General features: G+C 41.3%; 3 protein-coding genes across 5 annotated transcripts; 2 read left to right on the top strand and 1 right to left on the bottom strand.

The window, feature by feature from the left end:
• Positions 1-33,987: 33,987 nt before the first annotated feature.
• FGF20 (fibroblast growth factor 20) lies at positions 33,988-39,685 on the bottom strand. The gene is made up of 3 exons (XM_077814569.1): positions 39,388-39,685; positions 36,330-36,433; positions 33,988-34,233 (listed from the first exon to the last, which is right to left on the bottom strand). Exons 1-3 carry the CDS (start codon positions 39,683-39,685, stop codon positions 33,988-33,990), a joined length of 648 nt encoding a protein of 215 aa, XP_077670695.1.
• A 10,048-nt stretch (positions 39,686-49,733) lies between these two features.
• Positions 49,734-199,026, top strand: MICU3 (mitochondrial calcium uptake 3). The gene is made up of 14 exons (XM_077814568.1): positions 49,734-50,081; positions 75,914-76,067; positions 105,350-105,381; positions 121,152-121,230; positions 132,939-132,986; positions 138,425-138,507; positions 150,807-150,878; positions 152,313-152,351; positions 159,594-159,689; positions 167,781-167,881; positions 170,360-170,531; positions 180,200-180,308; positions 184,492-184,649; positions 198,916-199,026. Exons 1-14 carry the CDS (start codon positions 49,734-49,736, stop codon positions 199,024-199,026), a joined length of 1,602 nt encoding a protein of 533 aa, XP_077670694.1.
• Positions 199,027-215,335: 16,309 nt separating this feature from the next.
• On the top strand, positions 215,336-286,266 carry ZDHHC2 (zDHHC palmitoyltransferase 2). Of its 3 annotated transcripts, none has more exons than XM_077815583.1 (13): positions 215,336-215,556; positions 238,930-238,956; positions 250,122-250,216; positions 254,804-254,924; positions 256,067-256,136; positions 258,817-258,849; positions 264,910-265,030; positions 270,115-270,247; positions 272,203-272,329; positions 272,541-272,633; positions 276,860-276,969; positions 277,522-277,608; positions 282,533-286,266. In XM_077815583.1, the coding sequence occupies exons 1-12, from the start codon at positions 215,406-215,408 to the stop codon at positions 277,569-277,571; spliced, it is 1,131 nt and encodes a 376-aa protein (XP_077671709.1). In that variant the 5' UTR covers positions 215,336-215,405; the 3' UTR covers positions 277,572-277,608; positions 282,533-286,266. The 3 variants fall into 3 exon arrangements, with proteins under 3 accessions (XP_077671709.1, XP_077671708.1, XP_077671710.1); XM_077815582.1 differs by having other exon boundaries at positions 281,372-286,266; XM_077815584.1 differs by lacking the exon at positions 215,336-215,556 and adding an exon at positions 215,899-215,976 and having other exon boundaries at positions 281,372-286,266.
• Positions 286,267-288,358: the final 2,092 nt, after the last annotated feature.

Here is a 288,358-nt window from a genome sequence, read left to right as displayed (position 1 = left end):
GTTAAAAGGCTGTTACAAAGAACACAGTGATTGATTTTCTCCATGTCTAGGACAAGAAGTAATGGGCTTAAACTTCAACAAGGGAGATTTGGTTAGATATTAGGATAAAGATAGTTAAGCTTTGGAACAGGCTTCCAAGGAAGGAGATGGAATCCCTATCACTAGAAGTTTTAAAAAAACTGGTTGTACAAACACCTGTCAGGGATGTCCTATATATATCTGGTCCTGCCTCAGCACAGAGGGCTGAACTAGCTGACCTCTCGAGTTCCCTTCCAGCCCCACAGTTCTATAATTCTTTGTGGCAATAGGCCTCTAACTGTCTTTCCTCCTCAAATGTGATGGGGCATACTCCCCATGTCAGCTCAGATAGTGTTAATGAGGGCCTGAGAGGCCAGTTAAATCACCTGGCATCAATTGAGAGAAGAAGGACCAGGGTTAACTGACAGTGAAGCCCAACTGGGGAACAGCTGGGCAGCACTATAAAGACAAGAAGCTGAGAGCAGAAAAGGGCTAGAAGCTCACTGGGCTCTGGGCTGGAAGGCCTGGAGGAGGAAGGGCTGGTGGAAAGAGCAGCGGTGGCGGTCGGGGCAGCAAAAAAAAAGTGTTGGGTGGGAGGTTTGAGGGAGATGGAGAATTTTATGACCCCAAATAATCTGGAAACTGAAGAAAAGTCTATTAGAGAGAGAGAGAATGAATACAAAGTAGGGAGAAAAAAGAAAATAGAAGCAGAATGATGATGATGATGATTTTAGTGAAAAAAGCCAAGTTGAGGAAAGAAATAAACCAAAGTGTTATAATTGTAAGATTCCTAGCCAAAGAAATAAGAGTAGGCAATGTTAACCCTGTGAAAGTAACTGACTGAATTAAAAACAGCATAGAGGATATCATAATAGCCAGGAGGTTGCAAGATGGGGATCTTTCAGTTAAAAGTATAAACAAAGAGCAGGCTGATAAACTGCTAAAAACTAAAACTTTACAGAAGGTTAAAATAAGTTAACTGCTACCAAAGTATTTCACCAGAACAAAGGGGTAGTATACAAAGTACCACTGGGCCTGACCAATGATGAGATAAGTAATCAGCTATCTTCTGTGCTCTGTTATTAATACTCTAATTAATAAAAGAGGAGGATAAAACAAGCCATCGAGTTCTGTCCTGATTACATTTAAGGAGGGACTCGACCTGAAAAAGTAATACTAAGGTATCAGATATTTAGAACCAAGCCATATATTCCTCCTGCCATAAGAAGGGATAAGTGCCAATGGTATGGCCATGTAACAAATGTTTGTAATGGGAAAATGAGATGCAGTAAATGTGCGGGGTTAGCAGTCCTATAAAAATTGTATAGAAGGGATGGAGAGCATGTGTAGTAACTGTGGTGGGAGTCAGAGTCCAGCATATGTACTGCAGCAAGACCAGCTAAAATGATACAAAAGACAAAAATTGTTAACATATTTTATGCAGAAGGTATAAGAAGAATCTCAAAACCTCAGGCAGAAAACGAAGAGAAAATCAGCACAGGAACTGATGGGAACTGTAGATATGGCCTCATTCTATAAAAAATATGATAAACACTGCAGATGAAAAGAGAGGTTTATTGCATTTATGATAGAACTGATAAATTGCACATCAAATTGGGAGGGGAATATAAAAAATTAAAATTATAGCAAGGACAATGGAAAACTATTTCTATGTTCGCAAGTTGTCAATGAATTGTATTCATGCAACCTTAAATGAGGATAATGGTGAAATAGGATTAGTGTGGGAACCACAATCTTTTGTTGGAATGGTCACAGTTTGATAGCACAAGCTCAAGAACTAAGAGAAAAATATACTGGGAATAAGAATTAAACCAGATATCATAAGTATCCAGGAAACACGGTCAGTTGAAAAGCTTGCTTTTAAAATTCCAAGGTATATTGCCATTAGACAATAGACAAAAAGTAGGTAGAGGAGGAGATGTTTGTACTTTCATATAGGTCTGGTCTACATTAGAATTATACATTGGTAGAATTACATCTCTCAGGGGTGTGAAAAATCCACATGCCTGAGAGACGTAGCTATACCGACCCAACCCCCAATGTAGACAGCGCTAGGTCAACAGAAGAATTCTGTCAACCTAGCTACTGTCTCTTGGGAAGGTTGATTAGCTATGTCAATGGGAGAATCCTTCCCGTCAGCATATGTATTGTCTACACTGAAGCACTACAATGGCGCAGCTGCAGCAGTGTTTTAAGTGTGGACAAGCCCTAAACTATATAGAATTACAGAATGAAAAAGTAAGTCTCAAATATAATGTTGAGATCCCAATGCAGAAGAGAAATATTTCTTTAAGGATTTATAATACATACAGCCCGTGAGGGAAATTAGAAAGCTCAGAATAACAAGAAATAGCAAAGAACACAAAAAGACCATACATTACATACAGTGACCGAAACAGTCATAATAAGTTGTGCAGAAGCAGGGCAACTGATAGTAATGGTGCCTGTCTAGAAAGGCCCATAGACAAAAAACAATCTTGTGGTTTTAAGTGATGGCACCCCAGCTAGATTTAATGCAGCAGATGGTAGGTTTTCTTGCTTAGACCCGGAATCATAAACAGATATTGCAAGCAAATGCATAAGGAAGAAGGAAATACATAAGGAAGAAGGAATGGGGAGTGATCGTTTCCCTATCTTATTACTTTTCTAGGACAAGGTTGAAGGCAATGTAAAGTTACTCACCTGGAATTTTAAGAAAGCTAACTAGGAGATATTTACATATAGATGTACTGAATTTGTGAATGATCACTGTGTGAGAGTGGTGACAGAGAATTTCAATGACAATGTAATAAAAGGGATAATAGCAAGAGCTACTGTAGCCAGACCTAAGATATTGAAGTATCCCAAAACTCACTTCTGCGGTTGAAATCAAAAGCACAAAAAATTATTAAAAAAAAAAAATCAAAGAGAGTTGGAGGAAGTATTGTGGGGGGTTAAAGAAAGATACCAAAACATCAGAAATATACAAGCATGTTAGAAGAATTCATGGAATTCAGAATAAGAGTAGTGACTTCCCAATCTTGTTGGGCCTGCCAAAATAGTTAGAAGTTCTGATAATAAGAAAGCAGAACTTTTCACAGAAATTTTCCAAAGGGTGAGTAATGATGAAAATCAAAGTTCAGTTTCACCACATTAAAAGGCAATGCATCAAATAGAGGCATGAACTATTATGTAGTGGGGGAAAAACTTGACGATACTATACTGAATGGAAGGTCTGATGTGCAGGAATTTGAGAAAGCTATTGATATAAGCAAAAATACATCACTGGGTAAAGTTAATGCATGCAATGTAACGTTTAGTTATCTTCCTGAAAGCAGTTTGAGGGTTCCTTTGGAATTGTATAATATTATATGGGAACAAGGAGTGACACAAAGCATTACAAGAGATTTCAAACTGGGGAAATGCTTGGGTTTTAAGGTCTCCATTGCTAGAACCAAAAGACTGATCTTTACAAAAAGGAAAGCTACAAAGGAATATAAACTGTGTCTGTACAGCTAGATAAAGATTAAAGGTTTAAATTCCTAGGGACAATATTTGATGCTAAATTATTTTGGAAAGATAATATAGACTATGTTAAAAATAAATGCAAGAGAAGAATCACCTGCTTAAAAGGGTTGCGGGGACTAATTGGGGGGCAGATGAGAAGACACTGCTGAAGGTATTTAAAACCTTAATCAGACCAGCTATCGACTATAGCTGCCAAGCTCTAAGGTCAGCATCAAAATCAGAATTAAAAAAATTAGATTTAATAGTGCACTATGCGTTGCGTGCAGTGCATTTTTTACAACACACATATGCGCACTACAGATAGCTGCTAGTGAAATGCCAGTTACACTACAAATGAAACTACTGGTCCTAACTTCCTGGGCAAAACTTAATGGGAATTGCAATGATGAAAGTAACAAACAAATTTATGAGGATTGTTGCAAATACAGTAGGCAGACTAAAGCACAGGATCTTTGAACTCCACATGCTGTTTGGGTTAAAACATGGATGCAGGAGTTGAAAGACAAGGAAAAACTCAAAGTCAAAACTTTTGGTCATGGGATGGAAAGCCACATGTCCAAATGTGGATTTGGATTTATTCTATAAACTTAAGGGTAAAAAGGAGACAATGGGTATATAAAAAAAAATGAAGTGTACTAGTATATAGATGAAAAGTAGATTGTGTCAAATATATACAGACAGGTCCAAACAAGAAGAGTAGGGATGGCACATTGTACATCAAAACTGGGAATTAGTGCAGCTAAAAGAATATCCAATTTTGTAGCTGTCATGACAAACAAACAAGCAGCAATTAATGCTAGTGTTAAACTGGATCTGGGATGTATGCCCAGCAGCAGAAGTCATTTTTTTGGACTCAGTATCAGGCCTTATGGCAATAAAAAAAAAGGGGGGGTGTCAGTATGTAGAAGAGATTTAATCAATGAAATTTTATTTCTAACGTCAGTTCAGATGGGGATACATGTGGCATTAGCTTGGATCCCAGTGCATATGGAGAATGAAACGGCAGACAAAGCAGCTACAAGCACTGTAAGACATGGAAGGATAGACATAGAAATACTCTTGAGTAAACAGGAATTCAAAAGTTTAGTACAGAAAAAATTAAAAGAATGGCAAAAAATTTGGATCAATGAAAAATGAGGAAGAACATTTTTTGCATTGTGCCCTAGAATTGAGGATAATGGCGTTCTTCAGGGCCTGGATAGGAAAATGAAGTGAATTGGTTTAGTATACTAACTGACCATTGTGACTTAAATGAAACTTTTTTTCAAATAAAAAAACCCACAAAGATGTACTATGTGCATGCTCTAAGGTAGAAGAAACAATTGATTACCATTTATGGGATAAGAAAGGGAAAAGCTTTTTGAGGAATTTAAATGGCTTAAGATAACAAATGGTACATTAATGTTTAGTAACAATATCAGGGAAATGAGATAGTATTAGAAAGGCATGGTTACATTACCTGACAGACATAGGGTAGAACAAGAGAATATAAACTGCTAGGTATTTAAAAATTATAGTTGGTGGCAGGTGTAGACAATCCAGATAAGTCTGTTTCTCCATGGAAAGAAAAAGAAAATAAAGGAGTCTAAAATAACTCCCTGGTGTCATGCTTTTCTGTATCTAATATGGACTGGCTACAGAGCTTGCTTACACACCAGATGTGTTCATCATAAGATCCTTTAATGAGCTTCCAGGTATGGCTGAGGTTAGTTTAAATAAGGTCTTTTACACACAGCGCCACCTAATGGCTGAATGTATACTACAGTTTAACATTCCAACTCCCCCTTTAAGTTCTTTCTACATTCTTACCATCAGGCTGTCTTTGAAGTTCACTACAGTCCATTCTATTAAATATCTCTGAATCATGCTGGTTTTCTAATTACATGTCCCAACTTGATCAACAACTTGATCATCTGGCTGCCCAATAGTTGCAATGACTGGTTGTGGTTGGTTTGGAATCCCTGAGCGGTCATCTTCTTATTCAGCATCCACCATCTGTAGAGTTTGCTCTGTTGATTGTTCTTTTTAGGGGAACAAACTGTAGACAATGATGGTTTCTGCTGATCTCTCCACTGAATTTTTTCTTCACAACAGCTGGCTTGGTCCATCGTTTTTCTCCATCCAATTTAACCTGAACACTGTCACTAGGTTCTAGACTCAGCAGTTCTCTGAGTGATGTCTGTTGTAAAAGTGTTCATAAAGCTCTCTTAGCCTTTTTATCCAATTTGGCTACTCTCGTCATGTCTGGCCATTTTGAACATAACTACTGTTCCAACCTTGCAAAAGAACCTCTGAGTTGTCTTCCAATCAGGAGCTGTGCTGGACTATATCCAGTAGCCACTATTGGTGCTGATCTGTAATTCAGAAGAGCAAAGAATGTATCTTCTGCTGTATGATTTTCTTGGCAGTCTGTACAGCTCTCTCAACCTCTTCATTCACTTGTGAGTAATGTCATTTCATTCTGAATGACTTAAATTCTGCTGCAGTGAATTGTGATCTGTTTTCCATCACTAGTTGTTCTGGGATACCAAAGTGAGCAAAAGTGCACTTCAGTTTCTCAGTAGCACTGCAACATGTTAGGTCTTTCAAGTACTTCATTGCTATATACCTGGATAAATAGTCCTTTACAACCACATAATGATGAAATCATGTAAATCTACAGCTAGTTTCTTCCAAGGTCTCTCTTGTAGGCATGTTTGTACACTGTATGGTTCAGCATTGTCTCTTAAGTTGATTTGTACTGGATCTCCTTTCAGAAGTCTCCTATCATCAAATCCTCCATCAAGTTCTTCCACCTTTCTCACTAGGCCCATCATGGCTGCCACACTGCAGCTGAGAAGGTTGTTTGTCTTTGACCATATGCACTCTGAATGCATAGCTTTTGTCTTTGTAAGTGGTTTGGTGAATTGGCCCATGCAGGACTAGTCAGGGCTAGTCAGGTGCTGTTTCTGGTGACTTCCGCTCCAGGAGAGTTTCAAGGTCATTGCAAGTCCCTTCTCAGATGACTGTGATATCCACTTTTAAGTCAATTTTAAAGTCAATAGTCTTGCCATTAATATTCAATTTCACTTTCCAGGCAGACTATATCTTCACAAGTGAGATCCCAGAAACAATTACTCTTTTCTATAATATGAGTCCAACTCCCTGACTGCTTTGGTGCAGCAAACAGCTACAAAATTTCCATATTTCATGCATGTATTATACCATGCATCTCTGGTTGGACATGTCATCTCTTGGGATATAACTTTTTCCATACTTTGTGCATGTAGGCTGGAATTTGTCCCTCTTAGCCTGGGAGTTCTCCCTCCTTGATTCAGGGATTTTATGAGAAAGAAAGATTTTTAATACTCAAGTCTTTGTTTATAGCTTCTAAGCTAGTTTCAGGTTTTTCAAGTTGCTTCTAAGTTTTGTTCTATTGTTTGACTAATTCTGACTGTTTTGCTGTCTGTTGTTTGCTGTGGCTAGGATTAAGTCACTCTTCAGTGGTAGCTGCTGTTAAAGGTTTTTTATCAGTTAACCCAATAACCAACCTGTCTGATACTTTCATGTTTTGCATTCCCAAAAATCACAGTTTTCAGCCAATGTATGCAGAGTTTTTAATCAAACATTCAGCATTTCCCCCAGTTCTTGAATTCTCTGATGAAAATGTGCTCTTTCATAAACCACATTTATCTGGAGTATAAAGTGTGCATCAAACATAGCCAGAACCATTTCACAATTATCTTTGTGACTGTCTTCACTAAATCAAAGGATTTAAAGATATGCTCTGCTTGCTTTAAAGATATGCTTTCCCATAGCATAAATTAAAGACAATACCTGTATATCCCCAGTTTCTTTGTGAAGCTTGGTAGCAGTGCAAAATCTTATTTCCAGTCTGTTCATTCTGAAAGTTTGTCAAAGCTGAAGTTCTCTGGGGCATTGAAGAGTGGCATATTGATGAGAGGTTTCAGAGTAACAGCCGTGTTAGTCTGTATTCGCAAAAAGAAAAGGAGTACTTGTGGCACCTTAGAGACTAACCAATTTATTTGATCATAAGCTTTCGTGAGCTACAGCTCACTTCATTGGATGCATACTGTGGAAAATACAGATGTTTTTATACACACAAACCATGAAAAAATGGGTGTTTATCCTACAAAAGGTTTTCTCTCCCCCCACCCCACTCTTCTGCTGGTAATAGCTTACGTAAAGTGATCACTCTCCTTACAATGTGTATGATAATCAAGGTGGGCTTCCTCAGCTCTCGTCCCCTAATGCCCCTACTCTACTTGCGCTATATTGATGACATCTTCATCATCTGGACCCATGGAAAAGAGGCTCTTGAGGAATTCCACCATGATTTCAACCATTTCCATCGCACCATCAACCTCAGCCTGGTCCAGTCCACACAAGTCCTTTTCATATTGATGAGATACTGCAAGTTTGTTGCTTTGTTCCTTCTGGTTTTGTTCTTAGCTTACTCTTGACACCATGTCATGATCTTCTATACCAGGTATGGGTGGGCTACATAGCTTGCTTATATACACCAAACCAGATGTGTTCATCATAAGGTCCTGTAGTGCTCTTCCAGTATGGCTGAGGTTAGCTTAAATAAGGTCCTTCATACACAGTGCCACCTAGTGGTGGAATAGTATAATACAGTTTAACATCCCATTACACCTGGGATGATGGTGATCATCAGAGACAAGGTGGCTGTACAGGGCAAAAGTAAGCCTTGAGAGCCTGGAGTTAGGGATCTGGCAAGAAGCTAGAAGGGGTGAAGTAGCCACAAGGAGTAGATTAGGCTCCTGTGGTAAACAAGGTAAGATGATAGAGAGGCTTGGTAAGAAAAATCCTAGAGAAACCTCAACAGGGACAGAGACTGAGGACCTGGATTACTGGTTATAGGGTCCCTGGGCTTGAAACCTGTGTAAACCTGAGTTCCACTGCCAGCCACTGTTATAGTGGCACAAAACCTTAAGGTGGGGCTGAACACCATCTGGAGTGAGCTGTAGCTCACGAAAGCTTATGCTCAAATAAATTTGTTAGTCTCTAAGGTGCCACAAGTACTCCTTTTCTTTTTGTGAATACAGACTAACACGGCTGCTACTCTGAAATCTGACATCTGGACATGGAATTTAGACAACTGTCCTGTTCGACTTTGTAACCCCAAAAGGGGAGGATTAAATGGTTACTTGGCTGCAGGGCCAAATTATCACAGAGTGAGCACTAAACAGCAAAGGGGCACCTGTTGCACCAAGAGCTACATTCCTAGACCTAGATGCAAGGAGTTGCACTAGCCATGATTGGCAACCCAATGACATCAAAATATACCTTAAAGGATTTTTATTGTTAAAATAGGATCTGATACAGGACAATCAATATAACCAGTCCTGGATCCTTAAAACTCCAACCAGCCTTCTGGAAAAGAATGCTACAGGAACTCCATGTCATTTAGTTGCCAGAAAAACATGTATATGGCAGGTTGACTTGTGAGGTTTTAGAATTACAACAGAGCCATTGCAGCTCCCTAGCTAAGGCTGGGTCTTATTTTGCATTTAAAATGGGATTCAACCTCTGTTTTTTGTATGAACTACAGGGTCTGTCCAATTTTTTCAGCACATAATTTCTGAGTAAAGTTTGGATTTTCTGAGGATTTAAGTAAATTTTAGTTTGTGTGCTCTAATTCATTAAAAACTAACCTTAAAATGAAACTCACATTTTGTATTTTGTGATTTTTCTGATCCTTCTAGCATAAAAACTACAGACTAGAAAGTCAGAAATTTGTGCATAGTGAGAATTTAGAGGTCTCTGGCGTTGTATAATCATTTTGTTAAGAAAAGAAAAGAAAAGAAAAGAAAAGAAAAGAAAAGAAAAGAAAAGAAAAGAAAAGGGGACTACTCATCCTACCTTGTGCACTGCAGTTACTGGACAGTCCGTTACTTTCATTCTCTGACCTCGTATGCAGGAGGTTTTATGAACAGTTCAGGAAAGGAATGCATCACTGTCATTTTCACCTGAGTAATGTTCCCTGTATCTGAAATTGGGAAGAACACAATAAATGGGGAATGGGTTTTGCTAGTCCAGAGACACATTTTTTTGGATCAGAGATCATTGTCAACAAAGAAACAGCCACTTTGTTGAAGAAAAGTACAGAGTAGGTAGAAGAGTTTCATAAAGTTTCATGATTAACAGACTCTTTGATAGAGTAGCTATTGCTCCACTCCTAAACCCACTAAATAGTTTTGAGGAGTTCCTGGTCTTTGTGAAAGTGTTCAGCAAGTTCAAGAGAAGAGATCTTGAGCAGACTTAACCGTTTCATGAAAAACAGGATCTTTGACAAAGCAGCAGCTATTTCAATGAATAGCACTTTCATGTTATAAAAACAACAGCATGTAGCAAGAAGTATGTTAGTGTTAGATTCCCTCTCTACTCAACTCACGCTGTAGGGATGCTGGGTAGCCACTCACCTTTGGATTATGTGTTGTTTTATAGGCAGTTTGCTGTGTTATATTTTTCACACTTCACTTTGGGAAATAAACATAAATCTCTAGGGAAAAAAATATACAGATCTTCCCAGAGAGCCCTCTTGCTTACCCCTGTCTACACAATAGTCACCTTCCTTCTTTAAGGAAAGAGCTAAGCGCAGGATGGATAATTTTCTTGCAAATGACTGTACATATCATTTGGCCATATCCTGAGAGATTTTACTACTCCATCAAGCTTCTTGTGACATCATGATAGACAGTGACAATGCAGGGAAGCATCAGGAGTCAGGGTCTGGAGCAAATCAAGTCACCAGGCATCCTACCAAGCTCAGCTGGCCTGTAGTAGGCTGCTGTATGGGCTACACCACCTGACTGGTTGGAAAAGTCAGCAACTGGCTGGGAACAATCAAGCCTAGGAGCAGCAGCAGCAGTTTAGCAGCTGCTCAAAGCATTCACCCCTGGATACGATAGCTCCTGTGTCTGATTGTTCCCAGACCTGCTCCCGCCTTGGACCCAGCGCCATGCCACCAGTCTTGCTCCTGCTTTGCCTCACTCCATGTAACCCAGTCCTGACCCTTGACTCCAATTCCTGACTTCAGCTCTGATCCTTGGCTCTGGGATCTGGCCTCAGACTCCAGTTCTGGCCCATGGCTCCAATTCTTGACTTCGGCTGTGGCAACTGACTTCTGACTCCTGCTCTAACCATGAGGCATGACAAGCCATGATCCAGTCACTGAAAGAAGGCTTCTAGGTCCCACAGACACAGGCTCCAAATAAACTGCAGTGGAGTTGGGAGCTTTAGAGTCAGGCTGGAGAAGGGCCACTTCAAACTAAATCCAGCTTTGGGCACCCCCATATAGGAGTGCAAATGGGTTGCAACGAGGGAAGTGCTCCAGCCCCATGGACTGCCCCAGGCTGGGGGTGGTTGGATTTCCCTTTCCAGCCCCCAAAGAGCACAGCAGTTTTTCATAAAATCATAGACTATTAGGGTTGGAAGAGACCTCAGGAGGTCATCTAGTCCAACCCCCTGCTCAAAGCAGGACCAATCCCCAACTAAATCATCCCAGCCAGGCCTTAAAAACCTCCAAGGATGGAGATTCCACCACCTCCTAGGTAACCCATTACAGTGCTACACCAGCCTCCTAGTGAAACAGTGTTTCCTAATATCCAACCTAGACCTCCCCCACTGCAACTTGAGACCACTGCTCCTTGTTCTGTCATCTGTCACCACTGAGAACAGCTGAGCTCCATCCTCTTTGGAACCCCCCCTTCAGCTAATTGAAGGCTGCTATCAAATCCCCCCTCACTCTTCTTTTCTGCAGACTAAATAACCCCAGTTCCCTCAGTCTCTCGTCATAAGTCATGTGCCCCAATCCCCTAATCATTTTTGTTGCCCTCCGCTGGACTGTCTCTCCAATTTGCCTACATCCTTTCTGTAGTAGGGGGCCCCAAAACTGGATGCAATACTCCAGGTGTGGCCTCACCAGTGCCGAATAGAGGGAAATAATCACTTCCCTCAATCTGCTAACAATGCTCCTACTAATACAGCCCAATATGCCATTGGCCTTTTTGGCAACAAGGCACACTGCTGACTCATATCCAGCTTCTCGTCTACTGTGATCCCCAGGTCCTTTTCTGCATAACTGCTCCGTAGCCAGTTGGTCCCCAGCCTGTAGCGGTGCATGGATTCTTCCTTCCTAAGTGCAGGACTCTGCAGTTGTCCTTGTTGAACCTCATCAGATTTCTTTTGGCCCAATCCTCCAATTTGCCTAGGTCACTCTGGAACTTATCCCTACCCTCCATCATATCTACCTCTCCCCCGCATCTTAGTGTCATCTGCGAACTTGCTGAGGGTGCAATTAATCCCATCATCCAGATCATTAATAAAGATATTGAACAAAACTGGCCCCAGGACTGACCCCTGGGGCACTCCACTTGATACCAGCTGCCAACTAGACATCGAGCCGTTGATCACTACCCCTTGAGCCTGACAATCTAGCCAGCTTTCTATCCACCTTAAAGTCCATTCACCCAATCTATACTTTTTTAACTTGCTGGCAAAAATACTGTGGGACACTGTATCCAAAGTTTTGCTAAAGTCAAGATAGATCACATCCACCGCTTCCCCCATATCCACAAAGCCAGTTATCTCATCACAGAAGGCAATCAGGTTGGTCAGGCATGACTTGCCCATGGTGAATCCATGTTAACTGTTCCTGATCACCTTCCTCACCTCCAAGTGCTTCAAAATGGATTCCTTGAGGACCTGCTCCATGATTTTGCCAGAGACTGAAGTGAGTCTGACTGGTCTGTAGTTCCCCAGGTTCTCTCTTTTCCCTTTTTTAAATATGGGCACTATATTTGCCTTTTTCCAATCGTCCGGGACCTCCCCCGCTCACCATGAATTTTCAAAGATAATAGCCAGTGGCTCTGCAATCACATCAGCCAACTCCCTCAACACTCTTGGATGCAGTAGATCTGGACCCATGGACTTGTGCATGTTATTTTTCTCCATCTTTGTGCAATAAATCATAAATTTTGCCATAGGGTGAGTGTCCCACTATCTCCCCTCATCCTGATTCCTGCTGCATTTTAAATGGCTCAGTTACTTCGGTCCAGTCTACACTACAAAGTTAGGTCAACATAAGTCACCTTGCATCAACCTATTTATGCATGTTTTCAAGTGTATCTCCCACTGACGTAAGTGCCCCGTTACAGAGACACAGTAACACCACTTACCTGAACAGCATTGAGCCATGGTCAATGCAGTGTGAGTGTAGATACTGCATGACCTATATCAACCTGAATAGTCCTCCAGCAGCTGTCCATTAATGCATGACAGTGACTGCTGTGTTCACAGATGTGAACTCCACTGCCTGGGGGTCACAAAAGTCACCCCCTTGCTTTAAAAACCCTCATGTATTTTTTTAAATGCTTTTTCCTGATTTCCCAGCTTGGCGAGCTCTCCCTTGTTGTATGTAACTGCCCACCCAACTATGCCAGCTACATGCTCCAGCCACATTCCTGCCGGGAGTAGACAGAAGGTATTAGATCTCCTGACCTGTGGGGGAAAAGAGGCTGTGCAAGCTCAGCCATGGACCAGCCATAGAAACATGGACATGGACAGAAAGATTGCACAGGGGATGCAGACAAAGGGGTACAACCAGGATCAACAACAGTGCTGCATGAAAGTGAAGAAACAGCAGCAGGTATGCCACAAGGACAGGGAAGCCAACAGTCAATCTGGTGCTGAGCCATAGCCCTGCCACTTTTACGAGTTGCATGCCACACTTGGGAGAGAACAGCACCCTATAGACAATCAAGGATAACTCAGTGGAACCTGAGACAAAGACCTCTGCCATGAACATCAAGGAAAGAGGCCGCATGGAGCAAGGGGGGGGCCAGTTATGCCGCAAACCAGGATCTTTTTGAGACTCCACCACAGTCTATCCAGTTCCACCAACCTAGCACAGATGAGCCACATCCAAGGGAAGGTACTTCAGGTAAGTGTGTGCATGCATTCTCCCTTAAAAAAAGTTTAAATGTGAAGATGGCACCCAGCCCCACCCCAAAGTTACCAGGACACAGGTATCTGCTTTTCATTGTTTTACTCATACAAGCAGAGATAGCAGTACAACAAACTTGTAGCATATATATCTGCTTTTCATTCCCTTGCAGGATTAGGGAGGCCATGCAGAGCAGTTTGTTTATGTACACAGGGATGTCCCTTGTGTCCTTCTGAAAGCGAGAATCTCCATGAACGTTTCTCTGCAATCCTCCCCCAAAGGTTTCTAGAGATAAGAGTCTTCCTCCACACTAGGACACTTTCCCACACCACTCGGCCCTGACTTTGGCAGCACCATTGAATTTAGTGACCTGGCAGCATACAGGCCCAGGCAGCTTCAGGATGCCAGCAGCAGCTGTGCTTTTTGTGCCTCTTTTATCCTCAGGAGCAGGATCAGTTAAAATCACCACCGGCTTTGGAAAATAGTGGCAGTACACAGTGCCATTGCCCTGTACTTGTAGCCTTGGAAATAGGTGCTGAAGTTTTTTGGGGTTTACACAGCCAAACAATTACTTCCCTTCTCCCCTGCCTCAGCAGGCCATAGTCACCATGGCTATGGCTGGAGAGCGGTGCTGTGCAGAGAGGCGTTCCAAACCTGATGTGTCAATTAGTATTTCTGATTTTAAAACTTTTATAGGAATGAGGGAAGGCAGTTCGGAAACTTTTCTTTCACTGTTCATTGGACTGTCAATCCAACGATACATCTGTCTTCTCTGCAGCTGCTGCTGTTTCAGCCTTGAAGGGTGCCCCTTCCACACTCACGGAACATCTGACCCTGAGGAGGAGGAGATGATGATATGTTCAGTGAGATCCTGCAAGCCAAGACCTTGATCAGAGGACCTGGAGGGTAAATATAACAGACAACATGGAGAAGGAAAGAATGGACAAGAGAAAGTCCCAGCAGGAAAAGGAGAGGGAGATGCACCAAGACATAATGGGGCTCCTCCAGCAGCAAACACAAATGCTGCTGACTCCTGTTGACCTACATGTCCAACACATGCTCACCTCCCTTTGAAGTCAATCAATAGAGAACTCCATTTTAGCAGCTCTCTAGCCCGCCCACCCCACACACACACATTCCACATAGCATCCGTGGTCATATCCCTAGCCCTATCACTCCATGCCGGGGGACAGTAAGGCAAACCACAGCTTCTCACACACAGACCTGTGAGAGCAACGGTTGGTGTATATTTGGCATAAATGGACATGAATGTTTTCTGGCATTCTATTAATTTTATATATTTGCACAATATTTTTTTTAAACGACAAATTACTCTTTGAACCTTGTAACATAATAATTTTTTATTTTTGGAAATAATTTCATCCCTATTACTTCATAACATATACCGCAGAATTCCTAGTGCTACTGAAAGCGCACATTAGTGGTAATGGAATGGAACTACTGATTCTGTGCAAACCACATGGCAATAAAAGTTATAAATGTACAGTAAGCACTGAATAAGTCATAGGTTCATTAAAAGACACTGATATTCAGAAACGTATGCCAGGTGCTGCACCATTCCTAACAACCCCCAAAATTTCCGCGCCAAGTAGCGCACTGTCTAGCACAGCACATCACTGTTGCTGGCCATCAGAGTGCTCTTTCAAGGCTTCCCTGAACCACATAACTGCGCGTTGAGCTCTGCTAATTGCCTTTGTGTCTGGCTGTTCGAAGTCGGCAGACAGCCGCTCCACCTCTGCCCTCCATCCCCAGGACAACATCCCCCCCTTTGCCTTTCAAATATTTTGCAGGACACAACAGGCAACTAAAACAAGTGGGATATTTTTCTCATGGAGCTCTAATCTGGTGAGTAAGCACCACCAGTGTCCCTTCAATCTATGAAAAGCACATTCAACTGTCATTCTGCACCTGCTGAGCCGGTAGCTGAATCTTTCCTTGAACCTGTCACGGTGACCGGTGTGTGGTTTCATGAGCCAGGGGAGCAAAGGGTAAGTTGGGTCCCCCACTATGAGCATTTCAACATCACCAATGCTAATCTATCAGTCATGAAAAAATGTCCACTCTAAGCTTTCTGAACAGTCCTGTGTTCTTAAACATGTGAGAGTCATGCACTATCCCACACTGATATCGGTGAAGCATCTCCAGTGATCCACCAGCGCTTGCATAATCATAGAAGTAGCCGCCCTTTCTGTTGATGTACTCTGTTGTCAGGTGGGGTCGGGTCAAAATAGGATGTTCATGTCCTCTATTGCCCCTCCCCTCCACACACACACACAGTTCAGAAACCCATAGCTGCAAATCTATCCTTGATGTCCTGCACATTGCCAAGAGTCACAGTCCTGAATAGCAGAATACAATCAACAGCTGTAAACACTTGAACAATGGCCCTCCACTGTGAATTTTCCAATTCCAAATGATTTCCCACTGACTGGTAGTAATTTGGCATTGCACGCTTCTACAGTGTGATCTCCACTTGCTTCTGCCCTGTCAATTTAACTCTTATTCTAGTGTCCATGTTCTGGCTAGAGTGAGTTCAATACCCAGATCCAGGAATGTGGCTTTTTACATCCAAAAGTTCTACAGCCACTGCTAGTCATCCCAAACCTGAATTATGAGGTGATCCCACAGTCAGTGTTTGTGCCTCAGGCCCAGAAGCAGAGCTCCACCCTCTGTAGCTGCTCCGTGAATGCCAACAACCAACTTGAATTGGTTTTTGCTACGTCCCATAGCAATCTGTCCTCAAAGAAATCATGCAGCCGGTTGTTGCGGTATTTCCTGAGGCTCTGCAAACACTGGAGGATCACTCAGCCTGTGTTTGCAACATTCTTGACAACAGTGCAGAGCTTGTGGGCTCATACGTCCGCCAGATGATGGACAGCAACAAGTTCTGCACCGGTTTGTTTGTTTTTTTTTTAAAGATGCAAAAATTACAGGATAGGGATGGCACTATGGGATGGAGAAAGTTGCATGATGGGGACTTGACCACTAGCTCTCTGCACGGCTCATTTCTATCCCACAACACATTTGCAAAAATCTCCAAAAAACCATTGTGCTGGAGAGTAGTGCATGGCACACAAGGATACCCATGGTGCACCACACTTTGCGTTGACACAAGCACTCCTTGTGAATGCACAAAGTGCCAACACAGGCCATCAAGTATGTATGCACACAAGTGATATACTAACTGCAGCAGCTTTACACCAAAGTAAGCTGCATCGACCAAAGTTTGAAGTGTGGACGTGGCCTCAGTTATTACAATAAAGCGTACTATTTGAAAGGGAAAGGAAGGGTCAAGAGTCTCTCCATTTAATTTTCTTTTTCAAAAGTAGTAGGTTACCTAGCCGCCAGAAAAGAACAAATCAATGTTGCCACTGGGCCCAGGAGAGCAGGAAGAGTTGTGAACAACTGTCTATTATAGGAGATGATGAGAAGTCCATGGTAAGCACTAGAAAATATATAGCGCTTTAACAAGAAAATAGATATTTAATATTCATAATTGAATAAAAATGAATTGCTTACAACCTTTTTTCTGTTTTCCCATTCATCAAGACTGAAGGGCAATATTATTATACAATAAGATACTGCAGATCATGTTCTATAAGTCCATTGATATACACCATAGGTAGCTGGAGTTCCTGATGTACCTGGGGCATGTCTTATTAGCCCTATGGAATATGCCCTGTCATGTCTTAATGCTGAAATACTTTGACAGGACCTGTATCCTAATTATTCAGATGTTAACTAAAATTCATAGCATGAGCTAACACTCATGGAACATTTTCTAACTTTTTTTTTTTTTTTTTTTTTTTTGGTAAATGAGGAAACTTCAGTCAGTGGGATTCTTTTCTGCAGCACTTGCAAATATTTGGAAAGCATTAGTGCATGCTGGATCTAAAGAACATGGTTCCCTTTCATATGTAAATTGAAAAATTAAAACTGCAGTGCTGAATTTTAATGTGTAGCTCTTGGGTAAAAACATTTTGTCTATGGCATAATGACTTGTGAAGGGTAATGTAATATAAAGCTCATCACTGTAGTACCATCATCTATTGGTGACCAAAAACTTATGAGATAACTGATGACCAATGATTACCAAATGAGCCAGTGCTGTCAATCTAGTTTCCAGTGAGTAGGTGTCTGCATCAGATAACCACCACTATACCTGGCAGCAATTGCCACCCATTTTGGTAATTTTAGTGTTTAATGTTTGGCCTCTCTGCTAAGTGATACCAAGTACTGTACTACAAACCACAAGTGCCATATTTTGTAGAGCTGTTTGGAAAATGGTAACTATTTTCCATGAACATTTTTGAAAGAAACAAAAAATGAATGTTTTTTATTTTTGTTTGAAAGAGGAGTGAGGATGTTGCATCGCTCTTATTTCCCTCCTGCGTGAGCCTCTGCCCCTCCCCCTCAGTGTTCCCATGTGCCCTCTGACCTTATGTGCTTCTGACTTCCCCTTCTATTGTCCCCATGTGCCTGCCATCCTTCTCCCCCATCCTCTTACACTGAACCCATAGGTCCTGGCTACCTGCTTACTGTAGGGCTCTTCTGGGAGGTGTCCCAATTCCTTCTCCCACCTCTCCTGTCTTCAGGGGATGTCATTGTCCCACATCTCCAGCCTTCAGGGGGGACACCAAATCTCCCCAGCCCCCATTCCCACTAAAAGAGCATTGGTATCTTCAGGGGAAGGGACTCAGGGACTGAGACTATTTAATGGGAGGAATGTGGCTTGCACTGACCACATGGAAACTCCATCGTTCCCTGGGCTTTGCCAATAAAAAATAGGGCCTAGGGTGTGCTTTCCCTCCCATTGTGTAGCTTGGACTGTTGTTGAGGGCAATGGGAAGCGTACACAGATAAGCAGGGAGATGTATTCAGAAAGGATGTGTGCAGTGGTTATGCTGTATGTAGGTGTGAAGTGAGGGTATGGGTTTAGAGAACAGGTGACAATGTGTATTCAGTGTGTGGCTGCACAGAATGAGTGGATGGGTGAGCAGGGAATGAATGGGGATAGGTGGTGAAATAAATTGGATCCAGAGATGACATTCATAATGAGCATGTAAGTAAACAGGTAAGATGGAGTGCAAGTGGGTATGGAATGAACGTATGCATGGAGTGGGCATGAGTAGGACAAACGGGGACTGTGTCTGTGAATATATGTGCTTATTTATGTATATATATGTAAATTAGAATTTACTGGAGTTTGTTTGCAAATGTTGGCAGGTATGCAGTGTGCTCTTTACTACTCCACACACCACAACAGATGACCACATTCTGTTTTTACATGTTGGAGAGGCAAAAGCAAGGAGTGCCATCATCAGGCACCAGATTTTTAATAATTTTTTAAAAAATATCTTTCCCTTTCCCCAATAATACAATCCAGGCTTCATCTCTTTTTGGAAAGAAAACAAGGCACAGAAGTGTTCAGCCAGTTAGTGACCTGACTAGTTGGACATTCCTGTGTGCTTTCTAATAGGCCTAAGAGAATTTCTTTAAATTACTTCTTCCCCTTTAGAGTGAAAGAAATGTGTTACTCAATGCTGACCCACCCTTTGAAATCAGTAATAAAATCCACCCCTTCCTACATGCCACACTTATTTATTTTACATAGCAAAGCACCAGACAAGCTCCTTCTCCATATTTAGTTACATATAAGTTGCACAACAAATCCAGATAAGTTCAGTTAAGTCCACTAGATCAAAGTAATATCCTATCTACTGTATTTCTTTTCATTATATTCCGTATCAAATCTCTTCTGTTGATTTGTATAGATTATCTAGTATAAAATAATGTGCAAGAGTGGGTGTCTTCAGATCTCTGATAGGAAATCCCCATTATAGTAATAAATATATCTGTGGCAGGCAATTGGCAAGCTACCTTGATCATGATAGTCTCTGGCTGACAATCACACAAAACTGTGACCAGAAAGCATATTTTAAATGTTTCAGCACTCGGATTTTCCTAACTACCCCTTTCAAGTTTTTTTATGAACAACTTGTATATAGATGAAAATATGCTAATTTCATCATTGCTGGCCAGCATCATAAAGGAATCATATGAAAGCATGTGGGTACACTGACTAACTTTAAGCAACCAAATCTTTTGTAGAACTATTGAAGTTATTCCATAAGATATAAAGGTTTTGCTGTTTGAAACAATAGTATCTTTTTTCCATGAAAACATATGACTGTACTATATGTCAGACATCAGTTACATTTTCTTTTAAAACTCTGTCAGTGGGGCTGCTCAAATGGTCTATGCGGGGCACCTGAAAAACAAGGGGCAACATGTTGTACTACTACACAATGGTTCTGATTTGGACCGCAACTTCAGTTTCTTGATCCCCAGAATGTGAGGGGGTGGAGTAATTTCAGAAGCCTCATACTCAACTCCTGGAAGTCACCGTGTTCTCCAGAGACCACCCCTGACTATTCTTCAAGTCATGTTGGGCTTCAGGGGATCAGCTTTCAAACACTGTCAGTGAGAAAGAGAGTCATCATGATGAGTGGTCCAAAGCTGGTGAAAGAAAGTAAGATAGCAGAGAAAATGTGGAGATCCTAATACCCACCAGACACATACACAGTGACAAGTTGTGGAAAGGCTCTGTTAATAAATTAGAATTAGATAAACTGAGCTTTGCCCAATGTAAATGCATTGATCTAGTAATAACATCTACAAATGACTTTATTGTTCATTGCAGTCATTTACTCTAACACCTATAGTAGCTGGGAACACTTTACATAATTAAGATAAGCAAGAGTATTTCCCAAATATTGGGATTTAAAGCCTTTAGCCTCCACAACTTTATAGCATGAAGACATGAAAATACAGCCACTATGCTGAATGCTAAGATCCTGGATCCAGCAGTTAGTAAAAAATCAAACCGTGTTTCTTCAGTTTGGCCATGATATATTTCCAGTGAGAAAGAATTCCAGAGTGCACCTGACAATATCTTACACACAGCAACCTCAAATTTGGGGAGTTACCTTATGAGTTCTGGACTAACAGGTGACATTGTGGGTCAGAGAGGGAGAGAGTGGTTTCTTACAGGGGTGCTGGGACAATTTGTATTGGGAGCGGGGGGGTTATTGCTGAGAGCCATTGAACCAAACTGTTAACCCTGTATATGATGGAAACCACTTCAAGCCAAGGTGTGCTGCAGCACTCAGGTTGGTTCCCATCTTACGTAGCTGGGCTCTATCCTATGTAGGACTGTTTGGACAGTAATTAGCAGTTTACATTTACTAGCAGAAAGTTATTAGCAGTGAGCATAGAGCAAAAGTATAATAGGTTGTCACAAGTCCACTTTTTTGAGGGCGCATACAACCAAATTTGGCATACCTGATCTTTGACATAACTGAGGGCTAGTCTATACTACTGTGCTACATCAACACAGCTGCACCACTACAGCACATTTGGTGAAGATACGCTATGCCACTGGGAAAGCACTCTCCTGTTAGTATAATTACTCCACCTCAACAAGAGGCAGAAGCTATGTGGGCAGGAGAGCATCTTCTGTAGACTTAGCGCTGGTGTGGACAAGCCCTAAGATAGTTAGTCCCAGGGTGAGTATGGCAGTCAATTAACCTATAAGTAACAACTAAAATTTATTTGGATTTCTATAACAAGGGGCATCTACCCAAAACTGGATTGGTGTAAGCAGTTCTATAGCACTTTTCATCCACAGAACTTAAGTGGGTAAGCATTATTGTCCCCCAAGTTATAGATGGTGAAACTGAAGCAGAGTGTAAAACATGTGCTCAAGGTTGAACCGGGAGATGCAATGGCAAAGCAGGGAGAGAATGCAGTTCTCTTGACTCCTAGTGCACTGCGCTAGCCACAGGACTACACTGCTTTCCAAAAGGGATAGATAGCCACGGTGGGCTCTAAACCTAAGAGGAGAGGGCACAGAACTTTTGCCAGTTGAAAAGAAAAAAGTTTATCTGCTGTTCTGATGTGGGAACTCATGAACCCAAATGATTATAAGACCTTCTACACAGTAGGCATTTCCAACTGTGACAGCTGACAGAGACTTTGCAGGTTACTCAAAATGCTTCCTTCTGCCCATTAAGTATAAATTCCATCTTATTCAGACAGAGCTCAAGCCAGCTGGCTTTCATTCAGGTCCATACCTCTGCCAGACAAGGAAATGACACCACCTGGGTCTAATAAAAAGGAACTGTAGAATTAGTATTATCAACATATTGAACACCCTATAACTAATATTACTTCATGATCTCACCCAGCAACTTCAGTTAAATATTGAATAAAAAGGGGAGATAAGACTGATCCCTCTGGGACTCCGTAGCTGAAAGTTCCCAGGTATAAGAGCAGTTGCTTATCATCGCCCTCTGGGATCCCTCCACCATGAATAAATGGAACCACTTTAAGGCAATTCCTTTTACCCTAAAAGCCATAGTCATGTCATTGGCACCTCATGGCCAATTTTATTAAAGATAACTGAAAGATCTAGCACATAACAAAGACCTAAGTCTATTCCCACAAGGAGATTGTCAATCACAGAGACTAACATTATTTCCATGAACAAAAGAAACACCTGTAAATAATAAAATTACAAAGCATTGTTCAGAAATATGCTACTGTTGATACATAAAGAGGTATTAGACAGGTACATATGAGTTATAATTTAGATTCTACACATATATCAAATGATGCTGAAAAGATGGTGTCAAGATTCCTTCTCCACTCTGAACTCTAAGGTACAGATGTGGGGACCTGCATGAAAGATCCCCTAAGCTTATTTTTACTAGCTTAGGTTAAAACTTCCCCAAGGTACAAACTATTTTACCTTTTGCCCTTGGACTTTATTGCTGCCACCACCAAGCATCTAACAAATATATAACAGGGAAAGAGCCCACTTGGAAATGTCTTTCCCCCCAAAATCCTCCCCAAACCCTACACCCCCTTTCCTGGGGAAGGCTTGATAAAAATCCTCACCAATTTGCATAGGTGAACTAAGACCCAAACCCTTGAATCTTAAGAACAATGAAAGAGCAATCAGGTTCTTAAAAGAAGAATTTTAATTGAAGAAAAAACGTAAAAGGATCACCTCTGTAAAATCAGGATGGTAAATACCTTACAGGGTAATCAGAGATTACAAAACAGAGAATCCCTCTAGGCAAAACCTTAAGTTATAAAAAGACACAAAAACAGGAATATACATTCCATTCAGCACAGCTTATTTTATCAGCCATTTAAACAAAACAGAATCTAACACATATCTAGCTAGGTTACTTACTAAGTTCTAAGACTCCATTCCTTTTCTGTTCCCTGCAAAAGCATCACACAGTCAGGGAGAGCCTTTGTTTCTCCCCCCAACTCCTCCAGCTTTGAAAGTATCTTGTCTCCTCATTGGTCATTTTGGTCAGGTGCCAGTGAGGTTATCCTAGCTTCCTAACCCTTTACAGGTGAAAGGGTTTTTCCTCTGGCCAGAGGGATTTTAAAGGTGTTTTTTCCCTTCCCTTTATATTTATGACAGATGGTGACCCTGAAAGTAATGCTGGTGTGGTTTGTGATTTTTGAAAATGCTACAGTGCGTGAATAGAGCTTTGTTTAGTTTTCGTATGTTGCTGGTTTAAAATCTATCTTATGCACCTTCCAAAATCTAAAACTAGAGAAGTTTTTTTATTAAACACATGTTCAAAAGGCTGTTTTCTTACATTACTTTCCCTCCTTGCAAAATTCAGCTTAGAGATTCTCTTACAAGTAAGCAATATCAATAGCATCCCGGATGTCCTCAAAAAGCAGAGTGTTTGTCACCCTTGGTTTTGTTGAGGTGTTGTGAGGTCCTCCTTTAGTACTGACCCTTCAGGGTGATTATGTCATCTGACTTTGCTGCAGATCAATTAGTTGTTTCTTTAGCATGTTGCCAGCCAATTTCTGTTTGAAATCCAATATCCTCTCCAGTTAACAATGGAGGCAATTGTTTGACCTCCTTCCTATACTGTTTTTCTGTTCTATTTTCCTGGTACATAGCCTGTTTGTAACTACTTATCCTAAGGGATCTTTCACCTCCAGGGGTCCTCCAGGTTCAGTGCTCCAAAGATTTTCTCAACCTAGCACTCTCTTCAGCTAGTCTGGCGCCACAATAGCCTGACAAAACATATGGCCTAGTCCTCCAGCCATGTCATTGTTCATTTCATTCCCCTTCTGGGGGTTCACAGAAAAGTCCAGAAAATAGGAAACTGAAAATCTAATGTTCAAGCCCATGTCCTAGCCTCTGGCACTTCTGTTCTTGGCTTCTTTTATTCTTGACACCTGTGTTTCTTCTAGGGAAGCCATCCATCTGGTATTAAACCAGGTGGTCCTCTTTTTGAGAGGTTTGAATCCCACCTAGTACTGGGACAAAAGTGGACTTTTTGTCCACTATTGGACAGGGACACCATTTTTAAAAGCATGACACTCCACCCCTCCAACCACCAACATGACCTAGAAAGCATATGTTCAAGGTCATGCTGGCAGGGCCAGTGTGGCATGCTCTTAAAAATGGAGCCCTCTGTGTATCATGACCTCACATGCACTGTGCATACAAGGTCATGCCAGCAGGTTTAGACCCAAGCCATTCCCAGAACTACTGAATAGCCAGCATTCCAGGAACATGTGAGTGGCCACCTTAGTTGCTTTCTCCTATTGGCCTTGGGAGAGGCAGTAGAACACATGTCCACCCTCTCCTCTGGGCTCCAGCCCTGGGACCTTGTTTAGGCATTTAAGGACAATTCCTTCCATCCCTTTCCCATTTTCCCTGGGCTACTTACACCTTTACCTCTTATGATCTGCAGACTGCTGCTCCTGTCCTGACCTTTATGGTTCTTCACAGCTTCTCCTGGGACCAGCTACAGAAGTGTTTCCTAAAAGCCAGTCTCAGCTCTTAGCAGCTGGATTATACTAGCAGTTCTCTGCCCCTTGTCTTAAAACTCTCAGTGTCTCTCTCCTTTAAACAGGAAGTCTCCCTAAGCCCTCTGGGAACATATCTCAAACCTCTTGCCTTAACTTAGCTGCAAGGCTTTTGCCATCTCCCTTCAGCTGAACACCCGTGCAAATTAGCCTTCCAATTTAAAAAGCCACCCTTCTCTTATCAGTGTCTATCTGCTCTGAGAAAGGAGGCAGCCTTTATGCTGCTCCCCTTCTCCCACCTCATTCCCAATTGGTTGAGTGAGAGGGGAAGCTAGCCCTACCTTATCTGCAAGATTTCAGGCCCTTAAAGATGCAGTGTCCAGATTCCTTCCCCAATTCTCAGGCATTCCCAGATCTCTATCTGCATCTATTAGACCCTTCCAAACCCTTTAATGGCCAAGCCAGGTGGCAGAATGGGGCTGACCACTAGGCACAACTGCCCTAAATAGCAGACTACCCTGTCACAATACTTCCAAGTTAATTGTGTTTTGCTTGAGAAATTTGTTACACCTTTTTTCCCCTTCTGCCTATGAGTCTCTGAACTGGTAGTCTCAATAAAGCATTGTAAAGTGTGATGAAATACTTTATCAATGCTAGAATTCTATTGACAGTGCTCATGTAACATATGTACTCATCCATTCACAGACAGTAAAAATCACAAGTAGCAACCATGCAGTCAGAAAGCCATTGAGGTTTGTGGGGGTAGTACTTGTTGACAAAAATGCAGTAAGGGGCAAAATAATCCTCTCATATCTCCAATCTTGTGAAAATGTAGTTTACTTCTGTTACCTTATAAAAGATCTGATTCACAGGAGTGCAGATAAGAGTTTATTTTATTTCCTGGCCTCAGTCAACTGATCAGGATCAGGTTTAGAAAGATTAGTCACCAGTCACATGACTTGATATATCCAGTGGTGTAGTAGGAAAAACCAAATACATCTGAGAATTTATCAGTGGGCCCAAGAGCCCTTCTCCCAGGAAAACCCAAAGGAGGGAACTAAAGGGGAGGAAATTTCTAAAAGGCTGGCTTCACTGAGTCAACTACCTAGTCCTTTCATTATCACAGCAAGATTTGCCTCTCTGCAAAATATGCCATGAGGTTGATAAACAAAGCCCCTGATCCACCAGGACACAAATCCCCAGTTATCAGCTTCTGTCAGGGACCATGGGTCTTGAAGGGGTGCACAGGGCCTTTAAGATATAAGCACTCCCAATCTGCCACCCACTGACCAGAATAGCAGCTGAATGCTAACAGAGGGAGTCCTGGGCTCTGATTGGTGGAAACCTGAGTGTCCTGACTGGTCCCCAGCCCCTATGTAACCCAAGCACAGAAAGTTGTTCATTCAGCTGGGTTCTCCCTCCCAGGACTGCTTTCTCTGCAATACCTGCTTCTACTGCTAATCCCCTGGTTACCTGGCCCTCCCTAACCCTGATTCTTGGTTTTCCCTCTGGCCTGTCTCAGACTCTGACTTCCTGATATCTGGTATTGCCTGACTCCCAACTCCTGCTCTGGCCACTGGGTAAGACTGCCCTTCTCCTGGTTGTGATAGCTCTCTGCGAGCTCTGGATCACTAGCATTTCCCTACTGTCCACCTGTGTGGCTCCAATAGAGTATCTCCACCATGGTGGTGGGTGCAGAAAGTGTGATACAATCTTTTGCTGTATTACATTTTCACCTTGAAGAATTATCTGATCCATTATTCGTCACTATTATTATTTATTTGTTAAACACCAGCAATGTACAAAACATAAATGAAGACAAGACGCTGACAAACAGCATGCTTAGATCTAAAGGAACTTAATGAAGTTATAAAAAGATCTTCACCTTTCCATTGTGGGGAAAAAAGGTAGCAGCTGATTTGCTGGAACCAGTGGAGGCTTTCCAAATTACTACCACAATGTTCATAATAACTATGCCACTGAGGCCTTGTCCAGTGTGATTAAAGCAGTACACACACACACACACACACACACACACACACACAGAGTGTGGATGCAGTTATGCCAATATAAAAGTGTTTATACCAGTACAGCTTATTCCCATACACTAAGGGGAATAAGCTAAACTGATATAAAGCACCTTTATACCGGTATAACTGTGTCAGCACTAGGGGTTGTACCAGCATGAATATCAATTTAAAAACAAACAAAAAAAATCACACCTTTAACTTAGAGTTACACAGGTACAAAACCTGAGTATAGACAGCCTTAAAGAGTTATTGCAGAAAGACTGTAAATGGCTATGAAAAATTAGAAGGGTGGGGGGCGGGGGTGAGAAGATAAAGCTCCTGTTTGCATAACCAGTTTGTTCTGCACTTTTTTAAAAGTGACTTCTGGTGCTTCACAACATGAACTCTGTTCTTCAGGTTGGTGTTTCAACTAATTGTGTCCCTGTTGATGAGTCAGATTAAAGAAGTTCCATCCAAATAGAAGAGATGCTCACTGTAGCATTTGCGTGTGAAAGTTATCACCAATATGTTTGACAATTTGACATACAAGCTGACCATAAACTGTTAGCCATTGTTACAAAGCCTTTAACAACTGCACCCCTCTACCTAGCATACAAAGATTACTGTTTCAAAGTTACCAGTTTCACTTCAGACATGTGCATCAGTACTAGCAAGAACTGCTGGTCTTAGTAAGCTCTTGCTTACTTGGGGCGGACGCATTATTAAGGGCACATTAATCAGAAAGAGAGAGTAACATGAAGTGTGATATAGAAGCACAAATGCACAAGCACACTGAAAATTTACCAAAAAAAACTACAGGTGATGACAGAAGATAAAACTAAAAGTCTTGAAAGAGGCTGTAGAAAGAGAAATCTCACCTCTATTACACTACTACTGGTCTGTTGGTGATGAATTAAAGGTTGCTCATTATGGAATTGTTATAAGAGACCAGCTCTTTTATTACCAGCTCTGATTTGAAAGCAAAGGCTGTTTAATGGCCTTCTCCTTCTAGTCAGGCTATTTTGAACTGAATATTCTAAAATATACCTTGAGTATGATGATTCATTACATGAAATCAGTCTTTACAAGATATGGAATTCCCAATCAAGTATATTTGAAAATACAATAACTGGTACAGAAATCAGATCATTTGCAAAGCACTGGGATTTTGGCATGTTACATCAAATGTAAACTAATCAAGGTCACATGGGTCTGCAGAATAAACTCTTCGAACTGTGATTACTCAAGAAAACAAAGGAGGATAACCAGTATTCTAATTTACAACTGTTGTACCTGAATACAGAAACATTCTCTGGCCCTCATCCTGCAGCTTGTTCTGTGCAGATGGACCTATGTCCCCATGCAGACTCCCATTGATTTAAATGAAGTGGGTACAGGAGCCCCCCCAGCCCATGTAGAACCCTTACCCCAAATGGAACAATTTGCAGGGCTGAGGCCTTGGGAACAAATCTGCAGTCTGCTATCTAATTATTAATGGTTAAGGTCAGATTGTGTACTTTGTACATAGGCCCACACTGGGGAAGACAAAGCCTCAAGCATAATCCCTCTTTAAAATTCCCAGTGTGCTTGGAAGATGCATTGAGTTAGCAGTCCCCGTTTTCCCTAAACTGGACACTTCTGTTCACAATATGGATTAATGAAAATCTTCATTTCTTGGAGCACAAAACTGGGTTACTTAATCTGTTGGCGTTTGGAATGGATTTTTGTGCGTGAAAAGTATCTCTGGAAATATATATCTTCCTTGCCACACCACAACTGAGTTTCTTTAATTGGTTAGAGATGGGGAAAATCTATACAGTTTTTTTTTTATTTTGGCTTCCCCCACCTTTTTTTTAAATATTGAATGCCATATATGTATGATTATTTTTACACAGTACTGAAAAAATACATTTTAAAAAAGTAATCCAAGTATAATAAAGTTCAAGTAACTAATATACAATGAATTAGAATTATTCCTTATGGTTTAACTTTGAAAGGTAACTTTGTAAAAATGGAACCACGAGCTTCCATGTTTATCTCACAGTGATTTCCACATCAAATGTCCTCAATTAACAATTAAAAAGATGGTGTTTTTTTCCTAACTTTATCCCTACCAACTCGTTTTGGGATTATCAGTAATTGAGGTTCTGGCAAATTGAGGCAAACTACATACCTGCCAACATTTGCAAACTAAAAAAAAAGACAATTCTGATTTACATGCATTGCATAGAAATGTATAAACATGCATACATTCATGGACACATTGCCCATTTGTCCTTCTCACACCCACTCTATGCATTCATTCTATACATTTCAACTAGCATTTATTCCACACCCATTCTTATTGCATCCCATCTCTTCGTCCACATAGGATCATAATCCCCAGACAATTTACTCCACCATCTACATCCACTCATTCTGCATAGCCACACACTGAATACATACAGCTACTGATTCGGTACACCTATCCCCAATCCACATTCACTCCTAAATGCCCACTCCATACACCCATTCATTTTTCACTCACCCATCCTGAACACATCTAGCTATTCAGTCCTCATACACTTCACACCTCTACACTTCATACTGATTCCTTCCATACTCAACCCATCACTCCCAGGAGAAGTTCAGAAGTTGTATCCTCCAAGCCAACTACTAAGCTACAACAGAGGAGGGACAGCACACAATAAGCCCTATCATTTATAGGCAAAGTCGAGGTTTCCATGGGTTCAGCAGAGGTCCTATCTGGGCACTGTCCTAAAGGAACAGTGTGGGGTCAGGGACAAACAATAGCACTGGTGGCATCTGGGACATATGGTGAGCAGAAGAACACGACGGCACACATGCGTGGAATTCAGAGGCACATGAGAGGCAGGGGGCATCTGGTTACTGGGATGGGGGCTCATGTGAGGCACAGGGCACATGGGGAGCTGAAGAGATGGCAGGGAACGGCTGCTTCCCAGCCAGCTCTGAGATCAAAGGCCTGAGCGCTATACCAGCTCTCACCCATTGTTTATACACCTGGGAAGCAGGAGCTGGAGCTCTACCTGCTACGGAGAGTGCAGAATCAGAATGTCCATCAGGCTGTGTAGCAGCTCTGATTGGCTGTCTTTCCCCAGGAGGTGGGGAAGTTGCAAAAGAGGATTTGAAGCCAAGAAATGTTGGCAATGGAACCTATAGAAATGTTGGAAAGCCCTGATCTATAGGGGAAACCCATAGAGTTGACAGGTATGAAATTATGACCTCCGTTGCACCTGTGCATCCCATTGCCTTCATATTATGCCCTCAATTACACTTGTGAAACCTTATTGCCTTTAAATTATGCTCTTGGTAATATCAGTGTAACCCCATACCATTCCAAGCACTACATCATTAGAGTTACACAGGTGTACATTATTAGTAAATTTAGTCATTTCTGCTGATTAAATAGAATGAAATGACTCTCTCTTAACTATGTTGGCCCTACAGTTTAAAAAGTCACTAAAATCCACAGATATGACTCTGAGTACACACAAAGGCAGGTCTGTTCATTAAAGTGTCATTTTTACATAAGCACTTTTCCGACTACAAAGCACATCAACTGTTTCAGAGGATCATGATAGACAGAATACAACAGAATGGAAATACACTCAAAAAGCAGAATGGAATGGGGAAATTGAACACATTGTGACACATAGTACAATATCCTCTTACTTTTGTCAGTGGAAGTATGCTACAGTCAAAAAAAAAGAGAGAGAGAGACTGATAGGCCTTTCAGTGCTTGGAGGGACATGTCAGGTGCTGCCCATCACTTAGTATCTGAGCATATATATATGCCATGTAATTTTGCGCTACATTTTTGACCATTACTACTGGGATATCTGTAATACGGGATTTCAATAGTCAAATAATATATGGAAATAAGGCAAGTATTTTATAGAAATATATGGTATTTCCTGATGATGCAAGTTGTATAAGCATTTGGATCTTCAAGTTCCAGCTGCATATTATTTATTTATCAGATGGAGCTAATCCCTGTAACTATTCAGGTTTGTGTTATGTCTGTTAAAAAATCAGGACAGCCATGATGAGACACAAAATAATAGTAACATTGTTAAAAATACTTGTAATGCTTTTTCACCTTCAAAGCATATTCCAAATGTAAACTAACTGGTAAACCAAGGACACATAGTCAGAAACTCACTTATGGTTATAAATACAGATTAAACACTGACCATGTTTGCCAGAAACACATGAAAATCTGTCAGCCAGATCTGTATTCACAGATCCGTCACAAAACCTAGACAACTGTGTGGAATAAACTGTGTTCTGCCTTTCTAGCATGCAGAGATGACTTTTGAGTTATTTACTGTACTTATCCAATATATCCTTCCATTTAGCTTGGTTGTTATTTAGTCATTAATTTACTTTTCAAAAACAACATCACCAATAACAACTACTGTAAATAGGAATGGATTATACCATCTATGTATCAATATATACTTAGTACAAAATATTTCTGATATTCTCTGTGCTACATTGCTCTCTGTGCTACATTTCCCTCTTCATTTTTTTAAATGGTGCCTTTCACAATTTCATTTAATTAGTTTATTGATCTGTTAAACCCTGGCCACCTGTTATCCAAGTGCTAAATATTTCATTTTCTTCTTGGAGAAAGTAAAAAGATATGAGTAGAAATAATATGTTTATCTATATTTATATATATGAAGCAGCCAGTTCTCTATTAACTATAGAACTGAGGACATTTAGCTATATTAATGTTTCTTGCAAGTGTAGTTTATATTAAAAAAATGCTCTTGATTGAAATTCTGGCTTTGAATAGTGTCATGGTGTCCACTCATTACTAGAGTGCCTCCTACCGGTTGCTCTGGGGATTAGCTCTTCACACATCCAGTGTTCCCTTCTGCCTGTTCCTCTCCCCATGGTCTCTCTCTCTTTCTCTGGGACTCGGGGGTTCCTTCATGACTTAGGCTTCTGGCCCGGTCACTATAGCCTGCCCCTTCTGGGGTATCAAAGTCCATCCATACAAAAATGGCAGTCTTCCTTTTCACTGCCTTGGCCATGCCACTTCTCCAGTGGCTGGTAGGGGAACCCAGGCCTGCCCTCTACTCCAGGTTCCAGCCCAGGGAACCTATCTCTAGGGACAGTGGCCTGCTTACTCCCAGACCATGTTGCTCTTCTTCTGGACTCCTCCTTCCTACATCTTCCTACTTCTTAGTTCTACCTTCTGGCTCTCCCCCTCTCTGGGGTTACCAGCCCAAACTCTCTTCTCCCAGAGTAACTGCAGACTATTTCCCTTGCAGCCCCTTTCTGTTGCCAGTTTCCTGGCTTTATCCTAGCCCCACCTGTTACTTCTCAAGCTGGGCTCTGTCATCATTCAGGGAATTACTTAGGCCACATAATTCCCCTTCCTCATTAACCCCTCCCAGGCTAGTGTGGGGTGAACACCCCATCACAGGTAGATACACATGAATGCTGCTGCATAGCACATATACCACGGATATTTGCACAAAACTACACCCCATTTTCATTATCTTAATGAGAGATACACTAGATGTATACATATGACCTAATGTACAGTGCCATAACATAGCAATACTTTTTTGTGGAAGCTGCTTTTAACTCATCAAAGGCATTTTTAGTATTACTCTGCTTGTTGGTGCTATTCATATGTAATAAATAATAATACATTATTACATTTAACACTTTGCATTTACACAGTACCAAAGACCTCAAACCCATTTAACGGGGGCATTGAGAAGTTAAGTGACTTGCACAAGGCTATACAGGAAGTCTCTAAAGAGCAGAGCTCTCTCTTTTCTTGACTCACAGTTCTCTGCCTCAAACACAAAACCATCTATCTTCTCCTTTAGAGACCAAGTATGTGTAATGCTGCCCTCTACTCTAATGTCAGTCATGATAGAGTATGTAACGCTCTATCAGCTAGCCTAGATAGGTTATAAAGTCAAACCATACAGAATTTGGCCTGTGATAGTATTACACCTGGTGGAAATGTTCCTTTAGCTCAGTTGGTTAATGACTGAGACTATGTTTTTGGAATGGGAGATCCTAGGTTAAACCCTCAACATTGCTTTTGGGTGATGTAGATCATGACTGGCGTGTATACATGTGTGCAACTACTGAATCAAGGCACATCTATGGTCTGTCATTCAGAACTGCGTGCTTAGTTTCAATTTTGTCTTCATCTTCTGAAAAAATATCTGCATGCTAATTTATGAGATCATTGTGTAACATCTTCTGCACATCATTCTGTTAAATATAATTTAAGAATACAATAGTAGCAATACTTTACACTTTTACAGAGCTTTTCATTCAGTAAGCTCAAAGACTTTGTACTGCACTACCATTGTACTGTAAACATAATGAAGTTGATAAGAACAAAAATTCTTATATGATGGTCACTTGTACTCTTCAGTTTTTAAAATTCTGTATAGAATTTAGTCATTTAGCTGTTCAACTATTATTAAAGTCAATGGAAGTCACTTAGCTAAAATGCCATGCACTGTGGGCTTTCAATGTGGGCTTTTCACCATGGGCTTTAAAGTGCTAACACAAACTTTTGAGAGATTACTTTACTATGGTCATTAAACCTTTTGCAGTTTTGCAAAGCTATATATATTTAGTTTGTTAGCAAACTCTTCACTTAAAGAATGACAGTAAAAATGGTAAAGTAAAACATAGTTTAATTCCTTTTTAAATATGTGTTTGAATTCAGTACAAATCTGTAAGGCATTCTCAAAGTCAAAAGCAACCAACATTCTCTTCAGCTTACAACGATCCATGAGACAACTATGTGTGCATAAAAATATAACCTAATCTATACTTTATAAAAAATGAAAATTTAGATACTCTGTTTTTGAACCTGTTGCGATGTAATGCCTTTTTTGCATGATGACACTACCTCAGAGTAAATATTGGCACTGTCAATGATTTTTTGTTCGGGCAAGGGGTTGTAGTGTCTTCATATCCCAGTAAAAATAAACTCTTTAATAAATAAATATATAAAATAAATATATGTCATCTGGAAATGTATAAATAGGTCCATCCTGAAGAAAAGTTCCAGCTCTGACTGAAATGCATTGACTTCCAAGGTCCGTCACTTGTAGTATAGCCATTATAACTTCAGATATAGTTCTCAGGCTTTATTGCTGTTTTACAGCCTATTCCTTACCATTTCATTCAACTTTCTGACTATTGTCCCACTCCACATGATTTAGGTAGTTATTTTTTCTCTAGTTTATGAATAATAAGTAATCCAGACAAGTTAGGCACGAGTTTGGTATTTTAAAAATAAATCAGACTCCAACCTCCCACTCTCCACTGGCCAGCAACAGGGTCAGCAAACTTCAAAGAGGCTTGTCCACTCTTAACTTTAAGGCTTTGTCTCCTATATCCAAACATTAGGAAATGGAGGCTATCACTAAACAGCTTGTTAAAATCCACTCTCCTAGAGCCTGGTAACTCTGCAGTATTTGAAAGTTCTTCCTGCTTGTGTTACCATGGAAGCTGTGGTAGGAAAGAATGGGTTTTGTTTTGGTTTCCTTTCAAACACTCTGTCCCATTTCAACTGTATCCTAACACATCTTTGTAGAGTTCTGGGACTCTTTCGGGATCCACTGGCCTGGGTAGGAAGTGTGTGAATTTCTGATGTCTTTTGGATCTAGCCCCATCTCTGGGAGTACCATCTTTGTTAAGTGCTACGAAATACCGCCGACCCGAGTCTCCATGTTTGTACACGTTGGAAGAATAAGTGTTATACCAGTTCTCTTCAAACTGTTCTCTGAAGATGCATTCAGAAGTTAGTTTCTCCTATTTTAAAAAAAAGATAGAAAAATAAAAGGTCAGAGTTCTTTCAGTAACCAATTTCTGAACATATTCCTATAAAGAGATACAGTGATAACTAAAATGGATTGGAGTATATGTTGACTTATTGTTAATTTCTTTGCTAATAAAATCAAACCCGGGAAGAGGGTAAATCTGATCATACCTGTGGCATGTGAACTGTTTTAGAGCAGTTGGGAAAGTTATTTGTTCACAAGGCTCCCTTTTATCAGTACCAGACCTGCACCACTTTGTGTACAATTTTGGATTTAAATCCCATTTTGCTGACTTTCTCTAGGATTGAAGAGGGTGTTACGCATGCAAGAGTCAACTAAAACACACATCTCCAGCATCTTATCTGACACCCTCAAAATGAGATTTGAATATGTACATACAGGCAGAGAAAATATAAGACTTGACAATATGTGTTTAAGTGTTCCTGTTCTTAAATGGTCAAGAAAATACAGATTGTTACCTTAAAAAATGTATTTGACTACTGAACATATCCAACATAGAATGGCTTAGACCTCCCTTATGCTGGAGGGAATGTGATCACTGCTGTCCTTAAACACATATGAGCCTTCTGGGTAAAGATGTAATGTAACAGATGAGAAAGGCAATTCCTTTGGAACTGGAAAAGCAACTGCTGTGGCTGTACCTAGTATTTGTGACTTATATTCCCCAACTTTTAAAATAACTAGGATCACTACAAGGACTTTGGTGACCACATTAATCTTGTTTGGAGAAACATAATTACTCATTGCTGGAAGACGGACTACCATCATCACATTTTGTAAACGAAAGGGACTCAGTGTGTATGATTCATTATTATGATGGATAAGGTAAAGCTTGCATCAAGATGGAAGAATCAGAAACATATTACCATCTGTCACCATTTCATACTCATTCAGACCAACAAATGCCTCCCCCTCTCAACCTTCAATCCTAAAAAATGTTGAGGCCTAAAACACTAAAGGATGTCATTGATTGACAAGGTAAGCCACAAACAATGACAATGTACATACTGTTTCCTTTTGGTTTATAAAATGCCCAGAGTTCACAATCTATTGTAAAAAATGATTATATTCAGCCATCATCTATGGTAAGGGTATAAACCAATCCGTGATAGGAATAGAAGTTGTAGACTTGAAACTCCTGTCAAAGGTGTATGTTTTATTACTGCAGAACATTTGAGTGGGAGGGGAGGACAGAGAGTATTTTATCTTTCAAGGTTTGAAAACTGAAATGGAGAAGAATCTGAGTCCATGTTAGCCTGATACTGCTGTAGAACCAAAGACTATAGTTTGTAGTGTCTTATGCTGAAATTTCTCAACAAAAACCAATCATTTGAAATAATTACAAGCTTATTTTCACTCTTAACAGTTTAATTTTAAATCAGAGTATGGATTAAATGATATTGCCTCATTTATACTCCTCACATTTTCAAAATAACAGTGGTACATGACTAAGCTGTTTAAGTTTAATGGTCTTCGTTCAGATGTTGAAAAAAAGCAGGTGCCCCAAAGTGCCACCTGCTGAATTATAAGGGATCAGCAGACCACAAATCAAATAATCCAGGGTTTTGTATTTATTTATGTATTTTTCTGTAGAATTATCTTTTTCCTCTGTTTTCCATATCAGTATTTTTTATGGTGAAAAATGCAGTGAGCCTGATAGATTTGTAGGGTAGATCTTAAAAAGAAAATCAGTCACTAAGTAACTATATTAAGTATTAAGACTTTCTTAAACTGGCTACTTTCATTCATTCATTCATTCATTCTTCTCTTTCTTTTGTCTTTGTTAAGGAGGAGCATTTCTGATCCATTCTCTTTTTCTCAGGCTAATTAAATTCTTTCCATGTGCATGATATTTGACTCAGACTGTAAAGATTTGAGCTATCATCACCACACATTCTCAGGATGATTGAATGACACAAATGATATACATTATTTTAACAGGAAAGAAAGTTAGCATATTCCATTATTTCAGTGGTTGGCTGAGTTTTTTGCCCACTATTAACAATTGACTCAGTATGTCAGGTCTAAAATCCAAATGTGGCTTAGAAAATATAAGCTAATACTTACAGATCCATAGAGTTCTCCTTTGTCATTCATTCCAAGGTAAAGGCCACTGTCCACTCCTCTAATACTGACCAGTCCCACTGCCACACTGATGAATTCAAGGATACCTAAATGTACAAGGGTAGGGCTGCTTTAACTCACATGTGTTAAAGTCAAGAAATATATATATAATATATTTAGAAGAAGGTGAAATAATTTATTTGTCCGTACTATAGCAAATGTGGCCTACATACATATATAAGAATACTCCTATTTTACATGTCTAACACTGAACTAATTTCATACACATTTTAGTTCAAAGCAGACTAGAAGCCTCCACAAGGAAAAAGAATTATTTGCTTTTTTCAGAAACATTTGTTATGACTTAGTTAAGAAAGGATTTTATCTGTCACTTATGGGTTAAAACTATTCATTTAGGATTCAGGGCTATACAATTTCAGTAGATGATTATACAGTATTTGATGAAGTGTCTTTTCATACATTGGAGGGTAAGATTGAACTATCCAGAGATATATTTCACCTTCTCTGTAGCACTATCTTAAGAAACCAACACTTTTAATTATATCTAATGGGTGGAAGTCAAAATAATGATATCATGTGAATACAAGTCAAAATACAGATGGGAATTGTATACCAGAGAGTCTTCCCATAGAGAAGAAAAACATATTTGCTGTATATCTAATCCAACATGTGGGCCCAAACCTGCAGCCCCTATTCACATGAGTAATCCCATTGATTTCAGAGGCAGGTTTTGTATATGTATACAATATGGTGCATGTATACTATGTTTAAAAAATTACAAAACTGATCATAATATGTGGAATATAACTAACACTTGATTTAGAACGTTTATTATCTAAATATGCCTAAAATATTTGTTATTCTGATTCATTATTCATCATTTGCAATGTGAAATTGGGCCCATTTTACAGTATTTAAATTATGTTATATTCTGTCTCTTTAAACTATTTCACCACTTATGTGACCAAAAAGGATCCAATTTACCTGTAACCTTGCTAGTAGCCCATTCTTGCCCTAAGCACTAAGTATTTTGAGATCCAATATGTACAGATTACATTACACGTACAATACAAAAAAGACAGGAAATGTGTAAATCATATCTGTTAAAATTGCTACCAATGTAAACAGAGTCCCAAAGTGAGGTTGTTTTTGCTTCACACCTAGCACATTTCTAAAATAATAATACAAACTTATTAAACTGATGTGATAGTATGGAATAGTCTTTCCAATATTTTGGGCATGCCTTTTTGTCTCATTATGCACACTGTTTTACATTCTGACCCATTTTCCATCTTAAGAGAGATTAGTGTACTGTAATTTACAATCTTTTGAGTTTTAACTGAACTTTGGCATACCTCTTATTTACAATGCTAAATGACAAACCAGCTAAATCCTTTACAAGGAGCAAGCATTAAGAACTTTTTATTGGATGTAAATCATCACAGATTTCCCAGTTTCTAATGTCCAAGGTCCCATAAAAAGACATGGAGGTATTTTGTCTTTCTGATATCATTTTCAAAGCCATTCTTTTTATAAACCATAATAAGCAGGCCATTCAACCCACAAAGAGACCACATCAGACAAACCTGTGGAGAATAGGGTTAGAATAAAGGAAGAAGATTTGAAAGAAACACTGCAAATCTTTGATCTTGGACTAATCATTTTTTTAAAGTAACAATTTCGTGTTTACATGCTGTAGAAAGTCTCCCTTCTGTGAATAACTTTGTGTTTAACTACAAAAAGAAAAGGAGTACTTGTGTCATCTTAGAGACTAACCAATTTATTTGAGCATAAGCTTTCGTGAGCTACAGCTCACTTCATCGGATGCATACTGTGGAAAGTGTAGAAGATCTTATTATATACACACAAAAAGCATGAAAAAATACCTCCTCCCACCCCACTCTCCTGCTGGTAATAGTGGGAGGAGGCATTTTTTCATGCTTTTTGTGTGTATATAATAAGATCTTCTACACTTTCCACAGTATGCATCTGATGAAGTGAGCTGTAGCTCACGAAAGCTCATGCTCAAATAAATTGGTTAGTCTCTAAGGTGCCACAAGTACTCCTTTTCTTTTTGCGAATACAGACTAACACGGCTGTTACTCTGAAACCTGTTTAACTACAGTTCTTTTAGTTCTGAAAACACCAGTACTTCAATGTGTTATAAAATCAGTTAAGGGCCATTCCAGCTGATTGTTTTGACTATGGGAGAGATGATAGAAAACTCTTTAATCACCTTTTTGTGCCTGTTAAATCAATACAAAAAAAACCTCACTGATGGTCAACAATAGCAGGTTTGTTCAGATAACGCTGCAGTGCCTACATACATTCCTTCTTATTTACCCTTACATGTCAGGAAACCATTTACATCCTTAGGACATTCCCCCCCCCCACCCCCTTTTTTTTTTTTTTTGGTTTATGGACAAACCATTTTAAAAAGGAAATAAAAGAAACATTACTGTTGTGATTACATTACAGTTGTAGTTCTGTGCAATCCCACGTGCAGCTTTCTCCGCATTGCAAAACAAAGCAGATTACAGGTTTAGCAAGATTAACGATTCCATGATCTTTGTTTGTTTAGAAAGAGATTTAGAGATTTTGAGATTGCCGAGGCAAGTCCGGGACATTAAATTTTAGGTACTGAATAGAAAAAACATCACCGTGATAGAACCTCTCTTTCTGAGTTTGCTGCTACATACAAATGCGGGTGTAGAGTTTACATACATATACTAATGAATATGTGTATGTACATATAAACCGACATACTCTGGACGCTCCACACAGACATTTCTCGTTAATGAATGACATAGGAAGAGATGTTCTGTCATGCTGAGTTCTGTGTGCAGCCCCTGCAGTCTAAGGCTGGAATATACTGGGAGTCTCGAGTTAAACACCTGCCCAGTGGTGCACTCTGCTCGGACCGCTCTGCTGCTCTACTTTGCAAGTAAGTATTTCTTTTCCACGAGGAATAGAAACACCTCTCTATGCGGGATGGATGAGGCTGAGATCCAAGCTCTCCGTGATTGCAGCTGCTACCTACCGAAGAGGCTGTGGTCCTGCCTGGTGCCCTGCACGGTGCCATCGGGCAGGATCTGCAGGTGGAAGCCCGTCCGGCAGTAGAGCTGCCTCCGGCGTAGGATGCCCTGTAAATGGGCTAAATCCGCAGTCCCAGTCGCCGCACCTCCTCCACCTCTGGACCCCCTCTCGGCCTGAGCCAGGCGATCGCTGAGCAGAGCCGGCTGCTCCCCGGCAGGAGGCAGCAGGAAATGGGAGCCCACCTGCTGCCCTAACCCTTCCAAGCCTCCTAGGAAGCCCCCAATTTCGGCTAAGGGAGCCATGAAAGAGCCCGCTGGAAGGGGGGAGGTTTAACGAGCGATGAGTTGAAAGGTAAATTAACAATAATCAAATGAGAAGAGTGAGATCTAAACGTTCAGGCCGAGCTGTTCCTGGATGATCTCAGGCAGGGTGGACTTTGCACTGGGACAACAGCTGCCTGTCTTTGGAGCCTCTTCTGACTCCGAGAATGTGGGAGTCTGCTGCTGGCTTTGCATCAACATCTAGAGCTGCTGGTGCTGCTGTTGTGTCCTGGGAAACTGATCAGATTAGAGTTCTGTTTATATACAAAGCCCGTATATATGCTGGTCCCCCCGGACATATGCTAATGAAGCCCTCTCTTGCGCGCCGGAGAGGTTGCGTTTGAAATTTTAAACCGATCTCTCCTCTCCTCACACCTTTTTCTGATCTGCAATGACGATGGGGAGTTTCTGACGTTTCCCAGTGTGCAGAGCCATAAAAAATAATCCATAGACAGACAGACAGAGAGAGAGAGAGAGAGAGAGAGCTGGCATCCAACTTTGCAGAGCGGTAGCATAGACCCTCTCTTCCCCTTTGTTGTTGTTGTTGACGCTGCTGCTCAGCCTCCTTTGATGTGAGTGTTTCGAAAATGATAGATTGCAGCTATAAGGAGCCCGGCTTGGCAGGGACTCGAGAAGGAGGGTTGGACTCAGGAGTTGCTTGGAGCTTGCAGTGCATTACGTGGACAGGTGCAAGGAAAGGTAAGAGAGAAGAAGGATAAAGGGCGTTACCTGAGGGATAGACCTGCCCAGACACACATGAAAGAAAAAACAAAGATCTGACAGTTTTACTCCCTGATTGTAAAACACTAATAAAATGTTCATGTATTACCCTTTCCTTTTATCACTTAAGTTCCAAGGTGGGGGATTTTTAAAAGAAATTGCATAATCAGGGATGTTTTTCCCCTCTGTGAAATTCGCGTTCCTATTTAATTCATCACAAACATGATACGATATTGATCAATGTCTGTTGGTATCGGCAGAGTGGTTTTAAACATATCAGTGAGATAGACCAGTGACTTTTGATTAATATTTTTAAATCACATAGAGAGAAAGAGGGAGGAAATGGTGTGAGAATAGTTTCACAGTACATACTCCGACAGAGAGAGATGATATATCTAATCACCACAGTATAGGAACGCCTACAATTTAACTACAGTATCGCCTTTAAAATATGTTTTAATTCTTGCATCAATAATATTAAGATCTCTTTGAGGCTGATTTAGGACTGTGCTAACTTGATGTAGCTGCATTTCTGCCTTTCAAATGAATAGTATAAAACGATAATTGATATTTTAAAACAATTATATTAAAACTATCAAGGCTTGACTTTTACACTCTATTGATTTTTTCATATTTAATAGTAATTTTTAAACACTGAAAACTATCTTAAAGTATATTCATTAGCATGCAAGTATTGCAACGTGTGCCCTCACCAGTATTAATGTATTATGGTGTAAAACCCAAAGATCTTTCATAGTTAAATCTTTCAAAGGTTTGAAAGTCACTTGGCTGGTTTAAGCTTTCATTTGAACAAAAAGTTGTAGAGAATCATGAAAGATTAGTTTTTCAATCTTGCTCCATGGGCTTTTCAGTCACAGTCTAAATCTGGGAGATCAAATAGATTTGACTGCTTGGCTTTATTTGCTGTGGAGAGTATGGGGCTAATTAATTGGCAGGTGCTTTAAAGCAAGTAATGCTACACCTTTTCATCATTGCAGTCCTAAGTACTGCCCCTGTATGCACCTGAATTATAAAAAGGGTTCTTTAAAGCAAGTGATTTACTGTGGAGGGATTTAAAACCAAAAAAACTCACACTAAATACAATGATCAGATAAATCACCTCAGAAGAGAGCCCTGGCAGACCTGCTCTGAAGGTTGTTACAGATAGATGTTATATTATTTTACCTTTCAAATAACAGGAGTCTGTCATGTGGTGGGACCCAAAAATTCACCATAATTGAGATTTCAAAGCACATCTGTGTAAACATTACCACATCAGTGTAAAACATCAACCAATGAGCTTTCTCTTTGAACCAAATCTTCTTAATTGCAGTGCTAAATCAAAGAAATAGATCAAAGTTGAGTGATCTATATAGCACAGATTTCTCAAGTAGCCTGTACACTGATTTAGATACCTAAAACATTTGAAACGCACATCAAGTGTTTTTATTGATATAACAGTTATTTCAAGATCAAACTGTAATTAATTCAGTTCAGCACAAGACTGCTGGACATAGACTGAAGCACATATTAAAGGGAATATCCTACTGAGCCTAGAGATGCTCCTCCAATGAAAAGTTCCTGGGTTCCAGTATTATTTGAATATAGTAAGCAATAAGGGGCTTTTCTGGTTAGATTCCACATGTGATTATCTGTACCAGAGGTTTTTTCAAACATCATCAGCCCCTCAGATACTTTCTTGCTAATAAAATCATTCTTGTTTCACAATGGAGATGCATTAAGTAGAGTGAAATACAAAACATAGACTTTTTCAAACCGGAATCTTTAATGTCTGGCTGCTGAACCGGTTATGCTATTTTATAAAGTACCAGAAAAGAAGCAAAAAGATAAGGATTTTTTTCTTGTTTGCACTAGTCATGTGACAGGAAAAGATAACACTAAAGATTTTCTGCACATTCTGTGACGATATCATGGGAAGTTAAATAATTTTGAAGAGTGTTTTTACAAGAGTACATTATTCAACTTTAAGTATACACTACAATCTAATCAACTTTACCTATACTTCCTAGAGACCGCACTTTCAATGTTGTTAAACAAACACATATGTGGTCCAATTTTTATTTCTACTGCAGGTAGTTAGAGCTTCTGCAGACAATATAATTACTGTACATTTTCTAAGATTAGCATATAGTCCTGAGCAATAGTTGGTGGCTGCCTGCAGAGTGGAGAAAGGAGCTCACTGATAACTTTGATGCTTTTATACATGTATCACATGACACAGTTGGAAAAAACATATAGGCTCTAAAGATTTATATCTTCCAAATTTACTGTGCTTTAATATTTAAAAACATCTTTGCAACAAAGGATGTGCCAACTCTAAAACAAAATATGTGTATTGCCTACTTGAGTTACTCCTGTACCTCAATCATTACCAAATCTTTTCTGTATCTTCACAAAAAAACACAGTATGGGCTATTTTTAATGGACAATAATAGCAGAAGATCATGCAGGTATTGAGGAGCAAGTGTTTCAGATTCCCACTGAACTTAAATAAGTCATAGATGTATGTTGGATTCACTGAGGGGGGAAAGGAGTAATTTTCCAAACTATGCCCCAAAATCAGATCCCGTCCCTTTGAGATAGGAAAATGAAACTCCACTAGCAGTAGAATGTTCCACATATGCAGATGGTCAGAAAATGAACATGCATTCTGTTATGAACTCCTTGGTCTTGGCTCTCTTTCAAGGGGGCTTGGATATCCCTTGGCGATCTGTTGGGCTCTTTGGTGGGGGTCAGATCTTTCCTTGGGTTGTGCACTGCTCTGAGTACATACAGCAACACTTTCCCTATAAGTTCTACAACAAATGAATCTGTACAAAACATATAAAATGTAACATCTGTTTCACACACAGACACACACACAAAACCATTTTTAAGACCATATTAATATATGAAATACATTGAGCGGGTGTATATATGAACTTTGGGAGAATACTAAGGGCGATATTTGAAATATGGGTAACCATTCTGGAAAGCAATGACAAAAAAAGAAGACTTAAGGATCATGGTGCACACAAGCTCACAGTTGGATGGACTGGCTAAGAGGGTGAATGTGATTCTTAGATACATAAGGAAGGGAATATTGAGTAGAAGTAGGTAGGTATTATTCCATTGCATGTGGCAATAGCTAAACTATGACTGTTACCAGATCTGGTGTCTACATTTTAAATAGGACGTTGACAAACTGAAAAAGGGGTTCAGAAGAGAGCTTCAAGAATAACTTGAGGTGCAGAAAACCTGCCTTAGAGTGACAGACTAAAAACTCAATCTATTTAATTTATTCAAGAGAACATTAAGAGATGACCTCATCACGGTCTACAAGTACCTACATGAAGAGCAGCTTTCTGATAATAGTGGGCTCTTTAATTTAGCAGACCAAGGCATGACAAGACCCAGTGGCTAGAAGCGCAAACCAGACACAGACTAGCAATTTCAAGCAATTTTTTTAAACAGTGAGAGTAATTAACCACTGGGACAACTTTATCTATAGATGTGGTGGATTCTCCATCACCTTAAGTCTTTAAATCAAGATTGCATTTCTAAATGCTCTAACTCAATCAGAAGCTATACTTTTGATGCAGGAATCACTTAGTGAAAGTCTATGGTTTGTGTTATGCAGAAGTTTAGACTTGTTAATCATAATGGTGCCTTCCATCCTTAAAATCTACAATTCTACAAAATCTAAACAAAATCAGTATGTTGACTAGAGTTGGCTGGAAAATGGGTGGGCAGGTGGCAGGTTTCCACAGAAAAAAATTACAAAAAACGGAGAAAAACGGTTTTCATTGAATTTTTCTGCAGAAATGTATCAGGTGAAAAATTAAAAACCAAAATAGTTCATCATAAAAACTAAATATTTTGGCCAAAATTCAAAATATTTATTTAGTTTTTCTGATTAAATATTTGGCAAAAATATTTTGGCCATAAAACACAATACAGTGGAACCTCAGAGTTATGAACACCTCAGGATGGAGGTTGTTCATAACTCTGAAATGTTTGTAACTCTGAACAGAACATTATAGTTGTTCTTTCAAAAGTTTATAACTGAGCATTGACTTAATACACCTTTGAAACTATTATGCAGGAGAAAAATGCTGCTTTTAGCCATCTTAATTTAAATGAAACAAGCACAGAAATAGTTTCCTTACCTTGTCAAATCTTTTTTTTAAGCTTTCCCTTTATTTTTAGTAGTTTACATTTAACAGTACTGTGTTGTACAGTATTTGCTGGTTTTTTGTTTGGTTCTTTGTTTGTTTGTCTCTGCTACATGTTTGCGTACTTCTGGTTCAAAATGAAGTGTGTGGTTGACTGGTCAGTTCATAACTCTGGTGTTTGTATGTCTGAGGTTCTACTATATTTAGATTTTGAAATATTACCATGGTGATTGATCGTAATGGTAGTTTGGGTGCCTCATGGTCCCATTTGCCTCTATAGGCTGGGCTCCCCGGTCAGACTACCTACATCTTCCAAGATGCACTATGGTCTGCTATGGGGAGATGGTGCATTCAAATGGTTGCCTACCTCATAGAACAAATAGTCCAGCTGGGGAGCCAGGCTCATAGAGGAGAATAGGAGCATGAGGAACTCAAACTACAACTTCCACGAGGCACTGAAGTGGTATTTCAGAGTCAAAATATTTTGGTTTTCAGCCAAAATGAACATATTTTTGTTTTCAGGCTTTACATTTTTCTATGAAAAATTGAAATTTTCTGTAAAAGCCGATGGAAAAACAGATTTGATGGAAAACTTTCGACCAGCCCTACTGCTGACAAAGAGGTATCTACAAAATGTGAGCCTTCTTCAGCTTTTACTTAAATCAGGAATAACCCACTCAGGTCAATGGGATAAAACAGATATAAAAACAGTGAGATCTGATTGAGGCCCATAATACCTAAAAATATAACCAATTTTGCAAGAAAAACTTCAGTTCATTACATACTGTACAAAGTGTACTGTGTACTGAGCACCACATTAGTAGCACAAATCAGTTCATCGCATGCATAATTTATATATGTTTTAATGCAGATTTTAAAACTACCTATTCTACCCTTTACTTTCTATGTATTTCTTCCAGTATAATTTGATAACTGTTATGATGATTTTGTGCTTTAGACTCTTCTGCTCAGAGATCTAGTGTTTTATTTGACTGCTGAGGGCATCATGGGAGATGTGCTGTAGGTGGGGAGCTGGACCCATGGAGGAGAATGGGGACATGAACAATGGAACTACAGCTCCCATAAGGTTCTGCAGCAGCTCAGGCAGATGCAGAGATTACTGTCAGCCTGAATCAAAACAAGTTCAGGTTGGCAAACCAAAAATCAAACATTTTGATTAGGAAAATCAAAATGTTTTTTTTCTCTCCAAAATGTTGAAATTAAACATATCAATATTTCTGTATTAAATTTTTTCAGAATTTTTTGTTCCTCAAAACATTTTAATATTTTCACTTTTCAACCTGATTGAGGACAAAAACAAATGCTGAAATTTCAAAATTTCCCATAGGATGGAATTTCTGTTTTATTTGATTTTTTTTAAAGGAAGAGAGAAATTAATTGCTTTTTAAAGATATGTGGCTGTTAGGTCCAATCTTCTCTGGATACATATGAGTAGTTCCCATATAAGTGGAGTGGAAAGAAAAGATAGATGGAGGGCACATGTCTATATTCAGATGAGAGGTCAACTTTTGCATATATATTGATACATCTACCAATATGTGTTTAAATGGCCTGTTCAGGAGCTTTTAAACAAGTTCTTTAACAATGACATTGGAAGACTTTATTTTATTTTATTTAAATTAGGTGGTCTGAATCAGGGCAGATCAGATCTGCAGCTAACTTGGAATCTTAAACTTCCTATAAGAATAGTCTCCACACGTGTTCCTAAGCAGACACCTCACCAGGGAGGGTCTGAGGAACATACTCGGACACAAGTAGTTACAGATGTGTACGGGGCTTTTTGAACTGAACAAAAGATTAGCCTGAAGGTGCTACTGAAAAGTCAAATTCCTGTCTAAAGATGCCAGTTTCAAGGAAACAATATGCAATGGTAAGATAACTCATGGTCCATACACTTTTGGGGATTGGGTGATTAATGAGTCACATATCAAATGGGTTTACTGGCAGTACTATGTTCACGAAAGGTTCATTTGAAATTGGATTTTAAAACTAGACAGTCAGAAAGATATAACATTTGACTGATTGAAGGACCATTTCACATGATCAATGAGATAGATTTGGAAAGGACAGGACAAAATTTTCTTAATTAGGTCCTGTGATGGGGCTTACTCCCATCACTTGATTGACAAGCCAGTTAGTGCCTCTGTGATTGATTGATTGCCTCTCTGACAGAAGGGACAGAGCTAGATAAAAATCATTAGGCACCAGAGCCAGTTAGGGAAGCTGAGGGAACTCACTGGGGGAGAGACTGCAGAGGTGGCAAGATGTGCCTGTGGAGAGAAACTCACAGAGAGGAGGTCAGGCTGCCGTGGAAGAAGAGCCTTGAAATAGGACTTAAACTGGTAAGAAGCCAGGTAGGAGAATCCACAAGGAATAAGTTAGGCTTCTGTGGGGCAGGCCCTGAGATAGGGTCAGTAAGAGCACTTTAGTAGAACCTGAGAGAGGTGGAAGTGGTTAGTTCAACGGAGAAAGAAAAAGGTGAGAGGACCTGGGGAGAAGCCTGGTTCAGAACCAAAGGGAGGATGTATTAAGCACATGCTGTGGAGAAGCAACACAAGGGAGCTTAGAGGTAGGAAGTGGCCCAGGGAAACAGTCGCATGTCTGAAAAAGCAGACCTAGCTGTGTAATATGAGGTACTTGAGATGGAACCTAGAGTAGAAGGTGGGCCTGGGTTCCCTTATCAGCTTCTGAGGAAGCGGTATGCAAGCCTAATGGAAGGAATATTGAGCCCAAGATGGGGGTGAAGGCTGACCACAAAGGATGAGCTGAGGAATAGCCTAAAAGGGGGCTGCAGGCTCTTTTGGGTTATGATGTTTTGTGAACTTTCCAGTTGGATCTTCTTGTTATCTGGAAAGGAACTGAATTTTATGCTGAGCCATGGAAGACTTGGTGAGAAGATGGCCAGCGGGAGGTGCTGGAGATGAGGAGCCCTTGCAGCGTTGCACCTTGACATAATGGAGTACTATGGTTGGTGAGTACAGGACCATGGGGGTCCCTAAAGTTGGACTGTGAAGTCCATATTTATGTAATTAAAGTAGCTTAATTTTCAGAGTTAGATTTCCAAATCTATGGATTTAGAAGCTTAATTTTAGACACCCAACTCTGAAAATTTCAGCCAGTCTTACAATGGACCATTGACCCTACAGGTAGGTTTATCAGTAGGTATAAAGAAATGACTTTTTCTAGATATCCTTTAAGTACAATTTTCTGCTAGTAACCCAAAGTTGTTTTGCCTAAGCAAATTAGGTTTCTCCTCTATTTTTTTAGACTCAGCCAAATATACTCTATTTAACTCTTACCTACCTTGATGATCACTCTTTTATTTTCTAAATTAAATAAGCCTCAAATATTTAATATAATTTGGTTTATGGACTCTGTCCTCAGGTGTCAACAGAACATTGTTGGGTAATTGGATAGAGCAATTAATCTTAAGAGTAGGCACAGAAAGGATTTAGATGGTGTTAAGTAACACATTTATTTATCTGCACCATAGTGTAGTCACAGATTCTGGCGGTCTAGTGAAGTGACTGGAAAGACTCCCATTGCCTTCAATGGGGTTTGGATTGGAACCACAGTCACTGAAATCTAAGTATTACTCCACAGCAGTATGACACTTAATCTTGAGACCTAGGTCTGTTTAGGTGGCATGCCTTTCCCTACATAAACTTGCATGCAATATGTGAATAAAAATGCTCCTACCTACTGTCCAAAGTTATAACAATTTTTTCATTCTGTTGATTCTAACACTTGAGAACAGTGAAGTCAAGAGTTAAATAAGAGATAAATTGAGTCATGGTATTCTAAGTGATACTATGAATTATAATTACTGTAGTGCCCTCAGACATTTTGGAGTTTGTATAAGCTGAGAAGTACTTATTTTTGTATGGTTTCAGAGTAGCAGCTGTGTTAGTCTGTATCTGCAAAAAGAAAAGGAGGACTTGTGGCACCTTAGAGACTAACACATTTATTTGAGCATAAGCTTTCGTGAGCTACAGCTCACTTCATCGGAAGTAGCTCATGAAAGCTTATGCTCAAATAAATTTGTTAGTCTCTAAGGTGCCACAAGTCCTCCTTTTATTTTTGTATGACCTATTGGATTACTGGGCTGATGAATATGGGTATAGGTCCATTCAGGTTAGTACAGTGTGGTAGCAGGAGGCTACTGACATGAGTCTGAGAAACTTAAAACTCATGAGTGCCCAAAATCACTAGACTGGATTTCATTTCACATGTTTTCCTTGTTGGTCTCCAATTCATATACTGTCCAGGCTCAATCATATTCTGCATGTGGGAAGTTCACTAGATCAAACAACCCATGTAGTATGGCTATGCACAGTTCATAAGGAGATTATACAATATCCTCACAATGTGTGTTCATTTATTTTAAATAAGAATTATGTCATGCTGGTGGAAGGTGGCAGATTGATGGCCAAGACTGAAGACTTATTTATGTACAGAATGGGAAGTGACACTCCAAGCTTGCCAAAATTGGCCCATCAAAGTGCCTTACATCTGCCCTAGAGGGACTACTTGTTTGAATGATGGAGAACTTCAGTGTACACACAAAATGCTCTGCTGCGGGCAGCGATGGTGGCTTCTGTAGTGTGGACTCTTGTCCACTGAGAACTACCTGCCTGGGAACGCCAACAAACTTCATTTAGGCCGTCAGATACACTACACTGTAAGCAAGGTTGGTGAGGAAGCAGGTCTTACAACAGCTGCAGAGGCAGGCTCAGTGTTCAATACTGGCGGTGAACTCCCCCAAACTGTGGGGGTGGCACAAGCAGAGGATGAGGGGATGGGGCAGGCGGCGTAAGGCGTGAGGCAGAGGAGGGGGTTGGACGGGCTAGATGACAGGAGGGGGCAATGGCGAAGGGAGACCAGGGGCTGGGACGTGCGGGGGAAGGAGGCTGGGCAGGAGGGACAGAGGACTAGGAGAGGGGACGGGGGCAGAGAATGAGGGCGAGGCGGGGATGAGGTGCAGACGGTGGAGGGACTGGGGAAGGGGTTGGGATGAAGGGAGTCTCGCGTCGCTCCCCCCGCCCTCTCGCGAGGTTTGTGCCGGCTCCTCTCCCCCGGCTCGCTCTGCCCGTCACTCGGGCTGAGCTGCGGCCATGGCCGCCCTGCGGAGCCTTCTGCGGTGGCGCCTGCTGGGTCCCCCGCACTCCTGCTCCCTGCCCGGCGGGCCGGAGCTGGCCAGGTCCCTGAGGGCCGGCGCGGGGCAGGAGGCGGCGGGGCCGGGCCGGCGGGGGGAGCTGGGCATGGCGGCGGGGGCGGCCGGGGGGGCTCTCGCCTGTTACCTGGGCTACCGGCTCTATGAGCGCCGGGTCGGGCGGCTGCCGGAGCCCCCCCGGCCCCGTGGGGCGCAGACAGCCGCCGAGCGCCGACCCGCAGGAGCCGGAGAGCCCGACCCGGCCCGGGGGCTGCTGCCCATCCCCGTAGCGGCGGCTGCCAAGGAGACGGTAGGTGTGTGAGCGCCGAGCCGGGAGCGGATAACGGGCCGGAGGGGGGATGCTGGTCTCTGACCCGCAGGCCCCTGGCTCGGGGTCCGGTGCCTCCCTGCTCCCCGCCCCGGGGCGGGGGTCCCTGGCAGCCCGTGTCCAGCAGGTGGATGAGCAGAGGTGCGGTGGTGCCCAGCGGTTTGGCACCTGTGTGTGGCGCGCCCCTAGGATTGTGACCCCCCGTGTAGACTTATATAGGCGAGTCAGGGGCAGGATTTAGGGAAACACGGTTTCATGTCCAAAACTCGTGTCCATTGTACCTTAAAGGGATGCTGTCATGCTCACAACCGAGCTTCTTGTCTGAGAACTTAACCCCGCAGGTGACTGACCGAAAGACTGGAGAGAGAAATAGTTTCCGCTCTGTCTTTTCAGTGTGAATATTTTGTGCGTTTGACTATGTGCCAAATGCTGTCAGTGTCACTTTCTCCTAATTGGGTCCATCTGCATGGGACAAGTGCTTGGACTTGCCCTGTCTGTCGGATCAGACAGAAAGTTAAAATACAAAAACAGAAGTGTAAAAGATGTGTAAACAATCTGTTTGTTTCCTCCTGTATTGTGCAATACAGTTATTTAATAATAGATGACAAGAAGTATGCTATAACAACCACTCCTCAACTTTGGATTTGCTGTCAAACGGACCATTTACTGTTTTTCACAGTGTGGAACTATCATTATTAAATCAGATGGTTCATTTCATCCAGCTTGATTTTAAAAAGTGTATTGTGCTACAAATGGAACTCCAGCTGATTGAAACAAAATTTTTGCATTGTTTGCTTATTAGTTAAAACTATTAATTTTTTAATTCAATAATATCTTTAGATGGCAATTGACAAGATATATCAAACTGCATAAGAAATTATAATTTTATACTGCTTTGTACATATAATTAGCATAACAGTTGGTCATGTTTTGCAGATTAACGTGCTGGCTAACTGTACAGTAATGGAAAATAGGTGGGGAACTGAGGCACAGACTAAATGACTTGCCACAGGTCTCTCAGGAAACATGTGGCAAAGCAGGGAATTTAAGTTGAGTCTCTCAAAATACTGATTTATGAAGTCCTGGATATTAGATGCCCTATCACAGGGGTTCTCAATCTTTTTGTTTCCCGCAACATGCTATAAAAAATCCACAGCCCACATGTGCCACAACAACTTTTTTCTGCATATAAAGGCCAGAGCCGGCATTAGGGAGTAGCGAGCAAGGCCATTCCAGGGCCCCACACCACAATGGGCCCTGCAAAGCTAAGTTGCTCAGGCTTTGACTTCAGCCCCATGTGACAGGGTTCAGGGCCCTGGGCTTCAGCCCTGTAAGTTGGGGCTTCAGCTTTCTGCCCTGGGCCCTAGCAATTCTAAAACTGGCCCTACTTGGCAGCTCCCCTGAAACCTGCTCGAGGCTCCCCAGTGGGCCACAGACCACTGGTTGAGAACCACTGCCCTATCATATCTAAAACTGGGGCATAGTGACATTTTTAGTGCATAATGACATAAATGTTGATTATAGAATGATTTTATACTGTAAGACGTATCAGAAAACATAGCACATTTTCACAAACTGTTTTTTTGCTATTAACACAAATGATTTGACACAGACAGTCCCTCCCCTAAGGAGCTTACAGTCTTGTAGACAGGATGCACAGGGAAAATTAAAGTAGGAAAATTGCTTGGGGTTTTGTCTGCTTTTTAAATTTTTTTTTAGTGCTTATAACCTAATTGCCACCTGAGGCTTGCTACCCTTCAATCACACCCTTTAACCATCCTTCTGTACCCAACCCTTTACCAAACTACTCTCTCCCAAGACACCCATGTAGTATACCAAACATCCACAACTACTGGTGTTGAGAGGAAAAGATATTAAAGGGGTGTGTGTGTAGAAGGGCTAAAAGAGGGCAGAGTTAAAATTGCGGTATGTGATCTGTAGTATATGGTAGTTCTTATGATGGTTAGGTTTGTGTCTGTATGTGGAAGAATAATGGATATGTGCGGCTAGGTGGCTTAACTTTCACTTCCTGGCTTTTGGGCGTTTGTATCAAGTATGCTTGCTATACACAATTAACTTCTTCATAATTACGTTTTTTCTGTATTAATATATCTTACACACTAAACTATGGTAAAGGTTGTAAAGTGAAGCACTGAAAAGTTGGGAAATTCAAGAGTTAGGCTGCCTGTGTAACCTGAGTTCACTCCACTTGTGGGTATACGTTGTGATTACATTGCTGCCCCCTCCCCAGGATCCCTGCCTCATTCATTGTGCAGGCTGGATGGTGCTTACTGAATGAGCAGTTATTCAGTATTTTGGTTTCACTTTGAAAGTGTGCCCCCATGCCTAAACTTTTTTAAAAGCTAACAAAAATTCTGTCATGATGACATATTGACATCCACATTACTTATCAGCAGGGTTGGAATGTTTAGATCCACTGCCACTTGAATTAACAGAGAAACTAATGGCCATAGTAGGTTGACATCCTCCATGTGGACCAGCCACTAGAAGGGGCTGAGACACATACTTGGGGTTTCACAATATTTGCTGACAGAAAAGGAATGATGAGACTCAAGAATCTTGGGTTCCATCCAGGTTCCGGAGGGGAGTGTGCTCTAGTGGTCACAGACAACCTCACAATTTGACCCCTTCTGACCCTGTCTCTCCAGCCTGTTTCTGTCTTTCCTCTTTTTTTCTCCAGATCCTCATTCCAGTCCCAGTACTCCCTATGAGTTTCCCAATCTTCCCTCCTTGGGTTCCCCTTCTTAGTTTCCCTTCCCAAATTACTTCCCCCATCCTCTCTGACCAGCCAGTTCCAATCTCCCTGGTGTCAGCAGGTAGAGCAGTGAAAGCACAGGGAAGAGGGTGTCTCTTCTTTCAGTTTCAGTGTCCTGTGCCACAGTGACCTTCAGGAGCCAGGAGAAGGAATTGCAGAGAAATCTTTCTCATTCCCTGCAGACCTGGGCTGGAGCATGCTTCGTGCAGATGGCATCTTCTGAGAATTTAGCTGACAGACAGCTTTTTCGAAGGTCGTAACTTGATCAGTTTTTCATAACAACAGAAAAAGGTTGACACTGGGGTGACTCCCTCTTCCAAACTTCAAGTTCCTGCTCCAAAGCATGGAGTTACTAGAGCATTTCAACAAAGGAGTTGGGAGATTTTTAATATGGGCAAAACAATTAATTTTTTTCCAATCCCACTTTGGGAAATAACTGAGCGATTCTTTTGCTGCAACTTTCTTAAAAAACCTCAGCTTGAGGCCTCCGCCTGCAATGGAAAATTTCAGCCTGAAAGGTTAAAGTTTGGTAAAGTTTCAAACAATTGAAACAAAGTCTTACAATGGGAAGTGTTTGCAAACCTTAACTACATGCATCATTACCAGCTCTGCTTATGATATTGTATATAGACTTATTTTCATCATAAAGCTGGTTGGACTAGTGTTGAGTAGTGACCATTGTTTCTTTTTGGACAGCTGTAAGCCTTCAGTCTTTGAGTAGTTTGATTCCATCCAGTGCAGGGGTTATGAGGTATTAGAAACATTGGAGAAGAAGGTTTCTCCAATGTGACTGGCTGTGTTATGATTCTTATATACTAACATTTTGAGAGCTTGATAGAATTTAATAATGTGATGCGGTTATTGGACTGAAAAGAAAAATATACTTTGAAAAGTTTCTAGGGTGGAGATCTCTCTATTTTAGGTACTTTTATGGCCCACATTACTGTAGTATCTGAGCACCACACAGTTTCTACTGTACCTGTGATGTAGGAGATAAAGGGATTCCCATTTTTACAGGAGGGAACTGAGGCACAGACTAAATGACTTGCTAAGGTTCTCTCAGGAAACTTGTGGCAAAGCAGGGAATTGAAGCGGGGTCTCTCAAGCCCCAGACTAATGCACTAACTACTGGACCCTTCCTCACTGAGATGACTATTCCTCTTAATTAAGCTATACAAATATGGTAGCAAAGAGTCAGTATACCTCTATAAGATGTAACACCTGGGATAAAATAGCATTCTTATATTGTTACTGTAGTACAAAAACATGATGCCGTGTGCGAGTTAAGCTTGCTATCTATATGCATGACATACCTACCACAAAAGCAAGGAAGTAGAAAAAGTAAGGCAGCTGCTTCAGAGAGGATCCTGAACTGGTTAAACAGTTTCACAGAGCTTCTGGTTTCCATTGAAGCAACCACTGCTTCAGTGAAGAGCTGGAGTGCCCCTGTCAAGGTTCCTCCCCCACTCTGAACTCTAGGGTACAGATGTGGGGACCTGCATGAAAAACCTCCTAAGCTTATCTTTACCAGCTTAGGTCAAAACTTCCCCAAGGTACAAAATATTCCACCCGTTGTCCTTGGACTGGCCGCTACCACCACCAAACTAATACTGGTTACTGGGGAAGAGCTGTTTGGACGCATCTTTCCCCCCAAAATACTTCCCAAAACCTTGCACCCCACTTCCTGGACAAGGTTTGGTAAAAAGCCTCACCAATTTGCCTAGGTGACTACAGACCCAGACCCTTGGATCTTAAGAACAATGAACAATCCTCCCAACACTTGCACCCCCCCTTTCCTGGGAAATGTTGGATAAAAAGCCTCACCAATTTGCGTAGGTGACCACAGACCCAAACCCTTGGATCTGAGAACAATGAAAAAGCATTCAGTTTTTTACAAGAAGACTTTTAATAAAAAATAGAAGTAAATAGAAATAAAGAAATCCCCCCTGTAAAATCAGGATGGTAGATATCTACAGGGTAATTAGATTCAAAAACATAGAGAACCCCTCTAGGCAAAACCTTAAGTTACAAAAAAGATACACAGACAGAAATAGTTATTCTATTCAGCACAATTCTTTTCTCAGCCATTTAAAGAAATCATAATCTAACGCATACCTAGCTAGATTACTTACTAAAAGTTCTAAGACTCCATTCCTGGTCTATCCCCGGCCAAGACGACTACAGACAGACACAGACCCTTTGTTTCTCTCCCTCCTCCCAGTTTTTGAAAGTATCTTGTCTCCTCATTGGTCATTTTGATCAGGTGCCAGCGAGGTTACCTTTAGCTTCTTAACCCTTTACAGGTGAGAGGAGCTTTCCCCTGGCCAGGAGGGATTTCAAAGGGGTTTACCTTTCCCTTTATATTTATGACAGCCCCTGAACTGACCGAACAGTTTCACAGAGCTCTTGGCCTTCGTGAACCGACAGTTACTACTTTGATCCTGTCTATCAGTAAACCCATGGTCTGTACTGACTGAAGTGATCCAGATTGCTCTGTGTGATTGCCCTGTTCTCATCATTATTTACCCTCGGGCAGTCTGTCATCTGAAGATTTTGATCAGAAATGACTTTATATTTACTTCCAGATGATTGATGAAAATATTCAGTAGTGTTGGGCCTAAAACTGATCCCTGCAAAATCCCACTAGAAACTGCCCTCCCCCATTTGATTATTTTCCCCACTGATGATTACTTTGTACAATTTATCAGTTAGCCAGTTCTTAATACATTTAGCATATGATCTATTGATCTTGTATAGTGCTAGCTTTTAAGTCAAAATATCATGTGGTACTACAAAAGTCTACTTCTACGCAGTCACCTTTATCAGCAAAACTTGTAATCTGAAGGAAAAAAATGTTTGTTTGACAAGACCTGTTGTCAGTAAAACCATATTGACGGGCACTAATTCTATATCCATCCTTTAATTCTTTACTGATTAAATTCTGTATCTGTTTTCCCATTATTTTGCTTGGGAGTGGTGTTAGACCAACCACCCTATAGTTACCTATGCTTCCCACTTCCCCTTTTTGAATATTGGCACCATATTAGCAGTCTCTCAGTCTTCTGGAACTTCCCAGTATTGTAAGAGTTATTAAAAATTAACATAATCAACGGGCCAGAGTTCTTTCACCAACTTTTTTTTAGGTATCTTGCGTGCAAGTTTTCTGGGCTCCTGAACTACAAATGTTTATCGCTAGTAGATGCTGTTCAGTGTCTTTGTTAGTGGACTAGAAAGCAGTTCATCCTGCTGTGATGAGTCTGTCATTGTCATTCTTTCCAAATACAGAACAGAAATACTTAAACTCTTCTGCCTTTTCTGCATTGTTATTAACAAATTACTATCTCCATCTGGTAATGGGCCTATGCCATTGTTAGTTTTGTTTGTTAGTTTTTGTTTCTGATATACTTAAAAAACAAACAAACTTGTCCTTTGCCATGCCAGCCATGGATTTTTTTAATATATTTTTTATATTTTCTAATTGATATTGTTTGCCATCTACTTCAAAAAGAAAAAAGGTTAAATTTATAATTGCTACCTATCCTTCCCTTAGTAACCAGAATGGGATTTTTAAACAAAATTGTCCTCTTTTGCAATGGTGGGTTTGTGGCTTTTTGGCCATCTAAACTCTTAAACAATTGCCAATTTCATTCACATTTTTCTGTCTAAATTCTTCATAATTTTCCTCAACTGAAGCATTAAGTGTATATCTTGTGGTTGGGACTGTCCTCTGTTTGTCCATACACAATGTAATTGGATCATGATCACTGGTTCCTAGGCAACCAGCAACATCCAGTCTAGTGGGAACTCTGTCTTCATCTGGATAATGAGATCCAAAATAGTTACTTCATCTATAACTTTTAGTAATTTGGATATTTTACTGCTTGCTATATAAGACCTCCAACATATTTCTCCCAAATTGAAGTGCTCCATGATGACACCATTTTTTTTTAAATTACCACACATAGGTAGGTGTTTAAGTGTTCTGGAAATTAAACACAAGTGTTTTCTTTTCTAAAGTGTTTTTAAGAGAACCAGTTATCGTCACTAAATGTTATTTCAATACAGATTTTAGAAACAAGTTACATAACCACCGATAATAGGTTTGGTTAAAACCACTCTCTTCGGATCTAAACACTCATTGTTTATTATGGTTTTAAGTTCCCTAGACTGGCTTTCTGACTTGCCAAGAGGGTGTACGTTCTAGAAGTGGAGTGTCTCACGTGAGAGAGGCCTGATGTTGGTCCCAGAGGATTGAATTCCAAGAACTAACCATAAAAACCTCCCAGTTGATCTTCATTGCTATGACACACCCTATTACTGGGGATAGAAATATTCCAGTTATTCTTTACTGAGGTATTTATAAACATCAAGACCATTGTTTTCTTTCAGCATCTGAGGGCTATGTTTTATATTTACTAAACTTTTAGAGTTGTATTCATCCTATTCAGAGTTTAAGTGAATATGAAACATAAGTGTGTTAAGATGGCTTCACTGAATTCAGTAACTCCATTGATATTTTTTCCTTTATCCTTCTAAGATGTGATTTGTACTCTCACATTCCCATATGTCTCTTATTAGAAAGCTGCTTTTCAGTTGTCAGTTGTTTCTTTAAGACAACTCTAACCCATGCTTACTTAATGTGGTTCTCTGTCAAGTGGCTGGACACACAGGCTTATGAGTTGGCTACAGTCTTTGAGCTAACAGAGGTGATTCTTTTAGCACAGGTAGTAATGGCTCATGCATTTAGATCCAGAAGTCCTGAATTCAGTCCCTGCCACTGACCCAACTGGGGCATCAAATTAAATATGAATCAAACCTTACATATTCACAGAGGAAAATATTATAAACAAAAAGAATACTCATTGTCATAAATATAAAGGGAATATTTAAATATAAACCTTTAAATCCCTCCTGGCCAGGGGAAAAACCCTTTCACCTGTAAAGGGTTAAGAAGCTAAGATAACCTCACTGGCACCTGAACCAAAATGACCAATGAGGAGACAAGATACTTTCAAAGCTGGGGGGCGGGGAACAAAGGGTCCTCTCTGTCTGTGTGATGCTTTTGCTGGGACCAGAGCAGGAATGCAGGTAAGAACTCCTGTAAAGAGTTAATAAGCAATCTAGTTAGATATGCATTAGATTCTGTTTTGTTTAAATGGCTGATAAAATAAGTTGTGCTGAATGGAATGTATATTCCTGGTTTTGTGTCTTTTTGTAACTTAAGGTTTTGCCTAGAGGGATTCTCTGTGTCTTGAATCTGATTACCCTGTAAGGTATTTACCATCCTGATTTTACAGAGGTGATTCTTTTACTTTTTCTTTAATTAAAATTCTCTTTTAAGAACCTGATTGCTTTTTCATTATTCTTAAGTTCCAAGGGTTTGGGTCTGTGTTCACCTATGCAAATTGGTGAGGATTTTTATCAAGTCTTCCCCAGGAAAGGGGGTGTAGTGCTTGGGGGGGGATATTTTGCGGGAGGGAGACGTTTCCAAGTGGGCACTTCCCCTGTTATTTTGCTAGACACTTTGATGGTGGCAGCTTTTAACCTAAGCTGGTAAAAATAAGCTTAGGGGGTCTTTCATGCAGGTCCCCACATCTGTACCCTAGAGTTCAGAGTGGGGAAGGACCTTGACACTCATATTCTATAAGCCAATTTTATCAGGCTTTTAACTTGCTCATATGCTTCACAAGAAGACAAAATTTTATAGTTCAATCCAACAGATATATTTCTTGGTGTCTTTTTTAATTTCAGTACAAACTTGCATATTCTTCATGTATTTGTCAGTGTGGATCCCACTGCAAGCACCAATGTACCTTCTGCACACAAGACCAGATTTTTTTTTATAGCAGTGTCCATTGGGACCACACTTGTGCTTCCTTTTGCTCCTGTGTGAAGGGCATAAAGAACATCATGCCTGTGATACTCTCTTAGTTCCCTTTTGCTGCTTGTGGCAGCAAGATGGTACCAATGAATTTCTAACCTGTTAATTCTTAGTTCAGGCTAAACTTCTTTAGACGTACTTCCAATCTATAATATTTGACTACTGGGAACTAATCTGACCCATATGGACCGCACTGTACTGTGTAGACCTCTCTGTACATCCTGTCCCCTGTACAGGGTTCCTTAACATTGAAACCTGCATGCTTCAAGCCCTGTTCATCCTGGACTGGACTAATCCCTTTTCAGGATGGACATAATAGGTATCTCTTGTGCTTAGGGAAATCACATATTTCAAGCAGATGCTCAGGGTGCTTGTCTCTCTTTGCTAAACAAGTTGCAAGAAGCGAGGCCGTAATGCCTTTTCTTGACGAGTCTGTCAGACACGGAGGAAACTAGTTCCAGAATCCTACTGGTGGATAAACCAGTATCATCCAACATCCTCTTGAGCAGGCAGGCAATGCCTAAGACTAGCATGGAGAAGATGGCACCAAGGAAAGATCTGGCCCTGACATCAACCCTGGTACAAACTGACATGCCTAGCACCAAAGAGGACCTCAGCACTGAAGCTGACACCAACATCTCCAATATCAAAGTGAAGTACCTAGACAGACTGCTCTGAGTGTAGAGGCAGAAGCTCAAGAAGAAGCTCACTATTCTCTCATTTAAAAAAAGACACTGCAAAGTCTCTGGAGAGAAGTTCACCAAGACCCGCACAATGTCAAGGGCTGGGGTTAAGGAGCACTTCTTAAGATAGCAGTCTCTGCTGGCACAAACCAAGTCTGGCAACCGTGGTGACTATGGAGCATCATGGCTCCAGCCCAAAAGAGTTGCAGGCCATAACTGAGGGCTCAGAGGTATTCAAGTGGATAGACAATGTTCTGTGCTTCATGAAGGACTCAAGCTACCCTTCGTACACCCCTGCTCTGTACCAGAAGCTCTACAGTCCTCAGCCCCAGCTGAAACAATGCACATGCCCTGACAGTGCAGACAACCATGTCAAGAGGCATCCAAGACACAACAGGGGCACCTGCCTTCCTCAGCAACATACTCTGCTCCTATGACACATGAGTAAGGTTAAGATTCTGTCACACGTATTTTTAGTAAAAGTCAGGGACAGGTTTTGGGCAATAAGCAAAATTCACAGAAGCTGTGACCTGTCCCTGACTTTTATTAAAAATACCCTAGGGTGGGGTAAAAACAGCTCTGCCAGGGCTTGCAGCTGCTCCAGCCTCATTGCTGCTCCTGCAGCAGGGCTGACTGCTGCTGCTCCAGCCCCAGAGAGGCTGACCTAACCCCAGACGATGTTAGGGCTGGCCCAGGCCTGGTCACTGCTCAGCTGTTAGAATGGGATGGGGCTGGCCATTGGTCCTCTGTTTGGGCGGGCCCAGAAAGTCGTGGAATCTCTGACCTCCATGACAGAATTATAGTCTTACACATGAGCAGATTTGATGAGACAGTTGAGAGCCACATCAAACCTAATTGAGAGAGCACAATTTTTGGAAACTGCCTCATCCCATCCCAGTGAGCATGGTCTGCCATGACATGAGTCAGATATAGGGTGACCAGACAGCAAATGTGAAAAATCGGGACAGAGGGTGGGGGGTAATAGGAGCCTATATAAGAAAAAGACCCAAAAATCTGGACTGTCCCTATAAAATCGGGACATCTGGTCACCCTAGTCAGATAGGTGTTAGAGGTGTGTGTACATTTAATTCCACTCTTTACCCCTTTCCCTCTTCAGGGACCTGTTTTATGAGAGCCCACCAAAACCAGAAGTAGCTTAATTGCTTCATCCAAGAGTCATAGAGCAGGTCCCAAAATAGCTCAAGGGAAGAGACTTCTCGGATTTCCTCATTCTGTAGAAGAAAGGGGTTTTCTCCAATCTTCAACCTGAGGAGACTCAACATATTACATACCATCCTGAACCTGAGACAGTAACATTTGCCTCTGTCATTCCATCTCTCCCTCTCAAGGCTGGCTTGTGGCTCTTGACTTACAGGATACGTACTTCTACATTTCAATCCACCTGGCCCATAGGAAGTACCTAAGACTATCAGTGGGGCCTAATTGTGACCAATAATGGTTCTTCCCTTCAGAGCATCCACAGCACCAAAATGTCTGGCAGTAGTTGCAACACACTGTAAGAAGACAAGGAATCCACATCTGCTTGTACCTGGATGACTGGCTGATCTGTTCTGACCTGCTCCTGGAGACTGTCAGCCTTGGAATATATCCTTTCCCTGTTCTCTCAGCTAAGATTCCTTGTGAACTGAGAAATCATCTCTCATACTACTGCAGGTGAGAGTTCATAAGAGCTGTGACTCCAGATCAGCAAAGACCTGTGTGCCAGAGGACAGGTTCAGATATCTGCAGTCAGTGGCATATGAACATGAGAGTGTACACATGTGACTCTGCCTGCCAGACTTCAGCTGTGGCCTTTACAGTTGTGGCTGAGGTATGCATATTTCCCATCCAGACGTCATGTGAATAGCAAGATCATGGTCCCACCTCAAGTCCTCTGAGAGCTTGGTTTGTGGGTAGGCCCAGTAAATATGGGGGACTGGGGAAATTCATGTCATTCTTGGTCCCCTCCATGACGATGGCTTTTATGTGGACACACATGGGACAGGCTGAGCTGCCCATCTGAACCATCTGCAAAAATCAAGGCATGTAGTCTCAAGAAACCTGAAATTACACGTGAACATCCTGCAGCTGAGGGCTGTCAGAATGGGCTGCATGCACAGCACAGCTGGATACTAGTTTTAAAAACAAAACAAAAATCCCCTGGCCTCAGCATGAGGCCTATGTGCACCTATAGTGGGAACCATACTGACTACAACATCTCAAAGAACCATATGGTAAGTAACAGTTCTATGAGTCCTTTTAAACTGAAAGCAAAGAGGACTGTCCAGTTCTGTAAGGAATGTCAGGAAATGCAAAAATTAGGGTTTTCATAACATTAACTTGCCTCTACAGCGCACACACACACGAAATTTTTGATTACTAAGTAGGCTATTAATTCATACCTCTGTGTGTGTGTGTGTGGTATGTGCAATGTGGGCAAGTTAACAATAGAAACTTAACTCTTGTGTGTGTCTAGTGTTTTAAATGTAGTAACTTCTCTTAAACAGGTAATGTAAAATACCTATAGAAGCATAATAAAGAATACATTTTGAGAATGCTGGGATTTGAGAATTCCAGATTCCAAACCATTCTGCTCCTAACACATCGATATAGTGCTAAACCTTTTTTCGTAATCAATATTAATGATGGAATATTGGTAACTTATACATCTAGATAGCTGAAAAAGAAAAACAGAATTTTTAACCATCAAAAGTTTAATGTAAAATGTTAGTGCTAATATTACTATTTTGGAACACTGTAGTTATGTTCTAGTTAAACTTTATCACAAGAATTCCCTGTAAAGTCTTATTCAAACCAGTCATTCTACACAATATTTTAAATACATTCCATCTTGCAATGCTTGTAAATATTTTCACATAATATCCTTGTCACATATTTTAAGAGAGATCAGTTAGCAGGAGAGTTGGCTGTACTAGAAATAGAACTTTGCTAAGCATCAAAACAGTTTTGTCTACTTTGGGGTTTTCCCACACAGAGAATTTGATGTTTAACCTGTTGGCCACCCACCATGAAAATAAAATGTATACTGCTTTTATCTACTTGGAAGCATATTAAATAAGCCTGAAGCCAAATATAAATGAAGGGAGCTGAGTACAGACTTTGAAAACCTTTTTATTTTAATGATTTGTACAGAACCTCGTTGATTTCATACAGGTTACTTTGTAAAAAGAAATCAGTGAAATCTGCTCATTTAAAACATAATTGTTAAAAGATTAAACTATTATAATATAATACATGTTTGACTGCTAGCAAAAGATATTTCCTAGTAGTAAATAGTGGCTTCTTTAGGTGAAATCAAATGCTAGTCTTCTTTCTTTGTGTCAATTAGAAAAAGCCAAAGTAATACTTATGTGATCTGGAGCATAGCAAAGTCTTCTCTCTTATGTGGAGATGGCTTATGATAGGGCAATTTTTTCTTGCCTTATAGCCCGTAGACTATTTGACATTATTTGTTGATGCTTTGAGGTGATGAAAGGCAATGTATTGTTCTGAACTTAGATAACTGATATAATTGGTTCAGGTAACCTTTCTAGAGCATTATCAGCTTGTAGGCATCAGTTTTCCTAATTTTCAAGCAGCAAATCCTTTATTTGGCATTAACCTTGTCTCCATGGGAAAACCAGCTCTTTTGCCAGAGTGAAACTTTTGAATTATTGACCTAAAGTAACATGAGACAAACACTTGGCAGTGAACCTGTCCTTTGTGGTGTTTATAGGAAGGATAATGATGTAATGTATTATCTGAATGCCTTATTTTCATTAAAATTGAGCCATAGCTTTGTAATTACTGCTTTCAAATATATTAAGAGTTTACAACAACTGCAGCAGTTTAATTTTTATGCTATTGTGCAAAATGGGATCCTGGCTTTAGGACACTTTATGGAGGTGCAAAGCTATTTTACTGTGCTACCTGGGTAGCTGTCACTATAAACAGTTTGAGATATAAACAGCTGAGCAACTCTCTGAGATTAGACAGTTAGTAGGATGGATATGAAGTCCTAAAGTGAGAACCCTGGGATTAAAGAAGCCTAAGGGGAAGTTTGGGTGAAATATGGTGAACTCTTGGTGAGTACAGGTGTTTCAAGGACTTTGCGGCTTGCTGTTATGTCCACTGTGAAAAAATAGAGATGAACTCCTAGACAGGAATGAGTTATGGACACAGCAAGAGACTCACTCACACTTTTGATATTTCCATTTGAGTGGGGAATGAGGAGAGAGAAGTAAGGATAAAAGAGAATAATTGTACATAGAATAATTTCGCTTCACTCCTAAAGCACTTATAAAATTACTCAACTTACAAGTGAACTGTTTCATACACAAATTGCCTCACTCACTGTTGGAATGCCACCACATTTAAGGCAAAAAGTGGTAGCTATGTAATAGCACACAGCATGTTACATAATAGGACTATCCATCTTCTAAAACGTCTTTCTTTTTCTTTTGTTTAAAGCAACATTTTCATGATTGATCCTAAATATAATATGCTTCCCTAAATGCCAGGTATACAGTACAAATATGCCTCTTAATCAGAAAAGACTAAAATTCTCCAAGGCCTGCAACAGTGTTTACATCAGTGTTTTTAGTCTATCTGCTCTAAATACAATACTTCTGGGAAGTGACTTTCAAGAACATGGAGGGCCATCTAGCCCCTAACATCTGTTTAGTAGGGGATCATCATAATTTATAGACATATTTTAGAGCTATATTTATATATTATAAAGCTTCTCACTTTAGGACTTCATATCCATCCTACTACCTGTCTAATCTCAGAGAGTTGTTCAGCTGTTTATATCTCAAACTGTTTATAGTGAGAGCTACCCAGGTAGCACAGTAAAATAGCTTTGCACCTCCATAAAGTGTTTAGGACATATACATAATAACTTTGATTTTGAGACTATTGTAGGCCCCATTTGAGAAGGTTGCTAGTTTTTTTAGTGTTCAGGATGTTTGTAAGACATGTTTAATATGTAAGGAGGCAAACATATGTCCCTTCAAAAAGATATTGCCAGAATACGATTTGATTTTCAAAATGGCCTTTATTCTCCCTGATGATGATAACCTGACAGTAAAATGTATCTTAGAGGGAAAACACTTTTCATAATGTGTGAACACTTGGCTGCTGTAGGTTTACTTATGACTGCTGACATGAACTAATCCATCTTATAAAAATTGCTGTGAAATATCTTTTATGCAGAAGTATATGTGAGTGTTTTTAGACAGGGGAGACATTTAAAGTATGCCATTGGAATATGGGCAGGAACATCAAATTGTCACCTGCTTTTTTTTTTTATTATGCTATTGCTGTGTACCATTCAAAATTTTCTAAGGGCTTGTCTACTTGTGTGTGTGTGTGTGTGAGAATCAGCAGCTTTTTGCTGCATCTAAGGTTACATGCATTATCCAAGCTGCAGTAATAGCATGCACATGGGATGGTGTTCCCTCTGTCAATGTACATCACTGGGTACACGTGGGCAGTTTGCCGCATGGTGTTCTCGGAGGGTATGCTTCACTGCTGAGCATTCTGCATTATGGGATTTTTCTCACTGCATTGTGGGATGCCTTGCAGAAGCCAGGATAGATAAAATTGTTTAAAATCTCATGATTCATCTGTCTTTGCTTCGTATTAGCTTTATGGGTGGTCTAGTGCCACTTTTGAATTGCTGTCTCACCACTATGCTGGCAACCTCTGATACACACAGGCTGCTTGGGCTGTATTTTAGCACTCAGCTGGTGGAACTTGACTGGAGATTTCACGTGCCACACCACTGAATAGATGTAGCAGGAGTGTCTTCAGTGATGGTGGAACTGGGACGTAGATGAGAGAGAGACACTGAGGAACTCCTAGAAGAGGACTGGTTCCTGGAGCAGCTTCACAGTGTACAGTGCAGATTCTGAGCTCAGGTAACGAGAATGTATTGATAGGAAAGGATTCACCTGCAGATCTGGGATTACCAGCAGTGGTGAGAGAATTTTAGGATGGGAGGAAGGCAACCTTTTTGGAGATGTGCTGTACTAATCCTGGAGCTACAATGGCAGCAGAGCAGCATGCGGCGCGCCATATCTGTGGACAACAAGTCACAATTGCCATCTGGAAGCTGGCCACCCCCAAGTGCTGCTGGCCCATAGCGAACCAATTTGGTGTGGGGCGATCACCATTGGGGACCACTGTCATACAGTTGTGTGATATCATCGAAGAGTTACTGTTGTATTGGGTTATAATTAGGGTAAATGGGCATGTTTTAATGTTTTTTTATGATTTTATGGTTTTAATGATTATATTAACCAATGAGACTGTACCTTTCCTTAGAAAATAACTGAAGTACAAATGGAAAAATTGATTAAAATTGATTATTTAAATCCCAGCTTTCCTCTTGGTGATTTAAATCAACCCATCTTGTGGGTGAATATTGTCAGATGCCTATTGCTCTTATTTTGAGTCTTAGGCCCGAAATTTGTGCAGCTGTTAACCCATGGCAGGGCAGGGGTGTTGGGAGTTCTTTGTGCAGTGTTTATGGACTGTGGAAGTACTATGTTGTGGCAGTCCTTGTTGTACTTGTCTTGGCTGGCCTATTTAACATTATTGAATACTGAACATTTAATTAGTGTCTTTGACATTATTAAATTGTAGAACAGGGGTTGGCAACCTTTGGCATGTGGCCCATCAGGGTAATCCACTGGCGGGCCGTGAGACATTTTGTTTATGTTGACCGTCCGCAGGCATGGCCCCCTCCCGCAGCTCCCAGTGGCTGCGGTTCGCCATTCCTGGCCAATGGGCTCTGTGGGAAGCGACAGCCAGCACCGGCCTGCGGCTTACCACAGCTCTCATTGGCCGGAAACGGCGAACCATGGCCACTGGGAGCTGTGGCGGGCTGTGCCTGCGGATGGTCAATGTAAACAAAATGGTTTGTGGCCCCCAGCGGATTACCTAATGGGCCGTGTGCTGACAGTTGCCAACCCCTGTTGTAGAACATCATCATTACAGCAAGATTTATTGCCTGCACAGTTTATTAGTGGTTTTTTTCCAAGAAGAATATAAGGGAAGGAATACATTTTAAATATCAGTTGAGCTTTTTTTAATCAAAAGAATCATGGCAGAGAATTGCATAACCTACCTTATTTGAAACTGAATGATGGTCAAGTGTATAGACTAAATCAGACACTTGCAGTTCTTACCTGCAAGACCAAACTCAGCTGAAAGAAGAAATGATGAAGTACAGCAGCAGCAAGAAAATGAAAATGGCATCATTCTTCTAATAAGAACAACTTCAATAATACAACACATATAGATGGTCATTAGGTCAAAGGAGACTACTAAACGACTTATAGAAAGCTGTTAAGATAACTGATGTATAAACACATTAATAAGTTTGGACTAAAGAAAGATGTGTTACTATGGCTTTACGAGAATGAATAGACTCTTCAGGGTCTAGGAGCTGACAGTGGGAGGAGGCTGTTGCTTTTAGGTTGGACTAATGGGATGACCTGAATTAAGATGCTTTGTTTATTCAACTAAGTCTCTGATAAAGACTGTTAAATTACTAGCAATGAATTAAGACTAGTAGATTTACTCCTGGGGGAATTCTGCACCACTGCACAATGCAGAATTTTGCAGAATACTTGGTCCTGCTTCACTGTAGGGACCTGAATTCGGTGACCTCTTGAGGTATCTTCCAGCCCTCTGCTTCTTTCTTTTGGGATTAATTTTAAAAAAAGTTTAATAAAGAAATAATAAAAAAACAACGTTAAATGACTTACTGTTATCAAATGTTATCAAATGCCACACATTTCACAAGCTATCCAGTGGAATTATGCAATGTGTCGAAGCTTCAAGAAGAGACACTACAAAATCAGACAATAATACACAGCCAGAACATGTTAGGGTGGAGGAAAAAGACACACACACACACACAAAGACATTCACAAACAGGCAAAAAGGGAAAGCGGGGGCACAAGGGAGGGGAGATGTCTGGCATTGTTTGTGCTATCTCAGCAATCTTTATTCAACTGTATCAAGAAACATGGTCCAAATGTCTTCAAATTTATTTACTTGGTCTCTGCATCGATGAGTTACTCTTCCTTCACTACAATTCAGACACGTCTGAATACCACTGCTGTAGTCTGGGAATAAGCCTACTCTTTCATTTTTGTAAAATTATGGGTTTGACAATCTTTGCGGCCCTCAAGAATCAGCGTAGTAATGTGTAACCTATGATATAATTTTCAGCTGTGGTTTGGTTGCTGAAGCCAAGCGTTATTTTAATTATTGTGTCTGTCTCTTTCCACAGCTGCCTGACTGTTGGACAGTCCCCCAGCATATGCATCAGGGTCCCTTTTTCTTCAGTTTAGCACCAACTAACATCAGAGGACAAAGTCCCCAGCCCTAAATTTCTATGATTCTGTAACCCACTCTTAAGTAGTTAGGGGAGGGCGTACCTAGGGACTCATTAGAGCAAGGATACAAAGAGGAGGTACACATATGGTTGCTTTTTCTACCTCTCCATCCCTTCCCAAACAGGTTCAATAAACCAGGCCCAACCCGGGGCAGCAAGGAGGAACTGAACATTAATCTGTACTTATTGCAAGAGATTTTAAATTTTAGGGCTGTTTGTTTTCCTTCTCAGCTAAAGCTAACCAAGCTTTGGCTTTGTTTCTGGACTAGGCAGAAGAAAGCCAGGACAATACATCCTGACACCCTGCAAATTGGGCCAGAAGGGAAAAGCTCAAAGGTGTGTGTGCCAAGGGCCACGATGTTTCTTTCCTGTTACTTTTGGCTATGGCTGTGTTTCTGTAGATCTGTTTTCATGTGTATACAGAACAGTGTTTAAAATTAACTTTATCAGTATAAACTGACCTTATGCTGCTCCCGTGCTGAGCTGGAGAGTGATGGTATGGGAGTTTGGGGGTGAAACTTGGAGGGACATGAACTGGAGGTTTAGGATTGGGCATGGGGGTGGTATATGGAGAGTGGCCAGGCTCTCGGGTTTTAAAATAGAGGTCTGTATGGGAGGAGTGAGCACACTGGTAAGGAGAAAAAGTACTGGCAAGACATGGATGTCAATATGACAAGATTCAGAGTAACAGCCGTGTTAGTCTGTATTCGCAAAAAGAAAAGGAGTACTTGTGGCACCTTAGAGACTAACCAATTTATTTGAGCATGAGCTTTCGTGAGCTACAGCTCACTTCATCAGATGCATACCGTGGAAACTGCAGCAGACTTTATATATACACAGAGAATATGAAACAATACCTCCTCCCACCCCACTGTCCTGCTGGTAATAGCTTATCTAAAGTAATCATCAGGTTAGGCCATTTCCAGCACAAATCCAGGTTTTCTCGCCCTCCACCCCCCCACACAAATTCACTCTCCTGCTGGTGATAGCCCATCCAAAGTGACAACTCTTTACACAATGTGCATGATAATCAAGTTAGGCCATTTCCTGCACAAATCCAGGTTCTCTCACTCCCTCACCCCCCTCCAAAAACCCACCCCCATACACACACAAACTCACTCTCCTGCTGGTAATAGCTCATCCAAACTGACCACTCTCCAAGTTTAAATCCAAGTTAAACCAGAACATCTGGGGGGGGGGGTAGGAAAAAACAAGAGGAAATAGGCTACCTTGCATAATGACTTAGCCACTCCCAGTCTCTATTTAAGCCTAAATTAATAGTATCCAATTCGCAAATGAATTCCAATTCAGCAGTTTCTCGCTGGAGTCTGGATTTGAAGTTTTTTTGTTTTAAGATAGCGACCTTCATGTCTGTGATTGCGTGACCAGAGAGATTGAAGTGTTCTCCGACTGGTTTATGAATGTTATAATTCTTGACATCTGACTTGTGTCCATTTATTCTTTTACGTAGAGACTGTCCAGTTTGACCAATGTACATGGCAGAGGGGCATTGCTGGCACATGATGGCATAAATCACACTATCAGAGGCTCGTTCACCTGCACATCCACCAATGTGATTTATGCCATCATGTGCCAGCAATGCCCCTCTGCCATGTACATTGGTCAAACTGGACAGTCTCTACGTAAAAGAATAAATGGACACAAGTCAGATGTCAAGAATTATAATATTCATAAACCAGTCGGAGAACACTTCAATCTCTCTGGTCACGCAATCACAGACATGAAGGTCGCTATCTTAAAACAAAAAAACTTCAAATCCAGACTCCAGCGAGAAACTGCTGAATTGGAATTCATTTGCGAATTGGATACTATTAATTTAGGCTTAAATAGAGACTGGGAGTGGCTAAGTCATTATGCAAGGTAGCCTATTTCCTCTTGTTTTTTCCTACCCCCCTCCCCCCAGATGTTCTGGTTTAACTTGGATTTAAACTTGGAGAGTGGTCAGTTTGGATGAGCTATTACCAGCAGGAGAGTGAGTTTGTGTGTGTATGGGGGTGGGTTTTTGGAGGGGGGTGAGGGAGTGAGAGAACCTGGATTTGTGCAGGAAATGGCCTAACTTGATTATCATGCACATTGTGTAAAGAGTTGTCACTTTGGATGGGCTATCACCAGCAGGAGAGTGAATTTGTGTGGGGGGGGTGGAGGGTGAGAAAACCTGGATTTGTGCTGGAAATGGCCTAACCTGATGATTACTTTAGATAAGCTATTACCAGCAGGACAGTGGGGTGGGAGGAGGTATTGTTTCATATTCTCTGTGTAGAGTCTGCTGCAGTTTCCACGGTATGCATCTGATGAAGTGAGCTGTAGCTCACGAAAGCTCATGCTCAAATAAATTGGTTAGTCTCTAAGGTGCCACAAGTACTCCTTTTCTTTTTGCGAATATGATAAGAGGTCAGGTTGTAAGATGATGGAGTGTAGGGGATCAGGAAGAGCAATTTTATTCATGTGAAACTTTAAAATGCTTAACTTTCTGGATATAAAGCTTTAAATACTTTAAAGCTTTGAATATGGATAAAAGCTTTTCCCACCACTATCTACTTTTCCATTTCCTACCCACTTTCCCTTTCTAACACTAACCTATCTCCTACGAGAAAAGGAGTACTTGTGGCACCTTAGAGACTAACCAATTTATTTGAGCATAAGCTTTCGTGAGCTACAGCTCACTTCATCGGATGCATACTGTGGAAACTACTTCTGCAGTTTCCACAGTATGCATCCGATGAAGTGAGCTGTAGCTCACGAAAGCTTATGCTCAGATAAATTGGTTAGTCTCTAAGGTGCCACAAGTACTCCTTTTCCTTTTGCGAATACAGACTAACCTGGCTGTTACTCTGAAACCTATCTCCTACGGAATTGCTAAAGTCTCCAAAAGGGTCTGTCAAAGAAGGACTTCCCTCCCGCTGACCTTAAAAAATTTTAAATAGGTTTGGTGTATGTCACTCTTGAGAAAAAAACAAAACAAAACACCCACAAGAAATAACCCCCTAAATAAAAACTCTAAGGAAATTCAGAAACAGTTACTTCATTAAAAAGAGTTGTTTGAAAGTATGTTACAGTGGCAACCTAACATTGCCAAAAAAGTATTAACTTTTATAAGGAAAATTTATCTTTTATTTTTAAAAATGGTGTATAAGGGGACCAAAACCCCAACATTAAAAACTGGGTTGACCATATAAGTCATGACGTGATAGAGAATGATGAAGGTTTACATGACAGCTGGCAGCTGGCTAAGTCCCTTAACTGTTCAGTTCCAGATTTTTAATGTTTGGGGCTTTTATACTGTTTGTTTTTGGGTGTCAGTGAGACTCCCTTAAAACATACTTTCAACCCTAATACTTTGTTTAAAAAAAGATTTTTGCTTGTGAATAGAAAGGTTAATTTTGAGGCTGAAAGAAAAAGTGTTGTAGATTTTGTTTGTTTTTTGGTAAATCCTATTAAGCGAAGTAGGTCAGCAGATGAGGTAAACCAGAACTAACCTGCTATTCATAAAATTGAGATAAAACTGCTAATCAGAAGTTCGTGACAGTGCACTTAAGGGAAATGGCCACGTCCAGTTTTTAAAAGGCACAGAACTATAACATGATATAAGATCATTGTAAGTAGTAGACAAGATTGCCAAGAGGATTAGTAAATAGAAGTCTGAAAAATCTTTTTTTCTTTTATTTGTCAGAGATATGCTTTCATGAAAGTTTTTGAAGATTGCCGATAATTACTAAGAGATTTGGTTTGGATAAGCTTTAAAAACTTCAAATAGAAATTGGAGTCTTTTTGACTCTTACCCCCCTACTTTGTCAACACCACTGTACTTTCCTTTAGAATTTACCTGGCTTTGTGAATCTTACTGAATGATCCATCTGTTTTGGTGCTCGCGCTACTTCAGTAAAACTTCCCCAACTCTGAGACTTATGCGGTCATAGGTGCACCAGAACGTGCTTGAGTTAAGTAGACAGGGAGCAAGTTGTAGCATAACTAAGGCTGCGAGTTTGTCACAGAGGTCATGGAAGTCACAGATTCCATGACCTCCGTGACTTCTGCAGTGGCTGGTATGACGGAACCAAGGGCCACCTGAGCAGCTTGGGTGGGCCCTGGGCCAGCCGCACTGGCCGCTGCTGGGGCAGTCTCGGGCCACCGCTCCTCCCCCCCTGCAGCAGCAGCAGGAGTTTGGGTCGGGAGCTCGGGGCGCGGGAGGGGGCGAGGGCCTGGCAGCGCTTATCTTGGGTGGGGGGCTCCCCAGAAGTGGCGACATCCCTTGGCTCCTAGGGGGAGGCGTGGCCAAGGGGCTCTGTGTGCTGCCTCTCTCTGCAGGCACCACCTCTGCAGCTCCCGTTGGCTGAGGTTCCCAGCCAACTTCCTTGAGTACTGTGTGTCACTTTATTTTTATTGTAGCACTCAGCATTTAAGAAATGTTAAAGTATGTGTCTGACAATGCAGTAAATACGGTTGGAAGTGTCTCCATGGAAACATAAGCAACACTACTTGATATGGTCTGAATTGCTCAAAGTGCACAGAACCTCAACATATCCTCCAAGTACTGCACCTGAATAGAAAAGTATGCTAAAACTTCCTAAGTGATCCATTATCCATAGATCCTCTTGAGTCACTGTGGTCTATTGTGATTATACTTGTTTAGTAAATTCTTAAAATGCAATCCTACTGTGAAAGATGACAGGGCAAAAATGGCACTTGTGCTTGTTTCCTGTGTGTATTCAGAATTGTATCTGCTAATATTAGTGCTAAAAATAATTGTCCACTCTCTAGCCCTGCAGAAGTTGCACAAACTAAGAGGGAATGATCTGGATTCTCTTTTTTCATACATATCATAAACAGAATTGTTAACTAAAACTCTGATTTTAGGGATAATCTGTTACATCTGTGCAAACACACTGAAGAGGATGGGTTGCACAAATTTCACTGAAAGCATAACCTGAATGCAACTGGTTTGCATGTGTATAATTTGAGAGCACAATTTGGCCTGCAGGATCTTTTATTACTGCTGATGGATGTCCAAGAAGGAAAGAACCCAGCTTTCCATTCTCATTACATGGTGACTTTGCAGGGCAGGCAGTTAGAAAAAACATCTTATCCTTGTACATTTGATTTGGAAATCACTGGAAAATGTTAAAACTTGGGATCCCAAAATGCCACAGTTACAGTCACTTCTCAAGACTTTAATGTCAGCCTATATGTGATCTTAAAAAAATTCTTAATGGCAGTTCTGATAAACTATTACTTTGTCCGTAGCAAACATTTTTTCTAAATTAAATTTGATTGTTTTGATATATTTTAAAATATATAGAAATGTTAACCTAAAATGTAGAAAAATATTTGGACTTTCTGGAAAGAGCCCTGTGTGTGTGGTTTGCACTGCACAGAAGAGGTCTTGTTTGTCCCCAAAATACTATTAAATATGCCCTAGATACACAGACAGGGATCTCCAGTAAAGAGGGATATCCAGTAAGGAGGATCAAGCAGCTTCACTTTCTTCATGGGAGGATAGTGGGGGACTGATAGTCCTTGTAATCTTGGATACAATGACTTCTAAAAATAAAAAATTTTGAATTGCATGATACTACTATATGAATTGTAGGCTGTCTCTCAACCTAATAGAGTCTCTGAATCTGAGAAATTTATTGGCTTCCTAATTTTGCAGTTTGTGAGTTGTCTTGGAGGTGAGAAAAAAGTGATTCATAAGAAGTTCACTTCCACAGAACTTGTTAACAATTGGCAGAAGCAAATACTTGATGCACTTACTTTTTTTTTTTCAGTTCTCCTTCCTCCTTCTCAACATAGATTAGGGATTATTTCCTTCAGGTCACAAAAAGTTTCTCACCTATTTTGCCAAGTGATAGAATAGCTTTACATAGCCAATTATTTTAACTTCTTCTGCTAGGAACTGAGGAGGCAGCATAACAAGTGACTGCATACAGTCTTTCAAGATAAATCTGTGGTGGTACTTGTACAGGACCCTTGTTTAACATATCTACAAGTGTAGAAATTGAAAAATTTGACAGCAACTTCATCTAGATTGTCCCTAATGAGGTTGAATTTTTATTTTTATATGTATTTTATTTTTGGCTGTTTGGTTTGTTTTATTTCTGACCTACAGTCCAAAGTAACTGTTGTCATGTGTTCCCAAAGAGAAATTTTCAACCAGTTGTTGACACTCAGCCATTTATGAGCCCAGCCCTGCATCTGGTCTACAACACCAATTTAGTCATTGGGAGGGCTACAAGTTAGAAGCAGCTTGGTTTTATTTCACCCCTGTAGTTTTACTTTATGTGTTACTTTTTCAGGTGACTAAATGTTTGCATTTTGGAAAACAGAACTCAAGAAAGCCTACATTTGTGACCACCCAGTAAATATGCCTTTTCCTTTTAATCACTGAAATCTAAACCTCACCCTTACAAAGATTTCTGAAAAAATACCTTCCATTTGTAGTTTGACTGTTATCTCTTGGTGGACACTAACTGCAAACATCTCTTAAGCTTGTTCCCTTTGTTGGAAGTGTTTGGACTCCTCTTTAAAAATAAACTTTCCATGGCTAGTTTCTTGGGTGGTTTAAAAAAAATGAACTACTGTTTAAGATCTGTTAATTGTTGTCTTTGACTTAATAGTTTCAAAATTGCTTAGGTGGCAAAACTAACTCAGTGGTATGTCTGTGAAATGAATAAAAGGGTAGAGTGACATTATAGCTGTTTTATTGCTTAGATATTTCTGATTTTTAAATACTATTAAAAGTTAACTGTGTCATTGCTCTTCATTTTTAAGCTGTTGTTTTTCTCTGCATTTGTGATGAACAGGTTGAAATACTATTTTTTCCTTCTTGATATTGCCTCCATAGAAGCATATGGCTAGCTACATGGCCAAGGAATGTTTACAAGCAGCAGTTGGCAGTTAGGGGTGCAGGTGCATGTCTCACAAAATCAATATTATATTATCAGGTTAAACAGTGCGAATAGAAAAGAGAACCATGAGGATTGATATCCTTTGTTATTTTACTCTAGTTAGTTATGGAGTCACTTGATAGTAGCAATATGCCAATCAACACTAATACATATTTCTGTGTGTGTGTGTGTATGTGAGTGTGAGAGAGAGCTGAGGGGGTGGAATGTCCACCTGCAGCCACAGGATGAGATGAAAGGTCTTTGGCAGTATCCCAAGAGTTCAAGTACTCCATATGAAGTTCTGAAGTTTGTAAATGCCTGAAGTTATGCCATTTAAGCTGTTTCTTAACTTTAGAGGAGTTCTGTTTGTTCCTCACAAAGTATAACAGTGTTGATAGTACTAGCTATTGAATCCAGGATATCCATAGAAAGTTTACATCTGTAGAACCTCTTGCATATAAAATTGTCGACACTTGCACTTTACACATGGAAGTAAAAAAAAAGAAAGTATTTTCTCCCCTTCCCATTGCATGTTTTCTTTCAAATTGTCCTGTGTACAAGTTTTAAGTATTATCTGAAGTTTGTTTCCCAAGCTGTCTTCCAGTTATTGTTAGACTTTTGTGAGTTTTTCAAAGGTACCCTTGAACTTTTCTCTCCAAATCAACATAGTGAAAGTTTTCCTCTTGTCTGACAGTAAGATCTGGTGTATACCGCTGAGCGACATGGTTATACTGATCTAACCCCCGTGTAGAGAGCGCTATGTAGACACAAGAGCTTCTCCCATCAACTTAGCTGCCGCCTCTCCAGGAGGTGGGTTAACTAGACCAATGGGAGAGCTCTCTTCCCTCTGCTTAGAGTGTCTTCATTAAAGCACTACAGCGGTGCAGTTGCATCAGTGAGGCTGCACTGATGCAGCATTTTAAGTGTAGACTTGTCCTAAGCTTGCCAGTTTTCATGTCTAAAGGAAGTATGTTGCTGAAACTTACAAAATAAGATTAATAAGACCCTGTTGGTAACCTTAGGCCCTTATCCTGCAAAACTTTTATGCATGCGTTTAACTTTACACCTTTTACATTTACAACTTGCTTTATAGTGAGTCTTGAAGACAGTGTTGAATGTAATAGAACAACTTTTCCTTCATACTTTTTTTTCTGTTAAGATCACAGAAAGCAGATTAGATCTTGAAGATCTGGACCTTTATGCAACTTCTCGAGAGCAACGGTTTCGTATATTTGCCAGTTTAGAATTTGAAGGCCAATTATATATGACCCCATATGACTTCATTCAGTCTGTTACAAGTGATGCACCCAAACGTAAGTAGGATTTTGGTATGGATGAAATTCCTGTTTTAAATGCTGAAGATGCACGTTATCTTTCAACTTATTTTAAATTACTGTTTCTGTTTTACTTGATGTGAAAAGGAACTGCTGAGAATCCAAAAGGAGAATGCAGAATTCCAGAATTCATTTTAATGGTATGCAGAAAGTTTATAGGGTTTCTCATACTGATTGCCCTTAAATTAAAGCCAATTTTGTAATTCCTTTTTAATCCCTTAGAAGTCTTTAATTAAACATTTTGTATTGTCTTATAGGGCACACCTTGCATAATAGGCATGCAGAATTTGAAGTTCATTTGTACTGACAGTTTCAATTCCAGCTTCTTTTTGAATATGCTAGTACTGCTGTAGAACTCTTGTGTCCTTCTCACAGTGTAGAAAGTGCTTTTTTCCCTGTGCACTGTCTAGGATAGTTTTGTATTGCAGTTTTCACCATTTTGAATTGTAATCTATTTTGTTTTTATTATTCACTCTTTCAAGATTATGTAAGGTATCTCATGGCCAAAGAGCAAATAACATTCTGAGCAAGAACCTCAGACCCTGCAGGAATCAATTTTCTGCATTTACAGATTCACAGAAGAAGCTCCCTGATAGTTTGTTTTCCACTTTTAACACAGCTTTAGTTGATTTGTTATAAATGTCAGTTTCAACACCAAAAGATAAATGCACAGGCAGACTGAGTAGTAGGACACAACATTACTGTCTATTTATTATTATAATATTTGTGTTACTGTAATGCCTATGATCCCTAATCATGGACCAGCACTCCAGGGTGCTAGGCACTGTACAAACGCAGAACATTCTTAACTAGCTTGATTTTCTGGCTCTCAAACTTGGAATGCTCTGGTAGTAACATTCAGTAACATCCTGGGAAAAGTGAATGCCTTGTGTTGCTTAGGAGTGATTTACGATAACTGACCTGAGTTGTTGTCAAAGTCCTTCTTTCTAAAGTCAACAGCACAAAGAGGGCTGAAACCATCACCAGGGAACTGGCAAAACCAGTTAATGCAGCTTAAGTAGATCTTGAAAGACTCTTTGCAGACTACAGTTTCCTTCCCTTTTCTCTCAGCAGCAACACCACAAAAGAGGTGGCAGCTGTCTGAATCAAGTGATATCAAAACTGCTACAACTCTTGACGTTTGCAGTGTTATAGCCAGGTTGATCCCAGAATATCAGAGAGACAAGGTTGGTGAGCTTTGTGTAAGTTCGAAAGCGTCTTTCTCTCACCAACAGAAGGTGGTCCAATAAAAGATATTTCCTCATCCTACCATGACAACTCAGAGCCTACCATGACAACTCTTGAAGAAAGGTATAATGTCCTTCCATTAATGAGGACTAAGTCGATGGAATACCTCCACCCTCACAGCAGAGAATAGCCCAGAGACCCCTATCTATTGCCAAGAACCAACACATCAGCTGAACTTCCAAAACTTTGAAGTTTTGACTCAGGAAGCAGCATTTAAAGTTTTCATTCATCCCTAATTTTCAGTAATCCTGGCATATGCACAGACTATGCAGTGACAGTCTGATAGGAAGCAAGCTGCAGTAATTTTGAATGGGTTGGGGCGCTGCTGGATTCACCATCCAAGCCACAGGCTGCATGTTGCACTCTAACTGCTCTGTGTGGACCTTGCTCAACTACAGTGAGACACTAGAGTGAGCCAACAGAGTCCACACAGGGCAGTTAGGGCTCAACATGCAATCAGAGGCTTTGGTGGTGAATCCAGTGCCTCAACCCCACTGACAATCACCATGCAGACCCTCACTATACAGTTTGCAGAGGAGGAGAAGCCAGAGGGGCAAGAGGAGGCAGCGATGGTGGAAGAAAAGAGAGGGAAAATGACAGGAGTGAGAAGAGGACAGGGACAATCCCAGAAAGGAGATCCAGGCCTGGGACTGGTCAACATAATAAAGAGCCCTAGGCGGCATAGAAGAGCAGCTTTCCTAGGGTTGATCCTCTCCTTCTCCCTGTTTGGAAGTGGGAGTCAGGAGCACAATGAGGAGTGGACGCAGGTTCCCCCCCACCCCCCCGACCGTATATAGGAGGCGGAGGAGGAGTAGGTCCTGATTTCTCCCAGGGGAGGCTAGGAGAGGGGAGAAGTCCAAGCAACTTCCTTAATTCCTCCCTATTTTTTCAATAAACATCCCTAAAAGTCTCAAAGCAAGGTTAGCATCTCGGACAACATCAAGTACCAGCTTTACATCAGGATTTAGGCTACTCCTTCTCTACCATCCTCCAAACAGACTAATGCCTCACTTTATGTAAAGCCACCCACTTGCAACACCACTTTCAGATACTCTGAAGTAGAGGCTTCCCACAGTATAGCAATAACACAGAACTCAAGGGTGCTGAGCACATGAACCATACCTCGAACAGCTGTTGCATCTCCAGATCTCACCAACAGTTCACTTTCACTTAGTCATCCTGGGAGTTGAGAAGTTTGGTGACACACTAGTTATCCAACACACTGCTAAATTCCTGTCATTGTCAATTAAGCATGCTTCTTAAAATCATCCTCCACAGTATAGATCATTTATAAGGAAGAAGAAATGGAGAAAACATCAGCCAAAGCTTGGAAAGACTATTACCAGACACTACTACCTCCAACCTGGTGCAATAAGCAGCCAGCTACCAGACATGGATCCAAAATAGATAAACACAATGATTTCATCCTCAACATAAGATCTCTAGTCAATAAAGGCTTGCTCATCCTACTATTGAAATCAGTGCAAAAGTCCCATTGACTCTGATAGCAGAGGATCAAGCCTTACATCATTCACAATCCATAATCTTATTGCCAGTGAGGTGCATTACCTGATCTCTGTCGCAGAAGTCCACCTAGCTGATATTGCAAGTCCAGTGTTAGCTCTCCCAGGATATGCTATTGACCCTACACCAAGGGAGGAGAATCTGGAGGTGGAGTCGCCACTTTTCCCTTCTGAGCTCAAATGCAGTAAACCTTATTTGAATCAAAATCCTTTGAATGCATGTAGTTAATCTCTGAGGCCAGAGACAATACTAATCTGGAAATCCTGCTAATCTATAAAGCCTTCGAGATGCAGTCAGACATGTTGATTAACTTTACAAAACTAGTAGCATTAGGAGACTTCAGAACTGAGAGTAATTATTTACAGGAATAGCGTAAGAGTGTGTAGCTAAATGTAAGAGGATGAAATTAAGGTGGTAGCTCTACTGTTTGAGTTATTTTAAAATTAGAGAGGGGAAAGGCTAGCAAATGTACACTAGTGAGCATTGCCATAGGAAGGACTAGACGACTGTCAGGTCTTTCCCATTTCCAGCTTCTGATTCCATGAACATTTGAGTTCTAATCTTTTACTGCCTCATTTGCTGTGTGGACTTTGGATGTACCACTGATTTGCTATGTGGAACACAGCTATTGTAATGTTTCTGGGTCTGTGTCCTCTTCTGTAAACTGAACTAATATTTCACAGAGATGTTGTGAGTATTTAATTAAAATTTGTATATAGCTGTGAAGATGTAAAGTAATAAATTATTTATGTTACTATTATTCCTACTGTTATAATTTTGAAGAGATTGCTAGCTGTCTGCCCTGTTCTACTGAATATAGAATGACATGGAAAGATGACTTTTTGAATCAAAGATTAAATATTAAATAAAATCATGTCTTGCATTTTTTTAATCTTTTTTTTTTCTGTTTGCTTTAAACTTGTTATGGATTTGGGCCTGTAAGGGCTGTTCATATATCTTATGGAGAACATAGGAGGGCAGAACTCGCACTTAAACTTTCAGTGGGTGAACACTAGAAGAGACTTGAGTTTTGTCAGAAAGGAAAAGTGCCCTTTGAAGAGTAATAGTAGTAGCTATTTACTTTTGCTATATAGAAAAGCTAATACTACTAGACTTGGATGAGATTTCTGGTAGAGTAAATACAGCTATTGTGACTGATTTACCCTGGAAATCTTATAAACCCTGCAAAAGTCAAGAGTGTGCTCGCTTCCTTTTTGATTAAACAGTGACTGAACATTGGATAATAGTCATATGGTAAAAATGTGAAGTATTTTTTTATAACTAAACGTTTAACTTTAGACAGTTGTAGTAAAATTATAGTATAAAACAAAAGCTATAATTAACTTTATTATATTCCTATATTTCTAGTGAAGGATTGGGTTTATGAAATAAATCAGTGTATTATCTGAAAATGTTTATGAGAAGTCAAGCTTGTAATTCTGATTTTATCACATGGAGACATGTTTACACTTTCAAAAAAACTTTTGGAAAGAGGAAGAAATACAATTGTGTTTTGCTCTATTTTAACTTATGATCTGACTCAACAAAAATTATAGACAGACAAATGCTGAGTTGTAGGGTTTGTGTGTGTTCACATGCCCAATGTAAAATTCCACTTGCTTGTCTATAATGTCAAGCTTGCCATTCTAAACTAATGTCTCATGATTGACAAATGTTTTCTGTTCAAAATACTCTTCAATGCCTGGCTCTTCCCCCCCACCCAACTAATGCAAATCAGCCTATATCAGAATGAGTTGACTTTATAAAAGATGTACAGTAGAGAGATGAGTAATCCATATTTAAGATTTTAAACACAAAGTTACATGAAAAACCGTCCAGCTTGCTACATGTTTGGCTTGATAATACCAAACCTTATTGGGCAGGGGGGTGTTGTCACAGACTTTCTGAGGTATGAACATAACCAAGTTATCTGTTCAAATCTCAGTATGAGGAATGGTACTACTCCTAAACTAATTAAATTCCATTGTAGCTGCTGTGTCTAATGTTATACAATTCTAACAAAAAACTCCATGAATGCAAAGTTAAGGTTGATCAGTGGTATCTCTTGCCCTTCCAGAACATTGAGTTCAGCAAAACTCTAACTTTGGAAAACCAGAAAATGCGGTTACGGTACATGTCCATGCAACCTTATCTCTGGTCTCCTGGAGCTGACAGTAGCCACTGGGTGGAGTTTGTATGAACTACAGCTGCATTCACTGTTAGGTGTAGCTATACTGAATGATGGAAGTATCAGCTGGAGAAGCTTGGCAGACCTGTGATTGTAGTATGAGGTGCTCTGGGGGTATGGGTGAGCCCATCTTCTTGACACCCATATATATGATCAAAGGAAAGAGGTTCATATGTACCTTCCGAGATTCAGTGATCTCATTACAGTACTGTGTTGTGTAGATCATGGCAGTAGTGGGGCACAGGGGTCTTCTTGCCACAGTTAAGTGGGAGATAAATGTGGTCTGTGGGTTTTATGAAGGGTAAATGGAAAATACTGTATTTAGATGGCATCATGTGCATAAGGGTGAAGGGGTTGTAAAAGTTGTTGAAGGGTCGTGAAAATTAGTTTTGTTTGTTTGAATGTAGGGCAAATATAGGTAACTTCTGTTTGGTGCAAAGGCAGAATGTGAGTACGTGTGTTATGGGCATATTGGGGCATCGATCAAGGAAGCCAGAGTTAAGTTTGAATGGGCAGGTACCTTAAGCGTATTTCCTCATTTTAAGAATCTTCTTTGCTGTCCTCAGTATTTTGAAAAGTCACAAGATATCAGTGGGCAACCATAACTCTATATTAATTAAGTTTTGTTAATGAATTTTAGTTTTTTTAATAGAAAGAGAAATGTGTTGGTAGGAATTAGTGGACAGTTAGGCATTTCCAGTTATCATGTAGGTGTGGAGTTGAGATGCTGCTGTGGCCAGATAACGATGATGATAATGATACCTAACTCTTGCACAGTGTCTTTCATCAGTAGATCTCAAAGCACTTTCCCAAGGTGGAAAACATCTTAGTCTTTCTTTTTTTTTTCATCTGTACAGTGGTGACATAGTGAAGTGACTAGCCCAGGGTCACCAAGAAGGCTAGTGAGAGATCCAGGAATAGTATCCCAATTTTCTGAGTACCAATCAGGAGTGCTGGGAATGTGGTAGCACTCCCTGGTGAAGTGGTTTCCATCATATACAGGGTTTACAGTTTTGTTCAGTGGCTTTCACCATCCCCACTATAAAAATTGTTCCAACGCCTCTGGTGCCAGTACACTGTTCTTTCCATTAGGTTGATATGATTGCTGTGTGATTCCTAAGTGCTCCCTCTCTCCTGCCCCACCCTGTACACTTTGTTATAATGGAATAGAGATAATGGTCATGGCTTTGAAATGTTCAGAATGTGTAGTTCCCAACAAGGCCAGTAAGAGAAATCTCAAACATTGTCTGCATCCTAAAATCATGACAGTTTTATTACATGGTTGTTACAGTAAATTCTAAGCACCTGAGAGAAGATTGTTGTGTGTCTCTCCTTTGCCTGCCTTCCCCACCACCCCCTTTAGCATATAGGCTCCCCCCCTCCAAAAAAGTTGGTTGAATCTGTGAACTTTAAGAAAAGCTCTTCACCACCCCCAGAGGGCTGTCTCTTGGGAAATGTAGAGCGGAAAGGGACCTTGAGAGGTCACCAGCTCCAGTTCCTTGTGCAGGGGTAGGACCAAGTAAGCCTAGATCATCTGCTAAAGGTGTTTTTCTAACCTATTCTTAAAAACCTCCAATGATAGGGATTCCACAAACTCCCTTCAAAGCCTATTCCAGAGTTTAATTTCCCTTATAGTTAGAAAGTTTTTCCTAATATCGAACCTAAATTTCCCTTGCTGCAGATTAAGTCCATTACTACTTCTCCTATCTTCAGTGGACATGGAGAACAATTGATTCCTTTCCTCTTCATAACATATTAGGGGACTGTTATCAGGTCCCCCCTCAGTCTTCTTTCTCAAGAGTAAACCGGCCCATTTTTTTAACCTTTCCTCAGAGATCAGTTTAGGAAAACTTTATCAGTTTTGTTGCTCTGCTCTGGACTCTCGCCAATTTGTCGCCGTATTTCCTGGAAAGTGTGGTGCCCAGAATTGGACACAGGACTCCAGGTGAGGCCTCAGCAGTACTGAGAAGAGTCAAATAATTTCTTCATGTGTCTTACATATTACACTCCTGTTAAAACATCCCAGAATATTAGTCTTTTTCACAACTGCATCATGTTGTTGACTCTGACTCATATTCAATTTCTGATTCACTGTAACCTTCAGCTGCTTTTCAGCAGTACTACCACCTAGCAAGTTGTTCTCCATTTTGTGTTTGTGCATTTGATTTTTCCTTCCTAAGCACAGTACATTGTATTTATCTTTATTGAATTTTGTCTTGTTGAATTCAAACCAATTCTCCAGTTTGTCAATGTAGTTTTCAGTTCTAATCCTGTTTTCCAAAGAACTTGCAACTCATTCCATCTTGGTGTCATCGTTTTATAAGTATACTTTCCACTCCGTTGTACAAATCATTAATGAAAATACTGAACAGTACTGGAACCAGGACTGACCCCTATGGGACCCCTCTAGATATGCCCTCTCAGTTTGACAGAGAACATTAATAATTACTCTTTGAGTATGGTTTTTCAACCAGTTGTTCACTCATTTTACAAAAAGAAAAGGAGTACTTGTGGCACCTTAGAGACTAACCAATTTATTTGAGCATGAGCTTTCGTGAGCTACAGCTCACTTCATCGGCATCCGATGAAGTGAGCTGTAGCTCACGAAAGCTCATGCTCAAATAAATTGGTTAGTCTCTAAGGTGCCACAAGTACTCCTTTTCTTTTTGCAAAGACAGACTAACACGGCTGTTACTCTGAAACCACTCATTTTACAGTAGTTTATCATTTTAATTTGTTTGCTTTTGTATAAACAAAAACAATTACTGAAATTTCATATAACTTTTCCAAAGTTTGCTTATGAGAATATCATGTAGGACTGCATCAGAAGCCTTACTAAAATCAAGATACATCCCGTCTACTGGTTCTTCCCCATCCTCTAGGTCAGTAACCCTCTCAAAGAAGGAAATTAGGTTGATCTTTGGCATGATTTATTGTTGACAAATTTATGCTGGCTTTTCTTATAAACCTGTTATCCTCTGGATGCTTAAAAATTCATTGTTTAATCATTTGTTCCAGTATCTTTCCAGGTATCAAAGTTAGGCTGAGTGGTCTATAATTCTCTGGGACATCTTTGTTCCCTTTTTTAAAACATTGGTACTATGTTTGCCCCTCTCCAATCATCTAGGACCTCACCTGTCCTCCAAGATAATTGCTAAGGTTCCAAGATTGCTCCAGCTATTTCTTTAAGTATCCTAGGATGAATTTCATCAAGTCCTGCCATCTAAACTACACCTAACTTATCTAAATATTCTTTAACCTGTTATTTTTCTATTTTGGCTTGTATACCTTCCCCCTTGTTAATTTTCATTATGTTGAGTAACTTGGCAGTTTTTCAGAGGGGGCTTGGCTACACTTGTGAGTTACAGTGCATTAAAGGAGCCCCAGGCACACTAACTCACTACCCATCCACACTGGCAAGGCACGTAGAGTGCACTGACTCCACGGCTGGTCCGTTCCTGGTACTTCACCTCGGCGAGTGGAATAACATTTTGTGCACCCCCACTGGAGTGCCGCGGCGCCAGTGTGGATGCCGTGGTCTGTTACTGCACTCTGATCGGCCTCCAGAAGTGTCCCACAATGCCTGTTCTAGCCATTCTGGTCATCACTTTGAACTCTCCTGCCCTGCCCTCAGATGATCAACCGTCAGACCCGCCCTTTAAATTCTCTGGGAATTTTGAAAATTCCCTTCCTGTTTGCTCAGCCAGGGGTGGAGCGCTCTCATCGAATTTTTCCAGGTGACTATGCCTCCACATGCCAAGAGATCCCCAGTATGGAGCAATGGCAAGGTGAGGGACCTCATCAGTGTTTGCGGGGAGGAAGCTGTCCAGTCCCAACTGCACTCCTGCCATAGGAATTATGATACCTTCGGGCAGATATCAAGAGACATGAAGGAAAGGGGCCATGACCGGGACGCACTGCAGTGCAGGATTAAAGTGAAGGAGCTGCAGAATGCCTACCGCAAAGCCCATGAGGCAAACAGCTGCTCCGGTGCTGCCCCTGCGACCTGCCGTTTCCACAAAGAGCTGGACGTGATACTTGGGGCTGACCTCACCTCCACTCTGAGTACCACCATGGACACTTCAGAGCCCAGTTCAGCAAGGCGAGAGGAAGAGGAGGAGCAGCAGCAGCAAAGCGGGAGCGAGGGTGCTGAGGCGGAGAAAGACACTCCGCAGTCCCTAGATGCATGCAGTCAGGAGCTGTTTTCAAGCCAGGAGGAAGGTAGCCAGTCATGGTGGCCGGTGCTTGGGGAAGGACAAACACCAGAGGAGGTTCCCAGTAAGCGGCTTTTATTTTGGGAAGGAAGTTATTCAGTGCGGGCTCTTGGAGTGAGGAGGGTTACGGCTGCATGCATTCCTTGATGTGGAATAGGGTGTTGAAGTGCTCTCTCACATCGTGGTAATCGGCCTCTGTGATCTCTTCAAAGATCTCATCCAGAACTTGGGCAATGCGCTTGCGCAGGTTTCTCAGGAGAGCCACTGTGTTCCTTGTCCCAGTAAGGCTAACTTGTCCGTGCCACTGTGCCGTGAGGGGTGGGGGGACCATTGCTACATACAGGCAAGTTGCATATGAGTCAGGGTGGAATCCGCATTGTGGTAGAAGACCCTCCCTTGCTTCCCAGGTCACCCTCAGCAGCAAGATATCTTCCAGGACAAACTCCTGTGGAAAATTTGGGGACAGTGTTCAGTATAGGGGCCCCCTGCCACTGTTGGCTCTCCCCAAGGCACAGAAACCCAGAGGACAGTACAGCTGTGAAACAAGCAGTCACGCTTGACCCTGTGCTTACTCACCATGTTGGGGCTCCTGTGGGTTATGTGCGCTTGCTTTGGGACGGGCAAATTATGCTATTGTGTCGACTGTGCTTGCTCTTAAGTTTAGGTAAATCATTGCTCTGTCTGGTGTAAACAATGCTGCCTCTGTTAAGTGTTGCATTTTGCCTTTACAGGTGCAACCGTGAGATCTCAGCCGTCCGTGTTATCACTGGCCGAAAGACTCCAAAGAATCAGAAAGAGGCCATGTAGAAGCAAGGAAGACATGTTGCATGAAGTAATGCAGCATTCAAGTAATGAAAACTCGAAAAGTGCAGGAGTGGCAGGACAGTGAAAGGAGGATCCTCCAGCAGAATGAGGAGCACTGGCACAAAAGTTCAGTGCTCCAGCAGCAAAGCACGGATCAGCTGATAAGCATAATGGAGTGCCAAGCGGACTCAATCCAGGCACTTGTAGCCATGCAGGCGGAACACTACTGTGTGCCCCCTGCAGCCCTTGTCCCAAAACTCTTTCCCTTGTGCCCCCATGTCACCTCCAACCCACTTTCCCCAACATCCGGGTTCTTACCGCCACCAGCTACCTCCAACACCTGTAGCTTCACCACCCAGCCCTGAAAATATGACCCTTACCCTCTGCACTCAACCCCCATCACCATGCAGTATAGCCATCCTGAAGTGCAGGACTCATTGCACAGCACTCCAGCCAGGAAGGCTTAGTATGATAACAGGACATATGCAAATCTTGATTGTACCATTCCCCACCCCACCCCCTTGCCCTTTCAGTTTCCCAAGCAGTTGTTTCTTTTCAATAAATGGATTTTTTGGCTTTGAAAACATTCTTTATTATTGCATAAAGTAAAAGATACCTTAGACCAGGAAAGAAACAGGCACCGCAAGTCAGCGTAGCAAACACAGATTCCTACTAACATTGGAACCACTGAACTTCACTCCCGTGCAGGGCACCAGACATTACTGGTGGCTTTCAGCCCCAAATTGCTTCCTCAAGCCATCCCTAATCCTTGCAGCCTCACGCTGGGCCCCTGTAATAGCCCTGCTCTCTGGCTGTTCAAATTCAGCTTCCAGGTGTTGAAACTCTGAGTTCCGTGCCTGAGTGAATCGTTCACCCTTCCCTTCACAAATGTTCCAGAAGGTACAGCACACGGATATAACCGCGGGGATGCTGTCATTGGCCAGGTCCAGCTTCCCATACAGAGAGCGCCAGCAGCCCTTTAAACAGCCAAAATCACGCCCTACAGTCATTCTTCACTGGCTCAGCCTGTTGTTGAACTGCTCCTTGCTGCTGTCAAGGCTCCCTGTGTAGGGTTTCATGAGCCACGGCATTAAAGGGTAAGATGGGTCTCTAAGGATCACAATGAGCATTTCGACTCCCTCTACGGTGATCTTCTGGTCTGGGAAAAAAGTCCCAGCTTGCAGTTTCCTGAACAGGCCAGTGTTCTGAAAGATGCGAGCATCATGCTCCTTTCCAGGCCAGCCTGTGTTAATGTCAATGAAATGCCCATGGTGATTCACAAGCGCCTGGAGAACCATAGAGAAATACCCCTTCCAATTAACATACTTGGAGGCTAGGTGGGCTCGTGCCAGAATTGGAATGCGTGTGCCATTTATCTCCCCTCCGCCGTTAGGGAAACCATCCACAATGTCATGCACCAGAGTCACCGTTCTTCTGAGCAGGATGCGATTAATGGCCCTACAAACTTTCATCAACGTAATTCCAATGGTCAACTTCCCCACTCCAAACTGGTTAGCGATCGATTGGTAGCTGTCTGGAGTTGCCAGCTTCCAAATGCAATAGCCATCCGCTTCTCCATCATCAGGGCAGCTCTCAGGGTCGTGTCCTTGCACCGCAGGGTTGGTGTGAGCTCCTCATACAGTGCCATGAAAGTGGCTTTTCTCATTCGAAAGTTCTGCAGACACTACTCATCCTCCCAGACTTGCATGATGATATGATCCCATCACTCAGTACTTGTTTCCTGAGCCCAAAATCGGCGTTCCACAGTGGTGAGCAGGTCTGTGAATGCCACAAGCACACTCGTGTCATATGCGTTACTTGAGTCTATGTCGGAGCCCTCATTGTCACTTTGGATCAAAAGGAATAACTCGACTGCCAAACGTGACGTGCTGGTGAGACTTGTCAGCATAATTCTCAGCAGTTTGGGCTTCATTCCCACAGATTGAAAGGGAAGACAGAGCGCGCAGTACAAAAAACGTTGAAAGATGGTGCCAAATGTGGACGGAAGTACAGGGATTGCTGGGATGCGAACCGATGCATCCCGGGGCGTTGGGACGGGACCCAGAATGCCTGCACCCCCCATCCTCTTCCCACAAGCCACAGTGCCAGAATGGGAAGAGGTGCTCTGTGGGATAGCTGCCCATAATGCACCGCTCCCAATGCTGCTGCATATGTGGCCACGCCAGTGCGCTTGTTCCTGTCAGTGTGGACAGACTGCAGCGCTTTCCCTACTACGCTCTTGAAGGCAGGTCTAACTCAAAGCTCTCTACATCTGCAAGTGTAGCCATGCCCAGAGACATTATTCAGGACACAAGCAAACTATCCCACTGTGTAGGAAAGATAGGAAGTATGGCAATAAATCACCTGGGGCTAAACCAGATCTTCGATAATAAAAAAAAATAGAGTCTTACAAAAAGTGGAAACTAGGTCAAATGACAAAGGAGTAATATAAACAAATAACACAAGTATGTAGGGACAAAATTAGAAAGTCCAAGGCACAAAACAAGATCAAACTACCTAGAGACATAAAGGGAAAGAAGAAAACATTCTACAAATACATTAGAAGCAAGAGGAGGACCAAGTACAGGGTAGGCCCGTTGTGCAATGAGGAGGGGAAAATAACAGAAAATGTGGAAATGGCAGAGGTGCTTAATGACTTCATTGTTTCGGTTTTCACCAAGAAGGTTGATGGTGATAGGATGTCTAACATAGTGAATGCCAGTGAAAATTAGGTAGGATCAGATGCTAAAATAGGGAAAGAACAAGTTAAAAATTACTTAGACAAGTTAGATGTTTTCAAGTCACCTAGGCCTGATGATCTGCAGCCTAGAATACTCAAGGAGCTGACTGAAGAGATATCTGAGCCATTAGCAATTATCTTTGAAAAGTCATGGAAGATGGGAGAGATTCCAGAAAACTGGAAAAGGGCAAATATAGTGCCAATCTATAAAAGGGACGTGAGGCCAACCCAGGGAATTACAGACCAGTCAGCTTAACTTCTGTATCCGGAAAGATAATGGAGCAAATAATTAAGCAATCAGTTTGCAAACATCTAGAAGATAATAGCGTGATAAGTAACAGTCAGCATGGATTTGTGAAGAGCAAATCATGTCAAACCAACCTGATAGCTTTCTTTGGCAGGGTAACAAGCCTTGTGGCTAGGGTGGAAGTGGTAGACATGGTATATCTTGACTTTAGTAAAGCTTTTGATACTGTCTCGCATGACCTTCTCATAAACAAACTTGGGAACTGCAACCTAGATTGAGCTTGTCATAAAGGGGAGGGTAACCACCTTTCTGTATACAGTGCTATAAAATCCCTCCTGGCCAGAGGCAAAATCCTTTCACCTGTAGAGGGTTAAGAAGCTAAGGTAACCTCACTGGCACCTGACCCAAAATGGCCAATGAGGGGACAAGATTCTTTCAAATTTGGAGGGGGTGAAAAAAAGTTTTCATCCATCTGTCTGTGTGATACCTTTGCCAGGAACAGATCAAGGATGCAAGCCTTCCAACTCCTGTAAAGTTAGTAAGTAATCTAGCTAGAAAATGTGTTAGATTTTCTTTTGTTTTTTTTAGCTTGTAAAATTCGCTGTGCTGGAATGTGTATTCCTGTTTGTGTCTTTCTTGTAACTTAAGGTTTTGCCTAGAGGGATTCTCTATGTTTTGAATCTGATTACCCTGTAAACTGTTTACCATCCTGACTTTACAGAGGTGACCTTTACCTTTTCTTTAAATAAAAATTCTTCTTTTAAGAACCTGATTGATTTTTCATTGTTCTTAAAGATCCAAGGGTTTGGGTCTGTGTTCAGCTGTACCAACTGGTGAGGATATTATCAAGCCTTCCCCAGGAAAAGGGGTGTAGGGCTTGGGGGGATATTTTGGGGGAAGACATCTCCAAGTGGTCTCTTCCCTGTTCTTTGTTTAAATCTCTTGGTGGTGGCAGCATACCAGGTTTTTAACCTAAGCTGGTTCCCAAGGCAAGAAAGAAATCTGTGCTTTGGGGAAGTTTTAACCTAAGCTGGTAAGAATAAGTGTAGGGGGTCTTTCATTCAGGTCCCCACATCTGTACCCTAGAGTTGAGAGTGGGGAAGGAACCTTGACAGAGCTACTATAAGGTGGGTGCATAACTGGTTGGAAAACCGTTCCCAGAGAGTAGTTATCAGTGGTTCAGAGTCATGCTGGAAGGGAATAACGAGTGGGGTTCCGCAGGGATCAGTTCTTGGTCCAGTTCTGTTCAATATTTCCATCAATGATTTTGACAATGGCATAGAGAGTACACTTATAAAGTTTGCGGATGATACCAAGCTAGGAGGTGTTGTAAATGCTTTGGAGGATAGGATTATGATTCAAAATGATCTGGACAAACAGGAGAAATGATCTGAAGTAAATAGAATGAAATTCAATATTTCAGTAGCAAAGTACTCCACTTAGGAAGGAACAATCAGTTGCACCCATACAAAATGGGAAATGACTGCCTAGGAAGGAGTACTGTGGAAAGGGATCTGGGGGTCATAGTGGACCACAAGCTAAATATGAGTCAACAGTAACACTGTTGCCAAAAAAACCAAACAAACACTATGAACATCGTTCTGGGATGTATTCGGAGGAGTGTTGTAAGCAAGACACAAGAAGTAATTCTTCTGCTCTACTCTGTGCTGATTAGGCTTCAGCTGGAGTATTGTGTCCAGTTCTGGGCACCACATTTCAGGAAAGATGTGGACAAATTGAAAAAAGTCCAGAGAAGAGCAACAAAAACAATTAAGTCTAGAAAACGTGACCTGTAAGGGAAGATTGAAAAAATTGGGTTTATTTAGTCTGGAAAAGAGAAGACTGAGAGGGGACATAACAGTTTTCAAGTGCGTAAGAGGTTGTTACAAGGAGGAGGGAGACAAATTATTCTTCTTAACTGTTGAGGATAGGACAAGAAGCAATGGGCTTAAATTGCAGCAAGGGAGATTTAGGTTGGACATTAGGAAAAATGTCCAGACTGTCAGGGTGGTTAAGCACTGAAATAAATTGCCTAGGGAGATTGTGGAATCTCCATCATTGGAGATTTTTAGGAGCAGATTAGACAAAAACCTGTCAGGGATGGTCTAGAGAATGCTTAGTCTAGCCATGGGTTCAGGGGACTGGACTAGATGAGCTCTTGAGGTCCCTTGCAGTCCTATGATTCTATGAATAGTTACCATTAACCATTTTAGTGAAGATAGAAGCAAAATGGTCATTAAACAGCTCACCCTTCTTGGTGTCATCACTTATTAGTTCACCTCCACTAAGTAGAGGACGTATATATTCCTTTGTCTCTCTCTTACGCCGCCAATTGTATTCAAGGAACCTCTTGTTGTTGCCTTTGTATCTCTTGCTAGCTGTTACTTGTTTTGTGCCTTAGCCTTTCTGATTTTGTTCCTGCATGCTTGTGCTATTCTTTTGTACTCCTCCTGAGCAATTTTTCCATGTTTCCACTCTTTGTATGATTTCTTTTTTTATTTTCTGGTCATTGAAGTTCTCCAGATAGAGCCATAATGGACGGTTACTATTCTTCCTAACTTTCTTTTCCATCAGGATAGTTTACAGTTGGGTCTGTAATATTGTCTTCCTGAGGAACTGCCTGCTCTCCTGAACTCCTTTTTCCCCCTTAATTTTGTTTCCCATGGGACCTTACCTACCAGTTCTCTGAGTTTGTAAAGTCTGCTTCTTTGAAGTCCTTATTCTGCCACTTGCACTCCTTCCTTTTCTTAGGCCTTGTCTACACTACCATGGTAAGTCAACCTAAGTTATGCTACTCCCACCACGTGAATAATGTAGCTGGAGTCGACGTAGCTAAGATTGATTTATTATGGTACCTTAATCTTGTTCCGGTGCAGTACTGGAGTCAACCGGAGAGTGCTCTGTGATCAATTTAGTGGGTCTTCACTAAACCTGCTAAATCGACCTCCCATGCATCGATCACAGCAGTGTCGATCCCTGGCAAGTGTAGACATTGCCTTAGAATCATGAAATCTATCATTTAATGATTACTTTCATCCAAATTGCCTTCCATCTTCAGATTCACTACCACTTATTCCCTGTTAGAATCATGTCTAAAATGGCTGTCCTCCTGGTTATTTCCTCCACTTTCCGAAACACAAAGTTATCCCCAATACATTCGAAGAATTTAGGAAATTTTCTTTTGCCATATTAACTATTCAGACACCTGTTGGAAAAGTAAAGCCTCCCATTACTACCAAGTCTTGTATTTTGGATATTTCTGTTATTTGTTTTAGAAATGCCTCATCCACCTCCTCTTCCTGATTTTGTGGTCTATAATAGACCCCTGCTATAATTACCGATAATTTTTTTTTAATCCCTATTGTCTTTACTCAACAGGTCTTCCTGTTACCTCCTTCTGGACCACAGTACAAATGTATATATTCTTGATTTATAATGCCACACCTCTTCTCTTTTTATCCTGTGTTTCCTTTTCTGAACAGACTATACTCTATATTAATATACAAGTCATGAAACTTATCCCACCAAGTCACTTTATGCACTAATTCTTCTGGTTCTTCCTGTTTATTCCTCACACTGCTTGCATTTATGTAAAGACATCTAAGACACTGAGCACATTCCCCTATTCATTTCCTTGTAGCTCCTCTAACAGTATTGTAATTTTGCAAGTCCCCTCCATCACCACACCCCAACACCTAGCCATCTGCTAAGATCACCAATTTTTATTTTTAGCTGAGGGCTTTTGTCACCTGCTCCCTGTGAACCTAGTTTAAACCCCTCCTCACTAGGTTAGTGAATCAGTGCACAAAGATGCTTCTCATCTTGTTGATCAGGAGGATTGCATCTCTTCCCAGCAGACCTTCCTGGACCAGCATCCCATGGTTGAGGAAGCCTGAGTCCTCCCGTCAACACCATCTGTGCAGATATGCATTCATCTCCATGATGTCTCCCACTGCTTTTGTCCTTCCCTCAACTGGGAGGATAGACAAGAATACAACCTGTATCCCAACTCCTTCACCCCTGTCCCAGAGCCCTATACACACTGCTTATAGGCTCAGGGTCATACCTGGCAGTATTGTTTGTGCCCATGTCTATGAGCCATATGGGGTAGTGATCAGAGGGACAGATGAGCCTCGGCAACCTTTCTGTAATGGCTCAGACACAGGCTCCAAGGAGGCAGTGCACCTCCTAAGACATCATGTCAGATTGGCAGAAGGATGCCATAGTCCCCCTTAGAAGGAAGTCCCCAACCACCAGCCCCTTATGCCTCCTACTCTTGGGTGAGGGTGGCCATAAGCCTCCTAATTTGGGGGTAAATTGGCTCCTGCTCCTCACCCAGTGGGGTTTGCTCCTCACCTCGTGTTGCAGTATAACATACTGGTTCTTCATATTGATGAGTGAGGGGTGGAGCATAATATATGGCACATGGTGGCTAGCAGCTAGTCTCCCTCCTATATAGCAGTCAGTTTCCCTTCCTCTTCTGGTGCTGGTGTAGTCATCTGTAGTTGGCTAGCATCCTCCATCCCAGATGCATCCTATCAATGAAGTCCTCCTGCTCCCAGATGCTGTGCAGCTGAGTCACCTCCTTCTCCAACTATGGTACCTGCTTCCAAGGGTAAAACTAAAATACAGCTCTTACCGGTACAGGTCCTGCTCTACTGCACCCTAGAAGGGGCGGGGCCTCAGGTGGAAGGGGCGGGGCCATACGTAAGTTACAATTCTTAACGGTACAGTCCAAACACAAGCAACCCACCTCTCCTACATACTTCATGGATCCCTCCCATTGCATGACTTAGGTATAGAAAATAAAGCTACTATTACTTCTACCAGTACTGTCTGTAATAAAACTTTACTATTGAATAAGCCTGAAAACTCACTGTCACATTTTTCTTGTTGTCCTCCCTCCTCCTTGTCCTCCAGCCAGGCTGCCGACGCGGCTAGGCTCCGCGTTCCCCCGACCCCTGCACTCAGCAGGGGCTGCAGGGGCTCCCCCATAGCTTGTAGCAGGGGAACTGGCTGAGGGAGAAGCCTCCCCAGGTAGCCTGCTGCCTGCATAGGAACAATTTAAACTTGCTGCTCCCTCTCTGGTTCAGACTGGGATTTGGGGCTATTTCTGGCATCCTTGTTAATTTCATTCACGGTTGGGGGGGGAGGGGGGGAGCCGCAGGAGGTGGAAGGTGAGACCAAGGCAGGGGCAGAATACAATAGGCATTTTACTGCACAGCTTAAATCCAGAGCTAATAAAAGCCAGTGGAAGGGGAAAACTCACTGTCACATTGGTTTCTCTCCTCCCTCCTCCTCCAGCCAGGCTGCCCGTTCCCCCGACCCCGCCCGCCTCAGCAGGGGCTGCAGCGGCTCCCCTCTAGCTTGGAGTAGGGGGACTGGGTGAGGGAGAAGCCTCCCCAGGAGGCCTGCTGTCTGCCTAAGAACAGTTTAAATTTAGCTGTTCACTCCGAGATCTGAACCATGGAATTAGGGGCTATTTCTAGCTTCTTTGTTAATTTCACTCATGGTTATTGGCAGGGGGGGCAGGTACCAAAGCCTGGGCAGTTCTTTTCTGCCCCCTGGATGAGGCAATCTTCAATAATATAATACACAAAAAATACAATCAAAAGCAGGAACCAATTTCCAAGTTCAAATCTTTCCCAGTCCCTCCCCAGCAGAGGATCGTGGTTGTGATGTCCAAACTGCTTGCAGATCCTCTTTGAAATGTTACTGTTTAAAAAAAAAAAAAACTTGGAGAACATGGTGGGAAGATGTGTTCTGATGATCGGGGTTTATTTTGGGCAAAGCAATTTTGGTAAAACAACTAAAGATTCACAGGGAAAGCAAATAGCCCCATAGACAAAACCACAAAGGGACTGGAGGGGAAAACTGGATATTCAGGGAAATTATTGTGCCTCCTTTGAAAGAAATAATAGTTTTCATTCCACCCGCTTTATATATTGAATTATACACCTGAAATGTCCTTAGGACATAGGGGTTCAGATATCTTTTTGTTTTGTTGGTGTGGGTGTCCTGCAGAGTGCGGAGACTGAAACTGACAGAACTTTCTCTAAGTATCTTGTATATTTCATGGTGGCTATTCTAGTTGTCCTTCATTCACCCCTGCCTTCCCCTACTAATAGCCACCCATTGGTGTGCCCTCTGCACTCTTGCAGCTAACATCTCAGGAACTTCTGCTTAATGTGTGCTGCTTAATGGCATCTTGCCCCTGCGGGGCTTTTGGTCTGATTCCTACACTGAAGAGCTATCTTTTCTGAGAGATCCATCCATACTGAACAGATACGTTTAGAACATACCTGGAATACGAGTAGATTTAGATCTGTCAAGGAAGACAAGAAGATTTTGTTTTCGCAAGAAGACATTCATGTGGATGTTCCAAAGTTAGCTTTTGAGTGCCATACTGCTACATGGTAATTGCACGGGCTTGCTTCTTATTGGTCAAGTCTTGTCAGGCGCACTATTAACAGCAGGAGGACAGTAAGTGGGGAAAAAAATGCTGCCTAAGAAGATACATGTTCAGCAGACCCTAACAGGTATGTTTAAACGTAAAAGTGAGGAAATGGGGGATTGTCAGTCAAAAAGAACAGCAACAAATGAAGAAGCTGTAACTAGTCATTCACAGGGAAAAAAATGCTGACACTTTTACACCTTTGTCATGTGGTGAGCTGCAGCCACCACAAAGAGAGGAGACAAATGAAACTGCTGAATTGCTCTGTAAAAAAGCTGATACTCCACCACCATACCCTGCTGTGTGGTCAAAAATGCAGTTTGAGGAGTTCAAAAAGAAAAACTACTGGCTTTTTGCTTCGGGTGGTAAACTTGGGTGCACAGTATGTCATTATGTTTCAGATTGGAAGCTCCATTCTGCAAGAGGGGTTAACATCTCTCCAAAGTGGGCCTCTTGTGAAATATCCTCGTATGGAAAGAATAAAGAGACAGAGCTGTCCTCCCTTCGCAAAAAAATAAATTAACATAAGAAATCTGCAGCTCACATGGAGGCTGAAAAAATTCAAGCCATGGCTAAAAAAGAAACTCTTAATCTGAATGCTAAAAGTGAAGAAGCAGCGTTTGAAACTACTGCTCGTGTATTCCGAACAGCCTACTATATTGCCAAAACAAATCGATTACTCGGTGACCACAAGACCCTCATTGACCTACAGAAAATCAACGGAATTGAAATGGGGCGTTTGTTGCATAGTAGAACAGTTTGTGTAGACATAATCAATCAATCATATAGCCACTGAAATGAAGAGAATTGTCAACAAAATCATTGACTATAAGGCAAAAATTACAGTACTTGTCGATGAATTGACTACTCTCACTGGAAACTCGACTCATCATTTTTTTGAAAGCAGTATAGATGGAGTCATGAGGCCTCTTACATTTCCTCTAGACTTGATAGAGCTGCAAAGCGCAACAGCAGCAGCCATTAAAGGGGAAATGCTTGCTGCGTTGTGGGTTCACTAAAGAACTATTATTGGAAGTGATGATCAGCTTTTGTAGTGACAGCGCAAATGTGATGTTAGGAGTCAAAGCTGGTGTTGGAAAACTACTACAAATGGACTTTCCTAATGTGATATTATGGCATTGCCTCAACTATAGACTGGAGCTTGCTGTTAATGAAGCTTTAGAAGTCACCGGAGGTACAAATGACTTTAAGGCCTTTTTGGATGCATTATATTCCTTGTGCAGTCCATCACCAAAAAACTCTCGTGAACTGAGTGCTCATGCCAATGAATTACACATTGTACTTTAAAAAATCGGCAAAATATTCAATTTAAGGTGGGTGGCGTCAACATGGAGAGCAGTCAGTGCAATGTGGCAAACATACCCTGCTTTGGCAAAACACTTTGAGACGGCCTCACAAGACCTGTCAAGAGTTGGAAGCGAACGTATTAAATTTCAAGGACTACACTCAAAGCTGTGTTCTGTAAATTTCATCAGAAACCTTTTGTTAATGCTGGATGTGCTGACAGAACTGAAGAACTTGTCTGAGATGTTACAAGAACGAAACATGACCATTCCAAAAGCAGACAACCTAATGCAAATATACATCAAGAGAATCGAAAGCCTAAAAACAGACCCAGGAATTCACTCTGAAGAAGCTCAGAAGGCTGAACAATCCATGATGTTCAAAAACAGCAAATTAAACGGCGCTGGAAAAAGCCCCAGAATCAACTTGTCTCAATTCATTCAAGCAGTCATTGACAACATGAGGACAAAGCTCTTCACAACTGCCTCAAACAAAGCCAATCAAAGCACACATGAAGAAAGGACTTCCAATTATAAGAACTTAACAGTTTGTCAGTTTTGAATCTTGAAAAATGGCAAGAGATTCCAGAGAATCCCCATTTTGGAGAAAAGAAAATAAGAGCATTGGCTGATCAACTGAGAATCAAACAAGACACACACTTGGGATTTGTTGAATACAAGGCTTCTGGAGGAAAAAACATTCCTGTTAAACTTAAAAAACTCATCCTTGCAGTGAACACCCTTGCTGCAAGCAACGCTGACTGCGAAAGAGGATTCAGTGCGATGAACAACATCATTACAGTGAAATGGACTGTACTTACCACTAGTCATGTGGCGGACTTGCTATTCATTTCAGGTGTGGGACCTCCTTATACTCAGTGAGACCTCCTTATACTCAGTGGAATCCCATGCCATATGTGAGATTGTGGCTTGGAAAGGGCAGACATGCAGCACATTCATCTCGAGGCATGGCACGACAACAGGGAGATCAGCGAGATCAGCTGTATGGCCCAATGTGGGAGTTTCTATAAGGATGCTTTGCTCCATCTAGTCCTTCCCAGGGTTGCCCCTTTCTTGCCCCCATTGGCTAGCCAACTCACACCTTCCACGTGCCAGGACTGAGCCAGGGACTGGGGCGGCTTTGCTGTGGGTAGTGGTTCCCCTTGGAGCGGCAGCCCCCACCTGCCACCCCCTATCGCTTGTGTTGTTGCTGCTGCATGCCCCCCCGGACCTCTGTCTCCTCCCCTGCCTCCCAGGTGGCTCCCTCCTGCAACCTGACAGAGTAGCCGTTGCTGAGGCTGGAAGTTTTCCTGTGGACACCATTAAGCAGCAACCCAAAAGCTGGCTGTCCACAGGTGCACTGACAGTACCAGCCAGACCTTGCCTCTTGCAGAAGTTCCTGAGGTGTTAGCTGCAGAAACACTGTCTCCCTGGTCCCTGCACCCCCCAAAAGGGCACTGGCGCCCTCCCCACGGGCTGCACGCCTGGAGAATGTGCCTGGCCGCTGCAATGGGTGGCCGCTTGCTTGCACAAGGGCAGCAATACGTACTGTATGTATGTGTCACAAATGATGCAGCTGCAGCCTGTTGCTGACCAGCAGTGACCCCAGCAACCAGCCCCTGCGGGCTGCTGCCTGCAGAGAGCCAGCAGGTGCCATTGGGCTGGGTCTGCAAAGGGGTAAGTAACCAAGTCAAAAACCGCAGCCAGCCAACCACTGCGCCATGCCCACCGGTGCCCCCCTTTCCCTAGACGCTCCCTATTTCCTAGCAAGTCAGATATCAAGGATTGTTTAATCTCCCTCCCAGGTGCATAAAAGTGTGCAGGGGGTACACCAATATGTGGCTATTAGTAGGGGAAGGCGGGGTGAATGAAGGACAACTAGAATAGCTGCCACGGAATATACAAGATACTTAGAGAAAGTTTTGTCAGTTTCAGTCTCCGCACTTTGCAGGACACCGACACCCACAAAACAAAAAGAGATCTGAGCCCCTATGTCCTAAGGACATTTTGGGTATTTAATTCAATATATAAAGAGGGTGGAATGAAAACTATTATTTCTTTCAAAGGAGGCACAATAATTTCCCTGAATATCCAGTTTTCCCCTCCAGTCCCTTTGTGGTTTTGTCTATGGGGCTATTTGCTTTCCCTGTGAATCTTTAGTTGTTTTACCAAAATTGCTTTGCCCAAAATAAACCCCAATCATCAGAACACATCTTCCCACCATGTTCTCCATGTTTTTGTTTAAAACAGTAACATTTCAAAGAGGATCTGCAAGCAGTTTGGACATCACAACCACGATCCTCTGCTGGGGAGGGAATGGGATAGATTTGAACTTGGAAGTGGTTTCTGACTTTGATTGTATTTTTTGTGTATTATATTATTGAAGATTGCCTCATCCAGGGGGCAGAAAAGAACTGCCCAGGCTTTGGTACCTGCCCCCCCTGCCAATAACCATGAGTGAAATTAACAAGGAAGCTAGAAATAGCCCCTAATTCCATGGTTCAGACCTCGGAGTGAACAGCTAAATTTAAACTGTTCTTATGCAGACAGCAGGCCTCCTGGGGAGGCTTCTCCCTCACCCAGTCCCCCTACTCCAAGCTAGAGGGGAGCCGCTGCAGCCCCTGCTGAGGCGGGCGGGGTCGGGGGAATGGGGAGTCTAGTCGCCTTGGGCAGCCTGGCTGGAGGAGGAGGGAGGAGAGAAACCAATGTGACTGTGAGTTTTCCCCTTCCACTGGCTTTTATTAGCTCTGGATTTAAGCTGTGCAGTAAAATGCCTATTGTATTCTGCCCCTGCCTTGGTCTCACCTTCCACCTCCCGCGCCCTCCCCCAGCCGTGAATGAAATTAACAAGGATGCCAGAAATAGCCCCAAATCCCAGTCTGAACCAGGGAGTGAACAGCTAAATTTAAACTGTTCCTGTGCAGGCAAGCAGGCTACCTGGGGAGGCTTCTCCATCAGCCAGTCCCCCTGCTTCAAGCTAGAGGGCAGCCCCTGCTGAGTGCGGGGGTTCAGGAAAGCACTGAGCTTAGCCCTGTCCGCAGCCTGGCTGGAGGAGGAGGGAGGAGAGAAACCTGTGATAGTGAGTTTTCCCCTTTCACTGGCTTTCATTAGCTCTGGATTTAAGCTGTGCGGCCAAATGCCTATTGTATTCTGCCCCGTCTTGGTCTCACACAACCCCACTCCCAGCAACAACCCTGAGTGAAATTAACAAGGAAGCCCAAAATAACCCCTACTCCTGGTTCAGACCAGGGAGTGAACAGCTGAATTTAAACTGTTCTTATGCAGGCAGCAGGCTACCTGGGGAGGCTTCTCCCTCAGCCAGTCCCCCTGCTACAAGCTAGAGGGGAGCCCCTGCAGAGTGGGAGGGTCGGGGGAACAGGGAGCCTAGCCTCGGCAGCCTTGCTGGAGGAGGAGAGGGAGAGATACAACAAACAAATGTGACAGTGAGTTTTCCCTTTCCAAGCTTTTATTAGCTTTGAGTTTTAACTTTTTGTTCTGCAGCCACAAAGATGTGAAAGTGAGCCAGTACTGAATGTTCCACTTATTTGCCAGTACATTACTGCATCTTTTTTACCGGCACTCCATACCAGACTGTACCAGATTACTTTCACCTCTGCCTGCTTCCCAAGGGCCTCCTCCAACAGACACCTCTCACATGAGGTTATTCTCCCTACCTGACTTTTGTTGGCAGGGATGTGTAGGACACATTCCCAGCAAGTCAAGACCAGGGGCTGGGTAGAAGCCTCCAGGGTCAGGATGCTTATCTGATGGGAGGCCCCAAAGGTGTACATAAGAATGGCCATAATGGGTCAGCCCAAAGATCCATCCAGTCCAGTATCCTGTCTGCCAACAGTGGCCAACGCCAGGTGTCCCAGAGGGAGTGAACCTAACAGGTAATGATCAAGTGATCTCTCTCCTGCCATCCATCTCCACCCTCTGACAAACAGAGGCTAGGGATACTATTCCTTAACCTCCATGAATTTATCCAGTTCTCTTTTAAACCTTGTTATAGTCCTAGCCTTCACAATCTCCTTAGGCAAGGGGTTCCACAGGTTGACTGTGCGCTGTGTGAAGAACTTCCTTTTATTTGTTTTAAACTTGCTGCCCATTAATTTCATTTGGTGGCCGCTAGTTCTTATATTATGGGAACAAGTAAATAACTTTTCCTTATTCACTTTCTCCACACCACTCATGATTTTATATACCTCTATCCTATCCCCCCCACCCCCGTCTCCTCTTTTCCAAGCTGAAAAGTCCTAGCTTCTTTTATCTCTCCTCATATGGGACCCATTCCAAACCCCTAATCATTTTAGTTGCCCTTCTCTGAACCTTTTCTAATGCCAGTATAGCTCAGACATAGGTGAGAGGTTTATTGCAGGAGTAGGTGGGTGAGATTCTGTGGCCTGCATTGTGCAGGAGGTCAGACTAGATGATCATAATGGTCCCTTCTGACCTTAATATCTATTAATCTATGAATCCATATGCAGTATTCAAGATGTGGGTGTACCATGGATTTATATAAGGGCAATAAAATATTCTCTGTCTTATTCTTTGTCCCTTTTAAAATGATTCCTAACATCCTGTTCGCCTTTTTGACTGCCACTGCGCAGCTGTCTTCAGAGAACTATCCACGATGACTCCAAGATCTCTTTCCTGATTAGTTGTAGCTAAATTAGACCCCATCATATTGTATGTTTAGTTGGGGTTATTTTTTTCCAATGTGCATTACTTTACATTTATCCACATTAAATTATATTTGCCATTTTGTTGCCCAATCGCTTAGTTTTATGAGATCTTTTTGAAGTTCTTCACAGTCTGCTTTGGTCTTAACTATCTTGAGCAGTTTAGTATCATCTGCAAACTTTGCCACCTCACTGTTTACCCCTTTCTCCAGATTATTTATGAATAAGTTGAATAGGATTGGTCCTAGGACTAACCCTTCAGGAACACCACTAATTACCCCTCTCCCTTCTGAGAGTTTACCATTTATTCCTACCCTTTGTTCCCTGTCTTTTAACCAGTTCTCAGTCCATGAAAGGATCTTCCCTCTTATCCCATGACAACTTAATTTACATAAGATCCTTTGGTGAGGGACCTTGTCAAAGGCTTTCTGGAAATCTAAATACACTATGTCCACTGGATTCCCTTGTCCACATGTTTGTTGACCCCTTCAAAGAACTCTGATAGATTAGTAAGACATGATTTCCCTTTACAGAAACCATGTTGACTTTTGCCCAACAATTTACGTTCTTCTATGTATCTGACAATTTTATTCTTTACTATTGTTTCAACTAATTTGCCCGGTACTGACATTAGACTTACCAGTCTGTAATTGCCAGGATCACCTCTAGAGCCCTTTTTAAATATTGGCGTTGCATTAGCTGTCTTCCAGTCATTGGGTACGGAAGCTGATTTAAAGGACAGATGACAAACTATAGTTAATAGTTCCACAATTTCACATTTGAGTTCTTTCAGAACTCTTGGGTGAATGCCATCTGGTCCCGGTGACTTGTTACTGTTAAGTTTCTCAATTAATTCCAAAACCTCCTCTAACGACACTTCAGTCTGTGACAATTCCTCAGATTTGTCACCTACAAAGTACAGCTCAGGTTTTGGAATCTCCCAAACATCCTCAGCTGTGAAGACTTGAAGCAAAGAATTAATTTAGTTTCTCCGTGTAGGCAGAGGAAGAGCTAGCAGTGGTGTTGGCAATATGTCATTTTCTTTCCATGATGTGTTCTTCCGTGAAGAGTACTTCAAGTTAAGGAAAGGGAAAAAAAAACCCAGCAACACACCTCCCTGCCTTCCTCCGTAGGCTAATTCCTTTAGTTTCCTAGCTGCCTTGGTTCTGGGACCCTCCCACCTCAACCAGCCACAGATTTTTAATCGCAGCGTAGACAATACCCTTAGCCCTAGTCTACACTACAGAATTACTTTGGTATAACTATGTTGCCCTGAGGTGTGAATAATCTACACCTCTGAGTGACTCAGTTTTACTGACTTAAGCACTGGTGTAGACAGTGCTATGTTGGCAGGAGAGCTTCTCAAATTTGTGAATACCTGGAGGATGAAGGGGTAATCACTGGCAATCAGCTTGGATTTGCCAAGAACAAATCATGCCAAACCAGCTTGAATTCTTTTCTTTGACAGGGTAACTGGTTTGGTGAATAAGGGGAATGTAGTGGACATAATATACCTGGACTTCAGCAAGGCTTTTGAAACAGTCCCACACGACACACTGATAAATAAGCTAGAGAAATACGGACTTGGCAGAATTACCATTAAGTCAATACATAATTGGTTAAACAGCTGCAAACAAAGAGTAACTCTGAATGGAATGATGTCAGATTGGAAAGAGATCTCAAGTGGGGTTCCATGGGGATCTGTTCTGGGTCCAGTGTTGTTTAACATCTTTATTCATGATCTGGATGTCGGAATAGAGAGCATACTGATAAGGTTTGCAGGTGACAAAGCTGGGGGTGGGGTTGCAAACACTTTGGAGAATAGAGCTAAAATTCAAAGGGATCTTGATAAATTGGAGAATTGGCCTATAGACAACAAGTGAAATTTATCAAAGACAAAAGTGCTACATTTGAGGAAAAACCAAATGCACAAAGACAGAATGGGGGATAACTGGCTTGGTAGCAGCACTGCTGAAAAGGATCTGAGAGTTGTGATGGATCACAACCTCAGCATGAGTCAGCAATCTGATGCTGTTGCGAAAAAAAAAGCAAATGCAATTTTAGGTTGCATTTACAGAGGCATAGCATTCAAGGCATGGGAAGTGATAATACCATTCTATTTGGCACTGGTTAGGACTCAGCTGAAGTACTGTGTCCAGTTCTGGTCACCAGTGAATAGAAAGGATGTGGAGAAACTGTAAAGGATCCAGAAGCGAGTGACAAAGATGATGAAAGGAATGGAATACAAGCCATATGAGCAAAGGCTGAAGGAATGGGGTATGTTTAGTTTGGAAAAGAAGAGATTGAGGGGGACCATGATAATGGTCTTCAAATACTTTTTTCCATAAAAAAGATGGAGAAAAGTTGTTCTCTCTTGCCCCAGAGGGCAGGACAAGAAGCAATGGGTTCAAACTACAGCACAGCAGATTTCGATAAAATCTCAGGAAAAAAACTTCCTAACTGTAAAAACAGTTGGACTGTGGAACAGATTGCATAGGGAGGTTGTGGAAGCTCCTTCACTAGTGGTTTTCAAAAGAAGGCTGGATAGCCATCTGTCTTGGATGGTTTAGACACGAGATCCTGAATCTTGACAGGGGGTTAGACTAGATGACCCCTGCGGTCTGTTCCAACCCTCTGATTCTATGACATAGCTACTGCCTCTCGCAGAGGTGGATTAACTAAGACAATGGGAGAAGCTCTCTCCTGTTGGCTAAGGGGATCTTCATTAAAGCACTACAGCGGTGCAACTGCGCCAATGCAGCATTTTAAGTGTAGACCTGCCCTTAGTCTCCCAGCTGTCTTCATCTCACCAGCCATGTGTCGGAGTAAACATGCAGATTTTAGAGCATTTAGAAGAATCAGCCTTTAAAAAAAAAAGTCTTCTCAACCTTAAATGTAGCAGAGCTGGTGCCCCACTATAATGTTGTATGAAATTAATCAGCAGCATCTGGATAATCTTGAAAGCATAGGAGGTATGAAGTTTCTGAATCTGTGAATAGTAAGGCTGCTACCTGGAGTTCAGTTCAGTTCATGCTTTCACAGACATTGTCTTGATCGAGTTCCCTCTGGAAGCTTGTTCTGGGAGAACAGTGCTTTAGTCTGTTTAACCATCCTCTTGAGGATTATCATCAGTTGCAAGTCCCCTATTGTGGGAATCTGCAGGAAAAAAATGTCTTGAAGGAGAAAGGAAGGCTACTAGTGACCAGTCCGCAGAGGTATAGCATGATTTATCAGGGACAGGGCACCAGACTGGGAATCTGGAGAGTTAGGCTCTGTTTCTGACTCTGCCACTGAACTATTGTGTAATCTTGGGCAACTCACTTCATCTCTGTGCCTCAGTTTTCACTCCACCTTTTGTCTGTGGTGTCCATTAAGACTTAAGTTCTTTGGGGGTAGGGACTGTCTCTTACTTTGGGGGTAGGGACTGTCTCTTACTATGTGTTTGTACAGTGCCTAGCACAAAAGAACTGCAATCTCAGTTGTAATAGTACTACTAATACAAATTATCTGAATGTACGGACTCTACAGGTATACCTGGATCATCCTCCATTCCCTCTTTAGAATTTTTAATTGAATATTGTGGTGGTAGAGACCATGTAGATATCATTTTTCACCGAAGTGGCGGTTAGTAAGGAAATATATCTTTACATAGGTTTTTTTTAAAGTATGTTTTGTATGATTGTGAAAAATGTCATTAACAGCATATACTAAATGCTTTGGAACCAAATGCAATTTGCTTGAAGACAGGAATATGTCCCTAAGTTAACTATAGTAGAGATATGTTCTCTTTGATGCAAATCATACGGGCTAAATTATTAACTGATTCCATTACGTTAATTTTTCTCCCTCATTTCAGGTGCTAAAAAGTGGAGGTCCCTTTCAAAACAGGTGAGCAATAGTTCCTTCTGTATCTTGCAACCTTAGATTTCTCCACATATAAGTAAATATACGCTATAAACTTGCATCCACAAGGAGAAAGGATTAGACCATTTTGTTTTTATGGGTGAGTTTGTTTTTTTTTAATAAATCCCAGATTTCCCCCCCAAAAAAACAAAAAACACAACCAACAACAGAGACACTTCCTCTTCTGCTTCTTGGAATGTCACAATAGTCACTTAGTCTCTAGTAAAAGGATTGCTGGCTCTAATGATTAATTATTCCTCCAAAGCCTAGTCTACACTAGAAAATTAGGTTGGCCTACTTGTATCACATGAGGTGTTAAAAATCCACACCCCTTAGCAGCATAGTTAAAATGACCTAAATCGCCATTGGACAGTGCTGGCTCAACAGAAGGTAGATTATCTATACTGATGGGAGAACCCTTCCCATCATCTTAGATAATGTCTACACCAAAGCGTTACAGTGGCACAGCTGCTGCATTTTAAGTGTAGACAAGCCCAAAGCGGATATGGATGCTGTTCACTGGTCTCTAACTGAATATAAGGCAATGAGTGAACAATAATTTAAAAAGGAGCTATGATGGAAACATGATTATAGTACTATGTATTACAATAGGGTCACCTGCCTACAGAACTCTTACGACATCACCAGGTTGCTGAGTTTGTCCAAGTCTACTTCTCCTAAGGGCTAAATCTGCCTGTGGGAGGAGTCTTGGGGCTACCCGCTCTGTATTGATGAGAGGGGAGCATACCCCTTCCACTGCTTTCTAGATGTGCAGGAGATACGGGGCAAGGTGGGCATAAGAGGCTGGCATGCTTAGTCTCTTCCCCCACTGCCATTTGTTTTTGACTTTGTAATTACAAAAACCAGGCTTTCAGTGGTTCAGATAACTTTTAGACATGCCACATTGAATTGTCTAATCATTTGACATAACTAGCCTTTTCTAGTTCTCATTAGTCATTTCATTTTAGAGCATCTTACTCAGAATTCAAAACTAATGGGGTAATTGAGTACGGTGATTTGATTTTATTCAGTCTTCAAGAGGGTCTCAACTGTGAGAAGATTAATCAAGAATAGAAACAGTATAATACGGCCAAGTGCATTTGTTCAGATCGGTGACCAATTTGTAGTTGGACGTTTACATGCTTTTAAGCAGGGCTGAACTCTGGCTTTTTTGTTACCTCCTCCCAGGATGCAGTATTTGCTGCTGAAGCAGCTAAAAAGAGATCCATGTGGGTCAGGGGAACGTGAAGCTGTGTTCTGACTTCATCTAGCCAGGCTAGAGATTTTGGGGAAAAAGGGACTCTTTTCCTTCTACACCCTCTTAATGACTGTCACAAAACCATGAGGAGGAATATCCTAAGGAGACCCTTAATTTGACTGCAAAACTGGTTCCATTGTAATCTACTCCTGCTGGTTCACTGCCCCATGGCTGGATGGAAGTCTATGGAGGCTAAATACACTGTTCTTTAAGTGTAATGGATACTTGTGCCTCATCTCCTCCAACAGGTTGATGTCTTTGAGGGAGCAAAAGATATTTATTCCTTGCTTCTCAGACTGGTTGAAGGAGCTTGTCCCTACCTCCATCCCCATGAGTCTCCCAAGACTTTCTTCAGCAGCAAATACTGCCTTCAGCTGCTGTCTCCCTCCATTCCTCTTAATGTCTATTGTTGAAAGAATAAAGTACTCCATGATCTCTGTTAGTTTAAGAAAACTGTTTCATTGAAAGTACTGCAGGAGTCGCGGAACATTTAAGCAAAAATACAACCATATTTGCAGAAACCACAATGACAAATTGTCTGTCTGTATTTATGCACTGTATATTTCAGTACATTCATCCATTTCCAATTTCAAGGAATATGAAAACAGTTTTTATTTTTAGAATATAAAAACTGTTGATCATGCTTTACTCAATCGTAGCAACCATTAGCATTTACTCACCACTGTAGTGTTACAACAGTGTGCCTTACATTGGCAGTGAACAACTAGCAGCTAACTAGAGTTTCTGTGGGAGTTTTCCCTGAGAGGAGAGTGGTGATTGTGTTCTGGACGCGCAGTTTTGATTTCTGAGTGAGCTGTTCCAAGTGTGTGACTTGATCCATTGCTTGCGGGTAGCCTTTAACGAGGGGGCCGTGCTGATCTAGGACTTGTCTGCACTTGAAATGCTACAGCATCACAGCTGCAGCACTACTGCTTTGCCAGTCTAGTACTTCAGTGTAGACACTTCCAGTAGTGATGGGAGGGGTTCTCCCATAGCGTAGCTAATCCACCTCTCCGAAAGGCAATAGCCAGGTTGCTGGTAGAATTCTTCTGTCAACCTAATGCTGTCTATACTCCTGAGCAACGTAGTTGGGTCAACTTAACTTTTGAGTCGAGACCTGGCCCTATTTTGGCTAGTTTAAAAGCAAGCCATTGGTTGACATTGGAGCAGCTAGCAGCTGAGTTTGTGGGAGCTTGTAGGTGGGAGGTTTGTCATTTTTTCCCCCCTACGAGTAGGGACTAGAAAGAGATGATGGCTACTGATGCAACATTAGAAGTGATCTGAAGGGGAGAGGACAGGAAGATGGCTGGATGTGGAAATTGTGGGACATACCCACTCTAGGATTATGTATCTGATGGAAGCTACTTATGCATGAAATGTCGCCAGTTAGGATTCATGGCAGAAAAGATCCAAGTATTCGAGATTAGACAATGATGGAATTCAGACAGGGATTTGAAGTTATAATGGAGACAAGGTTGTACAGACAACTCAAGATTTTTGGACAACTGCTGAAAAAAAGCGGACCTTGAGGGTGAACTGCCAGAAGAGGAGGGTGATCCATGGAAGAGCTTGACCACAAGGACAACGCAGAAGAAGAGACTGGCTAGTGAAGGTGAAATAGAGTTGAACAAAGTTTGCTGCACTGGAAAATGAGGAAGAGAAACAGACAGAAGTTGCGGCGGTGCGGAAGACGAGAAGGGAAGCAAGTGTATGCATAAGGGATGGAAGAGATGATGGAGAGAGTCATGGAGTGGAACCCAAGATAAAATGAGGATGATGTACCGGTGACTGAGAGAGAGAACATAAGACAGATTTATAAACACCAGAAAGAGACTCTGTCAATGGGGACTCCACTCCATGCTAAGAAGAATCGACAGGCCTGTCACCAGATCATAACCAGAGAACAGAAGAGTGTTTTATCTGCCAGGAGCAAGGATCTGAGATGTGAATGTGAGGTTGGAAAGGATCCTAATGTGAGTGGGGAAAAAATCCATTGAGTGTGCTGCATATTGGGATGAATGATACTGTTAGATTCCCACTGGAATGGATCCAGGACAGTTGTTAGCCTTGGTAAGATGCTCAACGAAGTGGAAGCTTAGATGACTTTCAGTGGGATACTTCTGGACCCTACAGAAGGAGAGTGAAGGTGTAGCAAAATAATTCAGATCAACAAGTGGCTCGAGAATTAGTGCTGTGAGGAAAGTTCGGGGTTAATCAACCATTGCAAGACATTCACAGAGGAAGACTATTCTCGCCTGATGATCCCGAAAGGTTAATACCCCAAACACTCTAGTGGGGGTCCAAGGCTGGCACAGTTGTTAAGGACTTGAAACTAGAAAATGTGGGGAGGAGGCTGTGAGAGATTGGTGTAATCTCCATGCCTGACTTCAATACACAGGAGGAGGAAAATCAGCTAAATGAAGAAGTAAGAGGTAAGGGAACACCAGAAGGTAAGAGTATGAACAGCAAAGAGAAAGAAAGTACAAATATTAACTGGAGTAGTAGTCAGGTGGGTGATACAGTTAGTGAAAGGACTATTTCTAGTTTGACTAGAAAACTGAGAGAGTTCTGAGGAAAACAACTGAGATGCTTGTGCATGAATACAAGGAGTCTGGGCAATAAAATGAAGGAATTGGAACAAATAGTGTAGGAGGTCAAATCGGATATAAGACATGATGGAAACCTGGTGAAATAGCATTCAAAACTAAAGAGTATTTTAGTTTTCTGTTTAGGAGTGATATACATAAAGGTAAAGCTGGTGGGGTAGTATAAGGATGCGATAAACTGTAAAGAAATAGTATGGACAAAACTGAATCTGTTTGGGTCAAAATCACTTTGGGGAAGGATTGCAAAAGAAATTCTATTAAGACAGTGCTGGGCAGTTGCTATAGATTTCCAGGGTTGGACTTGGATATGGATAGAGATCTCTCTAATGTTGTTAGAGAAATACTATCAGGAATTGTATCATAATTGGAGACTTAAATTTTCTGGCTATAGATTGAAGAATAAATGCTACTAATACTGGTAGGGTCCAGTTACTCCTGGTCATGATGAGTTTTCTTCATCAAGTAGTCACCGAACCAGCAACAGGTGATGATGCAATTTTAAACTTGTTTTTGGTAGGTAGTGAGGCCATCATAGACGTAGCTATAGGAAGTAATCTTGGATGCCGTGATCATGAATTGATTCAGTTTAAATTAAATAGAAGGATAACCAAAACCAGGTTGTCTACTATTTTTTTTTTATTTCAAAAGAGCAGACTGAGAAATTAAGGGAATTAAAGAAGTCAACTGTATTGAAGAGCTCAGGGATTTAAATGTGGATGTGCTTGGAATTTTTTTGAATTAAGTATACAAAAACTACAGTAAAAGCTGTGTTATCCGGCATGGGGGAAATAGACTAGTCAAAAATTCCAGTTAACTAAGTGTTATGCTTACCAATGGAATACCAATTTTCAAGGAATTAGAATACAATAAAATGAATAAAGTATAAAATAGTATACAGGTACTCACCAATCCAATAGTAGTACTGTACTGCAGAGTGGTTGCTTTCTTGAAGCACTTCGGTGCATACAGGTAAAATTTTCTATACAGTAGGTTATCTTACGACACTATGTATCACGGTGGGCTGTGAGTGCATGGTGTACATCCAGATCACTAAAAGTACACTTAACACTAAAATTATACTGAACATAATTTAATCTTTCTTTGATATTCAGAAGGCAGTTCAGGATCTTGCAGTGCCTCAGGGTCACCATTATCAAGATCAGTTTATTATTGTAGATGTAGAAGGTGTAGGAGATAGGGTCATTAGATTCAGCCCAATGACACACCCTGGAAGTTGCTTTTTTGAATAAATCCCTGATATTGGCTTGCTTACATGTCTTCTGCCTTTTTTGCATTAAAGTAGACTGCAGAATGTGCAATTGCATAATCTCCTGGGCAGTATACTAGTCCCGGTTACTAGATTGAAGATTTGTATTGGGAGATATCAGAAATGCCGGTTAATAGAGCTTTCTGGTTGATAAAGTGCCGGATAACACAGCTTTTACTGTATTTGCAATTTTCATCCCAAGCAATGGGAAAAAACCTTGTAGGGAAAGGCTCCAGACCCAATTGGATGGAATAACCTTTTTGAGGTGGTTATAAGTGTAAGTAGAGAGCCTATAGGGAATGGGAAAAAGGATTGATCAAAGAAATCTACATGCTGGAAGTTGGAAAATGTAGGAATAAAATAAAAATTGCTTAAAGTCAAGCTGAATTAGCACTTACCAAGGAAATTATATAAAACTAAAAATCTTGTATTTATTATATATACAAAGAATAAGGAAGGATGAGGTTGTGCCGCTATACAGTATGGATGGGGAGGAGACTAAACGAATACTTTGCCTTGGTTCTCAGTAAGGATGATAAAATGGAATATGAGCATGAAGGACAGCGTGGCTGATGGAAATCAGTTTACAGAAATGGAAATTACCACTTCTGAGGTGGAAGAAAAACTTACAGCTTATTGTACTCAAAATGGGGGACTGGATAATTTCTGTTCTAGAATACTGTAAGAACTGACGCATAAAATTGCAAGACAGGTAGCGACAATTTTAAAATTTCAGTCTTTTGAGGAGTAGCACCTTTTGACTGAAGAATAGCTAACATCATGCCTATATTTAAAAAAAAAAAAGGCGGGGATGGGGGAAGAAGGGATCTGGATTATAACAGACCTGTTAGTCTGACCTCAGCCGTAGTCCGGGCTTTAGAACAAATTGTGAAGGAAAAAATAATTAAATTCATGAAGGCAAATGGAAAAAGTGTAATGCAACATGGGTTTACCAAAGGTGCCACACTAACAATTTCCTTCTTTGAGAAAAAACACTGTTTTTAAGATAAGGGAAATACAGTAAATCTAATATACAGACTTCAGTAAAGCATTTAACATGGTACCACATGGGAAAGTAATAGCTAGAAAAGATGGGCATTAGTACAAGAATTATAAATTGGGGAAGGAACTATCCAAAGGGGAGAAGGCAGTGTTTGTTCTGAAAGGTGAACAGTCAGTTTGGAGAGAGGTTGCTAGTGGAGTTCTTCAAGGACTGGTCTTGGGACTGATTTTTATTTAGTGTTTTTATTAAAGACTATTGCACAAAAAGTTCGCTGATGATTCAAAGTTGGGAGGCATCATTAATACACAGGAAGATTGGAATATTATGCAGGAAGAATTGGACTATCTTGAGAATTGGAGAGCTAGAAATAAGGTGAAGCACTTATGGAATCCCAGAGCCCAGGCTCCAGCCCAATCACAGATGTGCTATAATATTGCAGTATAAACTGCAGCCTGAGCCCTGACAGTCCAAATCAGCTGACGTGGGCCAGCCATGGATGTTGTATTGCATTGTAAACGTATCCTGAGAAAATAACAACAAGAATTTCTGCTGTATGCTGGGGGTGCCTCTGTCAGATGTGGCAAAGGAGGAGAAAAACCTTGGTGTATTAGTCAATCTCAGGATGAATGGAAGTCAGCAACATGATGGAAAAGGGCAAGTGTATCAGGCGAGGCATCTGCTGTAGAGATAGGGCAAGACCCCATTTGGAATACTGCATGTAATTCTAGTCACCCATTTCTGAGAATGAGGAATTCAGATTGGAACAGGTACAAAGAAGGGCTACTAGGGTGATGATGGGAATGAAGAGCTTATTTTAGAAGCGAAGACTAAAATTGCTTGAATGGTTTAGCTGAGCAAAACAAAGACTTAAGGGAGATTATGATTGCTTTCTATATAAATGCATAAGGAGGAGAATAGACACCAGGGAGGGAGAAAAGCTATTTAAGCTAAAGGACAATGTTGGCACAAGAACAAATGGGTATAAACTATCTCTGAACAACTTCAGGCTGGAAATTAGAAGGTTTCTAGCCATAGAATATCCAGGTTGGAAGGGCCCTCAGGAGGTAGTCTAGTCCAACCCCCTGCTCAAAGCAGGACCAATCCCCAATTTTTGCTCCAGATCCCTAAATGGCCCCCTCAAGGATTGAACTCACAAACCTGGGTTTAGCAGGCCAATGCTCAAACCAGTAAGCTATCCTCCCCCCAAAATGAGATGAGTGAGATTCTGGAACAGCCTCCCCATAGGAGTTGTGGGAGTAAACAATTAGTTTTGAGAGAGCTGGATAAATATATGAGTCAGATTGTGTGATGAGGTTGCCTGTGATTGTGGGATCTGGGTTTGGCATCCTGGGAGGTACCTTCTGTTTTTTCTTATGTTCCTAAAATCTCATGCTTCAGGGCTTCTGCCAGTCTCCTGCAGGGATCAGGAAGGGATCTCCCCCAATATAATTTTTTTGCTTGTTTCCTCTGAAGCATCAAGATGGCCACAGCTGGAGATGAAACAGTGGATGAGGTGGGGTGGTGCTTTGAGTTGGCACTTGGCATTTTCTCTCTCAGGTGCTTAGCTGACTGGTCAAATTGGCAGTGGCCTAGGGGTTTTTTCCACCATGCTCTGTAGTCTGAGGAGAGAGTCACTTGCTGAGTATATCACACTTAATTATTTCCCTACGATTGCAGGGAGTCTTAGGCATTGGTGCACTTCAGTCCCTGCTATTCTCTGCCTGTGGCACATAATAGTTTAGTCTCCTGGTCTGTAATACTTTGGTCTACTTTTGGGTGTTGTGTTCAGTGTGTTGGTGGCCTGTGATATACAGGATGAGAGACAAGATGATCCTGTGGTCCCTCCTGGCCTTTAACTCTACATCATTTTTCAATCCCACTGTGTATCACATCCCTCAAAATAAATATTGACAATTGTAACTAACTGTATACATCTCAGAGAGACAGGGTGGCTGATATCTTTTATTGGCCCAAAGAAAGATAGTCGCTTTCACCAACAGAAGTTCTTGTTGCCAACATACCTGAAGAAACCTTTCTTGTTACTCTTAACATCTCTTGCTAGCTGCAACTTTAGGTGTGATTTGGCCTTCCTGATTTCACTCCTGCATGCCCAAGCAATATTTTTATATTCATCCCTGGTCATTTGTCCAATCTTCCACTTCTTGTAAGCTTCTTTTTTGTGTTTAAGATCAGCAAGGATCTCACTGTTAAGCCAAGCTGGCCGCCTGCCATATTTACTATTCTTTCTACACATCGGGATGGTTTGCCCCTGTAACGTCAATAAGGATTCTTTAAAATACAGCCAGCTCTCCTGGACTCCTTTCCCCCTCATATTATTCTCCCAGGGGATCTTGCCCATCAGTTCCCTGAGGGAGTCAAAGTCTGCTTTTCTGAAGTCCAGGGTCCGTATTCTGCTGCTTTCCTTTCCTCCTTGTGTCAGGATCCTGAACTCGACCATCTCATGGTCACTGCCTCCCAGGTGTCCATCCACTTTTGCTTCCCCTACTAATTCTTCCTGGTTTGTGAGCAGCAGGTCAAGAAGAGGTCTGCCCCTAGTTGGTTCCTCCAGCACTTGCACCAGGAAATTGTGCCCTACATTTTCCAAAAACTTCCTGGATTGTCTGTGCACTGCTGTATTGCTCTCCCAGCAGATATCAGGGTGATTGAAGTCTCCCATGAGTATCAGGGCGTGCGATCTAGTAGCTTCTGCGAGTTGCCGGAAGAAAGCCTCGTCCACCTCATCCCCCTGGTCTGGTGGTCTATAGCAGACTCCCACCACGACATCACCCTTGTTGCTCACACTTCTAAACTTAATCCAGAGATTCTCAGGTTTTTCTGCAGTTTCATACCGGAGCTCTGAGCAGTCATACTGCTCTCTTACATACGGTGCAACTCCCCAACCTTTTCTGCTCTGCCTGTCCTTCCTGAACAGCTTATATCCGTCCATGACAGTACTCCAGTCATGGGAGTTATCCCACCAAGTCTCTGTTATTCCAATCACATCATAATTCCTTCACTTTGCCAGGACTTCCAGTTCTCCCTGCTTGTTTCCCAGGCTTTGTGCATTTGTGTATAGGCACTTGAGATAACCCGCTGATCACCCCTCTTTCTCAGTATGAGGCAGGAGCCCTCCCCTCTCACACGCTCCTGCTTCCTCCTGGTGTCCCACTTCCCCACTTACCTCAGGGCTTTGGTCTCCTTCCCCCAGTGAACCCAGTTTAAAGCCCTCCTCACTAGGTTAGCCAGCCTGCTTGCAAAGATGCTCTTCCCTTGCTTCATTAGGTGGAGCCCGTCTCTGCCTAGCACTGCTCCTTCTTGGAACACCATCCCATGGTCAAAGAATCTAAAGCCTTCTCTCCGACACAACCTGCGTAGCCATTCGTTGACTTCCACGATTCGACGGTCTCTACCCCGGCCTTTTCCTTCCACGGGGAGGATGGACGAGAATACCACTTGCGCCTCAAACTCCTTTATCCTTCTTCCCAGAGCCACGTAGCCTGCAGTGATCCGTTCAAGGTCATTCTTGGCAGTATCATTGGTGCCCACGTGGAGAAGCAGGAAGGGGTAGAGATCCGAGGGCTTGATGAGTCTCGGTAGTCTCTCCGTCACATTGGGAATCTTAGCTCCTGGCAAGCAGCAGACTTCTCGTTTTTTCCGGTCGGGGTGGCAGATAGAGGACTCAGTCCCCTTGAGGAGAGAGTCCCCGACCCCCACCACTCGCCTCCTTCTCTTGGGAGTGGTGGTCATGGAACCCCCAACCCTAGGACGGTGCATCTCATGCCTTCCAACTGGCGGAGTCTCCTTCTGCTCCCTTCCCTCAGACATATCATGTGGTCCACTCTCCGAATTGGTACCTGTGGAGAGAACATGAAAACGGTTACTTACCTGTATCTGCGTTGCCGATACATGGACGTTCCCCTTTCTTCTTCTGGAGTTCACATGATGCCAAATTTCTTCGCCGGCCTCCTGTCCCCGCTGTGCAGCCTGCTCTGAATCTTCAGAACCTTGTGCCCGTAGAAGCATATCCTGACATCTGTCCAGGAAATCTTCAGTTTCTCTTATGCAATGCAGGGTCGACATCTGTTGCTCCAGACCTTGAACCTTCTCTTCCAATATGGAGACCAGTTTGCACTTTGTACAGACAAAGTCGCTTCTGTCCTGTGGAAGAAAGACAAACGTAGCACATCCAGTGCAGGTCACAACAGCTGAACACCCCCCATCCATATTACCTTCCTCCTACAAGCTTCCTCAGGAGATGCAGTAACTACTCAGAGAAGGCGGCAAGATGTAAGCCTCAATGGGCTCTCCCCAGGCGAACTCCCAGGCAAACTCCTGCTGTTAGCTGCTCTTCTGGTTTGCTGCCGACTGGCTTTTTATACAGTCAGGCTCACCTGGAACAAGGAAAGTGTGGGCCTCTTACTGAAGGAGGGAGGCAACCTAGTGACAGAGGATGTGGAAAAAGCTAATGTACTCAATACTTTTTTTGCGTCTGTCTTCACGAACAAGGTCAGCTCCCAGACTACTGCACCGGCAGCACAGCATGGGGAGGAGGTGACCAGCCCTCTGTGGAGAAAGAAGTGGTTCGGGACTATTTAGAAAAGCTGGATGTGCACAAGTCCATGGGGCCGGATGCATTGCATCCGAGAGTGCTAAAGGAGTTGGCGGATGTGCTTGCAGAGCCATTGTCCATTATCTTTGAAAACTCATGGCGATCCGGGGAAGTCCCAGACGACTGGAAAAAGGCTAATGTAGTGCCCATCTTTAAAAAAGGGAAGGAGGAGGATCCTGGGAACTACAGGCCAGTCAGCCTCACCTCAGTCCCCGGAAAAATCATGGAGCAGGTCCTCAAGGAATCAATTCTCAAGCACTTAGAGGAGAGGAAAGTGATCAGGAACAGTCAGCATGAATTCACCAAGGGAAAGTCATGCCTGACTAATCTAATTGCCTTCTGTGACGAGATAACTGGGTCTGTGGATGAGGGGAAAGCAGTGGACGTGTTGTTCACTCCATGTCTAGTTGGCAGCCGGTGTCAAGTGGAGTGCCCCAGGGGTCGGTCCTGGGGCCGGTTTTGTTCAATATCTTCATAAATGATCTGGAGGATGGTGTGGATTGCACTCTCAGCAAATTTGCGGACGATACTAAACTGGGAGGAGTGGTAGATACGCTGGAGGGGAGGGATAGGATACAGAAGGACCTAGACAAATTGGAGGATTGGGCCAAAAGAAATCTGATGAGGTTCAATAAGGATAAGTGCAGGGTCCTGCACTTAGGACGGAAGAATCCAATGCACCGCTACAGACTAGGGACCGAATGGCTAGGCAGCAGTTCTGCGGAAAAGGACCTAGGGCTGACAGTGGACGAGAAGCTGGATATGAGTCAGCAGTGTGCCCTTGTTGCCAAGAAGGCCAATGGCATTTTGGGATGTATAAGTAGGGGCATAGCGAGCAGATCGAGGGACGTGATCGTCCCCCTCTATTCGACATTGGTGAGGCCTCATCTGGAGTACTGTGTCCAGTTTTGGGCCCCACACTACAAGAAGGATGTGGATAAATTGGAGAGAGTCCAGCGAAGGGCAACAAAAATGATTAGGGGTCTAGAACACATGACTTATGAGGAGAGGCTGAGGGAGCTGGGATTGTTTAGCCTGCAGAAGAGAAGAATGAGGGGGGATTTGATAGCTGCTTTCAACTACCTGAAAGGGGGTTCCAAAGAGGATGGCTCTAGACTGTTCTCAATGGTAGCAGATGACAGAACGAGGAGTAATGGCCTCAAGTTGCAGTGGGGGAGGTTTAGGTTGGATATTAGGAAAAACTTTTTCACTAAGAGGGTGGTGAAACACTGGAATGCGTTGCCTAGGGAGGTGGTGGAATCTCCTTCCTTGGAAGTTTTTAAGGTCAGGCTTGACAAAGCCCTGGCTGGGATGATTTAACTGGGAATTGGTCCTGCTTCGAGCAGGGGGTTGGACTAGATGACCTTCAGGGGTCCCTTCCAACCCTGATATTCTATGATTCTATGATTCTATGATTCCTTGACTTTAGCAAAGCTTTTGACAAGGTCTCCCACAGTATTCTTGCCAGCAAGTTAAAGAAGTATGGGCTGGATGAATGGACTATAAGATGGATAGAAAGTTGGCTAGATTGTCGGGCTCAACGGGTAGTGATCAATGGCTCCATGTCTAGTTGGCAGCCGGTATCAAGTGGAGTGCCCCAAAGGTCGGTCCTGGGGCCGGTTTTGTTCAATACCTTCATAAATGATCTGGAGGATGGTGTGGATTGTACCCTCAGCAAGTGTGCAGACGACACTAAACTGGGAGGAGTGGTAGATACGCTGGAGGGCAGGGATAGGATACAGAGGGACCTAGACAAATTAGAGGATTGGGCCAAAAGAAATCTGATGAGGTTCAACAAGGACAAGTGCAGAGTCCTGCACTTAGGACGGAAGAATCCCATGCACTGATACAGACTAGGGACCGAATGGCTCGGCAGTAGTTCTGCAGAAAAGGACCTAGGGGTTACAGTGGACGAGAAGCTGGATATGAGTCAACAATGTGCCCTTGTTGCCAAGAAGGCCAATGGCATTTTGGGCTGTATAAGTAGGGGCATTGCCAGCAGATCGAGGGACATGATCGTTCCCCTCTATCCGACATTGGTGAGGCCTCATCTGGAGTACTGTGTCCAGTTTTGGGCCCCACATTACAATAAGGATGTGGAAAAATTGGAGAGAGTCCAGCGGAGGGCAGCAAAAATGATTAGGGGGCTGGAACACATGAGTTATGAGGAGAGGCTGAGGGAACTGGGATTGTTTAGTCTGCGGAAGAGAAGAATGAGAGGAGATTTGATAGCTGCTTTCAACTACCTGAAAGGGGGTTCCAAAGAGGATGGATCTAGACTATTCTTAGTGGTAGCGGATGACAGGACAAGCAGTAATGGTCTCACGTTGCAGTGGGGGAGATTTAGGTTGGATATTAGGAAAAACTTTTTCACTAGGAGGGTGGTGAAACACTGGAATGTGTTACCTAGGGAGGTGGTGGAATCTCCTTCCTTAGAAGTTTTTAAGGTCAGGCTTGACAAAGCCCTGGCTGGGATGATTTAATTGGGGATCGGTCCTGCTTTGAGCAGGGGGTTGGACTAGATGACCTCCTGAGGTCCCTTCCAAGCCTGATATTCTATGGTTAAGTTGGCCCAATAAAAGATATTACCCCCCCCCCTTGTCTGTCCAATATCCTGCGACTAACACCGGTACAACACTTTTATAAATCTCAAAATATAACAATTTGCCTTTTATTTGTTTGGCTTCCATTATGCTTCTGGCTAATCTGAAACGAGGTTCATGCTCTGATCCTTCCAGTGGATCTATTTATGCAGACTTCTGCACCCATGTAAACCCAGTTGCATGACTGAGGCTTTTATTAGGAAGAAATGGCACCAGATCTAAAAGTAGCAAGCTTTTATTTTTGTACAATGTTCCCAGACAGGATCTGTAGTTTGGTTACCTTATCATGTGTATCTCTCCAAGTGGATTGCCTTCAATAAATAATGTAAATTCTACACTTTTTTGTTTACTCTACAGCAGTCAGACTACAGTAAAATCTGTTCTCACTTAAAATTATTTGTTGTTAATTAATAATACAAAATCAGAAATCTGAAATTTGTTTTAATATGGTAATTAACCAGATTACCAGGAGTAGAGCTAAGAAAATAATTTTTAGAAAGCCCTTTGACAAATTGTAGTACTTTGTTTGTGCATTGTCCCTGGACAAATCATGATTTTAACAGATTTATCTGAAGTTATTTCTGCAAATAATTATTGTTCTGTAGCTTTTAGTAATGATTTGAAAATCAAAATGTTATGGATATGAAGGTTCCATAACACATTTCTTCTGACTGGATGTGTAAAACTCATGTGACCCATTTCTGCAAGGTGTGGGGATGCCTCTTGAGGGTGCTGTGCATCCTCAGCTCCTGTGAAACTCAGCAGAAGTTAAGGGTGCTCAGCTGACAAAATTCTGCTCTTATTGATGCTGGTGTGTAGCGATGCAAGATTCACCCAGCAGCACCTCCTGCTGGTCATCCAGGGAATTAGCTTGCCAGTCTTCAGAGCACCCTCTGTCAGCTGGTATCTCACCTGTTGCTGGCGCCCAGTGTCCCCCTTGGACCCCAGTGCCCCTTTCCCTTGGGTCCCACCCCCTGGCAGTACCCCCCCAGTCTCTGGGTCTCCCCTCCCCAGGGAACCCCAACCCCCTGTCCCATCCCCACCTCACCTCAGTATATGGCTACTGCTAGTCACCACCTAGCAGTGTATAAGCAACTCATCACAGGCAAGGGGGGTTTGGAGCTGCTGCCCCTGCCTACCCTTGGGCTGCCCTGTTGCAACCCCAGTACCCTGTCTTAGGCCATCTGCCAGGCCTGCAGCCTCCCAGTTCCTCTGGCCTTCCCCAGCCCTGCTTCACTTCAGGTACCCTAGTATACTCTCCCAGCAGCCACACCCATCTCTCTCCACCACTAGAGGAGACTCTGTCTGAATATCTGGCTCACAGCCCTTTTGTAAGGGCCAGCTGTGGTCCGTTTGGGGCGTGGCCCCAGCTGTGTCTACTTCCCCAATCAGCCTGGGAACTACTTGCCCCCAGCCACAGCCTTCTCCTGGGTTGTTTTACGCCCCTTGTGGTGTTAAAGTATATTATGTTGATTGACTTTACTGGAATTACTGCAGTTTGATTTGTACTTTTCATGGGTGTAATTGAGAGCAGAATGTATCCTGGTATCCCTGCAAGGTGGTGAATGACTTGTAAGCCTTAAGGAGTCCATGCTCAGATTTCTAGTGTGAAATTTGTTTTGGTGTAAGTGAAGTTAGACATCATAAAAGCAATGCAACCAAATTGGGGCCTGAACCAAAGCCCACTGAAGTCAGTGGAGTCTTTCCATTGAATTCAGTGGCTATGGATCAGTCCCCCAATAAAAATACGTTAATAAATGAGTTGTAGCAACAAACTGAAAAGTTCAGTCATGCATAAGGTGTACTGAGTTCACTACAAAAGGTTTTTTTTCTCCTGCTGATAATAGCCCACCTTAATTAATTGGTCTCGTTACAGTTGGTATGGCAACACCCATTTTTTCATGTTCTCTGTGTATATATATCTTCCTACTGTATTTTCCACTGCATGCATCTGATGAAGTGGGTTTTAGCCCACAAAAGCTTATGCCCAAATAAATTTGTTAGTCTCTAAGGTACCACAAGTATTCCTCTCTCTTTTTTTTTTTTTTTTTTTTTTTTTTTTTGCTGATACAGACTAACATGGCTACCACTCTGAAACGAGTTAAGACCCTAGTCCTATAAATGGTTAAGTATGAATACAGATTTGCTCCTGATCCTGATATCAGGACTACTCACATGAGCAAACCTTATGCTGTGTTTAAGTGTTTGACGCATCAGGGCCCATGTGCTTTTGTAAGCTAAAATTTTTCCACTTATAGCTGCCATACATTGGGAGTTAAGTTAAATAGGAGGTTTGTGTAAAATTACTTGCCTCTGGTCTTGGTTTTTTAGATTTCACTATTTAATCTGATAACAACTTTACCAGTTACTTTGTGGTTTTTAATTTTTTTTCTTTTTTTTTTTTTTCAGGAATTGAATCAGATACTTATAGAGACACCACCAGTTTGGAAAGGATCATCAAAACTTTTCCGTAATCTTAGAGAGAAAGGTGAGGAAGATTTATTTTACTGAATGACTTTACTACATCTATTTTAGATTCTGTATAGTGGAAATATTGTTGCTAAAATATGCACTTTTAAGTTGAATTCTTAATTTTTTTTCCAAAAAGAGGGAAAACAGTTGTCTTTTACGTTTTAGAGACTAACAAAATTTCCTTCAATATCTGCATTGTTTGATCATGATTGCAGCTGCCGTAGGATCGCTATATATAGTACTATCTGAATCTGGAACAGTTTTTTGAAGTGTGTTGTATTGGTATTTAAATGTTTCAAGTTTAATTTTGTCCTTTTAATGAGAATTACCTACAAAAGAGACATAGATAAAATACTTTTAATTAAAGGATACAGAATGACTTTCAGTTTTGATAGGTGCAAGGGTAGTAATGTGTATTGATTTCCTTGAAAAACTTCAGTTATTCATGTTCCCCACAATACTAATTGATGATTTCTAAAATCCCATGTAGTACCTCAACTCTTTAATCAAGAAAATCAGATTTATGCTTTAGCAATTTCTAAACTTCTGCAGATCAAGGTTTTGACTTGACTTGATTTTGAAAATCTTCATAGCTTCTGACCATCAAACTTCACATTAATTATTGGGAAAAGATATAATCTCACTCTAGATCTCTGATACATTTTTTAAAAAGTACATATTCACTAAAAACCTGTTGGTTTCTGTACTATGGAAACTTGTAAAAGCCATCCAAATTAACCTATTTAGTCTTGTGTTTGTTTCCACAGTAGCAGAAGACTCATGGAGTTTTTAAATTTAAATCTGGCCTTAAATTAGTTAAATAAGACAACTATTACAAGATGATATAACCAAAAATATTATCTATTACAGCAGGTTGAATAAAGTGATCTTGAAATACTAGTCTGCCCGAACTGGTGATTCTTGTTAGAATGATACCTTGGAAGAGTTAAGTCTTTTCTGAGTACTGGGGCTGTAGGTATTTTTCTGTGCTGTTGCCAGATACCAATACTGGGTTGACTGCTGTTCAGTTTTGTTAGGTTTCAAACTGAAGTAAACATTTACAATAAACTATAAAGAAACCCCCAAAACTAAGCTCATCTTTGGAACGGTACTAAAAGTGTTGCGGCATGCCTCAGCTTCATGGTCATGAAAACCATTTGCTGCTCACTGTTGTCAGCATTAAATCGAAGAGAGGCACTGAAGCCCTGAAATAAGGCTTTTTTTGGGGGGGGTAAAGCTTCAGGATTTATTACACAGTAACTCCTCCGTCAACGTTGTAGTTATGTTCTTGAAAAATGCAACTTTAAGCGAAATGATGTTAAGCGAAATGATGTCAATGCAACTTTAAGCAAAAAATGCAACTTTAAGCGAAATTATGTCAATTTCCCCATAAGAATGAATGTAAATGGGGGGGAGTGGGTTAGGTTCCTGGGAAATTTGTTTCACCAGACAAAAGACATATACATATACATTATACGTTTTAAACAATTTAAAACAATTTAATACTGTACTCAGCAATGATGATTATGAAGCTTGGTTGAGGTGGTAGAGTCAGAGAGTGAAAGAGGGTGGATTGTCCGGCTGCTCCTCTTGCTGTTCTTTCCAAAGTGCCAGGGGATGCTCAACCCACAGCTCTGCCCCAGGCCCATCTCCACTCCAACCCTTCCCCCAAGGCCCCACCCCACTGTGTCCTCGCTCCTCCCCCACAAGCCTCCTGAATGCCTCGAAACAGCTGATTTCTGCAGGCGGGAGGCACAGGGAGGGACGGGGGAGTTGCTGACCTGCGGGGTAGGTGGGAGACGCTGGGGAGGGTGGATGGGAGCTGATAGGGGGTCTGCAGGCCCACCCTGGTTCCAAGCCCCCACAACCAAACAACGTTATAAGCAAACATTGCGCAACTTTAAATGACTATGTTCTCTAATAGATCAGCAACATAACAACGAAACAACATTAACCGGGACGACATTAAATGTGGAGTTACTGTACCTAATTCCATTTGTATTAACTTTAGGATAATTCAAAACTAGAGAGTATGTAGCAAGTACACTTAGCATGTATAAAGTTGCAGTGGAACCTGTCCTCTATGTAGCTCTTGTGCAGCCTAATCCTGTAAAGTTATGGAGCTATAGATTACCTCTCTCCTGTGGAGTTTTTAGACTCCTCAAGAGAAAAAAAAATAGCTTCCTTGAAGTTTGGTGTGCACCTTTATAAATATGTTATGCTTGCAAGAGAAATTACCATAGTTTGTTTTCTGCTATGACGAATTTGGCTCCATAAAAATATGAGTTTTAGATCATCTAAGTGAAACACAAACATTCCATTTTTAGACTGTTTATAAACACTGGTTCAGTGATGTCAAGTTATGTGCTTAGAACGATGTGCTAGGACTCAGGAGATCTGGGTTCCATTTCCAGTTGAGACATTGGGCAAAGTGACTGTGCTTCAGTTTTTCGTTCTGTAAAAATCCAATATTGGAAAATGCTTTGAGCTCTACTGATGAAAAGCACTACATGAGGTATAACTATTATTTATTTATTACATATGCCTTAGTCCATTGAAAAATATTCATACATAAGTAAAGACTCTGTAAGAACTAGGGCTCAAATTAGGGTTCAAATTTTAAATATTTAACAATAGGAATCACCTTTCTCACTCTTCACATAACATTTGTTAAAACCATATATTTATTTATATATTTTAACTGTGTTACTCTTCAGTCCTTAAGTATGTCTCCTTCATGCAGGGCTGTTGCAGAATTCCAGCAACACTTTTGTTTTTGGTGACCTATCCTTTATTAAAAGATACCTTACGATGGAACTACTTTGTTAGGCTGAGAAGTTCTTGTGCAGTTCACATGAAAGTAATATTAAATTATTTCCATGCACCTCATATATGATACAAGGTGCAAAACTGGATATCTACATCAAATGTACCTTCGATTTAGAAAAGGTATGAAGTAAAATATAAAGGAATTATTTAATTAAAAGTTTGACTAAATTGAATGCTAAATGACACTTTAATTACTAATGGGGGGGAACACATACAGTTGTGTTTTTTTGGCCTTTTAAATTCCAGTTCTGCTATTTTTCATTTTTCCATTGGTTTTATTTTTTGGTTCAGACTAAAATCTGACTTCAGGTATGCACAATAATGTTCAATCCTTCCCAGTACCTACATGCACAGATTGGAGTATTTTTTAAGCAGTCACCTGCTTTTGGACTGGGAGCATTGTGGAGGCACTGTAATCACTGATTGAAAAAGTATTGCCTCCCTTTCTAGCAACCTCTTGTGGTGGATGTTTTTCCACAGGGAACTTTGTGTAGGGCTCATTTGCTAGAGGGAAAATTACAACAATGCAGGGGCCTTTGAGGGATTGGAGAAGGGTGTTGTGGGTGGGTCAGTGAGATGGTCTGGCTACAAAACGATGGAGGAAGAAGGGAGAAAAAATCTTTTTGAGTTTATTGTAAGTGTCTTTAAAAAAATTATTGGAGTGGCAGTGCTATTATTTGGCTGCATCTATTATCATGGCAATAAGGGTCACTCGATTAAATTAATAGGCAGGAGGTTTAATACAGACAAGAGAAAGTACTTTTTCACACAACGCACAATTAACCTGTGGAGCTCATTGCTATGGGATGTTGTGATGGTCAAAAATATAGATGGGTTAAAAAAAGAACTAGAAAAGTTCATGGAGGACAGGTTCATCAATGGCTATTAACCAAAATAGTCAAGATACAACCCCATGCTCAGGGCAGCCCTAAGCCTCTGACTGCCACAAGCCAGGAGGCAAGACAGGGTGGATCTCTCCATAATTGCCCTGTTCTGTATACTCCCCTGGAAGCTCTGGTACTGCCCACTGTGTGACCTAGTACGACAGCTCTCATGTTTTTATGTTCTTATCTGTGAAACTAGCTTTCTGAGTTGGTAACTCAGGGTGAGTTCAAAACATGTTTCAAAAACACCTGTGCCTAACTCTCATTGAAAACAAGGCACCTAACTACCTTTAAAAACTGGCCCTCAGTACCTAATTTGAAAGCTTTCTATCTGTATCCTTATGACCAACTTTATCTTTGTCTGCTCCCTTTTGTTCACTCAGCTGGTGCCTGAACTCATTCAATGTTTACATTTTGCAAGAAAAAGTTCCCTAGGCATCTAAGTTTCTGCCTCTGGGCATGTGCACTGCTGCCTTGGGCAGGTGTCTGGGTGCCTATCTCATACTTAAACCCTAACTTGATCCTCAAACCAGAAGAGATAGATGTTGCCCCATGTATTTTGCCTGCAGCGCCCGATCCAGAAGCAGGATCTGAGCTGCCTAACGCCACACAAAACAAGCCAGGCGGGGAAGGGAGGAGGCCTTCCTTATAACCTTATCTCATCAGGTTAGGGTATTTACCTGGAATGTGGGAGATGCTGATTCAGCTTCCCATCTGCCTGATGAGAAGAGATTCAACTGGCCATTCCCATCTCTCAGCTGAGTACCCTCATTACTGGACCATAGAGTCATTCTCATTCTCTCTCTGGCCCTACATATATATAATTTTTTAATACAAAGAGGAACAGCTTCAACAAGCGTAATTGAGAGACCTGTATGAAACTACCCCATATTCTAGTAGTTAAGACCTGAGAGGTGGGAGATTCCCTGTTCAAATCCCTTCTTCTCATCAGGGGACAGGGGGATTGAACAAGGATCTTACATCACAAGTGGGTTCCCTAACAACTAGGCTAAATGTTATAATGGAGGATGACTACTGGTTTTCCTCGTGTGGTGTTAGGAGTGTGTGCTGCTCTTTTTGCAAGAAACAGTTTATGCACTTAGAAAAGGAGTACTTGTGGCACCTTAGAGACTAACCAATTTATTTGAGCACAAGCTTTCGTGAGCTACAGCTCACTTCATCGGATGCATCCGATGAAGTGAGCTGTAGCTCACGAAAGCTTATGTTCAAATAAATTGGTTAGTCTCTAAGGTGCCACAAGTACTTCTTTTCTTTTTGCAAATACAGACTAACACGGCTGTTACTCTGAAACCAGTTTATGCACTTGACTCCTGGCTGTGGATTACAAGCAGATTGGACTTGGGTACCTAACTCCATGAGATGGGTGGAGATGAGGACAAACCCCCTTCATTGGCATCTCCCATTGGTTATCCTAGGCAGCTCCCAGCCTAGCATAATGTCTTTTATAGATCCCATTCTCGAGTGCCTACCTCTCCCCATGCATTGTATAGGGAGACTAGGTGCCTAACTCAACTCAGGGTTTGTGGTTTCCAATGATTTCCAGGGCACTTACAGGTTAGGTGTTGCAATGCTGAGCATTGCAATGCCTAAGTTCCTTTGTGAATTGGGCCCTTAATTACTTTCTCATGACTTTCTCTTATTTCTGTAACTCAAGATATTTGTTTAGGTCAGATTGTCCCCTTTTGGTTTATGTTGATATAAGAGACTTATCTCAAAAAAGTTATGACATTCTTCTGTAAAATGCCTATTTCCTTTTGTTGAATGTGCCATGAATTATGGTCTAGTTTGCTAAGTACTGACACTGAATCCAAGGAAATACTTTATATCACAACCAAATATACAGTATAAAAATGCAATAACCTGCAAAGGTGTGATCTCCCTATTTTTATTTTGTACAGGTGTAGATTGAATTGTTCACTGAAAATAAAATCTTAAAGCATTTCTAAACCATCTTATCTAAACATCTTCAGCAGTTCTTAACTATCATGATCTTGACATATTTTACTGTTATTCCCAGGCTGAATTATTTTATGTAGGGTAGACCCTGTACAAGACAGAACAAAAAGGCAGTTCCGACCTCAAAACGTTTGCAATCTAAGTATAAGACAAGAGACCATAGGTAGATAGAGACAGGGGAGTACAAGGAAACAATGAGATTGTATTGGTTAGTGTGAAGGGGTGGACAAACCCCACACTGGCTCCAAGGGAGTTAAAGGATAATACTGGACCCAGGTAGCCCCTCCCCTCCAGACCTGCAGAGCAAGCTTAAAGGGAGAAATTCAGCTCAGAAGTGGGAGGCTGGGGAGGAAGATAGACCTTCCTGGACAAGGGTGCCAAAGAAGCCTCCCTTTGAGGAACAGGACTGCATACTGAGCCCAGCTGGGGCTTAAGGTTTAGTTTTTGTTTGTTTTTTTCTTTTTCTTTTGTTACCTTATATTGGACTGGGAGCTGTGGGGGGAGACAGATGGTAGGAAGTGACCGAGGGAGGGTAACTCCGAGGGCACTGCAGGATGCTGGACACTACTGACTCTCATAGGGCCCTAGTTCAGAGCCCGGTGGAGTGAGAGGACCCACGCTCCCCTACCTACTTCCACTGCTGCAGGAGGGGGCACAAGCGACATGCCACTCTTACTTCATGTCTGATAAGAAAAGGGCAAGGACATTGCAAACCTGAGGGGAAGCCAAACCCATCCTTGGGTAAGGAACTGGACTGAAAGGCTTTCCTGCTGAGAGGCGATACTGTGTGTGCTACCCAGTAAGCCACCTGACCCTCTGAGGGCTCTGTTACATTTGGCATGATAGGCAGTGGTCTCAGCACACTAGTGGCCCAGGCATTGTCAAGTTTTTTGTAGGCATCACAGCAAAGGAGATTTTAAAGAAGAGATTTGAAGGAATATAGTGAAGTAGCTTTGTGGATACTTACAGGCAGATCCTCCCAAGCATGGGGCAGCATGGGAGAAAGCACAAAGGTGCTTGTTTCTTATCAATATTTGATAATAAAATAATCTTCATATCAATTGAGAATTACATTATATGTTCTATTAATAGTTGTTGATGTGACTCTACTTTTAAAAGATACAGATATGCTCTAAATAATGTAAACATTACCATATAGTAGGCAATCACATATGCAATATAAATAACTCTTCTAAAAATATTCTCCATTAAAAAGTGTATCCAATAATAAGCTTTGTGAATTGTGTAATACAAATATCTCTAAAATTTCTGCATCTGATTCACCAGTGTCTTACTCCAGTTTTCTGCCAGTGAGAGTCAATTGAAATTAATAAAATTATGGTGTAAAATTGGAGCAAAGTGGTAGAATAATAACAGTGCTTTTAATTAGTAGGTTCAAAGTACTCTACAAAAGTGGTATCATTGTCTCCATTTTATAGATAGGGAATCTGAGAGGCAGAGAGATGACATGCCAAAGGCAGAGATAGGAATAGAATCGAGATCGCCAGAGTCCCAATCCAGTCTTAATCTCCTAGTTCACACTGTCTCTCTATTAGGCTTTATTGCTACAATATATGCATTTTGATATAAAGTATGTAGATGGGCAGGTCCTCAGCTGGTGTATTTTGGTAGAGCTTCATTGAAGTCAGTTCAGCTACACCAATTTACACCAACTAAGGATATGGTCCAGGGCTTTTTATTTTAATCGTTTTCACCTCAAGTGACCTCTGCACCTTCTATGTGGTCTTCAAGTTATCCCTTCTTTCTGAGCTATAGTCATTCCAGAATCTTTCTCCCATAACACTCAGGGCAGTCAACCAGAACTATCTGTCCATAGGTTGCAATATACTAGTACAAACAAAAGGAGGGAATGCTTTCAAGGCCTCCTAGATAGCTCCCTTCATGTCTGCTGACATACTACTTGACAGTTGCTCTTCCTTCCTTTATTTTACAACAAAGAAACACTGAAAACACTTTATTATCAAACACTGAAAAACAATCTGTAAAATAATTTTTTACATTTGACTGATTACTCAAGCATGTTTTACATCCCTTTATCTATATCTCAGCTTCATTTGATCTCTAGGTAGCTGACCTTCCAAGTAGTCACAGACCTAATGAAAAATTGGAACTGGTCTTTGACACATAACAGTAATTCTCAGTTTCTGAGGTACTGTACAAAATCTAGATGACACAAGGCAGAATACATGATTGTATTTATTATTCGGGTAACTGCTTTTAAACTTGAAATGCTAGCAGAAGCAGCTACATTTTGTTTACAAATCCACAATTTTGTGGGGGTGGCGGGAGTGAGATACTATCCATTTTCCTTATAAATTAGTATTAGAACTGCTTAGAAGCCTTCCCTACTTTAGCAGCACCACAACAACCACCAGCGGCAGCAGAAGGTTTACTCCAGGGATTTCCATTTAGACTGAGGAAGAGGGGGAAGAATTAAATATGTTTGTTTATTTTATTTTCTGAAATTAGGGGTTGGGCTAGGGTCGGAGAGGAAAGAGGTTCAAATTTAGTGAATTTACGGGTGTGTAAGGGTTCATTTGGGGGATGGATAGGTGGTTTGGTGTGATTAAATGATAGCTTAATCAACTGCCTTCCTTTTACATCATCCCCACATTCCAGCCTCAGTAGTGAGGACCAAAATGATCTGGGTATTTTTTCTTGTTTTTTGAGGGTAGGAGACATATCCATCATGGAAGCGTTGCCCTTTTAGGATAAATGGCCTGGGTGTAGGATTATTTAGGATAAATGGCCTGTTGTACTGGAGAATATTTAGGGAGTGATTCTGAAGGTAATGGCTGTGAGGTTTTGGGGTGTTATTGGTAAAGGTGTTTGGGAGAGTGAATAGTCTTCTTAGTTTGGCTTTGTAGACAAAGGATCTTCAATGCAGGCTAGTATTGAGGTGTGGCAGCTATGACCACTCAATAATCACTGCAGAGGGCCAACAGAGTTGAAAAATGTTGCTGTGTGTAGGGAATATGGTAGTATTGTATGCAAAGAATTAATTGTGGGTGTTTGGATTCCTCCGTTCCTATATTCATGTATGGGAGGAGACAAGTCAGAAAAATACCTTGTGAGGTCAAAATGCATAATTTCTGTTTCACTGGTTTTACCTATAGTTAAGGACAAAAATCCCAGTTTTAGCTTCATGCTGATAGGTGGAAGATCAGTGAATTTCAAAAGTCCATGATTTAATTAGGATTTTTGCCCCCCAGGCTTGCCTGTATTAGCAAAACGTGGCTGGATGTTACCATTTTACCGGTTTGGGCACAGTTGGGTCAAGCGAGGTATTCTGTACAGTATTAGCCTAAAAAAGACAGTTGAAGATCTACTCTGCATGATTTTTGTATGGAGCCTGAAAAGCTGGAAGTTTCCTGCACCCAGGCTAGATTGATTACAGTATGTTCATTTTGTGCTATTCCCAGGATGCATTTAAGTTGGCATAAGTTCAGGAGAACCAGCTGATGTGCTGCAAATTATCCGTGTGAGTTGCTGACCCACCTTGGAGGTACCAAGGCTAATAGCAATCAGTGATTTTAACATGTGTATGGATGACAAATTGTTGGAATGAGCTTTGGATTTCACAGCCACTATGATGACCATGAAGAAATTCCAGGTGGTTCCTGGTTCAGTGCTCACAGCTAGTCTAGTGTTTGGTTTGGGACTGGAAATTAGTCATTTAGGGCTAGATTTTTAAAGGTATGTAGGCACCTAAAGATGCAGATAGGAGATTAATGGGATTTTCAGGAACACACAGGTGATTAACTTGCATTGAAATAAATGGGAGTTAGCTGTCTAGGCACTTTTGAAAATCCCACTAGGCACCTGCAACTTGAAAAAATCTCGCCCTTGGAGTTTGGCTAATATTATAGACCAACTCATAATTCCTGTGTTTTTGAGATAGTGCCCTTCCTATCATGTTGGGGACTAGGGACCAGTTTTGGTGGTCTGCCATTAAAGATTAATGGAACTGAAGCCTTTCCAGTAGACCCTCAAGGCAGTAATTATTCCTTAAGCAGCCCATTTTGAAAAGAGTCCAGAATATCCCTAATTCACTGACCTTCTGGGCATGCTGCAAGATTATCTATTTACCCAGGCTTTTGGGGAAGAAGGAGCGCAATTTGTGGTAATGAGTGTATAATACGGATGTTGGGTTCAAGCCTGATCAATTATTTTCTGCAGTTTGAACCAGTTCAAAATTTTTTGTGATTGGATTTTTAAAGTATCGCAGAAGTATTGACAGGCCTAGAATAGGTGCTTCATATATATCTAAATTGGTAAATAGTTCTGACATTACACTTCAATTTTTAACAAAGCCTTAAAAATCAATATTTAATTAAAGGTTTCAGAATAGCAGCCATGTTAGTCTGTATCCGCAAAAAGGAAAGGATGCATCCGATGAAGTGAGCTGTAGCTCACGAAAGCTTATGCTCAAATAAATTTGTTAATCTCTAAGGTGCCACAAGTCCTCCTTTTCTTTTTATTTAATTAAAATGTATAAGCTCATCTAATAAGAGTTGAATGTAAACTTCAAAGCATAATTAGAGTGTATGTATGTATACACAGAGGCAGCCAAATACTAAAATCTGTGTATTGTTAAGCAATGTGAGAAGCAAAATTCCTAACTAGATATGTGTACTAACATTCAGTAAAATTATGACCCAAGCTTAAACAAATTTAAAGATGACATCAGGAGAGAACACAGTTTTAATTGTAATGTGAAACCTTTGTATACTACCATAAGATAAAAAGAAAAGGAGTACTTGCGGCACCTTCGAGACTAACAAATTTGTTAGTCTCTAAGGTGCTGTAAGTACTCCTTTTCTTTTTATGGATACAGATTAACACGGCTGCTACTCTGAAACCTACCATAAGATACTTCCATGTGTCATGGTTGGGGTTTTGGAAAAACTTGGTGTAATGCATCATGCACATTACTTTCAAGGGATGAGACTAATATATGTTTAACCTAGTGTTTTAGTAGTAAGGCTGCAGTGTATTTGTAGAACAACTTACCTGGACTACAAACCACTCTCCGCTGGTGAGAGAAAGAGAGAGATTTTAGTTTTCTGACAGTTCCAAAATATCAAAAAGTAAGCTCACATTGAACAAAACCTTTTGGGTATTTTTAACTTGTTCTAAAAGATAAAGAAAATGAAGGGCTACATTTGGAAAACAGGAGGAGGTGATTTATAACCATTCGTCCAGTAGTTAACGCATTCACCTTGAATGTGGACAGCCTAGGTCTGGAGCAGAGTGCCTAAACCACCAGGCTATTGGCTGCCTATTCTAGTGTGGGGCTCTCTCAATCTTTTCTTTTGAAGCTGTTCCATTTTGTATAAATAAATATTCATTGGAGCAAGAATTGGAATGTAGGTGTTCTCCCTCCCAGGTGAGTGTCCTGAGCACAAGGCTATAGAGTCATTCATTTTTGCTCTGCCCCCTCAATGACTGTTCAAGTATTTTGTAAAAAGTGGAACAGCTTCAACAGGACAGAGTGAGGGAGACCCCCTTTAGAATACCCAGTAGCCTGGTTGTTAGGGTACTTACCTAGAAGGAGTGAAGATCTGGGTTCAAATCCCTGCTCTGGAGTGGAGATTTGAACCTGGGTCTCCCACATCCCAAATGAGTACCCTACCCATTGCACTAAAGGTTATAAGGGGGATGACAGTGCCCCTACTTCCATTTTTGTGAATAATGCCTAGATCCCTGTGTGAAATCTTGCCTGAAAAAAGATTTCATTTTGTTAATGATGAAATGATTAATTTTGACTTTTTGGAAAAATGTTCTTTTTTTTTTGTTTTGACTGAAATATACATGAATTCGCTGGAATATACATGAATTCGCAAAATGTTTCAGTCAACCTAAATCTGCTTTCTAACTGAAAAATAGTTTCATCTGAACAATTTTGCCCAGCTGTAATGTATATATGTGTAAAAAAAACCTCTAATTTTTCAAGCTTGACAAATGAAGGCTCATTAGAGTTGATATGACATGACACTTTTTTTGTCTCTAGGTTTGATTTCCTACACGGAATATCTGTTTCTCCTTTGTATCTTAACAAGTAAGTATTCTGAAAAAAACTCACTGCAATTTTGTGATTCTGAATTTATTGCTATACATTAGAATATTTTATGTTCACTTAAAAATTATATAAATTATATGGGAAAAAATCACATCCATATTTTCCATATAACTTGGTCACTGTATTATCCCAGGGTAATCTCGTAACGTTTCAATTGAAGTGTTGTATTACATGGGCACCCTTTACTGAAAATGAGAGATTAAGGATTATCAGATGAATTGAACATCAGTTTGTAGTGTATAATCTCAGTCCTCTGAAATTGCTGCATAATTGTTAGATAAATTTATTAAAGTTTATAAAGGACTTCTGAAGATGGAGAGAGATAATAAATTGTAAATATTATTTTTCAATCTATATATGATATCCGCTTACATAGTTTTAGAAAATCTGTTAAAACTGAGCCAAATATTTATTGGTAAACAACAAACACTAACAAAATTAAATATTTGTTTTGTCTTCTTGCTGGGAAAACAATATAGAAGAATGTAGAAGGTTTAATTGTTTGATTGTACTAGAGTCAATTATGTATAGTATAGATTTTCCATAACTAACACAATTGTTTGAGATTTTAGATTTGTAAATTAAAGATTTACGAACTAGTTTTAGAAGTTTTGTTCACTTCAAATAATAGGCTTTTAAAACTGTCATCTATTGGAATTTAAAAATCAAACACAAGAACCACAACAGTGCTTCATTTATTTGGGCATTTCATGCAAGAATTCTCAAATGTAAGCATGGAATCATATACACAGGATTGTATGTGTCAGAACCCAGTTCTTTTTAATCCAGACTTTTCAAAGAGGTTTATATGAGAAACTGATACCTCAGATGTAGAGCTAGAGGCTCTTCTTTCATAAGAAGTTAAGGGAGAAGAAAACCCCATACTCTACATAAGCTAAAAGCTGTTCTCCAGGGAGAAAGTTGTATCCATCATTGAGAAAGAGGTCGTGGCAGTGAAGTGGTCTATGGACTGCCTGAGGTACTATTTGCTGAGGAACCCTTTTTCTCTGATCACAGACCTCCCTAAATGTAGCCCTGGAAGGCACCCAGTGCAGACAGCAGGGGCCCGACAGGCGCCTGGCACTGACTCGTAACTCGGTGGGGGCATTGAAGACCCGAACCCTAGTGTGCCCGGCAGGGACTGAAGCCCCAGCGCTTCCCAGCAGGGGCTGAAGCTCTAAGCTCCGGCGTATCTGGCGGGGCTCCATTTAGGGAGGGCAGGGCAGCACTTGCCCCCCCAGTTATGAGTCAGCCCCAGCAGCCAGCTCCTCCAAGCCCACCAGCACACAGCCAGTCACTCCTCTGCCTGCACTACACCCCCCACACACACTAACTGCTCACAGCTCCCCCAGAGCTTTGTGGTCTGGTCAAAAGCCTCTCGTGATCTGGATTTTTCCCACAGTCCCCCTATTGACTACCCTTGCTCTAGAATATTTTGGCTGAATTTGTTTTCCATTACAAATAATATCCATAAAATGGACTAATGTCTGACCAAAAATGAGATTCTTTATTATAGGTAAGAAGTGAAGTGGGAGGTGCCTTACCCATTTTTTGACTGAAGGATAAAATAGTTCAATTGTCCGAATGGTAGACGTTAAACTGGAATTTTCGAAATCCAAACAACTGAGGTTATCAGCTGATGCCATTTTTATGTAACTATGGCAGAGTAAGAAGCGGGCTTTTGCATAGGGCCACAAGTAAAGGCAAGAAATTATTACTAAATTGAATAATGTAATAAGCTTTGGAGTTCAGGCTAATATGACTGGGTTTTCAACTTTTCCTTCCAAGTGCTCAAAAGGACCTACTAGAATAATGGTGTACATGTGGAGTAAATGCAAACATTGCATACCTTTTAGAGACATGGAATATATGGCCATAGGACTGTGCTTTAAATCATAGAATCGGCTTGTCAGCTGTTCCTCTTGCCAATATCAGGGAACATGAGTATGGATTGTTTTAGTTGGTAGCTTTAAGACCTGACCAAGGGCACATAGCAGCATCTCTTTAATCAGTGGGAGATCTATTTTTTTTCCACCCAAACTTTTGGCCAGTCACTTTAATAAAAATGTCATTTGATATTTTAAAAGGAAAATCATATTGGAAAATTCTCTGAAGGATTCATTTAACATCTTAGTCATCATTTTTTCTCTAGTGCTGCCTTGGCATTTAGAAGTTGAAAGGAAATGGTATTCATAATTCTCTGAGCCTCTCTGGTTAATAAAAAGAAAAGGAGGACTTGTGGCACCTTAGAGACTAACAAATTTATTTGAGCATAAGCTTTTGTGAGCTACAGCTGAATGCATCCGATGAAGTGAGCTGTAGCTCATAGAATCATAGAATATCAGGGTTGGAAGGGACCTCAGGAGGTCATCTAGTCCAACCCCCTGCTCAAAGCAGGATCGATCCCCAATTAAATCATCCCAGCCAGGGCTTTGTCAAGCCTGACCTTAAAAACTTCTAAGGAAGGAGATTCCACCACCTCCCTAGGTAACGCATTCCAGTGTTTCACCACGCTCCTAGTGAAAAAGTTTTTCCTAATATCCAACCTAAATCTCCCCCACTGCAACTTGAGACCATTACTCCTTGTTCTGTCATCTGCTACCACTGAGAACAGTCTAGAGCCATCCTCTTTGGAACCCCCTTTCAGGTAGTTGAAAGCAGCTATCAAACCTCCCCTCATTCTTCTCTTCCGTAGATTAAACATCCCCAGTTCCCTCAGCCTCTCCTCATAAGTCATGTGTTCCAGTCCCCTAATCATTTTTGTTGCCCTCCGCTGGACTCTCTCCAATTTTTCCACATCCTTATTGTAATGTGGGGCCCAAAACTGGACACAGTACTCCAGATGAGGCCTCACCAATGTCGAATAGAGGGGAACGATCTCGTCCCTCAATCTGCTGGCAATGCCCCTACTTATACAGCCCAAAATGCCATTGGCCTTCTTGGCAACAAGGGCACACTGTTGACTCATATCCAGCTTCTCGTCCACTGTAACCCCTAGGTCCTTTTCTGCAGAACTGCTGCCTAGCCATTTGGTCCCTAGTCTGTAGCGGTGCATGGGATTCTTCCGTCCTAAGTGCAGGACTCTGCACTTGTCCTTGTTGAACCTCATCAGATTTCTTTTGGCCCAATCCTCCAATTTGTATAGGTCCCTCTGTATCCTATCCCTACCCTCCAGCGTATCTACCGCTCCTCCTAGTTTAGTGTCATCTGCAAACTTGCTGAGGGTGCAATCCACACCATCCTCCAGATCATTTATGAAGATATTGAACAAAACTGGCCCGAGGACCGACCCTTGGGGCACTCCGCTTGATACCGGCTGCCAACTAGACATGGAGCCGTTGATCACTACCCGTTGAGCCCGACAATCTAGCCAGCTTTCTATCCACCTTATAGTCCATTCATCCAGCCCATACTTCTTTAACTTGCTGGCAAGAATACCGTGGGAGACAGTGTCAAAAGCTTTGCCAAAGTCAAGGAACAACACGTCCACTGCTTTCCCTTCATCCACAGACCCAGTTATCTTGTCATAGAAGGCAATTAGATTAGTCAGGCATGACTTTCCCTTGGTGAATCCATGCTGACTGTTCCTGATCTATAAGCTCCTCTAAGTGCTTCAGAATTGATTGCTTGAGTACCTGCCCCATGATTTTTCCGGGGACTGAGGTGAGGCTGATTTGCCTGTAGTTCCCAGGATCCTCCTTCTTCCCTTTCCCTCACGAAAGCTTATGCTCAAATAAATTTGTTAGTCTCTAAGGTGCCACAAGTACTCCTTTTCTTTTTGCGAATACAGACTAACGGCTGCTACTCTGAAACCTCTGGTTAATAAATTACTGGTACTTTGGTATACCAAAATGTTCTATTAGCCTCTTAGTATTATTTCCAAGTCATTTGATACTTTGTCCTCAGGCGAGACATTAATTCTTATAAAAGTCAGTGGAGTTATACATAGGGTGAATGTGTCCCCTTATATTTAATTGCCAGGCTTTTGAAATATAATAGAGCTCAGTGGGACGGGGGAGAGTGCATGTTTGTCACCTTTTATTTAGCTAACATAAGTAATACAGTGCTAAACAGAAGAAGGCTTTACAGCTCTTGGTTATTCCTTGTCTTGAGATTCTGTTAGTTGCCTTGTCCCTATTTCCCTTTTCCTTGTATCCTCTAAATCTATTTCCTTATTAAATCTGTTCTGTGAGTGATATCTTAAATTTCATTTGGTTGCCCTGTTTGTTCTTTTTGCCATAATTCACAGGATACTAAATTGTTTGCTTACTTCGATATTGCTAGATTTTTAAAAGGTTTATTGCATAAGCTTCTAATATAGCCTGGCTTTTGAATTCTATTGTTTAGTCTTTACTAGTCTTTATCTGTATTCTTTTAAGATGTCATTTCTTCTGGCTATTTCCAAAGCTTTTAAAGACAGCAATGAGTGATTTGTAGGGTATTTTAAAAGATAGCCTGTTTACTCTCTTTCACAAAGATAAGGTTGTCTTTAGGACCGTCACTTCTCACCTAACGCTGTTCAGGGATTTCACCTTGGTCAGTATGTTGTTTCTCGTATTGTCCTTAGCAAGTTCTTGTTCCTGGATAGTAGAAGCCAGTTTTTATAAAACTGAATGGTAAGAAGTTTTTAAGTTAAAATTTGGATGATATTTCATCATTGCAAAAATCTTATAATTTTGTGGGGGGCTTATTAACTAATTTTGATGGGTCATGCCTTTCCTAGCAAAAGTTGTCCAAATGTATTGGCTGTGTGTATTTTTGCTGAGGAAAGCTGGCTCTGAATTAAGGTGCATTGTGCCAGCAATATGGTAGTCTCTATTTATCTGACATTCCAATCAACATAATTTGCAGATCAGAAGTGTGGAATCAGATATATATCTTTTCAGAATCGCTATTTGGACTTCAGTGCCACAACGGATCCTCACTTCAATTAAGCAGTATTGTAAAAACATTTTTCTTAAATCTTCGATTACTGTAAGCACATAACCTCCCCGCCCCTCGCCACCCACCCACAGAATGGGTTTTGCCTCAATTTCCACAATGACTCTGGGAGGAACATTGTCCCTACCCCTAGGAGGTGACAACAGGTAATAGCCATGTGTGATTGCTTCTCCCTCCTCAATACCAAACCACCACTGCTTCAAGATGTTTTACCCTTTTTCTTTCTTTTCTTTTTTTTTTTTCAATCTATGAACTTTGAGGTTTGCATTAAGCTTCTGAAATGTTGAAAGTGAAACAAATGTATAAGGTGAGATCCCTAGCTGCTGTAAGTCAGTTATACACTGTTTATATGCACAAATATACTGATATACACTAGTTGAGGATCTGATCTAAAATATTCAGTTTATATTCATAAAGGTTAAACTTTTATCATCACTTTTTGCAAATAATTGACAATTGTATTCTTTTTCTGGCAGAGCCTCATGCAGGTTTTAAAATAGCTTTCAACATGTTTGATACTGATGGCAATGAGATGGTCGACAAAAAGGAGTTCTTGGTGGTATGTATATTAGATATTGCTCTTTGATCAGTTTCTGAGTATTTTGACATAATCTTGCTATCATTCTATTTTTATGTTTAAATTCTGTATGACAATGAGAGATTGCATAAAATGGTAGGTAACTGTAAATGTCAACTATTTATAATGGTGCATAGATGTACTGCATGCTGTGCTTTGAAGTTGAATTCCCATTTCCCGTCTACTGTTTTTGTTGTTGTTAATAAATTTCTCAAATAAAATTCCTTTTGGGCTAATATTGCCACAGCTGTGGTCAGCAGTTACTTGAGCTAGGCACACTTTGGTATAACAATGAGAGAGCTTGTGGCAGGATGTTCTCCAGGTGGCCTCTTGCCTTTGTTTATTTCCCCACTTGGTCCAGAATAACCTGAATCTGTTAACTTTCATGACATGCTACAAAGCTAGTCTATTTTGGGGGCCATTTGGAGAGGCTCTGAGGTGGAATTGAGATATTGCTGTGCTGCTTAACCCCATCATATCATTAAGGTCCCATTTCATCAAAGCGCTACAATGTTGTGTAAATCATATTGATTTCAAATGCAGGCTTACAGTGAAGCACATGCTAAAGTGATTTGCTGAATTGGGCCCTTAATAGTTTTATTACACCTGGATGATGATGGTGGCAAGGCTGACTGGAGTCTGAATAATTTGTACTTTTAAATAATGGCAGGGCACCTAGAGCTTTTGGATTAGGTGTTGTGACAGATATGACAATTTCCTGCAATATCTTGGGGAGCTCTTACTGTATTGCGTGTGTCATTGTGGGCCAGGGATTGTATGTAATTCCATGCGGGAGAGTAACTACAGCCCTCAAGGAACTAAGAACAGTGGAGTGTGATTGGGTACTCATTCAGGATGTAACACATCCAGCAGGCGGCAGGTTTGTATAATTTTTGGTAGTGCCCAAACGGGTCCAAGCCCCCACACACACACACGCGCGCGTGCGTGCACACACCTGCCTTGTAAGCCAATATATATGTTTTAAAATAATGTAAAAATGTGAGGGGTTTGGGGTATGGGAGGGGCTCGGGCAGAGGGTTGGGGTCCTGAGGGGAGGGCTGCAGGGTGGGGCTGGGGATGAGGGGTTCACGGTGCAGGAGGGGGCTCAGGGCTGGGGCAGAGGGTTGGGGTGCAGAGGGGTGAAGGCTCTGGCTTGGGGGTGCGGGCTCTGGGGTGGGGCAGGTATGAGGAGTTTGGGGTGCAGGCAGGCTTCTCCGGGCTGGGGCCAGAGAGGAGGACTCCCTCCAGCCCTCCCCCGCACTGGCAGCAGCGATCTCCGAGGGAGGGGCCCCTTCTCCACTCCTGGCAGCACATTCACCTCGCACCACTGTCCCTGCACGTGCTCCTAGAGCCCCTGTCAGATCCAGGAAGCCCCCTCACCTCTGCTGTGGTGGGTGTGGTAGGTGCGTGTGCGCCTCCTCCCCTGCTGCTGCCCCTCACTGTAGCCTCACTGGGGGTAGGGAATGGGGCTGCCCCTTGCCCAGTGTGGGGCAGGAGCGGTGACTGCAGGTGGGGGGGGGGGGCTGTGCTGGTGGATGGTCCCACCGGAAAAGGAAAGGGTCTGTCCGTCTAAGGCGAAAGGGCAGGGTCAGCCTGCCCTGACACTAGGGGATGGGGGGGCGCTAGGACCCTGCGGCGGCAGTTGGTGCCGGGAGTTGGCAGAGTGGAGTGCAGCGCATAGCTGCCGGGGACAGCCGCCCGCTTGAGGCAGGGATGCTGTGGGGTCCAGGGGAGACGCATGGGGGCATCAGGCGGGGGGCAGGGGACCTTCAGGGGAGGCGCACAGGGGGCAGCAGGTAGGGCCGGGGGAGAGACCCGGCCCCATACATTGGTGGAGCCAGGCCCCTCGGCCCTGAATATTGCTGGAGCATGGGTACCATGGGCCCATATTACTCGCTGCCCCTGCTAGTTCAAAGTGGATTCTCCAGAGGCCAAAGTCAAAGGAAGGACTTTAGATAATTAACCTGAGTTTAAGCTGACTCAGGGGCTTCGTTATGTTCCGGAAAACAGACAGGACCTTCTGTCCAAGAGAAGGGCCCCAATACTTGGAGAAGGGTTGGAAGGACTGACACCAACTAGGGGTGATCTCTGTTAAGCTTATTAGCATGCATGTAGGGTGTTGTTGTTGATTTTATTGTTTTAATATATTTTCTCTGAAATGCTTTTTTACTTTACTACTAAATGTGCTTGCTTAAAAAGAGTTGTATTGTAACTTAACTGTGGCTAATTACGCTGTTTATAGACTCTGAGGAGAAGAGAAAGCAGGCCTGCTGAGGCAATCTGCATTGGTGGGGAATTGCCAGTGTAGGCAGGAAACTGTGCAGCCTGGAAATACCCTGGTCAAGTTTGAGAGATGCACGTGTCTCTGCCCAAGAGAGTTGATGGCTGGGGAGCCGGAAGCCTGTGAATACTTGCCCTTGCTGGACCACAGGGTGAGATTACAGGTGTAGTTGCCCTGAACTGAGAGAGGTGTACCTTTGTTATTTTACAAATCTAAATAAATATTTTTCAATCTGTAGTTTAGCCCAAAGGTGAATTTTATCTATTTAGTTGTATTTTATTGTTTGAATGAAGTCCAGAACTATTGGGTGAATACCTTCTAGTCCTGGTGACTTATTGCTGTTTAATTTATCAGTTTATTCCAAAACTACCTCTATTGACACATCAGTCTGGGACAGTTCCTCAGATTTGTCACCTAAAAAGAATGGCTCATGTGTGGGAATCACCCCCAGATCCTCTGCAGTGAAGAGTGATGCAAAGAATTAATTTAGCTTCTCTACATCAGCCTTGTCTTCCTTGAGTGCTCCTTTAGCACTTGGATCATCCAGTACCCCCCTGATAGTTTGGCAGGTTTATTCCTTCAGATGTACTTTAAAAAAATGTGCTGTTAGTTTTTGTGTCTTTGGCTAGTTGCTCTTCGGATTGGTTTTTTGGTTTTTGGCTTTTTTCCTCTACCTTATTGTATATTTTACACTTGGCTTGCCAGAATTTATGTTCTTTTCTATTTTCCTAAGTAGGATTTGAGTTCTGATTTTATAAAGGATGTCTTTTTGTCTCTAACTGCCTCTTTTTACTTTCTCCAGCCAGGGTGGCATTTCTGTGGCCCTCTCACTGTTTTATTTTTATTTGAGGTACACATTTAATTTGAGCCTCTATTACTGTTTTTTAAAATAGTTTCCATGCAGCTTGCAGGCATTTCAGTCTTGTGACTCTTCCTTTTAATTCACATTTAACTGGCTTCCTCATTTTTATATGGTTCCCCTTTTTGAAGTTAACAGCTACTGTGGTGGGTTTTTTCGGTATTTTCTCCCCTACAATGATATTAAATTTAATTACAGTATGGTCACTATTACTGAGCAGTTCAGCTGTATACACCTCTTGGAACAGATCCTGTGCTTCACTTAGGACTAAATCAAGAATTCCCTCTCCCTTTGTAGGTTCCAGGAGTAGTTGTTCCAAGAAGCAGTCATGAATGATGTTGAGAAATTTTATTTCCGCATCCCATCCTTAGGTGACATGTACTCAGTCAATATGGAGATAATTGAAATCCCTCATTATTATTAAGTTTTCTGTTTTCTGTAGCCTTTCTAATCTCTGACAGGTTTCAGAGTAGCAGCCGTGTTAGTCTGTATTTGCGAAAAGAAAAGGATGCATTCCGATGAAGTGAGCTGTAGCTCACGAAAGCTTATGCTCAAATAAATTGGTTAGTCTCTAAGGTGCCACAAGTCCTCCTTTTTTCTAATCTCTGAGTATTTCAGAGCCACTGTGTCACCATCCTGGTCAAGTGGTCTGTAGTACAGGCTGAACCTCTCTAGTCCGGCACTCCCTGGTCTGGCAATATCCATGGTCTGGCATAGGCACCGACTCCATGGGTGTTCTCGGGCTGGAGCACCCACGGGGAAAGATTAGCGGGAGCGGAGCATCTACTGGCGCCAAGCCTCCCCCTTCTGCTCCCCTCCCCCTTGCCACTGTGTGCCAGTGGCCCCGCGCTTACCAACTCCACCTCCTCCCTCGCAGTGCTTCCGAAGCGCTGCAAACAGCTGATTCACGGTGTTCAAGCTCCGGAAGAGAGGGGGAGGACCTGGGGCCAGCGGCTGGGACCCCGGCCGAGGGGCTGGTGGCTGGGACCTGGGGCTGGCATCGGAGCCCCTGGGCGGGGGGCCATGCTGGATGCAAAGCCTGGGGGTGCTGCAGCACCCCCCACACCCCTACTTCCCACGCCTATGGAGACCCGCTGGAACTCTGCATTGACCTCCCATGGTTCGGTAAATTCTCTGGTTCAGCACTAAGGTCCAGAGGGTGCCGGACTAGAGAGGTTCAACCTGTATATTCTTACTGCTATAATCTTATTATTCAAGCATGGAATTTCTATCTATAGAGATTCTTTTGTACTGTTTGATTCATTTAATATTTGACTCTTGCTTTCTTTCACATATAGTGCTACTTCCCCACCAGCATGACCTACTCTCTCATTCCTGTGTATTTTGTACCCTGGTAATACTATGTCCCACTGACTATCATTAAGGCTAAGATTATGTCATCAAAGTCACGGCATCCATGACTTCTGTGACCTCCATGATATTTTCCACCTCAGCCCCAGGGCGGCGGGGCTGGAGCTGTCAGCCGGCAGGAGCTTTGGAGATCTGAGCCGCTATAAGTGGTGGGGGCCCCTGCAGCTACCACCCCTCTGCGGAGGAACCTGGAGCTCTGAGCTGCAACAACTGGCAAGGAGACCATGCAGCTCGCAGCTGCCGCGGGTAGTGGGGGGATCTGAAGCTCCCAGCCACCGTGGGTGGCAGGGGGACCCAGAGCTCTCAGCCCCTGCTGGCAGAGCTCCAAGCCACCAATCTTGAAGCTCCGAGACGCTGCAAGTGGCAGGGGTCTCCCAGAGCTCTCAGCCACCATGGGAAGCAGGGGTCCCAGAGCTCTGAGCCACTGTGAGTGGCAGCAGCCCCTGCAGCTTTCAGCTGCTGCAGGCAGCAGAGGGATCTGGAGCTCTGAGCTCTGGAGCTGCCGCGGGCGGTGGAGGGCCCCCAGAGCTTTTGGGCAGCAGAGGACCTGGATCTCTGAGCCACTGTGAGTGGTAGTGGCTCCTGCAGCTTTCAGCTGCCCTAGGCAGTGGGGGGATCCTGTAACCTGTCCCTGACTTTTACTAAAAATAACCCTGACAAAATCTTAACCTTAATTATCGTTGTTCCACCAAGTTTCTGTGATGCTTATTACATCAATATCTTCATTTAGTTCCAGGCACTCAAGTACCCATCTTATTATTTAGACTTCTAGAATTTGTAAACAAGCACTTATAAAATTTGTCAATATTTAGTTGTCTGCCTTCTTGTGATGTAAATGAATGGGACTCTTTTTTTGTTTGACAGTTTGTTTCTCTTCAATTTCTTTCTGGACTTTGTCTGCTCTTTGTCTGCTCTTTGTCTGATCTCTGCTCTTTCTAGGATATAGAGTATCCCCTTTTCTAAATCCTGCTCTCAGGGATGTCTCTATCCAAACCATATGCTCGTCCACACCTTTTAGCTTTTTCCCAGCCGTTAGTTTAAAAACTTCTCTATGACCTTTTTAATTTTGCATGCCAGGAGTCTGGTTCCATCTTGGTCTTACGTAAAGTAACCACAAGAACATAAGAACAGCCATACTGGGTCAGACCAGAGATCCATCTTGCCCAGTATCCTGTCTTCCAACAGTGGGCAATTCCAGGTGCCCCAGAGGGAATGAACAGAACAGGTAACCATCAAGTGACCCATGCCCTGTGGTGCATTGCCAGCTTCTGGCAAACAGAGGCTAGGGACACCATCCCTGTCCATCCTGCCTAATAACCATTGATGGGCCTCTCCTCCATGAATTTGTCTAATTCTTTTTTTAACTCTGTCATAGACTTGGCCTTTACAACATCCTCTGGCAAAGAATTCCACAGGTTGCCTGTGTGTTGTGTGAAGAAATACTTCCTTTTGTTTGTTTTATATCTGCTGCCTATTAAGAAGAAATCTGTAATATCAAAAATATAATGAAAAGATTAAATGCCTAATTCAGCCTGTAAACAAGTTAAGGCAGCCAAGCCTAATGAAATTCACTCTAGGGGCTTAAGGAACTAGCTGAAGCCGTCTTAGAACCATGAGCAATTATCTTTGAAAACTCATGGAGGATGGGTGAGGTCCAAGAGGTACCTGTCTTTAAAAAGGGGAACAAAGAGGACCTGGGGAATTAAAGACTAGTGAACCTAACTTTGATACTTGGAAAGATACTGGAACAAATTATTAATCAATTTGTAAGCACCTAGAGGATAATCGGGTGATAAGTAATAGCCAACATGAATTTGTCAAAAATAAATCATGCCAGACCAACCTATTTTCCTTCGATAGGATTACTGACCTAGTATGTAGGGGTGAAGGCACGAACATGTTGTACTTTGACTTTAGTAAAGTATTTGATACAGTCCCACATGATATTCTCATAAGCAAACTAGGGAAATTTCATCTAGATTAAATTACTTTAAGGTGGATGCAAAATTGGTTGAAACAATGTATTTAAGAATAGTTATCAATGTTTTGCTGTCAGACTAGGAGGACTTATCTGGTGGGGTTTCACAGGAGTCTCTCCTGGGTCCCTATTTAGTATTTTCATAAATGAATTGGATAGAGGAGGATAGAGTATGCTTATAAAGTTTGCAGATGACACCAAGCTGGGAAGGGGTACTAGCACTTTGGATGACTGAGAATGAGAATTCAAAACAACTTTGATGAATTAGAGACTTGATCTGAAATCAACAAGATAAAATTCAATAAAGATAAGCGCGAAGTACTTCACTTAGGAAGGAAAAATCAAATGCACAAATACAAAATGAAGAATAACTGACCTTGCAGTAGTACTGGTGAAAAGTATCTGGGGGTTATAGTTAAGGCTACAATTTAGTCATGGGTATTTTTAGTAAAAATCATGGACAGGTCACGGGCAATAAACAAAAATTCCTGGCCCGCCGCTCGGGGAGCGGGGGGCCAGGGCCAGTGGCGCCAGCTGCCAGCAGCCGCCAAGCAGCAGCTGCTCCAGCTGCCCTGGGACTGCTGCCAGGGGCCACCAAGCAGCAGCTGCTCCAGCTGCTCTTGGGACTACTGCTTGGGTAGTCCCTGGGCCAGCTGCCTGGGGCTGCCCAAACAGCGGCTGGTGCAGCTGGCCCTGGGGCCACTCAAGCAGTGGCCGGTGCGGCTGGCAGCAGGGCTGCCTGAGTGGCTGACTGGAGAGCTGCTCCAGGAGCGGCCAGTGTGTCTGTCCCCAGAGCCACCTGAGCAGCTGGCCCCAGGGCCAGCCACACTGGCTGGTGCAGAAGTCACGGAGGTTGCGGAAAGTCATGGAATCTGTGACTTCCGCTACCTCCGTGACCAACATGGAGCCTTCGTGATAGTGAACGACAAACTGAGTAAGTCAACAATCTGATGCAGTTGCTAAAAAGGCTGCTACCATTATGGGGTGTATTAGCAGTAGTGTTATATGTAAAATATGTGAGGTAATTGACCTGCTCTACTCCTCACTGGTGAGGCTTCAACTGGAGTACTGTGTCCAGATTTTGGTGCCACACTTTAAGAAAGATACACACTGGAGAAAGTCGAGAGGAGAGCTATAAAAATGAAAAAGGTTTAGAAAACCTGACCTGTGAGGAAAGCTTTAAAAAACCACGGGGCATGGTTAATATTGAGAAAAGAAGACTGAGTGGAGGACCTGATAAGTCTTCATACATGTAAAGGGTTGTTACAAAGAGGATGGTGATCAGTTGTTCTTCATGTCCACTGAATGTAAGAGAAGAAGTAATGAGCATAATCTGCTGCAAGGGAAATTTAGGTGAGATATTAGGAAAAACTTTCTAACTATAAGGATAATTAAGCACTGGAATAGGATTCAAAGGGAGGTTGTGGAATCCCCATCACTGGAGGTTTTTTAAAAAAGGGTAGGCAAACACGTGTTGGGGATGGTATAGGTATACTTGGTCCTGCCTTAGCACAGCAGGCTGGACTAGATAGTTCCTTGCAGTCCTACATTTCTGTATTTCTAAATGCAACTTCATTGATGCAGTGGCACTGCACCTATTTGCACCAGGGCTGAATTTGGCCACAGGTCAGATAGATGACCGCTTGACCCCTTTTAAACTTTTCCACAGTACCTTTCCATTAAACGAAATTCAAATACTGCAAAGTTGAAAGTAAAGCTAATAACAAAAGTAACCGTATAAGCTTTACAAATAAAATGGCTTTCTGAACTGTAATATAGGACAAATTAACCCTTTGTCAGATTTAGTTGCAGAGAGAACTTCGAAATATGCCAAGAGAAGATTTATATCACCCTTAACTTTTCTGGATACAGCACCCTGGCTTCAATAATTTTTTTATAAACTAATTCCTCAGATGTGTTAGCTTTTTTTCTTTGCTTATGTCATAGGGCTGAGGTCAGAGAACAGAAGGATTTTGTCCCCTTACTGCTGGAAATCTTTTTTGCATTGTTTTCAATGTTCAGTCCTATTATCTTGTTTCAAACAATGTTCCTAGGATAGTGCTCCCAGATTCATTCACATTCAGTATTCTTCTCATTTGTATCCCATAGCTCTTTTTCTGCACAAAAGGTCAGTTTCCAGAAGTTCAGCCAGGTCTTAGGTAATGAATGCAACAGGATCCTGCTCCATTGTTTCATTTTCTCTATGTGTATAAATCTCCCCACTGTATTTTCCGCTGAATGCATCCGATGAAGTGAGCTGTAGCTCACGAAAGCTTATGCTCAAATAAATTTGTTAGTCTCTAAGGTGCCACAAGTCCTCCTTTTCTCTTTGAGAATACAGACTAACACAGCTGTTATTCTGAAATCTGTTCCCATATGGCGTGCCTGTGCATAGTGTATTACAGAATGAGGGCCTTCATTGTCTCCCTGTAATTTATAGCAGGCAAAACCTCCACCATAATAACTGGCATAAACTGTGCTAGTCTCAGCTAAGAAGCCAAAGTGTAATGGATATAAGGGCTAAAACAATCTGTCATCTGTGAAGCACATTGGTAGGGATATGTAAAATATTGATTTTTGTTGCAGCTTCACTGTTATACTACAATAGAGCCTTAGAATTACGGACACCTCGGGAATGGAAGTTGTCCGTAACTCTGAAATATTCGTAGCTCTGAACGAAGCACAGTTTGGTCTCCAGATCCAGCAGCCGACACTCCAGCCCAGGCTTCAACAGCAGCTGAGCTCCCTACTCAGCACAGGCATGAGTTTGCAAGCTTGTCCTTCTCCTGGCAGGGCTGTTTGTGTGTGTGTGAAAACAGCCCGTCCCACTTCCAGCCGGGGGAGAGAAGTAAAAACAGTGCATCCCCCTCCTGGCGAGGCGGGGGGGTGAAAGCAACGCAGACCCGAGCCCTGCTCCTGCTCTGCTGGCTCCAGCTGCCATAGGCTGGCAGCCCCAGTGTCTTGCTGTAAGTGGCTGCCCTGTGCGTGGGGGTGGGGACAGGCAGCCCAGATGTAATACAGCCTTTAAGATGCAATACAGGCACAGTACAGTATTTGCTTTTTTTTTTTCTTTGCTGCTCCCTGATTTGTTACTTCTGATTTCACGTGGTGTCCAGTTGACTGGTCCGTTCGTAACTCTGATCTCCGTATCTTTGAGGTACTACTGTAAATAAAGGAATTCAGTTGCTGTTGTCTCTTGCAGACAGAGTTCCCCTGCTGAAGAATCATTTTCCAAGATTCAAAAGTGCTGTTTATTCTAGCAACAGTTTGGAATAAATTTTATTTAATTAATTGGCTTCTGATATGTCTTCTTTGAACAGTAGAATGCTAACACATTGTGTATTGTGCTAAGTTCTTCCACTTTTGGCCTTTGTCTCTGTTTCCTTCTTATGGGGACTTTATGGGCTAGATTCTTCTCGGTGCCAAGATCTGCATCTCCCCTCCTGTGGGCCATCAGGGAGTCAGTTTTAACTCTCTGATTCTCAAGAAATAGTGGCTCCAGCCCCGGCATTGGTTAAGCTTTAGGCTTTAACTGATGTAAACTGGCTATGAACCTTATGCACGCATAGCCCAGCTGAGAATTGGCACAGTGTAGCAAAGTTCTGACATAGTCAGATGATGGGGAGAAGTTAGAGTTCAGTAGTCACTCCATCAATATTGTACCAGGTGAGACCTCTGTCCTTCCCTCCACTGGAGGAATTCTCAATTAGCCACTTGCAGTCAGGATGTGGCTCTTTTGTGCAAGCAATGAGTAGAATCTGGACTGCATATACAAATCTGGCTCTGGCATTTTCCTTGATCTGAAAAAATAAATTATCTAGATTTAGAATGTGTATTGTGCTTTGGGTACGGAGAAACATGACAGCCGACATCTCAACAGCACCTAAACGGCATAAAATATTACAGATTTTTGAGAGATGCAATGCAAATCTTGTGCATAGTTGGGCCCTGTATATGACATACTAGAAACTGTTTTAAAAGTGCTGAAAACCATGATATCACACTAATAGTATGGTTTATTACACTTTATACAAGTCAGTTTAACTGTATAATTACTTGAATTATGCAGTGTGTAGTATATGAGTGCCAAGTATGTAGTATTTCAACCATTATATAAGCAAATGAGTTACTTGTTAGATAGATTGTGTTATAATAAAGACAGGTTATCAGTTTGTGAAAATTAAAATTTTGACTTTTCATCTGAATTTGGAATAAGAAAATGTTTTGAAATCTCAAATTCTCATGGGACGGGAAAATTATTTCTCATGTAGGTCTAATAAATATAATTTAAGATTTTCAGAGCAACATTAACTTGTCTAAATTGTACATATAGTTTTCTGTAAATGAATGTATATATTTAATCAGTGTAAATAGTAAACCAAAATACTACATATCTTAAATGTGCAACATGGACTAGTTAAAGTTGCCGTAGGAACACTTCCATATTTCTTGGCTGTTTAGCCTGTAAATTCTCAAATGTAATATTACATTAATCTATGTTTTGCAGTTGACTGTATCTAACATATGATTGACATAGTATATAAATATGCATGGGTATTATGCTAATCCTTTTTAAGAGGTCTGATTATAAACAGATTTGATTCTTCTTTTACTATGATTTTTGGCTCTATATTGTGGTGGAAGTTGGAAGTTAATACAGATTTAAATGGAAAATTCATACTATTTCACTCTTCAGGAACCATCACTGCTAAGTAGTTAATCATAAGTGATCTATTTTCGTGATTTACGTATTCAGGTGATGAAATTAATTACATTAATTTATTATACCCTGTGACCATAGGAACATATAACACATTTTCCTTAAGATTAATTGTGCTACTACACAAGGGATCCAGATCTGATTTTTTATCTCAGATGCTTGTTTTGCAGGCTGTCAAAACAGAGAATAGTATAGAGGTGATTCTTTTTCTGTTGCTCAAAAGATTGAGGGATTTGTGTTGCTACTTTGGCCACTGCTGGTTGAGATTGAGAGTTTCATTCCTGCTCCTTAGTCTTGGGGCACAGTAGCATTGCAACACTGACAGCTTGTCAATAGAATAGACCCGATAGAATGACCAGATAACTCCTGGTCATGAGCCAGTAGTTATGCCCTGTTTACCACAAGTAATTAGTTCATCGGTAGGAGGAAGAGACACAGATATGTCTTTTCATAGAATTATAGAACTTGTAGATCGGAAAAGACCCATTAGGTCATCTGGTCCATCACTTCCGGATTGTAGCATTATTCCCAACAGTTTATTCTCCAGAATTTTGTCTAGTCTAGTTTCAGATACTAAAACGATGAGAATGATGTAAAACTCTGAGGCCCTTGTTCTAAAATCTGTGTTTTCTAAGGGGGCTGTTTACTTTGTATTTTATTTAAAAACAAACAATTATTTTTGCCTTTTCATATGGCGGAGAAGGGGGTGAGGAGAGCTGGAGATTAGAAGGTGAGAGTCTGAGTATAAGGTGACGAGTTTCAGAGTGGTAGCCGTATTAGTCTGTTTCAGCAAAAACAAGGAGCCTTAAAGACTAACAAATTTATTATAGCATAAGCTTGCGTGGGCTATGACCCACTTAGTACAGTTTTGGAACATTTATCTATCTCTGGTCATACACAATTTTATTTCTCTTAAAACTATATTTAATAGCTCAACTTTTTACAGCATGTGTATGTATGTATACAGCATTGCGTATGTAGACATTGACAGGCAGGGGCAATTCTGCATTGTTTGTTATGTACATAGTAGCTCTGTTCCTGGATCGGAAGATAAACTTGGCTTGTTTTGCAGCTTCAAGAGATATTTAGAAAGAAAAATGAGAAGAGAGAAAGAAAAGGAGATGAAGAGAAACGTATAATGTTGGTAAGTAAAATTAGAATAGCTGTAGGTTTGTGGTTCTTGGATTATTTTATGTAGCTCAAAAGTGTGGTTATATTTATTAGTTAAGAATATTTATTTACTGTTACTAATCACTTTTGAGATTTCTGGGCAACACCAGGTACCATAGTGAATCACATAACTCCTAACAATATAAAGGGTTGATTTGATTCTAAGCCTGTTTATTGAGTGGAGAATAATAGGTACTCCTGGAGGAATTCTGCGTCAAAAAAATAAAAAATCTATCCACAACATTTTAAAATTCTGCAAAATTCTGCATATTTTATTTGTCAAAATAACACAATATAATCACACCGGTTTCAATTAGTTTAGTAATTTATTTCAAAACGCATGTGGGCAAGTATGTATGTAACAATATAGACAACAAAAAATATTCAGGAAAAGAAACACAGTATTTCCCGCATCCATCAGAAGCAGTGCAAAAGCTTTGTGGAGTCAGGGGAAGTAATTGCTGGGAAGGAGCCTGGGCGTGATTGGGAGAAATATGTCATGGAGCCTCCCCCTGGTTAACCCCTAGCCTCTCTCAGTCAGGCACATCTGCCACTGTCCCCATTTGTGCCTGCACCCCCACTCAGCCATCCCGTCTCCCTGCAATCCCCAGGTGTCCCTGCAATCCCCATGTGTCTCAGTGATAGGTCTCTGCCAATCCTCCTTTGAAAAACGGGTGGATTCATGCACTGTGCAAATCGATTGGCCAAAACCCCACAATATAGGTACCACTTGGATATATCTGCTTCTTATCCCTATGGCTACCATTATGGCTACTTGGGGCTGTAGATTCTAGCCCTCAGCTCAAGAACTGTTTTGTGTACAGCAAAATCCTTTTATTTATTTATTTGAATTTTAAAAGCATAACGTAAAAGCAAATTTATCTGGGGCTGTCTGTGTGCTCTCTTCCCAGAACTTGGCCCCCAAACCACAAGAAACTTGAATTTTAGGAGCTACCACATTTTTGAATAACCCAAGCACAGAAAAGAATATTTGTTCATCCTAAGGGACACAACTTTTTTCACATTGGCAACAAAATTTAATTGCTCAGTTAATTTTGTTGACATGTTTAGACCAAGTCTAAGCAAAAGAAACTTCATCCTAGAAGGAAAACTTTTGAGAATGTTACAGAGATAAAATAGGGGGGTAGAATAGCATAATTCTTGTAACTTAAATTTATCATGGTTGTAATGATAAACCTATACTTTTTTCTGTTTTAAGAGTCTTAAAAACAAGATGTAAAAAAAGAACCGTTTGCTCGCCACCATTTGAAAAAACATACCAACATTTCTAGTAACGTGTAAGATAAAGACTTGCCTGTCTTAACCTATTCTGTTGTCTTCTTTCTCTTTCTTTTTGGTTTCATTCTGAAATGTGGTACTTCACTTCACCATTTTTGCTGTATGTCAGCGCCTTCAACTCTATGGATATCATACTTCTACTAACAGTGTATGTACTCAAAATTTTTCTGTGTATATAGTTTTCACCAGTGAGATGGAATCATTTGTTATAACAATTGGCTCTTTATCAAGTAAATGAATTTTGCTAGTATAGGGTCTTGTTAAGTCAAAAGTATACTCTATCTTCACGGCCATAGAAGGCTGCACATACTTGCTACAGGCATAGAGTAACAGACTGGCCCATCCAGAGGACAGATGGATGCCTCTGGATAGGTAAAAAGGAGAAAAAGAGCAGGTGTGTATTAGGGAGTTGTAGACCTGCTCTGGGTGGGGTGGTGACCCCATGTAAATAAAGTCCCACAACAACAATTAGTAATAAAAATTCCATCCCCTTTTATGGGACATAACGGTAGAGCCTTCAGTAATAACCATATTCCTTGGGTTCGGTCAGTTTCCCAGCATCTTATCCTAACACAGCACAGAGGAAGAGAAGGTCTCAACCATTTTTTTCTTGCACTGTTTGTGCATAAAATAAAACAAAACTACTTCAGAGTAGGATGAGAACAGGGGCTGTTGGTAGAGAGGAAGCCCATAGCCCAAGATGAGGACAGACTTTATTACACTTGATTACTGTTTGGGCAGAGGGTGGAAGGAATTTTCAGATTGATGAACTCTGTCCTTTGACCTTGGCTGAATGCCCTTTCAGAGCAGAGCAGATTTAGACTCCTTTAAATAGTCTTTCCTGTCTCCCTAGCATAAAAAAGCCAGGGAAGAACCCAAGCCTCAATCTTCATGGTCATATGGGGAGGAATTCATTCTTTTGAGCCAGATTAGCATGATAATTAGGATGGATGGAGTTTGTGACTGCATTTATAGAAAAGGGGCTAGGATTTGAAGTTGTGTATACAGTTCTGTTTCCCATGACTTTTGTAGCTGTGCAGCATTAACAAGAATAAAAAATGGTAAGAACCTTTTTATCCCTGAGCTGAACACATATGCAGTGCCATTTTTACATAGTACTGTTCCTGATCATGCCTACATTTTAACTCTGTCACTGTGTGTTTCATACAATTGTGCCCAGGTAAGGCAGCACAGACATGTTAAATACATACCTGTTCAATAAGATGTTAGTAAGGCAAAAAGTATGCACTATAGTCTTGACTTGAAGTCTACTGAAGCCTTTCTTTTGACTTTAGTGTGCTTTGGATCATTCCCTATGTAAGCATGAAAGACTCAGTGCTTCATATCTCTATATTTCCTTCCTTTTATAGTTTAACAAAACTTAGCTTTAAGCATTTCTAAATTTATAATAATTTTCTGACTCTAGTAAAAAAATCTATTTTTATACTCACATTTAGAAAAATAAGTCAGCACAGTAGGGGTTTTAAATTGTTTTAAATAAAATAAATGGGTGAATGGTGAATTAGATCTATTAGCATGCTATGAATGTGGACCTGGAATTGGAATAATGAACACTTTATATTTCTATCATTGAAAGACCAAACTATGAGGTCCTGAGCACCCTCAGCTCCCATTGAAATCTGGGGCAGTTGAGTGTACTCACAACTTCATAGTATCAAGCTCTGAAGGCTACATCTTACATAAGATGCATCTATAAATGGGTCTGAGTAATTTGATTATTTATGTCTTTTCATATTACTCATGATATTTCTCTGGAGCTAAGCTGGTGCATGCTGTTAATGTGTATGAAGACTAGTACAGCATGATTTGCATGTGGGTTTTGACTAGCTGAATGCAATCTTATTATTGAGGATTATTATAAAAGTAACATGTAGAAAAATAAAATGTGCATGCTTCAGAAATACTAACTTCATCAATAATAAATCAGTTTTTGTCAGATAAATGAAGTACATCACCAATAAGACAGGTTATTCAATTAATAATTATGTAATAATATGTGTATCTAAATAAAGGATGAGGCAGTCAAAAGTATATGTAACTTCTTGAGGCAGTGGTTTCATGTTGAAATTTTTTTTTACTTATTTGGCATATTTTGTCAATATTTTATGGTTTAAGAAGAGATATTCTTGTCTAACTTTAGTTAATTTTTTTAAAAATATGAAGTTTCATAGATTAAAATATACATAATCAACATGATGCATCAGCAGTTGGATCAAAACCAGTTTATCTCTATTTAGATAAAGAGCTTTATAACATGACATTAAATTTGAAATGAAAAGGTTAGGCATACTAATTGTATTAAGTTTTTATCTTTTATTCAGACTTTTTATGAATGTTAGCTGCAAAATATATTATAATGCACCTAACCTCATACTGGTCAGAATAGTATACAGTTGTTACCTGCAGCATATTAAAAATTGTGGAAAATTAATTTTGGTTTGTGGAGGTCCAATATATGGTATTTAATATTGGGTACTCTCTTATGGATCTTTCTGGAAGCTCCCCAGAATGAGATTCCATACTTCAGACAAGAGATTTTTTCCAAAGTTGAGTGATAGACTATCTTCAGACCTATGTAAGACTTTGGTAATTACAGAGATTGTACGGTGTGGGAACAGTATTTTATTTTTTTAATATATGGTCCAAATCAACAAAAGGGATAATGTTCTATTGGCTAAAAATTTCTTGTCATATAATATAATTTTATATAAATTTTTTTATAATAAAATTAATTTGTACCTTGGGGAAGTTTTAACCTAAGCTGGTAAAAGTAAGCTTAGGAGGTTTTCATGCAGGTCCCCACATCTGTACCCTAGAGTTCAGAGTTGGGGAGGAACCTTGACATGGTGGCAAAGTGGTGGGATTAACCTGAAATCATTTTGAGATCAATTTGAGATTTTTTTGAACCAGAAATACAGATTTTAGAAAGGAAATTTTTTTTCCTTTGGGGCTGCTGGAAAGGAGGTCCAGAAAGCAGCTGAAACTGAAAGCAGCTTGTTTTTCTCTGCTTTGGGGCCAAGCAGAGACAAAAGGGGATTATCTTTGTGAATTGCAGGTTTCTTTGCCTGGAGGCAGGGTATTTAACCTCCTGCAGGGAAATTCACAGTCTTGGTAAACCAGTTTTTTTTTTCTAAAAGTAAATGGGGGTGTGTTCTACCCATTTGCCTGGAGACAAAAGTGGCAGGGGCTTTTTTTTTTTTTTTAGGATTTTGATTTTTTTACAAGGAACACAAGTTTGAAAAGGAATTTTATTTTCCTTTGGGCTGCTGGTAAGCAGGTTTCCAAGTAGTTGGAGGTTTTTTGCTTTGATTTGGGGCCAGAGCAGAGACAAGGGGATTGTCTTTTTCTGTAGGCTGACAATCACTATCAGAGAATAGGTATTCTATTCCAGCACAGCAAAATTTTACAGCCAAGTTTTGTTTGTTTATTTCTAAACCTTGGGTGTAAAGTTAGTTAAAAACAGAGAGGTTAGGATGACAAAATCCACGGCTCGACAAACGCTGGAATTAGCCAGATTTCAGACTGAGGAAAAACAAAGGGAACATGAAAGACAGATAGAACTCATGCGGCTGAAGGAGGAGGAGAGGGAAAAAGAGAGGAAGCATGCACTGGAGATGGAGAAGGTAAAGGCTCAGCAGAATATACCAACAAACCCTAGCAATCCTTCTCCACGTACCACTCCACATCCCAGAAAGTTCCCCACCTACAAGGCAGGCGATGATACTGAGGCCTTCCTAAAAAACTTCGAAAGTGCCTGCCTTGGGTACAACATCTCTACTGACCAATACATGGTAGAGCTGAGGCCGCAACTCAGTGGACCCTTAGCTGAGGTGGCAGCTGAAATGCCTAAAGAACACATGAACAAGTATGAACTGTTTAAATCCAAGGCGAGAGTCAGAATGGAGATAACACCCGAGCAGTCTCATCGGAGGTTCAGAGCCCTAAGGTGGAAACCAGACGTGTCATTTACCCGACATGCCTACCACATTGTGAAACATTGGGATGCCTGGATATCAGGAGCAAGTGTTGATTCTCCAGTAAATTTGCCCTTCCTAATGCAAATGGAACAATTCTTAGAGGGTGTTCCTGAGGAAATAGAAAGATACATCCTAGATGGGAAGCCCAAAACTGTAATCGAGGCAGGAGAGATTGGAGCCAGATGGGTGGAGGTGGCAGAGAAGAAGAAAACTGGTCGCAGTTGGAGCAGAGACCAGAAGGGACAACCCCAGACCACACCCTATTACCGGGGGCTACCCAAGGCCCCACCTACCTCCCAAAGAACCCTCCAGACCCCTAATCCCACCACTGCCACCATGTCAAGGTTCCTCCCCCACTCTGAACTCTAGGGTACAGATGTGGGGACCTGCATGAAAACCTTCTAAGCTTACTTTTACCAGCTTATGGAGTCTTAGAACTGGTAAAAGTAAGCTTAGGAGGTTTTCATGCAGGTCCCCACATCTGTACCCTAGAGTTCAGAGTGGGGGAGGAACCTTGACAGCCCCATGAGCATTAAGTGGATTACACTGATAAGACATACTTAAATGATGTCTTCAGTCATGTAACCATACTTTACTACTTGCTAAAATTGGGAACATGAGTGCCGTGAAGGCTGCATATGTTAGCTGAGAAAATATTGTGCTAACAGAATATAGGGAATACTATTTCAAGAGAGATTTTTCCTAAAATATAATTGTCAGGTCTCCTTTCTAAATTTTCAACTGTCTAAATTTCCTCAGTACATATGACGTTAAATGTGTGGAAAATCAAAAATAAGCCTGCAGAATACTCCTCACAACATCTATGTGGCTTTATAGATATACTAAAAATCCTAAAAGGAATCCCACGGGATTCTGCAAAATGTACAATGGGGCACAAAAAGAACGAGGAGTACTTGTGGCACCTTAGAGACTAACAAATTTATTTGGGCATAAGCTTTCATGGGCTAAAACCGACTTCGTCAGATGCATGCAGTGGAAAATACAGTAGGAAGATATATATACACAGAGCATGAAAAATGGGTGTTGCCATACCAACTATAACAAGACGAATCAATTAAGGTGGGTTCTTGTCAGCAGGAGAAAAAAAACTTTTGTATTGATAATCAGGATGGCCCATTTCTAACAGTTGAGAAGGTGTGAATAACAGTAGGGAAAAATTAGCATGGGGAAAAGGTTTTTCTTTGTGTAATGACCCATCCACTCCCAGTCTTTATTCAAGCCTAGTTTAATGGTGTCCAGTTTGCAAATTAATTCCATTTCTGTAGTTTCTCATTGGAGGCTTTTTTTTAAGTTTTTTTGTTGGAGTATTGCGACTTTTAGGTCTGTAATTGAGTGACCAGGGAGATTGAAGTGTTCTCCAACTGGTTTTTGAATGTTATAATTCTTGACATCTGATTTATGTCCATTTATTCTTTTGCGTAGAGACTGTCCGGTTTGGCCAATGTACATGGCAGAGGGGCATTGCTGGCACATGATGGCATATAGCACATTGTATTTCTGTAGTTTATGACCGTATGAGACCTTTAATAGCAACAATTTATGCTGATTTTAAAAAACAAAAGTAAGGATATTTTTCCCACTTGTAATTGGAAGATTGAATTCAGTTCCCAGTCTTTGTCTCTTCTGCCAGACTGACAGGAGTTGGGAGCACTGAAGGTAGGGAATCAGGCCTAGACTAATGGGGGAAAGGGCACGGGGGAAAGGGCAACAGAACAGTAGCCAAGTTAGAAGAAGCTTTGGCTGCCTTCAAGATCACCTTATCTAGTTCTCCTTAGCCAGAAAGATGGAAGCTGTCATGTTCGACCTCCAAGGGTAGTTGTAAAGTGGGGAAGTGGGGCAAAATGTAAGAGATGTAAGTGTCTCAGGCCTCTAAAATTGTTGCAGAGCACCTCCATGGCAAAAAGATATGGCTTACAGTTCTGTCAAATAGAGCACATGGTAAATTTGATCAGTGGACACCCACAATCCGGTTTCCTTGCTGTATATCCTGCAATTAGAACTTAGTCTCTGTGGACCTGATTCTTATTTTCCTTAACACTATTAGGATGGATCTTTTGTTGGAATTAAATTATTTGTAACTATTTAGATAGTGCTATTGGTGCATGTCATGCTTTGATAAATCAGAAAACAAGCTTCCTATCACAAGCAACCTAATCTATTTATATAGTAATATGTTGACAAAATTATGAAATTACTAATAATACAAGCTTGCCAATACATTTTCATTTTACATATACTCCAGAATGTTTCTGTTTATAGTAGGGCTGTCAAACGATTAAAAAAATAATCGCAAATAATCGTGAGATTAAAAAAGATAGTCTCAATTAATCACAGTTTTAATTGCACTGCTAAACAATAATAGAATACCAATTTAAATGTATTATAAATATTTGTGGATTTTTTCTACATTTTCAAATATATTGATTTCAATTACAACACAGAATACAAAGTGTACAGTGCTCAGTTTATATTACTATTTTTTATTACAAATATTTGCACTGTAAAAAAGATTTTTAAAGGCATATTCTACAAGTCGAGAAGCATGAAGGGGCATACAAATGTTTAGCATATCTAGCATGTAAATACCTTGCAACACTAGCTACAACAGTGCCATGCGAATGCCTGTTCTCACTTTGGTGACATTGTAAATAAGAAGCAGGTAGCATTATCTCCTGTAAATGTAAACCACTTGTTTGTCTTGGTGATTGGCTGAACAAGAAATAGGACTGAGTGGACTTGTAGGCTCTAAAATTTTACATTGTTTTGTTTTTGAGTGCAGTTATGTGACAAAAATAATTCTACATTTGTAAGTTGCACTTTCACTATAAAGAAGTTGCAGTACAGTACTTGCATGATGTGAATTGAAAAATACTTTTAAAATTGTTTTTACTGTGCAAATATTTGTATTAAAAATAATATAAAGTGAGCACGGTACACTTGGTATTCTGTGTTGTAATTGACATCAATATATTTGAAAATGTAGAAAAACATCAAAAAATATATATAATAAATTTAAATTGGTATTTTATTATTGTTTAGCAGTGCAATTAAAACTCTGATTAATTCTGACTATTTTTTTAATCTAGTTAATTTATTGTGCATTAATCGCTTATGTTTTGTAAAGCCCACACTGTGACTAATAAGGAAATAGATATCGATACTGTTACCCTTTTGAAAATGCCTTGGGTTTACAAGGAGTGTGATATAATACTTTTCTTTGTGCACGGAAAAAAAACCAAAAACAAAGGTAAACTCATGCAGTTTTCTTCTTTTTGAAGATTAGTTAGAAAAGATTTTAAAGTGCATAAGCTGTTGTTCTTTATGATTGTTTTGTGGTTTTCAAACAGTTGTACTTCTTGAAACTTCTACAGGTACTTAAGACAGATGGAAAGGACCTTGTCCCCAGAAGCTATTGGGATACATTGAGACGTAGCACAAGCCAAGCTCTCTTTTCGGATCTTGCAGAGGTATAATAAAACCTCTGTCTGGTCCATGAACAAATTGCCATTTTATTTATTTCCTTTTGTATTTTAGTGTTTTCCCCATTGTTGTGGATCTTCTTTCTTTTCTTTTTAAAATAGTTCTTTTAAAAACAGTGTTTATGGAAAGCTGTCATATGAAATTAATGTGGCTGAATACAGTGGCATTACTTGAAGTTGTCATTTCTAGTCAGCTAGCATTCTCTTTTGCAAGATTTGGAAGATCAAGTCCTATCACTATATCCTTGGTGTTAGGATATTTATCTAATATTAACTTAAAAAAACCCTGATTTCTATATAACTGAAAAATTAAGAACCATTTTTCATTTAGGGCTTGATCCTGTGAGGTGATGACTTTAATGAGAGTAGAGCGCACTCAGCATCTCTCATGAGGTATCCAAGACTTTGCTGGTTCAGGCCCTTAACTTGCTTTAAAACATATGGTAGCCAAGTTTATTTTTACAGAAGGTCATGGTCAGCAATATTGCCTTTGCTAAAGATTCTTTTTAACGTATTGCATTGAAAACAGTGGTGTTTCAGGCAGCTAAAACAATTGCATACATTAATCTCAGTCTTTATCTTTAGATATTGCACAATCATTGTGAAAGACTAGCAATATCTCTATTCCATCAAAAATGAATGTATGCAGGTATCTAAATTATAATAAAAATAAAAAGCTTATTTCATTATCTAGTCATTGAAAAAATTGAATAAACAGAATGTGTATATGTCTTTGTATTGATAATTTAAAAGAGAGTCTAAAGGCCAGATCCTCCAAACTGGCATTTCTGTGCCCAGCTACAGTGTGAAGGAGGTTGCTGTACATTGGGCCAGGCTGGTCATGGCCCCAAGGATTGGCCACTTGTAGCAGCTCCCCAGTAACACCTCTATCTCAAGCCATGCAAATCACAACAGGGACAGTAATGAGGGAAGCATAGGAGCTGCTTTACCAGTCTTATGTCACCTGAGGATTCTCCCACACTGAGGGTAACTCCAGTCAGATGGATTAGCTTGAAGTGCAGCAAAGCTGGGGACAGATTGTCTTTACACCTGTTGTACTTACATGAGCAAAATTAACAATGAGCAAGATGAACAATATTTTAAGATTAGTATTCTTTAGAAGCCTTTTTAATGTGAACCTGTCCAGTAGGCAATTAAGCACATCATTAAAGGTGCGTTACACTGACATCTGTAGACTGCAATAATTAAAACTTACCAGCATCTAATTTCTGCATTTGTTTAATTCTTCCATGAACATTTGCGTAACCCCCTCAGCTAACATGCAAATCACTGATACAAATCGAATATCCTTGGTTAGCTTCTCAGAGTATTTCCCACTACTCACTAGAATCACATCTGTCTTGTTTCGTTTAAGCTTGAGCTTGCTAGCTTTCATCCATATCCTTATCTCTCACAGACACTCTTAACAAATGGATGATACCATGGACATTTGTGCTGAAAAAGTGACATAAAGCTAGGTAACACTGGAGTCTGCACTGTCTCTTACAGCCTCTTCAAGTGCTATTGTGTAGACTGAAAAGGAGGTTAGAAAAGATTTGTTCTTGTCAGACTCCACAAAAGAGGTCTCTTCAGCAAGAGGAGAAGTTGCCCATCCTGACTCTCTGGTATCTTTCTGAGAAGAATGAGTGAAACTATGTAGTTCTACAGCCCACTCCCAATAGGTCAGTGGAGTTGAACACTGCTGAGCTCAGCTTGTGGATTCATTCTGAATGGGTATTGGAAATTACTGAAGTTGCTAGAGCATTTGAAAAATATAGGACTGTGGAGAGATGTCTCTGTCTATCAACATAGAATGTAACATACATATTTTGTACTCACTGTAGAAGACTCCCATTGACATCAGCGATTTTAGATCATAGAATCATAGAAGATTAGGGTTGGAAGAGACCTCAGGTGGTCATCTAGTCCAACCCCCTGCTCAAAGCAGGACCAACCTCAACTAAATCATCACAGCCAGGGGTTTGTCAAGCCGGGCCTTAAAAACCTCCAAGGTTGGGGATTCCACCACTTCCCTAGGTAACCCATTCCAGTGCTTCACCACCCTCCGAGTGAAATAGTTTTTCCCTAATATCCAACCTAGACCTCCCCCACTGCAACTTGAGACCATTGCTTCTTGTTCTGTCATCTGCCACCACTGAGAACAGCCTAGCTCCATCCTATTTGAACCCCCCTCCTTCAGGTAATTGAAGGCTGCTATCAAATCCCCCCTCACGCTCTTCTCTTCTACAGACTAAATAAACCCAGTTCCCTCAGACTCTCCTCGTAAGTCATGTGCCCCAGCCCCTAATCATTTTTGTTGCCCTCTGCTGGACTCTCTCCAGTTTGTTCACATCCTTTCTGTAGTGATGGGGGGGGAGGGCACAAAACTGGACGCAATACTCCAGATGTCGCCTCACCAGTGACGAACAGAGGGGAATAATCACTTCCTTTGATCTGCTGGCAGTGCTCCTACTAATGCAGCCCAATATGCCGTTAGCCTTCTTGGCAACAAGGGCACACTGTTGACTCATGTCCAGCTTCTCGTCCACTGTAATCCCCAGCCGGGCCAGGTCTAGGTTTTTTGCTGCCCCAAGCAAAAAAAATGTTGGCTGCTTCCCCCCCTTTTTTTTTGGCTTTTACTCATGTTTGCAGTTTGCAATGTTTTTGTTTTGTTTTGTTTTGTTTTGACTGTTTAAAATATTTAAGAAATGAAAACAGAGAATTTGTAGTTAGTGAAATAAAACAATTTCCTACTAGTGTACTCATTTAATTTTAACAAAATCACAACTACAAACAATTTGGGTTCAACTACACACTGTAATGAAAAATGTTAGTGTCTTCCTGTGTGCCCAGTTTCTCATTAAATTAAAAGAATTTATATGAACTTAATTTTTCGGGTTTTTATATTTGCGTAGTCTTTTAATAATTCAGTGAAATTTAAATTTGTTGCAGTGGACTTTCAACTGAAATTAATGCAAGTCCTGATAAATGCTTCTGGGACATGGTGGACCTCAAATAATTTTTTAGTAATTTCAGTTTTGAGAAACTGCGCTCACCAGAAGCCACTGATACTGGTAATGTTAAAAGAATGCGTAATGCTATAGCAGTGTTTGGAATGAGGTGATTGGGGATGTACATCCCGCCTGTGGACTCCCAGCCCGATCTCAGACCCGGCCCCACCCCTGCAGAGGGGACAGTAACCGACAGAGTGGCTGTGAGGCGGATCAGCTGTGGGTAGGGTGGCGGACCGGAGCACTAGCCCAGCACCGAGCCGCCCGGGGCAGCGGGTCCCTTACCAGCCGCGGGTCCTGCCCCGATCCCGGGCTCCTGTCCGCTTGGCTCCGTCTTCTCCGCCACTTGTGACACGTGCAGCAGGGGTGGGAGGGGGGGAGGAGCTGCATCGCCCCGCTCCCCCGACGGTGGGGGGCCAGGGCAGGGACCGCCCCCGGGCCAGGACCCCCCACACTGAGCCCGCCGCCCCGGCCCACACAGGGGCTCATTGGTTGACTGAGCGGAGCCAGGGGGAAAAAAAGGATAGCCAGAATGCCACCCCTAGAAATGTGCCACCCCAAGCACGTGCTTGCTTTGCTGGTGCCTAGAGCCGGTCCTGATCCCCAGGTTCTTTTCTGCAGAACTGCCACTTAGCCAGTCGGTCCCTAGCCTTTAGCAGTGCATGGGATTCTTCCATCCTAAGTGCAGGACTCTGCACTTGTCCTTGATGAACCTCATCAGATTTCTTTTGGCCCAATCCTCCAATTTGTCTCGGTCGCTCTGGACCCTATCACTACCTAACAGAATATCTACTTCTCCCCCCAGCTTAGTGTCATCCGCAAACTTGCTGAGGGTGCAATCCATCCCATCATCCAGATATGGGGTAGGCAAACTTTTTGGTCCCAGGGCCACATCTGGGTATGGAAATTGTATGGTGGGCCATGAATGCTCACAAAATTGGGGTTGGGGTTCAGGAGGGGGTGAAGGCTCTTGCTGGGGGTGCAGGCTCTGGGGTGAGGCCAGAAAAGAGGAGTTCAGGGTGTGGGAAGAGGCTCCGGATTGGGGCAGGGGGGTTGGCTGCAGGAGGGGAGGTGAGGGCTCTGGCTGGAGGTGCGGGCTCTGGGGTGGGTCTGGGGATGAGGAATTTGGGGTGTAGGAGGGTGCTCCAGGCTGGAACTGAGGGGTTCAGAGGGCAGGAGGGGGATCAGGGATGGGGCAAGGGATATGGGCACAGGACGGGGTCAGCGATGCAGGCTCTGGGCAGCACTTACCTCAAGCAGCTCCCAGAAGCAGCAGCATGTCCCGCTCTGGCTTCTGCGTGGAGGCGTGGCCAGGCAACTCTGTGTGCTGCCCCGTCTGCAGGCGCCGCTCCTGCATCTCTCATTGGCCGCAGTTCCTGGCCAATGGGAGCTGTGGGGGCAGCACCAGCATGTGGAGCCCCCTGGCTGCCCCTAAACATAGGAGTCGGAGGAGGGACATGCCACTGCTTCCGGCTGGAGTGTGGGAGCGGTGGAAGCCCCAGAGCCCGCTCCCCAGCGGGAGCTCGAGGGCCACATTAAATTGGCTGGTGAGCTGGATGTGGCTCATGGGCCATAGTTTGCCCACCCCCGATCCAGATCATTAATGAAGATGTTGAACAAAACCGGCCCCAGGACCTACGTTGGGGCACTCTGCTTGATACCGGCCACCAACTAGATATTGAGCCGTTGATCACTACCCGTTGAGCCCGACCATCTAGCCAGCTTTCTATCCACCGTATCGTCCATTCATCTAATTCATACTTTTTTAACTTGCTGGCAAGAATACTGTATTAAAAGCTTTGCTAAAGTCAAGATATATCACATTTACCACTTTCCCCATATCCACAGAGCCAGTTATCTCATCATAGAAGGCCATACTGCCTTTCATTCAAGGATCTGAAGTCTCTTTACAAGATGAATACATATAATTATCCCCATTTTAAGGATGGGGAAATGAAGGTACAGAGGACTAACATGACTTTGTCCATGGGTGCAAAATTATTGAAGAGCTGTGTAAAAGCATATTGAGGGATTTTTTTTGTTTGTTTTTTTTCATTCAGTGAGACTGACCAAGTGGAAATGGTAGAAAGACTTCTAGTTTTTTTGTTTTTGTTTTTTTGCTTTTTAACTAATAGGCTAGTACTCACAGTTCTTTAGACATGGATGAATGCAACCTGAATCTAACAAGGTTATTAAAAAAATTTACAGGATGAAAGACTAACTTACTGTCTGATATATGTTCAGAGTGCTTGAGGGAAACTGCTTGAATGTACTTAGAAGCTTAATAGTTTAAAAGATGTAGAAAATCAAGGTATCTCTATTTCAGTGCACTATGCCCTGTAGTGGAGGACAACAGAGAATTAAAGGACAAATAGTCGGTGATTATTATTCTCCAGTTAATCAGTTCATTTCAGGAGTAGAGCTATCTTAATTGAAGGATATAAAATGTCTTTCTACAGATATATATTATGCCATCATATTTCTCCCTGGAGAAGAATACAGGAATAAAGAGAAGAATAGTTAGAGTTTGTGAAATATAAACTTGATAATCCTAAACAGACTTTATTAAACTACTAAAGGTATCTCTCCTATTCCTTTAGTTCTTGTACGATGAAAAGAAAGGGTTTTTTGTTGTTACTACTTTTTCTTCCTTTTTTTGTTCTTCAGTATCTTCTCTTCAGTGATTAATAAGTACTACTAGTACATATGAAATGTTAATTTTCACAATAAAATAGGTAAATTTTGAAAACGTTCAAACGTGAATACAGTATGTCCTAAAGGATTTGGACAATGGATATTAAATCATTTTTGTTATCAATACACCATGCAGCTGAGTAAATGTATTTTAATGTTATTTTGCTATTGCAATTCATCTCTTGATAATGAACCAAGATTCACATATCTGAATAGTGTCAGTAATGCTGACTCGTAGGTTATTCTTAGAATGTGTAGTTTTAGGGCCAAGTCTTAGCTTCATTAGACCTATGCCAGTTTATGCCAAATACGGATCAGCTTCTGCTGCAGAAGTTTTAGTAAACCAACTCTGAAATACTTATGATTTTCACATCATTGCCATCCTTTGGTAAATAAATTTTTCTTTCACTGTCAAATCCAATCAGACTGGGCCCTATATTCATAATTGGCAATATTTTAATTCCTACATCTTTACTTTCTCTTGGTGTTTCCAAATCACTGTGTGCGTTTTACATAAGAAAAGCAGCTGAATCTCTTTCCTCACTGATCTCTCAAGACTTAATGCATATTTAGGACTTCTTAAATAATAGCTCCATTGATTATCATCATATCCAACCTCTTCTCTTCTCATTCCCTCAGATAGGATAGGGAGCACCCCTTACGTTTCCATTTGATAGTTATTGCTGATAACTTCTTTAAAAAAATGTAGTCTAGTATTTAAACTTTTTCTAACTAAGTAGCCATTGTGACATGGCATATTCACTTGCTTCCCTTCATTTTTCTTGTTATTTATCCAGAAAATCTGACTGATTTCCTAATCTCCATGCCTTGGTTTATTTCAACAGATTGGTTATACTCTGCCTCTATAGCTATTATTACATGCATTTCATAAAAATAAAGGGGGCATCTGGTATTTGTCTTTACTGGAATTTATCAGGGCATATATGTGCATTTCAAGGTAAGAGTCTTTGTACACATAATCAGCTTTCCTGTTTCTAAGTGTAGTGCTATTTATCATTTTACACTTTCAAAATCTTGTTCAGACATTTGGCTCAGTGCTGCTCCCAAAGAAGTCAATAGCAACATTCTCACAAATTACTACTCTGAACATCCTTTACTGGGGATGTGTTATTTCTAAGAATAGGTATCTTTTGAGGACACTTGTTTCTGGAGAAAGGGAATTTATTTATCTGAAGTTTTTCTCTGGAGATTTTCATAAAGTCCTGTATCAAGTCCAATAATTTGGGATAGAACTAAAGCAATATCACTCAAAATGTGTGGCCTGATTGCTTCATTTGAGGGTTGTTTCTAAATTTTTTATAAATCATTTAACTTCTTCATTAATCAGATAGTGACCAAGGTTTCAAAAAAATCTCTTATGCCCTGATCCTGGAAGCTGTGTTCTGCTGGCAGATCTCATGCAGAGCCCCAGTGATTTCAAGGAAACACTGCCCATGTTGAATACGTTGAAGGATCAGGGCCTCATTCTACTGAATCGTTATATCCAGTTCTTAAAATAGTCTTTCATTATAACAAGAGGGTCTTTATGAAAGAGAAAAATGAACACATACATACACAGGTAAATGCAACAAATACTAGTTATATCAAAAATGTGGAATGATACATAATCTCCAAATTCTAATGGGGGTTCTCTCTTACTATATCAATGACATGTCATTTAATAATATGAGAGGTAGTCTAGTTATCTTCACTATTCCCTCATTCCTATGACTCACAAGATGACTCTTTTGTATCATGAGGCAATTATGACCATATATATCATTTGCATATTATAACGTTGCTGTCTGCTATTGAGACCTCACACTATAGGCTAATCCTGCTCCCAGTGGCTCCAGTATAAAGTACACCATTAGAGATGGTTTGAAAACACACACTCATAGCAATGCTTTATTTTCATGTAATTGCAAAATTGTATCTACGGAAAGTGCAGCTTGAGAAAACTAATTTTATATATATATATTTCTTCACATAAATAAATATAAATAAAAATCCTTGGTCCTACCTTACTTTCTAGTCCATTTTCCCCTAAAATTTCTGGTTTTATTTTTCATGGCTTTTTCCTCATGATATTTTCCACTAACTCATTGGGGGGCGGGGGGATTTGTGTGTTGTTGTACTAATTGCAATTAACAAGTGAATGTTTCATATGGAAAGTGTGTGATAACTAAAATAACTTCACTGATTTGAATACTATAATTACCTTTCTAACATTACAAACATAGGATGCACGAATTCATATCTTAAGTATTTGCTGCATAATGTATTTCTCCTGACTATAAAATGATTTCTTTGATAAAGTTTTTTTAAAGCAATTAGAGCCTTAACTAATTGTCTTATTCTAATGGTTTTTAAGCGTGCAGATGACATCTCAAGTTTGCTATCTGATACTACACTGCTTGTGCATTTTTTTGGCAAGAAGGGAAAGGCTGAGCTAAACTTTGATGATTTTTATAGGTGAGCTTTGATTTTATACTTTCTATATAAACAAAGACCTCCGTATATGTTAGTAAATAATATATACATAATATATCTAGTTAAAGAAGGTAACTCTTTCTTTATAAGCATCTTTTTGTATCAGACATTTCTTTAGCTTTATCTTTTCTGCTAAAAAGGTTTAAAACAAGGATGAAGAAAGTTTTAAGACAATACACAGAATTCAAAATTTGTTAGGTTGTTTTGGTTTGGTTTTAATAAAGGCCAAATAAACATTCCTCTATTATCATCAGATTTTGTAAGCTAATCAATTAGAGGAGGTCATTAGTTATGTATGTTGACTCAAAGAAATGCTGCACTATAGAAAGTAGTGTTTGTGGTCCAGTAGGTCAGTGGTTCTCAAAGCCAGTCTGCCGCTTGTTCAGGGAAAGCCTCTGGCGCGCCGGATCGGTTTGTTTACCTGCTGCGGCCACAGGTTCGGCCAATCGCGGCTCCCACTGGCCACAATTCGCCACACCAGGCCAATGGGGGCTGCGGGAAGGACAGCCAGCACATCCCTTGGCCCGTGCCACTTCCCGCAGCCCCCATTGGCCTGGAGCGGTGAACTGCGGCCAGTGGGAGCCGCGATCACCGAACCTGCGGACGCGGCAGGTAAACAAACCGGTCCAGCCTGCCAGGGGCTTTCCCTGAGCAAGTGGCGGACCGGCTTTGAGAACCACTGCAGCAGGTGGTATTCTTGCCCCTACCCAATACTGAATTAATGCCCACTCCTGTGTACTCATGTACTCAGCTGTACTGGGCTGCAGGAGATGCAGCCCTTAAGTTTCTTTTCCCCTTCCCCTCTTCCTGCTTGTTACATTTTCTGTTTAGATCGTAACCTCTTTGGGTCAGAGATTTTGTCTTCACATCTATCTCTTCTGCTAGGGACATACAGTGGTTATCATTTAAAAGTAAAAAATTGCCAAAAGATACCATGCAGGTTTTCACAGATCCAGTTGCCTGCCCCCTTATGACCTCTCAGGAACTAGATTGCTGTGAGGGAATCCAACCATCTGGATACCTGGATATTTTAAGCTTCCCTGGGTCTTAGCGGGCTGAAGGACTGTTGCTTCTCTTGGTGTCTCTGGTACATTTCCTGAACATTGACTCTGTCTGTTACTGTTTGATGGAAATAGAGACCCTCAGTCCACCTGCCTAGCCCCCAGGTGCAGTACTGACCCCCAAGATACTCCAGTAGCTTAAACACATGGCATAGGCACTGACTCCATGTGGGCTGCAGGGCTCAAACACCCACCAAAAAAAAAAAGAGGGGTTCTCAGCACCCACAAGGCACCAGTAGGTGGCAAGAGCATGTGCATGGCGCACAGTGAAACCAGAAGGCCGAAGGCACCCACCAGCAAAAACAGAAGTCAGCGCCTGTGCCTGACACACATGGGCTCCAGAATCCCACCAAGGGTGTGAGCCTTCAGGGTTACAGTTTAATTCTCTCTGGAAACATGGAGTAAGTATAGCATATAACACAGACAGGCAGACTTTGCGCACGTTCTAACACATTAATGTTCTTTATTTAATCAGACAAGAAATAATAAAACTTACACTCATTTCCTCTCACTCTAGCTCACCCTTTCCTTGGGGGACCATCTGTGTTCAGAGAAGCAGGGTCCCCATTCCTCCTGCCTCATGAGCTCCTTACAGCAGTTTACCACATCTTTAAGATGGTGAAAAATGGCCAGAGAGACAGAGAGCAAATAGATTATGTCCCGCCTGTTACAACTTGCCAGTCCTTCTGTCAGGTGATTCCTGAATCAGCCTCCACAGTTGATCCAAGACCCTTGCTGGGTGACTTCATTGTTTGGTGACCTCTCCCCTGATAAACTATTTCTCCTGGTAGGGATCCAGTTTTGTCTCTGGAGCAATTAAATTTTAGTGGCTGACCATCCAGATTTAACAGCCTTCAGTTGTCAGCCCTGTACCACTACCTTGTTGGAATTTCAGTCCAGCATGGAGGTAGCAGGACAACAATGAAGGTGATGAAGAACTCCATATTCCGAATGGAGCCTGTAGTCTGGTAAAGATACATACTCAGAGTTCACAGTCTCAGAGGGAATTAATAAATTGTACAGACAGATTCCCCAAATTGTTGCAACAGGTACCATAATTACTGTATTACCTATTATGAGTGTAGGTGAAAACTGATTCTAATGGTGGCACTTAAAAGAACATTACTAAGTATAGTTGTGCCACAAAAAATTGCACCATTGATCAAATTAAGAAAAAAATATGTTTCTGCCAGATTCAAACAAGTGGAAAGTTTGGCTTCTGCTTCTTCACCAGTACTACCGGTGCTTACTTTTTATATGGTTATCCCTTATCTGCCTAAAAAGGGGTTTTGTTAGGTTTAATTACTGAGTTTGTGAAGTGCTTTGAGATCTTTGGATGAAAGGAGTTGTAGAAGTGCAAAGTACTTTTTGTTCCATATGTATTATATTTGTGCTTTAGATTTATGGATAACCTACAAACCGAAGTTCTAGAAATAGAATTCCTTTCCTATTCTAATGGGATGAATACCATCAGTGAGGAAGACTTTGCTCATATTCTTTTGAGATATACAAATGTGGAAAATACATCAAGTTACCTGGAAAATGTACGTTGCAGGATCCCTGAAGAAAAGGTAGGTGCTCAGATACTACAGTGATGCGCAGCAGATAAAACCCCAAAATCCTAAGGATGAACCCTAGGGCAGGATTTCACTACCCACCAGATCGGCGGGTAGTGATCGATCTATCGGGGATGATTTATCGCGTCTCATCGAGATGCAATAAATCGATCCCCGAACGCACTCCCCGTCAACTCCGGAACTCCAGCTTGCAAGAGGCAGAAGCGGTTGACGCACCGCCGACCTCACAGCCAGGTAAGTCGACCTAAGATACACCAACTTCAGCTATGCTATTCGCGTAGCTGAAGTTGCATATCTTAGGTCAACCCCACCAGTGTAGACCAGGGCCTACTTCCATTGAAGTCAATGGGAGTTTTGTCATTGACTTCAGTGGCACCAAGATTTCACCTTAAGTATCTTTGATGATCTACTTTGCATCTTCTGTTTTACAAAATCCATACTGAATGACACAGTATTTAATTTGTTAAATGTGTAGAGTTAAATAACAAGGAACCATGACGGGGGAATTATCTAGTAATTATTTTTGAGGTGTTTAAAGACAGTGGCTTAAGACTATATTAAACCTTCAGTTTAAACAACAATATGCTAGTGCTGTAAGGAAATGAAATTTCCTAATATTGAGGATTTTCAGCTTTAGTGAAAAATCACATTTTTTCTGACTTTTTCTCTCTGCTACCATCTGACCTTTTCAAAAACAATATTGACACTCTTTATCTAGTTCTATAATAGTCTTAATAGTGGGTCATTTGTAGATAGCCATTGATGAGTGAGTGTTTCTTATCAGTGGCTGAAGAGATATTTTCAAAGAATTTGTGAACTAAGAACAATAAAGAACATTAGGTAGTTAATCCTTCATTATTTAGCAACAAATGTGTTGTCAGTAGTGTATCTGAGCAATAGAAAAATCTAATGGTAGCTGAATGCATCAGTGCAAATCAATAGAGCTTGTGTTACAAGTACCCCTTAGAGCATGGGATGTTTTGGATATATTTCTTCTACTTGTGTTTATAGAAGGATCAGGTTAATATGTCCTTGCAAACAGTCTGACTTTGTTTAAAATGGCTATACATTTTGATAGTATTGACAGTTCCGCTTGTGGAACTAAAAGCAGTAAGTATGCTTTGGGAATTACCTTAATTTGTTAGTGTGAAAAAACAAACCATTAAAATATCATAAAATAGCTAGGGCATTTAAAAATTAAAGTTAACACAAAATGCTGAATGTAAAACAAGTTATATTTATAACAGGTAAGCACACAAAAATGAATGTTATTATAGTTTATGTGAGACACAGCAATGCTCTGGGTGAGATGTCACAACCCATACTCAGCTGTACAAGGAAGTAAGGTTACTCACCTGTTACTCTTCCCACTCTCACTCTTATTCCCTCGGGTGGAAAGCATGAGGAGCCCTTGCTCTGCACACTCACCCGCTTGCCAGCCAGAGTAGCTGACTTGGTACATGGCACAGGAGGAGCAATCTGCTTGATAAAAAGGGGTGAAGAAATTCACTCTCTAGATCAAGGGGGAGCAGAGAAGAAATTCTTACTTTCCAAGAAACAGTTTATTCTCTGGTCTGCTTCCAGGGCAATGCAGCTACTCACTGCCCCTTTCTCGGGGTACAAACTAGTCCTTTGTGGGCCCCGTTCCAAATATGAGCCACTATTTGAAAGCCCTTGCAATGCAATAGAAATGGATTTTGCTTCAATATGTTATTGTTTTTTCTGCTGTGTGGCAGCCAGATGTATTTTGTTGTTGAAGTCAAACCTTATGTATATGGGTGAAGACTTGTTTGGAAAAACAGAAGTTTGTTGTTAAAATTCTTTATTTTATTTTTAATAGCCACAATAATATATATAGCACAAAGGTAGTGGAAAATAATGGCACACAATCATGGATATAGAGATACACATGTATATAACTGTATAAGGTGATAGTTTAGTTTAAAAGAAAAGATCTGTATTTGTATTGATTTATACATAAGAAATACTCTTTGAAGTTCAGTATCTCACTTCTCGAATGTCAGTTTTGGGTGGGAAAAGTCTTTAACTCAGTAGGTTCCCTTCCTTCTCTTGGCTGTGCTCTGTAACAGAACCATGAGCCCGGGAAACTACCTTGTCAGCCCACATGTCCCCGATAAGTTTTCTTTTCTGGCTAGTAAACTCTATCATCCAAATGAGAACTTACTCACATGTTAGTTCTAGGTCTTCCCTGTCCCTTCATATAATTCCCATAATTCTAAAAACAATATGCTGGGCTACATCTCAGTTTTCTACAGTTACATACTAGTGATTCTGAAAATATGCACTCGTGACTGCAGCTAAAGTAACTCCTTAGAATAGGGCTCATAGATATTCTGCAGACTTTCGAAAATGGGCCTTAGGCGTCTAAGTCATTAGGTCCTTTAAAAAATTTTAACCTTTATGACCTGATGTCTTATTTAGCATTATAATATTAGGTCTTCACTATTGCAAAAACAGAATGTTTGATTATTATAAAATTCTCCAACAGTAAAGCAAAACGAAGAACTCAGTTTTCAAAGAAATGGCTCCAGACTGTTACGCTGCTATATTCACACGGTTAGTCTTTTTGTGACTTTCTATATGCAGAAGCCCATAAGACAATGTGATGATCTTTTCGCTGACTGCACTCATGTTGACACATTTGGCTGGCATGCTGCCTGCTCACAAGATGTTCTACTTTTGCTAACTAGTGCCAAATACTGAGTCATTTAGACTGGCATTTTAATTACACTACAAATAGCAGCAGTTAAAGGAAGTTCGTCTTTTTAAGTGCCACATTCATGTCACAATCCACTTTGTTTGCTAAAAATACAATCTGCCCAGTGAATTGAAAATGTTTGCCTTCACTTTTACCTGGAAACTAAATAGGAACCTGGGAAATCCATTTAGATCATTTCACATGTCAAAATATATGCAGAATTAGATTATTACTCTTTTATAGATGGTCAGTTTTACAAAAAAATTATTTTAGAAACGGAAAAAGATATCCAACTCTGTATGTACAGGACCCCTCCCTTTTTTTAGTTTAGTTTAATTTTTTCCTTTGTCTCTCTCTCTTTCTCCTTCCCCTCTTCCAGCTTTAAGGTGAGCTGTTGTAGCAAATATTGTGGGCCTGCTCTTGAGAGATACTGAGCATCTGGAACTGCAGTTGATTTCAGTGAAAGTTGTATTGTGCAGAGATCACACTATTTATTTTTATCGGCATTAATGCAAAAATTGTGGAGTACATGCACTTTACATGATCCTGACCACACAGGGAGAATGACAAGATGTGAGAGATGCAGTTTAAATACACCACAACTGTATTAACTCATCTGGGAACTACCCATAATAACCCTCACAGTGCATGTCATCATTCCTTTCTTAATCATTTCCACTTACATTTGGGGAGATCTGTTGTTAGCCCTCCCTGGTCCCAGCCCATTGCTGGGACCTTCCCTTCCATAAGCGGGTTAAGGGACTGGGGAAAAGGGGTTGTCTCCCATCTGTGCCACATGCAGGAACCCCTTTCTCAGCTTCCTTGTGGATGCCTTCCCTTAAACTGGATTTGGAAATGGAGTTTTCAGAGAACCAGACCTCCTACAGAATGAGTACTTGCACTGGGCACCCGTCACCTGTTAAGTTGTGACAGCTTGAACCATACCTCCTTACCTACCCTGCCAGGTCCCTGACCTGCTGTGGGAAAGATGAGAAAATCCACCCCACCTTGGCCAGTCTGTCAGTGAGAGGAAAATTCCTTCCCAGCTCCAAAAAAGGTGACTAGAGCAATGTCCACAGTGGACCATAATACCTGGTATACTCTGATCCCATAGATGGGAGGGTAGGTGCTGCTGCTATGACATGAAAGAGGGCTTTGCTAAGAGAGAACAGAATATAAATACCCTCCCACCCTCAAATGTGCATGGTCCAGAGGGTCACCTGAGTCCTTTTCGTCTCCTTCTGACTCAGGTGATATTTTTCCTCCCCTCCCCTCTTTCCCCCTTCTTTGGCCACAACTCCTTTTATTCCCAATGGCCAGATAAAATCCCTCTACATTCAAGGTTGTGGGGAGTACACTGGGATGATGGTGAGTGCCTTCTTCAGTCAAATCACATAAACCACTTTACCCTGAATATCAACTCCTACAAGGCAACAGTTTTCATGGCAGCTCAGAAGGTTGAAGCTGCAAAATGTACTGTGCATAGACCAATGGTTCTCTTAACCTTTTCCATACCAGGACATCCTCATTTAGACAGGGCTCCCTCCCATTTAGCAATATGGGAAGGGCAGGTTAGTCATTCACCTCCACTAGTTTGAGCTCGCTATAGCAAATCAGTTCCAGGCTCCACAATTTTAGCCAGAACTTCATGAGAAATTCCAGAGTTTCTAAATCAGCATAAACTTCACTTCAAATGTTCTCAGTCCACTCATGGGCATTTTTAGTTGCAGTGAAGATCAAATCTATCATAATTGTACATATTTATAATTAATTCTAGCTACTAATAACTCAGAAGCATGTTATGCAAAGTTCAGTGATATTTTAATTCATGATTTGACTTGACAAATACAGTTATCTTTTCTTTCATTTAAAACCAAACAAAATCCAACTTCAGTATAGCAGAAGACCTGAAAAATAATTCTCAGTGAGGTTGCACAGTAGCCAGATTGTAATTTTATTGCATTTTACTATTGGGGCTTAATCCATTTGAAAGTCTCTGTGATCTCTTTTCAGAGTAACAGCTGTGTTAGTCTGTATTCGCAAAAAGAAAAGGAGTACTTGTGGCACCTTGGAGACTAACCAATTTATTTGAGCATAAGCTTTCGTGAGCTACAGCTCACTTCATCGGATGCATACTGTGGAAAGTGTAGAAGATCTTTTTATATACACACAAAGCATGAAAAAGTACCTCCTCCCACCCCACTCTCCTGCTGCTAATAGCTTATCTAAAGTGATCACTCTCCTTACAATGTGTATGATAATCAAGTTGGGCCATTTCCAGCACAAATCCAGGTTTTCTCACCCTCCCCCACCCCACCCACCCCACACAAACCCACTCTCCTGTTGATCTCTTTGGGTGTTTAAACCTCAGTGACTTTCAGATGATATTGCCTCGTGAGACTGAGCCATTCAGCGGAGTGGTTGGACTACTGCAGAAGCCAAAATAAAAAAGCAAAATGCAGCATTGCAGCCACAAGTTGGGAAATTTATAGGAGTCAGAGAAATCATTGCAGTTCTGAGCAGTTCTCATAACGTGTGTAACAGTAATGTACAGCTGTGGTTGGAGAGAGGGTTCAGCTCAGCAATTTATCCTCTATTGTTTTGGGATGTACAGATTTGTCTTTTTATGAGCTTTGGCCATAGTGGATGTGTGGATGAGTTTGTTCATTTGTTGTGGGTAAGAAAATTAGGAAAGAAGTCAAAACACTTTCTCCTTTGTCAACCCTGTCATTGTGATTTTGGTTTGTTAAATGGTTCGCTACTTTATTCCTGACGAGGGTCAGGGAGTGAGATTTGACCTCTTATCTCACCATCAACATTAATATTATCCTTTGAGTATCTGGATGGATGGGGCTATCTGAATACAAAGTGTACTGTATGCATGTTTAATGAATTTAGCCTGACCACAGTCATGCTGAAAACTAATACACTACGAGTTTGTGACTCGTCCAGGAGGTACACAGGAAGTCTGAGAGAGAACCAGGAATAGCACCTAGTTTCCTGATTCCAATGCCAGTTTCACTAGGATTGCTTTCATGTGCAAGGGACCGTCTGTGCTTAATGTGTTGCAAGAATGGGCTGGTAAAGGCCAGAGGATGATATAAACTGCTTTCCCAGGTAAATCTAAAACATGACTAGAACTGGGGAAGTAAAACTGTTGCCCACTGTGGATAAAATCACCCACATATATATAGATGTCCTGAACCCATCCAACATGATAATTTACATCATAGAATATCAGGGTAGGAAGGGACCTCAGGAGGTCATCTAGTCCAACACTTTGCTCAAAGCAGGACCAATTCCCAATTTTTGGCCTAGATCCCTAAATGCCCCCCTCAAGGATTGAGCTCACAAACCTGGGGTTAGCAGGCCAGTGCTCAAACCACTGAGCTGTCCTTCCCCCTGGCTAGGCAAAAGCCAAGACATTATTCTTAGGAAGGGTCATTGTGGCATGCTAAGGAGATGTTTCACACTCCATCCCCTTCAGTTTCAAATGCCCTCTCCATCTGTAGAGAAGGAACCAGAGGAGGGTGAGAAAGAGATGAAGGCTTGCACCAGAAGCTAAGCTAAGTAGGTAGGCACTTTCTATTATTTGTGGGCCTGCTAAGGTCTGCCAGAGTGAGCTCTATTGTTGCAAATATGATGATTTTCATAAAGTCAAACTGTTTTCAGGTATTTCTAGGACATGTTAACCTGATCCTTCTATAAATACAAATAGAAGAAATATATACAAAACATCCACTGACACCATTTCCCAGCTCCCCTGGCCTTTCCTCTCCTTGACTTGCCTATAAGACATCTCAAATTATTATTATTTGTATTACCATGGCATTTAGAAGCCGTAGTTATGGACCAGGACCCTATTGTGCCAGGCACTATACAAACACAGAACAAAAAGATGATCCTTGCCTCACAGAGCTTACAATTTAAGTATAAGACTAGAAACAGATGGACATAGATGGATAAACAGGGGAGTACAGGAACTCCTCACTTAATGTTGTAGTTATGTTCCTGAAAAATGTGACTTTAAGCAAAATGATGTTAAGCGGATCCAATTTCTCCATAAGACTTAATGTAAATGAGGGGGTTAGGTTCCAGGGAAATTTTTTTCACCACACAAAAGGCTATATTATACACACACACACACACACACACACACACAGCACAAGTTTTAAACAAACAATTTAATACTGGTACACAGTGATGATGATTGTGAAGCTTGGTTGAGGTGGAGGAGGGAGGACAGACAGAGACACACACCCTGTGTGTGTTTGAGAGATAGAGATGCACATTTCCCCTTTAAGTATGAAGAGTGGGGTCAGAAGTACTGTGCCTTGTTAATTAGATCAGCAAGCTGAGACCCAACCCAGCTGCTGCCTAAGGCAGCAGCTCCCTCCGTCAGTGTGTCCCCCCTGCTCTATGGAAGATGGGGTAAGCAGAGTGCAGGAGCAGGGGGGAGGGCGACACCCTGACATTAGCCCCCCTCATCTTCCCCTGCCCCCCACACAGCAAGCAGGAGTTTCCAGGAGCAGCTCCAAGGCAGAGGGCAGGAGCAGCACATGGCAGTGGTGGGAGGGACAGCTGAACTGCCGGCAATTGATAGCCTGCAGAGCAGCTGCTGCACAGGGACCTTAGGGGAGTGGGGAGCTGATAGGGGGGCTGCCGGTCCACCCTGGTTCCAAGCCCCCACCAGCTACCTGCAATGGGCTGCTCTTCCTGCAAGCAGTGGACAAAGCAGGCGGCTGCCAAATGACATTAGAAGGGAGCATTGCACAACTTTAAACGAGCCTATTCCTAATTGTCAGCAATGTAACAACGAAACAACATTAACCAGGATGACTTTAAGTGAGGAGTTCCTGTACAAGGAAAGCGGGGTGACAATATTGCTCAGCATGATAGGCAGTGGCATAGCAGGCATCAAGTGTTTTGTAGGCATCACAGCTAAGGAGCATTTTAGAGGAAGATAATGAGAAAGCTTTGCAGACGTGTATGGGAAGGAACAGCATGGGATAAAGCAAGAAGGTGCTTGTTTGAAAATTTAAAACATGTGTGATGGAGGCTGATATCATGGGCTGACTGAAGGTGGAAGCTGACCGCTCAATAGTAAATGAAAGTTTATAGGATAGTATGGGGATAAGGGCCTTGAAAGTGAAGACAAGAAAGTTACATTTGATGCAATAGAGAGGGTTGAGCCAGTGAAGGGATGCAAAGAGAGGGGTAACATAGTCAAAGTGATGGGCTAGGAAAATGGTCTCAGTATTCTGAATGGAAATGAGTAGGAAAAGATTGTGTTTGTTGAGGCTAGAGAAAAGGATGTTGCAGTAATCAAGATGCACGATCACGCAAGTGTGGATAAGTTTTAGCTGTGTGGATGGATAGGAAAGGCTGTATTGTAGAGATGTGATGCAGAAAGAACTTGCAAGATTTAGACATGGACTGGATTTGAAGACCTAGAGGGAGGTCTGAGTCAAACAGAGTTACAGGCCTGAATGACAGGTAGGATAATGGTTTTTCCACAGTGATTGAGAGAGGAGGTAACAGGGAGGGTTTTGGAGGGAAGATTAAGAAATCTGTTTTAGACATATTGAGCTTGAACTGACAGCTAGACATCCATGAACAGATGTTAGAGAAACAGGCCAAGATTTTAGTTTGCACAGCCACACACAGGTCCGGAGTAAAGAGGTACATCTGTGAATCATCAGCATGGAGATGGTAGTAGAATTTGTATTTGCAGTTGAGATTACCCAGTGATAAGGTGGAGAGGGAGAAGAGAAGGGGAGCAAGGACAGAACCCTGTGGAGCCCCTAGAGAAAGCTGGAGGGCAGATGAGGAAAATTCTCCAAAGGACACACTGAAGGAGTGATTAGAGAGGTAGAGGAGAACTAGGAGAGGACAATCATGGAAGTGAAGAGAGGACAAGACCTCAAGGAGAAGAGCATGATCAACAGTAGGGAAGGCATCTGAAAGGTCAATGAGCATGAGGCTGGAGTACTGGTTCTGATTTAATCTTCCATAAAAGCTGAGATCAGGGGAGTCAATAAACGCAGCAAGTACTTGAGATCTCTTGTGGAGTGGGCCTGGGGTTTGAAGTTAGTGATCAGGGCTATAGATTTGGAGCCAAAACTAGAGAGGGAGCAGAAGAGCCAGTAAAAAAGAAAAAGAAAAATCATTGGTGCTCATTTAAAAACTGCACACCCAGCAGATTAATCAATGCTCAAATCCTGGCTAACACTCAGAACTTGTATTGCAAAGCAGAAGGAGCCCCTCCAGTATAAGCTTGTGAGTATCAGCTGAAGAAAGCTCAAGTATCTACAAATGTGAATATGTAAAAATTCACAGGAAAGAACTTAACTCAGACTCACAACATGTACTTATGAACTCATTCAGTGTATCTGTAACTATTTACCTGAAGAAGAGCTCTGTGTAAGCTCAAACGCTTGTCACTCTCACAAACAGAAGTTGGTCCAATATATTACCTCATTCACCTTGTATCTCTAATATCCTGGGTTAATATCCAACATGACTACAATAATACTGCATTCTGTTTATATATCTATATTCATGATGTATATATTAAACTGTGAAGATATTCCAATATTTATATCAAAGTACGTTAATGGTTACTTTATCATAATAATTTTCTTAGTTTAAGGGTTATGTTAATCAGTGAAACAACCTAACTGTAAGTTAATGTTTTTTCAGTGAAAATTAACTTCCTGTAGTTGTGACAAACATGCAAAAGTGTTATATCTGTAGGAACTCATGTCGGGACAAGTCTTGCTCTCATTGACATCTGCTGCAAAATTCTCATTTATTGTAGTGGATGTCGGATATGTCCCTAAATGAAATAGCCATATGCAATCTTCTAACGTGTTTATTCACTTGTCATTTCTATTGATTATTCTAACAGTACTAATGCAAATATGGTTCTTTTATTCAATAGGGTATCACATTTGATGAGTTCAGATCATTTTTCCAGTTTTTGAACAACCTAGAAGATTTTGCAATTGCAATGCAAATGTATAATTTTGCAAATCGTTCCATAGGACAAGGTGAGAATTATTACTTTTTTGTTAGTAAGTGATTAAAAACAGATCTTTTGTGCAACTTGCAGTCCTGCTCTTGTCCTAACAATTTTTCGTCATAACTGGATATTACTAGGAAAATAGGCTATAACTGTATCACTGAGAGTTTACTTGATATTTGAAAATAAAAATACATCTGCTGTTTATCAGAAGATAGTGCTGTCTTTTTCACCACTTTCGGTGAACATTGTCATTTAAACAGATGCCATCAGTGCAAACTAATTTAATCATTCTTTTTCCTTCAAAAATTGAAAAATATTTAGCTGAATTTGATTAATACTGATTATTTCCTTATTTTGCTAATTCATGTTTTATTCATGTGCCTAGAGATCTGTTGTAATTTTAGAAGATATTATACATACAACTCATAGACTCATAGACTTTAAGGCCAGAAGAGACCATCGTGACCATCTGCTCTGATCTCCTGCACATCATAGGCCACATAACTTCACCAACTACCTCTTGTAATAGATCCATAATCTCTGTCTGACTTACTGAAATCCTCAAATCATGATTTAAAGACTTCCAATTACAGAGAATTCACCATGTACTCTGCTTTAAACCAGCAAGTGACCTGTGCCCGATGCTTCAGAGGAAGGCAGAAAAACCCCAGGGTCTCTACCAGTCTGACCTGGGGGAAAATTCCTTCTTGACCCCAAATATGGCGATCAGTTGGACCCTGAGCATGTTGGCAAGACCCACCAGATAGACACCTGGGAAAGAATTCTCTGTAGTAGAGCCCTCCCGATCTATTGCCCTATCTATGACCATTGGGGGTATTTGATATTAGCAGTTACAGATGGACCGCATGCCAATGTAGGCAATCTCATCATACCAACCCCTCCATAAATTTTTCAAGCTCAGTCTTGAAGCCAGTTAGGTTTTTTGCCCCCACTGCTCCCATTGGAAGACTGTTCCAGAACTTCACTCCTCTGATGGTTACAAACCTTCATCTAATTTCAAGCCTCAGCTTGTTGATGGCCAGCTTATATCCATTTGTACCTGTGTCAACATTGGCACTTAATTTAAATAACTCCTCTCCCTCCCTGGGATTTATCCTTTGATATATTTATAGAGAGCAATCATATCTCCCTTCAGCCTTTGTTTGGTTTGGCTAAATAAGCCAAGCTCCTTGTGTCTCCTCTCATTAGTAGGTTTTCCATTCCTCTGATCATCCTAGTAGTCCTTCTCTGCACCTGTTCCAATTTGAATTCATCTTTCTTAAACATAGGAGGCCAGAACATCACACAGTGTTTCAGAGGTCTCACTAGTGCCTTGTATAATGCAATAACACTTCCCATCTCTACTGGAAATACCTCACCTGATGCATCCTAGGATTGCATTAAGATTTTTCACAGCTTCATCATAATGGCAGCTCACAGTCATCCTGTGATCAATCAATACATCCAGGTCTTTCTCCTCCTCTGTCACTTCCAACTGATACGTCCCCAGCATATTATCAAAAATGCTTGTTTTTAGTCCCTAAGTATGTGACCTTGCACTTCGCACTATTAAATTTCATCCCATTTCTATTACTCCAGCTTTCAAGGTCATCCAGCTCTTGTATAATATTCTAGTTCTCCTCCGTACTGGCAGTACCTCTCAGAATTTTATTAGTACACTCCAACTTTCTGTGCCAAGGTCATGAATGAAAATGTTAAATAAGATTGGTCCCAACACCGATCCCTGACAAACTCCACTAGTGACCTCCCTCCAGCCTGACAGTTCACCTTTAAGCATGTCCTGCTGGAGTCTCCCCTTTCATCAGTTCCTTATCCACCTTTCAGTTCTCATATTAATGTACATCTTCGCCAGTTTAATAATTTCCCATGTGAAACTGCATCAGATGCCTTATTGAAATCCAAGTAGATTAGATATACTGCATTTCTTTTGTCTAAAAGATCAGTTATCTTCCCAAAGAAAGAGCTCAGATTGGTCTAGCATGATCTATCTTTTATAAAACCTTGTATTTTATTCCAGTTACCTTTTGCTTCTATATCCTTAACTACTTTCTGTTTCAAAATTTGTTCCAGGCCCTTGTATACAGTTGAGGTCAAACTAATGGGCTTATAGTTTCCTGGTTCGCCTTTTTCCCCTTTCTTAAAAATAGGTACTATATTAGCGATTCTCCAGTAATAGGGTAGGACCCCCAATTTTACAGATATATTAACTCCCCTCTATACCCGCCCTCCATTAATATTATCCTCAAATAATCTTTATAATCTCATTTCATTTGTTAAAGGAAATACATACGTAAGTGTAGATTTGGCCTTGTATTTGCAATACTTACAACTTTCAAACAGGTTTCAGAGTAGCAGCCGTGTTAGTCTGTATTTGCAAAAAGACAAGGAGTACTTGTGGCACCTTAGAGACTAGCAAATTTGTTTGAGCGTAAGCTTTCGTGAGCTACAGCTCACTTCATCGGATGCATTCAGTGGAAAATATAGTTGGGAGATTTATATACATAGAGAACATGAAACAACGGGTGTTAACATACACACTGTAATGAGAGTGATCACTTAAGGTGAGCTATTACCAGCAGGACAGCGGGGCGGGGGAAAAACTTTTTGTAGTGATAATCAAGGTGGGCCATTTCCAGCAGTTGACAAGAATGTCTGAGGAACCGTGGGGGGTGGGGGGGAATAAACAAGGGGAAATAGTTTTACTTTGTGTAATGATCCATCCACTCCCAGTCTCTATTCAAGCCTAAATTAATTGTATCCAGTTTGCAAATTAATTCCAATTCAGCAGTCTCTCGTTGGAGTCTGTTTTTGAAGTTTTTTTGTTGAAGAATTGCCACTTTTAGGTTTGTAATCGAGTGACCAGAGAGATTGAAGTGTTCTCCGACTGGTTTTTGAATGTTATAATTCTTGACGTCTGATTTGTGTCCATTTATTCTTTTACATAGAGACTGTCCAGTTTGACCAATGTACATGGCAGAAGGGCATTGCTGGCGCATGATGGCATATCACATTGGTAGATATGCAGGTGAACGAGCCTCTGATAGTGTGGCTGATGTGATTAGGGACTTCAAAAACAGACTCCAACGAGAGACTGCTGAATTGGAATTAATTGTCAACTGGTGGAAATGGCCCACCTTGATTATCATTACAAAAAGTTTTTTCCGCCACCCCGCTGTGTATGGTAACACCCATTGTTTCATGTTCTCTATGTATATAAATCCCCCCACTGTATTTTCCACTGAATGCATCCAATGAAGTTAGCTGTAGCTCACGAAAGCTTATGCTCAAATAAATTTGTTAGTCTCTAAGGTGCCACAAGTACGCCTTAACTGACAAACAGTTTCCACATGTGTCTCAGTTCCTTCTCATAGTGCCTATGGGATACAGTTTTCCATGTTTGGCTTCTGCCCAAAGATATGGGGAGGGGGGTGCGCGCAATGGCTCATAAAAAGCCCTTAGTGAGGGGGTGCATGTTTCATAAACTTGAACAGTTGATTGGATTATAAAGTTATAAGCAACTGAAAAATTGCTTCTAAATATACTCAGAAGTATCTGCTTCTGATCAGGCTCAATCTTTCATCTCCATACTTGGGTACACCACCTAACATGTGTACCAATGGGGCTTTTGTCTTTGGACAGTGGATCAAAGAAAGAACTTGGAGAGGAAGTGCCACCTAAATCTACGGTGCCTTATATATAATACAATAATATAGTGCATCAGATCTCTGTTATGATACACTTTCCAATTATGTGATTACACTCAATATAATATATTTTGTAAATTGCAATCTATGAACTAAATTCTCTGCTGGTGTAAATTAATGGATTTCAATTAATCTGCAGCAGTTTTCACCAATGAAGAATCTGAGACTATTTTTTTTTCCTATACAACTTTCAATAGTCAAGTATATATAAAATCATCTGTAATCATGTAACTAAAGACAGTATGGCAGAGCTGAGAAATTCAACTGTAATTTGCATATATCCTTACTTTTGACTGCTTAAATGTGCAAACATAACTTAGCAATAACATCATTTTTGCATTTCATTACATATGGTTCACTAGGAAAGTTTATGCTGAAGAGGCTATATCACATCATGTAAGCTTTTATGATATATCCAGAAATTAAAACACCTAATATGACTTCTGTGTTTTACTTTTTTCTTTTGATGTATTGTTTACATAGATGAATTCAAGCGTGCTGTGTATGTAGCTACAGGCCTGAAGCTTTCAGCACATTTGGTGAACACAGTCTTCAAGATCTTTGATGTTGACAGAGATGACCAGCTGAGTTATAAAGAATTTATTGGCATTATGAAGGACAGATTGAATCGAGGGTTCAGGGTAAGAATGTTAATATTACCTTTATTTTAATTGACTCAGTATTGCCAAAGTAGTGAAAGTAGCCTGTGAACTAACAGCTAATTAAATCTTTATATTTTGAAAGACTTAGGAAACAGTCTGGAAGATGAATCTCTTCCTGATTTGTAGAAGTTTGTTATTCTGGGAGAACCATAGATAGGGGATCAGGCTGTGCCTTTACAGTACAGGACCACCTCAGAAGTGCAGAGTGCTCTCCTGTACACGCTGCCGTTTCTCCTGGCTGGTGTGCAGTGGTTTAGGGATGGAGGTTTTAACGGGTACTGTGTTTGTGCCTGGACCATTGACAGGGGAGAAAGGAGGAAGGTGCCTTCCACCTCAGGCCTTGTGTATCTGTGCAAAGGCAGTTACTGACAATGGGTGTCTGCAACAGATACAGTTGATCAAGGTTTTAATTAGTGAAGTTAACTATTAGTGAAATCATGCTGAGCATGATTAGCTGCAAGTGTAGCCATGGACCAAACTATATTTCTGTGTTCCTCACCAGTTGTTAAGACTCTCTTTTCAGCAGCAGCTGTGGGGCTTGGAGTTTTTTGTTTGTTTTTTGTATAAACAAGGTTATTGTGGCCCAAATCTCCTTTTTGATAATATAGGTCTGTATCTAGAAGATTTAAAGTCAACATTACAACACAGGAAGATTGGTAGAGAATAAGAAATCATTTGCTAAAAGCTGTTGAAGAAAATGAGCCTGTAAATTGACTTTAGAGCTTTGCCACGGGGCAAATCTGTAAAACTTACTGCTCTGTACTCTCTTCCCACTCCACCAGCAAAGGAAGGAAATTTTGGGAGTGTCAAAGTTTAAAGGAGAATTTTTAAATAACATTGGACAATTGGGACCTACACCTGAACATCATTGCATAGTGGTGTTTATGTGATTGCATAGCTATTTTGCTAGACTTATGAGTTGATTTGGGATTTAGAAATAACTTTAGAATTTATTTTTAAATGGAGCAGTTAGAAAAATTAATGCATCATTTTATGACCATATGAAGTCACACATTTTTCTTACTGTTTTTATACAGCAATATCACAAATTATTTATTTAAATTTAGTTTTAAAATGTAATATGCTCTTTTCAAACTGACAATATAACCATTTAGATACAAGCTTTAAACTCATATATAAAGAGAGTACAGTACTTGTTAAATTGAAATTTGGTTTTGTTTTTTCATACTATTTTACCCACTGTATTACTCACTTTTAAAGTAGAATAGATTTCTAAATTGACTAATTAATGTTAGGTCTTGTGTAGAAGGTGATGTTGAATCTCGTAGGTGACTTGGCTTTCTTTGTTGTATTTTGCCCCATGAAGAAAACATGTTGATGACATTCCTTCAGAAGTGGTGACACACATGTATTTCCTACTGATGCTCAAACCATAATTTTTTTTCCTGATAGTGTGGAAGTGTAGTTGTTTTATAACCATTAGAAGATGTTTAACTGCATGATTAACTATGTTAACTAATTGTAAATGTGTCGTATATGTTAACTTAAGCAGTGCATAGAGTAGTTACTAAATAATTATTGTGAATATGGAGTATATGTATGCTTCTTTTTAACATTATTAAAAAGCAGGACAGAAATCAAATATAAGCTTTAAAAGTCACCTTCGTCAGACACTATTTTGCTTTCCATATACCATGCTTTCCTTATAGGCAACTTGAAAAGCTCTTGGTTCACAAAGTAGGGAGTGTACTGCACACACTAGGCTAGATTGTGATATCTTTACTCAGGCTGAGTGGCACCTTACTCCACAAGTGATCCCATTGGTTTCAATAGAACTACTCTAGGAATCAGGTGCTACTCACTGTGTGTAAGGGTATCAAAATTTGGTCCCATAGTACCCGGACAACAATGATATAGTCACTTTTATTTTTTCATTTTATTTATTTATTTTTCTTACAATGCTTATAACTACCCATTGTCTTGTCATATGATTCCTAAAAAATATATTATTTCCCCGGGAGAGTAAAACTCCAGGACACACTCAGAAATAAACTTCATGGTACGAGTATCTGTTTTTAGCAAGGTTTCAGAAATAATACAGAAAACATGTCAGCATCCACCATGGGTAAGTAATGGTGTCTGTTGTAAACCTCTTGCAAAACTCTCTCTTTTTTTTTTAATAAAGTCTAGTAAAACACAAACAAACATTACTGAGTTACAGAATGTAAAGGGAAAAGGGCATAGCATGTAGTGCCTTACTGCTTCTTAAGTGCCCAAATTGGCAGGAAGTATCTATGATCTTTCAAGCTGCAGAAGGTTGCAGATATCATCTCTGTAGCCAGGATAATTTCTTTCCAACTAATTTGACCTTGTAGAATTATACAGTATTTATTATTGGCAAAGCAAGTACAGTGTAACTCTTTAACTATGATTATAGTCACATTTATAGTGTGCTGAAGCAGTTGTCTCATGCTAAACTGAAATTAACATATAAGTAACAAAGCTAAGGGATGGTAGGAGGGAAAACAGCACAATTAAGATAATAGATTTCAAGAAGTCAGACTTTAGCAAACTCAGGGAGTTGATAGGTAAGACCATGGGAAGCAAGTCTAAGGGGAAAAACAGTTCAAGAGAGCTGGCAGATTTTCAAAGAGACATTATTAAGAGCACAAGAGCAAACTATCCCACTGTGTAGGAAAGATAGAAAGTATGGCAAGAGACCACCCTGGCTTAACCAGGACATCCTCAATGCTCTGAAACTCAAGAGTCCTACAAAAAGTGGAAACTAAATCAAATTACAAAGGATGAATATAAACAAACAACGCAAGCAAGTGGTGACAAAATTAGAAAGGTCAAGGCACAAAATGAGTTTAAATTAGCTAGAGACATAAAGGGTAACAAGAGAACATTCTACAAATACATTAGAAGCAAGAGGAAGACCAAGGATAGGGTAGGTCTGTTAATTCAACGTGTGTGTGGGGGGGGGACAATAACAGAAAATATGGAACTGGTAGAAGTGCTAAATGACTTTCATGTTTCAATTTTCACCAAAAAGTTTAGTAGCAATTGGACATCTAACTTAATGAATGCCCGTGAAAATTAAGCAAGATCAGAGGCTAACATAGGGAAAGAACAAGTTAAAAATTACTAGACAAGTTAGATGTCTTCAAGTCACCAGAGCCTGATGAAATATATTCTAGAATACTCAAGAAGCTGACTAAGGAGATAGCTGAGTATTAGCAATTATCTTTGAAAAGTCATGGAATATAGGACAGATTCCAGAGGATGGGAAAAGGGCAAACATAGTGCCCATCTATAAAAAGGAAATAAGGACAACCCGGGGAATTACAGACCAATCCATACCCAGAAAGATAAAGGAGCAAATAATTAAGCAATCAATTTGAAGGAACCTAGAAGATGGAACCTAGTCAGCATGGATTTGTCAAGAACAAATCATGTCAAACCAACCTAATAGCTTTCTTTGAGAGGCTAACAAGGCGTGTGGATGGGGGGAAGCGGTAGGTGTGGTATATCTTGACTTTAGTAAGGCTTTTGATACTGTCTTGTTTGATCTTCTCATAAACTAGGGAAATACAACCTAGATGGAGCTACTATAAGGTGGGTGCATAACTGGTTGGAAAACCATTCCCAAAGAGTCGTTATCAGTGGCTCACAGTCAAGCTGGAAGGGCATATCAAGTGGGATCCCGTAGGGATCAGTTCTGGGTCTGGTTCTGTTCAATATCTTCATCAGTGATTTTGATAATGGCATAGACAGTACACTTATAAAGTTTGCAGACGATACCAAGCTGGGAGGGGTTGGTAGTGCTTTGGAGGATAGGATTAAAATTCAAAATGATCTGGACAAACTGGATAAATGGTAGGGTGAAATTCAATAAGGACAAGTGCAATGTACTCCAATTAGGAATGAACAATCAGTTACACGCATACAAAATAGGAAACAACTGCCTAGGAAGGAGTACTGCAGAAAAGGATCTGGGGTCATAGTGGATCACAATCTAAATATGAGTCAACAGTGTAACACTGTTGCAGAAAAAAGCGAGTATCATTCTGCATTAGCAGGAGTGTTGTAAGCAAAACACAAGAAGTAATTCTTCCGCTCTATTCCACTCTGATTAGGCCTCAACTGATTATTATGTCAAGTTCTGGGGGCTACATTTCAGGAAAGATGTGGACAAATTGGGGAAAGTCCAGAGAAGAGCAACAAAAATTATTAAAAGTCTAGAAAACATGATCTGTGAGGGAAGATTGAAAAAACTGGGTTTGTTTAGTTTGAAGAAGGGAAGACTGAGGGGGAACATGATAACAGTTTTCAAGTATGTAAAATGTTGTTACCAGGAGGAGGGAGAAAAATTGTTCTCCTTAATATCTGAGGCTAGGGCAAGAAGCAATGGACTTAAAATGCAGCAAGGTAGGTTTAAATTGAACATTAGGAAAAACTGCCTAACTTTCAGGGTGTTCAAGCACAGGAATAAATTGCCTAGGGACGTTGTGAAATCTCCATCATTGTACATTTTGAAGACCAGATTAAACAAACACCTGTCAGGGATGGTCTAGGTAATGCTTAATCCTGCCTTGAGTTCTGGGGACTGGACTAGAAGACCTCTCGATTCTAGAAGACCTTCCAGTCCTAAGATTCAGTGAAGTGGTTTCTTAATAAATATAATGATGTGTTAAGTCCATAGCAAGTTTTGCAAATTCCATTTGCTAAGAACATAATATAAGAAAGAACATACTGGGTGAGACTACTAGCCCTCTAGCCCAGTATCCTCTCTTCTGACAGTGGCCGGAACTAGATGCTCCAAAGTAAATGAACAGAACAGGGCAATTATCAAGTGATCCATCTGCTGTCATCCCCAGACCATGGGGTTGCATCCATGAACAGCTTGGCTAAGAGCCACTGATGGACCTATCCTCCATGAACATATGTAATTCTTTTTTTAATCCAGTTATACTTCTGTCTTTCATATAAGCTCCTGGCAATGAGTTTGACAGTTTGACTGTGCATTGTGTGAACAAGTACTTCCTTTTGTTTGTTTTAAACCTGCCTATTCATTTCATTGGGTGACCTCCCTTGGTTCTTGTGTTATGTGAAGGGGTAAATAACACTTCCCTATTCACTTTCTCCATGCCATTCATGATTTTATAGACCTCTAAGATATTCCCCCTTAGTCATCTCTTTTCTAAACTGAACGGTCCCAGTCTTTTTTTATCCCTCCTCATATGGAAGTTGTTCCATACCCCTAATCATTTTAGTTGCCCTTTTCATAGACTTTAAGACTTTAAGGGACCATTATGATCATCTAGTCTGACCTCCTGCACAACGCCGGCCACAGAATCTCACCCACCCACTGCTGTAACAAACCTCTGACCTACGTCTGAGCTATTGAAGTCCTCAACTCACGGTTTCAAGACTTCAAGGTGCAGAGAATCCTGCAGCAAGTGACCTGTGCCCCATGCTGCAGAGGAAGGCAAACCCTCCCCCCACCCCTCCCAGGGCCTCTGCCAATCTGCCCTGGAGGAAAATTCCTTCCCGACCCCAAATATGGTGATCAGCTAAACCCTGAGCATGTGGGCAAGACTCACCAGCCAGACACCCAGGAAAGAATTCTCTGTAGTAACTCAGATCCCACCCTATCTAGTGTCCCATCACAGGGCATTGGGCATATTTACCTCTAATAGTCAAAGATCCCATCATACCATCCCCTCCATAAATTTCTCCCTACTTTTTCCAATACACCTTTTTTGAGATGGGCTAACCAGAACTGCAGCCAGAATTCAAGGTGTGGGCATACATGGATTTATATAGTGGCATTACGATATTTTCTATCATATTGTGGATCCCTTTCCTAATGGTTACTAACATTCTGTTTGTTAGCTTTTATGGATAAAAGAAGACTAATAGCTTCTGCTGATACAATATTTTATATCTGCAGAGAAGTATTTGGCTGGTCAAACTTAATGAAGATCAAATTTCAATTTATAAAGTCCAGATGCAGTGTTTTAATATTTTAATGTGAAATGCCGTACATCCATACACCCTCATAAGTCACATCAGTCTTTGTTATTAGTTTAAAATATCTAGTAAGAAAAAGTAATAGAAACTAAATAACAGCAGGCATCTGTTTGGAGTGTGGCTTTTCTAGATGGCATTTCTTTTTTGTCTAATGTAAATAATACAATTATTATTGCAATTATAGATGATTCCCTACAATCAGAGACCCTCCTGTATGCTAGCTTCTCATGTTAGTTATAAAACCCTGCAGTTTTTACTGTAGTTTTTCATAATGGCCAAGTAAGCTTCAATTTGCTACATTTTAGAGACCCTGCAATTGTACCTTTTGAATTGACATGTCATGTGACTGTTTTGACATACTAATGTTGATTAATAAAAGTAAAAAATCCTCTTAACTTTGAGTGCTGCCTTGAAAGGAAAAAATAATATTCTGTTCTTTTGATTAGTTGTTAGAGCAATATTTCCTAATAATTGAGATTGTTTAAAAATTCTGTTTTATTGGGGATGTTTTGCCTCAAAGAAGCTTATGGTTATTACAATTAATAGTAAGTATTTTAGCACAAAGTGTTCTGTGGCCACATGAAGCCTGAATAAAGCAAGTGCACTTAATAAAGCACGAGGCTAAGTGAAACTGGAATTCTAAAAAGATTCTGCCAGGACTGTAGGTTTTGCTCTATAAAAGGGATCGTTCACTTGAATGTCAGTTAAAGGACAGAAAGTTATGGGGTTGGAGAGAAGACCAGATACTAATCTTTATACAAAATTAACAAGTATACACAGTCATTTTCTCTTCCATTGTCTTACACTGTCTACTTGTCTAACTGGGTTACTTAACACTATAAATTAGATGTCTATAACAATTAAAACATTATGAAAACTAAATTTTCAGTACCTGCCTTCATAAATGGAATATTTAAGAAACTAGCATAGACATAAAACAGTTGACTGTCTAATAGGTTTTATATTATATAAAAGAATTTATATCTCTTTTTCAAGTATGGGACTTGACATTAAAAGAAAACTGTTATAACCTGAGAGAGAGGGTTTAATTTGAAAACCGTTTTTGAGATAATCTGATGTATTTAACTGCCACCCAGTGGTCAGTCAGAATATTGCCATAGGTTTTTTGTTAAAAGCTTGTACAAATATTATATAATAGGAAGGCATAACAATGAAAACTGTTTTCCTTGTTTTTTGTTTGATTGAAGATAATGGTTTTCATATATTTTATTTTTAAAACTGTAATGCTAAACCATTTCCCTCTCCTTTATAAATTTTATCTTCAATTACAATTCATTTGAAATATAAAGACTGAATGATAAAAAAAGTTTTACCTATAATTGACTATTTACTCTGACTAACTTCTAGCTATTTGTCGTTTAATCCCCATTCTTTTGTATTTTCATGCCACTGTTGTCTTATGCTTACCTCTGGCTGCCTTCACATGTTGTCTGCATCTGCACACTTCTCCATCTTCTGCTCCACAGGGATACAAAACTGTACAGAGGTATACCACTTTCAAAGCCTGCGTGAAGAAGGAACTCTATAGCAGATAAGTTACGGTATGTGTTAGCTGCTTAGTCTTTCTAAGTGTGCCAGCATGCTGATGGGAATGGCTGCATGTTAAACTGCCACTGTTCTGTTTTGCCATTACAGAATTAAGGAATAGATTATCAGAATGTGATCATCATAATATTTTACAAGGTCATATAATTCTATTTCAGGCTATCGTTGTTTTGTTGGCTTATTGCTTTGTTTGTACTGTATTCAAGAAAACACTTCTTCTCCCTCTCCCACAGCACAGATTTTGTGAGTTTCTGTTAGTATTTTCTGTCTGTTCTGTAACTAGTTTTATTCATGCTTCAGATAACTCTGTATGATATATATGGTACTAAAGACATCTATAGTAAAGGTAGATTTTCCCTTCTCCCACTGAGAAATCATTATTTAATTTAATTCCACTTTAGTTTGAAAGTGTACATATTTTTAATAGCTTGGTGTATTTCTAACATTGCTGCTTGAACTATCTTTCCATTGAAAGTGTGTGTTCATGCTTTTTTGTGATTTAAGGTCATAAATGCCAATTTTTTTTCCTTTCTGTACATAATAGACTCATAGATATTAAGGTCAGAAGGGACCATTATGATCATCTAGTCTGACCTCCTGCAGGCCACAGAATCTCACCCACCCACTCCTGCAATAAACCTCTCACCTATGTGTGAGCTATTAAAGTCCTCAAATCATGGTTTAAAGACTTCAAGGTTCAGAGAATCCTCCAGCAAGTGACCCGTGCTACAGAGGAAGGTGAAATAATACTTGTATAGTAGCTACTCATGGGGCATTAACAACTAGTTTAGGTCCCAAACATAGTTTCATGGGGGGGAAAGGGGCCTGTTAGAATCTGGCCCTACACACCACTGTACAATCACTAGTCTGTTGCAAGTGGAAACAATTGCTAGGTCCCATGTGCTTCCAAACCAACTGGGTCTGGCTAGAGTGTAGTAACTGTTTTAGCTCTGGAACCGTAGGCCAGACTCGGACCACCTGTCTTATGTCCTTCCTTGGAACATGAGATGCTGCCATCCAGCTGCCATAGACTCTGAAATCAGAGTCTGAGGCCTCCCAAACAGGCCACTCTCCATCCACAGTCATTTACACACACTGCTGTAGAGCTCCACCTAGGCTCTTAGCTTCTAGTTTAACCCACTTGGGAACAACATAGCAGGAAAGCAAGGAACACATGCTTAGCAATAGAATTTCTTAAGCATAATTACTTTACACTTAAAGCACTTAAGAGTTACAGATCTTTGAAAACCACAAAACCCCTTGAGAAGCACCCTCCCTTAGGCTGATCTACCCTTCCTGTGAGTCTGAGGTTTGTCAGTGTTTCAGGCTGCACAGAGTTCCTCCTCTCCTCTCTCCTTCAAGTTGTTTTTACTTGTGGCCATTATCATTCCCTGCACAGAGCAGAATGAGGCCACTGTCTGTTAGCCATTTACTCAGACTGAGAAGCTACATGCCCACCAGTCATGCTTCCCCCTTTTCCCCTTCAGGACCTTGTGTAGAAAGCCTATTGTTGCAAACAAAGTTGTTGGCCCCTGATTGGGATTTTAGTGGCTCCTAAGGGGAACATCTATATAGCAGTTTGTCATTCCCCGCTTGGGTAGATGTACATGCTCTAGCTCTGCTTGAACTAGTGCCTAAAAACAGCAGTGTGGGCATGGGCAGCCGCTCAGGCTAGCTGCCTGCGTATGTGCCCAGGGACTCAGGTGGGATTGTACTCGGGCAGCTAGTCTGAGCCAACACCTGTGTAGCTGCAGCTATGCTGCTAATTTTAGTATGCTAGCTCAAGCAGAGCTAGTGCGTGCAGGTCTACATGAGCTGAGAATTATACCTCCCAAATGCTGTGTAGATGTACCCTTAGTGTTAGTCCATCAGCAAGGTATCCAACACCTTTGCTGGGCAGAGCCACTCTCAGGAGTGTAGTACAATAGGTTATCTTTGGGTATGTGCAGGCTTGTGCTGTCTGTATCCAAAATTTCCACACACACACACACACAAGATAGAGCTCAAAATTTGACTCAGACATATCCCACACTGTCACATATGAAACTTAGAATCAGTAGGACTTTATTTCCAAAAAAGAAAACTACATTTTGGTTACACTTTGTAGTTTAAAAATCCTATGTGTGGGTCCAACCCAAATACTGCAGTATTGTGTTAGTGCCTCAGAACTGGAAAGTAACTCATTCTAAACAGGCAAAACTCTAGTTTCTCTGCACAAGTGAAGTGAAGTTTAAATGACAGGTGAAGTGGTAAAAACAAAGTGATTTTTAAAATTCTTTCAATTTAATAATCTAACTGGTTAGTCACACAGGGTAAGAATTATTTTAGATTAATTTTATCTTCACATCACCTCTAAGGCTCACTATTTTGATTCCCAGTTTGGTAACCTGAGCATTATCTTTCTTTCCTTTGTTCCTACCTTATTCAATCTCTCGTTAACTAAAACCCCAATCCTGCAGTTTCTTCCAGGAGTACTTTGTTTTCTCTTCCCCAATAGTCCGTACGCATCCTCCTTTTCCTGTACTGTTATATGCCTTGACATACCTTTGTTTGTCTCTTTATACTTTAGACTGTAACTTCAGGGCAGGTATCAGGTCTTAAATAGATTGGTAAAGTGCTGTACATTTACTGTGCCTTTTTAGTGAGTTTCAATAGTAAGTATTTACCAAATTGGAACAAAACGTTATCACTCAGAAGAACTCCAAAACATTAATATTAAACCTAGTAAAATTCTGTTGACATGAGAGGCTTTGTGATCTAAGCATCAAGTATAAGTGCCCATACTCCCTGAAACCAGAGTTTTAAATCCAAGCAGAGTTAATTCATCCTTCTGACATAGTACACTGCATGGTATTCAGTTTATCTATGTGTAGACTCTTTCAGGTGAGACTGAAAAACTGAAGTCCTGTCTGATGTACCTGGGCATTCTCTTGGGGCTTCTTGCAAGAGTTGGTCTTTTAACTTTCTTTGCTGAAGCTAAAACTCCCCCTTCCCTTAATGTGCACCAATTGGTTAATGCCCTCGACCCTAGTGGCAGTTGCATTTCAGTAGTGATGTATGAAACATACCATATGTACTTTGTGAGGTAATTTTAGTTCCTTTTGGATAAAAGATGTTACATTCATTTATAATACTAATCCATGTTATGAAGATTGTTGAGCTGAAATTGAAGCAAGCTTTGGCCAACTTTATTAATTAAAAACATAAGTGATGTGATTTTGAGCCTGCTGCTCTGAGAGTTGTCTTGGGGACAATAGAACCTGCACTATTCACACTATACGTATTATGGAATGAAAGTGAGTTTATATACCCTTTTAAAAAGTCATTGCAAAACTAAACTACAGAATAATTGAAAAGAGAATAAAGGCAGAGCCATTAGCCAGTGTGAAACTGAACATTTATTTCAGAAAATTAATTAATTTAAACACCAACCTCATGTACAAAGAAACACATAGTATGTCTGCAATATAAAAATCTGCCATATAGATCACCCAAGGTTAGATGCAATATGATAACTCTCAATTTTACTGTTGTTCCAAATATAAATGTAAAGACTTTAGTCTATACTTTGATACGATTTGTATGGTAAACTTAGAGCAGTAATAAAAGATATTTAAATATTTGGCATGCTTATCACTGATTATACCACACTTGGAATCTGTACCCAAAAAGAAACAGAAGCACATTCTGCTATGTGTTACATATCTCTAAACTGCACTAATGACATTTGCTTCACAGCATGAAGCATGCTACCCTTATAATAAATAATGAAATCTGTCTTTGGGGAACAAGATCCAAACTTCGCCTGGTTCAAACAGTTAACAATAGTCTTGCAGATTTTGTCTCTCTTTCTCTGTGGCTGTCCCTGCAAGGCATAGCACGTGAATTAGCATCAGTAGGAGTTCATTTGGTTGAGGAGGAAAGGGGACAAGAAACTGTTAAGAAAAGACAATGGAAGACTGATATTATAAGTATGAATTCTAAAAGCTAATTTATGTTTTCTTATTCAGTTTCTTATCGAATATAAATGTTTTATACAAACAAGATTTAGATTTGTCATGTGGTAAAGGTTTTAAAAACCTTTAATTTCTATGCATTCCCAATGTACAATTCTCGTAATAAAAGGCTATCTTTTTATACACTTAAACTCGACCATCATAACAAGCAATATTAGGAAAACCAGATAATTGTCTCGGAAACATTGTTGCTAGGTCGTTTCTCTGAGGCAGGCAAACTGAAAGGTGAGCAATGACTTCTCTTTACTGATTGTGCAGAAAACTGGGATTACAAATCCAGTTTTAGTGTTGTGTGAACAATAGTCTTGTAAAGTAGATGGATTATATTGGATAAAAAGATTGAATATAGTAATGACACAGTTTGTTTGGTTTATTGTTTAATTCTCTCAACTATTTTTCACTCATAATTTTTAGAGAAAATTTTAGATCATATTGGATTCATAACTGAAGAAAATCTAGTTTTAAGCTCTGCAAGGAAGAATCTTACATTCCAAAATGTGCTGTACTTCAGTCAGTGTTTGTTACACAGGGGTATTTGTTATTTGACTGCTGACTATGGACTGTGTTCCCAGCCACGTAAGAGGGAGCTAGCATCTCCCATTTCTTCTAGAAAGCATATTGACATTACGCCTCTCAACACAAGTATCAGCTGCCAGAGCCTTTCCCTGCTGCCAGAGTCTTTCCCACAGCTTGCTTTTCACTGGGAAGTATAACTACATATCCCTGACATGCTGCCGCCAGTGGCGTGCAGTGGCAGCAGCGGCTTATTTGTTACGGTAGCTACATTTACTTCAGATCAGATTTGGAAAGGCCATGTTAAGAACCTTCAGAGTGCACGTATGAAGCTTTTCCTCATCTAAATGTGCTGGATTGCAGGCCATCAAACTAGATAAGGTAATTTTTCATCTTGGAAGTTCTCAGTTGAGGGCCTTTAAAAATACAATACGAGACCCATTTTTCTTTTCATACATTTTACAAAGGGGCAAATTGGGTTGTGCATCTAAATACATAGAGTGAGTATATTAAATAGTCTAAAAAAACAAGACAATACACTCACTTAGAAAAGGGTGAAAACATTGGAGAGTGTGATTTTTAGAGGCAAAAATTCTCCTAATTTGATATACTGAGACTAACTACAGCAGTGCTGGCACATTAGAAATACATAGATAAATGGCTAGAGTAGCGTGGTTTCTAAGTGTATTTTAAAAATATTGAATTTATGCCCAGGAACAATTGATGAATTTATCTTACAAATTTAAAAGTAAAGATAAATCTATGGTTACCTTGCCCCTGTAGTACCTGATCTTTTGTTTATCGTTAATGTATGTAAGTAAATTACACAAGATGCATGTGACCAGGGAACTAAGTAACCGACTCAGTGATGTGTCAGAGGTCACACAGGAAGTCTTGCAGAACAGGGAATTGAACCCTAGGCTTCTGGGTCCCATGTTAGAGCCCTAATCACTAGACCAGGGATCTCAAACTCCAATCACCAGGAGGGCCACATGAGGACTAGTACATTGGCCCGAGGGCCGCATCACTGACACACACACACCCCTCCGCTGCCCCCAGCCCTGCCCCCATTCCACTCCTTCCACGAGGCCCCGCCCCTGCCCCACCTCTTCCCACCCCTTCCCCACCCCCATTCCAACCCCTTCCCCAAATCCCTGCCCCAGCCCCGCCTCTTCTCCTCCTCCTCCTCTGAGCGCGCGACTCCCCACTCCTCCCCCTTCCTTCCCCCTGGAAAGCACTAAGCACCACCAAACAGCTGTTTGGCAGCGGGAAGTGCCTGAAGGTAGGCAGAGGAGCGGGGACACGGAGCACTGGGAGGAGGGGGTGCAGGGGGCGGGGAGCTTGGCGGCCCGCAGGAAATAACTCCAGGGAGGCACAGGGAGCTTGGCGGGCCGCAGGAAATAACCCCGCAGGCTGTGCATTTGAGACCCCTGCACTAGACCATCCTTGCTCCCTATTCAGCCTACTCTCTTCTGGGTATTTGTCAATGTCTCAGAACTGCAGTACCATTCAGCAGAATAGTAATTTTTTATAGGATGCTCCAGGATTGAAATAACAGAAATCTCATAGTTCAGAATTGACATAACAGTGCAAGAAAGTTTGTGTATTATCTGCCTTCATTTTATACTTGGCTATAGCCATTGCCATGAGTCTTCTACAAGCACCAAGATATTTTGGTATTTTTATTTTATTGTGTAAAAATGTGAACCTTTTGATACAGCTATGAAAATGAAGAAATTATCTTAAAAGCAGGAGACTTCTGAACAAAAGGATATGTTTTCATTTAGCTACCAATATAGACTAAGTTATTGGGTGAATACTAACCATGTGCTTGTGGTGGAGGTGCAGTTCTGGAAACTGCTTACTTACCTTCAGACAGATCCACAACCATGTTCATGTGCAAGGATCTGCATATCAGACCTGAAAAAGAGCTCTGTGTAAGCTCGAAAGCTTGTTTCTCTCAACAGAAGTTTGTCCAATAAAAGATATTACTTCGCCTGTCTTCTCTCCCTAATCTGAGGATTTAGCACTTCCTGGTTGTAGTAATGAAAAATTTACCTAGTTTGTATGAACACCTGTAAAATATAATCTAGTGTCAAGGAATTTAATGCACATTGTCTGTTTCTAATTCTATACTTGTTCATTTTTAACAGGAGACCCCAAAATATGGTTTGAAGGATTACTATGTTTGTGTGACGACTGTAACAAGCGAACATTTAAGAGAGCTCTGGAAGCAATTTCGGAGTCGAGATACGCTAGGATAAAAAACTGAAGGAAAGAAAAAACTTCAGCATTTGGTTGCTACTATTTTTCCTAGATATTGTGTGTGAAAAACGACATAACACAGGTAAACTATGTAGCTTTCACTTGCAGCACTATGCACTGAATCACCATTGGGTTTTTTCACTTGATTTGCTGATCTATTCATGGATTTTTTTCAACCACTTTTTCAGTATGTGTTTTGTTTTAAGGGTTGACTTACACTGTCATCTGGCCTATAAAAGTATATGTTAAAGAATGTGTATTTAAAGAAGTGTGTTGTTTATATTTATTTTGAGATGTGCCTTTCATTTAAAGAATTTTTTTTTTCATTCTAGTGAATGTGCCTTTTGGCAGTGGTGAAAAATTATTTCCATGTGGTGGGGATGTGAATTTGTTTTTAGAAAATGAATATTATATGAAATTTGTGTTAAAACAGGGATGAGAATGCACTTTGTAGCAGAACAGTTGCATAAGTGTGGAATGTACAGGTTGTAAGTACTCATGAGTCAACAAAGCTGTCATTTAAAAACAACTATAAGTCGCAGTTGTGATATAGGATAATGTGAATTATTGATTGCTGTTAATTAAGAGGTACTGATGTCCAACAGCTGTAAGTCTTACTGTTATAATCTTACTGATTCAGTTTAATAAAATTTCCTGATTTTAAGATGTCTAATTGTGTACAATATAATGAAAATAAAATGGCAAAGTATTAGCTAATACTTGTATCATGTTAGGTAATACAATGCTACTTAATATATAGCATTGTGTTTCTGTAACTTTTTTGCCAGAGTACAGATTTCAGCTTAATTATGTATTACTTGTTAATAATGCACTTTTCATAAAATTTGGGCATGGTATGGGGCAGAAATTAATCCTATCCAGTTCTGCTAGACTGGCATGCAGTACTGAAAAAATATTGCCCCCGGGGTGTGGCTTTAAAAAAATTAAAAGGAATGCATGCAATAGCACAGAGCTACAGCCAGTTACAAAATGTTACAATGGTAAATGTAAACACCATGAGACTTTGGAATTCTACCTGAATCAAATTCTAGAATTAAATAATAAGTTTTAATACAGCTATGGGTTATGCAAGCAATCTGTAGCCTCCCTGGCCTCATGTCTGTAGATTTCTATGTTGTGAAGAATGATTTTGTTGTTGTTTTGTTGTTGAATTAGGCCCTAAAAAGTCATGATTAATGGAGCACAATTCTGCTTGTTTTTACATATCCACAGTCTTTTTTGTTTGGCTGGGGGGGGCAGGTTTGCCTCAATGTAGCAATTGCATTTAAAAGTTTTGCACTGCTTTTACAAGGCTACAAGGCTGATAGCATAAAGTAAATAAAACCCTAATACTAACTCACTTTAACACACACGATTTTAATGTAACTCTTAGGAAAATTTATTGAATATGAAATTAATCAGTATTGACATAAAAGCAATCTGTGCATGAAAACGGATTATCTAATATTAATCTATTTACATTGTTATCAGTTGTAAAAAAAAAGGTTTGGTTTAGTGGTGCAATTCAGTCCTAAATCAGCTATTAGGCACAACATACTGTTTTTAATCTTTCATTGTTATCACAAACACAACAAAGAGTTTTATTCTTTCATCATGTAGAATGTGGCTGTCTGTCACTCAAAGACCATATAGTATCTTTAAATGCATGAATAGAAAAGAATATGTTTTCTTCTATGTTAATAAGATTAAGTTTCAGGACTAATCAATTTACAAAGGTTTTATTCATTTTTTTACTTGACTTTAAAAAAAAAATGTTTTAGAATTTCCACTTTCAGAAATATCAATGTTAGAATGTTTTCTTTTTACATGGCTTATCTGGCTTTAGGTAAAAATCATATAATAAGAAAATACTAGCTAGAAAAATGTCAGAAATATTCTACTGTAGACAGCATTTCCGTGACAAATACTCAGGCAGTCCCTACTGCACTCTCCTCTCAGAGCTGACAACTAGAAAATCAAAGAGATTTGTACTAATGCTGATAGGCCCTGATGTTGTAATTAACAGTATGCAGTGGACTGCTTTTTCGATGTGCAATCAATTGCAGGACCAATCACAATGTATGTAAAATCTTGGTATCATTTTTCCAATTTGTATTTTTTTCTATATGGTGCCTAAGTACAGTAGACTGGCATAAAATAGAATATAGTACTGTCAGATTAGTTCATAAGACTGTGCTTTCTTCTTTTGTTTATTAGTACAATAACAATAAATTATGTAACAGTACACTAATATGAAAAAATATGCTTGTCATATTCTTGTTTATCTCAAAATAAACGCACTTGAAACAAACTAATTTCCTTTGTTGCAGTGCAGATGAATCAAATTATGGGCTAGCTTTAGGGGTGGGCGGACTAGGCGACTGCCCACGGTGCCATTCTAAGGGGGGGCGCCTCCAGAGCAGGGGTTCCTTTCCTCCCCCTGCTGCTTGGCTCTGCTGCCATCTGCAGCCAGCTGCAGCTCCGGCCCCACACTTTGGGGCAGCCTCTGGCCAAGCTGTTCCCAGGGGTCTGTTGTGCAGAGCGGGGCAGTGGGAGGCTGATGTTGGGGTGTCCCCTTTCCCCTAACTGTGTACCCGGTCTCCTCTGAGCTGGGGTGAGGGTAGTCTGTACTGCTGCTTCTGAGTCAGAAGTGGGAGCTGCTGGCCGGGGCTGCTGTCTGAACAAGCCTTCAGACTAGTGAGTGCTGTGCTTAAAATGACAGTGCGCTGTCTCTCACACTCCCCCAAGACACACATTTTGTCTCTCTGTCACTCCCCCAACACACACACTCTGTCTGTCTGACACTCTCTCTCTGTCTCTCACACACACACACACACACACTTTATCTCTCTCTCACTCCCCCAATACACACACTCCCCCCCGCAAATACAATTGTATTATTGTTATTGTTCTTATTACTTCTTGGTACTGCATGTTGAAATGTGCAATGCACATATATTCTCTATAATTTTATTCTTTCAGAGTTCTTTAAGGATTACAGTGCTGTTATTTTAGTTTTTTGATTGGTCTGTGCATTTCATAATTTTATTTATCTCTTATGCTTAAATTTAATTCTTTGAGTTGTGAGTTCTAAAATGCCTAACCTGTCCTGGCTGGAGTAATTATCATTATTACTTTTATTATCATATTGTGCTTTGCCATTCATTATTTAAAATGGTACAATCAAAGAATAGTATCCTTCTAGAATGTAAATTTAGCTTGTACTCGTCTTAGCAGTGCCCGTTTAAAAAACATTAGCTAAACACATAATTTTAGACACTATGCAGATGAAGATCGCTTATTTTCAAATTGTAATTTTAGTTACATCTGTAAAATAACTTAAAATTTGTATGAAAATAGATGCAGTTCCAAGTATGATACAGATAGCAATGATAATGTCAAATGTTAGTGAGGCACGTACATGATTGTGATTGGTAAACATAAATGCCAAAATAATTAGAAAAATAAATCCTCGTTCTTAATAAAAGAGAAATAAACCTTAATCACATATGTTAAAATTAAGAAAATATGTTTTTCATGGAGTGAAAATCAATTAACTACAATAGAGTAGATAACGGCAGTGACCTAGAATTTGTCTGTTAGAGATTTTAAGCATATTTTATTTATTTTTATTTATCTCTACTAAAGATAGTTTACAAAGTATCAAACTTATGTTTCTGATTTCTATGTTAGAGCTCCAGAATTGATACTTGAAGGCTTGAGATTGGGAGTATCTTGCTGTATTATCTCTTGATTGTTCTAAATTTACATATAAATTTAAAATATGGCTTTAATTGGAGTTTGTATGTATTCTTTCTTTCTTTATATAGGAGTTAAATACAGTGCTCCTGTCAGCTAATTCCTAAGTTATTATCTACAAAAATAATCCTAGAGTTTTTAGGTGCCTAACTGGCCTCTGGAATAATGGTTAAAGTTGCCCCACCCTGCCAAAATCTGAAATGGTATCCTTGGTGAACCAAGAGTGGCCGGAGGGCTGCAGGAGGGCAATGGGCTCTGGCAAGATGAAGTCCCCATGTGATAGCGCAAAGCTAGCCTTGAGCCTCAGTCAGAGTGCCAGGCACCACGAGCCACCACAGCAGCGCAGAAGTAAGGATGGCCATATACCATGCCACCCTTACTTCTGCACTGCTGCTGGCTGTGGTGTTGCCTTCAGAACTGGAGGCCTGGCCAGCAGCTGCCGCTATCAGGCTGCCCTGCCAGTGCTTAATTTGTGCTGGGACTGAGCTCTGGCACCTCTTTCAATACAAATTAAGCACTGAGGGGAGGCAGCTGGGCCCAGAGGTGATGGGAGGGTGGGGAGCCTGTGGGGGCCAGGGGTGATGGGGGAACACCAAAATACAAGTTCACCCATGCTGCCATTATCCCTAAGGTTGGGGTTGCCAATTTTGGTTGGACATATTCCTGGAGGTTTCATCACATGACATAATCTTTAATTAAAGACTAGTCTTTAATTCCTAAAGTCTAAAAGTGATAGGCAAAAAGTCAGAGTTAGTTACCAAAAGAAATAAAATATAAGCACACGGTCTAAACTCTCAACCCTATTAGACTGGACAACAAGTAGATTAAGTAGTTTTTCTCACCCCACTGGCTATTGTAGTCCTTAATATACAGGTTTGTTCCTTAATCCTGGGCCAATCTCCTGTGTTGGAGACTTGTCTTCTTCTCAGTGTCTTGGTTGCTTGCAGCATAGGTGGGGGCAGGAGAAGGTCCCAGTATGTATCCGCTCTGTTTTATACCCTCAGTCCATGTGCTTGGGGAGCACAAGTTCAGGCATGTCTGGGGGGCATTGCTGAGTCACCCAGCAAGGTTGAGCAATTCCACTTGTAACCCTTCTGCCCGTCAGAGTTGGCAGCAACAAGGGCCGGGTTCAATATCTAGGGGATCCATTCCAATAACACAATGCAAACCGGCTCGAGCCCCCACCCAGTGACCTGGGACAAATATATATACCACCCCTGCTGGGCGCCTCCAAGAGGCAATACTTCCCCTCTCGCAAGCACATAGTCTGAGTGTAGCAAAAGCCTTTTAATAACAGAGAGAAACAATGTGGCATTATGTTGGGGAAACACCACCAACAGGATTCATAACACAACCCATGAGCAAAAAAAAAAACCCACCCCAGGCAAATTGGGGCATGCCCTTTTCCCTTTGGTTCTTGAGTCCAGCAACCCAAATCACCCAAAGTCCCAAAAGTCCAATGCCCCAAAAGTCTCTGTCCCTGGTCAGGGCAGCCCCAGAGTTCGAAAGTTTATCTGCGGAGCTTTACCTCCCAACCTGGGTGGAAATGGGACGGGGGTAAGAGGCACCTTACATGATCTGAGGCTGACCGCCCCATAGCTCCATAGCGGCGCTCCGCTCCGCTCACCGCCCCACAAACTCCTTCGCTCAGCTGCACTCCGCTCCGTCAGCCGCCCCACGAACTCCTTCGCTCAGCTGCGCTCCACTCCGCCAGCCGCCCCACGAACTCCTTCGCTCAGCTCCACGGCCCACAAGCAGCTCCTGCCATCCACACGCTGCTCCGCGTCGAACTGCTTCACCAGCCGTCCCGCAAACTGCGCCACAATATATCTTCAGGCTCCCCCACTACCTAACACAACACTCAGTGATTTCAGCTCTTAGGTGAATTCACCTTGTAGTAGGGGAGCCCCAGTGCTGGTGCACTGTCAGCCCAAAGTGAGCTCAGCAGCCTATAACTAGACTTCTAATGAAATCAAAAGTAGCTCTGATATTCCACAGTGGAGAGAGGCAGAAGTGCAATTAGCATGTAAGGCCCTCACCAAGGGGCCCATACCACCAAGTATTAATACTTGTCCCCAGCCTCTCTCTATTCACACAGTTTTGGAACCCATGATCCTTGCCTAGCGAGTGCTACTTAGTTGATGGTGAATCCCTCCATCATAACAAAAGGCCACGTACAGTTCCAAGCACAGTTCCCATAATCAGGGTAATAACAATTTATTCTTCCTGCTCCAATAACAGAGACGCTGGGGATCCCACAGCAGCCAAAGTGACCATTTGAGCAGCTATGGTCTCATTCTAGGCGTGGTGGGTGTGCCTATGCAAATGAGATCGGCCCCTGAAGTTCTTTTCCACAACTTGCCACACCTCACCACCAGATGTCAGGGTGGAGCTCATCCTGACACTGCTTACACACTGGTTTGGCCACATATAGGTGAGTCATTGCATTGTAGCTCCCTTGCTGGACAGTGGCTGTTGATGGGTTGTTTGACACCCTGCCTGGGCGTTGGTTACTTTTCTTGCTGTTGCCTCTGGGGAGCAAATATCTGGCTGATCCCCCAACTTACAGCATGTTTTTAGTGACCACCATACAACACAGTTCTCATAACTTCATATGCATTAATGATACACATCTACGGATAGAGAAATTACTTTCAGCAGATCATAACCTTTCCCCTGATACCTTACAAGGCATGCTATATATATATAAGATCACAATTATATGAAAATGAGGACTATGGGGGTTACAGTACGCTCCCCCAAGGTATAGAATGTCACAAGATGTATATGCTGTCCTGCCACAGAATTCTGCACAGAGAGGGAGAAGGTTCCAGGCACATAGGTAAAGCAAAGCAGGACAGTGAGAGATGCCATCTGGTGGGGGTGCATCCTCTGGATAGGGAGCAGAGGTGGTATGCTTGGCTAAAGAGATCATTGCAAATAGACTGTCCCGAATTGGCTAGCAGCCTGGAAAATGTATGTGCTGCAACTAAATAATGTGGAGGCACCAATAGAGGGCAAGGTTTGGGCTGAGGAGCTTGCTGAACTGTTAATGTTGACTTTTCAATCATTCTTGGTACACTGGGGAAGTTTCAGAAGACTGGAAGAGAGCTAGTGTTGTACCAGTATTTAAAATTAGTAATGGGGTGACCCGGGTAAGTATAGGCCTGCCAGTCTGACTTTGATCACAGGCAAGATAATGGAGCGGCTGATACGGGAGTTGATTAATAAAGAATTAAAAGAGGGTAATATAATTAATGCCAGTCAACGTGTGTTTATGAAAAATAGATTCTGTCAAACTAACTTGATATCTTTTTTTGAGGAGGCTAAATTTGGTTGATGAAAGTATGTGGTGATGTGATCTACTTTCGTCCTCTTAGCCTTACAGCAGGTAGCTACATGGTATGTGCTTTGTTTCAAGACTATGGTTTCTGGCTGCAAATGATGAACTTCATCCAGCTCACTTCAGTCCTGTATTCAGGAGACACAAATGTCTCCTCTCCCATAAACCTCCTCTGCTGCTGGGTCACATACTGTGCCTCACTCACCTGACCAGAAATAGAAAATAACTAACATCTCTACATGGAAGAGGGGTTGAAGCTTCAGGGCAGAAAGCTGGCTCCAGAAAAACTTCCAGGGAACTTTTACTTTGCCCTCACCCCACCGTATTCATAGATATTTTTTTAAAGGCCATCAGGGACTATTATAATCTAGTCTGATCTGCATAATACAAGCTATAGAACCTTACCCAGTAATATCTGCATCGATCATCTGTTTTAGAAAGACATGCAGTCTTGGTTCGAAGACTCCAAGGGATGGAGAGGTAAACTGTTACAATAGTTAATTATACTCATTGCTATAAAATTCTTCCCTATTTCTAGTATGAATTTGTCTAGCTTCAGTTTTCAACCAGTGGATATTGTTATGCCTTTTTCTGCTAAATTAAAGAGCCCTCTACAATCTGAAATCTTTTCCCCATATACACTTCTTAGTCTTCTCTTCACTAACCTAAATAGATCGAGTTGTTTCCATTTTGAGACACTATCTAAGAGTCTCAAAGGCATATCCATGCAATTAAAAATACAACTTTTGCCATAATACTGAATATATTTACTAAATCTGAAAAATAGGTTTCCAAGGAGTATAATCTTCCCAACTTTGAACATGACCATTTGTCATAACTTCCTCATCATCATCTTCCATTCATTACCTCTCACTTCTGAAATCGCTCACAATAAATGTACCAAATAAATTATTCTTTGTAATTATTCACTCTGCTCTACAGACAATGCAGTACTACAACGTCAACCAGTTTTACAAGTTTATAGAGAACTGGCTTCACTGTAAAGTCCACACAATTCTAACTACTTGCAAACCCTGCCCCATTGGCCATCATTTTGATTGCTCTGTATGTGTCAGTGTGGAGGCTGGAGTGGGAACGGGGCTGAGCTGAATTCCCAAACATAACAATGTGGGTAGATGACTCCCCACAACCCCATGCCTCACTGACCATTTCCTCACTCATCCATTTGTCCCCCACTGCTATTTCTACACAGCACTACCACTACTGGCAGAAAGTTGAAGAGGCAGTGTTGTACAGTACCACACTGGGGAGGAGAGAAAGCAAATACAGGGACAGAACCGAGAAGCAGGCAGGATCTCTCCTTTCCCTATAGGACCCACCCCACAAAATGGGAATCCCCTGGTTTAAGAAGTGTTCTCCTGATTTCATTGGTATAGTCTGAGATGACCCCAAGAGGGGTTTGTCGTGAAGCAAACAAGCCAACTTGGATTGACCATGTCAGACAGGGTGATAGGAAAGTGGTCAGGTATTTGCTAGGGAATCGGAGTAATGACCGAGCCACACATTAAGCGGGGGTCTGCTGTCTGGGTTGCTGGAGGAAGGTTTGTTCCTCTTTAAGGGGTAGAAAGAGGTGGAGTGACTTTGCAGCAGCTGCAGAGTTGGTCAGCATGGGTAACCAGAAGAGAGGGGACATTATATAAGTACATGCCAGGCAGGAGAAGCCCTCGTTTACCTGGACCAGGCAGAGCAGCAAGGACTTCAGCTCTGCAATCTTCATGGCAACCTGTGGTAGCGGGGCAGTGAGAGCAGGAAAAGGGCGGAGGAATCCCCCCCCCCCTCATTCCAGTCCACAGAGGGAGAAGCAGGCATTTAATAACAAGTAGGGGAGGCAGAGGAAATGTCAGGCATAGCTCTGAGTCATAACAGATCAGCAAGGACGGGGGGGAAGTCCTCACCCCAGTAACAGTTCCAGTACTAGGCAGTTCATGGGAGAAGGGGTAGGGAATCCAGCCTCAGGTTTCTCTCTAAGTTATAGCAGGTGGGGACTGGCTCCCCTTCACAGCCAAGCATAGCAGGCATGCTAGAACAGAGAGGGGAGGGCTTTTCAAACCCAGCACAGGGTGGATGAGGTGGGGCTGGAGAGACCATGGGGGACACACGGGCAAGATGCTGGACCCAGGACTGGGGTTGGTAAATCCCAGGGTGGTCTGTCTGCTTATCAAGTGGATTCCTCTCAGCTGAGAGGTGATGTGGATCCTGGGGAAGCAAACACACCGATGGCGAATTGGCTGCATTTGCAGGTGGGACAGCCAACCAATAATTGATTCAAGTGGTCCGAGCAGTTGCTTCCAAAATTGTTTCCACAGCACTGCAAGGTTTGCAAGATGCAGTGGGTTGCCCAGAGCTGGGACAGTCATTTGAACAGATTGCAGCATAGCTGAGCAGCACTGCTGGCAGGGGTGAGTTTGATCAGCACCAGATAGAGGTTGCAAGGGCAGGATGTGAAGGTGGGCTCCTTCTACCTAATGTGGCAATGGTTGTCTGTAGGGGCCTCGGGGGATTCAGGGTCCTGGCACACTTTTCCCTTTGGTGGGCTTAAATGGTGGAGGAGAGGGTGGACTTTAGTGGGGTAACAAATAGGATATGGGGAGGATCAGGTGTCCTAGGAACTATATCAGAGATATCTGGGGTACACACACCTTCTGTGAGTGCTAATGGTATTACACAGTTGTTACAAGCTACCCTTCAGTCACTGCAGCAGCTGGGAGCACCCATGGGTGGAGGGTCGGGAAGCAAAGTAATGGAAGCCCAGCATGGGTTTGAGTTTGTGGGACTGGTGATAGTCAGGTGGAGCAGACCCCTCTCCAGGGACTGGGAGTCCTTAATGGAGGGGACATTTCTGGGCACCTTTCAACTCATTCATTGCCAAGGACTGCAATTTGTGGAATAAAATTGCTGCTCAGGGTTAGCTGGAGGACAACAGGGCACTGAGGGTGCCCCAACAGACAGTCTCAAGTATGGTTCTGCTGGGGTGGCTGACCCAATGGGATTCACCTTCTCATTACTACTAGGAATAAAATTTTGAGAGATGAACATGTGAACAAATTATCATTGTTGCACAAGGAGGTGCTGACACACAATAAGCCACAGAAGAATAAGCAGGACAATGAAATGCCCAAGCGGCCAACGTTGATGAGAATATGCGAAAATTGGGAAGCTGCCTTCCTTATCCATGTGGGAGTTATTGTAGAGGCTTACGCAGACAGAAGCCCAGCACTGTTTAAATATATGGATATAATCAGGTGGGAATATAATATGTTATGGGGCATGGCTTGGTAGGACATCCCACATCGTACACTGAGGTTGGAGTGGATGATGCCATGGGGACCCAGAGTCCACATGGACAGAGGCCTGAGGTGCGTAATGACATTTGCGGGGCATTCAATAAAAGTCCTCGTTTATATAGCATCTGCGAATTTAGGCATGCTTGTGACATGCTTTGGGGTCCATACAGCCTGTTCTTGCCAGATCAGTAGGGAAAGGTCTTGTTGAGGGAACAGGATGGGTAGTAGCCAAGTGCTGCCTACAGGCCCATGGGGGCAGGAGCAGAGTATGGGGGCAAAACACAGGCAGGGGTGGGAGACAAGCTGGAAATGGTGGGTTGGACAAGAGCAAGATGCCCAGTTAAACTGGAGGTGTTAAGGGTGCTCGTTTAGTATACCTGGCATAACAGGATAGATAGGGTATATTTGTGGGCTGGGTTTTCGGTGGGGGGGATTCTTTTTATGGAGAAAATAATTCGTGTGATGTGTAAAAATTTGAAGTCCTTAGTGGGATTGGGACATATTGTAAAGAAAAAGATTGCACAAGAATTAAATGAGAATAGGGTAGCAGGGCCATTCAGTTAGTTACTTATGCAGAACTTGCAGGTTTCTCCCCTAGGCTTGGTCCCTAAGAATGCTCCAGGTGAATATCACTTAACTGCCACCCCCATAGCGCCGCGGGGCTAAGGCAGGCTCCCTGTCTGCCTTGGCCCCACGCCACTCCCAGAAGTGGCCCGCACCACGTCCCTGCGGCCCCTGGGGAAGTAGGGAAGGGCAGAGGGCTCCGCGCGCTGTCTTCACCTGCAGGCACCGCACCCCCACAGCTCCCATTGGCCGGGAATGGGGAACCTTGGTCAATGGGAGCTTCGGAAGAGATACCCACAGGTGAGGACAGCTCACGGATCCCTCTGCCCCCTCCTCCCCCAGGGGCCGCAGGGATATGGTGCTGGCCACTTCTGGGAGGTGGCGCAGGGCCAGGGCAGGAAGGGAGCCTGCCTTAGCCCTGCTACGCGCCACTGCCACCCCGGAGCCACTCAAGCGGCACCCGGCTGGAGCCCGCACCCCAAACCCCTTCTGCACCCTGCACCCCAACCCCCTGCCCTGACCCTCTGCTGCACCCCTCCTGCACCCTGCACCCCTGCTGCACCCCGCACCCCTCCTGCACCCCAACCCCTTGCCCTGAGCCCCTTCCTGCACACTGCACCCTCTCCCACACCCTACACTCCCTCCCGCACCCCAGCCCTCTGCCCCAGCCCTACATTCATGGTCCTGCATGCAATTTCCCCACCCAGATGTGACTCTCGGGCCAAAAAGTTTGCCCACCCCTGCCTTAGCGTATGATGGTTGTCAGTGTAGTGCAGAGGTTGGTGTCACCAGGAACATTGCGGAGCTATGAGAGAAGTTTTAATCATTTTGTCCAATTTCAGGATATGGAAGGCCTGTCACCAATATGGCCCACTACAGAGGAACATGTGCTGCAGTAAATGGTGTCGTTAGCAACCTGACAGTTGGCATCCTCAACTCCTGTCAGCCCTTATGTTTGTCAGCAGGCTAAATGGTTACCCAGATCCTTGCAGCGGTTGTTTAGTTAGAAGGTTTCTAGCAAGATAGTGATGCACCGCTGGCCCTAGGGAAGATACACATCAACCCCTGACTGTTAATACGCTTAGGGAACTGGTGCGGATCCTGAAGCACATAATGTTGCTGTGGACAGGAGATGGCCTTGTTCAGGACAGCATTTCACACACACCCTTTTTTTTTCCTTTTGTCACCGTGATTTCTGCTGTGAATAAACAACTATTACTAATGAGAAGGAAAGGTTGGTAATTTTAGATTTTCCCCACCTCTGTTGCTAAAAAGGGAAATTAATGTCCAAGATTTTCAAATCTGATTGCCAAGAATTAAGCTCCTAAATCCTTATTCAAAAACCTCAGTGACTAGCATGACTTTCAAAAGTGCCAAATACCCAGCTCCCACTGAGTTCTAAACATGTAGGAAGACATTTGACCAGATCCTCATCTGCTGTGACCTAGAATGTCTCCATTAAAGCTAATGGATCTATGTTGATGTACAGCAGCTAAAGAGTTGGTTCACTGTCTCTGTGCTGAAGGACTTACTAATGAGATGAAATAAATGACTAAAGGACTGATCCAACTTTCATTTATTTAGGCAGGAGTGGCAGTATCACATTAGGCTACATTTACATAGAGTATGGAATTTCTTTTCCATGTTCTCAATCGTTATTTCGTTTTAATCTGGTTAACGATATAAAGGTTAACTCAGCCCTCAGGTAAGTGGTACAATACCATTAATGCCAGCGGAGTTACACTAGGGCTAAATTTCACCCTAACAGGATGAGAGCGTCTAGTCCTCTATGAAGGCAACTGAAAAAGCCATATGCATAGCATGTATGTGATGTACACTGAAATATTCTCTGTACCACTTCATCTTTTTTTCCTCCTGTCACTGACAACCTACCACGCAGACATGTAAGTATTATATAACAAAAAGATTTGTAAGGATTCATTAACAGTTCAAAAACTAATGTATGCCTTTATGTTTACAACATTTCCTTGGCATGTATTACGATTGATGAGCCATGCTTATTTCCAGCATACACCTAAGGTAGCCTGCAGTGCTGTAAAATGGCTGATGGGGACATTCTGATGCCATCAGAAATGTTCTGCTGCAGCACATAAACCAGCATGCAGGTGCTGTTTGAACACTCACAGAATTTTAAGTAAATAAAAAGCAATACAATACTACTTCCTTTTTCTATAATCCTTGAAAAAGCCTGTGAAGGGCTGACACAATCAGATATTGGAATATTAAAATATTAGTCTGACAATGCAGTGTTTATAAACATAATAATAGCATTTATATAGCTTTTTAAATCCTCAAAGTACTATACAAACATTAACTCGCCATGTTATGCCTGGAGTTTCCAGCTCCCAGCTCCTCCTCATATAGCAAAACAGGAAATGGAATAACAGAACAGATCAGATCAGTGATCCATCTAATGCAAGTACCCTGTGTCTGACAGTGGACAGTGCCAGATACTTCGGAGGAAGGTGCAAGAAGCCAAATAATGGAATGACTTGCCTCTGTTTCTTCCTAATTCATGTCAGTAAATGGTTGGCACATGCCCTGAAGCAGGAAACATTTTATCCCTTATACTTTTAAAATCTATTTTATGTAACTGTGGATGTTCTCATTAGACATATAAATGTCTAATCATTTTCATTATTATTCTATTAAGCTTTATATCTTGTAGCAATGATTTTTGCAGGTTTATTGTGTATTGTGTAAAAAAAAAAGTAATTTGTTGTCTTTTAGTTAATTGAATGTCTCTTTTTTTTTCTTGTATTATGGAAAATGATTAATAGGAGTGTCAAATTTACCTTATCAGTGTCATTCATTGTTTTTAATACCTCAGTCATGTCTCATCTTGTCTCCTCTCGTAATATTTTCAGTCTCCCCTTATATCAAAGTCTTTCAGTGACTAACAGCATTCATAGTAGCAGCCGTGTTAGTCTGTATCCGCAAAAAGAAAAGGAGGACTTGTGCCACCTTAGAGACTAACGCATTTATTTGAGCATAAGCTTTCATGAGCTACAGTGCTCATCGTGCAACTCTGTACCCTTTCTGTTTCTGTAGTACCTTTTTTTAGATGGGATTATTAGCACTGGGGATGCTTCTGCTTAGAAATCTTGCCCTCCCAGAGTCCAAACAGCGTACAGATCCATTTTCTTCTGGTTAGGGATTTTTATTCCCTTCTCCCAGAGTTCAAACTGGTGGGATGAGTCCACATGCACAGATTCTCTTCATGGGTGTGGTAGGGGAGTAATTAAAGTCTTGTTCTTTGATGTTTCGCAGTGGCTCATTTGGTTTCAGTGGGCCTTCTTAGTGGGCAGGACTTAGCATCTTCTGTAGGAAGCCAGCATTTTACATAAATTAATGCTCCTTTCCTGTTTGATTTACAAATGTACAGAGTTTTATAATGCAACTACTCAATATAACCTTACAAGGTGGGGTACAGATCTTATAAATGAGATTACTACACACAACATCCTACAAACATTTCATAAATTCTTAACACTAAACACATTCTTATAAACTTAACATCTATTTTAACAATGCTAATACACAGGTAAACCAGACTGGTTTCCAGTTATGTATTGGTCAGAGTTCAGTTGAGGCCTAGGGGCCTTGGCATGAGCTGGCACCTGGTCTGCCAGCGTCATAACATCCTTTTGTAATTCCTCAGTCTCCCTAGTTTTGACTAACCTAAACACTTTTGTCTGATATGTAAATTTGCCACCTCATGGTTAAAATCCCCTTATCCAAATCATTAATAAATACACTAAACAATACCAGCCCTAGTACAGAACCTTGTGGTACCCCCTGCTATACTTTTGCAATGTTGAAAACTCTTACTCTATTTTTATCTCAGGGCCAATTTCTAATCTATGACAATCTATACCTCTCACACTGTGACTTCAGTTTCATTAATAGCCCATTGTGTGAGATCCTGTCCAAAGCTGTTTGAAAATCCAAACACACTTAAATCAACCAGCTCTTTCATAACTACTATATTGTTGACACACTCAAAGATTCTAGTAGATTGGAGAAATGCTCCCTGCTGATCCTGGCAGTTCTAATTTTGGAACTCTAATTCAGCAACTAATTTGTGCATACATACCTAATTATAATCTGGATTTACTATGCCATTTCAAAAGTGTTTCTGTGTGAGGAACACTCATTAAACCATGTTTGGGGAAAAGTGAGTCAGCATACTGTATCTGCTCATCTCTTTCCAACTAACCCATTGTGATGTCAAAAGTAGAACTGACTGCCATGTTCACTAAAGTTTAAACTACCATTTATTGTGACATCCCTGGCTGCCTACAACAGTTACTGTATCTGTTATTTTACAGTAATACTTAGCATTTAGATAGCACTTTTGTCCATACTTCCAATGCATTTTACAAAGGTGTTTAAGTATCATTATCCTTATTTTACAGCTAGGGGAATTGAGGGACGCATGTCTTGACTACTGACAATGTGCTCAGCGCTATACAGAACACAGAAAAAGATAAGGTCCACGGTTCATAGGTCTGTATAGGCTAAGAGCATGAAAACATTTTTACAGGTGTAAAACTTTAGGCTCTTTGAGTTCAATAGAACTACTCATCTGCCTGAAGTTAAGCAGGTGCATAAGCGTTGGCAGGATCAGAGTCTACGGAGCAAGCCCAGTGCTTCCATGAAAGTCAAGAAAAGAGAACTGATCAAATAGGATCAAGGCGGGGTCACTGGTTTGCAGGATCACACGGGGTATCAGGCCCAGCTCGCCTGAATCAGCAGTGTGGCTCCGATTTGACGCTGACGCTAACTGCGTCGGTTTCAGCGGCGTTACACCGCACTGCAACTGAAGGCAGCGGGCGGCGCATCCTAATCTCCTGGCCCGCTGCCAGGGGGCACGTGGCTCTTTCCTGTCAGTATGCAAGGCAGGTGCTCGGTCCTCCTATCGTTTGAAGCGAAAATCAAGCTTCCGGGTTTCCCTCCCTCCGCCTGAGCGAGCCCCTAATGAGGGGCTGAGGCGGGGGGAGCTGATCGCCGCCTCCCCTCTGCCCAGGCGGGTACCTCCCCTCGGCCCGGGGCTGTTATAGGGGCAGGTGGGAGCAAACTGCCCTGTCCCCGCCCCATTTCCTCGGGGGTCGAACCCCCCGCTGTGGCCTGGGGGCTCCCCAGCCTCATTCCGTGGGGCGGCTCCGCGCGGTCCCTTCCCACGCCCCGGGGGCAGGCGGGGGCCCGTGACTGGCTGTGGAAGCGGCGGGGGCGGAGCAGCCCCGGCGCGGCGCCGCCCGCTGGAGGAGCCTGTCGGGAGGGACGGCTGCACAGGCGCCGCGCCCTCCCCGCGCTGGCAGCAGGCTGCGGCGGCTCGGCTGGGCTGCTGCGCTGCTCGGGCTCGGGCCCGGGGCTAGTGGCTGGCATGCGGTGCGGGAAGATGGCGGCGCCGGCGGCGGGGACCCGGGGCGGCGCGAGGCGGCGCTGCCAGCGGCTGCTCTACTGGGTGCCGGTGCTGTTCATCTCCAGCATCCTCTGCTGGTCCTACTACGCCTATGTCACCCAGCTCTGCCTGCGTGAGTGGGGCCCGCGGCCTGCCAGGGACCCCCCTTGCCCCGCAGCGCCGACCCGCAGGAGGGAAAGGGGACAAAACCCCCGGCGGGTGGCCCGGGGACAGTTTGGGGTCTGTCTGCAGGGCAGTGGCTGATCCCGGCCCGCCACGCTGCCCCGCGTGGGGCGGTGTGACCGTGTAAACACGAGCCTAGCCCTGCGCTAGGAGGCTGCCGAGCCCGGCGGGCGGTGCTGGCGGCTTATGGCCTTTGCCTTTCCTCTGCCGAGCTGAGCAGGATCCGCTCCCCGCAAGCCCCGGGCGCGCCCCGAGAGGCAGAGCCCGCCTCTGGACCCTGTGTCCCGGGCGATGGTGGCGGAGGCGCTCGGGCAGTGGCCCCGTGGCTGAGCGCCCAGTTCCTGGGTCTCTTCCCGGTCCGCTTCTCCTGGTGGGTGTTTCTTTGTCATGAGACGTGCTTTGCCAGGCTTGTGCGCATCGCAGTGTAGCTGAACCTAGGAGACCAGTTAGACAGCAAAGGATTTTAGGGTGGCAGGGCTGGTGTGGAGAAGAGATGCATGCTTCGAGATTCAGCTCTAATCAAATAGTGTAGTTCCTCCTAGAGTAGCCTTTCCCTTGTCATAAGCAGTGACTCCTGAACTAGTTGTTACTGTGACTCTATAAGTATTGTTGGTGGTGAAAACACTGTGCATGCTGGCTTAGATGTTGTAGAGGGTTGATGATACTATCTGCAAGTCTTATTGAGCCAACAAAGCGCTTTAGAATTTCTGTTCATATTCAGATACACCTTCCGTTTTGCGGAACACCTATTGGTGGCATGATATTTTTCTCTGTCATATAGTATTTTGCCTAGAGTTTGGCCCGAAATCCCAGACCAAACATCCCAGACCTAACATTTGAAAATGCTTTAGGAATTTTGGATCTGACATAGCAGTTCAGACCCATTTTTAGTATTGTCTAGATCCCATTCCCCTTTTAAAACGATACACTTAAATTACACAGGTATGCTAAGTATTCCCATCTATTTTATGTGTTACATTATAACTGTTGGGGTGCGTTCCCTTAATGGTATGTGAACAGAAGCTCTCTTCATAACTCTGTTTTCATTAAGGTTTTGTGTACACTAGCACTTCTGTTGGCAAAACTTTTGTTGGTCAGGCACATGAACCCCCCCCCCCCACCATCACCAACGTAAGTTTCACTGACAGCAGCACCAGTGTGGACAGCACTATGCTGGTGGGAGAGCATCTCCCGGTGACATAGCTACTGCCAGTAGTGGATTTAGAGTTAGTGGGACCCTGTGCACAGCTTCATTTTTGGGGGGTCCCCCTTGGGACCCAGCCAAGAAAAAGAACATTCTCTTTGGTCTCTTCCCCCGTTTTTCATTCTTTTTTTCTTCATCCTCCTCCTATATAAAGGGAAATAAATGAAAATGAAGTGCTTGATTGGGGCAGGGGGTTGGGGTGCAGGAGGAGGTCAAGGGGGTGGCGCTTACCTCTGGTGGCACGGTTCCCAAAGCGACCGGCACACATCCCTCTGGCAGCAGCTCGTAGGCAGCCCGCATACGCTGCCCTCGCAGCTCCTATTTCCGCAGTTCCCCTTGGAGTTACGGAGTCGGTGCTCAGGGTGGGGGCAGCTCACGGAGACACCCCCCTCCGGGAGTGGTGTGGCATGGAGTGAGGTAGGCTGAGTGGGCAGGGAGCTGCCTTAGCCCTGCTTTGCTGCTGCTGGCACATCTCTGTGTGCCTCTTGGGGTAAGGGGGGGGCAATGGGTCTCCATTCACTGCCCGGACCAGGGGCAGCGGGCGGAGCCGTCTCCCCCACCCTGCCCCGCCATCAGGGGCGCACAGAGACGTGCCAGCGGCCGGCCGCTTCTGGGAGCGGCATGGGGCCGCCAGTCACGGTATGCAGGCAGCCTGCTTGTCTGAGCCCTGCTGCACCGCAGGTTGTCAGATGAGATTTGTCCTGCATTTTGGGGGTTGCTCTGTTGTTGGGGGGCCCCCTGCTACCGCATGGTTTGTTTCATGGTAAATTTGCTCTTGGCTACTGCCACTTGTTGGGAGTGGTTTAATTATGCCAGCAGGAGAGCCTCTCCTTTCTTAGTTTTCAAAGACTGCGGTTTTCTTTTCATTTTCAAGCTGTTCTCATTTGCCTTGTTTCTTCGTTGTTTTTTCCTGGTCTGGACAATGACTAGGTGCTAGAAGCAGTCTCATCTGGAGAAGTAACCTCTCTCTGCCTGATTGCTTCACTGCCATGTGAGATGATGCTGAAATTGTACCACAGTTACAATTACAATTTTCTACATATACATTCGTAACTGTAATTTTTATACATATCTCAAATGACTTATGTTCAGTGCATTGCAAGCTTTCATAAAAGATCTTACTCAATACACTTTTACAATGAATAGCGTAGTATGCCATCAAGTTGGTTTAATTGCTTATTTTTGCGGGGTTCAAATCAAACCTGTTCTCTTCCGGTGTCTGGACCTTGATTGTCATAGGTGGTCATTCTGGTTATAGGTGCTAGTAAGAACCCTACTGATACTGCTAAAAGTTATGTTCATTAATATAAACATTAATTTTCTCTTTCTCTGTTATAGACCATTTCAGTCACAGACTTCCTGTTACATAACTTGTATTATCTAACAAAGGAGCTTATAAAAAAGATAAATTGCACCCTAGCTAATAAACTAGACTGTCCTCTTATTAGACTTAGGTGCATATCTGGCCTAGTCATAAAGTACAATGATATTTTGAAGTCAAATTTGTTGATGCTTAATATGTTGTAGGATTGTACCAAAGGCTCTGTATAAGAGTTAATCATTTTATCATGTATAAAGCAAAACTGAAGAATTAAGGTAAAAACATAACATCATGATGATAAATCTCTTTAGCTGTGCCTTTAGTAAGTATTCTGACATGCAACTAAGGGATAACATTCTTAGTGGAGTAGTTTTACAAGGCAGTGAACTGCTTCTTTGTTGATTTAACACTAAAGACCAGTAGTGTGATAACTACAAGATCCATTAATTAGTTGGAAAGGCTCCATGACCACTATTTATTACAGAATATGATAAAAATAATTACATCTTAACTTTTTTTTAATGACTCTTGAAGGCTTGGTAGTTCTAACATGAAGCTGCTTTCTCTGACTTTTTCTGGATGTCATGTTGAAGGCCATGGCTAAAGATAAATATTCATTTGAGGAAGTGGCTGTTGTAGAAAAGGAGTGATGCAACTGGGAACATGTATAGTACATAACCCTTGGGCTTACTGTAATTTTTCAAGTACAAACTTCTTACTGAAAATCTAGGTGACTCACATCTAGATCAATGTATGTGCTTCTTTTAATCCTTATCTTCACAAAGTTGTTTTATGGAAGCTTGCAATGCCACCTCCTCCATTAACCTGCAAGTTTTCTAGTACATGAGGGTCTATTTGTGGATTTTTAAACACCTTCCTCTCTAGTAATTAGAAGATATTAAGAAGGCTGGTTACAAAAATTCCACCAAAACAGTTTTTCAGTGGAAAATTGGGTTTACAGCCAAAAAAAATTTCCCAAAAAGTGTTTGCTTTCTGTGGAGAATTTCTGGGTTTGGGGTGTTTTGGGTTTTCAGTGAAAAATTGAACGTTTTGGTTTTTGAGATGAACATTTACACTTCAGTTTGGAAATGTTGAAACATTTCTTTTCTACACTTTGGATTGAAAGAAAATGTTTCATTTTGACTTAGTATGACTTTAAACCACGTCCTTCTGAGCTGCTGCAGTGCCTTTTCTCTATGTTCTCTTCTCCGAGGTGGGCTTTCCAGCAAGGCTGCATCTCTCACAATACACCTCAACCATGTGTCTGCCATGATGTGGTGTGAGGGTCCATCATGGGAGATGTAGTCTGGCCAGCAAGCCTGGCCTGTAGGAGAAAGTGTGGGCTTGGTTTACTTGAACGGCATCTCATAGGACAGGGGTTCTCAAACTGGGGGTCAGGACCCCTCAGGGGGTCACGAGGTTATTACATGGGGGGCCACAAGCTGTCAACCTCCACCCCAAACCCTGCTTTGCCTCCAGCATTTATAATGGTGTTAAATATATAAAAAGTGTTTTTAATGTATGGGGGGGGGTCACACTCAGAGGCTTGCTATGTGAAAAGGGTCACCAGTAAAAAAAAATTTGAGAACCACTGTCCTAGAGGAAGTGCAGGTGGATGCAGTTCAGTGTCAAACTATTTCATACCTAGTCAGTATGTGCATATGTGGATTTATTTTACAGGAGTTGGAATAGGAGCTATATGTACACATACTTAAATTGTAAAAAGTTATCAACTAAACACAACAGTACAAAACTCTAAATCTGTACAGTCCCTGCGGCCTGAGTATGTTACTTAGTGACTTACTGAAATATAATTTGTTTGCACTAATCTTGTGTTTTGGGGGCTTCACAAGATACTAAATAGCACGCAGTTCTAAACAGAAATCCTGGTGACTTGCTATTTTTAAATATTAATCATTTGTGATACCAGTTTTCTCACATCTTAAGAGTAAATCCAAAAATACATTACTAAAGGGGCAGCATGTTCTCCTGGACTGGTTGAGATCTGGTGCCAGGATCTCCCAAGGTTTAATCTATCTCTGCCACTGACTTGCTATGTGACCTTTGGCAAATCACTTAAGTTCTGATTTGCAGAGGTTGTTGCAACTCCTATTGAATTCAGTAGTAGTTGTGAGTACTAGTACTTTTTAAAAATAAGGCTATTAAATTCCTTGTGTGAAATTTTAAGTTTCAGCATGGCCTCCGATTTTGCACTTAATCGTTTCCAGGCAAAATTGTAGGTACAAATGAAATAATTTATATTAGATGTGTGGGCATAGTGACATAGACATCTAAATTCAGTCACTTATGCCCACAATGGTTTACACCTGAAAAAGCATAAGAATTAAATTAGAGAGTTTTTAAATATTTGCCTCTTTCTTCATCGTTGTTCTCTGTCAGCTTATCAGGTTCAATGTCATATTATGAGAGTTGATTATGACTTTTAAAAAACTGGGGAAAAGAACCTAAGCTAGGTACAATCAGTAGATATACGTTTTGAACATTGAAAAACAGTGACCTTGCAACTTAGTAAGTGAAATAGTAGATTTAAGTGGAATCCTCTCCCCACCTCACCCTTGTACAAGGAAAATCAGAGCTGGCAATAATACTACTGTACTAAGTTTAGTAAGCTCTTTTGTAGGTGCGTGAAGAAAACAAATTTCCTTCATGTTTCTCCTTACTTCAACTCTAAATCTTCTGGTCTAGCTAGGAATAGATTTATAGTTAAAATGAAAGTAACATTGACTAACGTTCAAGGCCAGGCTCCCAAGACCAAAACAAATCAGCTGTTGTTTGTCTAGTTTAACAAGTTTCTAAATATTGCTGAATTTAATTCTAAGGTTTATCATGTTGCTCAGGGAAAGACAGAGAATCCCCATTTATTTTAATAAATGCATGGTTTCTTATTTTAGAATACTATAGCAGATACTCACAAATGATATAAATATTACTTCGGTTAGAGAGATGTAAAGAGGAAGCATTATACAGCAGCTATCTATAAATAGTTGTATTTTTTAAAAGGAGAATTTTTCAGAACTGTTTTTTCTATCTATTTTGGGGAGAGGGAAATTGAGGGTGTTTCTGCTGTAGGGATTCATACACCAGAACACAGAAAAAGGCATTAGAACTTTAACTGGACTTCCACATTTAGGTGGAGGAAGATCCAGTTTGACCTGAAATCGTGATAGTTTGTGTTAATGATACTACCGTATTTTGGAAGCACTGTATTTTTCCTCCTTCTAAAACTTTGAACACTTACACATTTGTAGAACTCTTATAACTAAGACTGGGTAAAATTAATCCTTGTGTAGTGGGCCAGTGAAATGCATATGCATCTTTAAAATCCCACTTAACTTCTCCAAATAGGACTTCATTGGGGAATGTGCCTTGTGCTGGTCCCCAGAACAGAGATGAACGTTGTCTGCTCAAAGTACAGTTTCTGCAGAGCTGCTATTCTCTGCTTGTGAAACCTAATCTTTAAAAAAAACACTCTTTTTCAGTCAATGTTCAGCATGATTTTTGCTCAACTTACAGTTCATCACATTGAGTTGGGGAAAAAAACTTCCACTCATACAATATTCTTTCCAGGATTAGATATTATGCTTTCATTCCTCCCAAAATCAGTCTTTGTGGTGGTGAAATTATAATCCCCTGAGAATTGGGTTGGAATGAAAGGCTTTTACACAAGTTGATACATAGTAGCATCAATGTGATATAAATTATTTGCAAGTGTGCTTCATCTCTGTTCTGAAAGGACCTCATAGAAGGACCTGATCATGAAACTCTTAACGTGAGTAATCTTTACACATCCAGGTAATCGCTATGATTTTGAATACATAAGCGCTATTTGTTTAAGGATTGCCTAATTAAGAGGATAGTTTGGTTGCCATGCATGCTCAGTCCTTGGTGTCCTTTCTGATCTATCCAGCAAAGCCTAGCCAAATGTGGTGGGTTTTGTGATGTGGACAGCACTAGGAACTAAACAGAAGGTGCCAATTCACTTCATGTAGCGCATCAAATATCATTCAGATATTATTGGCTTTTGGTGACTACGTAAAACACTAAGGTAAAGCATGGTAATGTTTTGTTTAAGCACACAAGTAGTACACAATTGTTTTTATGAATTTTATTTCCATCTACTCATTCTGACTTCCGGCACAAAACAAATCACAACAAAAGGGGTAGATGGTTCAGGAGAATACAGTGCAAACAATCTAGCAGGATTAATGAAAATGACAGTAGCACACTTTATTAAAGGCGCAAAAGGCATTTTTGTGTGTAGAGCAGTGGTTCCCAAACTCGTTCCGTCGCTTGTGCAGGGAAAGCCCCTGGCAGGCCGGGCTGCTTTGTTTACCTGCCGCATCCACAGGTTCGGCCGATCGCGGCTCCCAGTGGCCACGGTTTGCTGCTCCAGGCCAATGGGAGCTGCTGGAAGCGGCGGCCAGTATGTCCCTCGGCCTGCGCCTCTTCCAGCAGCCCCCATTGGCCTGGAGCAGCGAACCGCAGCCAATGGGAGCCGCGATCGGCCGAACCTGCGGACGCGGCAGGTAAACAAACCGGCCCGGCCCGCCAGGGGCTTTCCCTGCACAAGCGGCGGAACGAGTTTGGGAACTGCTGGTGTAGAGGATAGGGGTTTGTAAATTTTCAGATAGCGTTAAACCATTTTACAGCTTCAAAACTTCAATAAAGATAAAATATGTGCAAATTTTGTTGTGAATTCAGATGCAGAATATTAAGTCATATGAGAGGAGAATCAAAGGTTTAGAATTTTTGTTTAGTAATTAGTTTTATAATTTTATTCATTAGGGTAAATGGATAGTCTCACATCCCAAATAGATTTTTCTCATGTCAACAAGCTGTTATCTAAAGAATCTTATAATTAAGAGGTCACTTTTTATTTTAAGGACATGGAAATTCCTTATTTTCATTTTTCTAATAGATTTTTGCATTAAAACTTGAATAAAATCAAGAAGATGTGAAATTGAGTATTTTACCTACGTGGTACCTTACCCCTGACTTCTGTCAGAATGAGATTGAGAGATAAGGGTGACGATGTCACTGAATGGGACATTATGAGATAAAACCTTTTTTCTGGTGCCTGGACTTCTCCCTTCTAACAACTGACCCCCAATCTAAGGAGAGATGGTAATAGGATTTGATGTATGGCCCCGAACTCCTAAACCAGTGACTGAGAACTAGCACTATTCCTGGAAACTATAAAGAACCACAATGAAGATAATGAAAAAATACTAAAATTCAGAGGCATTTAAAATCTGGGTAGAGATACCTGTTAAGGAAAAATGGGTATCTAAATCTGAATGTTAACTAAAGCAGCCCAATGTGCATGACCCCCTCCCCCTGAATAATTGGAGAAAAAAATTCTAAAAGAACTAAGTACTTATAATTATACCTTTTAATAATCTGTGATCTAAATTATATGTTACACATGTTTGTTGGAAAGCAAATAGTGTTTTTTATTTAAAGATAAACAGTTGTTAATAGGACATATTATATTAATATTAATATTTATATTATTATTTTATTATATATTAATATTTTTAAAAAGAGGGAGCAAAAGGTAAGAAAATACAGTGGAGCAATGGTATTTGTTTCCATAACCAACGTGATAAAATCACTTGTTTGGCTGCAGTCACAAATTCTAGACAGATATCTTTTTGTTTAATTTCAGTAAATCAAGATATTGTCCTACCACCATAATAATAGAAATCTGGGGGTTGCCAACTCTGAAACTTTGTATCATTTTTCGTCAGATAGCTCAGTTTTTAATCTAATATAGGTAATAAGTCACTCTTTCTCTTAAATCTTTCATTTTGTTGGGGGGTTTTGCAACCGAAGGGATACAAATACGTTGGGTGCATCCACAAACATTCAAAACAAGTGTCTGTATTTAACTTCAACACACCAGGCTGTGTTCCTAGCACTATATCCATAGGAATCTGGGGGCTATGGCCCCTGTAATAACTTGGCAATTTTCGAACGTTGAACCAGAAGATATACCTGATTTCAAAGCCAAAAAAGAAAATGCCTGTGTTGTCATATATAATAAAACTTCCCCTTATAATAATGAATTGACAAAGCACTTGTAGTCAGCTCAGATTATTAAAACTGAAAGCTATGCAAGCAAGAATTTTTTTGATAAGTGTATAGAAAATATCATGGAGCGTATACAAGCTCTTGCCCTGTCCACAAGGGAGTAGGAATTAGAGAAAATGTCCAGGTTTTCACAAAATGCTATCTAACTTACTTTTAAACTCACCCCCATGCTTGAACATAGCCAGACATATATGCAGTTTTAAAAAAAAAAGGTTGAGCAAAACATTTCAACACACACATCCTCCACGCTGTCTATAGCAAATGTACATCTCAATCACTTATGTGTTTTATAGATAAGTCACACACACACATTGAAAATGCCAAAAAAAGATTCTCATTTGTGGCCCCAAATTAAGAATTAAGAGAAATGAAAATATCTATTTAAATTGTCTCAAACTCTTAAGAAAAGTTCCTTGAAGAAACAGTTTGTTTCTTTCTGAAATCATTAGGGCAGCTGTATCAGTGATCATCAGGTTGCAGTTTTCCATTGTAACTTATTTTTTGTATATAATATATACTCCTTGCGGCATATGCAACAGCATAGGAGGGCACAGAGCAAACAAAGTGTGCATTTTGGTTCACCTTCCAGAATTAGCATGGGAATCTGTACTGGGTCCTGTGTCTAATATCCCTTATCCTGTGATCCATTGAATTCAGAAGGCAAAGTTGGGAAGTTGTCTGCAAGCAGGGGCAGAAGCTGCCAGATGTTTCTATTGGTGGGAAGTGACCCTGATGAGAGGTCTCCTGTTCCTTTGTGCTGTTGTTGTTCTGCATGACCAGACTCTGGAGGACTGTTCAGCTGGAAATGTTTCCCAGCATTCTGTAGTCAGGGGTCAGTGTGGTCAGGAGGAAGCTCATGGGGTTGGAGGGAAGTGACCCAAGCACCTCTTCTGCATCACCAGTAGAACTATTTGTCCTTTGAGCTCCTCTTTCCCTCCTCTCCCAACGATACTTGGGGATGACAGCTTCCAAGAGGTCACTCTTCATTTTGGGTCCTCTGTCCTGGACACGCAGGAAGAAGGAAAAGATAACAAGGGATGTGGCTTAACAAGGCCACAACTCTATTAAACTTAACTCATCTAGAACTATCTGGCATTAACTTGTCCAGTACAGGGCATTCTTCTGTCTGTAACCTGTTCACATGGCGGAAGCCTTCCATCAGCTCCTCACCCCTCCATACCTTCCCCCTGCCTGTTCCTGAGACCCCACCACCTTCTCCTCTGAGTGTTAAGGGGCTATTTCCTTGCTGTCCCAGACACCAAATGTGCTCACCCTATTCCCCAGCTTCTTTAGGGGATGTGTTCCCCTAAATCCACTTCCAGTTCTGGTAATTTAGGGAACCGGACCCCAATCAAACAATTACATGCACTAACCACCTGCTAAGGTGCGACTACTTGAATTTATCTCCTAATCTACTCACTGGATTGCTGAGGGGAAGGTGAAAAGAATCCCATTCTTCCCTGGCCAATTTGGCAGGGAAAATTTCCTTCCCAGTCCAGAAAGTTGACTTGAGGGCAGTGCCCACAGGAGACCCCAGTTCTATTCTAATCCCAGAGGAGGGAGGGTGGGAGCTGTTGCTCTGAGTTTGTAATGGTAGTCCAGCCAGGGGAGAAAAGGTGCTTCTGCATGGGAGCCAGTGGCCTTCTGCTGCTTCCCTATAGACCAACTAATTAGCTGTGATCTCCCTCCTCCCAGCTACCCTTCCCCTTCCTAAACTCGTGAAGGAATTGAGCTCCCATGTTGAAGGTAGGGGGGCAGAAGAGACTCTGAAAGAAGCAATTGAGCCCTCTTTCCGCAGCCAACCTAAAGCCCTCTTCCCCCCCAAAGCTGCCAGGGGTACATTTTGAGTAATGTTGGTTGCTCACTGGGACATAGGATCTGTTTATAGTTTTTTCTCCTTGTCTCTGTTGTTCTTCCTTGCCTGTCAGTCAACCTGCCCACATATAGGAATCTCCAGTAATTTTAGCTATGCTACAACTTTCATCTGAGAAATTATAATGTGCCAAGTTGAAAAATACATATTTGCATTATTTAAAAAGTTATATGCTATTTTTACTTGTAGAAAGATTCATGTTGACAGTCTCAGGTGCAAGGATTGGAATGGACCTGAAGAAGAGCAGTATAATATGTGTACACAATACAATGAGAAAGAAGAATATAAAATAATTTGTGGGTATTTCATGAGCAGATGGGCTAATACTTTCTGAGTATAATAATCAGAAACTTGGGACTGAAAACCTGCACAAATCTGTTAACGCTGCAAGATTTGAAATTAGGTGAGGTTCAGCAGTTCAGAACTTTGAAAAGAGGTGAGGAAAAAACAGATTTCCGACCTGCAGAGGGAAAGATGTAGTGTGGAAAACTGTAACAATTACAAAACCTAGACAGTGTAATATATTGGAAATATTTGAACTTGAATATTTTGAATCTTGGGGCTGAGAACAATGTGAGCTGGGTATGCAGTGTCTAATTGCTGTTTTTAACAGAACTTGGTCACTACTCTATGAAATATGTTTCTTTAAATGTACATCCTTTTGCTGCTTAATGTTTACACCATTCAGCAAATTTTCCGTGTTTAAGCTACCATTTACGAATGACCGAATACACTGTAAGCTTGACCTACTTTCTTGTATCAGCAATGTAGCTACTCCCCAGGAGAAGAGGGGAGGGGAAAAAAACCTACGAAGAGCTGTGCCTAACAGGCCATAAAGGATCAAATAATAAAGTGTTGTAAAATAACATTAGGGTGACGGGACTGTCCCTATAAAATCGGGACATCTGGATGTTTGGGTCTTTTTCTTATATAGGCTCCTATTACCCCCCACCCCGTCCCGATTTTTCACATTTGCTGTCTGGTCACCCTAAATAACATAGAAATATTTGTATATAAATGTGCATTTTAGATTTGTTTTCAGTAAATTTATGGCAGCTTCTTATTTTTTGGGAACATTATGTGAAATGAGCATTTGTTCCTTTCTAAAACCAAAAATAGTGAGTCATCAAATTTTTTTTGTAAAACAGTTATAATTTTCCTTGTGCTTGACATTATTAATTCATGTCTTTATTAACTTTCCATATATTAGTTTCTTGCACCTGGAGTAATAAGAAAACATTTAGGCAAAGTACATTGTTGGGTTTAATGCTTTAACTATTACATTTTAAAAGTTTTCTTAATTTTTTTTTGCTTGAGGCTGAAAATATTAATATCTCCTCTTAAACAAATATAAGGTGATAGTTTATGCCAATGATAAATTTAAGACAAGACCTTATTGTATTAGGAACACTAAACTGGGTAAAGAATGGTGGAAAGTGGATTGATTTTTTTTCCTGAGTTTAATTTGAACACAACTCTTGAGTGTTGGAGTAAAGCAGAATAATTGAGTGAGGTGAGAGCTATCCAAAATAAGTAAATATGTTAATATATTTGTATAACTTTTACCATGATGATGGCTGCCAATAAAATCTTTACAGTTTTGCCAGTGAGTGTAGATAATGTTGCTTATGGAGAACACCTCATGAAGATTTATTATTTGTAAAAAAAATGTTAGTTAGAAAACTTCAGTGAGTATTGTTAATTTACTATTCTAAGGCCATGTCTGCACTGCAAACTTTGCCTATGTGACTTGCTTCGACCATAAGGCTGCTGCAGTTAGTATATCACCTGTGTGTGTGCATACTTGGCTCCTTGCATCTGTGCTACACATATGCACCAGGAATGGTTCTGTCGATGCAGCGTGGTGCACCACGTGTAGGTATCCCAGTGCAATCTGCCATTGTGTAGCGTGCTGTCTTTTAGGAAGTTTTGGCAATTCATGGTGGGGCAGAAATGCGTCATTCAGGGGTGCTGGGAGCAAGGGATCAACTTCCCAGCATGCAACTGTCATTTATATCATATAATTTTTGCACGTTTTTAAAAAATCCAACAAACTTACTATTATCACAGGCGTTGCAAGCGTAAGATAGATGCATGATCCTCTGATATTTATATCCGATGAAGTGAGCTGTAGCTCACGAAAGCTTATGCTCAAATAAATTGGTTAGTCTCTAAGGTGCCACAAGTACTCCTTTTCTTTTTGCGAATACAGACTAACACGGCTGTTACTCTGAAGCCTAAGAAGAACTGAATCAGCCGGGAACATGATGATTTTGTAGAGGACATATGGCTGTGAGACATGATGAGAACCAATTCAGGGTGGTTGGTAGCATTCATAGAGCAGTTGCAGATGGTGGAGCGCTGTTTCTGGGACTGAGAAATTAGCACTGACTGGTGGGATTACATCATAATGGGAAGTTTGGGATGATGGGCAGTGGCTGCAAAACTTTTGGATGTGCAAGGCCACATTCTTGGATCTGGGTAACAGCCTGTAGCTCATGAAAGCTTATGCTCAAATAAATTGGTTAGTCTCTGAGGTGCCACAAGTACTCCTTTTCTTTTTATTCTTGGATCTGTGTGCTGAGACTGCCTTAGCCCTCTAGCACAGGAATACCAGAATGAGAACTGCACTGACAGTGGTGAAGTGAGTGGCGATTGAGCTGTGAAACTTACAACATTGGATTATTACTGGTCAGTGAGAAATCATTTTGGAGTTGGAAAATCCATTATGGGGTCCATTGTCATGCAAGTGTGCAGGGTCATTAATCGTCTCCTGCTATGCAGGACATAATGGATGAATTTGCAGCAGTGGGGTTCTTCAACTGCAGTGGACCAATAGATGCCATGCATATCCCTATTTTGGCATCAGATTGCCTTGCCACAGAGTACATCAACAGAAAGGGCTACTTTTCTATGTTTATGTAAATATTGGTGGATCTTTGGGGATGCTTCACTGACATCAGTGTGGGCTGGTCAGGGAAGAAGCATGACTTTCCCATCTCTAAGAATACAGAACTGTTCAGAAAGCTGCAAGCAGGGATCTCTTTCCTGACTGGCAGATTACCAATGGCTATGTTGAAATGCCAGTAGTGATTTTGGGGGACCAGCTGTGACGTTTCACTCCATATTCTTTATGAAAATATGCTTATATTATGAATATGACATAACTGAGAGATGCTTTATGCAAGATGGTTCATGTGAGATATCATTGGAAAGGTTATGATTTACTGAATGTGATTATCCAATTTGTTTGCCTGTGTCATTTCGGTATTTGAAGTTAAGAATATTGACCATGTATCTGTATTTCAAATGTCTTACTTTGGGTGTCACCTCCAACTATCCCTTCAGACAGTGGAAATGCCAGACAGGGCTAATGGCCTATTAGCAAAAACAATGGACTGTGAAAGAGTGTAGTCTTCCTGTGATCACTCCAGACAGCCTACGAGCAATGGCTGCCACAGCCCTGCAGAAACATGGGTCTGAGTCACCTGGTACTGGACCCAGCCCTTGGAATGGCAGTGTTCTTCCACTAAGAGGCAAAGGGTTCCCGCCTTACACAAGAGCTATATAAGGCAGGGGAGTGACATCATCGAGGTTCTCCTCTGCCTCCCCACTCAGAGTCACTGTGAAACACTTGGAAGCAAGAACTGAACTGTGGGGAGAAGGGTTTTGGCGACAAAACAGCAATAGCATACACACTGCAATGTGACTTTTTTCGAAAAAAACCCAGCCAGTTTTCGCAACAAAATACTTCCACCCCTGTGAAAGACTTTTCTTTTCCCCTCCCTTTATTGTCGACAAACAGCCAGTGTAGACACTACAGCTGTTTTTTTTTTTTTCCCCCCCGATTTTATTGGCCTCCAGAAAGTGTTCCACAATTCCCATGCTGCTGCTCTGGTCAGCAGTTTGAATTCCGCTGCCCTGCAGCCAACCAGCCCCTCCCCATTGCAAGGCCCGGGAATGTTAAATCTCATTTTCTGCTTGTTGGCTTCCCAGGTGGCTTCCCAGGTGAGCATGGGTGGCTGTTGCTCCCGCTTGGACCACTGCTGAGTTGTTGGATCTGATCAGTATACGGGGAAAGGAGTTTTCAATCGCGGCTGCGAGTGACCCGTAGGAATCGGGACACATACGGGCAAATTTCTCGAGGCTTGTGTGAAAAGGGCTATGATCGGGACACGCAGCAGTGCAGAGCGAAGATAAAGGAGCTGAGGCAGGCGTACCATAAGGCGTGGGAGGCGAACCATCGCTCCGGTGGTGCACTTAAGACCTGCCGCTTCTATAAGGAGGTGAATGCTATCCTCGGTGGTGATCCCACTTCCATTGCCGATAGCCCTGTGGTTACTTCGGAGGCAGCAGAAAGAGAGGCTGAAATTGTGGATGAAGAAGTCGAGCTAGAAGAGGATGTGGTGCTCCCAGCAGGGTCACCCGGTGGGGCAGGCAGCCAGGAACTTTTCTCCACTCAGGAAGCGCTCAATGGGGAGCAGGAAGCAGATGAGACGCCGGGTACATTGCTGTGGCTTATGTAGAGAATCGAAAAGTGGGAGGCAGGTAGTATTTTCTGTAAGCTGGACATTGCCCTGTGTAGCTAATCTGCATGGCCAAGCAGGGTGTCGATGGACATCGAGACCTGCAGGGAATCCTCCAGAGAGAGGCTCTGGAAAGTTTCAAAGAGGTACTTGTTAATCCTCTGCCGAGATTCCAAGGGATTGCAGTCTTGTTAGTTCTCCCATTGTAGGAAACTGTATCATGCCATTTAGCGATCACTGGAGCTGGGACCAAAGCGGCACGTAGCTGGGCTGCATATAGACCAGGGTGAAAGCCACAAGCATGCCATAGTTGTGCCCTGGTTTCCCTGGTTAACCGCAGCAGTAAGTTGTCAGCCAGCAGGTTGGCCACCTGGGAAAAAGTGTGTGATAATTTTAAAATGAGTTCCCTGCGAAGCTGCCCTGCAAGCCGTGACCATTTTGTCTGTATGCACAACCGCCTTCCCCCCACTCCTGACACTCACCATGACTGGGGTGCTCGCAGAGTTGTGTGCCTGCCTAGAGTCTCGGAGAGAAAGTGATTTCTGCTAGCAGAAGGCCCTGGTTACTAAAATATTTCATTTGTTTGCTGGAATGTAACAATCCCTCTTCTGTGCAGTACAGACCTTGAGGAACACACCACACCCCCCCACGGACCGGCTTCGGCAGATAAGGAAGAACCCTAGGCGCAGCAAAGAAGACCTGTTCCGGGAGGCGCTGCAGCGTGATGAGAGAGAGACCAGGGCACGGAAAGAGTGCTGGGAAGCCGAAAGGGAGGACAGAAAAGAGAGTGCTGCTTTTGCTAGGCAAGCGACGGAGCAGATGATAGAAGTGATGGAGGATCAGACGGAGCTGCTCAAGCCTTTGACACGCAGCTGCAGACTGAGCAGATCCGTGGTCGACCTCCACTGCACCACATGCACGTGCACAATTCTTTGCCAACCCCACCCCCCTCTATGCCCCCACATTCCTTTTCACGGCCCTCCTGAGCCTCCCCATCACTCCACCCCCTCTCACAGCTTGCACAATGATCGCTGGAGCTACACACAGTTGTGAGGTTTTACCCTTTTTTAACAATAAATAAAGGCTAAGGTATTTAATGGTACAGCGTTTTTATTCTGTGTTCTACAGAAGCGTACAGCAATCAATTCACTCTTGGGGAACAGGCTTCTAAAGCATTGTGTTGCATGGATCTTGGACCCCAAAATTGTACATGGATGCATCAGAGAAGCAACTCCAAAGCAGACCTGTTACTGCCCTCATTGTCAAAGTGGTTCCTCAAAGCCTCTCTGATGTTAATAGCAGCCCTCTGGGCTCCTCTGACAGCCCTAGCTTCTGGTTGTTCAAACTGAGTAGCCAATCGCTCTGCCTCAGTGCTCCAAACCTGAGCAAACTTTTCACCCTTAGATTCACACAGATTATGCAAAGTGCAGCACGTGGCTATGACCACAGGACTGTTGTCCTTGGTAAGGTCTCGCCTGCCACTGAGACACCTCCAGCGATCTTTCAAACGGCCAAAGGCACATTCGACTGCCATGCAGCACCTGCTCAGCCTGTTGTTAAAACACTTCTTGCTGATGTCCAGGTGCCCTGTGTAAGGTATCATGAGCCAGGGCTGTAAGCCGGGTGTCCCAGGATTACTGTGGCCATTTCCACATCCCCCACTGTGATCTTGTGGTCTGGAAAGAAAGTCCCGCCTGCAGCTTTCTGTACAGGCCCCTGTTCCTGAAGATGCATGCTTCATGCACCGTTCCAGACCAGCCTGCATTGATATCCGTGAAACGCCCCTGGTGATCCACAAGCACCTGCAACACCATGGAGAGGTATCCCTTCCTACTGATGTATTCAGAGGCAAGGTGGTCTGGTGCCATTGGAATGTGTGTGCCATCGATCACCCTGCCACAGTTAGGGAAATCCATCTCTGCAAAGCCATCCACTATTTCATGCACATTTCCTAGAGTCATGGTCCTCCACAGCAGCATGCAATTTATTGCCTTGCACACTTGGAGTAATACAGCCCCAAGAGTGGACTTCCCTATTCCAAATTGATTTGCACCTAACCGGTAGCAGTCTGGATTTACCAGCTTCCACACAGCGATTGCAACACGCTTCTCTACCAAAAGGGCAGCTCTCATTCTGGTGTTCTTGCGCCGCAGGTCGGGGGCCAGCTCAGCACATAGCTCCAGGAAGGTTGCTTTATTCATCCTAAAGTTCTGTACCCACTGGTCTTTATCCCACACCTACATGACAGTGTGATCCCACCAGTCAGTGCTTGTTTCTCTAGCCCGAAAGCGACGATCTACTATATGCAGCTGCTCTGTGAATGCACAAAACACTGATAAGTAACTGCTGTCCATATCACACTCGGGTGCCTGCAATTCATCCTCTGTGAGTAACTTTGCGAGTAACTCTGCTGCCATGCGCAGAGTCCTCATGACAATTAACTGCACATAGGAAAGAAGTGCACGATCCATCCTCTCACTGCAGATGCTGGCGCGCACTACAAAAGACTGACAGCTGGAAAAATGTCGCAAAAGGAAGCCAGAAACCATCGGAGGGCTGGAACACACAGCGGTGCATGATGGTGCATGACAGTACATTTTGCACATCCCAGGATGCTCCGTTTCCGCATTCCCACAACACCTAGTGATGGATGGTGTCTCCAGGCACTGTGGGATACATACCCACACTCCGTTGCTCTCGCTGTTGACAATGGTGCCCCGAATGTGGACACAATCTGGCAGAGGGAACAAATGTTGACATGCTTTGGCAACTTTGCTTTTGTCAAATTTTTCATGTCGACATTAGTTTCATTGAGAAAACTTGCCAGTGTAGACAAGCCCTAAGCTGGAAGGGCGTCTAGTTTGTGAATAACGATACTTGAGGTGTCAAACTGGAGATCTGTGTAGCTGCCTTTCAAGACTTTCTGTAATCTGCTTGCAGTGATATCTAGGGTGAGAAATTACTATTTGTAACCAATTTCTTTAGTGAAACAAGCTTAATTTGCGTGTTTGGTTTTATTTGCTTAGTAATCTGTTTTGTCCTGTCTATCTCTTATGTTCACTTAAAATCCACCTTTTGTAGTTAATACATTTATTTCTTGTTTATCATGTAACCCAGTTTGTACAATTCATAATGGGGGGGAGAGGAGGAGAAGAGGCTGTGCATGCCTTCCTCCACATTGAGAGAGGAGGCAGATTTCATGATATACCTTTGGGTCTGTACTTCAAGAGAGGTGGACACCTGAGTGCTGGGGCAAGTCTCTTAAGCTGAGTTTTCCCAGAACTGATCTCAGTGTTTGTTTGGCTTTGCAGTTGGGTGTGGCCTGCCTGTGTTTGCTGCTGGAGAAGCCCATTATGTCCTGGTGCATCTCCCTCTTCTTTTTCTGCTTGGACTCCAGAGCCTTTCTCCAGTCTGCACTTTCCTTCTCCAGGCCATCTGCAATGTTCACCCTCTAGGCCTTTTGCTCAAGGTCGGATGCAGCACTGGCTTGCAGGATCTCATTGAACATGTGATCCCAAGTCCTCTTCTTTCTCCTCCTTGTCTGGCTCAGGTGTTGTGTGGGTGTGGAGGGGGAACCCCTCAAGGGTGCCATGGCAGCAGCTGCAGATAAATCACACAGAAGTACCATTGTCAATATAGTCACAACAGAGAGCAAGAGTTAAGATTCAGAACTCCCTTCCCTTTCTCCCCTAAAGTTTTAAACAAGACATGTCTATTGACACTTCTACTTGGGAGTGCTTGCGTATGGCACCACTCACAGCACCAGCCCTGATGAGTATGGCTTGCAGGGGAGAGGGAAACGAGGAGGGAATTGCTCAGTTGCATGGAATTATAAGTATAGGGCAGTGGCACTGTAAATTGGCACCACTGTCCACAGACGGTAGTGATTTTAGCTGATCTCTCACTCGTGTGTGCAACAAAAGCATGGAAAGTACAGCTGCTGCTGCTGTCCCAGAGCGCCCACCCGGGCCTGTATGCTGCTAGACTGTGTATTGCAGTGTTGCCTACTGAAGTTATTGCTGACTGGTGTAGGGAAAGTGTCCTACTGCAGGGGAAGAGGCTGCCATATGTAGAAACCTTCAGCAGAAGATTGCAGAGTACCTCCATGAGAGCTCCATCGAGATCTTTCAGGAGGATTCAAGGGACAACCCTGGATACATAAACAACCTGCTCCACCTGGACCCCCTGGCCTAACTATGGGGAATGAAAAATAAGATAATGCTACCTCTCTTTGTTGTATTGCTACCTCTGCTAGTACGAGTATATTACTGAAGAGTGGATAGCTGTGTCCTTTGAAGTTGGGAGTGCCATCACTACATCATTGTAATGGGAAATACAGTTACTGATTTAACCTGAGGTTCTTGCCCCTGCGTCAGGCTTACTTGTGCTCAACTGCTGGGACTGACTGGACTGCAGTGGATTTTCAAAAAGGTCCTGGCTTGCAGCATAGCTGGACCCCGGTCACATGTCCCCCATCAGAGGTATCCAGGGTGGTCTGTGGGGTCGGGGGGTCTTGGCTAAATATGGCACGTGACTCTTTGTAAAAGCACCAGGTCTGCGACTCAGCACTGGAATGACTGTTCACCTCCTTGGCCTTCTGATATGCTTGCTGCAGTTTCTTCTCCTCCATCCCCCATGCTATTTGGTCGTAGATGACCATGTTTCTATGGCTAGTTCATAGCTGTGCCTGCTCAGCCTCTTCTTCCCACAGGCCCAGAAGATCCAGTATCTCCAAGCCAGAGTGCATCTGGAGTATATAGTTGGCATGATCAGCTGGGCAGTTACACACAACAAGGGAGAGCTGCATGTTGTGTTTGCCATTCTGGACAATCAGGAGTTGGCATTTCAAAAATTAGTAGGGCCTTAAAGGGGAGAGGGGCCTTCTGGTCTCCATGACCCCTCGGCAGAGTGGTCAGTGTTGGGCATTTTGGGACAGCTGCTGGAGGGCTGTTAGACTCAACATAAGTAATAATGTGTACACTCACGCTGTGTCGACCTCAGTACATTGACCATGGCTGAACTCTGCTCAGGAGGTGATGTTACTGCGTCACTGTAACAGAGCACTTGACGTCGGTAGGAGAGAAATTTAAGTGTAGTCTCATGCACAACTAGGTCAAAGCAAGGTGGCTTTTGTAGACCAGCCCTAATTCTTAATTGACTTAAAATAAACTGAAATAAGCCTTATTTAAACCAAAATAAGAATGCCCACACAGTCTTTTGCACTGGTTTAGCTAAATAGGTTTAAAATCACAAGAAGTTTAAACTGGTGAAACTTTTTTGTCTAGATAAGCCCTTTGAAATGAAAGGGTAGTTTCCTCTAGAGTCTAGACAGTAGCAGTTAGTAAATAGCTTCTGGAAACTTTGATCTTAAACAGATCATCTAAAAGGAAGTGTGATAAATAACCACAAGTGGAGTCTTACAACAATATATAATGCCTAAGTAGTTATCGAATACAGCTGGTTGGGAATTATTTCCCACTGGAAAATGGCTTTGTTTGCAAAATCAAAATTTTCCATGGGAAAACTCCAATTTTATTAAGTAATTTTATTTTTCTGTTAGGAAAACTTAAATGAGGGCAGCCTGCCTGGAAGGCTTTTGCCAGTGTCATTGTCTACCTGCAGCCAGAAAGTGAAATTGAAAAAAACCTTCCAGTAGGGCTGCTGAGGCTGAGTGCCCTGACACTGCCTCCCTGCTAGCTGGATGGAAGGCTTTTGTCAATTTTACAGGTAGAAAGTGAAATTCACAAGAGCTTTCCAGCTTCTCCCAAAATGGAATTTTCTGGAAGTCCCTTGTGAAAAATTTCAGGCTTGACTTTTTGTCCTGGTTCAAGATGAAACTTTTTTTGAAAACCATTTTCCGTCCAGATCTTCTACAGAACTGTGTAGCTGTGATACTGTGAATCATGAAGTGCTTTCTGCCTACTTCTGTGTGAAGTGTTTATGGTAGCTTTGAGCATTCCTCTGGGAAAGATCTGAGTGGTGATAACAGTTGCTCCTCTTCACTAAGAACGCTTACCTTTTTGGAGTCCTATGTAGCTCAATCTTCTAGTCCGTCTCGCTTAACTTATAAAGGAGGTTGAGAACCTATTGCTGTGCCACCAATGTGCTGATGAGACCTAGCTGTCCTCTTACCTAGGACTGGCATTGTGGTCTCCCTGCCGTTCTGATGTTTGGTTAAAATAGGGATGTGGAGGAAAAACAGCAGGCTAAGGTTCAGAATAGACAAGATAGAGATGGTGATGGTTGGAAGAGAGCAGCATTCTGAGAAATGGATGGATTGTCTGTGGATATCTGATAAGTTGCATATATTCTTCAGTTGCCGCATTATTTTATTGTCCTTTTAAACTCTTCTGTGGGTTTCCAAGTAGTCAGTAATGTTTTCATCTTCACTTGATGAGAATGTACCCTTTCTACTGAGGATGTGATTAGCCATGGTGATGCGTGCTTTTATCACCTTAAGGTGAGACTATATTGCAATAGTTTTCACAGGAGGCTGATCCTGAAGGTCAACAAAAGGTGCAACTGCTGCTGCTCGTAGCATTCCACATGCGAATTATGCCCACCAGTGAGAGCACATCATACTGCTACACTGCACTTAACATTGGCTGCCAGTTAAATTGAGAGTCCAATTCAAGATGCTGGTGCTTCTCTTCAGAATCCTTATTGTATCAACTACCAGAGTAACTGCCTCTCCCTCTGTGGTGTGAAACAATAACTGTGATTGACAGGAATACTTTGGCTAGGTATCTTCTGTGTCTTGCATGAACCAAGGGGAGGAGCATTGAGTGGAAGGCCATGGAATTTGCTGCTGCTCTGTATCAGGTTGAGCAGGACTCTGTTTATGCCTTTTCCTTTGAGTTGGTAAGTCAATCTGGTACTACAGTAGGTGATTCCATTGAAGCAGATAGCCCTTAGAAAGGAAGGGAGCTCCACTCGTGGTAGTAACATTGGCGTGTAGACAGGGCACCAATATCTTAACCGCCTTATCATGTAAACCTGCTCCTAACTGGTCAGTTCTGTGCAGTGATTAAAATGCTGGTGACCATCTGTGCTGAGTTCACAGTGTTTCCAGTAGTGGTAGTAACAGCAAGGAAATTTGAAGAACAGAAGTCGATTGTAAAGATGGCCTTTGTGCATGAAGTTTTCCTTGTAAGCTAACCTGGGTGGTAGTTTCATTTCTGATTGCAGTCTTTAGCAGTGTCATCCTTCTGGTCCTCCAAAATCTTGCAAAAGACCTCATCAAAAAAAGGGAAGTCAGTACTTGGTATTCCCAATGTTAAAACAAACAAGGCAAGCTGGAATGGGGAGGAATGTTCAAAAATAAATGAACAAGTAGAGCCCATTTTAATATATCATAAGCGAGCAGTAAATGGCATAAATGTGTCTTGCTTTACATTTCACCTTTAGAGGAGTTGCTGGAATGGCTTTATTCTTTTTTGTAGTATCTGCTCTGTATTACACTCCAGCTGCACATCAAGAAGCTAGGTTTCAGAGTAGCAGCGTGTTAGTCTGTATCCGCAAAAAGAACAGGAGTACTTGTGGCACCTTAGAGATTAACAAATTTATTAGCGCTAATAAATTTGTTAGTCTCTAAGGTGCTACAAGTGCTCCTATCAAGAAGCTAGTGACTGTTTTTTAAAGAACCATCCTTTTCAAGTGACGGTAATGAGTTTCTGTATTGTTGTATAACGCTCCGAATAAAAACAGTTTGCTTCTTGTTAGGTCACTTGTTTGTTCTCTCGGAAGGTTGTCTCCATAATTTTATGGATTACTGATTAAGGCCTTGGTGCTGGAATGTTGGCAGTTTTATGTGAAATTCTGCCTAATGGGAGAGGCAGTATGGTCTAGTGAAACGGAGTGTCTGCCAAAAACATCCGAGTTCTAATCTCAGCTCCATAGATGCTGGAACTAGGAGTGCTGGGGGGGCTGCTGCACCCCCTGGCTTCAAGTGGTTTCCATTATGTACAGAGTTTACAGTTTGGTTCAGCGGCTCTCAGCGCCCCCACTATAAACATTGTTCCAGCACCACTGCTTAGCTCTGGCGTGGCATTGATAATTTATTTAATCATCACAAAAAATCAACACCATAAACATATTTTTAATAAAAGCATGATTCAGTGTAAAAATACAGGGTGTCTAAACTTGAAGTTTTGATGTTTGTTTATTATCAAAGGAATGTTGGGAAACTAATGTTTGAAATATTTGATTTAGGACTTTATCTGTTTCCAAATGATAGCAAATCATGTTTTTTATTTTATTCTTTTTTTCTTTTCTTTTTTTTGCAGTGTCCATGGCAAATATTGGAGAAAAAGGTAAGATATATCTATATATATCTTAAACAATACTGTCATTTAATGAAGCTGAGCAACACAAAAGAAAAATAAGCAGGCCTTCTGATCATTTAAAAATAATCAGACCTGTACCTCAAATTTATTGCAAAATCCTGTATATCATATTAACTGGATCTATGAATCTCACTTACAAACAGCTAATCTATTGTTTTTACGACCATGGATTTATCTGTAAGAAGTAAGGTTTAAAAAATAAGGAGATTTCAGTGATTTTTAGTTTTCTCAAGTTTGTAGTGTTTAAAAAGTTATTTTTAATTTTGCTTAGACTTCTTCTAAGTACTAGGTCTGTAGAATAGAAGAGTTCTGTTTTCCTTCCTTATCTGTACTGTTCTGTTTTAATGAGGCCCCTTTGAAAAAAAGTACTTTAAAATATGTGAATTTTAGTGGAAATAAAAGTTACCTCTGGGGACAGGCAGTAGTAGTGAAAGCTTTTCCACTACTCACTTGACTAGAAAAAAATCTACTTCTGTTGGATGAGGTTAATTAATTCTCTACACCTATTTAATATTTGATGTGTCTGTAGGGACAGCCAGCAGAGAGATCAGGTGTGATGTGGTTTCTATTATGTGAACATCTATTCTTTCAGGACTTTGATAATCAAACTTCCTTCACATTGAGCTCCAAATAGCCATTGCACAGTAAAGAGAGGAAACCTACATTTTCCAAGTACCTCTAATGGGAAATGTTGACATTTTGAAATTGCATTCCATTCTGAAGCAGAACAAACTCAAAATAATGGCAATGTTTACAAATCAAAATTCCAAAAAGCTTCAGATTGGAAATTACAACATTTTTATCAAAAACTAAAGTCAGATTGTTGAAACAAATTTTGTCATTTCAAATTAACATTTGTGAAATTAAAAAAAGGTTTCTGAACATCCATTCCAAACAATTCTTCCAAGTGGAAAATTGAAAACTTGTGTCAAAATCAACATTTTCCTGTAGGAAAATGTTGATTTCAGTGAAACCACATGTCTGACAGGAAAATTTGTTTGAAAAATGTCAACCAGCTGTAATGTCAATGTTGTTTGCTTAGTACTTGCCTAGTCTGGATTAGATCTAGAAATTTCCAGAGGATCCCCCTCCCCCCCATACACACAAAACAAACAGCTGAACATACTTTCTTCAGACTTTTCAGAAAAAGACTAAGAAGCATGAATAATTTCAGCTAGAAGGATTTTTTCAGAATTATAAACCCTTGAAAATAGAGGATTGGAATGAAAATGCCTTTTCAGTCATCACTAGAATTGCTCCCTCTAGGCTATATTACTTTCAAGTTTATTGAAGTAGCATCTAGGAGAATGTACGGGGTAGTTCAGGGATGCAAGTCTCTCCCTTCCCCCCACCTCTCCACCCATTTAAAAGAAATGGTTCAGCTTTTTCTTGTGTTTGTGTAACTCCAGTAGTTTTTGTGTTGCCACATATGTGGTTCTCAGTGAAGCAGTGAGTTTTGTCAAGTTAAGAAATTCAAAATAATCAAATTTTGTGCAGTTCATGATTTCCATTAATGATCTATTTGACATGTGTAAACTTAAAACATATCTGTAGTTTCCCACGCCTGATCTGAGAATTTTGAAACAATAATGCCAGTGGATTTTCCTGTCTTTGCATGCAGAGACCAGATGGTAGTTCTGCAGTAATTCCCTTGTAGTGCACTAGATGGCACTCAAAATTCCCATTTTTATAATAGGCGGCACTGGTAGTCCTGCCTGCATTTCCCAGTTTTCAGTTGCTTATAACTTGGGCAAGCTTTAACCACTCAGGATGAAATTTCCTGTGCTGACTGTCTGCCTCAGGCTGAATGTTTATGCAGAGTTTCAGCAAAAATAGTTCAGCCATTTCTGAGAATGAGATTCGAGAAAAATACATCGGTTTGCCCATATTTTTGGTTTTAAAAAATCTTACTACTATTTCATTGAGAAACTCTAGTGCCTCCGGAGCAAGGCTCAGAATTTGGCAGGTGGATTGCTTTTGTGTCAGGGATGTGCCTAGAAAAACTGCAAATTTGGCTAAGTTATAAACCTTTGAAAAATCTCAGGGACTTGGAAGTTGAGAGCAGAGAAGGAGACTTAGGATCGAATGGGCAAGGAGACTGGAACTGAGATGAGAAACCCCGTGGGAGGAGAGACTTGGATGAGGTGCTGGGGAGGAAAAGATGAGACTGGGAGAGGTGATAAAGGCAGAAGGGGCCAGGCTTACAGGGAACATGCAGAAGAGTCTGTGAGCACTAGAACAGTGGTTCTCAACCATGGGTCCGGGACCGCCAAGCAGGGCCAGCGTTAGACTCGCTGGGCCCAGGGCAGAAAGCCGAAGCCCCACCGCATGGGACCGGAACCCCTGGGGCTGCAGCTGAAACCTGAGCAATGTAGCCTCATGGGGGTCCCTGTGGCATGGGGCCCCAGGCAATTGCCCTGCTTGCTACCCCTTAATGACAGCCCTGACTTTTTATATGCAGAAAACTAGTTCTTGGGCACAAGTGGGCCATGGAGGTTTTTATAGCATGTTGGGGGGGGCCTCAGAAAGCAAAAGGTTGAGAACCCTTGAATCATAGAATATCAGTGTTGGAAGGGACCTAAGGAGGTCATCTAGTCCAACCCCCGGCTCAAAGCAGGGCCAATCCCCAACTAAATCATCCCAGCCAGGGCTTTGTCAAGCCTGACCTTAAAAACTTCTAAGGAAGGAGATTCCACCACCTCCCTAGGTAACGCATTCCAGTGTTTCACCACCTTCCTAGTGAAAAAGTTTTTCCTAATATCCAACCTAAACCTCCCCCACTGCAACTTGAGACCATTACTCCTTGTTCTGTCATCAGCTACCACTGAGAACAGTCTAGATCCATCCTCTTTGGAACCCCCTTTCAGGTAGTTGAAAGCAGCTATCAAATCCCCTCTCATTCTTCTCTTCTGCAGACTAAACAATCCCAGTTCCCTCAGCCTCTCCTCATAAGTCATGTGCTCCAGTCCCCTAATCATTTTTGTTGCCCTCCGCTGGACGTTTTCCAATTTTTCCACATCCTTTTTTGTAGTGTGGGGCCCAAAACTGGACACAGTAATCCAGATGAGGCCTCACCAATGTCGAATAGAGGGGAAAGATCACGTCCCTCGATCTGCTGGCAGTGCCCCTACCTGTACATCCCAAAATGCCATTGGTCTTCTTAGCAACAAGGGCACACTGCTGACTCATGTCTAGTTTCTTGTCCACTGTAACACCTAGGTCCTTTTCTGCAGAACTGCTGCCGCGCCATTCAGTCCCTAGTCTGTAGCGGTGCATGGGATTCTTCTGTCCTAAGTGCAGGACTCTGCACTTGTCCTTTTTGAACCTCATCAGATTTCTTTTGGCCCAATCCTCTCATTAGTCTAGGACCCTCTGTATCATATCCCTACCCTCCTGCATATCTACCTCTCCTCCCAGTTTAGTGTCATCTGCAAACTTGCTGAGGGTGCAATCCACACCATCCTCCATATCATTTATGAAAATATTGAACAAAACCGGCCCCAGGACTGACCCTTGGGGCACTCCACTTGATACCGGCTGCCAACTAGACATGGAGCCATTGATCACTACTCTTTGAGCCCGACAATCTAGCCAACTTTCTATCCACCTTATAGTCCATTCATCCAGCCCATACTTCTTTAACTTGCTGGCAAGAATACTGTGGGAGACCGTGTCAAAAGCTTTGCTAAAGTCAAGGAACAACACGTCCACTGCTTTCCCCTCATCCATGGAGCCAGTTATCTCGTCATAGAAGGCAATTAGATTAGTCAGGCATGACTTGCCCTTGGTGAATCCATGCTGACTGTTCCTGATCACTTTCCTCTCCTCTAAGTCTTTAAAGTTGATTCCTTGAGGACCTGCTCCATGATTTTTCCAGGGAGTGAGGTGAGACTGACTGGCCTGAGGTTCCCAGGATCCTCCTTCTTCCCTTTTTTAAAGATGGCCATTACATTAGCCTTTTTCCAGTTGTCTGGGACTTCTCCCGATCGCCATGAGTTTTCAAAGATAATGGCCAATGGCTCTGCAATCACATCCACCAACTCCTTTAGCACTCTCGGATGCAGCGCATCCGGCCCCATGGACTTGTGCTCGTCCAGCTTTTCTAAATAGTCCCGAACCACTTCTTTCTCTACAGAGGGCTGGAACATGTTACACTGCAGTACCTGGGATGGAACCCAAGATTCCTGAGTCTTTCTATTCCTTTGCTGTCCATGTGTATGCCTCATCCTTTCTAGTGCTGGTCCATATGGAGAATGGCAACCTACTACTGCTATCAGTTTCTCCTTTGACACAAGTTCTGAGAGCCTAAAGAAGGGTTGGGCAAACTACAGACCACAGGCCACATCCGGCCCACCAGCTGACTTAATCCGGCCCTCAAGCTCCCACTGGGGAGCAGGGTCTGGGGCTTGCCCCACTCCCATGCTCCAACCAGGCAGCGGGGTTCGGGCCTGCTCCGCATGCGTGTGCTGTGGCTCCCAGAAGCAGTGGCATGCCCCCCTCCAGCTCCTACGTTTAGGGGCAGCCCAGGGGCTCCGCGCGCTGCCCCTCCCACAGGCGCCACCCCTGCAGTTCCCATTGGTCAGGAACTGTGGCCAATGGGAGCTGCAGGGGCGGTGCCTGTAGACAGGACAGCATGCAGAGCCACCTGGCTGCGCCTCTGCATAGGAGCCAGAGGAGGGACATGCTGCTGCTTCCGGGAGCTGCTTGAGGTAAGCACTGCTCGGAGCCTACACCCCTGACCCCCTCCTGTACCCCAGACCCCTGCCCCAGCACTGATCCCCCTCCCACCCTCTGAAACCCTCAGTCCCAGTCCGGAGCACCCTCCTGCACCCCAAACCCCTCATCCCTAGCCCCACCCCAGAGCCCGCATCCCCAGCAAGAGCCCTCACCCCCTCCTGTACCCCAGCCCCAATTTTGTGAGCATTCATGGCCCACCATACAATTTCCATACCCAGATGTGGCCCTCAGGCCAAAAGATTTGCCCATGCCTGGTCTAAACATTCCAACTGATGACCTATGTCAGTATCAATATGATGCCAAGTGATGGAATTTGTTTTCACTTTGCCTTTTTAATTACATAAGAAATGAGACACAAAACCACTACATTAAAGGAAAGTTAAGGTTGCAAAGTCAAGCACTGAAAAGTTCGGAACTGCAGAACTATGTTTGCCTGTGAAATCTTAATTTGGCCCCCTTGTGTGTATGCCTTATGATAGTATGAGATCATGTAAATAAGACTCTTTTTTTCCATAGAACTTCTGCCTCATTCAGTGCACAGGATGGACCTATCAGGGGATCAAACAGGGTTGTGTAGTAAAAGAGGCTGTTCTGTGTAGGACCCCTGGTTCATTTGTTGCAGAAGTTGGAAGGTGTGTGGAGAATGAGTCAAGATTACAGGAAGAGAAAGTAGTCTCATGGTTATACAGTTGAATGCTGCCCTGGAAAATGGGATTCTGTCCCAGCCTCTGCAACAGAGATGCTGGGCAAGTCACTTAAACCAAACTTTCCACAGGTAGTCACTAGGTGTATTTGCCTCATTTTCTGGGTGCGCAACTTGATGCTCTGGGGTCTGATTGGCAGAAGAACTGAGCACTCACAGTTGCTCAGACAATGGGAGCTGTGCTTTGAACATAAAAAGTGCTATATAAGGCTAAGTACTCTGGAAAAAAAATAGGTCCTTGTCATCTCAAATTGGGCTGCCAAAATTAATGGAAACTTTTGACTTAATCCCTCTGTGTCTCAGATCATGCTCTATAAAATGAGGTAGTAGCCCCCCCCAAACTCCCCTCACAGTGATAGACAATTAATTAGTGTTTGTGAAGCATGTGGATTCTATAGTGATGAGTGCCATAGAAAAGCCAATGACGAAAGTATTGATTTTGTATTCTGAACAGGGTTTGATTAGTACACAGTAAATAAATCCTAGGACCACACCTTGTAAAATGAGGATAATACAAAACATTGAATATCTACTCATTGAGTAAACTCTATTTGTTCTGGGTACTGAGTGAGGCAGGGGTCCTTTGGAGAAAAAACAGCATGTGATCACATAATTAAAGAGCATATCATACTGCATACGTAGAAGGGTATGCAGGCAAACTTAATTCTGGCGGCTCCTAACTTCTGAGTGCTTCGCTTTGCGACCTTAATGTTCTTTTAACGTATTTTTGAATATAATTATAATTCCTGGTGCAATATAAATATCAAATAAACTGTAAAGTCCTCTGATTTATAGTCATTTTGTACCACGAATGTGTGTGGTGCTATCATCGTATTGTTGTAAATCATAATGGAAAATAAACAATATGCTGAATTGCATATTGTGTTGTCAATTAATGGGTATGCGGTTTTTCAAAATCATCCCTGCAATATGATTTTCCCCTTTTTCCAAGTGTGTTCTATAGTGTAATGAATGTTTCCCATTTTCAGTACAATAATTTCTACTGGGTATGAAGTGCACTGCAATATTTTGTGCTGTGTCAGTGCCATGAAGGACAGCAATTTGAATAGCCCTTGTTAATTACTTTAATTGTGAATTTCTCTGTCAGTGGTCTGCAGTACCATATAGTTCTTTATTATATGCTGCAGTTAAGCCCTGTTTAATTGTCATAACCCATCACTCTCTGTCATGTCACGTCACTGTGGAGGGATTATGTAGCCTCGTGAACTAGGATTTGTGTTTTTTTGATCAACAGTGCTTGCCTAATGCTTCTACCATTATCTGCTCTGTTCACATTAGCTAAGGCTTGACTTAATCCTGGCCATCCCCCTTTTTCTCCTGACACAAAGCAACAAAGATGGTCAGGTCGCTTTTTCTTTGATTATCAGTGATTGCTTGAAAAAGTATGAATGAATTGTGAGTATTCTATTCATGTTGTTTCCATTACGAGTTTGTATAACGGATTATGTGACATTTTCTAAAAAGATAGCACTTGCTTTTGAAAGAGCAAAAGAGTTTTTCATTTGACAAGAGAATTTACATGTTTGTGTTGAGCAGTGCCAGGCTTTTAAGAATCTTTTGTATGGAGAGGTGGTAGCTTCTTCACAAAGGCTAACTCTAGATTTATAATATAAGCCCTCTTTTAGCCTTGCTCCCTCCTGTAAAATCCTCAAAATGGTAATTTCCTCTTCAAATTTTGCATAAATAGTCTGTGGCCAAAGAACCATTTTTGTTCAAAGTTGAGGTAATTCGGAAACTATTTTCTTATATGGTACTAGAGAAAAAAAAAGAGTATTAATCATATCTTTAAAATTCTTGTTAATGATGCTTTTAGCCATATCTGATACTTTTACATGCTAAAAGAGACTGGCCCCGGCAGATTTTTCATTTCTTATACACTCCCCTCAATTTTCTGCTCTTGTCTTCATTAGCACTAGCTGTTCCATTCCAGGAGAATCTGTTCTTACTTCTTTACCACCTGAGCCAATTTTGTTATTCCTCATTCCTCTCCGGGAAAAAAAGTTTGGAGGAAAGGCTGGGAATGTCTTTTGAAAGCATCTGTGGCTATTGAAAAGACTCCAGGAAATGAGCCCACAGGTATCCCCATGCCACATTGGTGAGGGAGGGAAGTGCAGCTGCCCTTCACTGCCATGACTCTGGACACAAGACTGCCTTCACCAGAACAATGCGGACTCATTGGAATCTGCTCAAAGGCAGCTGGACATGGATGTTGATGTAGTTCTCTGGGGTAAACTCTTCAGCACGCTCATCTGCAGGTTAAATGTGGTGGTGTATAAAGTTTCCTGCACAGTAGCAGGCTTTTCAGCAGCACTGCCACCCCCTGTCTGGGAAGGCTGGTGGTACAGAATCTTTACACCCTCTTGTCCTGTGTATAAGTAAGAGTTCTCTTTCACCTATAGATGCAAGGAGAAGGTGGCAGAACTCTCTCCTCACTCACTTAGGGAGGTATGTGATAGAATCTTCCCTCATGGGCATGATACACCTTTGATTCCAGCAAATGGAGGGGGAAGAAATTTGTGGGGCTAAAGAAAATGATGTAGTACTGTGGAATCCAGGGCATCTGTCCATGAAATGCCATTACCAAATTACTTTGTCAGTCTTCACAGGACTAGCGTATTGTCTGCTACCGTGTCCATATCCGTCAGTAGTGGAGAGGTGGCAGTTGTCAGCATCACCTTATCGGAGCCCAACATAGGAAGCTCAGTTTCAAATCCTGTAGTCCCCAGAGAACTCCTAAGCAATCCAGTCTTTCTCCCTTACTTGCAGTTTAGTGTGTCTGCAGAGTTGCTAAACTCTTTAGGCTTTCTCTGGCCACCCTAGCTCCCCAGTCAGACTTCATAGATTTCCAGGGACCTTTCTGATCCCAGACCTAATTCCCAGAAACTGGAAAGCCAGGGAAGCCTGAAGAGTTTAGGAATTCTGCAGACACACTAAACTGCAAGTAAGGGAGAAACACTGGATACCTCAAGGCATTGAATCTGGTATGTCAATGGAATAAAACTTTCGGTAGATAGTGGTTCCTTCCTCCTACTTAAAAATGGAGATGAAATTGAGATATCTTTCCCAGTATTGTATTAGAGGTAAAATGTACAGGGAATAACACTCACAAATTAGCAAAAGGATAAGGTGCAGAGAAAGTCGTATAATCAATATTTGCTTTCTCTCACTCATGTTTTGTACCATCATACTGCTTATTTTCAAAATAGCTGATATTGTTCTTGAGGTAATATGTATTATAGAGTAAATACAAATTGTTCTGACAAATGATTAAATCTATCAAATAAAGTGACCAGTGTTGATGTAATAAAGTGATATTTGCCTGCTATTGACCTGTGATATTCTGACTGATCTGAAGAACAGACTTACTGTTTGCCTAAGCCATTCAGAGACCAATTTGTCCTGTTTAGCAAAGTACCTTACAGTATGGTTTGATTCAGGTTTTTGTTTTTACAAATAAGTTAATTTATGACTGGCATGTGAGCCAAGAATAAATTTTTAAAGCATTTCTGCTTGACTTTAACTTTAAATTAACAAAAATTCAGTGCCAGCTACATTACTCCTCTGTTACTTTTGATATTTTGAACTCATGAAAGTGGGGAAATTCAGAGCTGAACTTGCTGCTAGAACTTTTACTCTGCCCTCTTGCATGTGTACATTATGGAAAAGTCATTAGCACTGAGTAATCTGGTGTACTATTTGACAAGTGTTGCCAACTCCCTCAACTTTTTCACAAGTGGCATGATTTTGACGGGGGCAGGCACCAGTCTCAATGATGAGAGGCGCTCCAGACCACAAGTGAATTTGAGCCCTCTGATTGGCTGTTTGCCCCACTTGACTACCTCCTGGGGCAGAACAACCAATCAGAGCTGATACAGGGTTCTGTGTCCCCCTCTCCCTCGCAACCTGAAGCTGTTTTCACAGGAGGGGAGGAGGGAGCTAAAGGGCCCAGTAGCATCTGGCCTGGGAGGGGCCAGAGGGGGTGAAGAGCTGCTGGAGCTGCCCCCCACCCAAGCCTGCTGGAAGAGAGGGGATTCTGCTGCAGCCTCCCCACCCCTGCCCCCACCCCGCTTGGAGGGAGCAGAAATGAGGCTTGTGGAGGGGCAGAACTGATGACTGGGGTTGGAAGGGGAAGAAATAATTGCCAGGCAGGGGACACGTGGATGTGGGGGTGAGAGATCCTTCAACAGAAGCCAAAATCACCTTGCCCAATAAATTTGGGAGCGTAGGTGACAGTTATTGTCATTCTCACAAAGGGGGAGGGGGGCTTACACGTGTGCAGACATTTTGTGTGGTGTAGAACCCACTTGCACTGCAGGGGCAGAGTATTCTGTGCAGATCCTCTCTCCAATTCACCATATAGGGGATGTGTAAGTGTCGCGTGTAGCAGCTGTGCAGCATGCTGCAGCCTGGAGGAATGAGATGGATTCTTCTTCCCTGCACATCTTCTTAATATCTGGTCAGGCTACTTGGAGTGGGCACTCGAGTTTGGCCTTGTCCTTCATTGTAGTGAATTTTGCTATATGTTAATATGAGAGAGAGCAAGAATATTGAGCAATTATTGGACATACAATGAGTGGTGTTCATAAAATTTCACCATCCGCTTAAGACAGATTTACTGACATAGTTCTCATTGTAAGAATAGAGAATGTGACAAAATACCACAGCCCGGTAAATCTTGATTGTACTATTAAGAGCTATAAGAATACATCACAATGGATCTAAAGAATAAACTGTTTTGACCATTTAAAAACCTGTATTTGAACTGTGTAACAGCAAAACTACCATGAACAAAAAACTAGTACACATTAAGGCTAACGTTCACATCCAAATGTATCCATGTACAGTATTTGAAAGATTCTCATCGCCTATGCAGCATAAAGTTTAGGTTGTGATATTCCCTTTCTTGCACAGCTAACGATTTCACATATAGCTCATAATACTAAAAGGGAGGGAAGGGTCAGTTAAATATACCCAGTGCATCCAGGAAAATACTGGGAGTACTTCGTGTTTTTTCCTTTTGCTAATTAGGGTTTTACTACCTTAATTCAGTTTAATGTTTTAATATTATTTTTTACAACAGTAAATTTGTGTTTCATCTAAGGTTTCAGTGCAACATCTTGTTTACCAATATCATTACACTGTATTAAATGGATACATTTGCGTTCGTTAGGGTACCTGTACACCTGTATGCTTAAGGCTGTAAAAAAAAATTGTGGTTTTTTTTTTTTCAAAAGTTGCAGTCATAGTTTAAGTTGTGGTTCAAGACATGCAGCCTTCCTTCCAAAGTAGGGCAGCAGGACAGAAGAAATGCCATGTGTCCCACTTGGTGGTCAAAAAAGCATGATGGAGGGGTGGCTGGGCCAAATCTGAATGATTGGCATTGCAACCCTGTGTGCCAAGTTGCAGTGCCACTCCCTGGAATTTAGCCTACCTGCTGGCCAAATTTGAGTAGCATTGCAACATGGTGCATGGGTCACAATGCCACTAACATTTGCAGCAACTCTAAAAAGTTGCTGTGTGTGTTAAAAGTTGCAGTTTCTGCAACAAAATTGTGGCACATGATTTTCTTACAGCCTTAGTGATGCTGATAGTTTGCATATATAATATAATGAATATGCTGTTGCTGTTCTCTTCTGTATAATATATTAATTACATCCCTCTTTAATTTTAGTTGTGTGCCTGATTGCCTATCACCTATTTTTCATGCTGTTTGTCTGGTCTTACTGGAAAACAATCTTTACATTACCAGTGAATCCTTCAAAAGAAGTAAGTTGAGATTTGGGACAAATTACATTTATGTTCATTTCTGATATATGCAGTTTTCAGGTGATTTTAAGTGGTCAAATGACATTTGGGGGGCTGGATAACGTACACTTTATACCTTATATACCTGAAGGTCACCAGTTCTAATGTGACCCTGACTGGTAGTGATAAGTGATTGTTACCATCATGTTGGTGGTTTGATATATTATGGGAAAGAAATTAAATGCAGCAAACATTTGTGTGCTAACAGAGGACAATAAAATACAAATGTTTTAGTTAGGGAGGTGTTCATTCTTTGGGGGGTAGTGCACATAAATTTTTTTTTGCAAATGTATTTGAGATGGAATGTTTTAAGTTAGTTCAGATGTCCTATTGTCCTAATGTCAGTTATATTCTGAAAAATCACTTTTGCCTACCATTCAAAAAGTACTGTTTTCTGAGCATAAGCAATCAAGTCCTCATGCTGTCATTGCAAGAAGGGGTAAGAGGGATTTCTAAAGTGGACACCCCTACTGGCTCAGCCAGAGAGAGGCTCACTTGTGGGTCATCTTATAGAACAGCTGCCTACAGACTCTGAGAATCCCAGTTAGTCTTTGCTCAGGTAAGGTCTAAGACATTCATACTGTAAGTCCAGCTACAGTTGACTCAGCTAATCAGTTAAATCTAAATTCTAATGTCTAGTTATAGTACTACAGAGGGATTGGATAAGAGGGATCCGCTTGTCTGGAAGAATATGAGGAAGATGGAGCAGAAAGCTGAATTCATCCTAATACAGCTCCGGGAATAGTACATGTTGCCTCTTGAATCAGGTTTACTCTCTAGGTATCATTCTCTGAAGCATATGGAACTTTCACACCTGAAATTAGAAAAACTAGAAGACAAAATTATGCTTCTCTTATGCACTACAGTCAGTGGGACTACTTGTGTGAGTAAAACAGGCAGGATTTGGCCCTAATTTTGAAGAAAAGTTATCTGTTGCTTTTCAAACTAATCATTACATAAGAAAGAAATACATTTTCCTATGTAATTTATCCGGTTACCATACTATGGACTCACTACCATGCCTCCATAGTTGAGGTTGCATTAAGAGTTTTTATTTTGTTCCCCTCTTCCTCATCTGTTTGATCTCAGAAAGCAAACCGGTTAAAATTTTCTGGATAACGTAAAAGAGAAGGATAATTTTTCATCCAGAAAATTTCATGACTGTGCACGTAGTTTCCATATACAAGTTAATCAAAACTTAACAGCTTGAAAAAATCATGCAGAGCTTCAGAAAATGTTCTTAATCTCCACTGCTTCTGCCACAGGGTTCACTTTTAAACTCCCGAATTGGTACATATACTTTGGCCTGCATTGAGCAAAGGATTATTTGTAAAGGCATGGAGTTTTTTCATAGAATCATAGAGTATCAGGGTTGGAAGGGACCTCAGGAGGTCATCCTTGCTCAAAGCAGGACCAGTCCCCAACTAAATCATCCCAGCCAGGGCTTGGTCAAGCCTGACTTTAAAAACCTCTAAGGAAGGAGATTCCACCACCTCCCTAGGTAACACATTCCAGTGCTTTACCACCCTCTTAGTGAAAAAGTTTTTCCTAATATCCAACCTAAACCTCCCCCACTGCAACTTGAGACCATTGCTCCTTGTTCTGTCATCTGCCACCACTGAGAACAGCCTAGCAGCATCCTCTTTGGAACACCCTTTCAGGTAGTTTTTAAAAAGGTGAATAACAATGTAGCTGTCATTTTTTGAATGGAATCCCCTTCATGATATTTGGTGTATGAAAGTAAACTATATCTATTAGCCAACCAAACCAGCTGCTACCTTCTGCTTCCCTGCCTCCTTGCACACTCCTTTATTCCCTCATGGGCCTTGCACAACACTCCACCCTCCTCTGTGTTCTCCACACAGACTCACCCTCCTCCATTGGCCCTCACCCCACAAGTCTAAATAAGCTGGCGATGCTTAACTAGCCAAAATTGTCTTCAGGGCTGGAATGGACGTAGAGACCTATGTTACTCCTCCTCCGTCCTGAGCTCCAGAAGTCCACTGCTCTAGTGCTGCTCCTACCCCAGACCCACAACTTTTGGTTCCCATATTCCCCTCACCACCACTCAAATAAAATACTCAAGATAATTAGATAACATAAGTTATACAGGGGGAAGTAGTGAGAGCACCATCCAATACTCGTAGGTATATATGTTATGGATGTGCTCGTCATGTGACCTCCATAGTTGCAGGTCAATTAAGAGTCCTTTTGTAAATCATATTTTAACCATCCTACTCTCCACAAACCCACTGTCATTTTATAGCAAAGAGCTATTACTATGAAAATTTTTATGATTAAGGAGAAAAAGAAAATGTTCACATGTGCAGGAGGAAAAACTTCAAGTGGCAAGCACTCATCATGAGCCTTTTTCAAAAAGTAGAAACAATTTGCTTTTCACTGGTTTATGCACAAGAATTGGATAGTAAGTTTGATGCTGAATTGCTTATGTAACCTTAACTTGTGATTTTCATGGTTAATGTTTGGGCTTTTTCAAATGCCCCCCCCTTTTTTTTTTAACGTGGGAACCATGAACACATTTACAAATAATTTATCATGAAAGATCATTGTTGCTCTAAATAAACAGTTCAGTTCTGCATTCTGCCACAATACAGTCATCAGTGACTTCTATTGACTTAACTTAGCAACATTTGCTGTATCTTTTTGGGGGGGAATATTAAAAATTTTTTAAAGTTTAACCTGTTTTTCATTTGGTATTTACATGCCACATTTTTTATAATTATACTCTTTTGGAGTGTCGGTTTGTGCGTGAAGACTATATAGGAATAATTAGACGAGGGATCTACTCAAATTCTTATAGACCAATTTCAATAGAAGATGTTGAGAAAAGGCTGCTACTGAGTGCAAGTCATATGATAAATCATTAAATATACCTGGGTTGGAAAGCAACTATTTCATACTATCAGCGGGATAGCCGTGTTAGTCTGGATCTGTAAAAGTGACAGAGTCCTGTGGCACCTTATAGACTAACAGACGTATTGGAGCATAAAGCTTATGCTCCAATACGTCTGTTAGTCTATAAGGTGCCACAGGACTCTTTGCCACTATTTCCACCGTTAGAGTTTAAAATGGACTATCAGATTAAATGTAGCAAATCTAGTTATTAGAAGGCAATGTCTACTGTTTCAGTAGTGCTTTTGAACTTCATTGCCAGCAGCATTATGCAACAACATCCTTGTTCAGCAGTGTAGAAACGGATGCTAAAGGACAGGTCTACTGGACATCATCCCTTTAATTAATTACAAGTAATTTAGTGCTACAAAATACTCTGGGTTCTAGGTAAGCATAAAATGATGTACAGTAGAACCTCAGAGTTATAAATACCTTGGGAATGGAGGTTGTTCGTAACTCTGAAATGTTCGTAACGTTGAACAAAACATTATGGTTGTGCTTTCAAAAGTTTACAACTAAACATTGATTTAGTAAAGTTTCAAGCTGTATTATGGAGAAGAAAAATGCTGCTTTTAACCATCTTAATTTGAATGAAACAAGCCCAGAAGCAGCTTCCTTAGCTTGTCAAATCTTTTTTTTAAAATACTTTTCCTTTATTTTTTAGTAGTTTACATTTAACACAGTACTGTACTGTATCTCTTCCCCCCCCCCCCCCCGCTTTTTTTTTTTGGGGGGTCTCTGCTGCTGCCTGATTGCATACTTCCAGTTCCAAATGAGGTGTGTAGTTGACTGATCAGTTCATAACTCTGGTGTTAGTAACTCTGAGGTTCTACTATAACATACTGCTTCTGTTTCTTTATAAGGTTAAAGTCGCCATAACTCCCTAGTATGTTCTTCCTGTGCTGCTTGAGTAGTCTGTCCAGGTGTGTTGTGGGAGAAAATTGACATAGCATAGTGTTCACTAATTTGTTGACTTGGCTAAGTATGATTCCTTAACACAATTCCCCTTCCTACTTTCCTACCTATTATGTATTGTATTTTCTTTTCTTTGCCCCCTCTTATGACATTGAAAGACTAAAGTAACTAACTTCTGTTCAATAGCCAGTTGGATTTATTCAGTATCACAGGGGTGGACTTTGGGCTTGTCTACAGGAACATTTCATTCATGTCACGTTGGGAAGTGAATTTAAATCTACTCTGCACTAGCCTGCTGCGGATGAACTGTGTGGATCCTCCTGACATGCATTAACAGTTCATTAATACACTTTGAGGTAGTCTTCTTTGAAACTTGTCAAGAGAATGGTAACCAAATGGTCTAAGGATATATCAGTTAATCTTGCTTAATTTTAAACATTTGGAGTTCCTATTTTATCTTAAGGAGAGCAATCAATATTAGGTGGATACACACTGGAATCAGAAAATGTTTTAAATTGCTTTTGACTAAGAAGAGAAATGAAAAAATACCAAAACTTGAATTTCTCTCTCTTGGGAACAATTGGTTGTTCGCTACAGTATTTTGCACATACGGCTACTTCATCATTATTTAATGAATATCTTTCTTTTTAATTGGAGTAAAAGTCCACAAAGATGTAATTTTCTAGGCATTACTAATTAAAAATTACATTATTTTTCCAGTTCCATCTGTCATATGCAGACAAAGAACTGCTGGAAAGGGAGCCTAGAGGTGAAGCCCAGCAAGAAATTTTTAGGCGAGCAGCCAAGGACCTTCCTATCTATACAAGGACAATGTCTGGAGGTAAATTCTGTTTGTTTCTGTGGTCAGTGAGACAAGTGTCTTGATACATTCATTGTCAGTAGGAAGTGAGATTTTTAGACAATGTTTTAAAAAAATGAATTGTCTTTCAAAGCTTAAAAGAAAAAACTGACCTAAGAATGATGCCCTATTATTATTATTTAGTAGAAGTACATTATTTAAGATTCTGCAAATGCAGATCTATGTAGTAATGAGTAATTATGGTAATAGAATTAACAAGTCACTAAAAACATAAAGAATGTTAATACTCAAATATTAGTCAAAGTTAATCTGATTTTTCTATTAAGCTTTATACATACCCACGATTTGTAACTGAAGACTGAAAACACACTAATACTATTCAAATCCTAACTAGTGTCAAGACTGGTTTCAAAAGCAGCACTGGTTTACCTGTAGTTATTTGATAGCTTGCAGTATTAACAAACACTACAGGAAGGTGAAATATATATTTGAAGGTTACATAATTTGACTTCTGTTTTTCATTCCTGAAAAGGTAAATATTAATATCAGATTGTCTATGGCACCTACTATTGTGTACCTATGCACGTCAGCTACAGTGATGAAGAAATATTAGCAAGAGCAAACGCCAAATCTGAAAACTAAACAGTCAAAGGCCTTGCATTATATCATCAGTGTAATTAGTTTCAGATTACGCATGTCTGCCAAGTAAGCAAACCCTAAAGGCAATATACAAAATAAAATCTATTATTAGGATAAAATCCTAAAATGGCTTCTTAGAATTAATGTGAATTTATTTATTAATTACTAATCATGTTACATAGCCTTTTATTGTATTTTTAGGTTTTGCAATGCTGACTTTTCTTTATTTGAAAAGTAGCTTCAGTGAAAAGCTTTAATAAATAATCCAGAATGCAATTTGTTGGAATATTTCTCATGTGTATTAAAAATTCAAAATGCACTTCACAAGTAGCTCTTAAATAGCCGTTATGTTAGGTGCTGAACATGTGCAACTCCCACTAAATTCAAATTGAATCATTTTATTGGAAGTTTCAGGGAATTCAGGATTTGACTATAAATATTTATTTTTGAGTGGGTCTAAAGATATTAAAATGTGCATAACCTTATGTTAGATCTAATGCAACATGGATATTTTTTCTTCTCAGCAATCAGATACTGTGACAGATGCCAACTTGTAAAACCAGACCGCTGCCATCACTGTTCAGTGTGTGACAAGTAAGAACAATTTTTTAATGTTAAACAATTGTTAAATCTTATTAATGCAAAAGAAAATAATTATAAAAATGCTTCTGCTAAATGGTAAAGAACTGAGCAATACATTTTTTGCTACTTTCTTGTTAATTACAAAAAATTATTTGGTGTTTCATTACAAAGACACTCTGAAAGGTATTTTTAAAGGTTTGTTTCTGCTTTTAATTTTCCGTACAAGCATCAAGAATGTTTACTTTTCTTTTTTTGTTTTTTATTGGACAATTTCTTGGGTGAGTTCAGGGAGGTGTGATTTAAACTGGTGATTTAAAATCTAAATCAGCAAACAGGAAACCTTGATTTAAATAATCAATTTTAATCTTGTATTACATCTGTACTTTTTAGTTATTTTTCTAAAGAGAGGTACTTTCTCATTGGTAACCCTTAAAACATGTTTTGTAACTAAATATAGCCTTGATTATCCATTTGATACTCTTTTTTGCTAACTTGTAGGACACACTATATCTGTATACATTTATTTAAGCAATTATATAGCTTAATATACATTTATTCACATTTGTATTTTTTGATTGTAAGAAAATAGCAAAAGAGCCATTTCTTGTTTTTATTAGATTTTTTTTTAACTTGTGATATGTGTCAAGCTGCCTTTGGATGGAAATTGGAATTCAATTAAAAATGCACAAAACATTTTTAAATTGTTTTTTTAATAAATAAAACTACCCTAAACGTATTGGATGCATAAAAAAATCAGCTTAATCAAACTGTTTTGTATTTCAAACTTTAATTTATTAAACAAAAGTAGTATTGTCTTTTACTGAATTGAACAGTGATTCTGTCCACTATGTCCTTCGGGATTTTAGAACTAGTAGATCTCATCCTCACACATTGTTTTTATTCATGTATTGCAAGAGGAAAACAAGCTTTCCTGCTTTTTCAGCTCCCAGTGGGTTGCTTGACTTTGAATGAACTAGTATTGAACTGAGCTAGTTGAATAAACTGAATTTAAGATATTATTCTTTTGCCCCTGTCAAAAGCTAGGTTTAGCACTTCAATAAATTCTGGTTCCACATGCTTAGTCAGTGACTTTCACCAGTTCAATGGTTTGAATTTCTTTAAAATTGTGGCAGCAAACATATACTGGTTGAATATTCAATTTAATTTAGTTTAAATTATTTTAATAGATTATAGTAAATTTAGGCCTTAAATGTAGGTTGTCAGTTTCAATTTTAATTTTAAATAGGTTGATTTTTAAAAAGAAAAAATGTATTGAATTTAAATTTTAAAAAAATCTTTCACTGATTTTTATCCACCGTAGATAACTCGCATGTGGATTAGGAGTGCTCTCTTCCCTTAGTAGAAGGGTGAGGATGTTGAATTGTTAATGAAGAGCTTTTCTCCTGAGCGTTTTAGTTAAATTGCTGTTAACAAAATGTGGTGCTTTAAACAGTCCAAATAAAGATTTCTAGCCTTCTTAAATAATCATACATCACTTCCTTGGTATCTCTGAGGTCTTAAACGTATTCGTTCTCCAGTCATCCATTGTCTTCCAGAGTGGACATAACTTTTGAAGGATAAAAACCTGGATCCCCCCACACTAAGTTCCTCCACACTTGGATCCTGCCATGATGAGCCTGCCTGCCCACACCTGGTGTGCCTGGCATGGAGGGCCAGGGCCACGAAGTGTTTCTGGGGTGGGCTCGGCCCTTGCACTGTGTCAGGGTTGAGTGTAGCTCATCGCTGAGTCTATGTCCTGGGAGTGGGGGGGCTGCAGGGTGATCTCCCACCTCTGTGCAGCCAGTGGCCTCTGCTCCCCACTGCCATCCTGGAGCCTCCACATTTATTTATTGACAAATAAAATTTGCAGAATTTTAAGATATTGCGTGCATAATTTTTATATTTTTGGTGCAGAATTCCCTCAGGAGTAATTATCCTAGTGCTTAGGAGCCCTAGTCATGGACCAGGACCCCATTGTGCTAGATGCTATACAAACGCAGAACCAAAAGACAATTCCTCCCCTAAAGAGACAATAGATGGATACAGACCGACAGGGGCGTACAAGGAAAGAGGCAGGATTGGTCAGCATGGGTAGGCAGTGGTCTCAGTACACAAGCAGCCTAACTGGTGTCAGGAATTTTGTAGGCATCACAGCAAAGGAGAGTTTAAAAAAGAGTTTGAAGGAGTACTGGGGTAGCTTTGCAGCTGTTTAGAGGGTGTAGCTCCCAAGCATGAGGAACAGCTTGAGAGAAAGCACAAATGTGCTTGTTTGAAAATGTAACGGTTGGGCATTGGAGGTTGGCATCGTAGGTTGATCTTTGTGAACTTCTGCAACAACTTGTGGATAATGTCAATACAAATTCATGGTAATGTGCTCATATATAGTAACTTGTTAAGTTGTGTAATAAAAGATGGCAAAAATATAATTTGAACCGCCAACTATTACTTTTCAAAGGGGGGAAAAAGTCTACTTGTTCTATTGTAGGCAGGTGGTGCATTATGTGAGCAGACTTGACTATAACTGTGAATGAGATTTATTCTGAAGAAGGCTATGTAGCTGATTGGCAACCCATTCTTCTGGATATATGAAATCAGATATTTTGTAGCAATTGTGTTTTAGTTTAAACTCTAAACTTTCTGTTTATTTTCCTATAATTTTAACATATATATAATTGTTTGCTTTCTTTTAAAGATGTATTTTGAAAATGGACCATCATTGCCCTTGGTGAGTATAGTTCATACCTTTTATTTCCCAAACTAGATGAGATACAGTTTTGAGGGGCTTCATGTGAAAGACATGTTTCACTAAAAAGAAAAGGAGTACTTGTGGCACCTTAGAGACTAACCAATTTATTTGAGCATGAGCTTTCGTGAAACAAAACTCACGAAAGCTCATGCTCAAATAAATTGGTTAGTCTCTAAGGTGCCACAAGTACTCCTTTTCTTTTTGCAAAGACAGACTAACACGGCTGTTACTCTGAAACATGTTTCACTATTACAAGAGACTGGAATATATAGACGAGAAGATTCTTTCCAGCCCAATGATGAGTCTGTTATAGTTTGGCATAGTAGAGTGATGCAGTTCCCATTTTACACTGTATATATGCATTTTTTAAACTTGGATGAACATATACATAATATTTTAGGTACTAAAAGATTTTTTCATTCTTCATGAATTGGGAAGAAAATTATTAAGGAATAAGTAGAACCCAGTCAGGACATAGGATGGACTGATGATTGGGGCCAAAACCTTGGATTTCAAAGTTACCTTTTTCAGCTGCTCCTGAAGCCTGCTTCCTGGAGCCACTTAGTCTAGCATATGTCAATGAAGGTAGCCTGAGAGGGTCCCCTACATTGCCATCTTAGCCATTGTCAGATCTATAAAGGATATAAAACTCATGTCTCTAGAGGAATCGCAGACATGTTCATGTTTGTTATAAGACATCAATTAATTAATGATGGCTTGAAAGGATGATGGAGTTATTTGTTTATCACTACAAACATGCTGATAATGTGTATATGGCTGGGGATATTTTTAAAACAAAAACTAACTGGATTTAATTATATTCCTTTCCTTTTACCCTTTATATGTCAGTTACTTAGGCAATTACCATATTGTTCCACCCTATCATCCTCAGAGGTGTGGGGTAAGAGGGAGAGGCTTTGTCTGGGGAAAAAAAACCTTTGGCTTTTCTACGGGAGTTTGAAGAGGGGCACCATTCTGCACTGGGAAGAAAAGCTTCTCCCCCTTGGGATTAGAGTAGGACCATGTTTTGGGGCCTTGCTGTGGTCAGGCTAGTCACCCCTTAGGGCTAGGAAGCAATTTTTCCCTCACTGCTGGAATGACCTGGGCTGGAATGACCTGTGGAGATTTTCTTTTGCCTTTCTCTCAGAAGCTCAGGGACCTGGTGGGTAAGTCAGGTTGTAAAATTAAGTTTTGTTGCAACTTGGCAGGTGCCAAGTGCAGGTAATAGGGGGGCCCAGTTTCTGATAAACTGAAGTTGGAAGTGGATTAGGAGAAGGCATCTCCTAATAAAGGTGGGGAATGGGGTAGGGAGTCATAATGTCTGGAACAGCAAGGAGACAAATGCCTCTTCTGTCCCCCTTTAGTCCTTGTATGAGGAGGCAATGGGGTCCTAGCACTGCTGCTGGCACCAGATGAATGGGATGGGGGACTGACAGCAGTCCTCCACCAGTTGGTATGGATTACAAAGGAACGATGACCTGCAATGGATGGGTTACTCTTGGACAGTTCCCAGATGTGTTCCTCAATAATGTTGAGGCCTAGTTAAAACATATTCCTGGTGTCTTGTCTTTCTACAGTGTCTTGGACAGTGTCTTTTTGTAAAATACTTAATACACTGGGGTTGTGATCTTAATCTGGAGCCTCTTGCACTACTGTAATTTCAACAGTTAATAATAATTTCACCAATACTTCTAGCAGTTGTATGTGACTTTCATGCTCACAGTACCATGTGTTACAGAAGTGGGCTACCCCAGTAGCATAAACGTTTCTAAAATAAATTGGGACATTGGTTTATAAGGCTCTTCTGGCCTTCAAACAACCCCCCTATCCCTCCAAATTCATCATCAGAAGCAAGCACCCCGCAGACCAAGACACACCAGCTCAAAGCAGCACCAGGCCTTGCCAGAACAACAGGTGCAAAACCTACAGACATATCTCCACTGCTAGAATGATCAGCACGCCCACAACTCACCTTTCAAGATCCATGAGTCCTACACATGTGTATCGCAACATGTGGTGCATCTCATCCAGTGCACTAAGTGCCCCAATAACAACTATGTGGGTGAAATCAGACAATCACTACACTCTCCAATGAATTCTCACAGGAAAATGATAAATGACAAAAAAAACACTGTATCACCTGTGGGGAACAGTTTTCACTAAGCGATCACTCCACATCTGACCTATCAGTCCTCACCCTCAAAGGAAACCTGCACAATACTTTAAAAAGATGAGCCTGGGAACTTAAATTCATAACTTTGCTAGACACTAAAAATTACGGACTCTGGATTTATGGCTTATTACAACAATCTATAATCCACTAACATTCCCCTCCTGTTCTGTGTTCTCCCACCCGCTTCCTCTCCTCACTATGACTAGAGGGGTGTTAACAGGCCACTTCAGTTTGAATGATCCCTTGAAATGTGTGTTAATTACTTATGATAAACAATCTTTTCCACTTTGTATTTAGCTGTGACTAAGGCTAAGATTTGTCATGGTTATTTTTAGTAAAAGTCACGGACAGGTCACGGGAAATAAACAAAAATTAATGGAAGCCATGACCTGTCTGTACTTTTGCTGCCTCGGGTTTCCCCCATCACCGTGGTGGCTGGGAGCTGTGGGGTTTCCCGTCCACCCGAAGCAGCTGGGAACTGCAGGGTAACCATATTTCCCAAAGAGAAAATGGGACACCCCACCCACTTCCCAAGGCCGCCCCCGCCCCCTGCGTGAAGCGGTCACCCATTGGTGGAACCCCGAGGAGGGCCCCCTCCGGAGTCTGTCACTTATCGCTGCAACTTTGCAGGGGGCCCCCTGTCACTTGTCGCTGCTGTCACCGGAACCCTGCCAGGGCCGCACTGGCTGTCAGCTCCAGAGTCCTGCAAGCCCCTGGGGCTGAAGGAGAGAATGTCACGGACGTCTTTAAAAGTCATGGATTCCATGACTTCCATGACCTCTGTGACATAAACGTAGCGTTAGCTGTGACACTCTGAATACGTTTCCCAGAACTGAAGAAGAGCTCTGCATAAGCTCGAAAGCTTGTCTCTCTCACTAACAGAAGTTGGTCCAATAAAAGATGATATTTCACCCACCTCGTGTCTCTCATAAAATTTAGCTTTTTCTTCTACAGTGTTAATTCTCAGTGCTGAACAAATTGTTCAACCCTTTATAAGCACAACTAGATTCTTGTCATGGAAAATGCTATTTCCATTGATGTTATCTTCAGAGTCTTGGAGGTTTTCAATATTTAATTACAAATCAAGCTATTACAAGGTTCACAAAACATGTAGTTTTTTCTAAACTTGATTTGTCATGTGTTATCCTAAGGGAGACCCAAATTTTCATGTGAATTTAGAAGTCAGATTAGAAACCCATTGCCTCAAGCTACATACTGCAAAAGTAGCACTCATTTGACACATAAAGGGCAGTTAACAGATCTATTTATTCAGACCGTAGGCTTTTAGGAATACAAACTAATTTCCTTTCAGTAGAGTTGGCTTTGTTTACCCATTTGAAGACGTTCTCTATCCAAATTGATAGATTTTGTATAGGGCAGACATATCAGGCTCAAAGCAAGTCTCTTTCACTGTCTTTCATTTTAATCCAATAAAGCCTGAGCCAAAGTGAGGCCGGTAGAGGATATAGAGTGGGTGCTGGTAGTGTATTGATGAATTTCAAGGGACATTTTATGAAATCCATAATACAGATTTGTACTTAACTTGTTGAAGTCATAGAAGCCCTGAACCGCCTTGTTTCCACTCCGTTAAAGAATACCTTTTTTAAATCCTTTACCAATTCAGTTCAACTGATCACTATATCCTTTCCCTAGGAAGTACCTTCACTGGACATCTGCTCCACATTTACATAACGAGTTGCAACATAATAGCTTAACTCCCGTTTCATGTTCGCCCCAACTAAGCCCCTCAGAACCCACTGTGGGGAAGGCAAACCTCCCCCCATACTTCATCTTGGACAGTCTGGCAGCGAGGGCAAATTCCTTCCCAGCCCCTGGATAAAGGAGTAACTAGTGCAGTGCCCACAGCAGATTTTGACAAAACCCGGTATGTCACCACTTCTAGTTGCTGCTCTGCCCGGTCCAGGTAAAAGAGGGTTTTTCCTGCACTGGAATGGACTGATATAGTCCCTCCACTCTCTTCTGGTCATGTGATGTGGGGTGGGGGGGGGAATGGGTCAGTGTCCCCATGCTAACCTGATCTGCAGCCACAGCAGAAAGTCACTTTCTGGTGTTCTAGCCCTTAAAGGGGCACACACCTTTTCCAACAAGCCAAACAACGGCCACCACCGCTTAATATGCTGTGAGGTCACTCTTCAAAAGAAAGTTAAGGAAGATTGCTTTTCCATTAATCCAGTCAGTTGGGCTAAGAGTCTGCCAAAAGATTAAGCTGACTCTTGCCGTTGTTTTAAGGAAGTATAGCTTGTCTATGTTGTGTGCATTAACCCACTAGGTAGGGTCTAAATTCTAGTGTGCACCAGTAGGTCGTGCACTAACTGGCTGTGGACCCTGCTGGCTCGTACTAAATGCTTGCACTAGGGAACTTAGTGTGTGCCACCAGAGTCCACATGGCTGGTTAGTGTGAAACATGCTGATGCACATGAGAATTTACACCCAAGCCTGGTGCACACTAACCCACTGTGTAGACAAGCTCTTTGAATTATTTCTTTGTAGCTTGCCACTTTAGAGTTCCGCCTTAAGTTTCTCTATCATACAACCTATGTTATACTCCATTTATTTAGCTTATTTCCCATTTGCACATTAATATAGTTCCTGTATCTTTAACTGATTAGATAACAGACTTGGAAGATTTTAATGTCTACTTGGGGAAACAGTAATAAACAAACCCCACATATGCACACTTAATGGAAGGTTGGAGAACTCGGGTGTCTCTGAATTCTATTCTGTGGCCTACTGCAGTGCCTGTTTGCCTAAAATCAAACCGTCCTTTGCATTCCTTATTAGTAGTAAACTTCATTTAGCATTTGACCAAATAGTTATCCAGACCCAAACTCTGACCTGGCCCACGTTCCCTATAAGATGCAGCCAGCCTTCACCAATGATGGTTTAGGTCAGGAACATTTCAGGAAATGTGCTGCAGCAGAATCCTCCTTTGCTTCTTTGGAGACTACAGAAATGGTTATCTTTTGCATTGTAAAGAGAAGGTTTTTTTTCTTTGTGTTGATCTGTTTTAAAAGACAGTCTTTGTTTATTAATTGAGTCATTTCAAGTTTCAGCACCTCATAAGCTTGATTTATTTGTCGCTTTGAATTAAATATTCTTTCAGGCTTAAGAGTTTTTCATTTTGTCTCTTTGTTTGAGGTTAGGATTCTTTATTTAATCCTTTCTTTCAATATGTTAAGGATTGTGATTCCAAAATTCTGACCTTTTTAAGCAATTTTAGTCTTGTTCAAAATACGTGCAACTATAGTTACAAGCTTGTAAATGTAGTGTCCCTTCATTCCAGTTGGTAATGGCTTGATATGGTTTCCAGTGTACCCATCTCAATAATGTGATTATCTTTTATTAGTTAGTTTTAAATGTTTAAGAAATATTATAATAGTAAAACATCATATTGGAGATTGCCATAGTTAAGGCTTGGAAGTTTCTGTACAAAATCCTGATATTCATCCATATATTAATTTGTCAAAAATATTCCTTTCAGATTAGGCCCTTTCTATGCCTGATTTCAGCCTGAGGATTTTTGTTGAAATTGAGAGAGCGTGGGGAGGACTTGTGGAAGTTCTTTAAAATACTACTTTGGAGTCCAAAAGCAAACAGCTGCTTGTCTCGTCCATCACTATTAAATACTTTTTTTTAAAGTAATGTCTTAATGAAAAATTTCATAGACAGTTTATGGTACTAGAGAGATATACAGGAAGCTAGTATTTTTGTTTACAGATTTATGTTAAAATTATTTTACAGTAAATGAGTACATTAAAAATTAGACTAAAGCAATTAAAGAAAGATTATTAAAATGTATTTGTTTTCATTCAGTTTTTCATGTACTTATTTTTTTTTGTTGCCAGGGTGAACAACTGCGTTGGATTCTCCAATTACAAATTTTTCCTTCTTTTCTTGGCTTATTCTCTACTGTACTGCATTTTCATTGCTGCAACAGATTTACAGTATTTTATCAAATTCTGGACAGTAAGTACTTATCTTTAACCCATATTCTTATTTGAAAAGTGTGGTTCTGTAAATGTAAAAGCTCTCAGATCTGTATGTTCAGAGCTATATATTTAGCAAGTGTATACATATATCTCTTTTTGAGTTGTAAAATATCAATATTTATAGTCACATTAACTCATTTGTTTAGTTTTTAATTTGTAGTCTGTGTTCATATAAAGCATGAACTTTCCTTCCACAGGCTACAGTCTTCTCTTAAAAACTGAAAGTTTTCCTGAGTGGTGGTGATATGCCAAACGTTGTGATGTGGAAGAAAGTGAAATGAATAGATTTTAGTTTCTGTGTGTCTTTACACTTCTAAGATGGTGACAATAAAATTGTTCAATGTATGAAAAGCAGAAAAGAGAGACTATGGAAAAGAGGCTATAAGAAATATATAACTCTGTAACGTTTGGTCACTAAGTTACAAATTTAAGCTGGCCTCAGCAGTTGACCCTGATTTTGTGTTCATATATGTGCCGTATCATAAGCACAAACAAAGGGCATGTCAACACAGCAACTAAACACCTGTGGCTGGCCAGGGCCAGCCAACTCGGGCTTGCAGGACTCCGGCTGCGGGGCTGTTTCATTGCAGTGTAGACTTCTGGACTTGGGCTGGAACCCAAGCTCTGGGACCTTCCCACCTCGCAGGGTCCTGGAGCCTGGGCTCCAGCCCGAGCCAAGATGTCTACACAGCAATGAAACAGGCCCGCAGCATGAGCCCTGCGAGTCTGAGTAAATGGGCATTGGCCAGCCACGGTTGTCTAGTTCCTGTGTAAACATACCCTAAGAGTCCTCAGCTGCAAAACTGAATATGCTTTTGGATGTCAGGTAGTTTGACTTGCTTCCGAACAGGTTGGTGGGTATATGTTGTTCAGTGGTAACAGAACACCTCTAGTATATTTCAAGTATAAGACCCGTCATCCCATCAGCTGTGCGCACATAACTTTCATTTAAGTTCATGGGACATACAAATCAACATGTTTTAATGGTTACCAATCAATGAGAATCAACCCCACATTAGGAAGGTAACTAAAGTAATGCAAAACAAGATTAAACTCAAGGTTTCTGGCTTGTTGATTTTAATCATAATTAAAATTGGTGAAATAAATCACTTTGATTTAAATCAGTCCACTAGGCATGCATATGAAAATGTCCTGCTTACTGTGATCTGAATGTACAGCAAAGAATATGCTCTTAGATTTGTAACAGTGCTGTTTTCTTTGTGAACTATAGATCAGTCATTCTGACAGGGTTAGTTTCACAAGTTGGTTATTTTAAATATAAAAGGCTCTACTCTAAAAGCCACTTCAGTGTGTAATTGAGATTCAGATGAGTTTAAAGGACTTCTGTTAATATTTACAGTAACTCCTCACTTAACGTCCTCCCAGTAACATTGTTACGTTGCTCTATTAGAGAACATGCTCGTTTAAAGTTGCACAGTGTTCCCTTAAATGTTGTTTGGCTGCCTGCTTTGTCCTCTCCTTGCAGGATTCTCTGAAAGAGCAGCCCGTCCTTGTGGGGGCTTGGAACTAGGGTGGGCCAACAGCCCCCCTATCACCTCCCCTCCACCCCAGGGCAGCACCTTCCACCCACCAGCAGCTGATCAGCGCCTCCCTCCTCATGCCTCCTGCCCACTGCAATCCACCGTTTTGCGGCATTCAGGAGGCTGAGGGGGACAGGAGGAACGAGGATGCGGTGTGCTGGGGGAGGGACTGGAGCGGGGGCGGGAAGAGGCAGGGCAGGAGTGGGGCCTTGGGGAGAAAGGGTGGAGTGGGGGCGGGCCTGGGGCAGAGCCGGGGGTTGAGCACCGTCCTGCAAAGTCGGCGTCTGCGCTTGTACCTGAGTCACAACGGAGAAAGCTGCCGCTGCTCAAGGTGCTTCCTAGCCTAACATGGCACCTTCAGCCTCCTTGCCCATCTCATTGTCTGCAGTAGGCTGCGTCTGTGTGGGGTAAGGCAGGGCACCTCCCAACTACTATATGTTTGTAATCACATTCCACATGCACGCTACCCCCCAGTGATTCACCATCGCTTTATGGCCCAGCCGCTGCCCTCCTCCCTGCTCGGGAATAGAGCACTACAGCAAGCGCTTGTGGAGGCTTCGCCCGAGGCCACCAGCTGCCTCCAGAGCAGCTGCGGGGGTGCACAGTGGGAGCCCCACCTTGATATCTTGTGCCTGAATACACAACGTCCATTTGCTCATCGCCCCTTCGCGGGAGTGGGGTAAGAACCCAGGGGGCAACAGCCCACCCAAAGCAAGCTCATAGCATTCTAGCATCTGCTTCGCTCTAGCAAGTGTGGAGAAGTGGTGTAGGGATGCACAGAACCTGGCCCTGATCTCATGAAAGTCTGCGAAATCCACGGGAGCTTTGCCGTACGCTTCAGTGCCAGTTGCATCTCTCTGCCCCCGCATGCACACAGCAGGGAGGGGCGCAGCCCTGCAGCAAATGTTATTTTCCTCCTCTTACAACAGTGACAACTACATTGGCTGCAGTGCTGCCCCAGTGTTGACTGCATGGTTACTATGGGAGGTACACAGGGCCGGTTTTCAAGTGTTGACTGCATGGTTACTATGGGAGGTACACAGGGCCGGTTTGTCCAGGGCACCCTGGAAGACGGGTCTTTGGTCCTCCAGCAGGGCTCCTGTGAAAGTAAGAACCTGCAGGTGTAACTGATTCCATAACTAGTTCTAGCCTAAACCCACAGGGCTTCCAGTAAGGGAGCATGGAGAATGACATGGGTTTTCCAAATTCTTTCTCTTTCAGTAGTTGGTTGATGCTGCATGACCCCAATCACTCCAGGCTGAAGGGAGTGAAGAGTAGCACGTGCATGTGCTGTCCAGAGGAGTATCATGCAGCATCATGAGTCAAAAACATCCAGCAAAGTGATAGTGGAGTGCCTAGCAGTAGGAAAACCATTAGTTAGGGTACTAAATTAGACATTTTAAGGTCTTTTGATGCAGGTGAGCGTGCGGTAGGCATTGGCATTGCTCTAGGTCTTACTCCGACCACTGAGAACAATTCGGAGTAATGCCGACAAGATCAGGGATAGTGCTCGGTGTGTAATACCATGTAGTGCTACTACAATAAGTCGATCAAGAAATTGTTTGCCAGAAAACATGGAGCGTCTTCTCTCAATGTGGATAGAGGGGCAAAACCAATGGAACATACCTCTAAATTTGTTACTGATACAAGCTAAGGCAAAAAGTTTGTATGACAATTTGAAGAGAGACCAAGGTAAAGGATCACAGACGGAGACATTCACGGCAAGTCGGGGATGGTGTGATCGGTTCAAGAGGCGCTTCCACCTGCATAACATCAAGATGTCTGGTGAGGCGGCTAGTGCTGATACTGCAGCAGCTAAAAAATTCCCAGAATATCTCAAGAAAATAATTGAGGAAGGCGGCAATTCCCCTAAACAAGTCTTCAGTGTCGATGAAACGGGCCTCTACTGAAAGAGGATGCCTGAGCGGACTTACATTCCAAGAGGAGAAGACAGCACCCGGATTTAAAGCAACTAAAGGCCAGCTAACCTTGCTTCTAGGAGTTAATGCTGCTGGAGTCATGAAGATGAAACCGCTGACAGTGTACCAATCTGAAAAACCGTGAGCTCTCAAGGGATTTTCAAAGGAACACCTTCTGGTCATTTGGAGATCCAATAAGAAGGCATGGATAACTGGAGCTATTTTTTCAGAATGGCTGACTCTCCATGCTGTCCCTGCATGGAAGGAATACTGTGCCAAGGAAAATCTTGATTTCAAGATTTTATTGCTTATTGATAATGCACTGGCTCATCCAATCAACCTAGACGACCTGTGTGAAAACTTCCACATTGTCTTTCTGACACCTAATATCACATCACTCATCCAACCCATGGACCAAGGATCCATGGCTGCATTTAAGGCATTTTACTTATGCTGTACTTTCAACCAGCTCATCAGAGGCACCGATGGGGAAGGCAAACCTACGATTCAGCAATTTTGGCATGACTACAACATCCTCAAGTGCATCAATACCATTGGTGAGTCTTGGGCTGAAGTTACTCAGGCATGCATAAATGATGTGTGGGGGGAAGTTGTGGCCTGAATGTATCAGTGACTTAAAAGGATTTTAAAATGTTGTCCCCGCTATGAAGAAAGATATCCTCGGCTTGGCCAAGAAAATGGGTTTTGATGAGGTGGAAGAAGTCAATGTTACACAACTTCTGCAATCACACGAAGAAGAGCTAACCAATGAAGATCTGATGCAACTAGAGGTGATGAGAGCAAAGAAAGAAGAGGGCCAAGAAGTAAAAGAAGAACCAACGCATTGGAATTTGACTGCCAGACGTCTTTTTGAAGCTTTCCAAATGATTGAAGCTGGCTTGAAAATCCTCAGTGATGACGATCCTGACAGGGAATGTAGCTCCAAAGTGATTAGGGCAGTTGGTCACGTAATGACTTGCTATAAAGAAGTTTACCAAGGGGAAGAAAAAGAAAGCAAAACAACAATCTCTAGATGTGTTTTTTCAAGTTGGGAAAGTTCAGCAAGAGGAGCAGCCAGATGATCCATCCTCTTCCACCTTCTGACTCCACCACCTTAACCAAGCTTCACAATCATCGTTGCTGTGTACAGTATTAAATTGTTTGTTTAAAATTGTTTAAAACTTATACTGTATATGTATATAATGCCTTTTGTCTGGCGAAAAAAACTTCATTGGAACCTAACCCCCCCCCCCATTTACATTAATTCTTATGGGGAAATTCGATTTGCTTATCATTTTGCTTAAAGTTGCATTCTTCAGGAACATAACTACAACGTTAAGTTAGGAGTTGCTGTATATTCTCTCTTAAAAAGGCCAAATTCTGCTCTAATTCATGCCCCTTGAAAGAACATGGGGGGTGGAATGTGGCCCTTTCTCTCTAAAGGGACTATATTACTTTCCTGTGAGATGCAGTTGCACAGGGGTCTGTGAGTTAGTGCAGAACTTGACCCAGAATCTTGGTTGAGTGGATATTATTAATATGGCTAAAGGAGTAGTTATTTTTCCTGCCTTAACATTTTGGTTTTCTTTCCTTCTTTATAGAATGGCCTTCCTGATACTCAAGCCAAGTTCCATATCATGTTTTTATTCTTTGCTGCAGCCATGTTTTCAGTCAGTTTATCCTCTCTTTTTGGTTATCATTGTTGGCTAGTCAGCAAGAATAAATCTACGTTAGGTAAGTAATGTCATAGTGTACCTTGCCATCAATGAGTATTATTACCTTTGTGATTATTCCAGTTATATCAAGCTGTTGATATCACATAAAGAATCACACAGAAAAGGTGGATTTTAAAGGACTCTTTGCTTTCTTAGTAATAAATGAGTGCAGAGATACTCAGGATGATGGTACCACAGTGTAAAGCCCTAACTATATTAAAACTATAATCAGTTACAGCGTGGTTAAAACTGGTAGCCTGGATGAGGCCTAACTGTGTCTCCATTACCTGGTAACAGATTTGGCCACGTCCGTGTCTGGCGACATCCATAACTGCATCAGGGTCCCTGACTCCATAATAGTTGTAGGATACAAGGGTCCTAAAAGATGTGTCTATGCTACATCTACACTACGAGCTAGGAGTGTGGTTCCTCTGCTTGTGTACATATACTTGCACTAGCTCTCATCATTGCTTGTAGTGTAGGCATAGCCTATGTGTTTCTCACCTTCACTCTCTGTTGTTAGTTCGTTATTTCAGTCAGTGATATGATAGCAACAAGTTTCTAGATATCTAAACACTCTTTCTCTTGATGCACGCTCAGTTTGAGGCAGGGGAGTGGAAGAATTAGATCTGGGGGGTTTTCTCCTGCTAATGCAGATATTAACAGTTGTAGGGGAGTCTGTGCATGCTTCAAGCCCATTCCTTCGAGTGTTTCTCTTTCACAGTATCCCAGGAAATCTAACGTCCGTTTAGAAATTAATAACAAGTGCAGGAAAGTGACTCAAATTCAAATTGGTAATAATGAGAGAAGAAATATGAGTCAGATTATTTAAAAGCCATTAATAAAATAAGTAGAATACTTATTTTTAATACCATAAACTGCACCCATGAAGATTTGTGAGTTCATAAACAATCATATGCTATTTTAGTGCAAGGGAACTGGCATATAAAGCTACAAAAATTTAAATCTCTGGAGTGTCCCAGGTGGGCCTTGTATACTGGCAGTAAACTTTATACAAGGAAATGATTGGCTTATTCCATAAGGCCAATAAGGGAAAGACCAAGCTATAGGAGTTACATGGTGGAAGGAGAACTCCTGTGAATGTGCTCTCTGGATCAGACACACTGGAGCTCCTTGTGCTAGACTTAACTGTCTCTTCTCTTCCTATTGTCGGTGCAGTAATTTCCCTACAGAACCCTAAAAGGGTAGAATGAAGATCTCAGGCCCTTATAAAAAGTCTGAGGAGTAAAAGGGGACTTCTCACATCCGTCCTGGTGTGTGAGGGAAACCCGAATGTCAAAGTGGGTGGCTCCTTTCCTTTTTCTCCCTTTGTAGTTGTTTGATTTGAGAATGGGTTGAAAAATTTCCTCAGTGAGGCCTCTCTTTTACCTTGCTGGACTCTGCTATGGGGCAGTTACATGCGGAAACCTCTTTACACCACACAACTCCCTGGCTCACTGAATCTGTCAGACAAGGGAAAACTCCTGCCTCCTCCCCAGCAGTAGGGCGGCTTCTCTAGATGTCAAGTATCAGAAGGGTAGCCGTGTTAGTCTGGATCTGTAAAAGCGGCCAAGAGTCCTCTGGCACCTTATAGACTAACAGACGTATTGGAGCATAAGCTTTCGTGGGTGAATATCCACTTCGTCGGATGCATGTGATGAAGTGGGTTTTCACCCATGAAAGCTTATGCTCCAGTACGTCTGTTAGTCTATAAGGTGCCACAGGACTCTTGGCCGCTTCTCTAGATATGGCAATTGGGAACTAATACCAGTGTCTTCATCTTTCAAAAGGAAGTAGTTTTTGGAGGCTGCACAATACCTGAACTGGCATTATGCAACCCCCACCAAAAGGAAATATTGCATAGCTGAAAGCCAATAAGCCTGTTGTTACCAGCATAATTAACTAAATAATCAGTGGGTGTTAATTAAAAATGTATTTAGGCAGGAAATATGACAAACCTATTTCATTTTCTAGAGGCATTCAGAGCACCTATTTTTCGTCATGGAACAGACAAGAATGGTTTTAGCTTGGGCTTCAGCAAAAATCTAAGACAGGTGTTTGGTGATGAGAAGAAATACTGGCTGCTCCCTGTATTTACAAGGTATGCTTGGAAGAAAAATACGTTCTTTTAATACATGAGATACGGATATCAGAAAGTAGTCAGCAACACTTTTTTTTTTTTTTTTTACACCAAATCATGTGAAATAAAGCAGGTGCTTTGAAATTAGGAATTGTAAAATAAATATTTGGAGTATTGTTTTATTTTGCTTGTATAAGTGCTACACTGATTCTAAACTTCTTTTTCTCTGTAGTCTAGGAGATGGTTGCTCCTTCCCAACTTGTCTTGTTAACCAAGATCCTGAACAAGTTTCCACACCTGTTGGACTTAATTCAACAACCAAAAAGTATGTCTGTTTATGTCTGCCTTAAGTTTGTCATTTACCTGTCATACTGTGAATTTCTCCACTTTTCATTTGCTTATTATTTTTAGGCAGCTGTCACTAATGCAGTCATATATATGTGCATTTTAAAAGTATCCTACTAAGAAACAGAATTTAAGGCATCTATGTAAAGTTCTTTTAATTCAGCTGATTTCTCAGTTTCATACCTTCATCATTTTAAACCTGGCAAAGCAATCTCCCTAACATGCCATATGAATAATACTGCTGAATGTGGGAGCAATACATTCTATTTTCTTTTTATCAGCTTGTGTTGCTTGTCTCAGTTTAGCTGTTTCCCAACCCCTGAATTTTGACAGTCTATCTAGCCACAACAAATCGTACTTTGCATAGCTACTAAAACAGGTAATTGGTGAGCCTGTTTGAGATATTCCCAAATTAAGTTCCAAGTTTTTCAGTATAGGAGCTGTTTCTTTTTGTATTATGTGCTGCATCTTGCAAAGGGGGCCCCAATCTTCAGTGGTGCTTTTGGGGCAATATGCAATACAAACGATAACATTCCAAAAAATATCAGTGTGTTTGACTTCTGTATTACCCTTAGCCTTTACCAGTGTGGGATTCCACAATGGTCAGTCTCCGTGTCAGATTCATTCATATTTAGATGCCACTATCAATCCTAGTGATAGTACGTTTCACAGCTGCAGTCGTTTCAAAACCGGTATAAATGGAGGTCTGTGCCTCTTAACCTAGGTAGAGGTATGGCTACATAATAGTAGCTCATGTCTAACATTGTGTGGCACAATTTTTAGCAATTTCTTGTGGAACTGAAAGTGTGCCTGATACTTTTTGTTAATGTTGGCAGAGATCAGTAGAAGGTGATCAAGCTACAGTCAGTCAGTAATTCTAACATAAATGATCCATCCAAATCGAATTGTATTTCTTTACCAATACACCATTATCGTCTTACAACCTGACCTACTATTTTGTTACACGACATGAAATGTTGTCTAGCTCTTCAACTTTGGAAAAATGGAAAAAACTTTCCTAAATATGTAGCAATAATATATATAATCACTATTAATGTTGTTTTACTAATTGCTGTAGCACTCCTGGCCATGGCTATTAGACACTTTAATTACAAGATTCAATCACAAAGCAATAACAGAAGAGATTATAAAGATTAGAAATTTGTTTAGAAACCAAGTATATCTGAATCTGGCTCATCATCTTTATTAATTACTTTGCCTAAAAATGGGAGGCTTGAGAGAGCTTGATATTTGGTGAGACTGTTAATGTTCAAACATGAGTTCTTGAGCAGGGGCTTGCCCACAGCTTGTTTAAGTGTGTCTGGCAGCTTGGCTTTCCAAACGCTAATTTTAGTCAGTATAAGTCCTGTCTGTTCACTGACTTCAGTAAGGATACAGAATCATTGAAATGTAGGGCTGGAAGAGACTTTGAGAGGTCATCTAGTCCATCCTCCCCACACTGAGACAGGACCAAGTATATCTAGAGAGTCCCTGATAGGTATTGTCTAACTTGGTCACAGAAACCTCCAGTGATGGGGATTCCACAGCCTCCTTTGGAAGCCTGTGCCAGTATTTAATTACCCTTATAATTAGAAAGTTTTTCGTAATATATACTCTCTCCCCCAGAATATTAGCCTTTTTTGAACTTCATCACATTGTTGGCTTATACTCAATTTGTGATCAGCTATTACTGTCAGATCCTTTTCAGTGGTACTATTCCCCCTCTTCTAGTTGTGCATTTGATTTTTCTTCCTAAGTATAGTACTTCGCACTTGTCTTTATTGAATTTCATCTTATTTCAGACTAATTCTCCAATTTGTCACAGTAATCTGGTCATCTAAAGTGCTTGTAAGCCCTCCGAGCACGATGTCATCCGCAGATTTTATAAACATACTCTCCACTCTGTTATCCAAGTCATTAATGAAAATATCGAATAGTACCAGACCTAAGGCAGACCCCATTAGATACATCCTTCCAGTTTGACAGTGAACCATTGATAGGTACTCTTTGACTATGTTTTTTCAACCAGTTGTGCAGCCCCCTTAGAGTAACTTCATCTTATCATATTTCCCTCGTTTGCTTATGAAAATGTCAGGTGCGACTGTGTCAAAGGCCTTACTATAATCAAGATAGATCATAACTACTACTTTCCCCCCATCCACTAGGCCAATAACCCTGTCAAAGAAGACGGTTGGGTTGGTTTGGTATGATTTGTTCATGACAAATCCATGTTGGCTATTACTTATCACCTGATTATCCTCTACAAATTGAGTGTTTAATAATACGTTCCAGTATCTTTCCAGAAATCGAAATTATGCTAACTGGTATATAATTTGCAAGACCCTCTTTTTAAGGATAGATACTATGTTTGGCCTTCTCTAGTCCTCTGGGACCTCATTTTTCCTCCATGAGTTCTCTAAGATAATCGCTAGTGGTTCTGAGATTGCTTTAGCTAGTTCCTTAAGTAACATAAGTGAATTTTGTCAGGCCTTGCCAATTTGAATACATTTAAGCTATCTAAATATCCTTGTTCTTTCCCTGTTCTGGCTTGTGTTCCTTCCCTCTTGTTCTTAATACTAATTATATTTAAGCAGCTGGTCACAATTAACCTTGTCAGTGAAGACTGAAGCAAAATAGGCATTAAACACATCAGTAATCTTGGTGTTGCCTGTTGTTAGCTCTCCTTCCCCGTCAAGTAGTTGATCTACATTTTCCTTTGTCTCTCTCTTGCTCCTAATGTATGTATAAAACCTCTTTGTGTTGGCTTTTATGTCCCTTGCGAGGTGTACCTCATTTTGTGCCTTCTCTTACATGCTTGTGCTGTCCTTTTGTACTCCTCTTTAGCAATTTGTCTATGCTTCCACTTTTTCTAGGATTCTTTTTTGATTTTTCAGGTCATTAAAGAGCTCCTGGTAGAGCCGTATTGGTTTCTTGCTATTGTTCCTTCTCTCCTTTCCACTGAGATAGTTTACTGCTGTGTCTTTAATATCGCCTGAACTCATGTTTCCATTAGATTTTCTTCCCCTGGAACCTTACATACTACCAGTTCTCTGAGTTTGCTAAAGTCTGCTTGATTGAAATCCATGTCCTTATTTTGCTGCTCTCACTCTTTCCTTCCCTTAGATTCATGAAATTTATCATTTCACAGTCAAGTTGCCTTTCACCTTCAGATTCACAGCCAATTCCTCTCTTTGTCCAAATCAAATCTAAAACTGATGCTACCCGGTCACCTTCTGAAACAGGAAGTTGTCCCCAGTGCATTCTAAGAACTTATTTGGACATTTTCTGTTCTGCTGTATTACTTTTTCAACAAGTGACTGGGTAGTTAAAGTCCCCCATTTTTACCAGGTGTTGTGTTTTGGGTTGTTCTAGAAATGCCTCATCCATCACCGTCTCCTAACGTGGTGGTCTTTCGTAGACCCCCGCCACGATATTGCCCCGGTTTTTCCCCCTTTTATCTTCACCAAGAGACTGCACCAAGTGCTGCTAGAGCTAGCACGTCAAAACAGCAGCGTGGCTGCAGCAGGTTGGGTGGCAGTTCTGGCTAGCTCCCCAACTGTGGTCCCGCCTTAGCCCCTGGATCCGTATTTGGCACTAGCCCAAGTTGCTGCCTGTGCCGTCATGGTCCCACTGCTACTTTTGGGACTAGTTCAAGCAGAGCTAGCTTGCGTTCGCATACCCAAGTTGGGAATTACACCTCCCAGTGAGTGTGTAGACATACTCTGTGAGGTCGGGGGATTGAGGACATAGAAATGCTAGGAGCACGTGTGCTGTTAGATTGGGGCTGCTGGTATATGGAGCATCGGTTACGTTTAGCTGAAGCTGACGTGTGGCATTTTTTTCAGCTATAAATGAAATGTGATCGTTCTTTTGAACTCACTATCTTTAGGTGGGTTTGGAGTTAGTAAAAACATGTTAACCAGTCCCTAACAAATACCAAAGAGCAAAGTTAAAATGTAAGTTAAATGTTTCTCTGTTCTGTTTTAAACCATTACATTTTAGACTGCACCCTGTCTCTGTGACAGAACTAAAATTTAGCGTGTATTAGAGTGAAGGTTTTTATTAGAATCAAAGATTCAGCAAAAAATGACCAAGGTAAGATTTTCTAAGACCTTTACATGAGCAGTTGTTTAAAGTGTGTAATGGTATTGGTATTAACTAAAAGTTAATCTTTACTTTTTTTATTTTCTTTTAATTACATATTAGCGAGAATCACATTTTTCCTCCAAAGACATTACGAGATTCCCAGAGCCACCTTCTTACTGATACTCAGTCTTGGACGGAAAGTAGTGCAAATACTGAAAAGGGCAAAGTTGGTAAGAGATTAATTTGTTACACCCATTGAATTTTAATGTAAATTCTTGTTGGAAAGATGTAATCTGAAAATTGCCAAAGACTTCTCTTTGTGAGACAAAATTAATTTGATGTAGCTATAAGATGGGAAACAATTCCTGTTGTTACAAAGTGTAATATTTAGGGTGCATGTTTGTAAAATGTCCCTTGCACGTTTTAAGCCCTCTTATACTTCTAACTATGAATGAGCCTGATGATGAAAGATATTGAATACCTGCAGCTCTCACAAAGGATAATACTAATTGCAGATGTTCACTGGCTCGCAAGATCAATCCCAATATTTTTTAATCAGAGAGGTAATCATTATATCTAATCGTTTGTTCCAAAATGTGATGGCACCTTCATGACTATTGCAACTAGTGGATGTTGTATAATTATACATGTTTAAGTATTTACACAAAATAGACTATGAAACAAAACTAGGAGAAGATTGGCAACCAAATATAAAGCTGTTTTGATTAATATCTTTTAAAAATAATATACAATACTTTATTTACAACATTACTTTTTTCCAGTCCCCAAAGGTATGAGCAATCCTGGACTAACTGTGGAAAATGAAACCTAGTCACTGTTAATGGAAGCATCTAAATGTTCAAGGAAAGGTAGGCTAGTATTTTCTATGTTTTATTTACCACTCTGCTATTAAATGCCTTCCGAGGTGCTTCTGCCCAATAGAAAAGTTATTAAAAATATGCTTGGTAGTTTTGCTTCTATTCTCACTTTGTCAGCATTTTTGCTTTTTCCAATTTAATTTTGTTCCTACCTCAGACATTGAAACAATTTCTCCTGTTTATCCTAAAACACACATTTCTTGATTGAACAATACTTTTTCTAAATAATTAACTTAATCTTTACAGCACTCTTTAGATGTAGACATGTAAGTATTATTGCCATTATCTAGTAGGAAGACAGAGACATGGACGTTGTGACTTAGCCAAGGCCTTAGAGCAACTCAGTGCCAAAGCTAGGATTCAGATTAAAGAATTTGTGACTCTCATCCCTGAACTCAATACACTAGATCAGTGCTACTGAGTGATAGTATTTTGAATCAAGAGAAGTAGGCAAAGACCTATAAGGTAATTTAAGTGGTACAACTTGGAATAAATTAACTTGTAGTTTTGTTCTTTCATGCCAAAAAGAAACAGAGCCAATTCCCATTAATCATTAGAAATAATGGAGACTGCAGACGTCTATATCGTATTGATAATGATGATGATAAATAGATATGATGTCTATTTTATGGAACTGCCAAATTGATGATTCCTGGGAACAAGTCGATGAAATCTTAATCTGCAAAGAAATATAAGCAAAGGGATTTGATGACGATCTGGGAATTGGTAGTGATATATCAGACTCTTCGTTGGGTTGGTCGTAATTGAAAGCTTTTACCTTCTGAAGGCTGCTCAGTGACTTCTGTTTATTAAGTTATTTATTTTTATTTATTTAGATTTAAAATTATAAAAAGATGCCTGTGAAGGGTTCGGTCACAGAGACCCCCTTGGGGGTCTACCTCTGAGCCAGTTTTCTTTGATGGCTTGGGACTCCAGAACCCTGACTTGTTGAGCCAGATATGCTAGCCTGGTGCAACACACACCCAGGGTCTGAATCACGCCCCCAAAGCTGCAGACTTAACTGAAAACAGCTCTGCAAGTACTCCTCTCTCCAGCACCCAGCTCCCAATGGGATTCAAAGCCCCAAATAAATCTGTTTTACTCCATATAAAGCTTATACAGGGTAAACTCATAAATTGTCTGTCTTCTATAACACTGATAGAAAGAGATGCACAGCTGTTTGCTCCCCCAGATGTTAATCACTTACCCTGGGTTAATTAATAAACAAAAGTGATTTTATTAAGTATAAAAAGTAGGATTTAAGTGGTTTCAAGTAATAACCGAGAGAACAAAGTAAGTCACCAAGCAAAATAAAGCAAAAACATGCAAGTCTAAGCTTAATACATTAAGAAACTGATACAGGTAATATCTCACCCTCAGATGTTTTAATAAGCTTCTTTCACAGACTAGACTTCTTCCTAGTCTGAGCCTAATCCCTTTCCCTGGTACACTACTTGTGAGTTTCTGCTCAGGTAGTAACTCGGGGATTTCTCATGACTGGCAGCCCCCTTTTGTCGCTTTGGCACAAGGCGGGAATCTTTTGTCTCTCTGGGTCCCCACCCCTCCTTCTAAATGGAAAAGCACTAGGTTTAAGATGGATTCTAGTTCAGGTGACATGATCAGATGTCATTGGAAGACCTCCTTCTTCATTACCTAGTAGCTGAAAGACACTACATAGGAAGGCTTGCAGGTAAACAAACCCATTCACAGTTCGTTGAATCTGAAGCACCCTTAATGGCTTCCACTTAACATGTTTACATCAGTAACACAAGTTTGTATCTTATTCTCCTAACTCCAGACATAGAACTAATACATGCAAACAAATAGGATGAACGCACTCGGTAGATCATAAGCTTTGTAATGATACCTTACAAGAGACCTTTTGCATAAAGCACATGCCAGTTACATCATACTCACACTTATAAACATATTTCCATAAAACATATGGAGTGCAACATCACAGTGCCTACCCAAGGCTCTGGGCACTGTAACACTTTCACTAACTATCCAACATGATGAAATCACAGCAGCACTGAAATAATTATTCCCAGAGAAACTCAGACACCTACAGAAATGCATTTCCACCCCTTGTCATTATAGGAAGCATACCCTCAGCCCTCTCCAGAACCCTGTCAAAAAGTTGTTGAGGGATACATTCTTCAAATGACATGCAAGCGCCCTGTTTAACCCAGTCTTATCTTAGCAAAACGATAGCTGCCACAGAAAAATAGCTGCCTTGCTCACCTCAATTGTTTGCCTGGGACCATTTACAAGCTGACGTTATTTAGCAAGGCAGCCTAGGAAACCTGGAGACGCTATTTTAAAATTAAAATGACTTCTCAGATCACCCGTAGAATAACCACTAATGTGACAAATCACTAGTCATAATCAGAGTTCCTGGTATTTTTATAATACCTTATGAAACGTAGTTTTTAACTTGGCAGCTTTCAAGGTTCTCATTGAAATTGTTTGACTATTCTCTCATCCACCCACTCAAATGCAAAATCCCAAAATTCATGGATATTTTCCATTAAAATAAAGAAATCCATTGCTTTAATGGCTGCAGTCACAAAAAATGGAGTATAACAATGGCCATGGCAATTAGCAATACACATGCTCATATATTAAGCTTTCAAAGCTCCTATTATAAAATTAAAATTAGGAAGAAGAAATATATTTTTATTAAGTGAATAATGCATAATGAATAATTTGGAAAAACTTAACTTCTTTCCTGTTTGCATCTTATCTGTGAATAGCATATAGATATTATTTGCCTTGTTCCAATGAATATCTATTAATAATTATTAGACTATACATTGTTTGTAAGCAGTCTGAAAGTATTCAAAATTTGAACTGTTAGTTTTGATTGGACATAGAGCCTACATTCTATCGTTTCTGTCCCTAATTTGATGAATAACTTGGAATCAGATTTCTGGTCTGAATACTTGTATGTCTTGCTTTTTGTGACTATTTGCTTAAAAATCACAATGCCTGTGAGGGAGGGTTTTTTTTTTTTTTAAACAAGTAAACTTACTCATACAAGTATTCATGGAAAGCTAACAGAAAAGAATCTGAACACAGCTGGTGTAAATTCAGTATTTTATTCAACTCTTTCTGAAAACTTTTTCAAGGTATTTTCCCAGGACAAATATTTCTGTTGTTTCTTAATAAACACAACTTCAGTTATGTAAGTTCTTTCATGTATGTCATATAAACTTTTCTGAGTTGGATTGTGCCTCTGAAAGTTCATAGAGAAATAGTGAAAAATTACATTCACTCGGTTATATTGATAGTAACAAAGAATGAATTTCTCTCTCCAAAGCACCATTATATTGGCAGCACAATGCCACATTCCTGACACTGTGTTACCAGCTTCTTTGCACCACTGTTAGGGATAGGAGTTCATACTACATGGTCATTCACTGTGTGTCTACTGAGATTGACAAAAATGGTTCATTTTAGTACCACTTGTAACCGTTGTTTTTATGAGGCACATACCCGTAGGAACGGAACTTAGATTACCCATCTATTGCACACAGTAGTTGGCGATAGAATACCCACATGATGATCACAACTTTTGGTCACTACCAGCCTAAGATGGATTGATTTGAAGGCAGCTCTATTATCAATCCAGTCTTTATATGTTCCATTATATGTTGTTTTTTTCCTGTAAAATATATAACAAATGTCATTAAATTGCTAAATGTGCCTTTGTTTCTAAAATGTTGTTGGGGTTTTATGCTTTCTGTTCCAGTTCAAGGTAAAGCTGCTGATGAAAGGAAGATACAATCTTCCAAAAATCAGCCCCCATCAGCCAGCTGTTCCTGTCTGCTCCTGTGTGGATATGCTCAGAAGAAATTGACAGCTGATTAGCTGTTGCCATGTCATTGCTTGAAACATAAGACATACTGATATTTTTGAACTGTATAAAGAATGTTTCAACATACACAAATTACTGTTAAAATGCTAAAGGACATTTCTGAGTATTATGAAAGGAGAAAGGGAGAATCCTTTCGTTAGGATTAGTGGGACAAAATTTACAATTGTGCAATTCTAGGGCTAGTTTTTACTTTGGTATTCTGATAGCACAAGAAAACAAACTCCTTATATATAGCCCGTCTATGCTTTTACATCAGTTTTGAATCTTGATATTACTTATGAATTTCAATGGCCGTAAGTAGGTTATCTAAAAAAAAAAGAATTATACATTTTGTACTGCTGGCTTTATCCTTGGAAAAGCATTATTAGCATTGATTTTTGGTAATTGGGTGGCTTACTGATTGGTCAGGTACCATATTTTGATTTCAGATTCTGACTGAGTCAGCTAATTTATGATTTAAAATCAACCTACATGAATTAGGTTGGATCATCTTAGACTTGATTGCAGATAATATCCCCTCTTCCCCTATACAGATATGACTGCTGAACTGTAAACACTTGATAACTGAAATAACCTCTCACCTAACTGGATTGTGTGCTTACAGTTCAGGTTAATCTTCATTCTTAGCAGAATAGTAAGAAGAGGCCCATATTTAAGATTGACTGTGTGTGTAAATGGAGGTGTTTTAGATCAGGGCTTTCAGTTACAGCTGCACAGGATGATTTCTATGAAATTGGGATTAGTGTGATACAGCTTCTTGGTTTGGGCCAGTATCTCTTTAGAAAAACAAAATGTATGGACTTAATGTTACTTAGAAACATTTGGACCAAAAAATGCTTAATCTAAATTGTGGACTTTGAGAAGTACATGGCCCAAGAACATTAATATGCTTCTCATAGCTTGGTAGTCATTAGACTAATTATTGAACATAAGATCATTCCTTTCTCAGTTGTATTTAAAATGTTGCAACTTAATGATGTACTTACAAAGAGACTTTCATGGTCATAACAATATGTAGTATTTGCTCTATTACAGGGACACTGGACATCTGATCACTCACATCAAAAACCCAAACTTATTTCCCATAGAAAACCTTTTACAGTGAAAGTAGGAAGGAGATATGTACATATTCAATCAGATGTTGGATTTCAAAGGATCAAAGTTTACCAGCCAGATTTAAAAAAAGAAGAAAGTGTATTGCTAGTTTCTGAAACCAAGGAAGTTTCAGCGACACAAACCTTACTCTGTCTTGTGCCTTTATATGCACTACACTTACGGTATTACAAAATGTTTACATAAAATACAAAGTATGTTAATTGCAAAACCATTTTAAAAATAATTAACTTTCTAGTGGGCTAGCTAGAAAAATTAAAATAGGGATCTTTAAAATTGCACTTAAGACTATGGGATCAGGGCACAGTTGAGAAGTAGATAGGGAATTCAGCTCTCAAAACTCAGTTGATGATCAGATTGGGTCACAGGATTACATAAAACAGAAAGATAAAGTACAGGATATAAAACTGATCGATTATTCTTTCTGTATTTGTAATAGCAGGAAGGTAAATCTTTAAGAAACAAGAAATGTTCAGAACACAGAGGAACTGGAGTGAATTACTGTTAATAGGATTTTTTTTGTTTCCAGTAAATCATTATTATTATTATTATTATTACCTCTTTTACAACCATGTAATTCTAGATCATTGGTTCATAATTGTTCTCCTGAGATGGTTTTAACCATTATCACTTTTAGATGAGAATTTTGATCTGACATGGACCAATGTCTCTGTGGAAAAATGTTCAGTAGGTAGGGTTTTAATGTTTTTTTTTTTATTATTATGAATGAGCTTTTTCCTTAAATTTTACTCATCTGAAGACATCTCTTACGGATTCCATTACCAGAAGTGCCAGAATATGATCTATAGATGTGGAACATTTTTAAACTAGCCTTTGAGGGTAACACTGTTTACATGATACATGTAAACATTTTGCTGCCAGAATTTCCTCAGTGTTACTCTGTCAGGAGTTTACTTTGTATCAGTGTTTATTTAAAAGTTGGTAACTGTCAACATGATTATAGAGATGGGGTGGAGAAAGAACTAAATACTTTGTTCTTCATGCTTTCATAATCTGTATATTTGTTTGTAAGTAATTATTCAGCTGCAGTATTGTCTGTCAATCACGAGTGTGCATTAAAAATATATACATATGACATGTCCAACTTCTTAAAAATTAGCTTTAATGTAACTTGCCTAATATTCTATGTAACAGTAAATACGATTTAATATACAGTATCTTCGCAGTAAAATTCATGCCAGAAGGGGATCCCTCTAAATCTGGATCTCCTTCCTCCTCTGATCTATAAGAAGAGTGATCTGTGCAGGGGAAGGACGAAGAATGTGGGCAGCTCTTTGGTGGGTTGGGAACAGGGAATGCCCTTCAGCCCTTCTCCAGAAAGAAGGGTTAAAAAGTAATACAGCCTCAGAGGGGTTCCTAGAGCAGCAGTGACCAGCTGTAGTCTGGAGCAGCTCTCTCACTCCAGGGAGGAAGGGGTAGTGTGTGTGATCACTAAGGCCTGTTTTGTGTGCGGAGGCAAATACCCACATGCTTTGAGAAGGGATCATTGTGGAGTTCCCACCACCACCTACTGCAGATTCTATGGTAGGACAAAGCTGTCTGGGCCCTCATTAAATTATTATTCCTGACTTGTGTTTGATGAGGACTCTGAAAGCTTTCTATATGAGGGAACATAGCTTCTTTTCAAAGCCTTGTGGTTCAGCCATTGTGGTATTACAATGCAAATATGAGATTTTTTTTTTGTTTTTTTGGGGGGGGGGAGAACAACCCTAGAGCAAGACTGTAACTGTAGGAATTGTCAGATTACATTGATTCTTTTGGTCAGCATAAATTTGTTGGGCACTTGACTGTACTCGAACATGTGTAAGACTCGTATTTTTTTTTTAAATGTAAGAACACAGTGTTTTATATTTATTGTACCAGCAACTGCTTGTTGCCGATTTTCTGTTAATTATGGTCCTGATCCTGGGATGCACAGACATACCCCACAGACACTAACTTCAGTGGGATTCTGGATGGGCCTGAGTCCCCCCATTTCATCCAGGCGCTATAATAAGTCAGAATGAATTCCCCCCCAGGTGTGTAGATAATTTGTATGAATTAAAATTACTGGACACTCACATCTATTTAACAATTCATTACAACAGACTAAAATAACTACACATCTGCTGGTGTATAGGTCCACATGGATTCTGAACCCCACTTACGTAACTGAAATATTTTGTAATCTAGAAATCTTTTTCCAGAGAGAGAGGGAATTTATATTTTTATAAAGAAAATTGCAAACTTAAATGTTGAGCTCCACCCATTTAATCACTTTGTAATTGTAGACCAGGTGCAGCTAGGTTGTTTAACACCTGTGGAGATCATAACTACAATGAAAGTGGTCTAATACTGTCAGTTTTTCAAGTAAAGAAACAAATACCAATGTTAGTGCATCACTTGAGTATTAGGTGTTAAACAATGAAAACTAGTCACGTCTACTATAAATACACCAGTAGATTTTTCACATCTGTCTTTTTGCAGTTTGTCCAGACAAAAATCAAATGCTGAAGGCGAGAGTGAATGAAGAGCATGGTATATTTCTATCAGGACCTGTTTTAGTGCATGGCCCTATTTAATGCAGCACAATATTTTGAATGATTGTTGTCTTGAACACCTTATGGAGTAAAAGACAGCACTATCATGCTCTCCCTTCCTAATAGTCAATGGATAAAATAAATAAAAGGCTACAAAAAGATATTAATCTCAACCCACAGTGAGGGTATTAAACTAGTCCCACTAGTTTAGGAGGAAGCTTCTGTAGGACAACTAACGACTTGGGAACAAGCCATACCATTGCATAAACTGTAAATGGTGTTAGGCAGCCAAATACAGAATTTTGTCAGATAGTAGGAGTGAAAGCTACTGCAGCTCCCACTGGAAAAGTAGTAGCTGAGGATCCAGGTTACAGGAATACTGTGTATGAAATAAATGATCAACTGCATCACAGAAGGGGAGACTGAATTGTTGAGAGGAAGAAACAACCCACCTCTGCTCTGATACATAATGTTGCCATTGATTTTATATAGCTAGTCTACAGCTGTAACTGAGATCTGACTTTAGCCCACTCTCTCTCTCTTGTTCAGTTATGAGCCCAGTGTGGTGTTTTGCATGCAACACACCTAACTAGGTACCAAATGGATTGAGGATGACTGTTGCTGCTTTAGATTATCATCTCTAGGAAGCATTTATAATCTACAGGGCAATTTCACAGGTGGGGTGGGGGGAAATATTTTGTTACGGACTGATGCTCTCCCCTTCCTTCAAGATTGTACTAAGAACAAGAAGCAAGTTTGAGAACACTAAGGTGCACATTAGGTATGCCTTTAGCTTACTAGGACAGCATTTTTCCATCTGGACTTTTCCCACACTTTACCACGAGTAGCAAAACACTCTACAAACTGAGCTGTCAGAAAAATCAGCTTCCAAGAGCTCTCTCTCAAAACAATTTGGATATTTTCTCTTAGTGACCATTGTTCCAGAACAACTGAGTATGCATTGCTGAGAAGTGATAGTGTATATACCTAGTGATGTTGCACAAATCCTGGAGGAGCTTGTTGCTTTTGTTTGTATTCTGTAAACAGTATTACGTATTTTTGTATCATGTTAACTTGCTGCTGGAAAAAAATTAAACTCATTTTGCTTATGCAAGAGATCAACCATTTGTTTTTAGAAGTAGTATGAAAACATCAGCATTCGAAGTGTTGAACCTGCCTGATCTTATAACTTATAAGCGGCTTACACTGTCATGAGAGCAGCTCAGTACAGGATCAGAGGTGAAGAGCGAGCCTGATCTCACTGAAAGGTGAAGTGCCATTTGAATCATCTGTGTGCTGACAGCTATAGCAAGAAATCCACCCCTCTCATGAGCACCTTCAGCCAGTAGATTTGCCCAGACCAAGATTTGGGGAGGGGTGGGGGATGAAGGTGGCACAGGGAAAGAGTGTCTTGCTGAAGAGCTTTTCAGTTGAAACACACTGTAGGAGGCAGAAAGATAAAGCTAAAGCCATATGTCAGCACAGTAGCCCAATTAAGAATATAACAACTCATGTCTCCCCAGTCCTCTGCACTAGAGTACACTGCTGCCTTTTATCTTTTGACTCTTGTGCTCTCCTTATAAATTTTCAGCATTGGCCCCAGTGGAAACGAAGATTCCAGAGGCCTAGTGACATTATTCAGTGACGTAATCCAATTCTATACCAGCAGAAAGTTAAGGGTTATTTCAAACAGAACGGAAAACAATGCATATAAAAATGTCTTCTCTATAGTTCCCTATGAAAGTACACCAGAACTCAAACTTGCTAATGTGACAAATTACAAAAATAAGGGACATCTGTATTCTGTTGTCCATTGAACTATAATTGACAGAGTATAAACAAACTATGAAAGTTGTTTTTAGAGATGTTTTTATCATTGTATGAATTAAGCCAGTTTAAAAGGAAAACTCAAAAAATAAGTTCTAATATATAATCCTAAATAGCCAGTAGGTCATCAGTAGCATTTGAACTGAATACACTCAGATCTCAAACACATACTCTAATTCTCCCCCTGGACCAGTCACTATTGTGGGATTGAACCCATGGCTGTGGGTTGCACAGCTGTTGAATTCTGCATGTTTAACTGATGTTTAAGATTTTGGGGTTCTATGCCTACATCTGGAAGAGGAGTGATGAGTGTCAGGATTCAAAGTTCAAAATGCTGAATGTACTGCAAAATTCAGGTCCCTTACAAGTCTATACCTGTTAGTACAATAGGCCATTTTTGTGCTGATAAACCAATAAGCAGACACATTTCAAGGGGGAAGGTTTTCCCCCCCTACATAGCACTTAAGCTTTCATACACTGCACCATTTCTTAAGCTAGACTCCCTTTCTTGGAGAACAACTCCCCCAACGCTGATGGTGTTTGTACAGTCTTCCTGCACCATTAAGACAAGCTAATAAAAATAAACATGCTTTTAAGATTATGGAGATAGTCCAAAGGCTTTTCTGGCTCTGAGCATGGGGAAGAGAAAGCTGACTTTTCCATAAAAGAGAAGTACCTCCTTCCAGCCAAATAGCAAGTCCAAAGAAATTGGCATTTCATAATGAAAGGCATGTCCAACATTCCCTTTTTGGCTAGAGGCTGCCTTTCACTTGCATGCTATGTATTGTACCACAGCATGTTGTCATCGTAGCTGCTTGGTTTTATGCCTAAGTGCTTGGTAACACGTAGAACCTTAACCCAGGCTCTCCTTTGATAAGGGCAGCATGCCTGGAGAGTGGTAGCTGCCACTCTACTTAAGTAAAGGGGAGGCTGTGGTTAGCTCAGTGGAGTAAATATTTGGCTAGGAGGTTCCAGTTCAAATGCAGTTCAATTCAGGGGCTCCAGTGCTTTATCATCACACACACTTCCCCCTCCACATCAAATATGATGGCTTTGTGCATGGTGGATGACTGTGTACACACTGTAATAGAATCATAGAATATCAGGGTTGGAAGGGACCTCAGGAGGTCATCTAGTCCAACCCCCTGCTCAAAGCAGGACCAATCCCCAGTTTTTGCCCCAGATCCCTAAATGGCCCCCTCAAGGATTGAACTCACAACCCTGGGTTTAGCAGGCCAATGCTCAAACCACTGAGCTATCCCTCCCCCTACTATCAAAGCTGCTAAAAGATGAAATTGTGTGATCATGAATTTGCCACTGACTATAAAGGCTTTACTTTTCTTAGTGTAAGAAATTTTTTTCAGAATAAGGCGGAGAGGTA

The sequence above is a fragment of the Eretmochelys imbricata genome, chromosome 4, assembly GCF_965152235.1.
Source record: "Eretmochelys imbricata isolate rEreImb1 chromosome 4, rEreImb1.hap1, whole genome shotgun sequence".
NCBI lineage: Eukaryota > Metazoa > Chordata > Testudines > Cheloniidae > Eretmochelys > Eretmochelys imbricata.
Note: the sequence above shows the minus strand (reverse complement) of the source record. Positions and strands in the feature narration are given on the sequence as shown.

Excerpts from the sequence above, each read along its gene's own strand:
- ZDHHC2 (XM_077815583.1), top strand. The coding sequence starts at position 215,406 with ATGCGGTGCGGGAAGATGGCGGCGCCGGCGGCGGGGACCCGGGGCGGC. Across the intron at positions 215,557-238,929 it reads TGTCACCCAGCTCTGCCTGC|TGTCCATGGCAAATATTGGA; the intron begins GTGAGTGGGGCC and ends TTTTTTTTGCAG. Across the intron at positions 256,137-258,816 it reads CACTGTTCAGTGTGTGACAA|ATGTATTTTGAAAATGGACC; the intron begins GTAAGAACAATT and ends TTTCTTTTAAAG.
- MICU3 (XM_077814568.1), top strand. The coding sequence starts at position 49,734 with ATGGCCGCCCTGCGGAGCCTTCTGCGGTGGCGCCTGCTGGGTCCCCCG. Across the intron at positions 50,082-75,913 it reads CGGCGGCTGCCAAGGAGACG|ATCACAGAAAGCAGATTAGA; the intron begins GTAGGTGTGTGA and ends TTTTCTGTTAAG. Across the intron at positions 138,508-150,806 it reads ACAAAAAGGAGTTCTTGGTG|CTTCAAGAGATATTTAGAAA; the intron begins GTATGTATATTA and ends CTTGTTTTGCAG.
- FGF20 (XM_077814569.1), bottom strand. The coding sequence starts at position 39,685 with ATGGCTCCCTTAGCCGAAATTGGGGGCTTCCTAGGAGGCTTGGAAGGG. Across the intron at positions 36,434-39,387 it reads GCAGGACCACAGCCTCTTCG|GTATCCTTGAATTCATCAGT; the intron begins GTAGGTAGCAGC and ends TTGTACATTTAG. Across the intron at positions 34,234-36,329 it reads AAGGAGAACTCTATGGATCT|GAGAAACTAACTTCTGAATG; the intron begins GTAAGTATTAGC and ends TTTTTAAAATAG.